Source organism: Heloderma suspectum, chromosome 4 (assembly GCF_057233095.1).
Source record: "Heloderma suspectum isolate Gila_16-S chromosome 4, 16-S_ref, whole genome shotgun sequence".
Lineage (NCBI taxonomy): Eukaryota > Metazoa > Chordata > Lepidosauria > Squamata > Helodermatidae > Heloderma > Heloderma suspectum.
The window spans coordinates 314,833,268-315,108,136 of NC_139461.1; the positions used below are offsets into that span (position 1 = coordinate 314,833,268).

Here is a 274,869-nt window from a genome sequence, read left to right on the forward strand (position 1 = left end):
GCAGGTTGGCCATTTATGAAGGCCGCTTAATATGGCTTCCTGTTTCCAACCAGTTACTTTAAACGGGCCAGATGTGGTACTCCAACAACAAGGACTGTAGTAAACGGGCAGCTCTCAAGACAAGGATGTTTACTGTCACCAGTGGTTTACTATTATATATGTGTGCTGAAATACCAGCTGCTGTGGTAAGGTCGGACGTTGACATACATGGTCTTAAAGCAGCAGACAATGAGAACAATAAAACATAAACATGTTCTGCTTTTTATGTAGAAGATGTGGTATTTTTCATAAAGACCCTGAAATCATGGAAGTTAAGGCTGTTAATGGCTAGTAGTCATGGTGGTTCTATGCATGTCTGAAGACCAGTTGCTGGGGAACACAAGCGGGAGGGTGCTCTTGCACTCATGTCCTGCTTGTGGACTTCCCATGGGCATCGGTTAGCCACTGAGGGAGCAGAACGCTGGGCTGGATGGACCTTTGGTCTAGTCCAGCAGTGTTTTTCTTAGGCTCTCAAGTTAACCTCAAAGAAACTGGGCTCTTTTGTCACAGGCCACCATGCCTGCCTAGTACTAGAACCAAGGTGAAAAATTATGCTTCTCCCTCACACCTTTGCTCTGAGAGCCAAACCTCTTCATCCTCTGCTCTTGACCTGCCCCCCCCCTTGCACTGACTGCATTGCACTGGCAAATCAATAACAAGTTTGGGAAGGTCCATAGCCCAGTGGGAAAGACCCTGCTTTGCATGTAGGATGTCCCAGGTTCAATCTCTGACAGTTCCAGGTAGAGCTGGGAAAACTCTTGCCTGAAACCCTTCTCTGCTGCAACTGTGTCCACTCAGTGTTGTCCAGCAGAGTTTTGCAGAACGCCTAAGACCTTTTATGATCTGGGTAGGATGAAAGTAGGTTAAAAGCTTTGGAAGTCCACTGTGATTAATTTCAAAGACACTTTACAGATAAAATTGCTTGCATCTATTCCCAACCATTGTTATTGTGGAATCCATTCCAGTGGTCGCTACAACTATGTCAGTGTTCTAAGAACATAAGAAGAGCCTTGCTGGATCAGACCAAGGGTCCATCCAGTCCAGCATTCTGTTCACACTGTGGCCAACCAGCTGTAGACCAGGAACCCACAAACAGGGCATGAGCACAACAGCACCCTCCCACCCATGTTCCCCAGCTCACTGCCTCTGGTACTGGAGGTAGCACATAGCCATCAAGACTAGTAGCCATAGATAGCCTTTTCCTCCAGGAATTTGTCTAACCCCCTTTTAAAGCCGTCCACATTGGTGGCCATCACTACTTCCTGTGGTAGCGAATTCCATAATTTAACTCTGCGCTGTGTGAAGAAGCCCTTCCTTTTCTCTGTCCTGAATCTCCCACCAGTCAGCTTCATCAGATGACCCCTAGTTCTAGTATTTTGAGAGAGGGAGAAAAATGTCTCCCTATCCACATTCTTCACACCACGCATCATTTTGTAGTCCTCTGTCAGGTCTCCCTTTGCCTTCCCTTTTTTCCAAGCTGAACAATCCCAGCTGTTGTAACCTTTTCTCATGGGGGAGATGCTCCAGCCCCTTGATCATTTTAGTTGCCCTTTTCTGCACCTTTTCCAGCTCTACAATATCTTTTTTTAGGTGTGGTGACCAGAACTGTACACAGTGTTCCAAGTGTGGTCGCACCATAGATTTGTATACGGGCAGTACAATGTTGGCAGTTTTATTCTCAATCCTTTTTCTAATTTTGCCTAATATGGAGTTTGCCTTAGGTGATTCTTAGGTGAGGCTTCTATGTCTCTTGGAGTCATGTTGATCTTTTAGATTAGCTAGAGCATGGCTAAGGTGGTTTTAAAGTCTTGTTGGGAGGTGAGGTTGCAGTTCCTCTTAAGGGAGAAGTAGCAAGACCTGCTTCTCAAGAAGCTTAACCCCTCTGAGTTAAACAGCTATTGCCTTGTCTCAACAAATCTCTCTTGTTAGGCAAGGTCCTTGAGCATGTGGGAACTAGCTACCTCCAGGTTTTCTCAGACAACTAATTGCTTGGATCCATCCCAATATGTGGTTTCTGACCCTGGTATATTGCCTTGGTTGCCCTGTTAGATGACTTGCACTGGGAGACAGGCAGGGAGCAGAATGCTGCTGATTCTCATGGATCTCTCAGTGGTTTTTGATAGTGTCAACCATTGGATCCTTCTGGGCTGCCTGGTCAGGATGGACTTGGGGAGCAGTTGTTTTCTGGAGGCTCCAGTCCACTTTGGAAAGCAGGTCACAGAAGGTGGTGATAGGGACTAGGGACTTGGCATACTGGGTTCTGCAGGACCCATCTTATCCCCTCGTTATTTTTAACATGACACCAGAAAACATCCAGCTCTGTCTCGCTACTTCACAGTAGCGGCTTTGGTAACTGGAAGGGAGAAGTCTGGAGGGTGCAGAGGGAGCACAAAGCAGTTTGCAGTTTGACTTCAGTTTAACCTGTTCCGTTAAGTGAAACACACATGTAGGGCTCTGTGCAATATTATAATATTATGATGAGCCTGCTACAGGATGATGATAAATATTGCTGGCTTTGGGGAAAAGATTAGGGGCCCCTTCACACTGAGCTTTTGTCCTGTGATTGAGATTGCTCCTTCATGGAAGTTTGTGGACTCTTTACATGGCGCCATGATCATTTAAGGCGTCTCCTGCACTAAATGCCCTTTGTTCGTTTTTAAATAGATCTCAGATAATGAGCTATCAAATTACCCCATTGTGTTCTGCTTCAGTTTCCTCCATGAAAAGAGTAAAAGTGGCAAGAAGAGGAGCGAGATCAATGAAAGATAATGGAAGACTCAGTTACAGGGAGAAGGGGAAGGAAGGGGGTGGGGGGAAAGAAAGCATGTGAAAAAGGGAGTCGTCCTGATCCTGCATTTAAAACGGAAGCAGAAAGCCCCGTTTTAAATGCAGGATTTTAGGCTGGTGTAGAGATGCCACAGTGGCTTAATGATTAAGATGCTGAACTGCAGACCGGAAGGTCAGCAGGACAGCAGTTCGAGACACGAGTTCTGCATGACGGAGTGAGCTCCCGTCTTCAGTCCCAGCTCCTGCCAACCTAGCAGTTCGAAAGCAAGAAATTGCAAGTAGATAAATAGGTACCGCCTCGGCGGGAAAGGTAACAGTGTTCCGTGCACCTCGGTGTTCAGTCATGCTGGCCACATGACCACGGAAGCATCTTCGGACAGCGCTGGCTCTTCAGCTTAGAAATGGAGATGAGCACCACACCCTAGAGTCGAGCACGACTGGTTGGGGACACCTTTACCTTTTTAGAGATGCCCTAGGAGAAAATAAAGTGATGCTTCAAGCTGTTTTGTAGGGTGGTCACAATAATTTCCTCAAACATGGCAATAGAGGAGAATTTTTAGGGGGGGAAAATCATGGCAAAATTATGACACACCAGCATGGATAATTAGGATGTGGTGCACTGACTAAGAAGAAGTTGGTGTTTTCAGAAGAAAGACACAGAATATTTGCATTGTAAAACTACACCGTTTTAGAAGGAAGTTATCAAAATAATTTAAGAGATTATGGGCAATTGTCAGGAATGATATTCCATCTGTCCTGTGCTGTGGACACATGTCTACCACCACTCACTCTAGAAAATGTAAGGGCTTTTCTACATGAGGCATTTATCATGTACTCGTCATTTCCTTAGGGATGTTAGGGAAATCCGCTGCAGATTCAAATGAGGCTGGATTCCAAAGAATCTGGCCTCTGGAATCCATGGTGGATTGGCCCCAGTTACCTCCACTCCAGGAGGTTTCCACATGGAACGGCTCCGGCTGCTTGCTCCTGGACCCATCCCGTTCGCCTCCACGCCAATTGCCTTTAAAAAAAAAAAAGGCGATCGGCAGGATGTGCCCATAGACTTATATGCAAAATAGAGCCATGAATCTTGTGTACAAGTCTATAATTCATGGCTCTATTTTGCATACAAGTCTATGGGCACATCCTGCCGATCACCATTTTTAAAAAATGGCAATCGGCGCGGAGAACACGACAGGTCCAGCAGGTAAGTGGCCCTCAAGCTGGGCAGCTCTGTGGAATCCTCGCCAAGCAGAGCCGCTCCGAAGGATTCCGGGGGGGGGGGTGAGGAACGTATCGCCTCCCCCCCGGGCGGATTCCCCACCGGAACGGACAGTGGGGAATCCGTACATCCCTACATTTCCTACTCACAGTTGTTTACAGATTCTTTAGCCAATGTCCTAACCGTCAAGTTTCACTTCTGTATCTAACCAGCACTTTCGGAGAGTTTTGTCAGAGCAGGGAAAAGGCAGCATTTAATTGTGAAAGTGTAAGAAAGCGCTATTTCCACTTATGTATTTGCACTATTCCACAATACCAGAGTGCCACCTAGAGGTTATGTAGTGGAAAGGCAGGAAAGGAAACACTCTTCATTTAGTGCTCGGAACTCTGTTCTGTGATGAAACCAAAAGTGGACAGAGTGGATTAACAGCTGATTAACACCCTCATGTAGAAAAGCTCTAACTCTGGATGAGAGAGAAATCCCAGATAGCAGTTTATTGAAGTGAGAGGTGGAACCCTCTTAGTAAACTATTGCCTGGCTATAGGCAGCCGGAGTCCAATTCATGAGTCCCTTTACCTCTCTTAAGCATAGACCAAGCGGCTTGGCACATGGGTGGCATAAATCCATGGGCTGGGCAAAATATACAGTCAACTTCAGAGTCTAAATCAAAAAGTGTTATTCAAGTTCATTACTACAGAATGGGAGAAATAAGCAGCAGAAAAAGTAAATAAAACAGTTCTAAATGGTGCTCTCCCAAGCTCCTTCCAGATGAAGCTTTAGTATGAAATTGCCCTGCCTTGTTCAAGGAATTTTATGATGTTGTTGTCTTCAATTTGTAACCCTCCCATGTTTCCCGCTGCTTCTGTCTTTTTTCTTTCCAGAAAAAAAAACCCTTTAAGGAGGGAAAGATGGACAAACTACTCAGTGTCTTTGTATGGGTAGCACTAGGAACCCTCTGTCTGGAAACACCCTGAGAAAGACTTATGGAGTATCAGCAATGTATTTGCCTGCTGGACCAGCAGTAGGCAAGCTGGTGCCTTCCAGGCATTTTGGGCCGCAGCTCCCACGAGCCCCAGCCTGCATGCTCGGTGGCATTGCTAGGCATGTAAAATACTGAGGGCACAGGGCCACGGGACAAAAACCTGCATAAAATCTGCATATGCTAATTTATATTTAGATATACAATTTTAGGAATAATTATTAAGATTTATTTAAATTTCACAGAAGTCAAAGCCAGTCAATTAATTTCCTATCCAAATCACCCCAAATAAAATACATTCTTCAATTAGTTGGCATCCCACTCCCAGAGCACACCAAATCAGTTTCTCTTCAATTACAATTAATTTGATATGGCTGCAAACAGGTGTGAAAAGTGCACAAAAAAGAGTGGCTGGTAAGTTTTTTGATAAGCCCTCTCACCCCCACCCCACTAAAAATGGCAACTTTTGCACCAAAAGGGAGTTTCAAAAATGTTACAGAGCACTAAACCAAATCAGAGGGTCTGTGGAAGATAATTTCCCATTCCCCACCCAGATCCTGCTCCAACATTTAATCAATTCTGTCTCAATTAATTAACCCATTCATCTATCAGCATTACCTCCACAAATAAAATGGTAGAAGGAGTGAGGGTTGGTGAATGGGGCAGAGGAGGTGGAGGAAAAGGAGCAAGGAAGAAGATGAGGAAGGAGAGTAGAGGGGGAAGCAGGCAGGCAGGCAGGCAGGCAGGAAGAGGCAGCTTTGGGGTCAGAGGAAGGGGTAGGATGGAACAAGGACCGGGCATCACGGAGAAGATGGCCTGGAAAGAGGGTAGACTAGTGATTACCCCCGGGCGGATAGGGTGGAACTCATCTATTGGCACTGTTGGGGCTCTGGGAAATAGTTCTGGGGCTTGAGCCTGGTCTAGCAACAGCCCTGGACACCCTGTCACCCTCCTGACCAAATAGCAGAGGGTGATCTTGAGTTGGAGAAAGAAAACGTGGAGACAGCGAAAGCAGAAAGTGTAGCAGTAATCAATTTGTTGTTGTTCAGTCATTAAGTCGTGTCCGACTCTTCGTGACCCCATGCACCATAGCACGCCAGGCCTTCCTGTCCTCTGCTCTCTCCTGGAGTGTGCTCAAGTCCATATTCATTGCATCGGTGATGCTATCTAGCCATCTCATCCTCTGCCGTCCCCTTCTCCTTTTGCCTTCAGTCTTTCCCAGCATCAGGATCTTTTCCAGTGACTTTTCTCTTCGCATTAGGTGGCCAAAATATTTGAGCTTCAGCTTCAGTATCTGTCCTTCCAAGGAGCACTCAGGGTTGATTTCCTTTAGGATGGACTGATTTGACCTCCTTGCAGTCCAGGGGACTCGTAAGAGTCTTCTCCAGCACCACAGTTCGAAAGCATCAATTCTTCGGCGCTCAGCCTTCCTTATAGTCCAGCTCTCACAGCCATACGTTACTACTGGGAAAACCATAGCTTTGATTACAAGAACTTTTGTCAGCAAGGTGATGTCTCTGCTTCTTACTATGCTGTCTAGGTTTGCCATAGCTTTCCTCCCAAGGAGCAAGTGCCTTTTAATTTCATGGCTATAGTCACCATCTGTGGTGATCTTGGAGCCCAAGAAAATAACATCTGTCACTGCTTCCATTTCTTCCCCTTCTATATGCCAGGAAGTGATGGGGCCAGATGCCATGATCTTCGTTTTTTTAATGTTGAGTTTCAAACCAGCTTTTGCACTCTCCACTTTCACCCTCAACAAGAGGCTCTTTAGATCCTCTTCGCTTTCTGCCATTAGGGTGGTATCGTCTGCATATCTGAGGTTGTCGATAATTCTCCCGGCAATCTTAATTCCGACCTGTGATTCATCCAACCCGGCATTTCTCATGATGTACTCTGCATATAAGTTAAATAAGCAGGGCGACAATATACAGCCTTGTCGTACTCCTTTCCCAATTTTGAACCAATCGGTTGTTCCACGTCCGGTTCTGACTGTTGCTTCTTGACCCTCGTACAGGTTTCTCAGGAGACAGGTAAGGTGGTCTGGTACTCCCATCTCTTTAAGAATTTGCCACAGTTGGTTGTGATCCACACAATCAAAGGCTTTAGCATAATCAATGAAGCAGAAATAGACTTTTTCTGGAATTCTCTTGCTTTCTCCATGATCCAGCGAATGTTGGCGATTTGATCTCTCGTTCCTCTACCTCTTCGAAACCCAGCTTGTACTTCCGGTAGTTCTCGGTTCACATACTGCTGAAGCCTAGCTTGTAGGATTTTGAGCATAACCTTGCTGGCATGTGAAATGAGCGCAATTGTACGGTAGTTTGAACACTCTTTGGCGTTGCTCTTCTTTGGAATTGGAATGTAAACTGACCTTTTCCAGTCTTGTGGCCATTGTTGAGTGTTCCAAATTTGTTGGCATATTGAGTGCACCACTTTAACAGCATCATTTTTAAGGATCTTAAATAGCGCAGCTGGAATACTGTCATCTCCGCTAGTTTTGTTGTTAATAATGCTTCCTAAGGCCCACTTGACTTCACTCTCGAGGATGTCCAGCTCAAGTTCAGTGACCGCACTATCATGGCTATCAGGGCCATTCAGATCTTTCCTGTATAGTTCTTCTGTGTATTCTTTCTACCTCTTCTTAATCTCCTCTGCTTCTGTTAGGTCCCTGCCTTCTTTGTCCTTGATCATGCCCGTCTTTGCACAAAACGTTCCCTTGAGATCTCCGATTTTCTTGAGGAGATCTCTAGTCTTTCCCATTCTATTGTTTTCTTCGATTTCTTTGCATTGTTCATTTAAGAAGGCCTTCTTGTCTCTCCTTGCTATTTTCTGGAAATCTGCATTCAGTTGGCTATATCTTCCCCTTTCTCCCTTGCTTTTTGCTTCTTTCTTCAGCTACTTGTAAAGCCTCATCAGACACCACTTGGCTTCCTTGCATTTCTTTTTCTTTGGGATGGATTTCGTTGCTGCCTCCTGAACAATGTTACGGACCTCCGTCCATAGTTCCTCAGGCACTCTGTCTATCAGGTCTAATCCCTGAAATCTATTCCTCACCTCCACTGTATATTCATAAGGGATATGATTTAGGTCATACCTGAATGGTTTAGTGGTTTTCCCTACATTCTTCAATTTAAGCCAAAATTTTGGAACAAGAAGCTCATGATCTGAGCCACAGGCAGCTCCAGGTCTTGTTTTTACTGACTGTATAGAGCTTCTCCATCTTTGGCTGCAAAGGACATAATCAATCTGATTTCGATATTGACCATCTGGTGACGTCCATGTGTAGAGTCGCCTCTTGTGCTGTTGGAAAAGAGTGTTTGCTATGATCAGTGTGTTCTCTTGGCAAAACTCTATTAGCCTTTGTCCTGCTTCATTTTGTACACCAAGGCCATGCCTGCCTGTTATCCCGGTGATTTCTTGACTTCTTACTTTAGCATTCCAATCCCCTATGATGAAGAGGACATCTTTTTTTGGTGTTAGTTCTAGAAGGTGTTGTAGGTCTTCATAGAACCGATCAACCTCAGCTTCTTTGGCCTCAGTGGTTGGGGCATAGACTTGAATTACTGTGATGTTGAATGGTTTGCCTTGGATTCGTACTGAGATCATTCTATCGTTTTTGAGATTGTACCCCAGTACTGTTTTTTCCACCCTTTCGTTGAGTGCTGTGAGTGCTACTCCATTTCTTCTCAGGGATTCTTGCCCACAGTAGTAGATATAATGGTCACCTGAATTAAATTCGCCCATGCTTGTCCATTTTAGTTCGCTGATTCCCAAGATGTCAATGTTCAATCTTGCTCTTCCCCAGTAGTATATTGGACACCTTCCAACCTGAGGGGCTCATCTTTCGGCGTCGTATCTTTTAGTCTTGTGATACGTTCCATGGGGTTTTCTGGGCAAGAATACTGGAGTGGGTTGCCATTTCCTTCTCCAGTGGACCACATTTTGTCAAAACTCTCCACCATGACCTGTCCGTCTTGGGTGGCCCTGCACAGCATAGCTTATGGCTTCACTGAGTTACGCAAGCCCCTTCGCCACAACAAGGCAGTGATCCATGAAGGGGGGTAATCAATTACGCTCTCCTAGATGCATTCCTAGACGCCCTAAATGGCTGTGGCCTAGAACAGCTGGCCATGAAACTGACGGGAAGGGAAGCAATCCAGGATGCAATCCGAAGGAGTGCCGAGGACCTGGTGAGAGACATAAATGTTGTTGAACCGGTGGAAAGAGAGACCACGGTGCTATCAAATTTTATATATATGTAAGGAGATATTTCCCATATACTCACATTTGACTTTTTAAGAAGAGGAAACTTCTTTAAAATGAGGGGTCTGGTTAAAAGGCAGCTGAAAGGGAGAGTCAAGAGGGTTAAATCTCTCCAGAATGTTTGGAGGGTATTTAAAACCACCTTTATTGAAGCTCAGTTAGAAGGAATGAGATGTGTACGGTACCTTTAAAATCTGGTTTTCAGTGCTTGGAAGGAACGCACTTCCCGGTGGGGTGTGGTGTAGAACTGAACATCATCAACCTGGCAGGGGCTGCTCAACCCGTGAGAGGGGCTTGTTTCCTGCCCCTGGCCAGGATCCTCCCTGCTACTACATTATGAATGGAGAGAAACTCATTTTCCCCTATGTGCAGATTTCCCTGAAGAAACCAGAATCCCCAGTTCTCCAGTGCAGCATCTGAAGGCTCCTGAGAGCTCCCCCACCCCATCCCAATTTCCTCCCAGCAATCTGCTGCAGAGTTCTTGCTCCCATCTCATTTTTTCCCCATATGTGCACTTTTGCCTATTGCTTCCAACCCCCCCCCCCCTTCCGCCTTCTCCCTGCTTGCAATGAGAAGCTCCGATAAACTGGAGAAGGGACTTTGCATAACAGAGAAACTACAGAACATCAAAGAAGCACAACACAGAGATTCAAGAAAGCATGCTTTAGGGGGAGTTACTAAAGTTGGCCTTTAACCCTTTCACTGCAGGGGAGCGAGATGTATTTCTTACTTCTGAGTAAACATGCAACGAAGGGGGGATATGTTAAGATAAAAGCAGGCTAGCTAAGGTGAATGAGTGTCCCCACTACTGCGGTAATATGACGGGTTGATGCAGCGCTCTGGGGGATTTTCTCAATGGGACAAACTACTTCCGTTGGGGAAACAAGAGGGAATGGGGCATCCCACCCCCTTGACCACGTCACTGCCAGGTCACAGAGGCATGCCCAGGATTCGGGGGCGGAGGTGGTATACTGTGGCAAAACTACCAGGGAGCCAGAGAGAGAGAGAGAGAGGAGAGTGATTTATGCAGTGACACAGGAGGAAACCTCCCAGGATTTTATGGAAGGTGAAAGGGGGGGGAGCGGGGGGGGGAGCCTCTCTTATTGGTTGAGCAGCCCTTGCCTGTCAGATGACATTCACTCTGACCCAACTCCCCACCCCAGCCCAGAAGTATGTTCTGTGAAGCAGCTTTTACTGGTGTGATACACCTGCTTGTGGAGCCCTGCACGGCGCAAGGCCAGCTCCTTGAAAGGTCCGGGTAAGCCACAATTGACTTTCCTTCTGTCTCCTTCTGTTGTCATGGAGAACCCCCCTAGTCATTGCTGAGGGTCTCTAGGGTTTCAGGCAGGATTCTTCCCCAGGCCACCCACTGCCAGGCAGACTTTGCTGGGCCCTTCTGCATGCAAAGCATGTTCTCTCCCACTGAGCTATGGCCCCTCCTCAACTATTGGTGGTCACTGAATTACAGTTTAGGAACGGCCATATTAATCCAAGATGTGGCAGCCGGGACAGTGCCTGCACAGAGTAAAGGCCGGAGTCCTCCCAGCTGAGGAAGCTGCTCATAGCAATGTCCAGGGGCAGGCAGCCTGGTGACCTCCAGGAGTTTTGGACTGCATTCATTCATCCCTATTCCACCCAACAGCCAAAGGGCTCTGGGCAGTTCACAAAAATTAAAACCCAGAATACAACATAAAAAAACATAAATACAACACAATTTATGGAAGGTAACTATGACTACAACTCCCATAAACCCCAACCATAATGGCCTGTGGATGGGGTGATGGGAATTGTAGTCCAAAGGCACCCGGTTGCCTACCCATCGTCCAGAAGGAAGCTCTGGAATGCCTGGCACGTGTGCGCCTGGTTGCTCACTCCTCTTCCTTCCACTCTCCTTTAGGAAACCCAGAAGTTGCTTCACCCCTAAGCAGTCAGTCAACAGGGCAGGACTGGTGTTGTGCTTTAGTATGGCTGGCCAAGGCTGCTGCAGTTAATCAGGAACAGCTGCCATGGTCACACTGGGCTGTGTTTGAATTTTGCTTGCTATAAGCATGGAAGTGCTTTATTTCCCCAGCAAGGTTGACATCAAAATTGTCGGAATAGACCCAAGGCATACAGGGGCTGCCAGAGGAGGTGGCAGCTGGGGCGGCCGAGGGGCAGGCAAAGGAGAGGGGCCCAGCAGGACAAGTGAATCAGCAAGCAGGGGAGGGGGGGAGGCAGGGCCTGCTCGCTGGCCGGCCGGCAATACAATGCATCACACGGAGACCAAGCACAGAGGGCTAACCCAACATTGGGCAGGACCAGCCTTCTCCACCAAGGGGAAACCCATGGCCCCGCCTAGGAACGTGCTCATCCTGCTCCATGAGCCTTTGCCGCTGCCAGCTGTGCATCCCCTGCACATCTCCCTACATCTGGCAGTGCCTGGGGCTGCTCCAACAGCCAGGCTGGCTGCATGGAGGACATCAAGGAGACGCCGAGGAAGCTCAGCCAACTCCATCTTGAAGCCACCCACCGCATCTCAGACTGTGCCCACCGCTTGCAGGAGTGGGTCACTCCACGCACAAAAGACCCAGAAGCCTCCATCCACCGATGTGCGGAAACACGGCTGACAGCACACACCTGCTCAGTTGGGGCCTCTAACCCGCCTGGATGGTGCTGAGCACCCTCTGAGAGGCATCAGCAGCATGTTTTCACAGGGACAGTCACAGGGCCGTCTCTGTGGCAGTGCTCTGTCTCTGAAACACCAACCCCAGAAGTGCCCTCATGATGCCTGCGCTCTTATTGTTTTGGTGCCAGATGAAGACCGTGTTATTTTCCCAGCACTTGCTGAAATTATTTTTTGAGCTTTTGCTGTTTTGCTGCTCCTGCTTTTGGCTGTTGGATTTCTAATGTTACTGACTGTTAGATTCTAAGGAAAAGAATACTGAACAATGCTTTGTTTTATATTTTTGTTTTGTAAACTAAATTCAGCATGAATGGTGGAAAGGTGGGGTAAAAGTACTGCAAACAAATATATGGAACAGAGTCCCCCATTTCCTTTGCTACTGTAATGTGCAGGCTTCTGGATTGCCACCGCTGGCGGGGCTTGCCCGTAGACTGCACCAGCTGAAGGAGCCTGAGCCCAGCTCCATTGGTTGAAGATGTCTGCAGAGGCTTTCTCTCCACCCATGGCTCCAGGCTGCTGCTGGCCTGCTGGCTGACATACTTCCAGCTTTTCCTCCTCCACTTTCCCTTCCATGCCTGCACCTGGGGAGAAGACATTATTCCTCATCCATGGCAGCAGGCATCATAGGCCATTCTCCAGGACTCTCCCAGTGTGACCTACACTTTCCCCCGCGTCAACCCTTGCAGGATCCTTTCTTATCATATTTTGAGCTGTATTACATGCTTCTGCTAGCGGGGAGAACTTCGTGGGCAATGCTGCCAACAGTGCTTCCAGCCAGAGAGAGGGCTCCTAGCCCTACCGATCCAGAGGCCTTATGCAGCTCTTCCAACTTTTTTTCCTGAACAGATATTCTGTTGTAAGAAAAAGGCTGGGAAAAGTGGGGGGAAGACATGGCAAGGCTACCCAGTGCTGGCTCCAGGTTTTGAGGGCCCTTGGGTAAGACACCCTCACTGGCCCCCATCCCTGTGAGCCCACCTTAGAATCATAGACTCATAGAATAGTAGGGTTGGAATGGGCCTACAAGGCCATTGAGTCCAACCCCCTGCTCAATGCAGGAATCCAAGTCAAAGCATCCCTGACAGATTGCTGTCCAGCCTCGTCTTGAATGCCTCCAGTGTGGGAGAGCCCACCGCCTCCCTAGGGAATTGGTTCCATTGTCGTATTGTTCTAACAGTCAGGACGTTTTTCCTGATGTTCAGCCGGAATCTGGCTTCCTGTCACTTGAGCCCAGTATTCTGTGTCCCACACTCTGGGATGATCGAGAAGCGATCCTGGCCTTCCTCTCTGTGACAACCTTTCATGTACTTGAACAGCACTATCCTAGCTCCCCTCAGTCTTCTCAAGGCTAAACATGCCCAGTCCTTTCAATCTCTCTTCATAGGGCTTTGTTTCCAGTCTGCTGATCATCTTTGTTACCCTCCTCTGAACCCTCTCCAGCTTAATGAAGTCCAAAATAGCATTTGCCTTTTTTGCAGCCACATCACATTGTTGGCTCATATTCAGCTTGTGATCGACAACAATGCCAAGGTTCTTCTCGCATGTAGTGTGGTTGAGCCACGTATCCCCCATCTTGTAACTGTGCATTTGGTTTCTTTTTCCTAGGTGCAGAACTTGGCATTTATCCCTATTAAATGTCATTCTGTTGTTTCTGCGCAGCGCTCCAGCCTATCAAGATCACTTTGAATTCTGTTTCTGCCTTCCAAAGTATTAGCTATCCCGCCCAATTTGGTGTCATCTGCAGATCTGATCAGCATTCCCTGCACCTCCTCCTCCAAGTCATTCATAAAAATGTTGAAGAGCACTGGGCCCAGGACTGAGCCTTGTGGTACCCTGCTTGTTACCTCTCCACAGCTTGAGAAGATCCCATTGATAAGTACTCTTGGAGTCCGATTCTGTAGCCGACTGTGGATCCACCTGATCGTTGTTTCATCTAGTCCACTTTTAGCTAGTTTGCTAATTGGGATATCATGGGGCTCTGTCAGGGTGGAAACTGAGCCCATAGAGCCCCAGAGCAGTTCTGATTCTGAGGAGGAACAGCAATCCGTGGGAGAGGAGCTCACTCATCTCTCACAGGCACAGCAGCTGGCAGAGATTCCTCCTGCCAGCATCCCTGGGATAGATAGTGACCCTGGCAGTGAGAGAGCGCTGGAGGGGGACTTGCTGGATGCTCGGCACAGACGCAGGGAGCGACGACAGATGGAGGGTGCCAAAAAGAGGTGTTCCACTCGTTTGGTGCTCAAACAGTGGTTGCGTCCCGAGGATGCAAGGGAAAGAGGGAGGATCTCTCCATAGCCCATAAGTTCAGAGTCTTCCCGTGGTTCCCCTTCAAACGGGGACCAACTGCCTTACCTGGAGCTTAGGCTATCTTTCCCCAGTGCTGTTCCTTGCTTAGTTGCTAGTGATTAGTATCTGAAAGAGTCGTAACATAATAAAGGAATAAAGCCTTGGAAAGAATCCTCCTTGTCTGTGTCCTGAGTTGGCTATTGGAGAAGACTGCAAGAGGCAGCTAGGACGCTCCTGACAGGCACTTTGTCGAAAGCTTTGCTGAAGTCAGGGTTTATGATGTCCACAGCATTCCCACAGTCCACAAGGGAGGTTACCTGATCAAAAAATGAGATCAGATTCGTCTGGCAGGATTTGTTCTTGACAAATCCATGTTGGCTTCGAGTAATCACTGCATTGTTTTCGAGGTGCTTACAGATGGATTGCTTTATCACCTGCTCCAGAATTTTCCCAGGGATTGATGTCAGACTGACTGGTCTGTAGTTCCCAGGCTCCTCCTTTTTACCCTTTTTGAAGATAGGGACAACGTTAGCCCTCCTCCAGTCATCTGGCACTTCACCCGTCCTCCATGATTGCTCAAAGAGAATAGACAGTGGTTCTGAGAGTTCTTCTGCCAGTTCCTTTATTATTCTAGGCTGCAGTTCATCTGGCCCTGGAGATTTGAACTCAAAGTAGTTAGGTGTTCCTTGACCATATGCCTATCGATCTCAAGCTGCAATCCTGCCCCTTCAGCCTGTACATCGCCTTTGCCAGGGGGGTCATAGACCCTCTTTCAGGAGAAGACTGAGCCAAAGTAGGAATTGAGCACCTCTGCCTTTTCTTTGTCATCTGTTATCGTTTTGCCATCCTTCTGTAATAGCTGAACCACCATTTCTTTCCTCTGCCTTTTACTATGCACGTAGCTGAAGAAAGCCTTTTTGTTGCTTTTAGCATCCCTCACTAACCTCAGCTCATTCTCAGCTTTAGCCTTCCTGACACCATCCCTGCAATTCTGTACTACCTGCCTGTACCCTTCCTTTGTTACTTGGCCTTCTTTCCACTTCCTATATGTGTACTTTGTTTTCACGTCATCTCTAAGCTTTTTGTGAAACCACACTGGCTTCTGTTGTCTTCCACCTTTATTTCTTGTCAAAATTGTTTGTAATTGTGCCTTTAGAATTTCCTTTTCTGATCTTCCTATCCAGCTGCCTTTGGCGTGTGCCTTTTCCCATACAGCCCTTTGGTCTCTTTGACCAGCGTTCTTATACTGGAGGATGTGCTCATTGCCAAGTTCTACTCCATCCCCATTTAGATGGTCTGGAACACTTATACCCACATTCCTTGCAAGGGATGGCTTGTCCCCCCACAAAGGACTTGTGGGATGGCTTCATCTATCTGGCAGGCAATCTGCTCTGGAGTGAGGAAAGGCCACTGACTGAAAGGCTGATTGGAAAGCATTTGACCATTGATGATATCCTGTCTTAGGGAAGAGCACTGGAAGAGGTGACCCACTGGATTTCTTCCTACTCTGTCATGCCAAAGTATCCAGCTGCCTTTCTTGCAGCATTTCATCCTTTCAAAGGAGCTGTCAGTTTTCCTGGCCAGGCCATTCGTATGCTATGACTAATCCCCATATCCCATTACTGTAATTGCTGCAGCTTCTCAGATGCTGCAAATTGCATGTTCTTCACATCACGCCCAGCAACAGTAGCATCAAGCCTGGATGCTTACACAACAAACCCTGCCAAGAAAAACACTGTGGAATCCAGTCCACTCAATAAAGGAGATATGGTGTGTGTTTTCACTTCCTGTGAAGGAAATAACATTAGGCCTTGCTCAGTGCTCTGGTAATTAAAGGTTCCAGGAAAGCACATGGGACTGCAGGAAGAAACCACCTCCTTTTTGCTTAGGTTCTTGCATTGCTCAGATCCCTACACTCCAACATTTCACAGATGAAAACAGGAGCATCTGTGTTTTTGTGACACCTGTTCATGTCCATGTACAGGTATATTTACACTCGTGTGCATTTGTGTCAAGATGCATCTGTCCCTGCACCCAGACCAGAAGTATGTGTCACATGCCAACAAGTGTAATAAATGTCTCTCTGACATGTTCCTCACCAGCCTCCCTGCCCGTCTGTTTGGGATGAAAGATGCAGGGTAAAAATAGGTTTATGGACAAGAAACAGATTTGTTGAACATGATAGGGGGAAAGATGGGGAGGCGCATGGGAACTGAGGCTGTTTGGGAAAGGGCTGAACACCTCTTTGCCCACCCCATTCTCTACTACAAATCACCCACTCCTAGTGCTGTTTTGTCTAGACCAGCAGCAATGTGCATATTTGAGCAGCCTACAATCAATGTAGTTAGCGTATTGTTTGCATGAAACTGGCAGATAGAGCTCTCTTGACACTGCTTCACTTAGAACAGCAGTGTAGGGGGGTATTTCATGGGTTGCCTTACAATATGTACTTCTAACCTCTAATCCCCTTCATGGATCACTGCCTTGTTGTGGCGAAGGGGCTTGCGTAACTCAGTGAAGCCATAAGCTATGCCGTGCAGGGCCACCCAAGACGGACAGGTCATGGCAGAGAGTTCTGACAAAATGTGGTCCACTGGAGAAGGAAATGGCAACCCACTCCAGTATTCTTGCCAAGAAAACCCCATGGAAAGTATCACAAGGCTAAAAGAGATGACGCCGGAAGATGAGCCCCTCAGGTCGGAAGGTGTCCAATATGCTACTGGGGAAGAGCAGAGGGTATCTCCAAGTAGCGCCAGAAAGAGTGAAGCGGCTGGGCCAAAGCCGAAAGGACACTCAGCTGTGGATGTGTCTGGTGGTGAAAAGAAAATCCGATGCTGTAAAGAACAATATTGTTTAGGAACCTGGAATGTCAGATCAATGAATCAAGGTAAGCTGGAGGTGGTCAAACATGAGATGGCAAGATTGAACATCGACATCTTGGGAATCAGCGAACTAAAATGGACAGGCATGGGCGAATTTAATTCAGGTGACCATCATATCTACTATTATGGGCAAGAATCCCTTAGAAGAAATGGAGTAGCACTCATAGTCAACAAAAGGGTGGGAAAAGCAGTATTGGGGTACAATCTTAAAAATGATAGAATGATCTCAGTACGAATCCAAGGCAAACCATTCAACATCACAGTAATTCAAGTCTATGCCCCAACCACTGAGGCCGAAGAAGCTGAGGTTGATCGGTTCTATGAAGACCTACAACACCTTCTAGAACTAACACCAAAAAAAGATGTCCTCTTCATCATAGGGGATTGGAATGCTAAAGTAGGAAGTCAAGAAATCACCAGGATAACAGGCAGGCATGGCCTTGGTGTACAAAATGAAGCAGGACAAAAGCTAATAGAGTTTTGCCAAGAGAACATGCTGATCATAGCAAACACTCTTTTCCAACAGCACAAGAGGCGACTCTACACATGGACGTCACCAGATGGTCAATATCGAAATCAGATTGATTATGTCCTTTGCAGCCAAAGATGGAGAAGCTCCATACAGTCAGTAAAAACAAGACCTGGAGCTGACTGTGGCTCAGATCATGAGCTGCTTCTTGCAAAATTTCGGCTTAAATTGAAGAACGTCGGGAAAACCACTAAACCGTTCAGGTATGACCTAAATCATATCCCTGATGAATATACAGTGGAGGTGAGGAATAGATTTCAGGGATTAGACCTGATAGACAGAGTGCCTGAGGAACTATGGACGGAGGTCCATAACATTGTTCAGGAGGCAGCAACGAAATCCATCCCAAAGAAAAAGAAATGCAAGAAAGCCAAGTGGCTGTCTGATGAGGCTTTACAAGTAGCTCACGAAAGAAGGGAAGCGAAAAGCAAGGGAGAAAGGGGAAGATATAGCCAACTGAATGCAGAGTTCCAGAGAATAGCAAGGAGAGACAAGAAGGCCTTCTTAAATGAACAATGCAAAGAAATCGAGGAAAACAACAGAAAGGGAAAGACTAGAGATCTCTTCAAGAAAATTGGAGATCTCAAGGGAACGTTTTGTGCAAAGACGGGCATGATCAAGGACAAAGAAGGCAGGGACCTAACAGATGCAGATGAGATTAAGAAGAGGTGGCAAGAATACACAGAAGAACTATACAGGAAAGATCTGAATGTCCCTGATAGCCATGATAGTGCGGTCACTGAACTTGAGCCGGACATCCTCGAGAGTGAAGTCAAGTGGGCCTTAGGAAGCATTAGTAACAACAAAGCTAGCGGAGATGACAGTATTCCAGCCGAGCTATTTAAAATCCTAAAAGATGATGCTGTTAAAGTGCTGCATTCAATATGCCAACAAATCTGGAACACTCAACAGTGGCCACAAGACTGGAAAAGGTCAGTTTACATTCCAATTCCAAAGAAGGGCAGCGCCAAAGAGTGTTCAAACTACCGCACAATTGCGCTCATTTCACATGCCAGCAAGGTGATGCTCAAAATCCTACAAGCTAGGCTTCAGCAGTATGTGATCCGAGAACTACCGGAAGTGCAAGCTGGGTTTAGAAGAGGCAGAGGAACTAGAGATCAAATCGCCAACATTCGCTGCATCATGGAGAAAGCAAGAGAATTCCAGAAAAACGTCTCTTTCTGCTTCATTGACTACGCTAAAGCCTTTGATTGTGTGGATCACAACAAACTGTGGCAAATTCTTAAAGTGATGGGGGTACCAGACCACCTTACCTGTCTCCTGAGAAACCTGTACGAGGGTCAAGAAGCAACAGTCAGAACCAGACATGGAACAACCGATTGGTTCAAAATTGGGAAAGGAGTACGACAAGGCTGCATATTGTCACCCTGCTTATTTAACTTATATGCAGAGTACATCATGAGAAATGCCGGGTTGGATGAATCAGAGGTCGGAATTAAGATTGCTGGGAGAATTATCAACAACCTCCGATATGCAGACGATACCACCCTAATGGCAGAAAGCGAAGAGGATCTAAAGAGCCTCTTGTTGAGGGTGAAAGAGGAGAGTGCAAAAGCTGGTTTGAAACTCAACATTAAAAAAACTAAGATCATGGCATCTGGCCCCATCACTTCCTGGCATATAGAAGGGGAAGAAATGGAAGCAGTGACAGATTTTACTTTCTTGGGCTCCAAGATCACCGCAGACGGTGACTGTAGCCATGAAATTAAAAGACGCTCGCTCCTTGGGAGGAAAGCTATGGCAAACCTAGACAGCATAGTAAGAAGCAGAGACATCACCTTGCCGACAAAGGTCCGTCTAATCAAAGCTATGGTTTTCCCAGTAGTAATGTATGGCTGTGAGAGCTGGACTATAAGGAAGGCTGAGCGCCGAAGAATGGATGCTTTCGAACTGTGGTGCTGGAGAAGACTCTTACGAGTGCCCTGGACTGCAAGGAGGTCAAATCAGTCCATCCTAAAGGAAATCAACCCTGAGTGCTCATTGGAAGGACAGATAATGAAGCTGAAGCTCCAATATTTTGGCCACCTAATGCGAAGAGAAAACTCCCTGGAAAAGACCCTGATGCTGGGAAAGACTGAAGGCAAAAGGAGAAGGGGACGGCAGAGGATGAGATGGCTAGATAGCATCACGGATGCAATGAATATGAACTTGAGCACACTCTGGGAGAGAGCGCAGGACAGGAAGGCCTGGCGTGCTATGGTCCATGGGGTCACGAAGAGTCGGACACGACTGAACGACTGAACAACAACAACAACAACAAACCTCTAATATTTAGCTTCTAAAGAGCTGAAGTAACAGAGCTTAGACCTGAAAGACCCAAGTGTGTACATGTGGATACCAACAGTATTATTCTGCGTGCGCACCCGCTTCGTGTGGAGAGAAATTTCAAGGGTTCCAGTGCTTACCCAGGGTACAGTTTCCTGAGAAGGAGGTAACAGGAGCTTTATGATGTTTCTGTGATAGAAGGAATATTTACAAATATATACAGGCAGAGCCTAAGATGAGGATTCACAGCCAACAGATCTCCCACAGAGAGCAAAGACAGTTCTCTGCCTCCTTTCCAGTTGCAGTTCCAGCACAGACAGTTCCTGCTACACAAGTAGCAAGAAATTACAATACTAATTTTAAATATTAATTAAAGAAACGACACCAATTCTAGACTGATCCCTAAAGGTTTAAATGCCAGTCTAGAATTGGTGTTGTTTCTTTAATTGACGTTCCAAATGAGTATTCCAATTTTGGGAGAGTCTATATCTATATGTAAGGGAGTTTATTTTATATAGATGAATCAGTGTACCTTTAAGGGTGCAGTGTGTGTGTGTGTGTGTATTTATAGATAGATAGCTACAGATATAGTAGCTTTAGGAGTGAATGCACCTGCCAAATCAACTTGTCCAAAGTAAGACACCCAAATCTGTCCAGGATGGGGAGCATAAGCAAAATGAGGGCTTAGAGCACTTCAAAATCCAGGGTTACTTCCCTCCTTCCATGAAACTTGGACACAGATATTTGTCTAGAGAACTGTTGACCAGGCTGCTGGCTGACGTGATCCAGCTGTTTCTACCTCTGTTTATCTCTCTTGGGCCTTGCAACATTTGGTTGCCAGATGTCAAATTATGTTTAACACATTTCTCCAAGGACAAAAGTCATTGACAGCATAAGCAGAGCAGAAATAGTTTCTAACCCAACCCTGCATTCCTGTCATATCACAACAGAAATGTTTCACTGACACTAGATTTCTAGTGAATTCTGTTTCAGTATTCATGGATGTCTTATGGGCACCCATTCTCTATATTGAAAATATATGCAAGTATATAGAGAGGGCAGGTCCCTACAATATCTCCCAAGCAGATAATTGACTTAAAACAGCAAGAAAAAAAGCTAATTTTAAAGAATTCTATTGATATTTCTTCATATATTTCTTAAACAATGGTGTAAATCTGACCACTAAACAATGTTAATTTGCCACTAAACAGAGTATTGTTTAGACTGTTGTTTTATTCTTACAACCAGGCATTGTGTCTGTTTGTTGCACTATATACATTTTGTCCACTTTCCTTTTGTACTCATGAAGGGAATGTCTTTAAAACTTTCCCATATGAGGTCCTTCTTATGACCAGTAGCCATGACAGTTTAATCCATTTTGCAATCCTTTCATGTGTTTCAGGCATAAGACTGAAACAGCTTCTGGGCCGGAGCTCAGTCTCAAATTAAGGTCTTCCTTGTTTCAGGCTCTAACATCACAATCCTATCTATGTCTAGTCAGAAGTAAGCCTCATGGAGTTCAATGGGACATACTCCCATATAAGTATGTATAGGATTGCAGTCTAAGTCATGATCACTGATTCCAGCTTTGGTGAGGACCTTTCTTAGACGTGCACATTTTACTGATGTCAGGTAGTGGGCTCATAAAGCTGTTTGAGGCACAGATCTGAGGCAGTCCCCCTTTTTGAGTCAGTTGAGGGAGGCCATTGTGGGGTCTCTGACAGTCCTGGGCACGCAGGCTCTCGGCACCCAGGATCTTCAGGCATGTTGGGGCAATCATAGCAGGCCTAGCTTGGTGGCTGCCTTCTAGTCTCCCTTTTGTCCAAACACCATCAGAAGGGTGTTATTGCTCTTTCGCGAAGCTGGGATCCTTCATGGGAAGGGAAGAGAAATTCACAATGTGATCTTGAGTCACTTTGTTCTTAGAGTGCACATTTCTGTCCACTTCCAACTTTGTATCACAGCCGTGGGGCAACATTTCCCCAAGCTTCCACTTGGGACAGATGAGTGGAACTGAATATGCTGTCACTTTTGTCTGTTAAACAACTTGTCGTGTCAAAGGAGGCCAAGCTCGCGTTGGCACAGCCTCTCCTTGGCTGTTGTTCCTTTTTCCTCTGCTGCCCTTGTGGAGCCCCATGCCTTCCAGTGGGGCGTGCACAGGGCCATTTCCCACTAGATCGCAGCTCAGGTATTTACCTGCATATTGCTTTATGGTAGTAGTCAGTCAATTTATTTGTATGCTAAATTTTCCACAAATATTGTACTCAAAACAGGTTCACAGAGCAAACCGTTTAAATACAATAACCGTAATTATAACATATTACAGCATTACACTAACAACTCAGTTACAGTTCCTTTCAGTGGAAATGGAAGCCGCATTTCCTCACGTCTCCCTTTCTGAAGATAACAAATGGGTTATCTTCCTGAAGCCACAGCAGGCAATGCACTATTATACATGGCTGCGAATTGTGCAAACGCCAACCTGGTGGATGGCTACAGGCCACTGTCTGCCTTCCAGGCTCCGTTGCTAAGCTGACGTGTAGAGTGAGTAATTCTAAAATGCCCATGTTGTCTTCCACAAGCCTCAGTCGGGGATGCTCTGACCGGGATTCCCGCACTGAGCAGGGGCTGGACTCGATGGCCTTGTAGGCCCCTCCCAACCCTGCTGTACTGTTCTGTGATTCTACGCCAGCCTCTCAAGGTCGTCCTCCAGCAGTCAACCCAATTCCACATCAAACAGAAGAACCCACGTAACTGGGCTGTGGCCGCTTGCTGTGCCTCCTCCCGTGATGATAAATATATGCAACAGCGTGACCGTGAGAGGACGAACTCTGCACATGCTCAAAGGCATCGCCGTGTTCTACAAAGCTGCTTCCAACCCGAACTGTACGAACAGCTGGGGGGGGGGAGTCACGCTGCGCATGCCCAGACCCACCCGCCAGCTGCGGCGCCAGAGCGCTTGAAAATGACCTCGGCCTCGTCACCCCCCTCCGTCGCCACGGCAACGGGCGCCGGGCGCCGCGCTTCCGGGCGCATGCCGATGACGTCATCGCCAGTCTGCGGGAGCCCGCGGAGCGGGATGGGGGCCGCCCGGGAGGCCGAGCCGCCGCCGCCGCCGCCGCCGCAGCGGGAGGCCGAGGGCGGCGAGGACCGGCAGCAGCAGCAGCAGCAGGCGAGGGGCCCCGGCGCCGCGGTGAGGGGCGGCTCGGCCGCTGGGACGCCGGGGAGGCGTCCTCCGGGCCTCTCCCCCGCCCGCTGCTCCGGGCGCGGCAGGCGCCGAGGGGCGCCCGCGGGGAGGCGGGCAGGGCCCGCCGCGCCGCGATCCCGGGCCCGCCGCTCGCTGAGCGCCTGCCCTTGTGCCCACAGAGCCCCTGGAACATCATGATCAAGCACCGGCTGGTGCAGCGGCGAGGACGGCGGTCTCAGATGATGACCAGGTACCCGCGTCGGCCGTGCGCCGCCACGCGCCGCCCTGCGCGTTTACTCGGGAGCAAGGCCACAGTGTCGCAGCCTTAACCACAGTACTGAAGCGGGGGCGGGGAGACTCGCAGCCCTCCAGATGTTTTGGCCTACACCTCCCATCAGCCAGTGTAGCCAAGGATGATGGATCATGGGAGTTGCAGGCCGAAACAGCTGGAGGGCTGCCAGCGACCCGCCCCTGACGAAGGCACGTAGCCTCAGAACGTCAGAAGAGCCCCGAAGCTGGATTGGACCAAGGTGAGCCCATCTAGTCCAGCGTCCCCTTTCCCACCCTGGGCAGCCCGATGCCCAAAGGGAAGCCCTCAAGGGAATTATTAGTGATATTCCAAATAATTTGGAATAATAACAACCCAGTTACTCTTATTAGATATTATTGGTTGGCCTTTCCACTACTAGAAAAGTGTAGATTGGAGAGGAAGGGATACATTTCAAAATGCAGACCTGGGAAAGCCATGTCCTTATAAAATCGCCAGGCCGAGGGATGTCGCAGCTCCCTCTCGGGAAGCTTGTGCTACCAGCCATCTCATTACTATTACAGCACTAATGGGGAGCTTTTCCTACAGCTCAGTTACCTTCCTGCAGTTGTCTCCAAAGGCAAAAGAAAGCAACAGTTCTCCAAAGCTAAGCAAGTTCATGATGGGTTTGACAGTAGTAAGCTTCTCCTTTTATCATTTTTTCTTTGGACTTTGTTGTTGTTGTTCAGTCGTTAAATCGTGTCCGACTCTTCGTGACCCCATGGACCATAGCACGCCAGGCCTTCCTGTCCTGTGCCCTCTCCTGGAGCGTGCTCAAGTTCATATTCATTGCATCGGTGATGCTATCTAGCCATCTCATCCTCTGCCGTCCCCTTCTCCTTTTGTCTTCAATCTTTCCCAGCATCAGGGTCTTTTCCAGTGACTTTTCTCTTTGCATTAGGTGGCCAAAATATTTGAGCTTCAGCTTCAGTATCTGTCCTTCCAATGAGCACTCAGGGTTGATTTCCTTTAGGATGGACTAATTTGACTTCCTTGCAGTCCAGGGGACTCGTAAGAGTCTTCTCCAGCCCCACAGTTCGAAGGCATCAATTCTTCGGCACTCAGCCTTCCTTGTAGTCCAGCTCTCACAGCCATACGATACTACTGGGAAAACCACAGCTTTGATTAGACGGACCTTTGTCGGCAAGGTGATGTCTCTGCTTCTTACTATGCTGTCTAGGTTGGCCATAGCTTTCCTCCCAAGGAGCGAGCGTCTTTTAATTTCATGGCTACAGTCACCGTCTGCGGTGATCTTGGAGCCCAAGAAAATAAAATCTGTCACTGCTTCCATTTCTTCCCCTTCTATATGCCAGGAAGTGATGGGGCCAGATGTCATGATCTTAGTTTTCTTAATGTTGAGTTTCAAACCAGCTTTTGCACTCTCCACTTTCACCCTCAATAAGAGGCTCTTTAGATCCTCTTCGCTTTCTGCCATTAGGGTGGTATCATCTGCGTATCTGAGGTTGTTGATAATTCTCCCGGCAATCTTAATTCCGACCTGTGATTCATCCAACACAGCGTTTCTCATGATGTACTCTGCATATAAATTAAATAAGCAGGGCGACAATATACAGCCTTGTCGTACTCCTTTCCCAATTTTGAACCAATCGGTTTTTCCATGTCTGGTTCTTACTGTTGCTTCTTGACCCTCGTACAGGTTTCTCAGGAGACAGGTAAGGTGGTCTGGTACTCCTATCTCTTTCAGAATTTGCCACAGTTTGTTGTGATCCACACAATCAAAGGCTTTAGCATAGTCAATGAAGCAGAAATAGATGTTTTTCTCCACTGAATTTATCCCTCTTGGATAAAGACTAAGGGTGCATCCTATGGCCGCTAGACAGTGTCTAGATGGCTATAGGATTTTACTGATCTGGGAACTCAGTTCCCAGAAATGTGACTCCCTGCCCGTTCTCCGCTGCCTTGTAGGCAGCACGGTTCATCCCTGGCTCCACACTCATAAGAGCAGAGCGGGCAGAAAAGGGCATTCCCAGGGGTGGGGAGGGAACCATGTAACTGCTGTTACACTTCCTATGCACCGTCCACCCTGCCCCACGTTGCTCCAACGTGCCCCGGCTAGACATCTGAAATCAGCCTTCTAGCCCCAAATGCAGGGTGGCCAGAGCACGGAGAAGATCCCCTTGGTGCTCTGCCCACCCCACATTGGATAGTCACCCGCCTCCCAAGTTCGGAGGCGGCTGACTATCCCCATAGGATTGTGCCCCAAGATACTGCATGTGAAGCATTTTGAATGTGCTGAAGCAGTGTGTAAGAATGCTAAGGATTGCAAGTAGTGGTGAGCGGCACTCAGCCGAGACTGAACCCCCCGCCCCAAGGAGGCCAACGTGATCTTGAGTCCCTTTGTTCTTAAGAGTGCACATTTCTGTTCACTTCCAACTTTGTATCACAGCCGTGGGGCAACATTTCCCCAAGCTTCTACTTGGGACAGATGAGTGGCACTGAATAGACTCTCGTCACTTTTGTCTGTTAAACAACTTGTGTCAAAGGAGGCCAAGCTCGCGTTGGCACAGCCTCTCCTTGGCTGTTGTTCCTTTTTCCTCTGCTGCCCTTGTGGAGCCCCATGCCTTCCAGTGGGGCGTGCACAGGGCCATTTCCCACTAGATCGCAGCTCAGGTATTTACCTGCATATTGCTTTATGGTAGTAGTCAGTCAATTTATTTGTATACTAAATTTTCCACAAATATTGTACTCAAAACAAGTTCACAGAGCAAACCGTTTAAATACGATAACCGTAATTATAGCATATTACAACATTACATTAACAACTCAGTTACAGTTCCTTTCAGTTCATAATATCCAATACCAATAATATCACTATTATACTCACACTAAGCCATTCTCTTCTGATTTCTTCTAATAGTTTTGCAGTGGTATTGTATTATGATTTGCTGCTCTATACCTCTGTGGGTGTCTTCCATTAGGGCCCAAATGTCAGCATTAATGCCTGTGTGGGCATGCTGGAGAGGAGTTTATCTGCTGCCTTAAGAATGTTCAGATATCCTAAATCGTTTGAGCTGTTGAGCTGTCGTTCTCCCTCAAGAATAGTCAAGTTACTGTCCACAGTTTAACCATATTAGTCCTCAAGCCACTTGCCTGCCTTTTATCTTCTGTTCTTCCTTAATCATACTGAGTTTAATGCTGCCTTTGCATGTTGTCCTGCTGCATAGGCAGAACGGTTTCCAGCCATAGCTTGCCTTGTACCCTCTCAGTTCTGAGTTCTTATGACCGATCCTCTGTGTCTTAATAACCAGTGTCCCTTGCAGATCCTCGGGCTGCAGTGGTTAACGAGGCTCTAAATAACAAGGGCTTCCCTCCGCAGACTCCCCCTTTATGACATTGACTTGTCGTGTCAAAGGAGGCCAAGCTCGCATTGGCACAGCCTCTCCTTGGCTGTTGTCACTGGAAAGTGCAGGAGTTTCGTATTAGGTCATGGCTACCAAGAAGAATGAAATAAAAGGATCTGGCAGTCCCTTTTCTCCTGGCAAATGTGGCTGTAGGAGTGAACGGTCTGGAGTTGGAATGGAGTGTATGAGCGCTGGAGGCTGCAGAGCCTGGAACTGGCCTGGGTTGGGTGGTGCTAGGCTGTCAGCTGGCTTTACTCATTCCTCTCCTGGCCCAGCTTTACAGACCCAGTGGTTTCCATGGACCTGCTGCGAGCTGTTCTGCAGCCCAGCATCAACGAGGAGATCCAGGCTGTCTTCAGTAAATACATGACGGTAAGAGCTGAAGGAAGACTGACACTTGAATTGGTGGCCTTGGTATCCTGCCAGTATTCAGCTTGAGAGTGTTTTATATGCATGTGTGTGTCGGGGGGGGGGGGGGACCAGAGCCTCCCAGCTGGAAGAGCTAGAATACCCTCTCCTTTCCCCTGGCATTGAGACTCTCTGGGGGATTGCAGCAGCTGCTTGAGAGGTGCTGCAGCTGCAGATTATCGTCCTTCCCATAACATGCTGAATTGCACAAAACCCATTGGAGAGGAGAGCAAGGTGAAGGGGTATGTGGCAATTTGGGGAGAGGCTATTTTGGTCTATGTGTCATTCTTCTTCCCAAGTTTTTCCAGAAGGCTGCAGGGAATGTGCGAGAGAACGTCGGGGAGGACGTGGACACAGAACAGCTCATTCAAGAGACGTGCCGGAGCTGCCTAGAGCAGGTGGGTGTCTGTCTCTACCACTTATTTTTAGGATAAGAGCCCTGTGATGAAGGCCCTCTTAGAAAGCAACAGCACCACCAGTGGATCTCAGATTCTCCCAGTATGAAGTGGACACCACCTGGCATTGTGTCAGTGTGGGAAGTGAGACACACAACCCCTGCCTGAATGCTTCATGGGGGCACTCCCAGCTGGAGTGAAGGGGTTTCCAGGCACCTAGTTCCTTCTCTTCTTCCTGGAGCTCCACTTTGGCTCCTGGGAAATATTGTCCATAGCCCATTGCTTCCTGAGCTTTTTATAAGCAGCTGATCCCCCTCGTATATTGTTAAAACTGGATCACTGAGATGCTCAGGATCAACCAGAAGAGGGCAGTGTGCACTAAGATGCTCCATTCCTGGTGGACGTCTGACTGTTTCTTTTCCCTGCAGGCCAAACTTCTGTTCTGTGATGGCAAGAAGTCTGTTGCAAGGCTTCCCCAAGAAGTATCAGCAATGAAGGTAGAAGCTGGGCTGTCTCCAGCAAGGAATGGGGCTGGTAGTGTCTCCTCTCCTGTCCCATGTTAGGGCTTGGGGCCTTTCATGCCACTGAGAAGTCCTTGGCTATAAGACCGTGACTGTTCTACGGGTCTCTCTGTGAGGGGTCCTTGGCTCATTCCTGCTGGTGGGGGGAATTGGGAAGTGCAGGGTCCAAGTAGGAGTTGCCCCCAAGCCAGCCAAGTGGCCTTGGAGCTGGGAGGGAGCAGCACTTCTCATTTTCAAACTAACACTCTCTTCTCCCCTGACCAGCGTGCCAGGCCAGTGGAAGAGGAAATGAGCCAACAGGGAAGCCCCATCCCCAAAAAGGTAGGCAGCCTTGGGAAGCCAGGACATGTTGTCATTATGGAGCCTGCCTCTTGTCCCTAGGGATGGGGGCGGGGGTCTCACTGGGGACAGCCGGATCCCCCTTTGCTACTTGTTTCTGTGCTGCTGCTTTGGTCAGGGGCTGGAAAAGGGGACTGTGCCTGTGCATTCTCTGTTGGGAGGAGTGGGTTATTAACAAATGGTGTTGCCCCCGTGCAGAGGAAGGGGCGGCCTCCAGGACAGAGCCAGTGGAATGATCGAGGGACTGCGGGTGTGAGCACGTAAGTATGGGGCCCAGAAGTGGTCTGGGGTAGCTGGTGTTGCCTCCATCTGTCCCTCTCAAGTGCATCCCTGGGAGAGCCCCAGCTAGGACACATGCAGGGGCCAGTTCAGCAGTGGAGAAGGCTCTTTCATCTGGAGAAAGTGGAAGCCTGCCTAGCCTGGAGTGGCTGGACCAGGGCCTGGCAGGGGGAAGCCAAGATGAGCTTTCGCACTGGTCCAGCTGGGACTGATTGGTGCTGACAGCGCCTGCTGTTGCATAGATGGTGAGGAGGGTGGCAGGGTGACTCTCCTAGAGGCAAATGTGCAAGATAGCTGTCTGCTTCCCATCCCGCACTCCAAGTTCACCTCCCTTTATTGCTTTGACCCTGAGCACAACTTAGCCTAGCTGCCTTCTCTCTTCTCAGGTGGAAAACCAAGTCCTGTGAGCCATTGCAGAGAGATGGTCCCAAGGTATGCCCTGCGCACGGTGCCTCCCCTTGCTTTATGAAGGCCCACCGGGGGAAAGGGTGGCAGCTGGAAGCCAGGCCTTTCGGCGGGCAGGAGAGCAGATGGGTTAGCAGGAAGCTCTGGCACGAGATCCAGGTCCGTCATGAATGTCACTTGCTGGGGGACAAAGAGCAGGGGAGGGCTGTTACCTACATGTCCTGGTTGGGGACTTCTGGAAGCACCTGGCTGGCCACTATGGGAAGCAGGAGGCTGGGTGAGATGGACCCTCCTTGGTCTGATCGAGCTTCAAGGTTCATCTGATATAATTGTCCTTGACACCAAAGAGCTGTGCTGCGCGTGCCACTCATCCTAGAGCAGCTGCTTTCCTGGGTTTGGAAAGCTGTTTGTCAAACCACAGCTGTTACTCTGTAACACAGGCAGCAAATCTGCATGGGTGCATTGAGGAGGCTGGTGCTGTTCTGACTACTACCTCTCCTTCTTTTGCAGTGGGATCCCTTGCGGATCACGGAAGCCACTGCCTTTGTTCTCGGATCCAGAGCAAACAAGTAAGGTGCTACCAGGCAGGCAAGAGCAGGGAGTTGTATGGGGGGGTGGATTTTTGCCCTCTGGGACTAAGCAGGCTGCCAGCCACACATCCTTTGTTGTTCAGTCGTTAAGTCGTGTCCAACTCTTCGTGACCCCATGGACCATAGCACGCCAGGCCTTCTTGTCCTCCGCTCTCTCTCAGAGTGTGCTCAGGTTCATATTCATTGCATCGGTGATGCTATCTAGCCATCTCATCCTCTGCCGTCCCCTTCTCCTTTTGCCTTCAATCTTTCCTAGCATCAGGGTCTTTTCCAGGGAGTTTTCTCTTCGCATTAGGTGGCCAAAATATTTGAGCTTCAGCTTCAGTATCTGTCCTTCCAATGAGCAGTCAGGGTTGATTGGAAGGATGGGCTGTAGAGCTGTACCTGTTGGGTCCATTGTGCTAGTTGCAAGAGGCTAATCCACCTTGCTGTCCCCGATTCAGAGCCCTCGGGATGGGAGGAACCAGAGGCAGACTCTACATCAAGCACCCCCACCTGTTCAAGGTCAGTGATTCAGCCTTCAGGATGGGGAGACTTCCTTTCTCACCATCTCCCACACTCCAGCCACAGTGGGAACAAGCTGGTGGTAATGTTGTGGAACATGCTTGTCGAATTTTGACAGGCCTTAGCTGGGAAACCAGGCCTCTCTTTCTTGATGTGCCTATTAATGTGACTTCTGCCTGCTAGACACTGTGTTCTGTGCCCAGAGTTGTGAATGGCTCGTGTAGAACGCACAAGTGCCCTTCTTCTGTTCTCTGGGCTGATGATTGCCTTTGCTGCCCCCTTTCGAGTCAAGGGGTTCACCTCCTTGTAGCTATGGACTCTAGACCTCTGTGAGCAGCAGAAGAGACCGACAGGAGCTTTGCATGGCAGACTTTCCATGGAGATGGCGCATCTTCACTCTGTCCAGCAGCTCGGTTGCAACCCTGCTTGCCACGTTTCTGCAGGAAAGGATTGGCTGTACCAATTTGTAACTTTTGCCCCCCCCCCCCTCCGCCTTCTAGTATGCAGCTGATCCTCAGGACAAGCACTGGCTAGCTGAACAGCAGCACATGCGAGCCACAGGGGGCAAGATGGTGAGTGCTACAAAGCCTGGGGATAACAGGGAAGAGGGGTGAACTGGCTCAGAGTGTGAAACAGCAGGCTGTTCTGCAGGGGTCCCATTGGGGAAATGCGCTGGGCCTGTCTGGGCAGAGTGCAGTGGGCATCTCTGTTGCAGCTGGGGCAGAGGACAGCAGACTGGCCTTGCCAGGGCCTCTAGCTCCCTTGTGCCTCTTTCTGTAGGCCTATCTTCTCCTGGAGGAGGACATTCAGGATCTGGCTGCTAGCGATGAGTACAGGTGAGGCACCGAGCATGCGCTGCTTGGGGTGGGAACTCTGCCCTGCATGGAGCTGAGCTTTTAGCCCAGGCAGTGCGTGTGTGTAGGTAGCCAGGCGCACTAGAGGCACAGAGAACCCATGTGTGCTTGGTGGAAGGGGGGTGGGCAGGACTGGAACAATGGGAACTGCCTCATACAGAGTCAGACCCTTGCTCCATCTCGCCCAGTATTGTTGACATGGACTGGCAGGGCTATCCAGGGTTTCAGGCAGGATTCTTTCCCAGCCCTACCTGAAGCTGCCAGGGGTTAAACCTGGGGGTTCTGCGTGCATAGCAGGTGCTCTGAGCACTTTTGCACCAACATCAAGAGCACTCTTGCACCAACGGGGGCTGCTTTGTCTTCACGAGTTGTTTGCTGCCTTGCTCTCTCCTACTTGCTTCCATAGAGGATCCCTAGAGCTGAAGCTGGATGAACTGAAGCCCTTTATCCCTCCACCATGGATGACTGTAAAGATGCGGAAGTATATGGAGACCCTCCGCAGTGAAGGGGAGCACCCACCACTGCCAGAAGGAGCTCACAACCCTTAGGCTTCATCCGGCCCTCACCTGTGGGGGCACTCTTGGACTTGCTCCTCTGCCTGTGCTGGGCTTGCCCTGCTCTTGCTGGCTTGTGGAGGGAGAAGCTGCCGGGGCTGGCTGTGCTGTCCTTAAGTACCGTTTTGGTGCAGGATCTTTTCCTGGGCTCCACTCCTCCCTGTTTCTGTACTTGGGCCTTGTTCTTGCTTTTAGGAAATGGCTGAAAATAAACACATCTGCCTGAACCTGCTGCCCCACTTGAAAGACAGGGTTGGCGGTGGAAGCTGGCCTGTTCCTGGCCCAAATATGCAGCATACTAATGGATAAGAGTGTGTGGATGGGAGATACATTCCTTGGGCTACATATGACCAGGCCTGCTGTTGCTTGTAAACAGGGAGGGGTGGGGCCTCCAACAGCTCCCTGAGAAAGGAGCAGATCAGCAGCAGCCTACTAGAAACGCCCTACTGACTTTTTGCCTAGCAAGAGCCTCTATTCCCTTCCGAGCAGTGAAGTGGCCAAGTTAGCAGATGACACCAAATTATTTAGGGTGGTCAAAACAAAAAGGGATTGTAAAGAGCTCCAAAAGGATCTCTCCAAACTGGGAGAATGGGCATTTAAATGGCAATTGCGGTTCACTGTAAGCAAGTGTAAAGTGATGCACACTGGGGCAAAACCCCCAACTTCAAGTATAGTCTGATGGGATCTGAGCTAGTGGTGACCGACCAGGAAAGAGATCTTGGGGTTGTGGTGAACAACTCAATGAAAATGTCAACCCAGTGTGCGGCCACTGTAAAGAGGGCGAACTCCATGTTAGGAATAATTAGAAAAGGAATTGAGAATAAAATGCCAGTATCGTACTGCCCCCCCCCCCCATGGATCACTGCCTTGTTGTGGCGAAGGGGCTTGCGTAACTCAGTGAAGCCATAAGCTATGCCATGCAGGGCCACCCAAGATGGACAGGTCATGGGGGAGAGTTCTGACAAAATGTGGTCCACTGGAAAAGGAAATGGCAACCCACTCCAGTATTCTTGCCAAGAAAACCCCATGGAACGTATCATAAGGCCAAAAGAGATGACGCCAGAAGATGACCCCTCAGGTCGGAAGGTGTCCAATATACTACTGGGGAAGAGCAGAGGGAATCTCCAAGTAGCGCCAGAAAGAGTGAAGCGGCTGGGCCAAAGCCGAAAGGACACTCAGCTGTGGATGTGTCTGGTGGTGAAAAGAAAGTCCGATGCTGTAAAGAACAATATTGTTTAGGAACCTGGAATGTAAGAACAATGAATCAAGGCAAGCTGGAGGTGGTCAAACATGAGATGGCAAGATTGAACATCGACATCTTGGGGATCAGCGAACTAAAATGTGGGCAAATTTAATTCAGGCGACCATTATATCTACTACTATGGGCAAGAATCCCATAGAAGAAATGGAGTAGCACTCATAGTCAACAAAAGGGTGGGAAAAGCAGTACTGGGGTACAATCTCAAAAACGACAGAATGATCTCAGTACGAATCCAAGGCAAACCAACATCACAGTAATTCACGTCTATGCCCCAACCACTGATGCCGAAGAAGCTGAGGTTGATCGGTTCTATGAAGACCTAAAACACCTAGAACTAACACCAAAAAAAAGATGTTCTCTTCATCGTAGGGGATTGGAATGCTAAAGTAGGAAATCAAGAAATCACCGGGATAACAGGCAAGCATGGCCTTGGTGTACAAAATGAAGCAGGACAAAGAAGTTTTGCCAAGAGAACATGCTGATCATAGCAAACACTCTTTTCCAACAGCACAAGAGCCGACTCTACACATGGACATCACCAGATGGTCAATATCGAAATCAGATTGATGATGTCCTTTGCAGCCAAAGATGGAGAAGCTCCATACAGTCAATAAAAACAAGACCTGGAGCTGACTGTGGCTCAGATCATGAGCTGCTTCTTGCAACATTTCGGCTTAAATCGAAGAATGTAGGGAAAACCACTAAACCATTCAGGTATGACCTAAATCATATCCCTTAGGAATATACAGTGGAGGTGAGGAATAGATTTCAGGGATTAGACCTGATAGACAGAGTGCCTGAGGAACTATGGACGGAGGTCTGTAACATTGTTCAGGAGGCAGCAACTCAATCCATCCCAAAGAAAAAGAAATGCAAGAAAGCCAAGTGGCTGTCTGAGGAGGCTTTACAAGTAGCTGAGGAAAGGGAAGCGAAAAGCAAGGGAGAAAGGGGAAGATATATCCAACGGAATGCAGAGTTGCATTCAACATTAAAAAATAACTAAGATCATGGCATCTGGCCCCATCACTTCCTGGCATATAGAAGGGGAAGAAATGGAAGCAGTGACAGATTTTACTTTCTTGGGCTCCAAGATCACCACAGACGGTGACTGTAGCCATGAAATTAAAAGACGCTTGCTCCTTGGGAGGAAAGCTATGGCAAACCTAGACAGCATAGTAAGAAGCAGAGACATCACCTTGCCGACAAAGGTTTGTATAATCAAAGCTATGGTTTTCCCAGTAGCAACGTATGGTTGTGAGAGCTGGACTATAAGAAAGGCTGAGCGCTGAAGAATCGATGCTTTCAAACTGTGGTGCTGGAGAAGACTCTTACGAGTCCTCTGGACTGCAAGGAGGTCAAATCAGTCAATCCTAAAGGAAATCAACCCTGAGTGCTCATTGGAAGGACAGATACTGAAGCTCAGATATTTTGGCCACATAATGCGAAGAGAAAACTCTCTGGAAACGACCCTGATGCTGGGAAAGACTGAAGGCAAAAGGAGAAGGGGACAGCAGAGGATGAGATGGCTAGATAGCATCACCGATGCAACGAATATGGACTTGAGCACACTCCGGGAGGGAGCGCAGGCCAGGAAGGCCTGGCATGCTATGGTCCATGGGGTCCCGAAGAGTTGGACACGACTGAACAACGGTGTGAACAACAATCATACCGCCCCTATACAAACCTATGGTGCAACCGCACTTTGAACGCTGTGTACAGTTCTGGTTACTGCACCTGAAAAAATATATTGTAGTGCTGGAAAAAGTACAGAAAAGGGTGACTAAGGATACAATCCTATGCATGTTTTTATAGAAAAAAGCTCTACAGCCTGGCTGGGGAATGTTGGGAATTTTAGGACTTTTTTCTGTCTAAATATGCATAGGATTGCACCCTACAATGATCAAGGGGCTGGAGCATCTCCCCTGTGAAGTTACAACAGCTGGGATTGTTTAGCTTGGAAAAAAGAGTAAGGGGAGACATAAAGTGTACAAATTATGCATGGTGTGGAAAATGTAGACAGGGAGGCATTTTTCCCCTTCTCTCATAATACTAGAACCCAATGGGGTCATCCCATGAAGCTGATTAGTGGGAGATTCAGGACAGAGAAAAGGAAGGGTTTCTTCATACAGCGCATAGTGAAAACTATGGAATTCGCTACCACAGGATGTAGTGATGGGCACCAATTTGGATGGCTTTAAAAGGGGGTTCGGCAAATTCCTGGAGGAAAAGGTTACAAACGGCTACATGTTGCTTTCTCCAGTACCAGAGGAACGTGGGTGGGGGGGTGCTGTTGTGCTCATGCCCTGCTTGTGGTTTCCTGGTGGAGAGCTGGTTGGCTGCTGTGCGCACAGAATGCTAGACTAGATGGACTCTTCATATGTTCTTATCTTGGTGGATGGATGCAAGATGGATACCAGGCTCAGATCTGATTAATGGCTGCATTTATACAGAGCGTCAGTGCCGAACGGCTGAGCGCAGCCTCGAGGTCAGGGCGGTGTCTGGGGGACATCGCGAGGCGGCAGAGGGCTCTGCAGCCAGCACGAGGAAGCGCAGCTGCAGCGGGCGCCGGCCGGGAAGGGCAACGAGGAGGAAGACGGTGCGCCGGGAGCAGCCACACCGCCGGGGTTTGAAAGCGAGCCACGGTACTTTAGGCCGGATCCCGGGACTACATGGAGGCCGCCGACGGGGGCAGCGGGGGAAGCAAGGGCAGAGCGGGACGTGGGAAGAACAGGGGAGCGCGGGGAGAACTGCCGGCGGGCTGCAGCGGCGCAGCGGCAAAAGACGGGACGGGCAGGCCGGCGCGCCATCGCTGCAGCCGACGCCGAGGCGGCCCCCGGGCCGCCCAGCATCCCCGCCGCTTCTCCCCGGGCGCGTCCGCTGCAGCCCCGCGGCGGCGGAGGGCGCCGCTTCCCTCGGGGAGAGCCCGCCGGCCGCCTGCGCCGGGCTCCCGGGTCGCGGCCCCGCGCGGCCGGAGGGGTCCCGCCCGCGCCCGCTTCGCGCCCTCGGGCTGCGGGCCACCGCGCCCCCCTGGGCCGGCGCGCGCAGCGCCTGGGGCGGGGCCCCGCTCGCGCCCGCCCCTCCCTCGCGGCTGGGCGCGGGCGACCAATGGCCGCGCCTCGCGCTCGCCCGCGCGCGGCCATTGGGCGGGGCGAGCGCGAGCGCGGCGCCGATTGGCTGGGCCGCCCGAGCTCCGCAGCATTCAAACCTCGGCGGCCGCTGCCCGAGCCGCGAGGCAGACGCCGCCCGCGCGACGAGGCGGAGCCGCGGGACCCCGAGCGCCGCCGCCGCCGCCGCCGCCATGGCCTCGCAGAACGCCGACCCCGCCGCCGCCCGCGCCCCCAGCAAGGCGGCCGAGCCCGGCAGCGGCGCCGCCCGCGGCTCCGTCCGCAGCAGGTACGAGGGCGGCGGGCGGCCGGGCAGGCCGGCCTCGCCCGCCGCCGCCGCCGGCTGACGCTTGTCCCTCTCCGCCCGCAGGCTGCAGCAGGAGCTGATGGCCCTGACGGTGAGTGCCGCGGCCCGGCCCGGCCCGGCGCGAGGGCGGGCCGGGCCCGCGCCTGGGCCGGGCGCCCCGCCGTCGCCTCTCGCGGGGCGGCGCCGGCAGCGCGCCCGGCCCTCCGGCGGCTCGGGAGGGGGCGGCTCGCAGGCGGCGCGGCGAGGCTGCGGGCGGCCTGGCCCGCCCGCCCCCGCGCCGCGCTGACCCGCCCTTCCGCGCAGCTGTCGGGAGGCGAGGGCGTCTCGGCCTTCCCCGAGTCGGACAACCTCTTCAGGTGGATCGGGACCATCGACGGAGCCGCCGGGACGGTGAGTCGAGTCGGGCGGGGCCGCCTGGGGGCGGGGAGCCGCCCCGCCCCGCCCCTCTGGCCGGCGCGGGCCGGCGGCGGGTCTCGGGCCGGCGGGGCCTCCCCCAGCCCTGCCCGCGGCGCGAGGGGGCGGGGCGCGGCGGCTGGTGCCTCGGCGCGGAGCGGCGCCCGCGGGCTGGTCTTCGGCGGGGGCGCTGCTCTCGAGGGACGGGACGGCCCGCCCGGCGCCCGGCCTGGGGCTGCAAGCCAGCGGTAGAGCCTCCGGGGGCGTCCTGCTGGGGGCGAGCGGTCAGCCCGCACCCTCCATCCCGTGGAGGGGTCTAGTTCACGCCCCAGTCAGCCTCGAGCAACTAGCCGGTCCGAAGCGTCACAGCCGAGCCTGGCATAGGTGGAGGTCGGTCAGCAGCCCTGTTCAGGCGCGGCCTCAGCGCGCGAGGGCTAAAGCTGAGATGGGGCTGGGGGTGCGCAAGGGTTCGTTGCGAAGAGGCGTCTGTGGCTGGCCAGCTGAACGCATCTCAGAGGCTACGTAAGCAGGATCCCCAAGAAGGTAAATTGCCCAAGCACATTCTGCAAGTCCTCTTCAGGACCTCATCCTGAACGTGAGATAGGTAGTTCTTGTGAACCGGCCAGAGCGCTTCGGCTATTGGGCGACATGGAAATGAAATAAATAAGCAAACATGCAAAAGTCACGGATGGGGGGAGGGAGTAGCATTCCTTCCCCCGCACCCCATCTTCACCTTTAGCCCCATGTGTTCAGGCAGATACTGGCTAGGGCTAGAAAGAGACCATGCTGATGATGAAAGCTGAAGAAGTGGGGCCTCTGGGAGAGATCACAAGGCTACCGGCTTTCAGATGCTTACAAGATATTAATTGAAACAAGTCAATTGTTTCACTGATACACACTGCCTCAAAATAATACGATCCTCATATAGAAAGCAGACCTACAAATTTGTATGATAGTGAATAGTCTGAAAAAGGCACAAGGGAGCAACAACAAAACAATATAAACAATAAAATAACGGTTTTAGATTGTAATTGACAAAGTAATTTGGATAGTAATCCTAGACATAAACTTCCCTGCAGCTCATAAGTCAACTATTATTAGACTATTCTGCTATGACAGGCAAAATTCATATCTACCAATCCAATACGGTGGTGACACATCCTCCCAGCTCCCTCAGAGCCAGTCAGGGCAGTGAAGCACTGTTGTCTTCCGTCAAGCCATATCAGCAGGAGAGGAAATGGAAAATATCCAGAAGTATTCCACAGTAGAAGGGACATGCAGTAGCAGAAGAAGCAGCCGTTGCATGTGCCCAGAACATCTTCGTAGATTGATCAGAGGCAGACCCCTACCCCCACCTCTTACATCAGTTTTCTCACTAGTGTGAGCCTGCACAAGGCACACCTAGGTAGAGGTGTAACTAGGACCCCGCTTTTCTGCAGATTTTGTGCAGATCAGTTTGACATAGAACACATCAGCCTATGTGCACATTTTTCCTAATGTTCCAATAACGGTTATGATTCCAAATTTTTGGTGAACCTACTGTGGCACCAGTTAGACTACTACTAGTTGAATCGACTTAACAGGATTTCACTCTCGACCACAAAGCGCTTACAATTCAGCAAAATTCCCAAGGAGCTTTCACAGAGCTAGATTCTCCCACAGCATTCATCGACTTTAATCCATCCTGGCTGCACTAAAACCTGCAAAATCCAGTGGTCCCTTGGGCCTAGCAGGGCCAAACCCTTGCAGGACTATCTGAAAAGAGAGAGGGAGCTGTTTCCCAGCCCTGAGGCCAGAAGGGGGCAGCTAGGCTAGTTTTACTTACTGCAAAGCGGCTCCACGCTGGCCAAAGCTGCATAGGCTTCCTCAGTGCCAGGCAGGTGCCTGCAAGGGGCATGCAGAGGCCACAGCGTCTCTTGGGCCTGATCCATACCTCTCTGCTCTCCCCACCCCGCTAGGTGTATGAGGAGCTGAGATACAAGCTGTCGTTGGAGTTCCCCAGTGGGTATCCCTACAATGCCCCCACTGTCAAATTCCTTACCCCCTGCTACCATCCCAATGTGGACCCGCAGGGGAACATCTGCCTAGATATCCTCAAGGACAAGTGGTCGGCCCTGTACGACGTCCGGACCGTCCTGCTCTCCATCCAGAGCCTGCTGGGAGGTGAGTTGGAGGCACTCTGCTCCTGGCCCAGCTGCCCCCGCCGCTCACCATCCCTAATGACGTCACTGTGGCAGCACCAACACCCCTCCTCAAAGCAGACCTGGAGCCACGCAAGCGCAACTCTGTGCCCACTCTCCTCTCTCCCGTTCAGAGCCCCTTCTATATGTTCTCTCCCACCCACCCATCTTCTCCCAAACTCTCTTTCTCTCCTGCTTGTTCCTTGCCCAACACGCTTTAAATTACAGCTGGGCACACAGATCCACTCGCCAACCCAGCTTCATCCCCACACCCAAGAAGGGGGCCTGGTACAGCAATGGGAGGAGAGAGAGTGAGGCACTGATCAACAGGACCCCCGTGGAACTGTGTGAGGCTTTTCAAGGGGAACGGCCAGAGCGCAACAGCAGCTTTCCCCAACCTGCTCTCCAGGCGTTCTAGATGAGAATTCCCATCCTCCCTGACGGTTGGCTGTGCTGAGAGGGACTAGAAAAGGCTGCACCGATGAATGGCTGTTGAGCTCTGCTCAGAAGGCTCTCCCTGTGACTTGCACCATGGGACTGGGTGGGGTTTCTGGGGTGGGCGGCAGAGTTCCCTGTCCTGTATGTTAAGAGAGCGGGAGGGGGAAGGAGCTGCCTGAGCCCTTGGGTGGTCCTGGGCCTTTACCACACCAGGCACTTGGACTGATGGCTTTTTTCTCCCCAACCCCAGAGCCAAACATTGAGAGTCCATTGAACACAGATGCTGCAGAACTCTGGAAGAACCAGCCAGGTGAGTGTCTCCAGATGTGCTTGTGGGTTGAGGAAGGGAGAACATAAGAAGATGGACAACTGCTGCAGGGGAGATAATGGGGTATAATGTTGAGCCCCACGATCTCTTGTCTAGACAATGGGAAATCAGTGCTTTGCAGCACACGCAGAGCACACAGTGTTGTGTACTGGTTAAGAGTGTTGGACTGGGACTCGGGAGACCCAGGTTCTAGTCCCCACTCAGCCATGAAGCTCCCTGGGTGGCTTTGGGCCAGTCACTCACTCAGCCTAGCCTACCTCACAGGGTTGTTGTGAGGATAAGGTGCAGAGGAGTCATTGTGCATACCACCTTGGGCTTCTTGGAGGAAAGGCGAGATATAAATCTAATAAGTAAATGAATAAATCTATCCTGTAGCCTGAATGTGCAGAGATGAGAGCTTTTGACTTGGAGGCACAGCTGGGCTTCAGCCCCTCTTGTCTAGAACCTCAACCCAAGTGGGTGGGAGCTCATGATCAGGGATGGGGAGGGGTACGAAGTAGTTGAAGCCCCAGAAAAGACTTCCCTCGCTTGAGCTCCTAGACTCCCCCCCCCCCCCCCGCTTACAGCTTTTTCTCCACTATCATCAAGGCTAGAAGAAAGCCAGAGCTGCAGCTGTGTGCCTCTAGATCCCTTGTCACCCCATATACTCTGATGGGGAATTGCAGGGGGAGCCCCTATGCTAGCCATCAATGGCCTGGCTGCTGATGCAACTCGGTTTGGCATGGCCCTGGGAAAAGGGGAGGGTGTTGCCTGGACTTTGCTCAGCATACGATGGGCAACCTTTCCCTGCCCAGCTCTTGAGTTGTATTGTTATGTCTCTCCCCTCAGCCTATAAGAAATACCTTCATGAATCGTATGCCAAGCATATGAAGAGCCAGGACACCTGATGCCCCTGCCTCTCCTGGGCCTGTGTTGTCTCCACCCTGGTGGTGTGTGTCCTTCCTCCCCCACCCCACCTTTCCATTCTTTCCTTGCACACCCTGTATATGAATGCTATAGATTGTTTTTAAATTTATTTGGCATCTTGTCCTGCTGTTTAATGTATAAATAAACCTTTGTTTGTTTTTATAATGTGCTGCCTGGTCTTTCCATTGTGTCGTGATAAGGGTGCCTACATCTGCTCCCAGGTTCTGGGCTGGTACTCGCCTTGGACCCAGACATGTGGGGGAAGCTTCCCTTATGAAATTCATAGGAGGGAGCGCACCTGTGATCTCCCTCCACTGACACGAGGGTGGACCACACCCCATAATGCCTGCAGAGTTCTCACCTGAATTTAGGTCTCTGCATTCAAAAGAGGAACACTTTGTAAGCAAGTGGCCTGAAGGATCAAATGGGCTTGTCCAAATTCTACTTGCAGGTCATCACTCTGCCACCTCACTGTTGTGGAGGCTCCAAATAGCGGTTGATGCTAAAAGCCATTGATCGCCGCCGCCATGCATTTGGCTGGCCCGCTTTCAAAGATGCTTGCCTCTGGCCTCCACCCCACCCAGTAGCAGTGAATTCCACGGTTTGATAGCACGCTGCATGAAAAAGCACTTCCCGAATCTCCCACGAATCAGTTGGCTAGGATGGCCCCACTGGATTCTGGTATTGAGAGAGAGAAAATCCCTTACCTCAGCTTTCTCCACACCTCCCATAATTGCACAAACTTTTGCCCGCCCATTTTTTTCTTCTAATGCAAAGCAGAGGTTGCTGGTGAGACCATCTCTGCCTGCTGGAGTCTTCAGCAGATATGGACTTCATGCTCACTTGCTTTGCAGCAGTCAGGCCAGGGCCAGGCCTTTCTTTGTAAGCAACTGGCCATCTCTGTTCTAGAAAAGTGGAGCGCCATCTCTCTTTGGCCCTAAGCAGGCAGCAGGTGCAGGTTCTTGACTCCTTTGGTCCCCAGCATCCTCCACCTGGGCCATTTTCTGCCTGCAATCCCAGGATCAGCTCACTTAGCTTGCCAAGCCGAGAGAAGGGGGCAGGGGTCTGTCAAAAGTGCCCTTGGGGGCAAACAGCCTCTTGCAAAAGCCCCAGGGCAGAGAAAGGAGCTGCGACGGGCATCTGAGTCACGCTCTGGCAAGCCCTGTGGGGTTAAGTGTGCCTGCGTTTAAATTACTCCAGAGGGCTTTTCATCGGTTTCCCCTTCCTGCATGGAGTCAGCCACGTGAGCCCTGGCCCCACGTGGGGAGAGACTCCCCCCTTGCTTTTGCCATGGTCATGTTCCTAGGCTGCTGGACTCATTTCCATAGTTCCTGTAATGGGCCACTAGCAACGAAGGCAGGTTGGTTTAGCCTCCATGGCACAAAAATGCTTTTTGAGGTGATGGGGTCAGTGCCAGCATCCTACCCTTCTGGACCCTGGGATGTCAAGATAGCCTGCTGCAGCCATGTCTCTTCTCCCTGCCCCCCCCCCAGCACCTTGCCACCACTCTGCATCAGAATGTTCCAATTATTTTGCTGCTGCAGTTCAATGCTGCTTTGCTTCCACCTGTGGACCTGCATGATCAGTGAGGGCTGTAGGAGAGCAGGAAGGGGAGAGCCTGGTGCTTCCCTAGGACTGGTAAGGGGCTGGGGGAGAGTTATCTAGGTTCCAGAGCTGGGCTTCCTCCCACCCCTCCCCCAGTCTCTGCTAGGGGTCAGGGGCCCATGGCAGACGTTTCCACAACCATTCCAGAGAGGTGCCCATTGGTTGGTTCCAGTCCTTTGCTCTTTATTGCAATGTCAATGTTGTAAACAGACTTTCACAGGTTTGGGGTAGTGGGGATCCACAGAGTTTAGCTGTAAAGGAGTCTCTTAAGTTGCGTGGAGCAAGCTGGAACAGGAGTGGGTGGGGGAGCTCATGAACTGGGCAAGGCCAAGTGGCTGGATCAGAAACAAGAGGTGGCTGTTGGCAGACAGCTGCCCCCAACCTTGCAGGAATGTCTAGGTGCTTTACTGCACACCCTCCATCATCTTCAGGAACTCTGTGTGGAGATGGAAGCCGGGTTAGCCCAAAAGCAGGATTGGGCAGTGAACCACAGATGACTCCCCCATGATACATTAGCCCACCTGCAGAAGGGTCCCCGTGGGTCCAGCAAGCCCACCCACCATGCACCAGAACTCTGTGTTCCCTAGGCTGGCAGAGGGGCCCTGGCTTTGTTCACCACCACCAAGAGCCCAAACTCCAGATCCACAAAGCCCCAAGTGGGGAGAAGGATTTCTATTAGAAGCTGGAATTCTCCAGGGGCTGAAAGCCAGACAGCAGATTCTGGGATAAAATATGTTCTTCTGTGCTAATTGAGAGCATGGAAGCTGGCTGGTTTGGGGGTCCTGAGGGATCTGCCTAGTAATACGAGGTGCCTGGGGCCAGTTAGCCCTTGCGGGACTGTGGAGATGGAAGGACAGAAGGCTTCAGCGCTGCTGCCTCTGTCCTAGCATCCCAGAAGGAAATCCAGCCTGGCCGAGCCACTCACCGTCAAAGTCAATCCGGCCATCGTTGTTTTTGTCACCATCCTTCATGAGCTCCCCGATCTCCTCTTCAGTGACATTCTCACCAGATGCCCGGAAGATCTCGACAAGCTCCTCGGCATCCAGGAAGCCGTCAGCATTCCTGTTTGGTGGAGAGAAAAGGGGAGGAAGTTGAGCTCTTCCAAACTTAACTCTTAGTCTTGATCACCTGCTGATCAGAGCCCTTTCATCCCTCAGGCACAGCAGCGGGAGGAGGATCAGGCTATCAATGGCCGCTAGTCGTGATGGCTGTACATTACCTCCATGCCGGAGGCAGCATGCCTCTTCATACCAGTTGCTGGAGAACCTGGGAGGGAGGGTGCTGTTGTGCTCATGTCCTGCTTGTGAGCTTCCCGTGGGAGCTTCTGGTTGGCCATGGTGGGAACAGAATGCTGGTGCAGAGAGGCTGTTGGTCTCATCCAGTGAGGGTCGCCTTATGTTCTTAGAGAACAGTGGGTTATGTGACCGCTGAGGGTGTCTCCATAGTTCCACCTCCATTTTTAAGGTTTGGGATTCATCCCACCCCCCTCCACACACTGCTGGAGTTGTGTCTTCTCTTTCAGCATGTGATTTTGCTTGGGTGATCTAATCTGTCAGCTGCTTTGAACACACTGGTGTGCATTGCACAGGTTGGTCTGTGGGTGGAGGCTCCTGATCGGTACGCCAGGATCAGACTGGATGGCCTTTGCATTCCCTCCAACTTTGATCCTTCTCCAGGCTTGACACCAACTGGATGGAGAGCCCAAGAAAGGCAAAAGGAGGTGACCACAGAGACGGCCAGGGTGGCCGTGGCGGTTCAGGCTTTCAGCACCCTTGCAAGGCCAAGCAGTCCTACTAAGACGCCGCACACTGAGGCCCACCAAGTGGAGAGGTGGAGAGCGGCGGCGTCTCCTCTGTAGGGTGGAGGAAGAGCGCTGTGCATGGCACTTGCCTACGCCACAGTCCACTTTGCTAGGAACTGGAAGCATTCGTTGGGAGATGAAGGGCAGCAGGTGGCGTAACTGGCTGCATTGTGACTTTCGGGGGGCAGCAGCTGCTCTCCATGTTGGCTCTCTGGGGCCATGCAGGCTGTGGAGGGGGCTGAAGCCTCATGGGCATCTCAGTTCTGGCAGCACCAGCAGGATGTTCGAGGGGCCTGCAGCATCCTGCTTTGCGTCGGTGCCGGCTGGGAACACAGGCTGGCCCTGCACTCACCGCACCACAGCCCAGCAGCCCTTCCTGGCCAGCAATCGTGGGGAGAGGCACTGGAGGCGCGCACAGCCATCCCGCAGGGCCTCAGCACCACAGGCGGGGCAGCTGCGCGGTGGGCTCCGAAGAGGCATCCTGCCCGTCCTGCAGCCCTCGGGCGAGCGCCGGAAGGGGGGCCTCCCGCGCGGCCGCCTCACCTGTCAAATATGCGGAAGCATTCGGCCAGCTCCTCCTCGCTCTTGCCCTTGGCGTCCTCCTTCATCTGGCGCACCATCATGACCAGGAACTCCTCGAAGTCGATGGTTCCGCTGCCTGCAGGGGGAGCCCGGCGGCATCAGGTGGGGCCCCTCTGGCTGCGCCTGCCCCGCCGCCCCGCCGGCCCCCTGCGGGGAGCCGCCACCCGTCTCACCGTCCTCGTCCACCTCCTCGATGATGGCGTCCAGCTCCTCCTTGGTGGGCGTCTGGCCCAGCATCCTCATGACGGTGCCCAGCTCCTTGGTGCTGATGTCACCACCGCCATCGGCGTCGAACATGTCGAAGGCTGCTTTGAACTCTGCGTGAGGTGCGCGGGTACGGGTGAGCCGGGCACCGGGGGCCGCAGGCTCGGGCCGACTGCCGGCGCCCGGGGTCCCGCTGCGCCCACTCGCTGCTGTCGCGCTCGCGAGCCCAAGAGGCTAAAAGCCCCCTGCAGCCGGGCCCGGGGCGCGTCGAGACCCCGCAAGGGGAGACCTGCCCTGCGCGGCCCTCAGCGCACCCCAGCACCCCGCCTCTGCTCAGGCCGTGCGCGGGGCTGGGGGAGGGCGCCGCCTGCCGCGTGGGAGAGGCGCGCCAAGCCCGTGCAGGGCGCGTGCTGACGGCAGGCCCTGGCCGGGGCCCCCGCGGTGGCAAGGGGTCACCCCGGGCCAGGGCAGGCGCGAGCGCAGACCAGGGGCTACCCCGCCCTCCCGGCCCGCCGGGCTCCAAGAGCAGCAGCCCCGCCATCGGACGAAGCTGCCAGTCCCGGAGCCGCGCGGGGTGGGATGCTGCAGCTGCCGCCAGCGGACCCCTCTCCCGCTCGGCGGCTGAGGCTTGATGCCCGGCCCTCTGAGGCACTGCGGGGTGGCGCGGGTGCCCCGTGCCCCTGTCAGAGGCCTGCCCGCCCCGCCAGAGCGTGCTGGCCACTCACCTGCAATCATTTCCTCGCTGAGGTAGGACCGGGCTTCCGCCTGCTGGTCCGTCTGCAAGGCAAGCGGAGGAAGTCACCGGGGACCAGAGGGGGGCCCAGCCAGGGCCTTGCCCAGGGGATGCCCTTGCCCGCCCCTGACTGCCTGGGCACCTCCCCCTCTCTGGGTGGCCGGGGGCTACCTCTCAAGAGCCCCCTTCTCTCTTCAAAGGCCGCGCTCCTCCTCCAGACCCCTCCTCAGATTCATGAATACCCTTGTCCTGTAAAGCAGGGGTGGGCAACCTTTTTGGACAATGCGGCTGCATGGGGACACACGCATGCACCAGATTGTAGCGCACTGGGGTGGGGAGGCAGAAACCTCCTCTCCTTGCCCACCGAGATGGCATCACTTGGAGGTGAGATTAATGCCTCCCTCGCCCCCGTGACCCCAATCAGGACTGGGGTTTCCCCAGCCGCTCTTAGTGTCAGTGGAAATGGCAATGCCAGCTCCATTGGGATTGCTGGATTGGGGAGTAGGCTAAAGCTCCCCCCCCACAACCCAGGTCGGGATGCTGTCCTATTAAGCAGCACCAGAACAGCGGCCTTTCCCCAGTACTCCAGCTGATCAGCTGGGCTGCAGGGGGAAGTGGGTGAGGCTTGGAGGGCCACATGCAGGCTGCAGGCGTCACCACCACCACAAAGGCCGGGTTCTCGGCATTGCCAGCAGGGTGGGCCTGGGCAGCTGCCCAAGCCCCAGAGCGCCTCCTCTGCCTCGCTGCATTCCATATCTCAAGAGGTCTCCTGGCGTCCGACCCTCTAGGGCCTGGGTTGGTGCCGTGGGGCTGGCGAGTGCTGCTGGGGCAAGGGCACAATGCCAGGCATTCATGGTGAGGGAGGGGTTGGGACCCCATCCAAGGAATGCACCACGCTGCCACTCGAGAAGTCTGGCCACAGTTCCAGAAAGGACGTTGCTTGCCACGCAGCGCCTCCAGGTGGCGCTGGCGGTTTGGGCCCTTGGGGGCCCTACGGCAGGAAGGGCCTCGTGGCTTCCAGGAGTCTGGCATCTGCCTGGCTGGAGCATCTGCCGGCCTCAGGGCTCCAGGCCTGCCCTCCTGCTGGGTACCACGGTTCCCCCAGGGATGGCCGAGGGTCCTCTGCCTGCCTGTGGCAGTGGCTGGCTGGCAAGCAGGGAGGAGGCTTCTGGAGCCTGCGCTATTCTTAGCCACACCTGCCTTGGCCCTCCTTCTAGGGTGGGCAACGGGCTGGCGGCCAGCTGCCCCAGCACCTGTCGGCTGCCAGATTGGGTTACTCCTTCGAGCCGGGTCTTGTAGCACAGAGGCCAGCCAGCGTCCTGGACAGTTCTTGTGACGGGCGGCTTTCTCCACAGCTAGCTCCTCCGTCTCCTTGGCTGGGCTCCCAGGCGGCGCTGATCTCAGGCCAGAAATATCCCCCACCACATGCACAGACCCACAGCAGCAGCTCATCCCAGCAGAAGCCTGCTCCATATCCTCCACCCCAAACTACAGATCTGGGGAAATTCACCAAAATAAAGGGAGTCCCTTCGCTGCTCCCTCTCTGAGCAAAAGCGCCCCCACCCCCCACAGATCCCCCCTCCACACCCATCCCCATCAGCTAGCGGTAAAGGGGAAAGCACATCCAGCCGCCCCAGTTCCCTCTCAGACCAGCAGCCTTGGCCCCAGGGTCACGTCTGCCCTTCGGCCCCACACCGAGCAGCTCCCCCGGAGCAGTGCTTGTGTCCTGGCAGCATGCTTGCCACGCCTGTGCTGGCCCGTGGCCCCGGTGCCGGCCTGTCCCATCGGACGCGCGACCAACCAGTCCATCCTGCCATCCGTGCACATCCCGCAGTCCGGTCCAGCATCCCAGGAGGAGGTCCAGCTCCAACCATCCAGGGCGCCGCCTTCTAAACGGGCGTTTGCGCCCGTGATCTTACCATGCTTACCATGTTGGCAGGTGACACCCCACAGCAACCCACACAGAGAGAACCACAGGCCCCGCTCCACTCCGAGCAGATGGCAGAAGCTTCTCTCCTGCTTCTGGCGCCACAATTTGTACTCCGCCAGCTCAGCAGGTTCCCACCCAGGCCATCCTCATTGGACGCTGGGAGAGGCAGCTCTTCAAGCAGCCAATCGCCTTTCTCCTTGCCTGTTGATTGGTTGATAGGGCATTTTACCAAATTTAGCCAGGCCACTCCTGGCTATGTCCTGCCACTGGAGCAGCAGGGCAGAGAAGGAAGAGACGGGAGGTCAGGGCACCAAAGGGAGAAATCCAATCCCCCCAACCCCCACCAGAGCAAATGACAAGGAACTGACGACAGGACATACACAGGGACATGCCCTCCACTGGGCACCTGCCACAGGCCAGCAGAGGGTTGAAAATAGACCTAACAAAGCACCCACACCCCCAAATCCCATATTAAGAATGAAGCAGGGGCTGCCAAGGACTGTCTGGACTCAAGGCCTGCTCCCTTGGAAGGGGGCTCCAAAGCGTGGGAGTTCCACTGGGTGACAGTACATCGTGGGAGCACATCCCCCACTCTTGGCCCAGGCTACCAAGGTCTGCCGGGGGGGTGGGGAGGCGGGGGGAGGCTGAACTTTCTCCTGCAAAGCTCCTTTTCAGCCAGTGCTCCTGGGCTCCCAGCAACCACTCCCAGAGCCAATCGTGTGCTCATCTGTTTACACGAGGGTCCAGTTTCCTCTGCACCTGGGACTGGGGACAGCAGGACCAAGGAAGGCCAGAGAGGAGAGAAGCTGCTCCCTCCACCTCTGGAGAGACACCGACCAGCAGGCTGCACGAACCAGAGCAGGGGGCTGGGAAAGGGAGTGCAGGGTCCAGGGAGCGTCCTGGAGAAGCGGCACCTGCCCTGCGATGGCGGGGACACCGCAAAGCACACCCCTGGCTCCAGCACAGGAGGCAACCCTGAAGCCTCAGCCCCACGGGCTTTGGCCCAGCCTGGTCGAGAAAGAAGGCCCAGGCGGCGTGCGAGAGGGGCAGGAGAGGGGACCATGCAGGGGTGTGCACATGTTCAGGGGGTTCACAGTCCCCAAACGAGGTGGAAGGGCATCCCTGACAGACAGGGACAGGTGGCTGCCCCTCCCCTCTCTGCCCCCTATTAATAGACATTCCTAAGGAAAGCGGCTGAGGAGGCCAGTGGGGCGGCTTGCTAAATAAGGCAGAGAAGCGGCTGACCCAGGCTGGGGAGTGGGGCTGGTCTCCCCCCCCCCGCCCCACTTGGATTGTCACCAGATGGGGGGCTAAAGCAACCTTGACTGAGGTGGGGCTACAAGCCAAGGCAAGGGGTTCACCTGCATCCTGGGGTGCGGTTAAAGGGTTTTGGGATTAGCAGGTGTGGCCCTTGTATTCTGCAACTGCACCTTCTCACCATCTGCACCAGAACATGCCTTGCATGGCACCGCAGGGCCTCAAGGGCCAAATCCTTTGAAGTCATCCTGCACAATTATGTGTACGGCCACAGTCTGTCCTCAGGGGGAGGGTGGTGTCAGAATCTGGGTAAGAGAGACACTGGCCCACGTTCAGGTTTGCGTAGAAGCTATGCCACCTGGTAGGATGTCTCCTCCCCCCACCCCCAAAATCCCAGGTTAGTAGGCAAGCTGTGATGAATCATAGAATAGTAGGGTTGGAAGGGGCCTACAAGACCATCAGTTATACCTATCAAGTCTTTTATTTTAACAGAGATGCTCTCGATGGGGCAACCAAGCTCCTCCTCCTGTATTTCTGTGCAGAGATATGTATTTTTCACATACAGTGCAACCCCACCTCCCTTTCTGTTCCTCCTGTCCTTTTCGAACAAGTTATATCCTTCCATTGCTGTATTCCAGTCATGAGAGTCATCCCACCAAGTCTCAGTTACACCTATCAAGTCATAATGTCCCTCCTGTATTAAGAGTTCAAGTTCGTTCTGTTTGTTTCCCATACTCTGGATGTTAGTATATAGACATCGAAGACCATGTGCTTCACAGTCTGGCTTTCTTCCTACATGTGCCTGAAGACTATTATTGGGCGCTATCAGAGCTGTTCTCTCCGTTGCAGTGCATGCGCCCATGTCCATTGTTACCCCCAACTTTACATCTCCCTCCCCGGTAAGATTCAGTTTAAAGCCCTCCTGGTGAAGTTCTTCATGCTGTGGCCAAACACATTCTTCCCATCCTTTGTGAGGTGCACCCCGTCCCTTGCCAACAGCCCATCTTCCAGGAAGTATAGCCCGTGGTCCCAGAATCCAAATCTCCCTCATCGGCACCAGCTTCGTAGCCAGTCATTCACCCAGGGTATTTTTCTTTCCCTTTCCATCCCTCTTCTAACTACTGGAAGGATGGATGAGAAAACCCGGTGGTGCTCTCGTCAGCACCACCAGATCTCTTGTCAGCACCACCAAATCTCTCTGCACATGTTCAGATACAAGATTTTCAGCTTGACTTTATATGTTCCATGGCTAACCCCAGAAGCACCGTCACTCTGTGGCAGAGCGCCTGCATTGCACACCAAAGGTTCAGTCCCAGCGACTCCAGCAAGCAGGGCTGGGGAAGACCCCCATCTGCACGCCTGGAGAGCTGTTGCTGCCACTGGGTGTGGAGACAGTGCTGACCCAGGTGATCAGATGGTCTGACTCAGGAGAAGGCAGCTCCCCAACCCCTTAGTTTCAAAACAGGTTTCAGAACGGACTCCAACAAAGATTCAGGCTTGTGGTTTGCCTGTGTAAATGAAAGGGGGTTCGTGTTGTGTTTGCGTTATTTACGGTCATACAAGCAGAGCATCAGTGGAGGCACACACACGCCCCTGTGCAGGTGCCATGCCTGCATCAGATCCACCGAGAGAGGGGCTGTTTGCCCTGATGCCTGGATACAGAACCCTCCAGGTGAGCAGCAGCCTTGCGCAGCCTCTGCTGGGGAGCAAAAGGGAGGGGGGCCGCTGTTGCCTCCTTTGCATGATAGTCCCCGACTGGCCAGAAGCTGGCCAGGTTGCCAGGTGCAGTACAGTTCCCGCTCTTCCGGCTCCGACTAGGGGGAGGGTGGAGTGTCCCGCCCCCAGGGAGGCGGAAGTTGTTGGTCCGGCTAAGGGGGGCCACTTCGTCACGCTTGGCATGTGTCCTCCACAAAGCCGTTGAGAATTACGCTGCCAGTCCTCTTCCCCAGTGGCAGCGAAGGCTGCCATCTGTGCAGGCGCCCTTGGGAGTGCGCCTGGCCTCCCGCGGGGTGAGCGGGAAGCGCTTCCCTTTCGGGCCGTGTCCGCAGGGAGAGCGCGTGCCGCCCAGGGCGGAGGACGCGCCTGTTTTCTAACGCACACGTGGAGCCTTGTGCTCCTACGAGGCTCGCTATAAACACGGCGAATGACGATCACCCGGCGCGCCTCCCGTTCTGAACACGGAGTCAATGCTGCGTCCACAGCTGTGCCGGGGCGGCCTTTCCCCGCCTCCATCCACACGCCATTCGTCGCCAGTCCGGCACGGCCTGCACCCCCGGACCGGAGCCTCGTCGCGCGCGGTGGGCCGGCCGCGGAGCGGACCTCATTGCTGGGCGTCTCCGCGTTGCCTTTCCGGCCCAGTCGCTCCGCGGATTTCCATAGGAAACGCGCTTATGTGGCGCTGCGGTCTGGACGCGGGAGCTGCGACGGCGCGTGGGCCCGGGAGCCTCCAGGGAGGGCGCCGGACTGGCTGGCCATTCCGCGCTCCGCCCGCGGCAGGCTCGCGTCGTTCCGCTGGAAGCGGCCCTGAGCCCGAGGAGGGGAGGAGGCGAACGGCAGAGGCTCCGCGAGCGCCGCTTATACCGGGCCGCAGCCTTCGCGCTCCGCGGCCCCCTCCGGCCGGGAAGCGCGTGGGACACCCGCAGGCCCGCGCCCGCCGCTAGGAGGACGCGGGCGCGGCGGCGCGGATTGCGCGGTCGCCCCGAGGGGCCGCGGCGGCGAGAGGGGGCGGCGGGCCGGGCCGCGGCGCAGGCCGAGCGCGAGCGGCGCCGCCGCGGGTGAGCGAGCGAGCGGCCGGGGCGCGGGGAGGGCGGCGCGCGCCGCCCACAGCGGCTGCGGATTGGCCGCCTCGCGGAGCCCGGGCAACGGGCGGCGCTTCCCGGGGCGGGGGCCGCCGCTGTCGCTGCAGCCCGAGCGGCCGTCGCAGCCCGCCGAGGAGACGGGCGGGGGAGCGCGAAGGAGGCCGGGGGCGAGGCCGGGAGCGGCGCGGCGCGGCCCGCAGGTGAGCTGCCCCCGGTTCGCCCCGCCCCGCCCCCGGGACGGGGAACGGCGCGGGCCGCCGGAGGAGGCGCGGGGCGCGGCTTGGGGCGGGGCCCTCGCTCCGGCGTGCCCCGCCCTCGCCGAACCCGCGGCCGCCGCCCGGCACGGGGAAGCGCGCTGCCCGCGCGGGCGGAGCTGCCGCGCGCGAGCCTCTCCCGGGAGCCGGCGTCCGGAGCAGCAGCGCCGCCGGCCAGGCGGGCCTTCCCGACGGAAGGTGCGGGGCAGCCCTGCGCCTCCAGCAGCTGCCCCTTCCGCGGCGGGCGCTTCCCCTGCCCCCCCTGCGGGCCCATCCGGCGGAGGGCCTTCCGCAGTCCGCGCCCAGGAGCGCACCGCCGCGGCCCGCCGCTCGGCCCCGCCCTGGCTCCAGGGCCAAGGCTCAGCCCGGCACCGTGTGTAGTACAACGGTGGTAACAAATCATGCCCTTGAGCATGTGCAGAACGCTCTGGTCCCAGCGTCTGGGCCTGTGCTCCAGCAACTCTTGAGAACAAGGGTGCCAGGGTAGTTTCTGTGCCGCTGCATAGATCTGACATAGTGCTGAGCTGCCACCCCACTCAGTGCATGAACACTTCCCCAAGTGTCAGGGCTTGGTGCCCGCACCTCCTCTCCAACCGCACAGCCTCTTTCGGGGAACCGTGTGCCAGGTGATGGGGAGAGAATGCAGCAGGCTGTGCCTCTGGCCGCTCCCAGGCCAACTGCAAGACGGGCAGGCCTGGCGTGGAAGACGCCTGGCCTGGGTGCCCTTCCTTCTGCTGCTGCTTGGGGCCATGGCATGTTCGTATTGCTAGGCCAGGTTGCTGCTGTGGGGCTGTTTGCCTGCCACCTGCTCTGTCAGGGGCAGAAGGGAGGGGGCTGTTTTGCTTTCCAAGGTGTGTGCAAGGTGGCTGGCTCCCAAGCACTTTCATACCTGCAGCTTCTCCCTGTGTTCATGGCTGAACTCTGTTGCCTCCACTCCCACACCTGGCTGTTTCTTAGAATCATAGAATAGTAGGGTTGGAAGGCACCTGCAAGACCATCAACTCCAACCCCCTGCTCAGTGCAGGAATCCAAGTCAGAGCATCCCTGACACGTGGCTGTCCAGCCTCGTCTTTAATGCCTCCAGTGTGGGAGAGGCCCCACCCCCGGGAAGTGTTTCCATTGTCATTTCTCCTGATGTTCAGCCGGAATCTGGCATCCTGTCACTTGAGCCCATGATTCCGTGTCCTGCACTCTGGGATGATCGAGAAGAGATCCCAGCCTTCCTCTCTGTGACAACCTTTCAAGTACTTGAACAGCGCCATCATAGCTCCCCTCAGTCTTCTCAAGGCTAAGCATGCCCAATCGTTTCAATGTCTCCTCATAGGGCTTTGTTTCCAGTCCCCTGACCATCTTTGTTGCCCTCCTCTGAAACCTCTCCTTCTTCAAGTGTGGCGCCCAGAACTGGACACAGTACTCCAGATGAGGCCTAACCAGTGCTGAGTAGAGGGGAACTAGGACTTCCCGGGATTTGGAAGCTATGCTTCTATGAATGCAGCCCAAAAGAGCATTTGCCTTTTTTGCAGCCACATCACGTTGTTGGCTCATATTCAGCTTGTGATCAACGACAATGCCAAGATCCTTCTTGCTTGTAGTGTTGTTGAGCCACGTATCCCCCATCTTGTAACTGTGCATTTGATTTCTTTTTCCTAGGTGCAGAGCTTGGCGTTTATCCCTATTAAATTTCCTTCTGTTGTTTTCTGCCCAGCGCTCCAGTCTATCCAGATCACTTTGAATTTTCTTTCTGTCTTCCAAAGTATTAGCTGTCCCACCCAATTTTGTATCATCTGCACATTTGATCAGCATTCCCTGCACCTCCTCCTCCAAGTCATTCATAAAAATGTTGAAGAGCACTGGGCCCAGGACTGAGCCCTGCGGTACCCCACTCGTTACCTCTCCCCAGCTTGAGAAGGTCCCATTGAGAAGCACTCTTGGAGTCCGATTCTGTAGCCAACTGTGGATCCACCGGATCGTTGTTTCATCTAGCCCATTTTGAGCTAGTTTGCTCATCAGGAGATCAGGATGTCGAAAACTTTGCTGAAGTCGAGGTATATGATGTCTACAGCATTCCCACGGTCTACAAGGGAGGTGACTTGATCAAAAAATGAGATCAGATTCGTCTGGCAGGACTTGTTCTTGACAAATCCATGTTGGCTTCGAGTAATCACGGCATTGTTGTCAAGGTGCTTCCAGATGGATTGCTTTATCATCTGCTCCAGAATTTTCCCAGGGATTGATGTCAAACTGCCTGGTCTGTAGTTCCCAGGTTCCTCCTTTTTACCCTTTTTGAAGATAGGAACAACATTAGCCCCCCCCCAGTCATCTGGCACTTCACCTGTTCATCTGGCCCTGGAGATTTGAACTCATTCAAAGTAGTTAGGTGTTCCTTGCCCATATGCCTGTCGATCTCAAGCTGCAATCCTGCCCTTTCAGCCTGTTCTTGGTCTTTGCCAGTAGACCTTCTTTTGGGAGAAGACTGAATCAAAGCAGGAACTGAGCACTTTTGCTTTTTCTTTGTCATCTGTTATTATTTTGCCATCCTTATTTAATAGCTGAATCACCATTTCTTTCCTCTGTCTTTTACTTTTCACATAGCTGAAGAAAGCTTTTTGTTGCTTTTAGCATCCCTCACTAACCTCAGTTCGTTCTCAGCTATAGCCTTCCTGATGCCATCCTGGCAATTCTGTGCTACCTGCCTGTAGCCTTCCTTTGTTGCTTGTCCTTCTTTCCACTTCCTATATGTGTCCTTTTTTGTTTTCAGGTCATCTCTAAGCTTTTTGTGAAGCCACACTGGCTTCTTCTGTTGTCTTCCACCTTTTTTTCTTGTTTGAATTGTTTGTCATTGTGCCTTGAGAATGTCCTTTTTTTAAAAACTCCCACCCATTTTGGACTCATTTTCTCGTTAAGAGTCACTTGCCGTGGGACCTTACTGATCATTGTTCTGCGTTTATTAAAATGGGCTTTCCTAAAATCCAGGGTATGCGTTTGGCTACACTCAGCTTTTGGTACCTTTAGAACCATGAACTCAAGTACAACATGGTCGCTTTCCCCCAGAGTTCCTGTAATTGCTACTTTATCCACTAAGTCATCCCTGTTGGTTAGGATCAAGTCAAGGATAGCTGATCCTCTAGTTCCTTCCTCTACTTTCTGTAGGAGGAAATTATCAGCAACACAAGTCAGGAATCTCTTGGAGGGGCTATGTTTTGCAGAGTTTGTCTCCCAACAAATATCAGGGCAATTGAAGTCCCCTATTACTACTACATCATGCTTCCTTAAAACATTGGCTATTTGCTTTTCAAAAGTTTCAGCCTCGTCTTCTCCTTGATTGGGTGGCTGGTAGTAGACTCCGACCATCAGGTTCCTTTTATTCTTTGCTCCATTTATTTTGATCCAGATGCTCTCGATGGGGCTACCAGGCTCATCCTCCTATATTTCTGTGCAGAGATAAGTATTTTTCACATACAGTGCAACCCCGCCTCCCTTTCTGTTCCTCCTGTTCTTTTTGAACAAGTTATCCTTCAATTATTGTATTCCAGTCATGAGAGTCATCCCACCAAGTCTCAGTTATACCTATCAGGTCATAATTTCCCTCTTGTATTAAGAGTTCAAGTTCATTGTGTTTCCCATACTCCGGGCATTAGTATATAGACATCGAAGACCATTTGCTTTATGGTCTGGCTTCCTTCCTACATGTCTGAAGACTATTATTGGGCACCATTAGAGCTGTTCTCTCCATTGCGGTGCATGAGCCTTTGTCCATTGTTACCCCCAACCTCCCTTCCCCATATGATTCAGTTTAAAGCCCTCCTGATGAAGTTCTTCATGCTGTGGCCAAACACATTCTTCCCAGCCTTTGTGAGGTACAGCCCGTCCCTTGCCAACAGCCTATCTTCCAGGAAGTATAGCCCGTGGTCCCAGAATTCAAATCTCTCTCGTCGGCACCACCTTCGTAGCCAGTCATTCACCTGGAGTATTTTTCGTTCCCTTTCTATCCCTCTTCTAACTACTGGAAGGATGGATGAGAAAACTACCTGGGCCCCAAAGTTCTTGAGTTTCTTTCCCAAAGCTTCGAAGTCTGACGTGATTTCTTTGTAGCTCCACTTAGCGGTATCATTTGTTCCCACATGGATGAGAAGAAAGGGAGACCTGTCAGTGGGCTTTGAGTGCAGGCAACCCTTCAGTCACGTCTCTAATCCATCCTCCCGGGAGACAGCATTCTTGTCCTTCAAAATTGCTCCTGCCTTTGGCATTCAGTCTGAGCAGCACAGCCTCTGCAGGCGGACAGCGTCTCTGGGCTTTGAACTACTTCTGTATATGTTTCATCAGGGGCCAATCATAGAATCATAGGATTGGAAGGGGCCTACAAGGCCATCGAGTCCAACCCCCTGCTCAATGCAGGAATCCAAGTCACAGCATCCACGACAGATGGCTGTCCAGCCTCGTCTTGAACGCCTCCAGTGTGGGAGAGCCCACCACCTCCCTAGGGAATTGGTTCCATTGTTGTATTGCTCTAACAGTCAGGAAGTTTTTCCTGATGTTCAGCCGGAATCTGGCTTCCTGTCACTTGAGCCCATTATTCCATGCCCTGCGCTCTGGGATGATGAAGAGATCCTGGCCTTCTTCTCTGTGACAACCTTTCAAGTACTTGAAGAGTGCTATCATAGCTCCCCTCAGTCTTCTCTTCTCAAGGCTAAACATGCCCAGTTCCTGCAGTCTCTCCTCATAGGGCTTTGTTTCCAGTCCCCTGATCATCTTTGTTGCCCTCCTCTGAACCCTCTCCAGTTTGTCTGCATCCTTCTTAAAATGTGGTGCCCAGAACTGGACACAGTACTCCAGATGAGGCCTAACCAGTGCTGAGTAGAGGGGAACTAGTACTTCCCGGGATTTGGAGGCTATGCTTCTATGAATGCAGCCCAAAAGAGCATTTGCCTTTTTTGCAGCCACATGACATTGTTGGCTCATATTCAGCTTGTGATCGACAACAATGCCAAGATCCTTCTCACTTGTAGTGTGGTTGAGACACGTATCCCCCATCTTGTAACTGTGCATTTGGTTCCTTTTTCCTAGGTGCAGAACTTGGCGTTTATCTCTATTAAATGTCATTCTGTTGTTTTCTGCCCAGCGCTCCAGTCTATCCAGATCACTTTGAATTTTGTTTGTCTTCCAAAGTATTAGCTTTCCCGCCCAGTTTTGTGTCATCTGCAAATTTGATCAGCATTCCCTGCACCTCCTCCTCCAAGTCATTCATAAAAATGTGGAAGAGCACTGGGCCCAGGACTGAGCCCTGCGGTACCCCACTCGTTACCTCTCCCCAGTTTGAGAAGGTCCCATTGATAAGCACTCTTTGAGTCCGATTCTGTAGCCAACTGTGGATCCACCTGATCGTTGTTTCATCTAGCCCATTTTGAGCTAGTTTGCTCATCAGGATATCATGGGGCACTTTGTCGAAAGCTTTGCTGAAGTCGAGGTATATGATGTCTACAGCATTCCCACGGTCTACAAGGGAGGAGCCAAGCTGCAGTCTAGCTGTTTATTGCGCTCTCGCCACATCTTGTCCAAGAATCTACAAAGGAACCTTGGGGAGCCATTGCTGCCTGTCACTGTGGACAACACTAAACAGATGGACCAGGGGTCTGACCGGCCTATGCGGCAGCTTCTGATGGCACATCTTCCCAAAAGGCCTCAAGTGTTACGCAGCTTAAATAAGGAAAGACTTATTTGCTAAGATCTGCAGCTGAACTGGATTTCCATTTTTGTGCAATTAGCACTTTTGCTATTATTGATGTATTGAATCTTTTTAAATTATTTGCAGCTCAGTGATCGTCTCGCCCTAAGACTGCAAATAAATAGCCCTCACATAACAAACTCCAAGCAAGAGTTAGTATCATTTCTGAGTTTTCATACAGATACTTTTACTAAATCAGGGATGTTTCTTAACCATTCCGAGTGTAGCTTGAGAAATCTGTCAATGTTTGTTGGGTACTACAACAGCTCCTCACAGCCCTGAGGCTGCATGCAAATCCAGGAAAAGAGGAGCAGTGATCTGGGGAACAAGGCAAGGGCAGTAAGGAGCAGCAATGCACAACTTCCCTGCCACGCAGCAGATGCTTGAGAGACCTGCAGGTGACCCAGCCTGGGAAAAAGCAGGTTGATCCTGACCAGCCTCTTCCCCTGCAGGGCTCCCCAGAGGCGCAGCTCAATGGCATCCCGCATCTTGCACCGTCTGCGACATGCGCTGACTGGAGAAGGGGAGCGGGATGGACTGGCAGGCTGCTGCTCGGAAGTGGACGAGTTCCCAGAAAGTTCTGAGCTGGAGGATGACACCGAGGGCCTCTCTACGCGGCTCAGTGGGACTCTGAGCTTCACCAGCAATGAGGAGGAGGAGGAGGAGGAAGATGACATCAGTGTGGTTAGGCAGGAGCGAGCAGAAGCCCTGTCTCCTGACCTGCTTGGTGATGCTGCAGAGAATGGAGGTAAGACCCTGATCAGGAGAGGCCGGGGCGGGGGGTAGGCAGGAGTTGGTGGTAATGATGACTATATATGAAATGCTGTAGGTGTGCCTGGTGCCTTACACAGTTACAGAGTAAAAAAGCTATACAGAAGCTGACAGTCTACAATTGACAGGGAAAATTCATCCCCCCACCTCTCCCTCAAGTTTAGAAACTGGGAACATAGAAGCAGCTGCCTTCCAGTCCCTGCAAATGTGGTAAATCTAGAAAACAAATATATATTTGAGACACATGAACAGCATAGCATAGAGGATAGTTAAATGTGTGATGCTTGACACATGTGAACAAGTTAAGAAAAAAATCCCGATTTCAGGCCAGTCAAGTTTAAACATGTCGTGGCTTCCACTATTCACAGTCCTGTGGGCAGCCACGGCAGGGGGCTGGGGTTTCATCAGACCCCAGCGTGGAGCCACCGAGTGTTGTGCTAGAGCTGCCGCAGCCCCTGAAAAGGTCCACAACCCAGCCTCTGCCATCCGCTTTCTCTCTCCCTCACCCCACCCCTGTACACACTGTGGTGCAGAGCACAGCCCCCCCTTGACCGAGCGCCGGGACAGTAACATGCTCACACGGCAGCTGCAGGAGCTCTGGCGGAAATCACGGGGCAGCTTCGTGCCCCAGCGCCTCCTGTTTGAAGTCACCAGTGCTAACGTGGTCAGCGAGCGCAACTCCAAGTACGTGGTGAGTGATGGAGGGAGGGCAGAGAAAGGACGCCAGGCTTGGGAAAGGGTCTTGATTGTAGCTCAGCAAAAGCCGACATGGGAGTGAATTGGCAGCTGGTTAGCAGGGGGGCAGAGGGGGGCAGGGAGAGAAATGGGCTTACCTGGCCCTCCCCCTTGAGCCCAGCCCAATGCCATGGGCAGGTGCTTGAGGCCCTGGGCCATTCTGGCTCTGCAGCACATCAAGGAGGGTGCTGGCTGGCCGCTCTGGGCTGGATCGGTGCCTTGTCCACACCCTGCTGTGTCCTCTGCATAAGTCTGCCTGTCATGTCTCCTCCTGTCCCTTGGAGTGCTGGATGAGTCTGGTCTTGACTTTTGTCTCTCTTCCCTTGTGCTGCGGTTTGGGCACTGCTGGCTCAGAAGAGCCTCAGGTAACTCTCGCATGGCTGCTGATGCTTCAGCTGCCCTGCTTCTGAGCTCTCCCATGCTGCTCAGGGATCAGCTGGGGGGGGGGGCACCCCAGTGGGTCTGGCACTGGCCCGGGTGGGTGGGTGGGGCACGCCTGCTTGCCTTGCTGGCTGCCATCAGGCTTGGCTGGTGGGTGGAGGGGAGCAGATCTGGGCATTCTGCCTTCCCTCACCCTTTGATTCTGCCCACAGCTCTACACCATCTACTTGATCCGGGCAGGGCAGTTTGACAAAGCCCCTGCCACCATTGCCCGCCGCTACTCGGACTTTGAGCGGCTGAACCGGCGCTTGCGGCGCCATTTTGGCAATGACATGGCCAGCATCTCTTTCCCGCGGAAACGGCTGCGGCGCAACTTCACAGCCGAGACCATTGCCAAGCGCAGCCGGGCATTTGAGCAGTTCCTATCCCACCTGCACTCCTTGCCAGAGATCCGCCGCTCAGCCGAATACCTGGAGTTCTTCTTCCTGGACAGTCTGCAGGGGGCTCAACGCTCGACTTGCAGCGGCACATACCGCGAGGCCCTGGCGGCCTGGGCCAACGCCTACCGGCTCCAGGACAAACTGGGCGCCTGCCACTCAGGCCACTTCTTGCTGACTCTGGCTGGCCTGGCAGTCTGCCACCAGGAGCTGGAAGAGTTTGGCGAGGCCCACGCCTCCTGCGAGCAGGCCCTGCGGCTGCTGGAGGGCCAGGACAGCCACCCGCTGCTGGGCCCCTTTCTGCAGACTCACATCCGCTTGGCCTGGGTGCTGGGCAAGGACAAGCAGCAGGCTGAATCCCGGCTGCAGCACCTGCAGGAGGCCAGTGTGGGTGGGCTGCCCACCCTGAAGGAGATGCTTCTAAGACAGCTATGGCCCTGAGCCCTTGTCAGAGGAGCCTTGGGTGTTGGGGGTGGGGCAGAAAGTGGAGGGGGGCTGAGAGTGGATGCCTCAGCAGAAAGAATGCAGCCTCTGTCCAGCACACACTTTCCCCCCGCTGCCCACCGCTGCATCTCAGAGCAGCCACTGGCTGCAGCCCAGCCTGCTCCTCTGGCCAACAGGGAAGGGTGCTCTTACCTGGGCGCTGGAGAAGAGGGATGGTGGCATCTGCCCCATGGAATAAACACTAACTGTACAGCTTGGGTAGGGGTCCCTGGAAGCCAGTGGTGGGTGCCCCCCCCCCCAAGCTTGGGGTGCTCTGAGGCAGGTCCTGCTAGCCCCTGCTGCTGCTAGCTGGGACTCCAGCATACTGGGCCAGGTGGGGGTGTTAGAACTGCTGCAGTGCCAGAGGCTGGGGAAGGGAAGCTTCGAGGGATACTGCTGAGGGACTTTCCCCTTGTGGTCTGAGCTGTCGGGGGCAAAGCGTTTTCCAGGAAGAGGAGCTCGAGTCTTGCTACTCCTGCAGTGGCACCCTGGCCCCTCCCCCTCACAGCCTCAGGCCAGCAGACCCTTGGGGGCACTGCAGTCACTTTATTATCAGCCAGCTTATTAGCAACAGGGAAAGCCAAAGGCCAGTCTGTGGCCACAATGCCCAATAAAATGATACCATCAGTGCTGCTGTCCATGAGTCTCTGTGCTCATCCGCCTGTTTCCAGCTGGCTCAATGGCTGCTTCCAGGCTAGGGTCAGGCATGGATGTCTTGACCCAGTCCATGAGGGCCTGGCCTGCACCTCCTAACAGGAGCTGTGGCAGGGCAGGAGGACGCACTGGCTACAGCTTGCTTGTGGCAAGAGGCTCTTGCACTCTGATGACTCCTTCCTGGGCACAGCTGGCAGCCAGCACACCGTCCCTGCGCCACAGCCGGCCGTGCACCAGCCCCCGGCACCCACCTGTGTGGGGGGAGAAAGAGATTGGCTGGAGATGCTTTACCTCTCAGAAGACTCTTCCTCAACCTGGCATATCTCCCCACCACTGTGTGCAGGCACCACCTACCAGCCCACGGGCTCTCACACTCATACAGCATCCAGTGATCGGCTCTGAAGGGCGCATGGAACCACATGGAGTGATCGAGGGAGACCATGAAGCTGACTTTGTAGTGCTGGTGTGGCAGCAGGGCCGTCTGCAGGAAAGCGAAGTCGGAGATGTAGGCAGCCACACAGCAGTGCAGCTTCATGTCGCATTCACCTGTAACACAAAAGTCACCTGCTAAGAGCCCAGCCTTGCCCTGAAGAAAAAAGCAGGAAGCAAGGAGGTGGCAGCTGGGGCCAGCTGAGGGGCCAGGTTGTCCCGATCCAATCTGCTGAGCAACTCTCTGCCACGTATAAGCCATCAGATGGGCCTGAGAGCTGTCTGCCCTGCACGTGCCTGGGCAAGCATGAAAGCCCTAAAAACCTGTAAGGTGAGCTCCTAGCCTATGGGATCTACAGCTGCCTCTGAAAACATGGCCATGCAGAGGAATCAGCTCTGCAGCCGAAGTATGCATGACTTGCAGTCCTCACTCCACAACTCCCTTCCCCTGCCCCAAAGGTGGTTTTTTAAAGGTCTGCAGAACAAGTAAATTGAATATTAGTTCAAACTAAAGTATACACATCAATCTTTGGCTGTTCTTAGCCCTACACTTAGGGTATGTTCCAGGTCAGTGTGTGAAAAACCCCAAGCACACTATTGGAGGAAACATGTTGTAGGCAGCTGCCTAGGTTTTTTTTTTTTTTTTTTTTTTTTTACCAATGTGGCCTCTGGCCCGCACCCAGAAGAGCTGCTTGGGCTCCTGTGGGTTCCGATGGAACAAGTCAGGTGGGTTGACCGGCTTTATCTCGATAGGAACTTCCTGTGCCAGCATCTTGTTGAGGCCCTTTCTGTACCTCTCCAACAGGTTTGGGTCCCTTTGAAAAAGCAGACACAAGCATGAGCTAGACGGGGGTGCCCCAGCCACTGTGCTTTGTACTAGCAGCAGAGAGGAAAACGGGGTGGGTAAGGCTACTGCAGCGCTGAACAGAATGTTCAGCTGCACCAGTCTCAACAGACACACTAGCTGAAGTTGGCAGAAGCTCTCTCACAGGCCAGAGGACTATGATTCTGCATTGCTGCTGGGGAGGGAGGGACCAGGAGCATGGCTTGGTGTGCTCAAGACTGTAGAAGAGGCAGGGGGGCCTCAGGTGGGTTCTCGGTGCATTTGCCTCAGGAAAGGCTCTTGCCCTTTTAAAGAACATCAGAGAAGGCCCAATCCCCACTTCATTCTGGGACAGGAGAGGCTACACGGTCCTGTCAGCTCCATCCACAGAGAGTCCCTGGGCCAGCCAGGAGCAGTAAAGGCAGGCACCAAGGGCTAGGCAGAGAACCTCCCCTGCACCACCCTGCCACTCACTGTAAGTACTTCTGGATGAGCTCCCCTTGGGTCAGCAGCTCCTCTGGGAGGGGCACGTCGGGCATGTGGAATTGGTGCTGCATGGGGCTTGCCTGAGCCTGCTGGAAGGAGGCCTGGCAGATGAGGATGGGCTTCCCGTGCTGGATGGCCTTGACTGACCGCACCGAGAAGCTCCTCCCAGTGCGGGTGCGCTCCACCTGGTACAGAACTGGCACCGTGGGGTCCCCTAGAAGTATGAAGGGCCTGTGGTGAGCTCACTTGCTGTTCCAGCCAAGGGATCAGTAGAGTGCTATGGCTGCTGTGTAAGCAATGCTCACACTCACTGTTCCCCTTCTTCCACTCATCTCAGAGATCAAATACAGTATTTTGTTAGGCAGGTAGGTGAACTAGCTACTCTCACACACATAGGTAATCTGGCAAATGAAACATTGCATGGCTGGGTTAGCTAAGCAGCATCATTTGAAGGGGGGCACAGATATGTGTTATTTTTGTGGGGCAAAGCCTGGCACCTCCGCCCCCTATTGCTCTAGGCCCTGCCAGGCCAAAGGTGACAATGAACTAGGTCTGATGTCCATGCCTCGCCTTTATAGCTGCTGCAGTTTCCTGCAGTTCTGCCTGCTAAGACTTGGCCTGGCTGGACATGGAGAAAGAAACAGGAGTGTCCCTCTCTGGCCAAGGAGTCAACACACACAAATTCACCATCATCCACTAAAAGCAGCAGGTTTAAGGCAAAGAAAAGGAGACAGTACTTAGACATTGCAGGGAGGAATCCATGGGAGTCACAGCTGCAGAGTTGTGCTAACCACTGGTGTGGCTGACTTTGGGGGGAAAAGATGAAATGAATACGCAGAGAATAGATCTAGCAAAGGGTGTTTGCCATAACGACAGTAGTGGGAAATTGAACCTCTGTGATCAGAAGCAGATTCCCACTGATAATTAGCTGTGAGGGCCAAACAACCAGGAACGGCCATCTCCCATCGTGCCTGGCTTGTGAGCTGCTTTTGTCAATTCAGCCGCATCCCAGGGCCCTGCTACAAGTCTGGGTGGGTACACTGTTCAAAAATTCCGCCCCCTGCCACACATCCTTCTTTCCCTAGAGGAATGGCTGTCATTACCTGCTCTCACAAAGTAGCAATGCAAGGAATGGACTTGGACATCCTCACTCACAGCCTTTGCTGCTGCCACCAAGGCCTGGCCCACTATCTGCCCGCCAAAGAGCCGCTGTGTTACTGGCACCCAGTAGTGCCTTCCGCTAGGAGAAAGGAAACAAGGAGAGCTTAGTCCCAGGTGGAGCGCATGTTTCCGGCCGCTGCTTGTCCTTTGGATCCTCCCATGGAGCTTTGGGGAGAGGGCAGGCAGGCAATGCGGAGCCGCATCAGGCTCGGACGATGCGTGTTCTGTGCATTGCCAAGCGGAGCCTTAGGATCCACGCTCAGACTTGCTAGGAGCAAACACTGTGAAAGGAGTCTACCAGTAGCAAGGGCAGACATGCGGCCTGCTGTTTGAGACAACCTGGGGAAGCACAAGCAGCTCATCCCTGAGGAAATGCAGAGCCCCAGGCTCAAATTCCCATGAGATGGAGACATACTTGGGCTCGGTCATCGCGTGCGAGGCAACCATTCCCGTTGCATTGGCTTGCTAGACGGAGACGGCCCTTGTTATTGTTAAACGCACAGAAGCCAAAGCATCCGGTTCCAGCAGAGGGCGCGGGGGCCTCTCGCGGGTGCGCCGCAGCCGGAAACCCAGCAAGTCGAGCTTCCCCATCGCTGCCGCGCCTCCTGCGGCTGCCTGCGCACGAGCCCCGCCAGATGCCGGCTCGGGCGGCGGCGCCGAGTGCGACGCCAGGCCCCTGCCCGAGGCGCCCGCATCCCCGAGGCCCGCCCCTGCTGACCGGAAGAGGTCCGAGTCCAGCAGCTCCAGGTTCAGGACGCTCGTGACCAGGACGCTGCGCAGGTCCCCGGGCGGAGCCGACGAGTCTGCTCCGGCGCCCTCTCGGTCGAAGACCCGGAAGCGGCCGCTATCTGAAGGGACAACCATCTTGAACGGTCACGTGACGGAAGCCTGCCGGAAGTGTGTGCAGACAGGCCGGAAGTGGCTCTCCCGTCAGACGGCCCATCGCCCCTACCTCCGGCCGTGGCGGGTACAAATAGGAAGTTCCCGCCCTGCCGGTGGAGGCGGGGTCTGTGGTGGGAGTGGCTGGCTGGTGCGTCGATCTTGCGTCGCGTGCTGGCGATTCCCGCTCTCGATTGGCCGAGCAGCTGCTACTCGAGCACCATGGCCGTCCATTGGTGGGTTCCCCGCGAGGGGCGGCCTTTCCCCCGAGCTATAGGAGAGCGAAGCGGCGTTTGTGGGGCTTCATCTGTAATGCGCCCGAGGGAGGCGGCGGCGGGAGAGGCTGGACGCGGGCAGGGCCCCGGGGGGCGGCGGCGGCGGCGGCGGCGGCGGCGGCGGCGGACGAGGCCCCGGGCCGGCAAGGGCTCACGCCTCCGCTCCCTGTGAGGAAGGGGCGACTGGGCTGCGCCCCCGAGCTCCCTTCTCCTGTGAAGTAGAGGCCAGGGAGGGACGGGGGGTCAAGCCTCCCTCCCCGCCTCTGGCGACTCCTGAGTAGGCCTGAGTCCCTCTCCCCGCTTCTGCCCCAGAGAGGAAGTAGAGGGTCTGAGCAGGGAGTCCACCCCCCCGAGGGCTTCCTCCCTGGCCGGGGGCGGGGGCAAAGCTGCCCCAGCAAAGAAGCCACAGCAATGCCCGCATTTACCCTCCTGTGAGAGGACGCACACATACAGGGGGGGGGGGGGCTCTAATGGGCCCCTAGGTAGGGGGAGGTGTCAGTGTGCCGGGCCTGCGTGGCCCTGCTTGGCGGCCATGGAGCTTGGCTCTTCCTTCAAGAATTACGAAGATTTCCATGAATGCTTCAGCGCCTACAAGAAAAAGAACCGGGTGCAGTATGGCTTGAAGAGCTGCGTCTCTGTGCGTTTTCACAACCGCAAAAATGGGACAAAAATCCGTGAGGACATCACGTAAGAATATCTGCATTTCAGGCTGAGGGTGGGGGCGTTACCCTCACATAAGTCCTGCACTTGTTTACTCAAAACCTTTATGAGGTCTTCCCACTTACCCATCTTTGTTTACAGTTTGAATGAACAAAAATATATACCGCACTCTGTTTGTTCAGAAACGTTACTTTCCATAGTCTCGGATGAAGAAGGCCCCTTTCCCATCACCTGCCACCTCAGATCCTTTGAACTGGAGATGCTGGTGGGGTTTGAACCAGGGACCTTTGGCCTGGTTCAACTGACCTTTGGCCTGGTTCAACTGACCTTTGGCCTGGTTCAACTGCTCTGGCACACAGTTGTGGGCACCATACTTGGTTATCATAGAATAGGAGAGTTGGAAGGTGCCTATGAGACCATCGAGTCCAACCCCCTGCTCAATGCAGGAATCCAAGTCAAAGCATCCCTGACAGATGGCTGTCCGGCTTCATCTTGAATGCCTCCAGTGTGGGAGCACCCACTGCATCTCCAAGGGTAGTTATCACTGAACAAGAGAGCGAACAGCTTTTTCGGTAGCGTATTTTTAAAATCCCCACAACAAAGCTAAGTGAGCACGTCTTGATCAAGGTGGAACTTAAAAGTAATTTAAAGATGCCAACTCTGGCATTGGGAATATTGCCCAAAAAGATGGGACCTCCCTTTGGAAGGAGGGTTCCTGACTAATTTGTTGCTCAGTAGCTCACTTGGGATACCTGACAGCATGCAAAATGTTTCTGAAAGTTTCCACTCAATCTCAAGGGTTCAGGTGTCAGGCATTCAACAAAACTGGGTCCCAGTGACCAGGAAGGCTGCATAGGATGTCAAGCAAGCATGACTGAATTTTTGTGGTCCAGAGAGGGAGTCATAACAACATGAGAAGAACCATATCGGATCAGACCAAGGGTTCATCTAGACAAAGCTATTAATTACCATAGCCAAGGGTCACAGGACTATCCAGTGGGATTGGGCAAACAAAGGTGAGAAGCAGTCAGAAGGACAATGTAGTTGTGGGTTCTTTGGCCTCTGGTAGCACAGAGAAAAGGCCTGGCAGCTTCCCAGATCAATAAGCTGCCTGGACTGTGCAGCTGGCACTGGAGGAGGAAGTGGAGGGGGATCGGTTCTCAGGAGGATTCCAGCCAGCAATATCTGTACCCTGGCCCAAAACACCTGCTATTCCCTGCCCTCTTCAGATTGGCCTGCATGGCTCCCAGCTCAGGTCTCATGGCACTTTGTGTCTCATTAGCTGTTTGGGCCCACCTGTATTCAGTTGACTGGGCAAATATGACTTGTCTGAGGCTACCCAAGGAAATCCAAGACTCGGCAAAGATGTATTTCTTGATGTTTATTTAGCATATTTAGATTATGCCATTCTTCCATAATAGAATTCCAGATGGCGTAGATTCATATTTCCTGGCCGTTTCCCATCCAGACGCTGACCAGACCCAGACCTGCTTAGATTCAGCAAGATAGCTGCATCATGTGCTTGTGCTTGCAGACCATGCCCTGTGACCATGAGGCCCCAAGTCCACTCTGAGTACACTCTCTAGACCCCAGATAGTTCCAGTGCCTCTAACAATCACAGAGTGGCTTTGCAGTGTCATTAATCATAAGAGTTGGCTCAGCAGGGCGGCATTTGCACTACACTAGAGAACTGAAACCCAGAGCAATGCCTGGCTCACTTGACTTCTAATTTTCTTTCCAATGACCCAGGTTCATGCAGGTGAAATTTGGCTGTGTCCGGTCAAGGGAATACAGCAAGAAGAGGAAGCAACAGCCCAATTTGTGCCCAGCATACTTTGTACTACAGTATAATGAGGAACTGGACCTACTGGTGATCAGTGAGCTGAATGGCAACCACGTCCATGCAGAGTCCAAGGCTTCCTCAGTCACCTCTGATTCTCCACCTGTGGCCAGAGTGCAAACAAAAATGGCTGGCTCTAAAGCCTGCAGTAGCCCTCCATCCAAACTGCGCAAGGAGCAGTCTGCTGGGGGAGAAGATTGTGAAATGGACAATAATGTGAGTGTGAAGGTTGAACTGGATAGTGGCATGAGTGTGAAGGTTGAAATGGATTCAGAGGAGCCTCCACTTCTGCCTCTTCCTCCTTCTCCTCATAAGGAGCCAGAAATCTCTCTGACAGAGAAGGACAACACCTCCAATTCTGCTTTGGTTCGAGTTGCTGAAGTGATGAAGAACTTTCTGCGAGTGGACATGGGTTCTTTGGCCTCCATCAGTGTGGGCAGTGATCAGGATCTGGAGAGGCTAAACTTCCAAACCAGCAAGATGAAAAGCTTGTTTGTCAAGTTCCCTGAGAGCCTCTTGCTGCACCGGGTGCAGAGTGAGAGGCGCCACATGCTGTATGCTTTCCTTGTGGAGAGCAAAGACCGTGTGGGGAAGCTGGTTCACTTTGCTATCCTGAAGGAGGACACTCAGGAGAATGCACGGAAAATGCTCTTGGTCTTCAAGGAGTTCAACCCTGAGTGGCAGAAGGTCAAGGTGGTTTTTGTGGACATGTCCTTTCTCCACCGGGATATTCTACAGGAGCTTTTCCCCTCAGTGCAGGTACTTCTCTCTGTCTACCACACAGTGCGGCTCCTGGAGAAGAAGCTGAAGGAGTCTCATGCCTCTTTCGCCTTCAAACATAACTTAAAGTTGGCTTTGAGGGAAGCTGTCTTTTCCACCTCCAGCACAAATCTGAACACACTGTCTCAGCTGGTGAAGCACTTGGTAGACCAAGACTTGTATGAGTACCTTCAGTGTAACTGGTTCTCCTGTGAGATGCTGTGGTACATGCATGCTAAGAAAGGTCTCCATTCCTGCAGCACCTACATAGACAGCTTGGATCTTATCACTCAAAAGCTTTCCAACCTCTTCAGCACACAGCTGTCCCTGGAGACAAGCATCCTTCGCTTTGTGGAATATGCAGATTGCTTCAACACCAAAGGCCTAGAGAATTTGAACCAGGGCTTCTCCAGCTTGGAGGAGGACAGCCGCAGTGGCCTCATGGAGGAGTTAAAAACACAGACCCGTGCCTCTGTAAAGCGCAGCTCCAGTACCACCTCTCAGCAGCCCCCAGTCAAAAATGCTACAGAGCCCCCCAAGCAATTTACCAGGCATAGTCCAGCCAAACCTGTGGCCACCATGCTAGCAGCTCTGCGGGAGACCTGCACTGACCTAGCTTACCAGTTGTGTCTGAATGAGTGGGATGTGGTGCAAAAGTCTATCCAGCTCCTGAATTCCTCCAGGAACAAGACAACAGTTCAGCTGCTGGAGGACACTCATCAGATCAGCAAAGATGGCAAGAGCTGCAGCTGCTACTTCTACTGCCGCTACCAGTTGCCTTGTCGGCACGTCTTGTCCATGCTTCTGGCTAACCGCCAAGTAGTAGAAGAAGCCATGGTTGGCAAGCGTTGGCAGAAGAAATACCAGCACCTTTCAGTCTTGGGGGAAAGCTTACTTGAGTATCCTGGCCACTGCATAGGCACCCAGGGGCCACTGGTGGCGGAAGCATCAGAGGAACGACAGGACAAAATCCAGTCTCTCAGCAAAGAACTGGGCAACCTCTTGCTACAGAGTGAGGGGGAGGAACTGGAGGAGCGCACCTCTACCGTCAAGATGATTGTGAACATCTGGACTAAGTGTTATGAACTGCAGGAGGAGGAGGTGGCAGCAGGGAAGCCCCTTAATATCCGCAATGTGGGAGACCTCCCCTTCCTCTGGGTGAAGAAGGAAGAGATGCAAGAAGTGGAAGCTACTTCAGTAACTCCTGATCCAGCGATAGAAGACAGCCAAACTTCTCTGGTTTGAAATCCCGCTGAGCAGTCTAGTTTGGAGTCGTGAGAGCAGCTCAGGCTGGTGGTGGCTCTGGCTATGCTCCAAGCCCACAATGGTTCTTCCCAACTCAAGAAACTCAGGGTTGCTGTTTAGTTTCTCAGCAATACAATGGACTGTTTCCCTGCCCCCATCAGTAGCTGCTCTTTAGGAAGACTTGCAAGCAGATGGAGGGCAGCATGGTTCCTTCCTGCCCTGTATGCAACAGAGGCCTGCACTGACTGACTAAGATACTGACACATCCACACACTCAAGTCAGGCCAGTAACATGGGCAGGGTATGATGGCCTTCAGGTTTTGTAGTGTGCCACTGCAGGCTTGACAATCAGGAAAGCTCTACTTCATATTGAGGGTTTTATCCATGGGATCGTCTGTTCTGGGATTTTAGTTCAGTGTGTTTCTTGCCAAACCTTGTCTGTTGCTGTTGACTCAAATGTATAATTCCTCTGATTTCCCCTGTATTTTTCTTCACTGGAGGTGATTTTAAGCAACCCCACCTGGAAGGCTTGTGTTCTGTTCCTTCAGGTGGGGAGAGTCTCTGGGCCTGATGCATGCAAGCAGCACTGTCTTCAGCTCTTGTTCTGGTTGTGTTTCTGCCATTGTGCTCCTGGGGTGGAGGCTGGGCCCCCGCCTCAGGCAGCAGACCTTGGCGGGTGGGAAGTGGGACATCGGTGCTTTGGTTGCTTTGAAGCCTCTGCCAGCAGGGGCTAGTTTTGCTGCTATTTACTGAGACCAAATTAATTGTTGAAAAACAAATTTGACTCTGCTGCTTTGTTGCTGAACTTATTTTACATTTTGCCTTGTAATGCAAACCTTTGTCCTTCTTCTTGGCTATAAAAAACCCTTCAGTCTACCAGGATATTCTTGAAAAGCCCAAATATGGATTTGTGATGAAAAAATCATACCATAGTAATTTAAGGGTGCATACTTTTTTCCTTTTGAGAAGGTAACGAGTTCAGAAGACTAATGGAACAAATGGACAAGATTCTTCTGTTAGTCCCATCTGCCATTTGAAGGCTGCCCTAAAGTATTGCACACAAATCCAGTGGATATTGCTAAAATGCTGATTTGGGAGGAAGTGATTAGAGGCCATAGTGTGTAGGAATGGGTTACCCTTCCTGCACCTTCTCTGCTCTAAATTGCACCCCCACAAGGGATTCACTTGTGCTGGCCAGGGGGAAATGGATGGGGTATGCAACTTGGAGCAGAGATGCAATGGGGACCTCTCTCCACTCCAAGTTGCCCCATTCCAAAGCTTTTTTTTCCCTGGAAAAGCAGCTGTGGGTTGTTTTTTACCTGAATATGTGCATTGAGCAGGGGGTTGTACTCAAAGGCCTTGTAGGTCCCTTCCAACCCTACTATTCTATGATTCTATGTTCTGCTTTAAGAGAACTTGAGAAATGTGACATTAACATCACAATCCTATGCATGTCCCACTGAGTTCAATGAGACTTCCTCCAAGGTAACTGTATAAGATTGCAGCATTACTGTGGTACAACTATGTAAAGGTAATGCTGCTTTATACTGCATTAACAGGAAACTTTCCTATAAGACTTTGGTATTTCTTCTGAATTGTTCAGCAGCAATAAACTCTTTGTGGGAGTTCAGTTCTGTGTACCCCAATTTAGGAGCTTGTTGAGTTTGTTTGGAAGCTGTCCTAGGCGAGAAACATTTTTTCACTATTTAAAGCATTTCTGTCCCACTCCTCAGCCAAGAAGGGGGTCCTGGTACAGCTTATAAGCAGCCAATAAAAACAAGGCAGTCCATGCCTCCAGGCTTACAATCTAAAAGGCAGGACATGGAACAAAGGATGGAGTGGGAAGAGGAAAAAGCAAGTAGCATTTTAACAGAACTGGTGTAATCATCCTGCTTCCCATTTGTCTCTCTCTGCTTCAACCTGCTGGAATGGCTAGTGATGGGGACAGTTGAGGGAAGAGCCTGGTGGAGGTGGTCTTTAGCCCAGTAAAAATGAGCTAAGAAATGGAGGAGGTTGCTCCATTATGACAAGACAGTTATGAAGCTTATTAACTGAAAAAGTGTGGGAATCTCTCCTTGGAGGCTTTAAAGTAACGGCTGGGTGAACATATGGCAAAGATTGGGTTATTGTGCTGAAGAATATACTGAGAGCTGTCTCTTAGACTTTGTTCCAGTCCATCAGTGCCTGTAGGACCCTCTTTATAATAGCTGAGGAATCTTAAGATTTTTGCATGAATAAGCCCTCCCTTCTGCAGTCAAAATGAGGGAGGCCATCTGAGCTTGGGTGTGGGGGGGTCTTCCCCTCCAAAGTACAGATTTGTGTATAGAGGTGGGAAGTTACAAGAGGATGGGGAGATACATAAATGGTCAGTTACCTTGGACCCCTTTGCCACACTTCTGGGTTTCTGGCTCCTTCCTTTCCTCAGAAATGTCCAAAGTTGCCTCTGCATTTCTGTGCTTCTGTAAAGTCTTGAGTGTCTGCACAATTTGGTGTGATTGCAGAGCTTGTGTTAATAGAAGGGACTGCAAGAGGGAAGGTAGGTGCTCTTCTTGGGCTGTAACTGAAGGGCTGCAGCTTACAACTTGCTCTCCTGCAGTGTGTTAAGAAGAAATCCTAGTATCTATAAAAACTTACAATATAAACTTGTTTATAGCCAAAGGCCACTGTAGCCATAAAAACTAGGATCTGCTTTTTTCAGATCCTTTAGGGCAGGAGCTTGTTTGTTCCTTATAATTGTCTAAATCATGAAGACCACTGTTTAGGACTCCCTTAAGTAAGAGATCAGGTTTGCCAATGTCTGTAGGAAAAACTGCCCTGCCCTGCCAAACGCTATTGTGAATAATCAATACCGTGTGGGGTAAGGAGGGAGGCATTTCCAACTTCTGCCGGTTAAGATGCTCAGAGAGTTTGCTTGAGAAGATACTGGGGAGAGGCTCAGGTCTCTCCTAACCACTGTAGGCCTGACACCCTTGAGAATAAGGAATTGTTGCTTGAAGGTAGTCTGGATGACTTGGCCTTACAACACCCACAGGTGAGTTACTGCATGAAGGTGGTGCTGCCTTGTACGACGGCCCGTGACATAGTGCGGAGGGTTCTGTAACATGGAGGTTGAACCTGGGGTTTCAACTGTAAATGTGGTGCCTATTGTGAAAGAGGTGCACCTTTATTTGTGAAAATTGCTACCTTTTCTTTTGGCCCGAAGGCAGCTTTCAAATTAAAAGCAAAAATGAGAACAAAATGTATCCATTCAATAATTAAAAGAGCAGCATGGGCGGGGGGGAAACAATTTCTGCTTTTGGTCCTGCTGATGGGCTTCCAGAAGGCACATGGTTGGCCGCTGTGTGAAGCAGGATGCTGGGCGCAGAAGGCCGGCTTTGGTCTGATCTGGCGAGGCACTACACAGGGCTCAGCCTTTTACTCCGGATTAAGCCTCCTAGGGCAGCTGCTCGGGCACAACGCCCAGTTCTAGCCACTGGCCCGGCAGAGCCCGCCCAGCACGGGGGGAGCCTTAAGATTTGCACCAGGCCAGCTTCCCCCGACTTGGTGCTCTCCAGGGGTGTCGGACTACGACTCCCAGCGCCCCCCAGCCAGCCCTGCGGTTGGGAAAGGCTGCTGCAGCAGACCAAGGTCTCCTCCGGGGCGGGAAGCGCAGCGGCGCGCGGCCCTCCTAACGTCCTCCGCCCCCGGCGGCTCCCCTTGGCTTCCCTGGCGATCGAGCCGCGCCCGCCCGCCCGCGCGCCGTTGGGGCTCCCGGGCTCCGCGTGGCTCAGGCGGCGCGGCGCGGCGCGGCGCGGCGCACGATTGGTCCGCTCGCCGCTCATTCACGCGTGTGGGGCGGCGCCTCGTTGGCTGGGCAGCGGCGCCAGGCCTGCGACGGAGCGGGAGGGCGGCGCTGATGGCCGGTGAGGGGCGAGGACGGCGCCTGTGGGGCCGGGGCGGGCGCGGCCGCGGGCGGCGCGTGGGGGCGGGCGGGGGCGCCTCGCGTGGCGGGAGTGGGGCCGCCGGCCGGCCCTGCCGGCAGCTGGAGCTGTGATGGGCCTGCGGCCCGCCGCGTCCCTGCTGCCGCCCGCCCGCGGGTGCCGACGGCAGCCCAGGCGCCCGGCGTGCTCCCCCGGGGCTGGCTTGCGACGGGCCCCGGGGCGGGCGCCGGCACCGGTGAAATCCCAGGAGGGAGCCAGCGGAATCCGTTTGATCCCGGTCCCCGTCGTGAGGCCCGCTTAGATGCCGCAGATCGGCGTGCGAGCGTCGCGAGCCCCTTCAGAACTCCTCGGGCCAGGCGGCAAACAAAGCAGAGAAAGTGCGGGGAGGTTGCTGTTCAAGCCGTGGTGTTTGCGTTGGGTTCCAGCAGCCTTCCCCAGCCTGGCGCCCTCCAGATGTTTTGGACTTCAGCTTCCATCAGCCCCAGCTAGCATAGCCAATGGTCAGGGGTGCCTGGAGTCGAAGTCCAAAACATCTGCAGGGCGCCAGGCTGGGGAAGGCTGGGCTGCAGTCTTAAGATGGAAAGGGTGCAGGGGGGCTGCAGACCCTCAAGCGCTACCGGGTACTGAGATGGGTTCAGCTGTTGCTGAAGCGGCCTTGCAGGCTGGGATTCTGTATCTGACATCATCCTCTGTTACGTCGATCTGAAACAAGCCCCAGCCATCCTCACATTGTTTGTCCAGCCAACAGCATCGGTCATTCTTGACATCTTGCCGACATCCCCCCCCCCCTTTTCCGGGGACTATATAGCCAGTTCCCACATTCCTGAAATAGTGACTGCATGATGATGAACATACAGACATCAATATTAAGTATTTTGTGTCCCTTCGAATGGATTCTCATAGCTGTTGATTACTGGAAAGTCACCATGTATTGGCCTTGCTCTGGTGTGGTACCATGTGTGGGTAGGTATCTTGAAATGTTATGAGAAAACCGTCCTCTGCAGTAACTGCAGTCCAAGGAGAGGATGGGACTAAGCTCATAGCCAGGAGATACTGGCAAGTGGAACACCTAATAGACACCTTGATAGACACCTAAACAGTCAACTCACATTGGATCCACTACATCAGCAGCAGGTAGATGTCAGGCCTGTGGGATGAACTTTGTTCTTCGCTAGAAACCCAAGGGCAACCTACTAAAATGGTGACTGGGAGGGGTAAGCTATGCACTTGTATGACAATCTTGTGAATGGTTATTTGAAAACAAATCTCCAGTAGCAAGTTTCAGATTGCAGCCTTGGAAATAAGGAACAAGGGTGCCACTAAACCAATGCTCATCTAGGAATTTCAACAAAGTGCCCCATGATAGCCTGATGAGCAAACTAGCTCAAAGTGGGCTAGATGAAACAACGATCCGGTGGATCCACACTTGGCTACAGAATCGGACTCAAAGAGTGCTTATCAATGGGACCTTCTCAAACTGGGAAGTGGTAACGAGCGGGGTACCGCAGGGCTCAGTCCTGGGCCCAGTGCTCTTCCACATGTTTATGAATGACTTGGAGGTGGAGGTGCAGGGAATGCTGATCACATTTGCAGATGACACAAAATTGGGCGGGATAGCTAATACTTTGGAAGACAGAAAGAAAATTCAAAGTGATCTGGATAGACTGGAGCGCTGGGCAGAAAACAACAGAATGACATTGAATAGGGAGAAATGCCAAGTTCTGCACCTAGGAAAAAGAAACCAAAGGCACAGTTACAAGATGGGGGATACGTGGCTCAACCACACTACAAGCGAGAAGGATCTTGGAATTGTTGTCAATCACAAGCTGAATATGAGGCAACAATGTGATGTGGCTGCCAAAAAGGCAAATGCTCTTTTGGGCTGCATTCATAGAAGCATAGCTTCCAAATCCTGGGAAGTACTAGCTCCCCTCTACTCAGCACTGGTTAGGCCTCATCTGGAGTCCTGTGTCCCATTCTGGGCACCACACTTGAAGAAGGATGCAGACAAACTGGAGAGGGTTCAGAGGAGGGCAACCAAGATGATCAGGGGACTGGAAACAAAGCCCTATGAAGAGAGACTGAAAGAACTGGGCATGTTTAGCCTTGAGAAGAGAAGACTGAGGGGAGATAAGATAGCACTCTTCAAGTACTTGAAAGGTTGTCACAGAGAAGAAGGCCAGGATCTCTTGATCATCCCAGAGTGCAGGACACGGAATAATGGGCTCAAGTTACAGGAAGCCAGATTCCGGCTGAACATCAGGAAAAACTTCCTGACTGTAAGAGCAATAGGGCAATGGAACCAACTACCTAGGAATGTGGTGGGCTCTCCCACACTGGAGGTGTTCAAGACATCATTAGGCATCAGCATGGCTAATGGCCAGGAATCCTGGGCATTAGTCCAAAACATCTGGAGGGCACAATGTTCGGGAGGGCTGCTTTAGGGAGCAATCCTATGTCCTCTAGACAGGGGCCTGGGGGACATAATGGTTTTTTGGTTTCCTGGCTCTGAGTTCAAAGACAGGGTTCCAAGTTTGGAAACTGTGCTCCCCGCCCCTTCATAGCTGGCATAGAGAGAACTGCCTGGCTGCCTCTCTGCCCTCCATAAGAAGCACAGAGACAGGGGAAAGTGGGCGTTCCTGGGGGTGGGGAGGGGAGGAGGCCCAGGCAGCTGGCTTATGCCTTTTCCTATCGCTGCCCCAACCTCCTTCCCTCCCCACAGCCTCTGCTAGATGGGCGAAATCACATAGGATTTGCATGAGTATCCCTCTCTACATAGGATACTCACCAAAGTTCGAGGGCTTGCAAGTACCCAGGGCGCAACCCATAGGATTGCTCCCTGAGGAATATAAAACAGCCTTTATGTTCCTAAGGTTATATTATGTATAACTTGGTTTGCTCATAAAATTATTATGTTTAAAAACTTTTTAAAGTGAACTCAGTAAATTTGTAGGTATTTTCTGAATAAACTATAATTTTAAATGTAATATACCAAAAATGATAATTTTATGAGCAACCCAAGTTATATATGACGTATTTTAGGTTTACGTCTGACCAGAGGGAACTTCAGCCAGTAGTCCCTGAAACATCTGAATCATCCTAAAACCCAGAAGGAGGAGGAGGAACTGAAGACAGAAGAAGATTGGTGTGCAGCATCCATTCCTGTTTATAAGGAAGTTTAGGGAAATTCCTAAACTTGTTCCTGTTTGTGGGGTGGAGCTTAAGGAAATCTTATCTGAACGAAAAGCTATTGAGATTTTTAGCAGGGAAAGACTCTGCTTAGGAATAATAAGCAACCATACTTAAGAAATTTAAGCAATCTCAACCTGTTATGTGACATTATAATTTCCATTAAATGAACATAAGGAGAGCCCTGCACAGACCAAGGGTCGAGTCCAGCATTCTGTTCACACAGCGGCCAACCAGCTGTCAATCAGGAATGCACAAGCAGGACACAAGCGCAACAGCACCCTCCCACCCATGTTTCCCAGCAACTGGTGTACCCAGGCCATGGACTCTGGTACTGGAGGTAGCACATAACCATCAGGACCAGTAGCCATTGATAGTCTTCTCCTCCAGGAATTTGTCTAACCCCTTTAAAGCCATCCAAATTGGTGGCCATCACTGCATCCTGTGGTAGTGAATTCCATAGCTTAAGTATGCGCTGTGTGAAGAAGCCCTTCCTTTCTTTTGTCCTGAATCTCCCATCAATCAGCTTCATAGGATGACCCTGGGTTCTAGTATTTTGAGAGAGGGGGAAAAATGTCTCCCTATCCACATTCTCCACAGGATGCATAATTGTGTACACCTCTATCATGTCTCCCGTTACCCTCCTTTTTTCCAAGCTAAACAATCCCAGCTGTTGTAACCTTCCCTCATAGGGGAGATGCTCCAGCCCCTTGATCATCTTAGTTGCTCTTTTCTGTGCTTTTTCCAGCTCTACAATATCTTTTTTTAGGTGTGGTGACCGGAACAGTACACAGTATTCTAAGACTTGTATAAAGGCAGTATGATATTGGCAGTTTTATTTTCAGTCCCTTTTCTAATTATGCCTAACATGGAGTTTGCCTTTTTTTACAGCAGTCACATACTGGGTCATCATTTTCATTGAGTTGTCCACCACAACCCCAAGATCTCTTTCCTGGTCGGTCACCGCTAGCTCAGATACCATCAGGTTATTCTTGAAATTGGGATTTTTTGTGCATCACTTTACACTTGGTTACATTAAACAGCATTTGCCATTTAGATGCCCATTCTCCCAGTTTGGAGAGATCCTTTCAGAGCTCCTAACAAACCCTTTTTGTTTTAACCACCCTAAATAATGTGTCATCAGCAAACTTGGCCACTTCACTGCTCACTCCTAGTTCCAGATCATTTATGAACAGGTTGAAAAGCAGTGTTCCTAATACAGATCCCCGTGGGACCCTACTGTTTACTTCCTTCCATTAACAAACATCTTACATTTTAAAAGGTTGTTTCTAGTAGTAGTGTCAATCTCATGGCCGTGCCATAGGAACTAGGCTACTTAGTTTCTTTCAGGTTGTTGTTGTTCAGTTGTTAAGTCGTGTTCGACTCTTCGTGACCCCATGGACCATAGCACGCCAGGCCTTCCTGTCCTCCGCTCTCTCCCGGAGCGTGCTCAAGTTCATATTCATTGCATCGGTGATGCTATCTAGCCATCTTATCCTCTGCCATCGCCTTCTACTTTTGCCTTCAGTCTTTCCCAGCATCAGGGTCTTTTCCAGGGAGTTTTCTCTTCGCATTAGGTGGCCAAAATATTTGAGCTTCAGCTTCAGTATCTGTCCTTCCAAGGAGCACTCAGGGTTCATTTCCTTTAGGATGGACTGATTTGACCTCCTTGCAGTCCAGGGGACTCGTAAGAGTCTTCTCCAGCACCACAGTTCGAAAGCATCAATTCTTCAGCGCTCAGCCTTCCTTATAGTCCAGCTCTCACAGCCATACATTACTACTGGGAAAACCATAGCTTTGATTATACGAACCTTTGTCGGCAAGGTGATGTCTCTGCTTCTTACTATGCTATCTAGGTGTGCCATAGCTTTCCTCCCAAGGAGCAAGCGTCTTTTAATTTCATGGCTACAGTCACCATCTGCGGTGATCTTGGAGCCCAAGAAAATAACATCTGTCACTGCTTCCATTTCTTCCCCCTCTATATGCCAGGAAGTGATGGGGCCAGATGCCATGATCTTCGTTTTTTTAATGTTGAGTTTCAAACCAGCTTTTGCGCTCTCCACTTTCACCCACAACAAGAGGCTCTTTAGATCCTCTTCGCTTTCTGCCATTAGGGTGGTATCGTCTGCGTATCTGAGGTTGTTGATAATTCTCCCGGCAATCTTAATTCCAACCTGTGATTCATCCAACCCAGCGTTTCTCATGATGTACTTCGCATATAAATTAAATAAGGGCGACAATATACAGCCTTGTTGTACTCCTTTCCCAATTTTGAACCAATTGGTTGTTCCATGTCCGGTTCTTACTGTTGCTTCTTGACCCTCGTACAGGTTTCTCAGGAGACAGGTAAGGTGGTCTGGTACTCCCATCTCTTTAAAAATTTGCCACAGTTTGTTGTGATCCACACAATCAAAGGCGTTAGCGTAGTCAATGAAGCGGAAATAGAGGTTTCTCTGGAATTCTCTTGCTTTCTCCATGATCCAGAGAATGCTGGCGATTTGATCTCTAGTTCCTCTGCCTCTTCGAAACCCCACTTGTACTTCCGGTAGTTCTTGGTTCACATGCTGCTGAAGCCTAGCTTGTAGGATTTTGAGCATCACCTTGCTGGCATGTGAAATGAGTGCAACTGTACGGTAGTTTGAACACTCTTTGGCATTGCCCATCTTTGGAATTGGAATGTAAACTGACCTTTTCCAGTCTTGTGGCCACTGTTGAGTGTTCCAAATTTGTTGGCATATTGAGTGCATCACTGTAACAGCATCATCTTTTAGGATTTTAAATAGCTCAGCTGGAATACTGTCATCTCCGCTAGCTTTGTTGTTAGTAATGCTTCCTAAGGCCCACTTGACTTCACTCTCAAGGATGTCCGGCTCAAGTTCAGTGAGCGGACTATCATGGCTATCAGGGCCATTCAGATCTTTCCTGTATAGTTCTTCTGTGTATTCTTTCCACCTCTTCTTAACCTCATCTGTTTCTGTTAGGTCCCTGCCTTCTTTGTCCTTTATCATGCCCGTCTTTGCACAAAACATTCCCTTGATATCTCCAATTTTCTTGAAGAGATCGCTAGTCTTTCCCATTCTAATGTTTTCCTCGATTTCTTTGCATTGTTCATTTAAGAAGGCCTTCTTGTCTCTCCTTGCTGTTCTCTGGAACTCTGCATTCAATTGGATATATCTTCCCCTTTCTCCCTTGCTTTTCGCTTCCCTTCTTTCCTCAGCTACTTGTAAAGCCTAACTTTGCTTTCTTGCATTTCTTTTTCTTTGGGATGGATTTCGTTGCTGCCTCCTGAACAATGTTACGGACCTCCGTCCATAGTTCCTCAGGCGCTCTGTCTATCAGGTCTAATCCCTTAAATCTATTCCTCACCTCCACTGTATATTCATAAGGGATATGATTTAGGTCATACCTGAACGGTTTAGTGGTTTTCCCTACGTTCTTCAATTTAAGCTGAAATTTTGCAATAAGAAGTTCATGATCTGAGCCACAGGCAGCTCCAGGTCTTGTTTTTACTGACTGTATGGAGCTTCTCCATCTTTGGCTGCAAAGGACATAAACAATCTGATTTCGATATTGACCATCTGGTGATTCCCATGTGTAGAGTCACCTCTTATGCTGTTGGAAAAGAGTGTTTGCTATGATCAGCATGTTCTCTTGACAGAACTCTATTAGCCTTTGTCCTGCTTCATTTTGTACACCAAGGCCATGCTTGCCTGTTATCCCGGCGATTTCTTGACTTCCTACTTTAGCATTCCAATCCCCTATGATGAAGAGGACATATTTTTTTGGTGTTAGTTCTAGAAGGTGTTGTAGGTCTTCATAGAACCGATCAACCTCAGCTTCTTCAGCATCAGTGGTTGGGGCATAGACTTGAATTACTGTGATGTTGAATGGTGTGCCTTGGATTCTACTGAGATCATTCTATCGTTTTTGAGATTGTACCCCAGTACTGCTTTTCCCTGAGAAAAAAACGGCAACCCACCCCAGTATTCTTGCCATGAAAACTAAGTGGATCAGTACAACCAGAGATATGTCGGTATACCATCGGACGATGGGACTTCCAGGTCGGAAGATGGTCAAAATGCTACTGGGGAGGAACAGAGGATAAGTTCAACTAGCCCCAGATGTGATGACGCAGCTAGCTCAAAGCCGAAAGGATGGCTAGCAGCCGATGGTGCTGTTGGTGAATGACGAATCCAATGTTCTAAAGATCAACACACCATAGGAACCTGGAACGTAAGATCTATGAGCCAGGGCAAATTGGATGTGGTTATTGGGGAGATGTCAAGATTAAATATAGACATTTTGGGTGTCAGTGAACTGAAATGGACTGGAATGGGCCACTTCACATCAAATGGCCACCAGATCTACTACTGTGGACAAGAAGACCACAGAAGAAATGGAGTAGCCTTCATAATTAATAATAAAGTGGCTAAAGCAGTGCTTGGATACAATCCAAAAAATGCCAGAATGGTCTCAATTTGAATTCAAGGTAAGCCATTTAACATCACAGTGATCCAAATATACGCCCCAGCCACAGATGCTGAAGAAGCAGAAGTAGATCAGTTCTATGAGGATCTGCAGCACCTACTGGATAGTACACCAAAAAAAGATGTTATTTTCATTACAGGAGACTGGAATGCTAAGGTGGTTAGTCAAACGACACCTGGAATTACAGGCTAGCATGTTCTGAGAGAACAAAATGAAGCAGGACATATGCTGATAGAATTTTGCCAAGACAACTCACTGTGCATAACAAACACGCTCTTCCAACAAGCTAAGAGACAACTTTATACATGGGCTTCACCAGACAGTTGACACAGAAATCAGATTGACTACATCTTTTGTAGCCAAAGGGAAACACCAAGGAATGTTCAAACTATCGAACACTGGCACTTCTTTCACATGCAAGTAAGGTAATGCTCAAGATCTTGCAAGGTAGACTCCAGCAATTCATGGAACGAGAATTGACAGATGTACAAGCTGGGTTTAGAAAAAGCAGAGGAACTAGAGACCAAATTGCCAATATCCGCTGGATAATGGAGACAGCCAGGGAGTTTCAGAAAAACATCTATTTCTGTTTTATTGACTATTCTAAAGCCTTTGACTGTGTGGATCATAACAAATTGTGGCAAGTTCTTGGTGGTATGGGGATACCAAGTCATCTTGTCTGCCTCCTGAGGAATCTGTATAACGACCAAGTAGCAACGGTAAGAACAGACCACGGATCAACCGACTGGTTTAAGATTGGGAAAGGAGTACGGCAGGGTTGTATACTCTCACCCTACCTATTCAACCTGTACGCAGAACACATCATGCGAGGTGCTGGGCTTGATGAAGCCAAGGCTGGAGTTAAAATCTCTAGAAGAAACATTAACAATCTCCGATATGCAGATGATGCCACTTTGACGGCTGAAAGGGAGGAGGAACTGAGGAACCTTATGACGAAGGTGAAAGAAGAAAGTGCAAAAGCTGGATTGCAGTTAAACCTCAAAAAAAACCAAGATTATGGCAACCAGCTTGATTGATAACTGGCAAAAAGAGGGAGAAAACATGGAGGCAGTGACAGATTTTGTCTTTCTAGGCGCAAAGGTTACTGCAGGCGCTGACTGCAGCCAGGAAATCAGAAGACGTTTCTTGGGAGGACAGCAATGACAAATCTTGATAAAATAGTGAAGAGCAGAGACATCACACTGACAACAAAGGTCCGCATAGTTAAAGCAATGGTATTCCCCGTAGTAACCTATGGCTGCGAGAGCTGGACGATAAGGAAGGCTGAGCGAAGGAAGAGAGATGCTTTTGAACTGTGGTGCTGGAGGAAAATTCTGAGAGTGCCTTGGACTGCAGGAGGATCAAACCAGTCCATACTTCAGGAAATAAAGCCAGACTGCTCACTTGAGGGAAGGATATTAAAGGCAAAACTGAAGTCCTTTGGCCACATAATGAGAAGACAGGATACCCTGGAAAAGACCCTGATGCTGGGAAAGACTGAAGGCAAAAGGAGAAGGGGATGGCAGAGGATGAGATGGCTAGATAGCATCACCGATGCAATTAATATGAACTTGAGCACGCTCCGGGAGAGAGCGCAGGACAGGAAGGCCTGGCGTGCTATGGTCCATGGGGTCACGAAGAGTCGGACACGACTGAACGACTGAACAACAACAAGCTCACTTGAGGGAAGGATATTAAAGGCAAAACTGAAGTCCTTTGGCCACATAATGAGAAGACAGGATACCCTGGAGAAGATGCTGACGCTAGGGAAAGTGGAAGGCAAAAGGAAGAGGGGCCGGCCAAGGGCAAGATGGATGGATGATACTCTGGAGGTGATGGACTCGACCTTGGGGGAGCTGGGCGTGGCGGCGGCCAACAGGAAGCTCTGCCGTGGGCTGGTCCATGAAGTCATGAAGAGTCGGACGCGACTGACCGAATAAACAACAAACAAAACTGCTTTTCCCACCCTTTTGTTGACTATGAGTGCTACTCCATTTCTTCTCAGGGATTCTTGCCCACTGTAGTAGATATGATGGTCACCTGAATTAAATTCTCCCATGTCTGTCCATTTTAGTTCGCTGATTCACAAGATGTCGATGTTCATTCTTGCCATCTCATGTTTGACCACCTCCAGCTTACCTTGATTCATTGATCTGACATTCCAGGTTCCTAAACAATATTGTTCTTTACAGCATCGGACTTTCTTTTCACCACCAGACACATCCACAGCTGAGTGTCCTTTCGGCTTTGGCCCAGCCGCTTCACTCTTTCTGGCGCTACTTCGAAATTCCCTCTGCTCTTCCCCAGTAGTATATTGGACAGCTTCCGACCTGAGGGGCTCATCTTCGGACGTCATCTCTTTTAGCCTTGTGATACGTTCCATGGGGTTTTCTTGGTAAGAATACTGGAGTGGGTTGCCATTTCCTTCTCCAGTGGATCACATTTTGTCAGAACTCTCCACCATGACCTGTCCATCTTGGGTGGCCCTACACGGCATAGCTTATGGCTTCACTGAGTTATGCAAGCCCCTTCGCCACAACAAGGCAGTGATCCATGAAGGGGTTCTTTCAGGTAGAGAGGGTTTATTCTAGTAGCAATTAAAAAGGTTTTATAGCTGAGGCAGCATTCCCTAGTGGTGAGGTCTAATTGAGAACTTTATTTAAAAAAAACTGGCAGTGAGTTCTATAGACCCAAGCCTCAAAGTTGATTTTTAAAGAAGGAAACATAGGTGGGATAACTCACATGCTGTTGCATCGCATCTGGTGGCTACAGCATCCAACCAGAACAAGCCCAGAAACACAGGACTCTGTAGAACAAAACCCAAACTGTCAAGAATGCACATTTTCTTCCATATTATGCTATTGTGAATCTACTCACATGTTGAGAAAGTGAGCATGACTTGGAGCATCTGTAAATGTCTGTCAATAAAGGATACATTAGATCAATAATTTTAATAAGGAATGGAAGAAATAACCATGCTGGGAATTTTACAGAGGATTAAAAACATTCCCCCCCATGGCTTCATTATTTCCAGACATTTTACATCTCTAGATTTTCCATAAACATCTTATTACATAGTTTTTAGAAATCATTTGGAGGAGTAACGGATGAGTAATGATATATAAGCATTTTGTCTTAAATTGTAAAGGAAAATGTTTCATAGTCCAAAGGTCTTCAGTTTTTCAGAAAAAAACAAAAACAGTCCTTGGAAGAAAAAACAACCCCCCCTTTTTTTTTACATTTTTTTCAGGCCTTCACATTTCTAGTGGAGTGCGTGATGTGTGAACCCGGACTACTGGGTTGTTTAGGTGCTAAATAACCCAGCAGTTTACCTAACAACAAACCATGGATTAACCACTGGGCTGTTTAGCCCCTAAACAACCTAGCTGTCCAGGTTTGCATGTCACACTCCACAGCCTACCAAGGAGCTGGTGGGTTGTTCAGTAAAGTGGAAGAGGCGAGCATGCAGGAGGCAGTTCACCCACCTCTCTCCCGCTCATCCTGACAACCCATTGTTTTTTTAAACGATAGGTTGTTGTTACATGCGAACCAGGTCAATACCAAAGCTTGAACTTGCAGTGTTTTCCCCCTAAAGTTTTGTTTTGCTAGCCTAATTTTTTGGGTGGTAGGAAACCTTTTAGCTGTTGCTGTTGTTAAACAATTGAAATTATAAATCCTTGTAGATCTGCTGTGATCACCCAGAGAACTGCTAGTAGATTCCAATCTAGCTTATGCCTACCTTGCGCCGCATTTAATGTGACACTGTGAATGACTTCGAAAAGAAACAAGTCATCTGTTGGGTTGATATCTTTGTTTGGATCAACTTCCGTTTGTTAGTGCAATCCTGTAAGCTATACAAAACTGAGTGAAAAGATCTGTTTAACATGCAACCTGCACTCACAGCAAAAAGTCGGAAGTAAAGGGGTGAATTAGGGGCAGATTCAAAGGCCTCCTGGTCCCCAAGCATACCCCCGCAGTGGGCAATTTATGTTGCCCTGGAGTTGGTGTGGGTATTTTCTTCCCGTTGCTTGTCACCATGCCTCCCTCATGTCCACCCCTCCAGCAGGAGCCCAGCAGGGCTGTGGAGATCTTGGAGGCTCCATCATTGGCGCTCTCTGGGATCAAGTGTAGGATTTTTCCTCCTATGTTATTCCCAAGTATCGATTGATATGTTGACTAAACCAGACCTTATCCTTTACCCATGTGTTAGTTTCTTGATTTATTACCAGATCTAGCTACGTTATATAAAATAAGCTATTCAGAAGCCTATTATTAAACCTAATGAAAAAAATGTTGAGTATCAAAATACATTTTCTAGGGTGGGGTAGACAGAAGTTGATCAGGATTTACTGGTAGATCTCCAAATGATTTGCAGTAGATTGGCGACAGTTTCTGACTCCCAGTTGCTTAACAACAGTAACAAAAAAGCATATTTTTCCTTTCTGAAATTAGGCTGTTATATCTAATCTGAAGGTGCTCGTATACATTTGTAATTGTATATGCAAGTCATCCCAGTGCATATCTCATGGAATGCAGCAGGTACCTGTCTCTTCTCTCTCCCCACCTCCCCAACCCAATTTTGCACGTGGCTCTCTCCTGTTACTGGGCAGTTCTAGTAAACCACACACACAGTAGATCCCACAAGCCTGAAATCTATCCATGTCTGGAAATCTTTAGCAAGTTTCCAGAAATTGCCTACTCGGATGTGTGAACCATCAGACCTGTAGAAGCAGCAGCATCTTAAAATTAATTTCACATTAGAAATAAAATACGCATCTATATAATGTTTCATAATACTGAGTTGTTTTTCTAAGACACAAACCACACAGTGTACTTATTTGCTACGTGTTGAACAGCTGCTTTGCTCTGTGCTATGATGGGACAGTATGAGTCCCAGCGTAAATAAACTGAAAGAGCTGTTCTTTTGCATAACGAATGTCTGTCACCCACTGGATTTCATTGGAGGGTATTTTGTCTATTTTTTACATACCAGGACAGAAGCACCAACCAGTTAAACTGTCTCTGTTTAACTTCATTTTTCTCCCACTAGGCCTTTCAGTCCGAGATAAGCCAGAAATCCAGCATCAGCAGCGACGTGAGAGCAGCAATAGCAGAAACACAAACTCCCCAGTTAGTATCACAGGGAAAAGCTCTAGAAGGAATAGGTCCACGAAGGGAGCACGCAGAGCCCTGGGGAGCAATGGCCCTAGACACTGTGAAGGAGCTGCTGAGCTTTGACTGTGGCTCACTGGTGGCTTACCAACTGGACAAAAACTCCCAACTAGATTCTATCAGTTTTCAGACCATTCTAATGAGGGATGTCTTCTTAAATCACCCAGAGGTTGTGCTTATTCATCGAACCCACAACCCGTGGGGAAAGGCCCTCTATATGTTCATGGTGGACAAACCTTTCCTGAAGCTTGAGGGAGAGATGACCAAAGTGATACACTTTTCAGTCCCAACCAGGGAATCGGCAGAAGGGCTGGCTCACATGTACCGCACCTTCAAGGCCTTCAACCCCGAATGGAAGCAGATCAAGACCTTTCTGGTGGATCCACGCTTCCGGTTGCTGCCAGCACTGTCAGAGGCTTTCCCCTCTGCAGATGTCCAGCTGTCTGTTTTCCATATATGCAAACATTTGCAGCACAAGATCCACCAGGTCTCCCTAGAATTCCACACAGAAAGGCTGATCCTGAGTGTCTTGAGGAATGCTATGTGTGCCCCTAGCGAGAGTAACCTGGGAAAGATGCATAGTATCTTGAGTGACTTTGTGAAACCAAACCTGTTACCCCAGCTTCACAAAGACTGGCTGGTTAATGAAAAGATCTGGGCCTTGCACCGCTGGCGGACCTGGGGAGAATGCAGTCAGTATTTCAAAGATCTGGAGATGATCACACGCAGCTTAAGTCAAGTCTTCTGCATAGGACCTTCCCTGGAGACCTGTATCGCCAGTATAGCAAAGAATTACCAGAAGAGTGTACTGAAGAGCTCCTTGGAGGCCATGCCGTGTCCAGCCACCCTGCTCAGTCAGAACATGTCATCCTTTCACAATGTAGTGGTTCTTAGCTCATCAGCTGCAAACCCTCGGAGGCCTCTGCTTCCTCGGGGTCCTCCTCCAGCAACCCCACAGACTCCCTTGAAGCCAAAGGTAGAGGTTGCTGCTAAAGACGCAGGTTGTCAGCAGGAGGCAGAGGTCACTGCCAAAGAGGCTGAATGGTACCTCAAGCAGTCATTGAGTGACATCTGTACAGAGCCTGCAGCCAGACTGTGCTTGAATGAGTTTGCAGTGGTCCAAAGTTCTGTACACTTGATGGGAACCAATGAAGACACTGTCAACATACAGCTCCTGGAAGATGCCCATGCTGTGCGCCACAAGGGCCTCAGTAGCTGCACTTGCCACTTCAACCAGACATTCCAGCTGCCCTGCAGGCACATACTGGCTGTGCTGAACTCTGAAGGGAAGGATCTGGAGTCACAGAGGATTCCTGTGCAATGGCGCAAGGGGCATGGCATCTCCCAACCAGGACAGACCAGCACCGATGGCCTATTGGAGGTCCTGAGAAGTTCGTGGGATGAGTTGCTGGATAAGTACCTGGCTGTGTCATTTCTAACCACAGAGATTAGCCGACTACTGAGCCAGTGCAGCCACGAGGAGTTTGATCGTAGATACAGCACCCTTCGTGAGCTGGCCGACAGCTGGATTGGGCCTTATGTGCAGGTGAAGTTATGATCAAGTTCCAGGTCTTCTGGTACTTACAGTGGGGTCAGAACCGACTGTCTCGTCACAGTCTCCTTGCTCTGGTGCTCCACAGAACTGGGAACACAAGGCTGACACTTGGGACTCCTCTTTGGGGAGCGTGACGTGGGCCAGAATTGGGCATGTGCAGATACGTGCTCTTATGTGGGACTTGACAGACTGGGTGACAACTCAGAAGAGGTCCGGGGGATGCCTGACATGAATTATGGGCAGTGGGCTCAAATCGGATGAAGTCCACCCCTTCGTCTCTCCACACTACCGTTACTCAGCCCAGGTGTGCTGGAGGTGGTGTAGTTTAGCCCTCCAGTATTGTGTCACTCATTCTGGATGGATAAGGTAGTGTGCTGTGCTCCTGCCCCTTTTCTCATCTCTCCCTCCTGCCCCCCCACATTGGTGAAGTGGGCTCCTCTAGCGCCCTGCAAGAGCAGGATTTCCTTTGGTTGTCAATAAATGGATCTTTCCTGTTTGCCATTTCTCAGTATATCAGCCACTAATTATCATTCAAACTTTAGTTAGGAAACAGGGCGGGGCACCTCTATAAATGTGCACTGGAGTCACTTTGACAAGTTCTGACCTGTGCTCTACTGGGCAGCAAGCCCATGCCAGGGTCAGCGGAAGCAATCCATTGGTGATGTGTCAGACTGAGACTGTGATGACACAGGAAGGCAAATACCAAAGCAAAACCTGTTGGACGACATCCTGGGAGGGATTGGCTGTGGCTCCACCCGGGAGGGCTCTTGCTTGGGATATTGGAAGGAGAGCTGGGCCATGCCTTCCCCTCAGTCCCAGAGAGCCCGGCTGGGAGCACCCACTCTACATTCCTGTAGAGGCATGGGAATGGGCCTGAGGGGCTGTCTGGGGTTAATTCTGGCTGGGTTTTTAGGCATCTGGCCAATAACCTCATCACAGAAATGGAAGGACAGGTGAAACAACTTATTTTATCAAACCCTTTATGTCAGCTTTTTAGTGCAGATTGAGGTGCCTCTTGCAGCTCCCCCCTCCCCAGCTTCCTGCTCTTACTTCTCCAGCTGTGCTAGAGACAGAGGCAGGAAGCTCCTGTTGGTTGCCCTCTTCCGCTGCCTGTCTCTCTTGCAGGAAGGCCCCAGGCGCTGCATTGCAGCCCATCTCCTGTTCTGTGCCACCTCTCCCTGCATGGCTCCAGGCTCCAGGTTCCCTGCCATGAAGCACTGGGCAGCATGGACCATGTCTTCCTCACAAACCCCTGGCACAGGGACTGTTGGGATGCCAGCAATCATCATCGCCAGGGTCAAAATGCAGATGTTGGGGGGCAAATGCAGCCCCGGCTGGGCCCCTCTGTCTTTGCTAAGCTTTGCTGACATCAGAAAGACTCCACGGGGCAAGAAGCCCCATCTGGCAAGGGCAAAGTCCCCACTGGAGCTGGCAAAGGCCCTGGGCTGCCGAGGAAGAGGTTGCGGCGGTGCAGAAGAGAGACACAGCCACCTGTCACCTGTCTGTGTGATGGGGTGTTCCTGTGCTGGACTCTGAGGGGGAAACCTGGAGCACAGACTCCTGTGTGGCTCCCAGCATGCTGTGATCCCCTGCCCAGGTGTGCTGGATGACCGGCACACTCCCACACAAGGCTCTTTGAGGCCTGGCTCCTGGAGCAGCTGCGTGGCACTAAGCAGAAGAGGAGCGGCCTGTTTGGCTTGCAGTTTCCTTCGTAGGAGCCCTACAGCAGAGGAGATCCTGGCTGAAGCAGGGGCCTCCCGAGGCCTCCCTGGGTAAAGGCTTGTCAGGCCGCTTGGCACCATGTTGACTTCTCTGCTGTTGGATTCTCCTGTGCAAAGGGAGGGGAAACACATCAGCTGGAGTGTGTCTGGAGCACGGTCTTCGGCTGTCTTCCCTAGCAGAGCAGCACCAAAGCGGGTGGTGATGGCTGATTAGCCGCTCCCACCTTCTGAGGCAGACTGGCTTAGAGGATGTGTGAGACGGCGGGCCTGGGGGCCCAGATGCACAGTCTAAGCAGAGGGCACAGGCGGTCCAGGCTGTGATTCCCTCCTGTGCCCCAGTATTGCTCTCCATTGCCCACACATTCTCTGGCCTGCTCATGCTGAGTAAACATCTTTCCCAAGAGGGAGATACTCTGGAGCTGGAGGGAGAGGCAAGCTGCAATTTTTATTCCATTGGCTCCATATTTCCCACCCCATCCTGGGACCTTGCAGGAGTGGAGGTGAGGTTGCATGTAGAGCATGGACTGCCAGGCCTGCTTCTCCCATATGGTTTCATTCCTTTTGTAGTGGGGCCAGCTCTCTGGCCTGTTCAGGGAGGAGAGCCATAGACCTATGGGGCAGTGTCATGAGCCCCTTGGGGGGGAATAGGAGAGAATGTATGTTCGGAACTAGAGGAGAATTAATTCCAGTTGTTTCTGGCCAGGTGAATTGTCACTTGTTTGGGACATGCAAGGTTATTTGCGGGGGCACAGTGACAATTGGCAGGAAGAGAGGAGGGTGTGGGAGTAGATTCTTCTACCTAACTGGGTTAGAAGTGAGGTGGAGCCACTATTTCATGTCCCTGATGCAGCTGACAGGCATCTTGAGCATGCAGTATTGAAATGGGACTCAACACAGCCCATTGATGTTCCCCCTCCTTTGGCTTTTTGGGCTGCTTGGGGCCCTGATCCTATTTAGGCTCAGGAGCAGATGGCTGTATTCTGATGAATTTGAGAGCAACTGCCACAGGCGTTGTCTGTATAGAACATCCTGGAGAGGGACAGGAAAACATTACCTTGACGGGTAGATGGAAAGAAGCCCGAGGAACCTTTCCCCATCCCACAATAGGACATGGTGTCAGCTGGGACCTGGCCAGCGTTGCTGCTGCTTCAGTGCTATGCCTGCCCTGAACTCCCCCCATTCTAGAACCAGTGTCACAGGACTTGGCCCTTACGTCACACAGAGCCACTGCACAGCCACTGGCTTGCCCCTCTGCCCCAGGCATTGTTCTTGCTCTGCTCTCAAGAGCTGGGGAGCTTGAAGTGGGGCGGAAGCCTCTCCCAGCTCTGGGATGTGGGTTGACCCTAACTACCTACGTGGTCTCCTGAGGTTGGCCTCTGCATATCGCTAAGCCTGCCCCTCCAGCCAGAATCTTATCCCTTTCTTAGGAACCCTGTGCTCTGTAGCCATTAAGAGAAGTCAGCCAAAGCTGCAGTAAAGTTTCCACTCCCAGGACTTTGCCCATGTAGTTTCCTAAGGCATTTTTAATTGAACTGTCCTGTGTACAGGGAGCCCAGCATGCCTTGTGCCTGACCCCTCCCTTTCTCCATCAAGGGATTCTCCCATTGTAGCAACCTCTGGGCCACTTGCTTTATATCACCAAAAGCTACAGATGTTCCATTCCTCCAGGGGTTCCAGTTTGATGCTTCCCGCTACTAAACATTCTTGAAGGATCTGCTGTATGAAAATCAAATCCTTCACGTAGAATCCTGCCGTCTCAGGTTCCTGTTGTGGCAGGGGTGGGGTGGAGATTGTCTCTGCAATCAGCATCTCACAACATAGATGGCTGCCCCAATTTTTATGTTGGATGTGAGGCCCACATTGCATTCTGTCGATGGACCAGGGTTGGAGCAAGGGTTCACCATTGTTCGCATGCATTCCCTGAATCGGTCAAGTCCCAGAAATGCCACTTAGACGGGTGACTAGTGCAGTGCACACACAGAAGCAATGGTCACGTCACTCATATTTGCAGAAGTTCTTCAGCACCGGGGGAAGGTTGAGCCCATCGATTGCCAACCGGTGGACAATGTGTTTCTGGATGACCAGCCGGCAGAGGGTTTGCAGGGAGGGGACTGGAAGGAAAAGAAGAGGAACAGTGGAGTATGCAGTGAAACAGCTCAGCACCAGGCTTTACATCTATGTGTTCCTCTCATGTGGAGAATGTATGCATCTGAGCCTATCAAAAACAGCATCTTTGAACTGTCCGAATACCTTCTCCCTGCTGCTTCACTAGCCCAACAGCTACCTAACAAAGTGGCAAAGCAGAGCCCCTGGAAGCAAGATTGGGCTGGGACTTCAGCCAGGAGGGAGCATTCCTGTTGCTGAGGCTCCATTAGGCAGGCGTATTCCTCCCCCCATTATGAGCACCATAGAAAAGCCATGCTCGTGTCAGGTGCTTCTCGACCATCTGCGTCAGGGCCGGGGAGCAGCTCCAGTGCCCGGGCAGCTGCAGTTCCGCATTTGTTTGGAAAGGGTTGTTTCAGCCTGGCAGCACATCTTAATGAGCGTGCCCCAGTTTCCTCTCCTGGCAAAGCCTCCTCCTCCTGCAGTTCTCCATCTGCACATGACTGAAAAGGAGATGGAAGCCACACCCCACCCCCCCCAGCGGTGAGGAGATAATTCCTGTCTTTATCATGAGCAAAATATTCTCTGTGTCTTTGGCCAGGGGGTTGTCTGGCCCTTTGCCAAACTGACTCACCTCAGCAGAACACTCAGCGTCACAACAGGCCACATTCCCTGTACTGCAGTTCTGTGTCCTCATGCAGGACTTCCTGTTAGATCTTCCCAAGCCTAATATGCCAGTTCAGAAACTGGAAAGTTAGTTGACCCATGCAGCAATTTTGCTTGAACCTGCCGGGGTCTTGCGGATCAGGCTCAGCCTGTGTGCAGCAGGGCCTGCCAGGCATAGCCTCCCCATGGCCTGCAGTGACCCTCGGGAAGCCCAGCTGTTTACAAGAGGAAAAGCCCTCCTGGGTGTTGATTTGGGCTTCTCTTTTATCTGAAAGAGAGGAGTGCTTGAGTCAGAGCTCTGCTGAGGTCAGGGCCATCCTGGAAGACATGAACCTTGAGACTGAGGGTTGCTAATCTGAAACTCGGAGGTGTGAATGCTCTCACCTTGTGACCAGGACTTGCAAGGAAAAGGTCAAAGATAACCCCTCTGATCCCTTTGCCTCCCAGACCAGAATTTCCTCTAAACAGGCAGCTTCCTCCCCACACCTTTTTTGTTTGTTCTGTGAACTTGTTCTTGGAAAATTGAAACTGACTTTGTAGAAATAGGACTTTGGAATGGCGGAATCCAACCTTGGTGAGATTTTGGAGAATGCCCTTGAGTTGTTCCAGACCAGTGTCCTCTCTCCTGCCTTGCTTCGGGGTGCTTTTGCATCCCTGTGACATGTTGAGGGAGAGTATTTTTGATAGTGATCTCTACTTGGAAAAGTGATTCTCTCCCTTGCTAGTCTTGAGCCAGAGCTGGAATTTGTTGCTGAAGAGGAGCTGCCCTTGGCTGTTCCATCACAAAGGCAAAGGTTAGATTGTAAGAACATAAGATCAGGCCAAGGACTAGTAGCCATTGATAGCCACGGGATCTTGGGAGGCTGCCCGAAGTAGAGTGCCACGAACACCAGGGAAGCCAGGGGAGACAGGGTGGTGCTCTTCAAGGACTTGAAAGGCTGCCACAGAGAGGAAGGCCAGGATCTCTTCTCCATCATCCCAGAGTGCAGGGCACGGAATCATGGGCTCAAGCGACAGGAAGCCAGATTCCGGCTGAACATCAGGAAAAACCTCCTGACTGTAAGAGCAATACGACAATGGAACCAATTACCTGGGGAGGTGGCGGGCTCTCCTACACTGGAGGCCTTGGAGACGAGGCTGGACAGCCATCTCTCAGGGATGCTCTGACTTGGATTCCTGCCTTGAGCAGGGCGTTGGACTCGACGGCCTTGTAGGCCCCTTCCAACATTACTATTCTATGATTCTATGAAGCCTGTGTAGGCTTGAGCCTTTGACCAGCCAGCCTCTAAGCCGCCACAGCCCTGTTTGTCTCTGTGAGACGCTGGGCTCTTGCCTTGACTGCAGTGTTGTAGAGAAACCAGGGCTTGCAGGGTTGAAGCTCTGGGACTTTTGGATTAGCAGAGACAATGATGCCCCTACTGCCCCCCCCCCCAGCTTTCCTGTTACTCTGAGTTCAGCTGCAAGTAGCAGGGGAGTGGATGGGGGGCAGGGATGGATTTTCCCAGCAACAACACCACTAGGCTCGAGCATAAATGCCATTCCCTCTTTTCCTCCTCTGGATGCACTTTTCATGTTTCCTGTCCCAGCTCCTGCCCCCATTGGAGGCAACATCTGTCTTCACCCCAGTCTGCTTCCCAAATTTATCTTCTGTGGTACTGAGTTTCTTTTGCCCACTCTGATATCTATCTTTCAGTACCCTAAAACAGTGGTTGAAACTGTCAGGTGGTGTTGGACTCCAACTCCCATCAGCCCCAGCCAGTATAGCCAGTGGTGGGTGATAGGCATTGTAGTCCAACAACATCTGGAGGGCCACAGGTTCCCCACCTCTGTCCTAAGTGTTTCTGAAGACTGAAAAATGCCAAGTCTTGGCCTTGCTGATACTGCTTGCTGTGGTGTCACCCAGTAATTCCTCCAGCGAGGCCAGGCTCTGTAATCTGAGTGCCATAAGGATCTTGAGTACTGCACAGCTGCTCACCTGGGCTCTGTCCCAATGATACACAGCCTGCCCGACTTTCTTTATTCTAGAAATTGCCAACAAGAACCATCCGTATGGTTTTTTTTAACTTTTACTCTTTGCTCTGGATATCACAGTCTAATGAAGAATGTTGGTTCAATGCAAGAGTAGATAGTAATGGACTAGACTGGCCAGTCTTCCCTAAGCTGGTGCCCTCCAGATGTTTTGGACTGCAACTCCAGCATTCCTGACCATTGGCCACACTGGCTGGGGTTGATGGGAGCTGAGGTTCAAAACCTCTGGAGGGCACAAGGTTGGGGAAGGCTGGTATGTCTAGTCTAATACTACCTACTCTGCAAGGAATCAAAGGATCCCTTCAAGAAGGGATCCAGGGGGGATCCGGGAAATTACAGGCCGGTTAGCTTAACGTCTCTTCCAGGTAAACTGGTTGAAGTTATTATTAAAGATAAAATTAGTAAGCATATAGAAGGACAGGCCCTGCTGAAAAAGAATCAACACAGCTTCTGTAAAGGTAAGTCCTGTCTCACTAAATTTTTAGAGTTATTTGAGAGTGTCAATAAACATATAGACGGGTGGTAGACGTTGTTTACTTGGATTTTCAAAAGACTTTGACAAAGTCCCTCAGCAAAGACTCCTCAGCAAACTTAGCAGTCATGAAATAAAAGGACAGGTCCTCTTATGGATAAGTAACTGGTTAAAGAACAGAAAGCAGAGAGTAGGAATAAATGGTAAATTCTCCCAATGGAGGGAAGTGAATAGTGGGGTCCCACAGGGATCTATATTAGGACCAAGGCTTTTCAGGCTGTTCATAAATGATCTGGAATTAGGAGTGAGCAGTGAGGTGGCCAAGGTTGCTAATGACACCAAATTATTTAGGGTGGTTAAAACAAAAAGGGATTAAGGATCTCTCCAAACTGGGAGAATGGGCATCTAAATGGCAAATGTGGATCAGTGTAAGCAAGTGTAAAGTGATGCACGCTGCGGCAAAAAAAACGCAACTTCAAGAATAACCTGATGGGATCTGAGCTAGCGGTGACCGACCAAGAAAGAGATGTTGGGGTTGTGGTGGACAGCTCGATGAAGATGTCAACCCAGTGTGCAACACTGTAAAAAAAAGGAAATTTCATGTTTGGCATAATTAGAAAAGGAATTGAGAATTAAACTGCCAGTATCATACTGCCCTTATATAAATGTATGGTGTAACTACACTTAAAACACTGTGTACAGTTCTGGTCACCACACCTAATAAAAGATTGTAGAGCTGGGAAAAGTGCAGAAAAGGGCCACTAAAATGATCGAGGGGCTGGAGCATCTCCCCTATAAGAGAAGGTTACAACAGCTGGGATTGTTTAGCTTGGGGAAAATGAGAATAAGGGGAGATATGATAGGGGTGCACAAAAGTATGCATTGTATGGAGAATGTGGATAGGGAGACACTTTTCCCCCTCTCTCAAAATACTAGAGCCTGGGGTCATCCCATGAAGTTGATTGGTGGGAGATTCAGGATGGATTCAAGGAAGTCCTTCTTCACACAGCGCATAGTTAAGCTATGGAATTCGCTACCACAGGATGTAGTGATGGCCGCCAATTTGGATGGCTTCCAAAGGGAGTTGGACAAATTCCTGGAGGAGAAGTGGCTACTAGTCCTGATGTTTATGTGCCTCTTCCAGTACCAGAGGCAGTGAGCTTATGTACACCAGTTGCTGGGGAATGTGGGTGGAAGGGTGCTGTTGTGCTTGTTTCCTGCTTGTGGGTTCCCGGTCAACAGCTAGTTGGCCACTGTGTGAACAGATTGCTGGACCCTTGGTCTGATCCAGCATGGCCGTTCTTATGAGGAGTGGAGAAAGCTGTATTGGGGAAAGGGCTGCAGGAAGCTCTTCTTGGCCACAGCATGAAGAACTTCATCAGGATGGCTTTAAACTGAATCCTATGGGGAAGGGAGATGTAATGTTGGGGGTAACGATGGACATAGGCGCATGCACTGCAACGGAGAGAACAGCTCTGATAGTGCCCAATAATAGTCTTCAGACACATGTAGGAAGAAAGCCAGACTATGAAGCACATGGTCTTCGATGTCTATATACTAATGCCCAGAGTATGGGAAACAAACAGAACAAACTTGAACTCTTAATACAAGAGGGAAATTATGACCTGATAGGTGTAACTGAGACTTGGTGGGATGACTCTCATGACTGGAATACAGCATTTGAAGGATATAACTTGTTCAAAAAGAACAGGAGGAACAGAAAGGGAGGTGGGGTTGCACTGTATGTGAAAAATACATATCTCTGCACAGAAATACAGGAGGAGGAGCTTGGTAGCCCCATCGAGAGCATCTGGGTTGAAATCAATGGAGCAAAGAATAAAAGGAACCTGGTGGTCGGAGTCTACTACCGGCCACCCAATCAAGGAGAAGACAAGGATGAAACTTTTGAAAAGCAAATAGCCAATGTTTGGCTAGAAATCCTAAATCCTCTAGAAATCCTTTCCTTAGTGTGACCTCGGATTTCCTGACTGTTCCTGGCGGAGTATCTTGACAAAATTGTTAACAGTCATGGTTTCAAGAGAGATCCTGGCTTTCTGGGTCATTCTAACAGCCTGTAACATACAAGTGGTATTCTGCATCCTTGAGATTCTAAAGGGGAGATGACGAGACCAACATTAATTTGAAGGCAATAAAATTATTTGCAAGGATCTTATAACCTTCCTAAGAATATTGGGAATTTGCGGGGTGGGGGGGGATGACCAATCAGTAGTCTGAAGATGTCCCAACTTTAGAGTTTCACTGAATTCTTAACTGGGCAAAAAACACATTTGGCATACATATTAGCACCAACGTATATTGGAAACCTACCAACTGCTATGCATATATGCTTTCAGCTTGCATGCAGAACACACCACAAGATCCACTCTTTACACCAAAGCCTACAATACAACCATATCCTTTCAGACTCATCAGACAGACTTAAGGTGCAATCCTATGCATGTTTAGACAGAAAAAAGTCCTTCACTTCCCAGCATTCTTCAGCCAGACATCCTGGCTAAGGGATTCTGGAAGTTGTAGGGGGCTTTTTGTCTAGACATGCAGAGGATTGCAGCCTTAAGGATTTAAAGCAGGCATTCCTCAGACTACAATACCCATCCAGCAAAGTAAAAACAACAACCCAAACAGATAAGAGGACAGACTTGGTCTATCATGTATCTACTATAGGACAGATACAGAAGAGAAAACAACAGAATACCACTTGTTCTCCCCAACAGTCCCCAGCTAAAACCAGTCAAATGTATTCTCCATGATCTATAGCCCATCTTGGTCAATGACACTTCCCTCTCACAGGCCTCGGGTGGGAGGCCTCTACTTTCTTACAGACAACCATCCAACTCACCAGCAACAACACACCTCACAATGGAGCTACAGGTACAGGAACCAGACCTGTGGCAAACCCAGATGCCAACTCTGTCTCACATCTACCATTGTTATTCTACTGGACCTAATCATGTCACCCGCAATATTCGGGGCTCGTTCACCTGCTCCTCTGTGCCACCCTTTGCCAGCAGTGCCCTACTACCTGCACAGGCAAAGAGGCCAGTCTCTACACCACATAATAAGTGGACACATGTCTGACATCAGGAATGCCTGAATCCAAAAGCCCATGGGAGAATACTCCCGCCTCCCGGGACACTCTCTCACTGACCTCAGGGTGGCCAATCTTGAGCAAAAGAACTTCAAAGCCAGATTTCAATGTGAAACAGCTGAGCTCCCATCCCTAAAGAGGGTCAGCTCTATCTCCTGTGGCTTGAATGGGGACAAAAGGGTTTTAAAAAAAAATCGCACTACATCTGTTAATCAGCTCACAATGCCAGGATGTTCAAACTTGCAAAAAGGACAGGAGGAACAGAAAGGGAGATGGGGTTGCACTATATGTTAAAAATACATCTCTGCACAGAAATACAGGAGGATGAGCTTGATAGCCCCATCGAGAGCATCTGGGTTAAAATAAACGGAGCAAAGAATAAAAGGAAACTGGTGGTCGGAGTCTACTACCCGCCACCCAACCAAGGAGAAGACGAGGATGAAACTTTTGAAAAGCAAATAGCCAATGTTTCAAGGAAGCATGATGCAGTAGTACTGGAGGACTTCAATTGCCCCGATATTTGTTGGGAGAGAATTCTGCGAAACATGGCCCCTCCAAGAGAATCCTGATTTGTGTGGTGGATAATTTCCTCCTACAGAAAGTAGAGGAAGGAACTAGAGGATCGGCTATCCTTGACTTAATCCCCAACAGAAATAACTTAGTGGATAAGGTAGCAGTTAGAGGAACTGGGGGAAAGCGACCATGTTATACTTGAGTTCTTGGTTCTAAAGGAAGCAAAAGCCGAGTGTAGCCAAATGCATACCCTGGATTTTAGGAAAGCCGATTTTAATAAACTCAGAACAATGAGAAGTAAGGTCCCATGGCAAGCGACTCTAATGAGAAAAGGAGTCCAAGATGGATGGGAGTTTTTTAAAAGGGAAATTCTACAGGAACTACAAACAATTCCAACAAGAAAAAAAGATGGAAGACAACAGAAGAAGCCAGTGTGGCTTCACAAAAAGCTCAGAGATGACTTGAAAACAAAAAAGCACACATATAGGAAGTGGAAGGAAGGCCAAGCAACAAAGGAAGAGTACAGGCAGGTAGCACAGAATTGCTGGGATGGCATCAGGAAGGCTAAAGCTGAGAACAAGCTGAGGTTAGTGAGGGATGCTAAAAGCAACAAAAAGGCTTTCTTCAGCTATGTGCATAGTAAAACAGAGGAAAGAAATGGTGGTTCAACTATTAAATAAGGATGGCAAAATGATAACAGATGGCAAGGAAAAGACAGAAGTGCTCAGTTCCTACTTTGGCTCAGTCTTCTCCCAAAAGAGGGTCTATGACTCCCCTGGCAAAGGTGAAGTACAGGCTGAAGGGGCAGGATTGCAGCTTGAGATCGACAGGCATATGGTCAAGGAACACCTAATTACTTTGAATGAGTTCAAATCTCCAGGGCCAGATGAACTGCATGCTAGGGTAATAAAGGAACTGGCAGAAGAACTCTCAGAACCGCTGTCTATTATCTTTGAGAAATCATGGAGGACGGATGAAGTGCCAGATGACTGGAGGAGGGCTCATGTTGTTCCTATCTCCAAAAAGGGTAAAAAGGAGGAACCTGGGAACTACAGAGCAGTCAGTCTGACATCAATTCTTGGGAAGATTCTGGAGCAGATTCTAAAGCAATCCATCTGTAAGCACCTTGAAAACAATGCACTGATCACTTGAAGCCAACATGGATTTGTCAAGAACAAATCCTGCCAGACGAATCTGATCTCATTTTTTGATCAAGTCACCTCCCTTGTGGACCATGGGAATGCTGTGGACATCATATACCTCGACTTCAGCAAAGCTTTCGACAAAGTGCCCCATGATATCCTGATGAGCAAACGAGCTCAAAGTGGGCTAGATGGAACAACGATCAGCTGGATCCACGGTTGGCTCCAGAATCGGACTCCAAGAGTGCTTATCAATGGGACCTTCTCAAACTGGGGAGAGGTAACGAGTGGGGTACCGCAGGGCTCAGTCCTGGGCCCAGTGCTCTTCAGCATTTTTATTAATGACTTGGAGGAGGAGGTGCAGGGAATGCTGATTTTGTGCAGATGACACAAAACTGGGAGGGATAGCTAACACCATGGAAGACAGAAACAGAATTCAAAGTGATCTGGATAGAGTGGAGCATTGGGCAGAAAACAACAGAATAACATTTAATAGGGATAAATGCCAAGTTCTGCAGCTAAGAAAAAGAAACCAAATGCACAGTTACAAGATGGGGGATATGTGGCTCAACAACACTGCAGTTGAGAAGGATCTTGGCATTGTTGTCGATCACAAGCTGAATATGAGCTAACAATGTCATGTGGCTGCCAAAAAGGCAAATGCTCTTTTGGGCTGCATTCATAGAAGCATCGCTGTTGGTATACCAGCTTAAGCTGATAAAAAGTGCTCCATGCCACCGAGTTCACCTGTGCCTCAAGTGACAGTTCTGGGTTCAAGAGCACCCCCAAACTACGAACGTGATCCCTTAGGGGGAGTGCAACCCCCTCCAGAACAGGCTGAATATCACCTAGCCGGGCAGACGAACCACCCACTAACAGTACCTCCGTCTTGTCTGGATTGAGTTTCAGTTTATTGGCCCTCATCCAGTCCATTACCATGCCCAGGCACTGATTCAGAACAGCCACTTTAGCCTTGAGAAGACCGAGGGGAGACAGGATAGCACTCTTCAAGTACTTGAAAGGTTGTCACAGAGAGGAAGGCCAGGATTTCTTCTCCATCATCCCAGAGTGCAGGACACGGAATAATGGGCTCAAGTGACAGGAAGCCACATTCCAGTTGAACAGGAAAAATGTCCTGACTGTTAGAGCAATATGACAAGGGGACCTAGGGAGGTGGTGGGCTCTCCTACACTGGAGGCATTCAAGATGAGTCTGGACAGCCATCTGTCAGGGATTGAGCAGGGGGTTGGACTCAGTGGTCTTATAGGCCCCTTCCAACCGTACTATTCTGTAATTCTATGTCTGTTTTACCACCCAGCAATTGTTTTGTGAATGGCCACTATTAATAAAATAATTATCACTATCTGTACTTTCTGCATTTTTTTCCTGTCTGACTTCACTGTTTATAATCCCATCCAAATGTGTGTGTATACACTTGTAACTAACCATAACACTTCATGCATCTGAAGTGTACTGTAGTCCATGAAAGCAGATGCCATAATAAATGTGTTAGCTTCAAGGAGCCACAAGACTCTTCATTGGTTTTACTGCAACAGACTTAGCATTTTTACCTCTCTAGAAAGCAAAGAACAGCCTTCCCCAACCTGGTGCCCTCCAGCTGTGTTGGGACAGCAACTCCCATAATTCCAGCCATTGGCCATACTGGCTGGGAATCATGGGAGTTGAGGCCCCATCATATCTGGAGGGTTCCAGGTTGGGAGACGCTGGCATAGAAGGTGGAATTTATGCCTGATGAAGAGTTAGTGAAACTTGAAAACAGTGATTTGTGTGTGTGCTTTTTCACGTCTAGTATAAAGGCCAAAGCAGAAATGGATGTGTCTCATTTTTTCTACCCTCACAGAGGGTAGAAAAATCCAAACACAATAACACAGCTGCACAAATAAATATGGTTCCCAATATTTTATCAAGGAAAAGTGTGTTGCAACAGAGAATGTGTCTCTAGTAGCTTTTATTAATATGCATTAAAATAGGGGTAGGCAACCTTTTTGGGCCATAGGCACATTTGGCAATTTGACAAACTCTCACGGGCACCACCACAAAACAGCTGCCAAGGGGCATGGCTAATCACAAAGGACAAATTACCTAACCCAAAGATTGAGCACAAGGCAGAGGTGAGGTTGAGCCCCATCATACTAAACAACCTCTTTGGACCCACAGTTTTCAGCACCAACAGAAGTCTATTTCATAGCAATCCGAGCTGCCGGTAAAAAAATGTGTCAATTTAAAAAAAAATGGGAGGGGCACCTTAATGGGTGCTATGAAAGATGTCCGGGGTGCATTGGTGCCCGTGGGCACTACATTGCCTACCTCTGCGTTAAACTTTTCCCTTGGCAAAGAGTTTCCTTGAAATATTTGGTTGCCACATCTACTTGCATAGCTGGTTTTTTGACTTTGAAATTAATGCACCTCCCCTTGGATGTTCTAGATACTTCTCAACACTAAGTAGAAGGGGGGGAAAGAAATGTCCTATGATAGTCACTGTTAAGAATGAGAGCCTGTTTTCCACCATAAGGTCAGGCTGTCACGTCGGATGTAACCACCCGGGATTGTGTGTTATCTAGAGGCTCCTCGGACCTCTGCTCAAGGCCAGGAGCAGTCCCTGCTAACTGGGAAGTGATAACAGCTGGAGTTGGTGGGGAGTTCCAGCCTCTTGGAGGCCAGGGTAGTCCACCCAGGGGCTGAGCCAGTGACTGGCTGAAGGAAAGAGGCCTGAGGTCAAGGCATGGCGTCTCCCTTCGTCCTGGTGGTCCTGGACCAGCAGACGGCTGGTTGCTATCTGGGAAGATCCATGCTTAGGTATGTAAGGACAGGCCACGTGGATTTATTATTTTGCTTGGGTGTGCATTCATGAAGTGCTCTGGATATAGTTAAGTAATTTGGCTTTGTGCCCTTTTGGGTAACTTGCTACTTTGATTCTTCCCTTTCCCTTGACCCCTTTATTTCTGTCTTAATGAAACTTTATCCAACCTTTAGTTGGTGTGGTCCCTCTGCATAACCTCAGTGCTAATTTCAGTGCCTCTTGGCTTAAGAGGGTGGCTACTGGGTATTTTGGGGAACTGGAAGGCTGGGTCTGGCCAGTCCTATTTCTGGAAGGAGAGCTGGGATCGGGTCCTGAGCGGTCCTACCTTGCAGGGAGGTTGGGGCCGGCCCCAGTGGTTCCTTCACACTCACCGGTTTCTGCAAATCAGTGGAGCCTTTAGGAGTTTTCACACATGGTACTTGAAAGTAATTCCCCCCTTTCATGCCATTTATGAAGATGGTGTTAATGTAGTGGGAGAGATTATTCTGCCAATGAAGGTATTAAATTCCAGTTGCAGACAGTATGTGTGGCAGTGGCTTTAGTCCCAGATCTCCACCTCTCAGCCTCTCTGCAACCCCTTTTTCTTTATTTGGGATTTCATTAGACCTGGCTGGCAAAACTAGTGGAGGAGCTGCAGTATTCAGCCTTGAGGGGAATGGCTGGGACTTGAAGCTACTGGAATAAAGGAGGATGTTCTTTCTGCCGACAAGAGCCCTCCTGCCTGGACCTTCTTACACTTCGTTCTGCAGGGCCCTTTTTAACATTACAGGCTGCCAGGGTCTACAGGCCTTGGCTGATCAAGGGTCTGTGCCTTTGGCTTCTGTTGCCCTCCAGCAACATCTGTTCCTTGCACATCACCTTTACTCAGGCTACAGTCTCCTGTTCTTCAAGCTAGAGGCTTTCAAAGTTCCTACCCTTTGGTCATTGATTGATCTGGCAAGGACGAACTCCCAGAGGGCTGGAGGTCATGCCCTGGGCCACTTGCATGGTTAACCAGACAGGCCTGTTGGGCCTAGATGGTGCCCTTCATGAACTGAACACGCCCAGCATGTCCTTACACAGTAGGGCCTCCAGCGATGCAGGAAAAGAGGAAGGTCAGCAATGTTGGACCAGCCGTGTTTCTCTGCTGACTGAAGTAGTTGAACACGGGTGTTCCAGGAGCACCACTTGAAAGCCACTCCTCTGCGCAATTTTTACCCCTTTGCACTTGGGGCTCTCTCTGTCACGATCCCCCCACCCCCCTGACTCTGAATCTCTGCTTTTCCTGTTCATTCTGTTCCTAAGGCACACAAAAAGCAAAGGTAGCCAGGTTGACCATAAGAAAAATTCAAAAATCCAGATCAGTGCAGTACCTTTACTAGGCCAAGCTAATACCAATTAAAAAATCTAAAACAATAAAGCAGTTAAAACAGTGTGCCACTTTAGGGAATTCAGCCCTCAAAGGCTTTGGTGAAAAAACATATTTTAACAGTGCTGAAACAAAACCAATGTCTGCGCCAATCGGGCCTCCAAGGGGAGGGCAGTCCACAGCCAGGGTGCCACAGCAGAGAAGACCCTCTCCTACATCCCACCATAGTGTATCTCCTGCACTGGTGGGATGCAGAGGACAGCCCCTCCAGCAGATCTCAATCCTCGGGCAGGCATATATAGGGAGAGGCGCTCCCTCAAATATCAAGGTCTCAAGCCGCTTAGGGCTTTAAATGGCATCACCATAACCTTGAATTCTGACCAGAAGCATATTTACAGCCAGTGCAATTCTTTTAAAACTGGTGTTATATGATCCTTATGAGATGTTCCAGTCAACAGTGTAGCTGCTGCATTTTGCACTAGCTGCAACTTCCGAGTCATCTTCAAGGGCAGCCCCACATAAAGAGCATTGCAGTAGTCTAATTGGGATGTTACCAGTGCATGCACTACTGTGGCTAGGTTCTCCCCATCCAGGAAAGGCTGTAGCTGGTGGGTCAGCCAAAGATGGCTGTACTCCAGGCCACGGAGCTCACCTGGGGCTCCAGTGATAGGGATGGATCTAAGGAGGACTCCCAAGCTATATACCTGCTCCTTCCGGGGAGTGCAACCCCATCCAAAACAAGTTGCTTACCCAATTCCCAGACTCAGGAACCACCAATCCCCAGAGCTTCCATCTTGTTAGGATTTAGCTTCAGTTTATTGGCCCTCATACTGCCCATTACAGCCTCCAGGCACTGGTCCAGCACCTTTACCGCCCCAGCTGACTCTGATGACAAGGAGATGTAGAGCTGAGCATCATCAGCATACTGGCAACACCCCACTCCCAATCTCCGAATGTCCTCACCCAACGGCTTCATCTAGATGTTGAAGACCACGGGGGATCCCTTTTCTCCAGTGCAAAACACATCAACCAAACATCCTCACACTGTCCAGCTGCAATCTGCCCGATTCTGGGTTTGCACTCTCTCCACCACCCCTCCACCGGCTCAGCAAACAGCACAGAGCTCTTGTTGCTGGATGATTGGGAGCGGAACCTGAAGGGGGTGCTTCCTCATCTAGCCTGGGGGCCATGCAAGTGCCACGATACCTACAGCCATACTCCAGCTGGATGACTCGGACGCTCTTGGTGGAAGCAAAGATGTCGACTACAGCATAGAGGGGGCGAGAGGCAGGGAGGCCCCTGGCACTTGGTCCCATGTCCTCACCATTGATGACAATGTGCATGTCAGCTGTCCCATCAGGCTGCAGCGTGTAGAGCACGCCAATCCGACTCCTCCGGGCTGTCGCAGGGAGCACATTGGTTTTGTACAAGTCGTCCAAGATGTGGCTGTAGCGGCCAGGCCTGCTCCGACCCACCAGCCTGTCCCGGGGAATCCTGACTTGCTCTATGAGCAAATAGGGGCTGGAGAGGAAACCCCGCACCCTAGCTGAGGCCTGGTCCTCAGCACCATTCGGAGTGACCCGGTTGTGGTTGCGAGTGATGGCAAACACCCAGCTGTCCCCCATGTTGACCAGATCAGGCAGCGAGTACTCTGGCACCACGTCCAGGCTGTGAGGATCGTGAGCGGTCAGTCCTACTCGCAAGTGGCCACACCAGCCCAGCTCCTTCTCTTCAATCTCCACCAGGAAGATCTGCCCAGGGGCCAGAGGCTCATGGCTAAAGCACAGGCCGTTGGCAAAGCTCTCCACTCGGGTTGCCTGGGTGTGGGAAGGGTCAACACAGACATTGGCCCCATGGACAGGGTGGAACCGGGTAGGGGGGAGGCATGCGGCAGCCATCTCTGGGTCCCTCACATGCAGGGCTTGAGGCTATTTTTAAGTGGGCTCCACCTTAAGGCAGCTGCTGTCTGTCACCAGGACACTTGAGGTCTCCCAACAGGGAAAAGTGGACTGCTGAAAGTTGACCAGGTCCTAGTGCCCCGAGGCTTCCACTGACAGCAGGCCTTGCCTGGACAGTGCAGAAAAGGACAGCCTTGCCTACTGCAACGTGCAGCCCTGGGCACCAGTGTGGTACACCAGACCGCGTGTTGCCTGTGGACGGCAAGTCATAGAATCATAGAACAGTAGGGTTGGAAGAGGCCTACAAGGCCATCGAGTCCAACCCGCTGCTCATTGCAGGAATCCAAATCAGAGCATCCCTGACATATGGCTGTCCAGCCTCGTCTTGAAGGCCTCCAGTGTGGGAGAGCCCACCGCCTCCCTAGGGAATGGGTTCCATTGTCGTATTGCTCTAACAGTCAGGAAGTTTTTTCTGATGTTCAGCCGGAATCTGGCTGCCTGTCACTTGAGCCCATGATTCCATGTCCTGCACTCTGGGATGATCGAGAAGAGATCCTGGCCTTCCTCTCTGTGACAACCTTTCAAGTACTTGAACAGCACCATCATGTCTCCCCTCAGTCTTCTCTTCTCAAGGCTAAACATGCCCAGTTCTTTCAGTCTCTCTTCATAGGGCTTTGTTTCCAGTCCCCTGATCATCTTGGTTGCCCTCCTCTGAACCCTCTCCAGTTTGTCTGCATCCTTCTTCAAGTGTGGTGCCCAGAACTGGACACAGTACTCCAGATGAGGCCTAACCTGTGCTGAGTAGAGGGGAACTAGTACTTCCCGGGATTTGGAAGCGATGCTTCTATGAATGCAGCCCAAAAGAGCATTTGCCTTTTTTGCAGCCACATGACATTGTTGGCTCATATTCAGCTTGTGATCGACAACAATGCCAAGATCCTTCTCGCTTGTAGTGTTGTTGAGCCACGTATCCCCCATCTTGTAACTGTGCATTTGGTTTCTTTTTCCTAGGTGCAGAACTTGGCATTTATGCCTATTAAATGTCATTCTGTTGTTTTCTGCCCAGCACTCCAGTCTATCCAGATCACTTTGAATTCTGTTTCTGTCTTCCAGGGTATTCGCTATCCCGCCCAATTTGGTGCCATCTGCAGATTTGATCAGCATTCCCTGCCCCTCCTCCTCCAAGTCATTCATAAAAATGTTGAAGACCACTGGGAGAAGTCCTTGCTTCACACAATGGGGCTGGTGGGATTCAGTGCCGGAAGGTGGGGGGATGGCTACTTGCTTAGATGGCTTTACATGGGGATCAGACAAATCCATGGAAGAGGACCACCGGGGGTTACTAGACATGCCAGCCAAATGGAACCTCCATGTTCAGAGGCAGCGCAATGCCGCTGAACAGCAGTCGCTGGAAAGAGGCACTGGGAGAGCTCTCACCTTAACGCCGTCTTTGGGGGCTTCCTGCAGGCATCTGGTTCCCCCTGTGGAAAGCCAAGTGGGCTTTTGGTCCAGCTCGCAAGTCTGGCTTGCTCCCTGGCCCAGCCAACTCACACTTCAGTTGCGAGGACACATGAACAAGAGGTGCTCTGTCAACGCGTGGCACAATTCCCAACTCCCCCATTAGCTTCGGCAGTGAAATGCTTCTCTCTCTGTGGCTGAGCGCTTGCTCTGAGGGGGTGAGCCTGCCTTTGGACAGGCCAGCCTGGTGCTCAGTACTCATTGCCCCAGGGGAGAGAAGGGTGCCGCAGCACTCCTCTCCTGCTGTAACCCCTGGGTTTCTTGAGATCTTTTTTGGAGTCCTCCAGCGGTTTAACATGGCGCTTCTGCTTACCAACCAGGAATTTTACCACGGCAGAGCCCTTCTGGCACCAGTGGGACACTCGTAGCACTAATACCCAGAAAAGAGCCTGGCTTCCAACAGGATCACGTAGGGAGGGACAGTATGCGCTACGCTGCGCTGCCTCCCACGTGTCTCTTTCCAGCCTACTGTGCTGTGCCCAATGTTCACCTGTGACCTGAGGCAGCTCTGCAGGGCAGGGCAGGGCAGGGCAGGGGAAAGACTTGGCGTGGTGAAAGTGCTCTCGGCGGAGCCTTTGCGGCAAGCCTCATCCCTGCAGCTGTTAGGCACCTCTCAACTGTGTGAGCGGCGAGGTGGCCAAGTTTGCCAATGGCACCCAGTTATTCAGGGTGGCAAGAACAAAAGGGAGTGCAAAGAGCTCCAAAAGCCTCTCTCCAAACTGGGCAAATGGGCATCAGAATGGCAAATGCAGATCAAAGTAAGCAAGTACATGGTGATGCGTGCTGGGATAAAAAGTCCCAACTTCACACATAGGCTGATGGGTGTGTAGCTGGTGGTGACTGAACCCCACGAAAGGTATCTAGGGGTTGTCATGGATAGCTCAATGAAAACATCGACCCAGAGTGCAGCTCCTACGAAAAAGGCAAATTCCACATCAGAGATCATTAGGAAAGGAGTCGAAAATGCAACAGCCAATATCATAATGCCTTCATACAAATCTGTGGTGTGACCACACTTGGAATATTGTGTAGAGTTCTGGCCCGCCTCACACCTCAAAAAGGATACTGTAGCGCTGGGAAAAATGCAGAAAAGGGCTTGCAGGCTTCCCATTGGGGCATCTGGTTGGCCACTGTGCAAACAGAATGCTGGACTGGACAGGCCTTTGGTCTGATCCAGCATGACCCTTCTTACATTCCTAACTCCAGGTTGGCTGAGCCTGGTGACCAGATTTGCTCTCTGAAGTGTGCCAGCTACTCCTACTGGTTGAGGAGCTCCAGGCTGGCCCAGTGAGTGGAGCCTCTGGAGCTGCAGGTGTGTCAGCAGCTTTACGAGCAACCCATCAGTCATCTTTCCCCAAGGCCAAATGAGTCCAAGGCCAAGGACACACAGCAAGATCCTCACGATTATTAATGATTCCTATCACACACATCTTCATTCTCATACCAGCCTTGTGAGGAAGGCAATTAATTATCCCATTTTATGAATGGGAGACTGAGGCTGAGGGAGGGCAGCTTTCCCAAGGCCATCCCAACAGTCAGTGACAAAACAGAGTCCTGAAACTCTACGCCCTTGTCTACAGATGGAGCCCCGGATGGCAGGAGGTTTCTGTGAATGGCCCAGTACTGCAAGCAAGAAGACAAGAGCTAGCTGCGGCTTCATTAATGGGCACTGGCTGTCCTGTGAGTACTAGAGCATGGGGGGGGGGGTGCTTAGCCGGGAGATGGCGAAGAGTGCTGTGAAACCCAAGAAGCTGACAGAAAGCCTTCTCGTGACGGTGGGGCTGTGCTTCTGTGGGGACAGCCTCACTTCAGCTCTCTCGTGCTGGTTGCCTACAAAGTCTTTGACCACAACAAAGCTGATTAGGTAGTCTTGAGTTAGGGGCTGCCACCAACTGACATGGAGAACAAAGAGTCTTGCGGCACATTAAAGACTGAAAAATGTATCATGGCAGAAGCTTTCATGAACGACAGACCACTCCATCAGATGCACCTGACATGGTTAATCTTAGGGGTTTCTCGGAAGAGCCCTCCAACCCACCCCTGCCCAGTTCTGCCGCTGATACCCCAAGTGACCTTGGGGGAATCATTACTATTATCTCTGGGCCCAAACAACGAAATGACTCACATCCAAAATACGATATGGATTGGTTTGGTGGGAGAGAACAGGCTCTCTGAAATGGCATCATCTACCTTTTGTGGACTAAGAGTACATGACAGGCAGAAGATAAAGCTGATCCCGGGAACAAGCACCACTGCAAAAGAATGGGGAGGAAGGGGGTTCAGGGAGGTTCAGCCTGCAGACCTCCATCCCCCCAAACTACCCTTGTCTTTGCTTGTGAACAGCTAAGGCCAACTGAGGCAGCCTCTTTTATATCCTGGAGGACGTGAAACCATCTTACGCTGCCCCTGGGGAACATTTGTCCGTATCACGCAGGGCATTTGATATTTCTGATTGAAGTCTATATACATCCCAGCATCATTTGGGGGCCCTGCCTCTTTCCGGGTTCTTGTCTGCGGATTGTGGCTGCCCCCTCCTTGGTTCCTGCTTGATAAGGCCAAGTCTGCACAGAGGCAGAAGGCCAAAACGGTGCCTCCATCGCCACACCCTGGGGTTGGGCTGGCTTATTTCAGAAATGAACAAGAGAAACGTCCTGGGAGGGGGGGCACAGGAGCCCTGCGGGGTCAGACCAAGGTCGGGCGCACCTGGTCCAGCACCCTACTTGAACCTGTGGCCAGCTGGGGCCTCTGGCAAAGCCACAGCAGCGCATAAAGGCCACCGCCACCCTCTTCCGAGGAAGGCTGCCTTGTCCCACGGAGGTTGCCCTGGGCTCAGAGGTGGGCATCTTGGGGCCCTCCAGATGTCTTGGCCTACAATTCCCATCATCCCCTACCATCCAAGCTGATGGGGGTCATGGGCCAACACAGCTGGAGGGCCCCAAGTTGCCCTTCCCTGCCTTTGGCCGGTAGCAGCTGGCAGCCCCGCCCCGCCCCCCTCCCTGAGGCTGTCTCCTCCCACGTGACGGCCTCGCTCTCTATCCTGCGGCAGAGAGTTCCCGAGGTCGGCGACGCCGCCGCTCGCGTCGGTGACGAGGGGCTCCCTCCTCCGGCCCGCTCGGAAGCGGCGGCGCCGGAGGTTCGGGCGGGGCCGGGACCCGCCTGCAGCTGCGGCCCGCTCCGGCAGCCGGGCGGGGAGGGGGCTCCGCGGAGACGCGGCTCGGCTCGGCCGGCCGGCCGGCCGGGGCGTGCGGGGAGGGTCCCGGCGGCGCGGCGCTGGGACGGGCCAGGCGCCGCTGGCCCCGCCCCTCGCGCTCGGCCCCGCCCCGCCGTCAGGTGACCGCGGCCGGCCCGAGGAGTGGCGGTCCTGTGCGCGCCCCATTCGCCTCCCGCGACCGGCGACCGACACCCGCACCGCCGCCGCCGCGCCAGCCCGGTGAGCCAGCCGGGGAGCCCGCGGGCTCTGCGCGCGCTCTCGGGGCGCGGCGAGCCTCCCTCCGGCGCGCCGGGACGAGGGGCCGGGGAAGCCGCCCCGCCCGCGCGCCCGGGCGTCGGGGGCAGGTGCGGCCGAGGCCCGGGGGCGCTCGGGGGCCGGGCGGGCGCCCGGCGGGGCTGCCCTCCCGCCGCCGGCTGCAGCGGCGCCGAGGAAGGCGCTCTTTCCGGCACTGCGGAACTCGCTGCCGCAGGATGTGGCGGCGGCCGCCTCCGCGGAGAGCTTTGCTGGGGGCCAGAGCCGTGCTTGCGGGAGGACGGGCTCGCGCGCGCCCCTCGCGCATGGCGCCGGACGCCCGTTGCGGGCCCTGGGGCGGGCGGGGCGCCGCCTACCGTCCCGCTGCGGGCCTCCCCGGGGGCCTCTGCGGGCCGCGGCGGCCCCGAAGCCGGGCGAGGGGCCCGGCCGCAGGGCTCTCTGACGGGGCTCGTTCCGGGGCGGCCGCCCTGCCCCGCTCACGGGCGCCTGCTCGCTCCCTTGCAGATGGGGACTTCGCTGCTGATGCCGCTGCTGCTGCTGCTGCTGGCTGGGGCGGCCAGGGCCGCTCCTGCGGGGCACGAGGTCACCTACTTGCCGGGGCTGCCCAAGCAGCCGGCGTTCAAGCACTACTCCGGCTACCTGGACGCAGAGGGAGGCAAGCACCTCCACTACTGGTGCGTGGCGGGCCGCCAGGCCCTGGGCGTCAGGGGGAAGGGGGGCAGGGGACCCCACGGGGAGGAAGAGTGTGCCCAGCGCCGCTCACCGGCCTCATTCTCCGTCTCCCCCGCAGGTTTGTGGAGGCCCAGGGCAGTGGTGTGGACAAGCCCCTGGTGCTCTGGCTGAACGGGGGTCCTGGCTGCAGCTCCGTGGCAGGCTTCCTGACTGAGCACGGCCCATTCAGGGTCAGTGGCGAGTGACGCCCCTGCCCCCGCCGATCCGGCCTGGCCTCCAGTCTGGCAGAGAGCCGGAGCTGGCGGGCCCTGCGGGGGAGCCCTTTTCTGTGCAGCGGGTGGAGGGTGAGGGCAGCCCCCGCACAGCTGCTGGTACGCCCCACACCCCAGTGGGGCAGAGGGCAAGCTAGGTAATGGCTGAGCCCCTGTCGTCTTGCGAGCTACAAGCAGGAGGCCAGCGGATGCCAGCAATGGCTGCTGGGACATCTCAAGAGCCATCATTTGTGAGCTCCCTGTCTCTCCCTCTCTCACACACACCCACACCCCTGCGCTTGCCTCCTGACTATTCTAATCTCTTGATAGCTGCCCTAGAGGCGTGACCCGCCCAGCAGTAGTCCTCACAGCTGATTGCCTGTTAGCTGCCTCGGACAGCCTAAGCAGGAAGCTGGTTGGAGACGGGTCGGTGCCAATTGCGATTGCGTACCTGACGATGGATCATAGCAATCGGAATCTGTGAGCACCTCTCGCAATAATTGCTGTTCCTCCTCCCACAGATCCAGCCTGATGGGGCCTCCCTGGAGTACAACGAATATGCCTGGAATAAGGTGAGGCTTCATCCTCCCCGCCCGTCACGTCGGCCCCTGAAAAACGTGGGCGGGGAGCCAGAAGGTGGTTCCTGGCCCTGGGGGGTTCAGTTCTGAAAGGCGCTTGGAGCCCAGAGTGTGCCGCAAGGCTAAAGCCCTCACGCTGGCCGCCTGAGGCTGCCCACCTAGGTGTGCTCGGCTAATGGGGCAGAGGCAAGTCTTGGAGGTGACTCGGTCCTTTCTCGGCAGCTCGCCCACATGCTGTACCTGGAGTCCCCCGTTGGGGTTGGCTACTCCTACTCAGAGAGCCAGGACTACCGGACGAATGACACAGAGGTGGGTGGAGTGCTAAGGCGGGGGGGGGGTCTGATGGCTGCCCCTTTGCACGCTCCCGCCACAGCTTGCCGTGTGCGTTCCCCCCCCCCGCGCGACAGGTGGCTCGTGTGAACTACCTGGCCCTGAAGGAGTTCCTCCGCCTCTACCCAGAGCATGGCAGCAGGGATCTCTACCTCACGGGGGAGAGCTACGGCGGGGTCTACATCCCCACGCTGGCAGAGTGGGTCATGCAGGACTCTGACCTCCACCTGAAGGTGTGTGTGTTGGGCGGGAGGCCCGGGGCCTCGCAGGGCGGAAGCCGCCTGCATCCCTCGCTGGCGGGGAGAGAGAAGAAGAGGCCTGGGCGGCAGGGCTGCCCCTTGCGCTTGGGAAGCGGCCTCGGCCAGTCCCCGTCTGGCACGGAGCCCTGGGAGGGTGCGACACCGGGCGAAGCGCCTCCAGGCATTGCCAAGGTGCCCCGGAAGCTCTGCTGGAGCCTACCAAGTGGACGTGGGGTCTCGTCGGGTGGCTCCTCGGTAGTGCGAGGAAACTGGGGATGGGTGGAGAGAACGAGTCCCACCCCAAGCGCTGGCGTGTGGGGTTTCTGACAGGAAGGATGCCCCACATGCACCATGCTCCTTAAGGCGTTGGACCCCAGACGTCTGGGGGAGTTGCCCCTGCGAGCGTGGGTGAGGGCTGCAGCCTGCAATGCGTGGGCTGTCCCGTGGTGACGTGGCTGTGCTGTGCCTTCCAGGGCCTTGCGGTGGGCAACGGGCTGTCCTGCTACGAGACCAATGACAACTCGCTGGTTTTCTTTGCCTACTACCACGGCCTCCTAGGCAGCAGGTGTGAAGCTGCTCTGGCAGCTGGTGCCTCGGGTGCCAAAGGCCAGCCGTGTTGAGTTGCTGGGCCGGTGCTGCTGGTATCTCACTGGTCCGGCCGCTGAAAGAAGGGAGGGGGAGTGCACCTGGGCCCCACACGGCTGGCGAGGGACGAGACGCCTGGCACAGCGGCGGTCTTGCTCCTTTTGTTGCAGGCTCTGGACCAACCTGCAGACCTACTGCTGCTCTGAGGGGAAATGTAACTTCCATGACAGCACAAACGTGAACTGCACTCTTGCTGTGAGTGGGCGACGGCTGCGCTGAGTGCTGCCTGAGTGACGGGCTCCACGCCCAGGCCCTGTGGGTGGGGCGTGACGCTCCTGCATCCTCCACCCGGGGTAGCTGGCCGCGGCTGATCTGCTGCCGGTGCTGAGCCCTGGGTGATGGGCGTCCCCCAGGCGAAGGCGCCTCCAAGGCTGCCTTCCCTTGGCTGGACCCCCCCGCCCCCCCCAGCCTCGGTATTCTCTTTTGGCTCGTTGCAGATGGAGGAGGTGATCCGCATTGTGGATGAGTCAGGCCTGAACATTTACAACCTGTATGCCCCGTGTGCTGGCGGAGTGCCTGGGAGATACAGGTAGGCCTGTTTGCTGTTGGCAGGCTGACCTCCCGGGTCAAGGCAGGGCTCTGTTGTAAGCCTCTGCCTGGCATCGTTTGGGGGGAGCGGACGGCTGAGGCCTGTGGTCAGGAAGCAGCTCACGTGGGGCTTTCCTCTGGCTTCCAGGTTCCACAACGGTGTACTCGTCACTCACGACTTGGGCAACAACTTCATCAGGCAGCCGCTCCGCTTCTCCTGGAGGGAGGTGAGAGCTCCCCCCGGAGGGCTGGTGCCTCCCCATCTTCTGGCCCTGAGCACAAATGCCTGCGTCAGAGATGCAGGCTGCAGCTGGCCCGGGGCTTTCCAGGTGGGGGCCCAGGAGACCGAGAAGAAGGCTCCCAGGGGTTTGTGCCTCCCCAGGTCTCAGAGCCACTGCACGCTCTCTGCATGGCCTGGAGAGGGCCCCCGCAGGCCTCCGGGGAGCCACGCATGGCTCTGCAGCCCCACCTCACTTCTGCAGCATTCGCTTCCTCCGGCGGCCTAACAAGCTTGAGCGACTCGAGGCGTGAGTGGCTGGGTGAACTTCGCCCCTCCCTCTGTCTGCCTTTATTCCATACAAGTGTTCTTTGATTTTTGAACTGACCTGCCCAAAGTTGGGGGGGAGGGGGGGAGATAAAGATCTGAAAAGGTGTCTCAGCAGTTGCCGGAAACTTCTGGTCTTTGTCCTGCTTCCCTTGTTCGATATTTTTTTGAATATCTCTTTTAACAATTTCAAGGAAGCTGACAAAATAAACCCCTCAAAGTAAACAGTCATAGCATGTTTTCAGGGCAGTGACGTAAATTGCAGAAGACCTATAAACCGTTGAAAGCAGCCAGCAAATATTTGCATCCCCCAGAACCTGTTTAGGGTGCAAGTTGCCAAGAAGAATGTGCGGCTGGACCCCCCCTGCATCAACACCACGGCCCCCTCTGCCTACATGAATGACCCACAGGTGCGCAAGGCTCTGCATATTGCGGGGGGTGCCCCAGAGTGGCAGATGTGCAGGTGAGAGGTCGGGGCTGGGAAGGGGGGTGAGGCTGTCTCTGAAAGCGTTGGTCTGGCCTGGGAGCAGGGAGCTCCTCCCCAGGTGACCCCCGGCTTGCCTCTCCACCTTGCAGCTTTGCCGTCAGCCACGGCTACAAGCGGCTGTACACACAGATGAACGACCAGTACCTGAAGCTGCTTAGCACCATGGTGAGTCTGGGGGATGGGCAGCGCTGGCCCTCCCAGGGCTTGAGCTGGGAGGCACGCTCTGCCTGCTCCCCCACTGGGTAGGCATGGGTGGGCTGCCTGGGCTGTTCTTGCTGGCCGCTTCACTGACTCTGGCTCCTCTGCAGAAATACCGCATCTTGGTGTACAACGGCGACGTGGACATGGCCTGCAACTTCCTGGGGGATGAGTGGTTTGTGGACTCGCTGCACCAGAAGGTGGGTTGAGCTGCAGACCATGTCGGGCCATTGTGCATTCACTCCACACACACACACACACACACACACCAGTGCAAAGGGCCATTCAGGTTCTGCAGCTCTTACGGAGTTGGGGTGCGTGGGGCAGGAATGACACCTTGCATCCACTGCTGCTGAGGACGCCTCATAGGGTGTCTTCCAGCTTTCTGGCAGGGCTGTGGAGTATCACTTGCCTGTCCCAGTCGGGGGGTCCTCCATCCCCTCGGCTGCTCTGGGTCATGCCGAACCCTCTAGGAGGTCCTGATGCTTGGCTGCAGGGCTGCCCCTTGGGAAGGAGTGAGCCAGTTAGCTCTTGTCCCTTCTGACTGCAGGGCACTGGCAAGGCCCCAAATGTCTAACTGCTGCTCTCTGGGTTTCATGGCGCGACTGCAAGACAGGCAGTCTGCTGGGGGATGCTCAAGTCCCTTGAAAGGGAGGAAGGGTGGGCCTGGGTGATGCTGGGGCACCATCCCCCTGGCGGGCAGGGGGGCAGTGGGAGTGCATCCCTTTTCACATTGTTCTGGTACGTGAAAGCATTGCCGTAGGCCCAGGTTAGTTTGGCTGTCTGTCCAGACGCTCCCCCTGCTCTCCAATCAGGAAAGCGAGCATTGGCCCACAGCCACCCGCTCTTCCCTGGATGGCTTGGAGGGGCCTGCGTAGCTGGGGCCTTCAGGAGCCCAGAAAGCCATCAGGAACTGTTTTTTGCCCCAACATGCAAAGCAATGCATGTTGGGGCAAAAAATGCCAAGTTCAAGTAGAGCCTGATGGGATCTGAGCTAGCGGCGACTGGCCAGGAAAGAGATCTTGGGGCTGTGGTGGACAGCTCGAGGAAGACGTCAGCCCAGCGTGTGGCTGCTGTGAAAAAGGCAAACTCCACATTAGGCATAGTGAGAAAAGGGATTGAGAATAAAACTGCCAACATCATACTGCCTTTACACACATCTGTAGTGCGACCGTGCTTGGAACACAGTTCTGGTCACCACACCTAAAAGAGGGTGTTGTAGAGCTGGAAAAAGTGCAGGAAAGGGTAACTAAAACGATCAAGGGGCTGGAGCATCTCCTCTATGAGGGAAGTTACAACAGCTGGGACTGTTTAGCTTAGAGAAAAGGCAAGTGAGGGGAGACATGGCAGAGGTGTACAGAATGATGCACGATGTGGAGAATGTGGGTAGGGAGACATTGTTCTCCCTCGTACTAGCACTTGGGGTCATGCTGAGAAGCTGACTGGTGGAGATTCAGGACGGATACAAGGAAGGGCTCCTTCACGCAGCGCAGAGTTAAGCTATGGGATCCGCTGCCATAGGATGGAGCGATGGCTGCCAGCTTGGATGGCTTCAAAAGGGGTTGGACAAATTCACAGAGGAAAAGGCTATCAACGGCTACTAGTCTTGATGGCTCTGTGCTGCCTCCAGTACCGGAGGCAGTGAGCCTATGTATACCAGTTGCTGGGAAACATGGGTGGGAGGGTGCTGTTGTGCTCGTGCCCTGCTTGTGGGTTCCTGGTTGACAGCTGGTTGGCCACAGTGGGAACAGAATGCTGGACTGGATGGACCCTGGGTCTGACCCAGCAGGGCTCCTCTTACATTCTTAACTCCCAACCCCGCCTGCGTTCCGTCTAAAATGGGGTCTCTTGGCCTCTGTGGCAGGTGGAGGTGTCTCGGCGCCCCTGGGTCTTCACTGACGAGAAGGGGCAGGACCAGATTGGAGGCTTCGTGAAGGAGTTCACCAATATTGCCTTCCTCACTGTCAAGGTAACGGGTGGCCAGAGGGGCCCGTGGGCTGGGCGCCCGTAGGCGGGCGGTGGGGGCGAGTGGGCTTGCCCTCCACAGTGCCGTGACCCTCTGTGCGTGTGCCTCCCTACAGGGCGCAGGACACATGGTGCCCATCGACCAGCCTCGCGCTGCCTTCAGCATGTTTGAGCGCTTCATCACCCGGCAGCCTTTCTAGCCTGCGGCCCGTCACACGGCTTCCCTTCCGCCAGAGGAGCCCCTCTTCCCTGGGCAGGGGCGCAGCCTCCGGCTGGCCATGGCGGCCAGTAGGGACCCCTGCCACGCCACTGCTGCAGGAGGGGAGGTGCGCTGACTCTCAAGCCTGCAGCCGTCTTGTTCCAGCGATTGGGGGCCCCGCACAGAGGCGCCGCTCTTCAGGCAGCCTGGCCTCCCCGGTTCCTGTCCGCACTTTTGTACTGTCTTTGAGGGAAGGGGCTGCCTCTCCTTTTCCCTCGGCCCCTGAAGGGACTGCTTCTCCGCCGTAGTTCTCAGTCAGTCTTGAGGAAGGAACCCAACTGAAGCGGTTCCTGCTCTGGGCTGCGCCCTCAAATCCGTCGCCCAGGGCAAGCAATTAAACTTTTTTAATGGAACTGGAGTTCTGTGTTGTCTTTGAGCCTGAGCCGTTTCTCTCGGCCTATGGAGGCTCCCTCACCTTCTGAGAGGTGCAGTGTGTGGAGGGGGCCCTGCGTGGGTGCTGGTCTTGCCCTCGCTCGCCCTTGCTCCTCTCCACCCCTCCTCCCTCCCTGCTGCAGCTGCCGCCAGAAGAGAACTTGCTGTCTGCCCTTTGCTTCTTCGGAGCCAGAGGAGGACCCTCCCCTCTTGCACATGTGTGGGCTTTCTCTTCCTCTGCTGCCTCTGCAGCTGTTCCCCGCTTGCGGGGGTGGGCGGATGCCGGCAGAAGCTGCTCAGCCTGGGGCTGTTTCCAGACAGCATTTGTGATGGAGGAGAGCTGGGCCTCCTTCCCCAAACTCCCTCTCCCAGACATCCGCCTCATTCTCAGTAAAGGGATGGCAGGTCTGGTCCGATCTCGGGTGCGGCCAGCACGGTCAAGCAGGCGGACTGGCTTCATTGGCTTTCGGAGAAGCCATTGCCTGGCTGCTGGGCAACCTGGTGGCTGGGGGAGGAAATCCAGCCAGCCCAGTATCTTCAGCTCCGCTTTGCCCCCAAATGCTGAAAGGTGTATGGGGGGTCCCCACAATTTTTTGCTATGAATGTGGAATCTTGATAGAGGCAAAGAAATTGCCTTTTTGAGGAAAGCAGCTAAAGATGCACATCAGATTTAATCAACGGCTTGCGTCGCAAGTTCAGTGTCGTCTTCCCAACAGATTCTGGGGGCCAGTCACCTAAGAGTTAATCTCAGAAGTGCAACTGTCACACGTTTTAGTCAAATTTTCAAAAGTTTGTCACCAAATGGTCTCTTAAGGCCATAGTCCGCATGGGCTGGGAGCACGGTCTCTTCTTGCTCCAAAGTATCCGTAATTAAGCCAACTTTGCAGAAAGCACCAGGCTAATGAAAAATCAGCGTGAATCATCCCAGAAGGACTTGAGAGTCACAGCCCCACCCTAGATTCCTCAGCAGATGGCACTTTGGTGTCAACGCGTAGTGATGCATATTGCAGCAAAACACATACGGACCCCCGACTTCACCTGCACGTGGACAGAGTCTGAATTTGGCACTACCCAGCCAAGAACTTGGAGTGATGATGGCTGGCTTGAACGTTTGATGTGCTGGGGCAACTGAAGGTGGGGGGAAGCAAATTCCGTTCTATGGAAGATGAAACAAGGGCATGAAAATACAGTAGCCTGCATTATGCATTTAGGTATTTTATGGTATGGCTGCATTTGGACTACTATATACAGTTGTGGTTGCCCATCCCCCCAAAAGTATCCTTTTGTTTAAAAATGCAGATAAGGGCTTGGATCCCAAAATAAGTTAACTGTGGGAAGTTCATAGAAGGAAACATCCCACACACACACACTGCCGCCCCTTTCAGGGGCTGCAGGAAGGAACGGGGGGTTGGGAGTGCAGGCAGCCTTAGGGTCCAAGCCGTGGACGCCTGCAGCGAGCGAGGGCTTGTCTGGGGCACCTTCTCCGCACAGGCCACAACAGAACGTCGGGAGCAGCCAGAGGCCGAGCCAGGCAGCGCCCCCCCCATCTGTCTGGCCTGGCACTGTTGTGCCGAAGGGCAGCGGGGGCTCTCGAGGGACCCGGGCAGCCGAGTTTTTCCTTCCTTGCCTGGAGATGCTGCGGGGATCTGACGGGCCCTTCCACGTGCCAAGCGGGGGCTCCACTGGTGACCGGCGGCTCTTCCCCTTGCGGGGGAAATGATTGGGGAAAATACGGCACCCTTGTCCTCCCAGCGCAGCTCCGGAAAGGCCAGGAGAGTGTGGTGCCCCTGGAGCCTCCTCATTTTCCCTCTCTCGGTGTCAACGGCAGGGAACATTCTCAGAGGCTGAATTGGGGGTCGAGGAGCAGTTTCTCCACTGAGGAATCTCTTTCCGCAACTACCTTAGGATTGCTCTGTAACTTGTGGAACTCACTCCCACCAGATGGGCTGACTGTTGGCTTAGATGCCTTTAGAAAGGGAGTAGGCCACCCATGGGAACAGACATAATATCTATTAGATGTGGGATCCCTGTACTCGGGGCAGGCACAGCTCCACCACCAGCAGAGGGCTGAGACGGTGGTCAGCTTTAGGCCTTGCTTCGGAGTGCCCAGAGGCTGGCCACGGAAGCTGTGCCACCTTAGACTGGCCTATGTTAGGTCTGGCAAGGTGTGTATTCAGTGTTAGAAATGGCTATGCTGGCGGGGGGTGATGGAAATTGTCTAATGCTTCTGGAGGGCACCAGGTTTGAGAAGGTTGGTGTATTTGTGCCATAAGGATAGGGTTTCGTGGGGGTTGGTGTTTAAGACGACTTCTGTTCTTCAGGCTGGAGAGGAGCTTGGGCAGTGTGGTTTCAGGGCCCCTGACTCTTAAGAAACTGAAAGTGCAATTCTGTACAGATCTACTCAGAAGTAAACCCTACTGAGTTCCCTGGCACTTACTCCCAGCTAAGTGTGTATGAGATTGTAGCCTCAGCAGGGTCCCCTAGGTTCTAGAAGCCATCTCGTGCTTAGTCCCTGCTCCCTTTAACTCACTTCTGCCTCCTTTTCTTCTCCCCGCTTAGGTTTTTGAGCCAGAGGAAGCGAAATACGTTTTCCAAATCTGCGCAAAGAAATGTGTGTAGATTTCCGATCCTATTAAGAGGGGAGCAAGCAGAAGTGAGCACAATGCCCCTTCCCTCCGAGTCGCTGGGCTGCGGTGTTCTGGAAGCCTGCGAGGCTGAGGGGGAGGCCTGCTTGGTTGGGTGCCTCACTCTCCCCATTCAGGCAAGGTCTTCTCAGCTTCACTAGCAGGGCGGGGGCGCGCACATGTCCTGGCAATGTGAGCAGGAAAGGCAATGTCCTTCTCACCCCGCAGCACCGGGCCTCAAGTCCATGAGGCCTCTTGCTCCCATCTTTGTTGTCCTTCCCCAGAGCTCATCAGCTTGGCCGCAGTATTAGTTCTGGCTATTCCCTGGCCATCAGTGGTAAAAAGGAACGTGGCTGGTCCCTGGTTTCAGAGTATTAGTTCTGGCTATTCCCTGGCCATCAGTGGTAAAAAGGAACGTGGCTGGTCCCTGGTTTCAGAGTATTAGTTCTGGCTATTCCCTGGCCATCAGTGGTAAAAAGGAACGTGGCTGGTCCCTGGTTTCAGAGTATTAGTTCTGGCTATTCCCTGGCCATCAGTGGTAAAAAGGAACGTGGCTGGTCCCTGGTTTCAGAGTGAGAAGCAGCGGCTTCCATCCACCTAGCTGGCAGGAACCGCATTTTTAGCATAGGTGACCACCTCTGGGCTGGACTTATGCCAAAAGTGCCCGATGTAAGGGAAAAACTGAAGGCTTAAATGTTAGGGTCCTTGGTATTTGAGGTTTGGGCACAGCTTCTTTAAATGGCTCCACCTTATAATGGTATTTTACTAGCAAAGACGATCCTTTTTTATTGGCAAACAGAACTTTTTTTATAATACAGAACCTCTGCCGAGGGTTTGTAATTGGGAAGAGGACCCCAAGTCTTATTGTGCTTGGACTTATATATATTTGATTGGTGATCTCTTTTTTAATATACTGTAATTCTTAAATCTATTGGTGCATGTCATTTTTTAGACTGCCCTCTTCTTAGAAGGTCTATTCTCCTCCCGCCCCCCTTTTAAGGCTTTTTAACTTGTGGATGTATGTTGTTTAATTTAACATGGGCCTTAGCCACAGCCTTCAAGGGGCAGATAAAACAAGCAGCAGACAAGAGATGGGGGGGACAGCCCAACATCTGGAAGGCCACATGTCCCCCATTTCTGCAGAAGACTTATGGCCAAGTTGTGCAGGGGCCCCCTATAGCTCCACCCCACATGGTGCCTGTTTTACCAGAAGCTGCTGCAGACATCGCAGGTTTGAACACAGGACTTGGCGGGGGCGGAGAGAACTATAGCCTACTGGCAGAGACTGAGTTGCAAAGCAGGAAGGCGCATCTGCTGCTGTAGGCAGCCTGCGTTCGCTCAGCCTCTCCCACCCCAGTCCGTGATATGGTGGTGATAACACTGACCTACTTTACAGGGCTGTTGTAAGGGTGGTAGCGTGATGCTGTAAGTGGCGCGCCCTGAGCCCTCGGAAGGGCTGTGCACAGGCTTGGGAGCAGCGTAATGGGGGGAGGGGCTTCATTCACTCCTGGCTGTTTTTCTGCTCAGCTTCCCCCCGACCCACAGACACACTGCACCCCCAACCACAGAGGAAGAGAGAGAGGGGTCGGGGGGGCAGGGGTCTTCTGATCAAGACTGCAGCCTCCACACAAGGTTTGGGTGGTGTGATTTCCCAAGGAGCGGGGAGATCCCCACACCACTCCCGGCTCAAGGCCTGGCATCCTCAGTTAAAGGAAGGCAGGACACAAGATCAGAAAGACCCCTGCCTGGAAGCTGCGCCCCTTCAGGGGGAGACGTGCCGTGCCAGCTGGACCACGGAGCTGGCGTGGGCTTTGGCCGCTCCTCGCAGACCCGTGGCGCTTTCCCGACGGGCCCTCCAGTGGGAAGGCGAGGCAGGCGGCGCCGCCGCAGCAGAGCAGCGCGGGCAGAGTGAACCGTGACAGCGCCGCGGGAGCTCCAGCCAGGCTGTGGTCTAAACCGCTTTATTAGTTCAGGCTCCCAGAGCAGCCGCTGCCCCTCCGCGAGATGTCCGGCTGGCTGGGAGCGGGCGGCGGGGTGGCCCGGCAGGCGCCAGGCTGGGACGCTGCCCTTGGGCGACGGGTCCGTCGGAGGCACTGCTGCCGGGCAGCCACCAGAGTCACTCAGGCAGCCGCCAAGGTCGGCGGAGGGCCCGGCGCGGTCTGGTACTTCTCAATCACCTCCCTCAGCCCTCTGGAGAAGTGGAGGTCAGCACCGATGGTCAGGTAGCCCTGGGTGGGGAGAAGGAGGAGGGGGGCTGAGGGGGGTGGGGGGGTGGGCGGCCTGGCTGGCTGGCTGGCCCCTCTGCAGGCTCCGGGGCCAGAGGCTGCCCCTCCCACTCCTGCCCGAGAAGCAGCCGCCTGCTCTCTGGGCAGCAGAAGAGACCACCTACCGCGTGGTGGGTGACCACTTCCTTCAAGAAGTCCATGCCTTCTGGGAGAGGGATCTGGACGCCCTTCTTGGTCCTCTCTGCAGCAAATGGAAAGGGATGGATCTGAACCCCAAGGAGCTGAGGAGGCCTTTGTGCAGGGCCTTTCCCGCCCGGCGCCCCGCCCGACCCCCGGCTCCTCTGGCATGACAGGAAGAAGCGCTTGCAGGCAGAGGGATGGGGGCTTGGCGCGCCGCCCTGCAGAACGGGGCTGCAGGGATCCAGGCACCGTGCTTACCATTAATGAGGGGCATGATTGTCAGCTGCAGCAGCGTCTTCAGGGGCCCTTGCAGTGGGATTAGCTGGAGGAGGGAGGGGGGGAGGGAGGGGGAGGTTGAGAGGGTGAGTGAGCTCATGAAGCAGCTGCCTCTGCCTGAGTCGGCGCGTGCTGGGAGTTTGTCCAGCCCAGGTCTTTCCTACTCCAGCTGGCAGGCTGGCTCCTCAGGGTCTTTCCAGGCTCTTGTAGGTGGAGACTGAACCCCAGGTGGCCCCACACCCTGCCGCCCCCCCGCCTTCTGAGACTCCCTCTAGAGGGAGCCACAGTTGGGTCCCACCGGAACCGCCGCCACTCACCGCAAGAGATTCAAGTGCTGACTGGTTGGAGTAGATCCGGAACCTGGACAAGGCACAGAGGAGGGGGGGGGGAGAGAGAAGTGAGCAGTGGGACCCGCCCCCCAAGCTGTGTTCCCTCCCCACCTCCATGATGCCATGACCTGCGGTACCTCCTCAGGTCCAGCTGCACCTGAAGTGCTTTCTTGCGCAGCATCACCTTTGCGCTCAACCGAGCTTCCTGCAAGGAGACAACAGCCACGTCCGTTCAGGGGGCCTCGGGACCCCCTCTTTACTCCTCCTCTGAAGGGAACGGCCCCAGCGCTGCGTCTCCAGCAGGCACGGGGCCACATGCTGCCCATCTCCCCCCACCCCCACCAAGGTCTGCCATGGAGTCAGGGCTGAGCTGGTCCAGGCCCAGCCACTCATGTCTCCAACCCCTTTTCGGCCTCTGCCGTTCTGCCAGGGCCCCCAGCTCATGAGGCCTGGCCCCAAAGCCTCTTCTCACCATGGTTGTGCTGGAAAGCTGAACGAGGGGCTGATCCACAGGGGCCAAGAAGATGCCGAGGAGGGCTTTGACGGAGACAGACATGCCTGCTGCCCTGATGGTGCAGCGTGGCGGCGCCGACACCTGGAGCTTTAGCATCAGAGGCGCATCCGCCACAGGAGGGTTCTGGGGGCAGAAGGGATCCAAGAGGGTCGCAGTGGGCGGGGAGCGTTGGAGCAGCCAAGCGGGGCCAGAGGATGGTCTGGAGGCATCATCTGCTTTGCCAACTGTGAAGCTACATCTGTCTGGGCCCAGCTAGTCCCTGGCTTCAGTAGGAATAATAGGATGGGGCGCAACTTACATGGAATAAAATGCGACGTTCTTGCCCAAAGGGTCACATGAAACCAGAAGGAAGGGGGAACAAAAATGCCTTGCTAAGTAAGAAAAAGGGACTTCATGAGCTTGCCTGACTGCTTCCCTTTTTTGCCTGGCTCCCTTTCATTTCCTCAATCTTCCACGCAAGGGAGTTTTTAAATGGATGACTTGGGGACACAGATGTTGTGGCCAACTAGCCATCCCCCAAAAGACTAGTGTCAGCCTGGAGGCCTGGTCAGGACACTGCGTGCCAAGCACTGAGTTCCTTCAGCTCTGAGGGCGTAGCTGTTGACATCAGCGCCTCAGTCACATCATGCGCATCTCCTGTTGCAGCTGTAGCATGGGGCACATGCTATTTCTAGTGTCTTTGAAGATGTAAACCAAAAGTGAGACTTTTAAGAGATGCTTATTTTGTCGAAGACTCCTCTTCCATGCCCCCCCCAACACTTTGCCAAATTCCAATCCTTGTGCAAATGTTGCAGGCCTCCTCTTCACATAGGGACCATAATGAACATAAGAAGAGCCATGCTGCATCAGACCAAGGGTCCATCTAGCCCAGCATTCTGTTCTCACAGTGGCCAACCAGCTGTTGAGCGGGAACCCATAAGCAGGACAGGAGTGCAACAGCACCCTCCCCCCCATGTTCCCCAGCCACTGGTGTGCATAGGCTCACTGCCTCTGGTGCTGCAGGTAGCACATAGCCATCAAGACTAGTAGCTGTTGATAGCCTTTTCCTCCAGGAATTTGTCTAACCCCCCTTTTAAAGCCATCCACATTGGTGGCCATCGCTACATCCTGTGGTAGTAAATTCCATAGTGTATGTGCTGTTTGAAGAAATACTCCCTTTTATCTGTCCTGAAATGAGAACACTTTCACCCTAGCTGCATCCTGGCTGATGTGTGCCTGCAAAGAACCTGGCAGTTTCTTCTTGAGATATGACCTGCACATTTTGGGCACTGCAGAACCATCATGACCTCTTACCATCATGACAATGCTCCCAAAGAACGTGGCTCTCAGCAGCACTTCCAAGTCTCTTGGCACCTGGAACAAGAGCAGAACACCTGCGTAGGGCAGAGCAGAGGCTTCCAGGCCTCTGCCCCTTGACAGTGCTCTTGGCCATCAGCCCCATGGCTGCACTTGGCCCAGCCTCCTCCCAGAGATGGCGGAGGCCTCCCACAAGAGGGCCTGTCCCGCAACACACCTCTTCCCCAGCAAACTGCATGTTGAGAACACCGGCCTGGTAGTAAGCGAAGAGGGCAGAATCAAAGAAGTATTCCGAGACAGCCACGTACACCATGCGCTCCGTCTCCTGGACAAGGGGCTCCATGGCCGCATTGGGCAGCGTTTCATTCTTGCCCCCCAAGGGGAAGAACATGCCCTGCGGGAGGCAGGAGGGAGGGGAGGCCCAGTCAGACCCAGCTGCAAGCGCGAGACTGCACTCTACATGCACCCCGGGAGCGCTGCTGACAGCCGGGCACCAGAGGCGGGGGGTGGTTTGGCTGCCCGTGCCCTGGATCCCCCGGCTCCTGCAGCTCCTTCTGGGACAGTTCAGATTGTTCCCCTTGACAGGAACCAAAGAGATCCACCTCATCCTCGTTAGACAGGACTGAACATATCTGAGCAATATTTGCCAGTGTGTGAGAAAGGGAGAGAATCCTAACCAGGTTCTTTGGGTCCAGGACATGCTGCTGCTGCTGCGAGCACATTCTTTTGCAAGTCTGGATGCTTCTGGAGGGAGATGACGTGTTCAGCAAAAGCATGCAAAGATGTCCGTGTAGATGTTGATGCTTCCAAGCCATTTCACTGGCAAAGCAGCCGGATCCCACAGCCATGCCTAGCTCCTCGGACATTGCCTGCTGTGCATCCCATCACACGAACACTTCGGCCTCCCTCTGGCAGGCCCTGGGCATGAGCTCTTCATCTGCCTTGCCCTACCCTACCCCACCCTTTCCTTTGTGCCACATCTCTGCAGCTTCCCTGCCCCGCCCAGCCTGGGCCCTGCGGCAGGTACCTTGAAGGAGAGGTCCATGATGTCAGCGCTGACGACAGGGTCATTCAGCAGGGAGTAGTCGATCCCAATGTGATCATCCACAGGGTTGCGCACTACAAGACAGGGGACAGGGAAAGGGGGAGTGGCTTATGCCCCAGGCCGCCAGGCCTGGCTCAGCCCCTTTGACCCGCCCACACCTCTCCCAGGGAACCAGCACCTGCACGGAAGAATTGGGTGGGGCCTCCCCCCACCCCAAGCCCAGCCCTGCCCATCTTGCCCTCCCTTGTTCACCTGGCAGTGAAGAAACACTCCCCCCCCGCCGCCCGCCCGCTCACACACCCCTGCACTCACCTGGCACCGTGTCCAGCACAGAGTTGAGGAGCACCAGCACCGCATGGCTCAGCACAGGGCAGATCTGGAAGCCAAGAGGGGTCACTGGGGGGGCAGGAGGCGCCCGGGCCAAAGGACCCTACCCCCGCCCCCGCACAGGGCTTAACTCCGAAAACAGGAGCTGCTGGGAAGGGAGGCGGGGAGGGCTGGAGCGCTCTCCCCCCAAGTCCCAGATGAGGGTGGTCTGGGGAAGCACTCTGCCCATGCACAAGGGTGTGCTCTTCTTTCTTTATCAGTCTTTGACATGTCCCAAGGCCGCGTTCTGGCTTGGGCTCAGCACCTGCCTCTGTTCAGGCTCAAACAGGAGAGGTAACGAGCGGGGTACCGCAGGGCTCAGTCCTGGGCCCAGGGCTCTTCAACATTTGTATTAATGACTTGGAGGAGGAGGGGCAGGGAATGCTCATCACATTTGCAGATGACACAAAATTGGGCGGGATAGCTAATACTTTGGAAGACAGAAACAGAATTCAAAGTGATCTGGATAGACTGGAGCGCTGGGCAGAAAACAACAGAATGACATTTAATAGGGATAAATGCCAAGTTCTGCACCCAGGAAAAAGAAACCAAAGGCACAGTCACAAGATGGGGGATACGTGGCTCAACAACACAACAAGCGAGAAAGATCTTGGCATTGTTGTTGATCACAAGCTGAATATGAGGCAACATTGTGATGTGGATGCAAAAAAGGGAAATGCTATTTTGGGCTGCATTCATAGAAGCATAGCTTCCAAATCCCGGGAAGTACTAGTTCCCCTCTCCTCAGCACTGGTTAGGCCTCATCTGGAGTCCTGTGTCCCATTCTGGGCACCACACTTGAAGAAGGATGCAGACAAACTGGAGAGGGTTCAGAGGAGGGCAACAAAGATGATCAGGGGACTGGAAACAAAGCCCTATGAGAGAGACTGAAAGAACTGGGCATGTTTAGCCTTGAGAAGAGAAGACTGAGGGGAGATCTGATAGCACTCTTCAAGTACTTGAAAGGTTGTCACAGAGAGGAAGGCCAGGATCTCTTCTCGATCATCCCAGAGTGCAGGACACGGAATCATGGGCTCAAGTTGCAGGAAGCCAGATTCCGGCTCAACATCAGGAAAAACTTCCTGACTGTCAGAGCAATACGACAATGGAACCAATTACCTGGGGAGGTGGTGGGCTCTCCCACACTGGAGGCGTTCAAGACGAGGCTGGACAGCCATCTGTCAGGGATGCTCTGACCTGGATTCCTGCACTGAGCAGGGGGTTGGACCCGATGGCCTTGTAGGCCCCTTCCAACCCTACTATTCTATGATTCTATGATTCTAGGCCCCGCAAAGGCCTTTGAACTGCAAATCCTGGTGAGTCCTGGGCACGCCCCCCAGTGTCACTCTGATCCAAGCACGTGAACAGCCACCTCCCACCACCAGCCCGCCCCAGTTTGACCAACTCTTCTTTAGCCTGTCCCTGGAAAACTAAGGGCAGGGGGCACCCAGAAGGAGGAGCCCGTTCATCTTGTGTCCTTGTGTGGAGCAGCAGGGGCGGGGGGCTGAAAAGCTCTGCTAGACTTAAGGAGGCTACAGGGATCCCTGGCAGCCAGCGGGTAGAGCAAGAACCCCTGTGGCCAATGGAGGGCGCTGTGAGGCAAAGGGGGCACCGCCCGGCTGCTCAGTTTTGTGGCAAACAATAGCCATGTAACGGGGGCAGGGAGAGCGCTGCTGCATGGTGGCCATCCTGCCTCGCTGCCACAGCGGGGTGGACTAGGTGGCCCTTTGGTCCACTTCAGCTCCATGTACCAAGTCGGGCACCCTCGAGAGGGGTGAAGGGTGCTCTCCCTCATCCCCACCCTCCTCCGCTTCCATCCCTACCTGTTGGTTGAGGAGGTAGCGCATCCCTGTCATGATAAAGGTGGCCAGGAATTCATACACCTTTCTGGAGAGAATGCAAAAGTGCACGTGTCAAGCCCATCAGCACCTTTCCAAGGGGAAGGGGGTCCAAAAATCTCCCTCTCTCTCTCGCTCTCACTCACACACAAGAGTCCTGCAGGAATCAACCATCCTCTTCTCTGTTGCCCCTTTCAGCCAGGAACTAGCCACAACACCGCCCCCCTTCAGCCACCACAGCCACCCTCCCCAGCAGCCATGGGCTCCCCACCTGCTAACCATGCAGTGAAACAAACTTAGTTGCCACCACCATTTGCCATCCCAGAGTGTTCGAGCCATGCCCCCTCTGTGGGCACCCCAGATGAGGCTTTAATGGAGCCATTGTCTGCCTCGTTCACAGGATTTATGGGGTGGGGGTGGGGTCCAGAGGTTGTCATCTTCCACTCATAACCTGTGTTTTCCCACCACTTCTTCCATCTTATTTCTTATCATGGAAAATCCACTCAGAAAGAAAAGACAGAATGGTTGCACAGGGCCGTCTGGTTGTTAGGGCCAGCACCCTCCCATCTGGAAGCACCAAGTCATTATCCTGGGCCATTCACAGGCCACTGTTTCCCTCTAGGAACTGTGGGCTCCCCCCGCCATCGCCCCAACTTCACGGGACTGTTTCTCCCCTGCCCCAAGAGAGGCAAGAGCTCCCAGGAGTTCTTGGCTTTCTTTCAGCTCCCTACCATTGGTCTCTGATTCTCCCCCTGAACAGGTAACAAAATCAGAGGTCCACGCAAGTCAGATGGAGGCACAAGCAGCCTGGTGGAGCCAGGGTAGGAGAGACCGTCAGGTGGGATGGTGGGGCGGAGGTCGCTGGGGAAAAGGCCGCATTCTGCCCAGCCAGAGAGCCTGGGAAGGGTGGGGCAGCAGTAGCCTCACACTGCCTGAGAATACCTGAGTGTGCCACTGAATCCTGCATGCATGCGGGCGATGGAGGCGTTGCAGCTCATGTTGGAGATCTTGAGATGGCCGCCATGGTCCCTGGAGAGTTCCAGCACAGTGTGGATGCGCACGCCCTCCGCAGAAGTGTTGATGGAGCCAACATCGTAGCTGGGAGCAAAGGGTTAAAGTCAGGGGGTGCAGGGGGCCTCACCCAGGTCCAGGCCTCGCTCATGGCGTGGAGGGAGGGGGCCACCTCCCAGTTGTGCTCACCAGAACAGCCCTCACAGTGCAGCCCACAGGGCCCAGGGAAATGCTGGCAAGCTAGAAAAGACTTGGGGCTGGACTACAGGGGCAGAGGGCGAGGGGGGGGACAGCTCCTGCGTTGCACCAGCTGCCAGCAACAAGAAGTGGCCGCCTCTCCATCTGCTCAGGCAGAGCCGCTCTGCCGGAGTCTTCCACGGCGCCTGTTTTGGGCAAGGGCCAGGAGCTGAGAGCCACTGTGGTGTGCTGGTTAAGAGTGTGGGACCAGGACTGGGGAGACCCGGGTTCCAGTCCCCCCTCGGCCATGAGGTTCCCTGGGGGCCTTTGGGCCAGTCACTGACTCTCAGCCCAACCCACCTCGCTGGGCTGCTGTGAAGATAAAATGGAGGGGAGGAGGGGGACCCTGGAAGCCGCCTTGGCTCCTTGGTGGAACAGGTGGGACTCAGATGCAGTAATGAAAGGGCCAGCCAGGGGAACCTCTGACGGGGGGGGGGGTCACTCACAAGAACCAGTAGAGGAGCTGGCGCCGGAAGCACAGGGTGATGGAGGCGTTCCTGAGGTCGAAGGCCAGGTGCTGCTTTGGCTCGAAACGCAGGTCAGAGAAGGGCAGCTGCAGGTGGGTCACCCTCACGCTGCCCAGAGAGAGAGCCGAGGGCCTGAGGCTGGCTGTGGAGCGAGCACCTGCCCGCCCCTTCCCAGCACACCCCAGCCCCGCACACCGCGCACCGCCCCCTGACACTGCCGCCAGCCCTCCCCACCGCCCTGCTGCAGCCAGGCCTCATGCTCGGCCCAGGCGGCCTCCTCCAAGAGCCTCCCCAGGCTGCGCTTGGCCTCTGGTGGTCTGGCCTAGGCCCCCCCGGGCCCCCCCGGGCCCCCTGGGCCATGCCGGGGCTCCAGGGAAAGGCGGCCGCTGCCTGTGCCTGCACACTGGCCTCCCCAGAGCCCAGCACAGCACAGCAGCCCCTGCCCCTCGGCCACGCTGGCCCAGTCCTTCTGCAAAGCCACCACAGGGCTCTGGGTGAGCGGTCCCATACTATCCCCCCAGGACGGGCCTGGGGGTGCCGCAGGTGCAGCAAGGGGGGGACACTGGGAGTGGCCTTAGACTGACCAAGCAGCCCTGGTCCATCTCGTCCAGCTGTGTCCACACCGACTGGCAGCCATGGCTCTCCTCCAGGGTTTCAGGCAGGGGTCTTTCCTCGCCCTCCCCGGAGATGCGGCCTGGGACCGAACCTGGGACCTTCTGCAGGCAAAGCGGGGGCTCGGCCCCTGAGCTACGGCCCCTCCCCTCACAGGCCGCTGCGGCTACCCGGGGACTCCAGACAGCTCCCATGACTCTGGCTGCCCCCTGGAGACCCTGCTGCCTCTTCCCCGGGAGCAACAAAGAAGGCCTGAGGCTGCTCCAGCAATGCTTCTGCAGCCCACGCCCCTTTCTTGAGTTGTGGCTCGTGCCAGGAGCTGCCTGCACCTCCTCTTCACAAGCACACGACTTAGCCCTTTGGGGCTGCGAACAGCCTCCTGAGCAGGCCCTGCCATTGCTCGGGGGAACAGGCACAGAAGCAGCTCTGGGCACTCGGGCTCAACGCTGCGCCCAGCAAACTAGGGCCTGTTCTGGACTGGGGGGCAGCAACCCCCACCCCTGTGGACAGCCGCCCAACTCACTTGCTGATGTTGTAGTGGAACTGCCCCTCCTTGCCATGCAGGTCGCCGATGGTGATGTTCTGCAGCTCCTGCTCCACAAAGCGCAGCCCTTCCTGCTTCACTGCAAGAGCCCTGGACTGCGTCACCACCACTCCCCCCCGCCCCCCTCAAGGCCGCAGCCGCCGAACGAGGAGGGTTCAGGGCAGCCGCCGGCTAGCCCGCCAGCCAACCGCTCAACCGGGGGAGGGAATGATTGGCGCCACCACAGCCAGGCAGAGGAGCCAGAAGCCCCAGGCCAGCGCTCTCTCCCTGCCCCCCCCCCGGGTCCTTCTGGGCAAGGGGCGGGCGGGCAAGGGCAGCACTGGGCCACGCAAGACACAGTGCCCCAGAGAGCACGTCTCTCCAGGCCTCCTCTGCAATCTGTGCAGCGCTCCCAGCACCCTCCAGCTCCTTACCCAGTGCCAAGCCCTTGGCGGTGATTCGGATCTTGCAGCCTGGCATGGTGGTGGGGGCTGCCATGCCTAGCCAGGGGAGCAGGAAGAGGAAGCTGTACAGAACCATGGTGGAGCTTGCCCTACAGCAGGGGAGCAACAAAGCAAGCCATTGGTCCTGGGCTAGGCTGCTGCTGCAGCTCCTCTCCCCTCCCTTCCCTTCCCTTCGAACAGAAGGGGAGCCATCCTGGACCTTACCAAGGGTCCATCTAGTCCAGCACACTCTCCACACAGTGGTCAACCAGCCACCCATGAGAAACCCACACACAGGACATGAGTGCAACAGCTCCCTCCCTCCCATGTTCCCCAGCAACGGGTGTACAAAGGCATACTGCCTCTGATGCTGGAGGTAGCATATAGCCACCAGGACTAGTAGCCATCCATAGCTTTCTCCTCCAGGACTTTATCTAACCCCCTTTTAAAGCCATCCTAATTGGTGGCCATCACTACATCCTGTGGTAGTGAATTCCATAGCTTAAGTATGCGCTGTGTGAAGAAGCCCTTCCTTTTCTCTGTCCTGAATTTCCCACCAGCTTCAGAGGTTCTAGCAGTATGAGAGAGGAATACAAATGTCTCCCTTTCCACATTCTCCATACCATGTATAGTTTTGTGTACCTCTATCATGTCTCCCCTTACTCTCCTTTTTTTCAAGAAACAATCCCAGCTGTTGTAACTTCCCTCATAGAGATGCTCCAGCCCCTTGATTATTTTAGTTGCCCTTTTCTGCACTTTTTCTAGCTCATCAATATCTTTTTTTAGGTGTGGTGACCAGAACTGTACACAGTATTCTAAGCGTGGTTGCACCATTCATTTCTATAGAGACAGTATGATGTTGGTAGTTTTATTGTCAGTTCCCTTCCTAATTATGCCTAACATGGAGTTTGCCTTTTTTACAGCAGCTGCACACTAAGTTGACATCTTCATTGAGCTGTCCACCACAACCCCAACATCTCTTTCTTGGTCAGCCACAGCTAGTTCAGATCCCATCAGGCTATACATGAAGTTGGGATCTTTTGCCCCAATGTGCATCACTTTACCCTTGCTTACATTGAACCTCACTTGTTATTTGGATGCCTATTCTCCCAGTTTGGAGAGATCCTTTTGGAGCTCCTCGCAATCTCTTTTTGTTTTGACCACCCGAAATAATTTGGTGTCATCAGCAAACTTGGCCACTTCACTGCTCACTCCTAGTTCCAGAACATTTATGAACAGGTTGAAAAGCATTGGTCCTAATATAGATCCCTGTGGGACCCCACAATTTACTTCCCTCCATTGGGAGATTTAACATTCATTCATACTCTCTGCTTTCTGTTTTTTAACCAAGTTACTGGTCCATAAGACCATGACTGCTACGTTTGCTGAGGAGTCTTTGGTGAGAGACTTTGTCAGAAGCCTTTGGGAAGTCCAAGTAAACAATGCCTACTGGATCACCCCTGTCTACATGTCTACTGACACTCTCAAATAACTCTAAAAACTTAGTGAGACAGGACATAGCTTTGCTGGTTCCATTTCAGCAGGGCTTGTCCTTCTATATGCTTACTAATTTTATCTTTAATAATGCTTTCAGCCAATTTACCTGGAATAGATGTTAAGCTAACTGACTGGTAATGTCCCGGTTCCACCCCAGATCCCCCCTTCCAGGCCTGTGATGTGTGCTGGCCAGGCGCAATGCAACAAGCCGCAGAAAGTGGGCTCACACTCTGCCCAGAGTCACAGTACTGATGAATGCATGCACAGGTGTCTACTGGGCATCCCTCAGAAACCACATGGGTGCACACATCGTTTTGAGGAAATCATTCTTCACACCATAGCATAATTAAGTCATGAGATTCACTGCTAAGAGCTGCAGCGGCTGAGATGGTGTAAAAGGAGGTTAGATCAGTTAGCTGAGTGCCTGCTGCTGGGAACAGAACAAACCGCCCGGTGCTCTTTGCTGGGTTTCTGAGGTGGGCTCGTGGCCTCTTGTTCTGTTTGCCCTTGTCACCTTTCCCACATTCAGATGAGAGGAAGGCAGATCTGTCCACAGCTCAGCGGAGTCCCGGTGGACAGGAGCAGGGACGCTCAGAATACCAGGCACTGGGAGAACAGCCATGGGAGAGGGCCTGGTGCCTGGTGAGGCACCTGGGAGGGCCTGGTGAGAACAGCCATCCTGTCCTCACCAGGCCCTCCCAGAGGGCTCTCCAGGGGGTCTGGTTGGCCACTGCGGGCGGGAAGCAGGATGCTTGGCAGGATCAGCCCACTGTGGTCGGGCCCAGCTCCCCTGATGCTCGGGAGGCGCCTTTGAGAGCGGAGAGCTGGTCTGGCAGACAAAGCCCAGCTTCCCCCAGCCAGCCAGCGCCTCCTTACGCGCTCGTCTCCTGCTCGACAGAAGATAACGGGGCGGGGCGGGGCGGGGGGGCCGCCCAGTCTTCCCGCGAGGCTGTGATGGGGTCGTCTCCCCCTCCCTCCCGGCTGCCCTTTGCCTCCCTGCCCCCGGTGCCATCGCTTGAAGGCCTCCCCTCCTGCGCTCGGGGTCTGTCGCCCTGGGGGAGAGCGAGCCTCCTGATCCAGCCCCCCCCCGCCTCCCTGCTCCAGAGTTTCGCGACGGCCCCCTCTGGCCTCGGCGCCCCAGAGCTGCCCCCGGGCAGGACCCGGGCACGCCTGCCGCTCGGTGAGGCACTGCGGTTGGCCTCGACCCCACGCTGGCACTGGAGGGGAGCCGAAGTGGGCAGGACAGCCCCCGGGCGGGCAGGGCCGCTGTGGCCAGCAGCTCCCAGGGGTCGCCCCGCCCCGCCGCCGCCGCCGCCGCCGAGGACAGCCGGGGCCGCGGGCTCCGCCGACTGCTGCTGCTGCGCGCTGGGACGCCTGCCCTGCCCTGCCCGAGACCCGGCGGCGGCCGTATGGGCTGCCCCCCGCACCTCCCTCGCGCCCCGGAAGCCCGCAGAGACAGCCACGCAGCCTCCGGCCCTTTCGCGGAGCTCTTTCCTCCGGAGACCGCGGAGAAGGCTCCCAACGGCGGCGGGCGAGCGCTTCGGTGCGGCCACCTGCGCCGCGGGACGGCTTCGGGGGGCGACCGGCTCGCTCCCGTTGCAGAGCCGTCGGGGGCTGGGGGAGGAGGCCACAGAACGCGCCCCTGCGGCCGCAGCTGGTTGAGCCCAGCGCCGCGCGGGCCGCCCGGCTCGGCGCCCTCGGAAGTCCTCCGCGCGCCCCCGCCCGCGAACTCCTTCCAGGCGCCGTGGAGCTTGGCGCGCGGGCCAGGGCTAGTCGCGCCGCCTCCCCGGGCCGGGCGGCCCTACCGGCAGCTCCCCGTCTGCTCCGTGGAGCCCCGCGCGACGCGCGCCACGACCCCCGACTTGACCCCCCGCCCCATATTCTTATCCGAAAAGCCGGCTTTGCGCCCGCCGCCGCCGCCGCTTCGCCCTTCCCCGCGGGGCTCCAAACGCGTGTTCGCCAGGCCCGCGCGAAGCCGGGTTGCAGGGCAGAGCGCTCGCGGCTCGCCCCCAGTTCCCGGCTGCGGGGATCTGGCGTGGCGCCGACAAAGCCGAGCCGCCCCCGGCCCCGAGGCAGGCGGCGGTCCGAGCAGAGCGAGGGCCGGGAGGCAGCTGCGGGGCGCGCGGCGCAGCTCCGGCGAAAGAGCAGCGGGAGCCCGCGCCGCCGCCGCCGCCGCCGCCCCGCCTTCGGGCGGACGCCCAGGAGCGGCGGGCCGCTGAGCCCCCCCGGCTCGGCCCGCATCGTCTCCCGAGAGAGCCTCGCTCGGCCCGCCGCTCGGCCGCACTTGCCAGAATCCGCGACGCCTGCCGCGGCCTCTCGTGCTCGCCCAGCGCCCCCGGCTGCCCGCCCGCCCGCCGCCCGCCGGCCTTTATAGTCCCTCCCGGGCGGCTCTCCTCCGCCCGCCCCAGCAGAGGAGGGACAGCCGGCAGGCGCGGCGCGGCGCGGCGCGGGACCGGCGCGCCCTCCGCAGCGGTTCTGCGGGTCGTGGGGGCCTCACCGCCAGCAGCCGCAGCCGCAGCAGCGCCCCCGGCCCGGCCCGGCGCCTCAGTCTGCGGGGGTGGGGCGTGGAGAGGAGGAGCAGCGGCCGGGCGTGGGGGGCGCCTGTCATCCCTGCAAAGCCGAGCTGTGTCTGAGGGATGGGCGCGCGTCCCGCCCACCTCCGCGCTGTGGCTTCAGGAGGAGGGCGAAGCGCAGCTGGACTTGACCCCCATCCGCTGCTGCCCAAGCGCGCTGCTCTACCCCGGATCACCGACCGCCCCCCCCCCACCCGCGTTCCCGGCCGCCGCTGGACTGACTCTTCGGGACCCCGTCTGGCCGCAGCCCCTCAGCAGGACGGGAGCGTCGTTTTTCCCACCTTCGTTTTCCCCGGGAGATCCTTTTGCAGGGAGATGGGGCCGGCGGGGACTGAACCTGCTCTGGCCTCTCTGTTCTTGTCCCTTCCCCGCTAATATCCCACACTTCATCCAAGAGATGTTGAACAGGCTTCTCCGCACACGTGCTCTTTTATCAGCACAACAGCCCTGTGAGGTAGGTTAGGCTGGGCCAAGGTCACCGAGGGAGCGTCATGGCTGAGCTGGAACAGAACCCAGGCCTCCACAGCCCATGGCCAACATCCTGCATCCATCTAGTGTCTTCCAGATGTGTTGGACTGCAACTCCCATCATTTCCAGCCAGCACGGGCATTGGCTGGGAATGATGGACCTGCAGCCCAATGCATCAGAAGGGCACCAGGTTGAAGGAGGGTGCTCACAACACACTGGTTGACCTCAACAGAGGTTGACCTCAACAGAGCCCACCACCCCTCCCCAGCTACTGTGGGGCAGGGATCTGGCTGCTTTCTGCCCTCATTCTTGCTACTGCACTGAAGGGCAGGAGTGCTTCTCATATTCTGTAGGCTTCCCCAAATTGGCATATGGGTACAGCTGCTGTTTGCACCAAATAGTGCAGAGGAGAGGAGAGGAGGCTGCTCTCAAAACCAATCCAAGCAAGCATCTCATGCTGCCAGTCCCTGATGCTACACACAGATACCTCAAGGCTCCTGAGAAAGCTGAGTTTGGACTAAATGGCTTTGAGATCCCTTCTGATTCTATGATTCTGTGCTGAAGCTCAGCGAATGAGGGAAGGTATCTTTAGAACAACACACTTGCACTTTTCTTTGGCAGAAGTTTGTTCATTGCACTGCGGTGAGTTCTGGGTTGTTTGACCCCTCTCACCTCCCCCACCACATCTCCTCTCTGTCCCCATACTGACTTACTCTCTCCTTATCACCCCATCCCCACCCCGTCCCAGCTTCTTTCACGTTCTTTACTATCCGTTTCTCATTAGCTTTTGGGAAAAGATGTGGGTTAAGATGGGTGAGGTGGGGGGTGGTTTTGGTTTTGTATTGTGCAAACTTGTAAAAAGACAAACTGTAAATGCAATTAAAAATTGCAAAGAAAAGAATGCTCAGTCTAGTTCTGCTGATAATGGGCATAGAATTCTATTATGGGAAAAGATGAGGTGTTCTAAGATAGGGGTGGGATAGAAGATGGAAAATATTTGGTTGCAAAGAAAATGCTGACTGGGCTCTTACTTTGGGGTTTGACTTTAATGCCCCCCCTCCCCCCAATCTTGTTGTCTTTGGGCAAGAAGGTTGGCAACTGAGCACACAATTTCCAGGATGAGCCCTACTATTAGGCAGAGCAAGGCAGTCTCCTCAGGCGGCAGATAGGTAGAGGCGGCAGCACTGTGCTAGAGGGGAGAGCTGTGGGCCCTGCACCCCGAAAGCCAGCCTGTGGCCTTCAGGTGCAGTGGAGGGTGCTGTCTCATGGCCAGTGTTGAAGGACGATTAAACATTTTTATTAATAACTTGAATGAGGAGGTGCAGGGAATGCTTATCAAATTTGCAGATGACACAAAATTGGGTGGGGTAGCTAATACTCTGGAAGACAGAAACAGAATTAAAAGTTATCTTGATAGACTGGAACGCTCAGCAGAAAACAACAGAATGAAATTTCATAAGGATAAATGTCAGGTTCTGCGCCTAGGAAAAAGAAAGCAAAAGTACAGTTACAAGATGGAGGATATGTGGCTCAACAATACTACAAGTGAAAAGGATCTTGGAATTGTTGTCAATCACAAGCTGAATATGAGGCAACAATGTGATGTGGCTGCAAAAAAGGGAAATGCTCTTTTGGGCTGCATTCATAGAAGCATAGCTTTCAAATCCCGGGAAGTACTAGTTCCCCTCTCCTCAGCACTGGTTAGGCCTCATCTGGAGTACTGTGTCCAGTTCTGGGCACCGCACTTTCAGAAGGATGCAGACAAGCTGGAGAGGGTTCAGAGGAGGGCAATGAAGATGATCAGGGGACTGGAAACAAAACCCTATGAGGAGAGACTGAAAGAACTGGGCCTGTTTAGCCTTGAGAAAAGAAGATTGAGGGGAGATAGGGTAGCGCTTTTCAAGTACTTGAAAGGTTGTCCCAGAGAGGAAGGCCAGGAGCTCTTCTCGATCATCCCAGAGTGCAGGACACAGGATCATGGGCTCAAGTTACAGGCAGCCAGGTTCTGGCTGAACATCAGGAGAAACTTCCTGACTGTTAGAGCAATACGACAATGGAACCGATTCCCTAGGGAGGTGGTGGGCTCTCCCACACTGGAGGCATTCAAGACGAGGCTGGACAGCCATCTGTCAGGGATGCTCTGACCTGGATTCCTGCACTGAGCGGGGGGTTGGACTCAATGGTCTTATAGGCCCCTTCCAACCCTACTATTCTATGATTCTATGAAACTGCCAGCCCACGCAGCATTTGCACATAAAATGGGAGGGGCACCATCTTGTCCCTTACCTTAGGCAAAATGTCTTGAGCTGGCCCTGACAATCCCCGCTGATGTTGTTGCCAAGTAGGGCCTCTAGGATTAGACACATGAAAAGGGCACAAGTGTATCTGGGTTTAATTCATCTGGAATAGCATTCACTACATGGTTTTATTTTCACCATTACAAACACCACGAAGAAGGATCCCACCACGCTCACAAGCATCCACTGGACCAGAGGGGTGTGTGTGTGTCATGCACATTTGTGTATGTGAATCACAGAACAAAAGGATGGTTAAAGGAGTGGCAGATTGAATTAACATGTTGGGTAGGGGTTATATAACTGGAATGAAAAGATGATAATGACAATGATATGTCAGTCACAGTCTTCTGTGGGACCATCACCAGGTGACCTTCTGCTATTCATCATCCACAGGGGATTTATTTATTCATTTTATATCCCGCCTTTTTGCCAAAACTAGCACTCCAGGGATGAGGCCACACTGGGCTGGGTGGAAGGCTGACAGGCCACCCAGGGAGAAGGGCAAAAGCAGCATCTATGCAATTACAGGGCTGGATCCAGACTTCGTCATGCTTTGAGTAGACCCAATGAAATCAATGGGACTTGAAAGAATCCATGGTGAACTTAAGCCCCATTAATTTCAATGGGCCTAGTCGATGCATGACAGAGTTCGGATCCAATCAATTCTTTGCATTTCTGCCCGGCTTTTTGGCCCCTCTGAACCTCCAAGGCTCATCCCATTCCTTTGAGATGCACATGCCAATTTCAACAGCTAGACTAGGGTCTGGGGGCTGGGGGTGATGCAACATTTGCTGGCCCAAGCTGCACTCCCCATGTGGCTGGAATGTCCTCCAGGGAGCACTGGGCACAGCCCTTCCCTCAGTTCATCCTCATCATAGCCCTGTGAAGCAGATTGGCCACAGAGACAGCGCCTGGCTCAAGAAAGCCACCCAGGGAGCTGCACAGCTAAGTGGGGATTTCCACATGGGCTTCTGCAGTCTTATCACTTTTGCCACTCCACTCCATATAGGATTCCATAGCGAGGGCACGGTGAGCCAGGAGTGTCTTCTCAGCTTGTCTCGCCCCACCCCTTTCTTATTAGTTCCAATACTGAGACTTCAGATCAGAGTCCAGCAGCCATTCCTACTATCTAATTGGAAGCAGGGGGCTTCTTTTGTGCCACACCCTAACGAAGGGCTCACTTAGAAGAGTTGTATCTGTTCCTGCAAATGTGGAAGAGATGCTGTCAGGGAGGGTAAATTCTCAGAATAGCGGAGATGGGGAGGGATTGAAATGTGTCTTGGGATGTGATGTACTGTCTGCTTTAACAAAGAGATCATGTGACATTTCTGGACCATGGCTCCTGCTGTCAAGAAGGCAATGCAAGGTTTCTCTTGGGGGGATGCTGTGGCATTCCTCCCTAGGGGTGACAGGGCAAATTGGCTTCATATCAGAGGACTAGGAAGCAGCCAAGGTAACACCCATTTAAAAGTGAGATTGGGGGTGAGGGGCTTCATGACACTGCAGCCAATTTAGCGTAATGTTTGTTCTAGATAAATTAGTGGAAAGCATTACTAAAAATGCATTTATCAAGCATATAGAACATGGGTGGGGAACTGGATTGGTCCCAGAGGCTAGCCTCTATATTATAGAAGAACAAGACTTTCCAAAGAAGAATCAGCATAGCTTCTGCAAAGATAAGTTCCGCCTCACTAACATTTTGAGAGTGTAAACAAGCATGTGGAGAGGGGTGATCTGGTAGCCATTATGTATCTGGACTCTCAAAAGTGAAAGGCTATGGAAGGACAAGACTCTCCAGTGGTGGTGACCTGCAAGGTGTGTGCAATGTTTGTTTTCTTGCCTGAGAACAACATGGCCTACACCTGCAACAAGTGCAAGTTGATCACGCTGCTGGAGGAAAAAGTAAGTGGACTGGAGCGGCGACTGTCAACCCTCCGGGGAATAAGAGAACACGAAGAGTTCTTGGACAGAATGGGGGAACTACAGCAGCAAAGGGCAGACCAGAAGCTTGAAGAGCAAGAGCAAGATGAGGCAGAAGTGGGAAATGCTGAGGAGAAGAAAAATGGAGTAGAGGATACTCCTTGGAAAACGGTGACAGTTAGGAGAAGAAGAACTAGACGCCACTCTGCACCAGTGGAAGCGGTGGAGCTGTGGAACCGATTCCAGGTACTTGCAGATGAGACTGGAGGACAGCCTGCAGAGGAAGAATCACAGGGGAACCTGCATGAGAGTGAGCAAGAGGCTAAAGGTCAGTCAAACAGAGGCGATGAAACCCAGGCCTACAAGAAGAAGAAGAGAAGAGTGGTAGTAGTGGGAGACTCCTTGCTGCGTGGGATCGAGACCCAAGTATGTCGCGAAGACCCGTGGACTCGCCAGGTATGTTGTCTCCCGGGAGGACAGATTAGAGACGTGACTGAAAGGTTGCCTGCACTCATAAAGCCCACTGACAGGTATCCCTTTCTTCTCATCCATGTGGGAACAAATGATACCGCCAAGCGGAGCTACGAAGAGATCACGTCAGACTTTGAAGCTTTGGGAAGGAAACTCAAGAACTTTGGGGCCCAGATAGTTTTCTCATCCATCCTTCCAGTAGTTAGAAGAGGGATAGAAAGGGAACGAAAAATACTCCGGGTGAATGACTGGCTACGAAGGTGGTGCCGACGAGAGAGATTTGGATTCTGGGACCACGGGCTATACTTCCTGGAAGATGGGCTGTTGGCTAGGGATGGGTTGCACCTCACAAAGGCTGGGAAGAATGTGTTTGGACACAGCATGAAGAACTTCATCAGGAGGGCTTTAAACTGAATCCTACGGGGAAGGGAGATGTAATGTTGGGGGTAACAATGGACGTAGGCGCATGCACTGCAATGGAGAGAACAGCGCTGATAGCGCCCAATAATAGTCTTCAGACACATGTAGGAAGAAAGCCAGACTATGAAGCACATGGTCTTCGATGTCTATATACTAATGCCCAGAGTATGGGAAACAAACAGAATGAACTTGAACTCTTAATACAGGAGGGAAATTATGACTTGATAGGTATAACTGAGACTTGGTGGGATGACTCTCATGACTGGAATACAGCAGTTGAAGGATATAACTTGTTCAAAAAGAACAGGAGGAACAGAAAGGGAGGCGGGGTTGCACTGTATGTGAAAAATACATATCTCTGCACAGAAATACAGGAGGAGGAGCTTGGTAGCCCCATCGAGAGCATCTGGGTTGAAATAAATGGAGCAAAGAATAAAAGGAACCTGGTGGTCGGAGTCTACTACCGGCCACCCAATCAAGGAGAAGCCAAGGATGAAACTTTTGAAAAGCAAATAGCCAATGTTTTAAGGAAGCATGATGTAGTAGTAATGGGGGACTTCAATTTCCCCGATATTTGTTGGGAGACAAATTCTGCAAAACATGGCCCCTCCAGGAAATTCCTGACTTGTGTGGCGGATAACTTCCTCCTACAGAAAGTAGAGGAAGGAACTAGAGGATCGGCTATCCTTGACTTGATCCTAACCAACAGAGATGACTTAGTGGATAAAGTAGCAGTTACAGGAACTCTGGGGGAAAGCGACCATGTTGTACTTGAGTTCTTGGTTCTAAGGGAAGCAAAAGCCGAGTGTACTCAAACGCGTACCCTGGATTTTAGGAAAGCTGATTTTAATAAACTCAGAACAATGATCAGTAAGGTCCCATGGCAAACAATGCTAGCGAGAAAAGGAGTCCAAGATGGGTGGGAACTTTTAAAAAAGGAAATTCTCAAGGCACAATCACAAACAATTCCAACAAGAAGAAAAGGTGGAAGACAACAGAAGAAGCCAATGTGGCTTCACAAAAAGCTTAGGGATGACCTGAAAACAAAAAAGGACACATATAAGAAGTGGAAAGAAGGCCAAGTAACAAAGGAAGAGTACAGGCAGGTAGCACAGAATTGCAGGGATGGCGTCAGGAAGGCTAAAGCGGAGAACGAGGTGAGGTTAGCGAGGGATGCTAAAAACAACAAAAAGGCTTTCTTCAGCTACGTGCATAGTAAAAGGCAGAGGAAAGAAATGGTTGTTCAGCTATTAAATAAGGATGGCAAAATGATAACAGATGACAAAGAAAAGGCAGAGGTGCTCAATTCCTACTTTGGCTCAGTCTTCTCCCAAAAGAGGGTCTATGACCCCCCTGGCAAAGGCGAAGTACAGGCTGAAGGGGCAGGATTGCAGCTTGAGATCGACAGGCATATGGTCAAGGAACACCTCATTACTTTGAATGAGTTCAAATCTCCAGGGCCAGATGAACTGCATCCTAGAGTAATAAAGGAACTGGCAGAAGAACTCTCAGAACCGCTGTCTATTCTCTTTGAGAAATCATGGAGGACCGGGGAAGTGCCAGATGACTGGAGGAGGGCTAACGTTGTCCCTATCTTCAAAAAGGGTAAAAAGGAGGAACCTGGGAACTACAGACCAGTCAGTCTGACATCAATCCCTGGGAAAATTCTGGAGCAGATCATAAAGCAATCCATCTGGAAGCACCTTGACAACAATGCCGTGATTACTCGAAGCCAACATGGATTTGTCAAAAACAAGTCCTGCCAGACAAATCTGATCTCATTTTTTGATCAAGTCACCTCCCTTGTAGACCGTGGGAATGCTGTAGACATCATATACCTCGACTTCAGCAAAGCTTTCGACAAAGTGCCCCATGATATCCTGATGAGCAAACTTGCTCGAAGTGGGCTAGATGAAACAACGATCATGTGGATCCACAGTTGGCTACAGAATCGGACTCAAAGAGTGCTTATCAATGGGACCTTCTCAAGCTGGGGAGAGGGAACGAGCGGGGTACCGCAGGGCTCAGTCCTGGGCCCAGTGCTCTTCAACATTTTTATTAATGACTTGGAGGAGGAGGTGCAGGGAATGCTGATCAAATTTGCAGATGACACAAAATTGGGAGGGATAGCTAATACTTTGGAAGACAGAAACAAAATTCAAAGTGATCTTGATAGACTGGAGTGCTGGGCAGAAAACAACAGAATGGCATTTAATAGGGACAAATGCCAAGTTCTGCACCTAGGAAAAAGAAACCAAATGCACAGTTACAAGATGGGGGATACGTGGCTCAACCACACTACGAGCGAGAAGGATCTTGGAATTGTCGTCGATCACAAGCTGAATATGAGCCAACAATGTGATGTGGCTGCAAAAAAGGCAAATGCTATTTTGGGCTGCATTAATAGAAGCATCGCTTCCAAATCCCGGGAAGTACTAGTTCCCCTCTACTCAGCACTGGTTAGGCCTCATCTGGAGTACTGTGTCCAGTTCTGGGCACCACACTTTAAGAAGGATGCAGACAAGCTGGAGAGGGTTCAAAGGAGGGCAACAAAGATGATCAGGGGACTGGAAACAAAGCCCTATGAAGAGAGACTGAAAGAACTGGGCATGTTTAGCCTTGAGAAGAGAAGACTGAGGGGAGATATGATAGCACTCTTCAAGTACTTGAAAGGTTGTCACAGAGAAGAAGGCCAGGATCTCTTCTTGATCATCCCAGAGTGCAGGACACGGAATAATGGGCTCAAGTTACAGGAAGCCAGATTCCGGCTGAACATCAGGAAAAACTTCCTGAGTGTCAGAGCAATACGGCAATGGAACCAATTACCTGGGGAGGTGGTGGGCTCTCCCACACTGGAGGCCTTTAAGACGAGGCTGGACAGCCATTTGTCAGGGATGCTCTGACTTGGATTCCTGCATTGAGCAGGGGGTTGGACTCGATGGCCTTGTAGGCCCCTTCCAACCCTACTATTCTATGATTCTATGATTCTAAGTGGCTTTTTCCTTGCAAAGTCATCCCCCCCCCCCCGATTGTGAGCAGCTATGGGAATCTTGGGGATCAGTGAGTGGTTAAAGAAAAGGGACAGTTCTCACAACACAGGAGTGTAAACAGTGGGGTTCCCCAAGGATCCATGTTGGGAGGGACTGGCGCTATTGATCTGCAGCGAAGTGGATGGCATCGAATTATTCAGGTGGCAGACAACCAAGCAGACTGAAAAGCACTCCAGAAGGGCATCTCCAAACCGCGTGAATGGATATGCGGGGCGGGGGGGGGGGGGAACCTGCTTTGGATCAGGCCAAAGGCTGATCTTGTCCAGTGTTCTGTTCCTGCAGCGGCCAACCAGGTGTCCCAATGGGAAGCCCATAAGCAGGACATGAATGCGATAGCACCCTCCTGTTCGTGTTCCCCAGCCATTGGTGTAACAGGCATACTGCCTCTGTTACTGGAGGTAGCGTAGAGCCATCAGGACTAGTAGCCATCGATAGCCTTATTCCCCAGGAATTTGTCTAACCTCCTTTTAAAGCCACCCAGGTTGGTGGCCATCACTACATATTGTGGCAGAACATTCCATAGTTTAACTTCTGCGCTGTTTGAAGAAGTCCTTCCTTCCATGTGTCCTTTTTCTCCCACCAATCAGCTTCATGGGAGGGCCCCAGGTTCTAGTATTACAGAAGAGCTTTTTCTCCCTATCCACTTTCTCTACACTTCTGTCATGTCCCTCTTTGCTTGCCTTTCTTCTATGCTACAAAGCCCCAAATGCTGTAACCTTACCTCAGAGGGGAATTGCCTCAGCCCCTTTATCATTCGGGACGCTCTTTTCTGCACCTTTTCCAGCTCTGCAATATCCTTCTTGAGGTGTGATTGACCAGGAAAGTATAAGAACATAAGAAGAGCCCTGCTGGATGAGACCCAGGGTCCATCTAGTCCAGCATTCTGTTCACACAGTGGCCGACCAGCTGCCGACCAGGAACCCACAAGCAGGGCACGCGCGCATGAGCACCCTCCCACCCATGTTCCTCAGCAATATTCAGCATACAGTATTTCAATTTTAAAATTATGCCTAGTTGGAGAATGTGGATAGGGACACATTTTTCTCCTCTCTCATAATACTAGAGCCCAATGGCATCATCCCATGAAGCTGATTGCTGTGAATTCAGGACAGATAAAAGGAAATACTTCACACTGTGCATAGTTTAACTATGGAATTCACTCCTACAAGATGTGATGGCCACCAATTTGGATGCTTTAAAATGGAGTTAGAGAAGACGTCAACCAATTGGCATTGTCATGATGGCTATATGGGACCTCTGAATTAGCAGAAGTTGCCATGGAGCAATGGCAGAAGAGGACGCTTAGATTCCAGCTCTGCCTGGGGGCTTGCCACTGGGGCATCTTGCCACTGGGGCATCTTGCCACTGGGGCATCTTGCCACTGGGGCATCTTGTTGGCAGCAAGAATGCTGGACTCGGCGGACCTTTGGTCTGATCCAGCTCTAGGACTCCTCTCACATGTGAATTCTCTTCAGCTGGGACTGAGATGATGATCCGAGAGAGCGCTCCAAAGACAGGCCCCCCCGTCGGTGGGTGAGAACTTTACACTGAAGGATGAGAAGGCAGCAGCACCCTGTTCAGACTTGTCCCTCGGGGTGTATTGCCATCTAGCTCTCTAGCTTCTCTCTAATCTCTTGCCATCCCAGAACAGTCAAGTAAGGGAGGTTTTGCTTAATGGAGGCTTTGCTTGTTTGACTGTAAATGTATCATTATGATGTATCTGTCCTGCCTTTCAATTAAAAAATTTCTCATGCTGGATTGCAAAAACAGTAAAATCGCCTACTAAATCCATGACTGGCTTGCCCCCAGAGGGCTGTGTGACTCAAGGGGGGCTGAACCGCGGCCTGCTGAGCGACTGGACAGAGCAGCTCCAAGGAGGCAGCACATCCTCTGTCATTCTGCAAGGCTGGCTGGCACAGTGGAGCTCTGCATGCTCATCACAAGACCCTCTCGCTGCGAAACTGATACAGGGCGGTGATGGCGAGGCAAAAACCGCTGCTCTCGGCGCCCCTGCAGGACCTGGAACGCCAGCCCAGGACACTTTGCTGCCCCAGTCGAGCCCAAATTGCCCTGGCCCATGCTTCAAGAAGTCTTGTGCCAGTCAGAGACCAGTTCCTGCCTTCCTCTGCCCCGCTCATACTGCTGCCTGAAGCCATTTGCTTCACCCTGCTGGCATGATCTGGTGGAGCCCAGCCTGGCAGGGATGCAGCACTGGCACTTTTTGATTAGCAGAGACACTGAGCTCATCTCCCCCATCCCCAATTCCCAGTTCCCTCCAAGCTCAGCTGCAATCCTCACAGTAGCTGGGGGGAAATGAATTTTCCCAGCAGCAATATACTGTTCCCTGCTGTAACGCAAAGTTATCGGATTGTCCTGGTCTTGAGTGGGCAATTGAGAGCTGTGAGCTTTACCAAAAAACTGCTCCTTGTGGAGATACGAACTGCTAAATCTGGTTCATTGATACAGCCCGCGTTTTTGGACTCTCTTTGGGGGCATGGCTGGGGGACTGTCACGAGGAGCGCCGGCACTTCCACATTTACCACCACACCACTGCCTGCTGCGTGGCTGGGCCAGCCATGGGCAACTTTCTTGTGGGGGATATGGCAGGGCTGCTCAGGGTTCCAGAATAAGTGCTGGGGCCAAGGTGGCTGTTGGACAGCAGAATGCCTAAACTGTTCCATAGGGAACCAGAGATATTGTTAGGATACCCCAGCCTATGAGGCTGTGGTCACGCTTGCGTGTCCCAGCAGAACCAACTTCCTGTGTGACCTGGCAGGAGGCCCACATTGGAAGGCTTTTCAACTTCATTGCAGTGTGTGGAGTTGCAAACCTGCAGAGGTGGATTTCAGGAGTAGCCACATCACTTTGTGGACATGTGAGCTGCTGGGACAGGACAGTGGAGGGCAAGCAACTCTCCTCAGTTGGGTCTCTGCAACTGCCCCTCCGCCCCCTCCAGGCCAGCTGCCATGCAATCCCCCCGCCCCTTTCCTGCTTGCAAGCCAGATTCCAGAGGCAGCAGGAGGGAGGGAGGAGCTTTGATGAATGCCACATGGGCCGTGTTTACAGAGCAGGTTGCTTTCTTCTTCAGGCAGCTCCATTGAAACTGCTTATCAAAGCAGCTTCCTCAGGGAGTCGTTTCTTCCTGTTGCCTCCCAAGCATCTGATGTGATTTTCAGCACGTCTCCTCCATGCAATGACCCTGCAAACACCGAACTCCTTTGCCTTTGACCCGCAGGTCGGCACATCTTCCAGAAAGCTCTCTCTGCGTGTACTGCTGGGGGCTCTACTCGAGGTGATCTGTTATTCAAGCATCTTCTAAATAATAACTGACTTGCCCAGGCTGTTTTAAACCTGGCTGGGCCTAGAAACAAGAGCAAGCGAAGCCATGCCTCTGTAGGCCCAGTGTAAAAGGGCACTAGTGCAGTGGAACTTTTCTTCAGGCATTCAAAGCAAAATTCTTATATTTTCAATTTTTAAAAGAATTGTACCTTGAACACTTGTATCTATTATATGGTTGGGCTGGTCTTATCTCAGTGAGGTTCACTGAAACCAAAGGAGGAACATTTCAAAGGAGACTTTACTAATTAGAATTCAATTTGTCTGGAGGGCTCTGGTCTCTCTCTCTCTCTCACTCACACACTATAGTCAGGAAATATAAAGGAACTAGACTGCAAAGTATCTTTCTATCTCTAGCACCACTGAAATCACGCAGGACATTTATAAGGTGGAGAGCACACCATTCAGAGTAGACATGGCCCATTTTCCTACAGGCAGGTTCATTCATGGAAGGCAGTATCTCAGCCTACTCCGTCTCTTCCTCTGCCGTAGAATTACAACAAGAAGTTGTTCTTCTGAGCTCCACTAATCCTCACCTCCCTTAAAACCTGGAAGCGCACTTCCTGCATCCACCCCCTCCGAAACTGATGGGGCAAAATGGGTCACTGTGGGACTCTGCATTCCAGAGATACTAGTTTGGACTTTAGTGCCGAATATCCAGTTCTCAGAAATGCTCCAGGCCCAGCCTTGCTCACCAGAGCAGCGTGTGTGCACGCGCAAGGAGGCTGCCGGCCGAAGCAGCTGGCTTATTCTGCCCTCTTCGCAACCAGAGGCAGAATCACAGACACCTGCAGCAAGGAGCCAAAGAACAGGGGGAGCAGTCCAGTGCTGAGAGAAGGCGATGCTGCTTCACTTCTCAACAGCCCTTTGGATCTGCGGCTCAGTGGCAGCAGGACAGCAGCACGGGCCCTTGCCAACTGCTCCTTTGTGGGGTCAGCTTTCTTACTGCATCTCATGCATCTAACCTGCAAAAGTTCCATCCACAGTTAATTAGCTAATCTGTAGGGCTTCAGCACCATTATGCTGCTATAAACCAACACCAGAATTTGTTCTAGCAGGCGCTGTTATGCAATTCCATGTGCATGAAATGTTAAAATAAATACTACTGGATTCTTGTTTGAAGGGCTGTAGCTTGCTGGCAAAACCCCTGCGTTGCATGCAGAAGGTCCCAGATTCAGTCCCTGAATTGTCCAGCTTGGTTTATGGGAGCTTCCTGAGGTCATTTTTGTTGCTTTCCAGGTTATTCTGAAGAGAATAAATTAATTTGGCAATTTGACAGGGTTCCCCACTCCCTTGCTGCTTTCACACACTTTCTAATTTTCTCTGTGTGTGTGGCATGGCCATATGAACACAAGAAGAAGTTGACACTGGAACCAAATTTCGTAGGTAGAATTCCAGTATCACAAGGAAGAACTAACTCATTTTTTACTGTAAAACCACAACTGGAGGTAGAGGAAACTGGGGATTACTGGAGGGGGGGCATATCCCTGTAGTGAATGCTTTAACTGACATGACGTTTCATACACACGTAGCTATTAGGTCCCAAAACACTGCTGTAAATTTCACAGGAAATGCCCTACAGAAACCTGCCCCAAAGCTTGTATTCTAAACACTGCCTACTGAGAATGAGAAATTGATTTTATGTAGGATCGCTGTGTGTGCAAAACAAACCCACATTTCTGTATAAAGACAATGACATCCAGATGTTTCAATATGTTTTAAACTGAAATGCTCTATATTGTTCCATACAATGCTAGAAGATGAAATACACGTCATACAAAGCACGTGCTCTGCTACTGAGTGGCTTGCCCCTCCTCGTTATACAATAGTTTGTTCCATTTGTCCAGAAAACTTTATGATCTTCCCAGTTTACAGACCAACAGTTCTAAACTAACTTCATAAAGTTGACATTTCCCTAGGACTGTTTTTTGTAACCAGGAAGTATTATTATGCATCACTCCATTTTGCGGAAGGCCCCAGGTTCAATCGCCAGGACCTCCAGGTAAAGCTAGGAAAGAATCCTGCTTGAAGCCCTGGAGAGCCGCTGCTGCCAGTCACTGTTGACAAGGCTCAGCTCGACAGACCCCTGGTCTGACTTGATATAAAGCAGCTTGCTATGTTTCTACTTCATAATTGCTATGTTCTGAGGGCAGCTTATCAGCATATGTCTTAGTTGGGAGTTAATAGTCCCTGTCTTCATTGGACCCGTCAATCATTCAAAACATCTGACGTGTCATCTTTGCTCCCTGTAGTCATGTGTAGCATTCCTCCTTGACTTTGACAGAATAAACTTTTTCCGGCTCATTTTGCATTTGGATTTCACAAACTCGGCATTTGAGATGCTTTCAGCAATGATGTTCTTGAGATAAAGCTCAAAGTTTCCTGGTGCCCAACTGGTAATCCCTTGCTGTTCTAGAAGGCTGTACGTGTTTATATACCATTCATGTTCTATATTGGCAATACAGAATATTGTATTACATATGCATTTTAGTGTGAACAACTTAAGACTTCATTATATTAAATGGCATAGAAATATTATAAATAAATATTTAGCATGGAAATTTGAACAAGGTTCAGCCATTCTGCATCTGCAATTACTCTTCCAACTTGACTTCATTTCTCCAATTGCCCTTTGCAGTCTTCTCAGCCTCCCTTTGCACCTTGACCCAACAAGAGAGGATACTTCTTGTCGTATGCTACAATATCACCACACTCATTCAACAAACTCCCCAATCAGACTTTAAGGATTCTACTGTTTGTTGTGTCAACAGCTACTTTTATCCGTCCCCATTTTAAATGTTTGAACATCACGGACGAGGTTTGGTTCCTTGACAAATATATGCCTAAATCTTTGTTGTAGGACACAAGAGTGGGAACACCTTTGAGCTGGGGGTGTTGTGAATGTTTATGGGACTTCAGTGGAAGATGGTCTTCCTCCATGCTTCTTCACAAAAGCTGGTCCTGCCTTTTGGGGGGTTACAGGTTTTTTCATATCGTTCCCTTGCTATTCAAAGCAAGGTTGTAGTAGTATCACCTACAATAGAAAGTTATGCTAGCAAGTAGATTTGTGGGTGAAAAGCTTTTTAAGTCTTTTTGCTGAATGCATATTCCAAGTCTTCACCTTTGGACCACCCTTTGGTGAAACTTAACAACTTTGCCAAAGAGGACAACTGAGGATGTGCAGTTATGGAGTCTTTGGATCGTGTTTGACAGATAATGCAGAGACTGTAATTGTTGTCGCATAGTCCTTTGTGTCCCCTTCATGGATCACTGCCTTGTTGTGGCGAAGGGGGTTGCGTAGCTCAGTGAAGCCATAAGCTATGCTGTGCAGGGCCACCCAAGACGGACAGGTCATGGCGGAGAGTTCTGACAAAATGTGGTCCACTGGAGAAGGAAATGGCAACCCACTCCAGTATTCTTGCCAAGAAAACCCCATGGAACGTATCACAAGGCTAAAAGAGATGACGTCCGAAGATGAGCCCCTCAGGTTGGAAGGTGTCCAATATACTACTGGGGAAGAGCAGAGGGAATTTCCAAGTAGTGCCAGAAAGAGTGAAGCAGCTGGGCCAAACCCGAAAGGACACTCAGCTGTGGATGTGTCTGGTGGTGAAAAGAAAGTCCGATGCTGTAAAGAACAATATTGTTTAGGAACCTGGAATGTAAGATCAATGAATCAAGGTAAGCTGGAGGTGGTCAAACATGAGATGGCAAGATTGAACATCGACATTTTGGGAATCAGCTAACTAAAATGGACAAGCATGGGCAAATTTAATTCAGGTGACCATTATATCTACTACTGTGGGCAAGAATCCCTGAGAAGAAATGGAGTAGCACCCATAGTCAACAAAAGGGTGGGAAAAGCAGTATTGGGGTACAATCTCAAAAACGACAGAATGATCTCAGTACGAATCCAAGGCAAACCATTCAACATCACAGTAATTCACGTCTATGCCCCAACCACTGAGGCCGAAGAAGCTGAGGTTGATCGGTTCTGTGAAGACCTACAACACCTTCTAGAACTAACACCAAAAAAAGATGTCCTCTTCATCATAGGGGATTGTAATGATAAAGTAGGAAGTCAAGAAATCACCGGGATAACAGGCAAGCATGGCCTTGGTGTACAAAATGAAGCAGGACAAATGCTAATAGAGTTTTGCCAAGAGAACACGCTGATCATAGCAAACACTCTTTTCCAACAGCACAAGAGGCGACTCTACACATGGACATCACCAGATGGTCAATATCGAAATCAGATTGATGATGTCCTTTGCAGCCAAAGACGGAGAAGCTCCATACAGTCAGTAAAAACAAGACCTGGAGCTGACTGTGGCTCAGATCATGAGCTGCTTCTTGTTGCAAAATTTCGGCTTAAATTGAAGAACGTAGGGAAAACCACTAAACCATTCAGGTATGACCTAAATCATATCCCTTATGAATATACAGTGGAGGTGTGGAATAGATTTCAGGGATTAGACCTGATAGACAGAGTGCCTGAGAAGCTATGGACGGAGGTCTGTAACATTGTTCAGGAGGCAGCAACCCAATCCATCCCAAAGAAAAAGAAATGCAAGAAAGCCAAGTGGCTGTCTGATGAGGCTTTACAAGTAGCTGAGGAAAGAAGGGAAGCGAAAAGCAAGGGAGAAAGGGGAAGATATATCCAACTGAATGCAGAGTTCCAGAGAAGAGCAAGGAGAGACAAGAAGGCCTTCTTAAATGAACAATGCAAAGAAATCGAGGAAAACAATAGAATGGGAAAGACTAGAGATCTCTTCAAGAAAATCGGAGATCTCAAGGGAATGTTTTGTGCAAAGACGGGCATGATAAAGGACAAAGAAGGCAGGGACCTAAGAGAAGCAGATGAGATTAAGAAGAGGTGGAAAGAATACACAGAAGAACTATACAGGAAAGATCTTAATGTCCCTGATAGCCATGATAGTCCGCTCACTGAACTTGAGCTGGACATCCTCGAGAGTGAAGTCAAGTGGGCTTTAGGAAGCATTATTAACAGCAAAGCTAGCAGAGACGACAGTATTCCAGCTGAGCTATTTAAAATCCTAAAAGATGATGCTGTTAAAGTGCTGCACTCAATATGCCAACAAATTTGGAACACTCAGCAGTGGCCACAAGACTGGAAAAGGTCAGTTTACATTCCAATCCCAAAGAAGGGCAATGCCAAAGAGTGTTCAAACTACCGCACAATTGCACTCATTTCTCATGCCAGCAAGGTGATGCTCAAAATCCTACAAGCTAGGCTTCAGCAGTATGCGAACCGAGAACTACCGGAAGTACAAGCTGGGTTTCGAAGAGGCAGAGGAACTAGAGATCAAATCGCCAATGTTCGCTGGATCATGGAGAAAGCAAGAGAATTCCAGAAAAACGTCTATTTCCACTTCATTGACTACGCTAAAGCCTTTGATTGTGTGGATCACAACAAACTGTGGCAAATTCTTAAAGAGATGGGAGTACCAGACCACCTTACCTGTCTCCTGAGAAACCTGTACGAGGGCCAAGAAGCAACTGTAAGAACCGGACATGGAACAATCGATTGGTTCAAAATTGTGAAAGGAGTACGACAAGGCTGTATATTGTCGCCCTGCTTATTTAACTTATATGCAGAGTACATCATGAGAAACGCTGGATTGGATGAATCACAGGTCGGAATTAAGATTGCCGGGAGAATTATCAACAACCTCCAATATGCAGACGATACCACCCTAATGGCAGAAAGCAAAGAGGATCTAAAGAGCCTCTTGTTGAGGGTGAAAGTGGAGAGTGCAAAAGCTGGTTTGAAACTCAACATTAAAAAAACTAAGATCATGGCATCTGGCCCCATCACTTCCTGGCATATGGAAGGGGAAGAAATGGAAGCTGTGACAGATTTTATTTTCTTAGGCTCCAAGATCACCACAGACGGTGACTGTAGCCATGAAATTAAAAGACGCTTGCTCCTTGGGAGGAAAGCTATGGCAAACCTAGACAGCATAGTAAGAAGCAGAGACATCACCTTGCCAACAAAGGTTCGTATAATCAAAGCTATGGTTTTCCCAGTTGCAACATATGGCTGTGAGAGCTGGATTATAAGGAAGGCTGAGTGCCGAAGAAGTGATGCTTTCCAACTGTGGTGCTGGAGAAGGCTCTTACGAGTCCCCTGGACTGCAAGGAGGTCAAATCGGTCCATCCTAAAGGAAATCAACCCTGAGTGCTCATTGGAAGGAGAGATACTGAAGCTGAAGCTCAAATATTTTGGCCACCTAATGCGAAGAGAAAACTCTCTGGAAAAGACCCTGATGCTGGGAAAGACTGAAGGCAAAAGGAGAAGGGGACAGCAGAGGATGAGATGGCTAGATAGCATCACCGATGCAATGAATATGAACTTGAGCACACTCCGGGAGAGAGCGCAGGACAGGAAGGCCTGGCGTGCTATAGTCCATGGGGTCACGAAGAGTCAGACACGGAATGACTGAACAACAACAAAATGTGCAGTTGTCCATGTGTTGCGTGGAACCCAAACATCGCGTCTTCTCAGCCAAACCCTCTCTCTTTTGCTTGGTGTTGCTTCCACACTGCTGCACTTGGATTAGGAATGTGTGGGGGCGGGGGGAGGAAGTCCCGATGTCATCAGCATATTGATGACAACACACGGAACTGCTGGATAATGTCACCCCACAGGTTCTACTAGCAGTATCCCAAGAGCAGAAATCACCCAATATCACTGCCAGAAATCAGCCCATAAGGAACCGTAGGTACAGAACCACTGCAACGCAACACCCCCAAATCCCTTCCTTTCCAGGCCTTCAGCATGTTGCGACCTTAACACCAGCGCTCAGGCTGCACAACACGTGTGTGTGTGTGTGTGTGTGTGTGTGTGAAATGGACTAACCCCATGGCCTCCCCTCCATTCCTCCATGAGGTTAGGCCACCTTCCACAGGACAAAGTAGCTCCACACAATGCATTCCCAGAAACACGATCCCCATGAAGCCATAGCAGGCAAGCAGGCAGCTCTCCGGAGCCGATGCCTGCAAAAGGGCAGTGGGTGAACACAGGCCAACCAATGGAGGCTGGTGGCGTAGTGGCCTTGTTGCAAATGCACCTGGAGGACGGATTGCTGTGACAGCAGAACTGGTGACCAGGGAGCTCCAGCTGAGACACTGAATTGCCCACTGTGTCCTCCATGCAACAGGAAGCCCATGTAGGGTTGACTGAGGAAGCGACATAAAGGCCCATTACAAAGACAGCAAAAACAGAAAAGACTCAGTAGAAAGACAGGGCCCAAGGCTAGCCAAGGCACAGGAGAACCCAACCCAAGGCCGCCTGCTGAGACCGCAGCAAAGCAGGGACAGGCACTGGCCAGCAAGATGAGAGGCTTTGCAAACCAAAATAGCTGGGATGAAATGACTCATTCCACCTCAAGGGGCCAAGAGAACAAGCTGGCTCTCCTGGCCGGAGCCAAGGCCACAAGGCCACAAGGCAGAAAGAGACAGAACGCAGGGGCCGTGGGAAGTGTCTCCTGATGGGCTTTAAGAACGCCCCCCCCATTCAGCAGTGGGGGGGGGGGAGGCGGTTTCAGTTTGATTGGACCTGCAGTGGTGCTGGTGGTGGGGAATTAACTCTTTCCCCCACAGGCTGTTTTTCCCATGAAAATCTCCCCAGCTCCTTTCCACCCTGGGGAGAAAAGAGACCGAGCCCATGTATTTTAGGAGACACATGGCCTAAGGCGGCAGGGGACGACACTTCCCTCGGGTCAAGGTTTGGGGGCTGCCACACACACGAACAAACACACTCACACAAACTTCCCCTCTCCCTGCCGTCCCACTGCGGATTGCTCAGCAGGGGGGAGGCGTCAACTTCACGCCCGTCACAGTAATTCTCCAGGGAAAGCGGGTGCACGGGGGCGACTCTTTATGCTCGTGCTTTCCTGGCAGCATCAGGCCCCTGCTAGCTGTTTGGCAGGAGCCTAATGCTCCAGGGCAGGGCAGTGGCGGCAATGCAGCAGGACAGGGGAACATGTGGGGCCACACAAACTACCATGGAGAGCCGCATGCAGCCTACGGGCCCTGTGTGGCCACCCCTGGCCTACTGCCATCCTAACTCCAAGCACATTTGGAGACACACACACCTCCCGGTTGTATTAAAATATATATTACAAATTGGGAAGCACTTCCTGTGTGGCCCACATCACAGCCAGTGTCTGGCCCTCAGATCCTTCTTGGAACAGCCTCTGGGGGCAGCAGGGACAGCACACAACAGCCACTGTGCGATGGGGTACAGCTGGATTCCTAAAATGTGGCATCTTCAAAGAGAAGGAGCAGAGCAAGATTGGGACTCCCTGTGTCCCCCCGCCCTGCATAATTACAAATGCATGACCTGCACGATAAGAGGCACAACTAGACATCACCAGGCACGACATGGACACACATCAAGGGAACCGTCTCCCATCATCCTGCTCAGCTTCTGAGCTCCCAAAATGCTAGAAACAGAAGGCTGGGTTAAGACTCCAAGTGCAGCCCTGAAGCTGGGTCAGAGCAAAGGGACCCACCTAGCCCAGCAGTGGCCAACCAGATGTCCCCAACGGGAAGTCCAGAAGCCGGAGATGGGGGGGGCAAGAGCCTCCTCCTGCTCTGTCTCTCCAGCAAGTGCCATTCCGGTGGCACCAGGCTGCCTGGCCCTGGACAGGCCATTGATCCATCAGGGCTATTAACTGCAAAGGGAACTCCCCTCCTCCACCATGGATGTGTCTACTCCTCCTTCAAAACCAGTGGCCATCATCATCCCATCCTGTGGAGTTTATTCCCCAAGTTAATGATGAGTTGTGTGAACACTCACTTTCGCTTGTCTTTTGGCCTGATGGACCTTGGGTTCACCCAGCAATGCTGCTCTCATGAGGCAAGTGGCACATTCAGCTGCAAACTATCCCCCACGCTCCACTGTGCCATGTAAACCAGCCTTGGAGCTGGGGAGAGGGCAAAGATCCCTGTGCAATAGCTGGCGGGGTCCCCATCCACTCCTGCAGCTCCAAGGCTGCAAGGGTGTCTCAGCTCAGCATGCTCGCGGCTCACTTGCATGGACAGCAAGATGTCTGCACATGTGGGTGGACCCTCCCCACTGTCCAAGGGGGAGGAGCCTTTGTTTGGTCATCTGTAGTGCCAAGTGGGAAGTCCAGATATGGGGGGGCATGGAGGCCACCACTCTCCCTGCACCTCTGTAATGCTCTGCCAGAGACCAGCAACTCCTCTCTCCATTTGGCAGGATGATGATGCAGAAAGCCTATACAAAGCAACAGAGACCCACTCTCTTTGCAAGGGAAAAGCAGCCTAGACCATAAGAAGAGCCCTGCTGGGTCAGACCAACGGTCCATCCAGTCCAGCATTCTGCTCACAGTGGCCAACCTGCTGCTGACAACAGCACCCTCCTGCCCATGTTCCCCAGCAACTGGTGCACATAGGCTCACTGACTCTGGTACTGGAGGCAGTACAGAGCCATCAGGACTAGTAGCCATTGATAGCTTTTTCCTCTAGGAATTTGTCCAAACCCCTTTTAAAGCCATCCAAATTGGTGGCCATGACTAGATGGTAGCAAATTCCACAGCTTAACTATGCCCTGTGTGAAGAAGCCCTTCCTTTTCTCTGTCCTGAATCTCCCACCGATCAGCTTCATGGGGTGACCTCAAGTTCTAGTATTTTGAGAGAGGGAGAAAAATGTCTCCCTATCCACATTCTCCACACCACGCATCATTTTGTACACCTCTATCATGTCTCCCCTTACCCTCCTTTTTTCCCAAACAATCCGAGCTGATTTATTTATTTATTTATCGTATGGCACATTCACATCATCACATAAGTAGGTCTAAGTCCCCAGCTGTTGTAACCTTCTCTCATAGGGGAGAACAGCCTATGAATAGTTTCAACACATTGTCAAATAAAAACGGGTGGCAAAGAAACGAGGCGGGCCAGCGATTCTGCTCCAGCCGGGACTCGAACTTCCAATCACAGCAACAGAAGTGACAGCCACCTCTCGCCACACCAGACATGGAGCCTGTACTGGGCACTGCACTTTAAGAAGGATGCAGACGAGCCGGAGAGGGTTCAGAGGAGGGCAACAAAGACCACCGGGGACTGGAAACAAAGCCCTGCGAGGAGAGACTGAAGGAACTGGGCCTGTTTAGCCTTGAGAAGACTGAGGGGAGACAAGACAGCGCTCTTCAAGCGCTTGCAAGGGTGTCCCAGAGAGGAAGGCCGGGATCTCTTCCGATCACCCCAGAGTGCAGGACACGGAATCATGGGCTCCAGTGACGGGAAGCCGGATTCCAGCCGAACATCAGGAGAAACTTCCCGACTGTTAGAGCAGTACGACAATGGAGCCAATTCCCTGGGGAGGCGGTGGGCCTCCCCCACTGGAGGCCTCCAAGACGAGGCTGGACGGCCGTCTTTTGGGGATGCCCTGACTCGAGTCCTGCACTGAGCAGGGGTCGGACTCGAAGGCCTCGCGGGCCCCTTCCAGCCCTGCTATGCTACGAGTCTATGAAGCGAATCAAGGACGAGTCCGCGCTTGCGCAACCTACGCAAAAAGCGTTCACGCAGCAGCATTCTCCCCGTTGCACATGCGCAACAACTCCGGCAGGCTCAGAGTCCGGCCGAAGTGCGCCTGCGCGCCTGGACTAGCCGCCCGCACAACGCGTGCGCAGAGAGCGGGGCGGGGCCGGCGCCTGCGCACTGCTCGCCGCGGGTCCCGAATACAAGATGGCAGCGGCGGCTGCCAGGGTGAGGCAGCCGCGGGATGGCGGCGGGAAGCGGAGCGGCCCCGGCCACCCCCCAGCCCCGGCCGCAGGTGAGGCGGCGCGCGGCTGCGCCCGGCGGCCCCTTCCGCGCGGCCGGGGGCGCCGAGAGGCGGAGGGCGCCCGCGCTGACGACGACGGGGAGGCGCCGCCGCCGCCGCCATCTTGGCGCTCGCTCCCGCCGCCGCGGGGGTGCGCGCCGGCCCCGCCGCGGCCCCGTCTCCCGGCCCGTCCTGGCTCCGCGCCCGGGGCGGCCCCGCGGCCTCGGCGGGGCTCCGCCGGCGCCCGCCGCGCTGCGAGGCGGCGGCCCGCCACCCCGCTCCGGGCGCCGTGGCCTGAGAGCCGCGCCGGGCGGCGCCGGCGCCCCGGCCGGCCCTCCTCAGCGGCGCTCCCGCCCCCGGGAAGGCCCGGCCGCCCCCGGAGCCTCACCGACCTGGCCGCGGCGGAGGCGCTCTCGCTGCCGCCCGCTCTCCCTCGGCTCTGGCTCCGGCTCCGCGCTGCACACTGCCGCAGTCGCGCCCGAAGATCCACCCCCTCCGTGGGCCGCCGGAGCCAATGGCTTCTCGCCCGCCCTCCTGCGCCTGCCGAGCGCGCCGCTCTCCAGGCGCTCCGGGCAAGGGGCCCGCTTAGGCCGCCGGGCATTAGCCCCAGCACACATCTCCCCTCTCTCTTCCCTCCCTCCCTCCCTTCCAGCCCTGCAGCTGGGCCAGCGGAGCCCCGCGCCAGCATGAGGCTCTGGCCCGTAGCAGCCCACCAGACAGAAGGAACCTGCAAGGCAACCACCAGCTGTGAGTAGCCTGGGCTGCCTGGATCTCCCCGTCCTGGCCCTGCTACAAGGCGGACTGTGGCTGCTGGAAGCTTTCTTGCTGCTTGTGGCAGAGACGCCACCGACGACGCTGAGCCTTTCCCCTTGCTTCCCAGCACCTGTGAAGGCAACCAAGGAAGCCCTTGCGCCCTTTTGTTTCACGGAGCCAGCCCCCAGTGGGTATCTCCTACTCTTTCTGAAACGCACACTTTGCAATGCTTACTCTTCACACTGTATGTCTTGCTGAGCTGTAGCACCTGTCCCTGCTCCTTTTGCTCTCTGGATGTATTGGGTGTTCCACACTGTATGTTGCTAAACGGGGGGTCAGTTCCCTCTTTTGTCTGCCTATGGCTGAGGCTGACATTTTCCTTTCCAATTAAACTGGGCTCTGTTTATTCCACACTCTAGAAGTTCCCCCGGTGTTGTGTTTTTCCCTTGTGCTGACAGCATTGTTTATGCCCTCAGCAGCTATCTGAAACTTGTTACGAGTTTCCCCCAAATGATGGGTTAACTGAATCATAGAATGCATCATTCAAGTGGTTTAAAGTTGATCTTGCTTCTCCCGAGAAACCCTGTGAATTACAGTTTTAAAAGGAGGCTGAGAATTCACAGCACTCCTGCCAAACAGTTCTTTGGGTTGTTGGGAGAGGTAGCTGTGACAGGAAGCAGTTGAAATCTCTGACATAGGGGAGATCCCACTATATCCCGAAGGGCTCATGAGTCTGGTACAGCTGCAAGCCTCGTCTCAAATTACCACTTGCCACTGCTGCTGCTTCCGATGCCCATTTTCATGCCTCAAAAAAATGTGGAGATCCTTCTGGAGGGGAAGGAAACTGGAGGAGCCTTCTCGCTGCTCTGCAGTCATCCCTTAAAGGCTGTAAAGCCCTTGGGGCAGGGCCTGTATTTTACATGGGTTTTTAACACCATACCATGGACCATGTGTGATATTATGTAGTCCTGACCCTGGTGCTAATGTTTATTGGGGTTGAAGGGGTAGTTGTAGTGTGCCTTCCTGTCTAGGTCCAGGGGGTTGTGGATATGACAGGCTAACAGGGATAGGATGTATTGTGCACATAGAGTGCTGATATGATATGATTGATATATGCATGTTTTTAAAATCACGCAAAGACTACAGTGTGTTCATTTAACCGCTTGTGCCATGGTCTGCTGCACTGCTGTTCTTCAGGCCACGGCATAAAGTGGTGAGTTGATGGGATGGGGCTGCCAAAGAAGAGGGCATCAGATGGTCAGTGGGGCAGGCGGCCTGATGACTCTGCCATTCTGTTGCCTGTGTCCTCTTGAGCGGAGTCATCAGTTAGCTGGCTGAGCAGTTGTGTTGCTCATCTGAGCACAGCGGTTGAGGTCCTGGCATTCTGTTGTGGGGCTCTGAGGGAGGAGCTGACTAGAACCATCCTTCAAGTCCAAGGGAAGGCCAGGCTATAGCCACTTCTCGTAGGTACTGTTGGACACCAAATGTGGGTTCTGAGGTGCACCCTGGGCACACTGGCAGGATTTCTGTTCCCACTCAGACCCAGCTAGTGTGGCCAGGCTGGGCAAACAGGGAGAGCAGCCAACTAGTTTTCCTTCATGCAGCACATACTGTGGCGTTCAGCTGGACCTGGGCTGAGGACGAAGGGTCTGTTTTTAAAATGGGCATGTGAGGGAACACACAGGGATGTGGAATATTGGTTCCTGGAGCGTAGGTAGGATAATATAACATACACCCCCTCCCATTCATATCTGCTGCTCTGCTTTATAGGGTCGTGGATGGGTTCAGAATAAATGCTTTGTGTATGAGGTGTGCCACAGCGAGCCCAGTGTCCCTGTCACGGGGTACGTGTGGGATTCACATTTGGTCCCCCATAGGGCTTTGAGTGGTCTGCAATTGTGCCAGGGGGCGACACGTTTCACCCAGTCAAGCAGGCCCAACAGTTTTATGGGTTCAAGAGCTTGGCTGTGGGAAGGGCATGTTCTAATGCTGTTTCCTTGTGTTTCCTTCAGTGCAAATGCTGCGAAATGGCCAATGAAAACCACGGCAGCTCCACGGAGGAAGCTGCTCTGATGAGCCATTCTCCTGGTACTTCCCACCAGAACCAGCCAAGCTCCCCCAAACCCATCCGGCTGGTGCAGGATTTGCCAGGTACTTTTTGGCCACTGAGGAGAACCTGGGGTGGGGGGCTGTCTGTGTGTGGATGGATCGCCTCCTCCCGATCTTCCGCAGCCATGGCTTCCTCATCCCTCACTCTTGTCCTCTCCCTCAGATGAGCTGGTGCAAGCTGGCTGGGAGAAGTGCTGGAGCAAGCGTGAGAACCGCCCTTACTATTTCAACCGCTTCACCAACCAGTCGCTCTGGGAGATGCCGCTTTTGGGGCAACACGATGTCATTGTGAGTGGCTGGCTGGCTTCCTAGGAGTGAGCAGGGAGGGGCAGCCTCAGCCTGCAGCAGCTCTGCTTCCCTGGGGCATTGCCTCTGGCGGTATCTCTGATGGGCAGTGTGTAGTCTGGCTATTCAGATGGGTTCACGGTGTAAGACGTGCTTGCTGTGTCTTGATAGGGTGGGAGAATCCTGGACTTAAAGCCTAATGGTTCTCTTTCTGGGCTTCCTAGTCGGACCCTCTTGGTCTAAATGCAGCTCCAGTGCAGCCTGCAGAAGGGGGAGTTGGTGATGCCGCCGCCACTGAAAACAAGATGCGGAAGCGGAGACTTTCTGAGGAGGTTCAGCCCAGTGGTAACAGTGTGAAGAAGCCCAAGGTAGGCTCTGGTCTCCTGTGGGGCCCCTAATGCTCCCAGGTCAGGTGGAGTTCCCACACTTTTCTTCTCCTAGAGGCAGTAGAACTAACCGTGTTTCTGGCAAAGGTAGGGAATTGTGACAGGAGAGCCTGCAAGAGCAGAGAGCTGTAAGCCCAGAGGAAGGGAGGCAGACTGCGGTGCCGTCCTGCCAGAGAGCGGGGGAGCAGCTAGTTGATTTCCTGGCAGCAAGCGTTCATCTGCAGATGAGTCACCCTGTATGTTGATGGGCTTTTGGGCCATCCAGGGTGACTGGGCATCCCTGAGGCATTCTCCCCAGCAACCTCCCTAGCCTGGACCTGTGGGTGGCGCTTCTCCTTGCTCTGCTGCTTGCTGCTTTCATAGTTGCAGGAATCAAGAGCTCTGGTAACTGCATTCTGTTTCAACTCTGCTCTCGACATAGAATCATAGAATCATAGAATAGTAGGGTTGGAAGGGGCCTACAAGGCCATCGAGTCCAACCCCCTGCTCAATGCAGGAATCCAAGTCAGAGCATCCCTGACAAATGGCTGTCCAGCCTCGTCTTGAAGGCCTCCAGTGTGGGAGAGCCCACCACCTCCCCAGGTAATTGGTTCCATTGCCGTATTGCTCTGACACTCAGGAAGTTTTTCCTGATGTTCAGTCGGAATCTGGCTTCCTGTAACTTGAGCCCATTATTCCGTGTCCTGCACTCTGGGATAATCAAGAAGAGATCCTGGCCTTCTTCTCTGTGACAACCTTTCAAGTACTTGAAGAGCGCTATCATATCTCCCCTCAGTCTTCTCTTCTCAAGGCTAAACATGCCCAGTTCTTTCAGTCTCTCTTCATAGGGCTTTGTTTCCAGTCCCCTGATCATCTTTGTTGCCCTCCTTTGAACCCTCTCCAGCTTGTCTGCATCCTTCTTAAAGTGTGGTGCCCAGAACTGGACACAGTACTCCAGATGAGGCCTAACCAGTGCTGAGTAGAGGGGAACTAGTACTTCCCGGGATTTGGAAGCGATGCTTCTATGAATGCAGCCCAAAATAGCATTTGCCTTTTTTGCAGCCACATCACATTGTTGGCTCATATTCAGCTTGTGATCGACGACAATTCCAAGATCCTTCTCGCTCGTAGTGTGGTTGAGCCACGTATCCCCCATCTTGTAACTGTGCATTTGGTTTCTTTTTCCTAGGTGCAGAACTTGGCATTTGTCCCTATTAAATGCCATTCTGTTGTTTTCTGCCCAGCACTCCAGTCTATCCAGATCACTTTGAATTTTGTTTCTGTCTTCCAAAGTATTAGCTATCCCTCCCAATTTTGTGTCATCTGCAAATTTGATCAGCATTCCCTGCACCTCCTCCTCCAAGTCATTAATAAAAATATTGAAGAGCACTGGGCCCAGGACTGAGCCCTGCGGTACCCCACTCGTTACCTCTCCCCAGCTTGAGAAGGTCCCATTGATAAGCACTCTTTGAGTCCGATTCTGTAGCCAACTGTGGATCCACATGATCGTTGTTTCATCTAGCCCACTTCGAGCTAGTTTGCTCATCAGGATATCATGGGGCACTTTGTCGAAAGCTTTGCTGAAGTCGAGGTATATGATGTCTACAGCATTCCCACGGTCTACAAGGGAGGTGACTTGATCAAAAAATGAGATCAGATTTGTCTGGCAGGACTTGTTTTTGACAAATCCATGTTGGCTTCGAGTAATCACTGCATTGTTGTCAAGGTGCTTCCAGATGGATTGCTTTATGATCTGCTCCAGAATTTTCCCAGGGATTGATGTCAGACTGACTGGTCTGTAGTTCCCAGGTTCCTCCTTTTTACCCTTTTTGAAGATAGGGACAACGTTAGCCCTCCTCCAGTCATCTGGCACTTCCCCGGTCCTCCATGATTTCTCAAAGAGAATAGACAGCGGTTCTGAGAGCTCTTCTGCCAGTTCCTTTATGACTCTAGGATGCAGTTCATCTGGCCCTGGAGATTTGAACTCATTCAAAGTAATGAGGTGTTCCTTGACCATATGCCTGTCGATCTCAAGCTGCAATCCTGCCCCTTCAGCCTGTACTTCGCCTTTGCCAGGGGGGTCATAGACCCTCTTTTGGGAGAAGACTGAGCCAAAGTAGGAATTGAGCACCTCTGCCTTTTCTTTGTCATCTGTTATCATTTTGCCATCCTTATTTAATAGCTGAACAACCATTTCTTTCCTCTGCCTTTTACTATGCACGTAGCTGAAGAAAGCCTTTTTGTTGTTTTTAGCATCCCTCGCTAACCTCACCTCGTTCTCCGCTTTAGCCTTCCTGACGCCATCCCTGCAATTCTGTGCTACCTGCCTGTACTCTTCCTTTGTTACTTGGCCTTCTTTCCACTTCCTATATGTGTCCTTTTTTGTTTTCAGGTCATCCCTAAGCTTTTTGTGAAGCCACATTGGCTTCTTCTGTTGTCTTCCACCTTTTCTTCTTGTTGGAATTGTTTGTGATTGTGCCTTGAGAATTTCCTTTTTTAAAGGAAATTCTTATGGTTTCAGCTAGGGGAGCAGCTGGGTGACGAGCTGGTGCCTCCCCCCTGGCACGCCTGCCCCTGGCCTTGCTGCCTTTCCCAAGATAATCTGGCATTTTTCACTTTCAGGTGGATATCCCAGGAATTCCCCCAGCTCAGCCAGGCCCTAACACTTCCACTACCCCTGGGACTCCTCTGTTGAAGATGTGGGGTGTGTCTCCTGAAGACAAACAGACAGCTCTCTTACGACCAACTGAGTAAGTCACAGCTGGGGTGAGGGGGACAATCTCTGCTCATCTCTGGGGGAGGTTGCTGGGGAGGGGGACTCTGGGAAGGGCTGGAGTGTAGGGCCTCTTCCAGTTAAGACGTGCCTGTAACGGGCTCCGTGCCTCGTGACTGCTCTCTCTTTCCCTTCTGCAGAGTGTACTGGGACTTGGACATCCAGACAAATGCAGTGATTAAGCAGAGGGCACCCTCTGAGGTGCTGGGCCCTCACCCTGAGGTGGAGCTTCTCCGATCCCAGCTGATGCTGAAGCTGCGCCAGCATTACCGGGAGCTCTGCCAACAGCGAGAGGGTCAGTTCTCTCTGCCCGCCACAGGCTTCTGGTCTTCCCTTTCCAAAGCCTTGCCCAGCATTGGGCACACCTCCTCTGCCTAGCTGTTCAGGGCTGGGCTCACAAGGTGGTTTTCACACAGGGATTGATCCGCCTCGAGAATCCTTCAATCGCTGGATGTTGGAGCGGAAGGTGGTGGACAAAGGGACGGATCCTTTGTTGCCAAGCAGCTGTGAGCCGGTCGTGTCCCCTTCCATGTTCAGAGAAATCATGAATGACATTCCCATCAGGTAGGAGCTGTGGAGGGAGGCTCTCAGGAAGGGTTGCTGCTAGCAGGTCTGGATGGCTCTCTTCACCCTCTCCCCCATCTTGGTGTGTGCTGCAGATTGTCCCGAATCAAGTTCCGGGAAGAAGCCAAGCGGCTGCTGTTCAAATACGCTGAGGCTGCAAAGAGACTCATTGAATCCAGGTGGGACCCACTGACTTGCAGGGGCAAGTCAGAGAAGCTGGGGGAGTTAAGGAGAAAGGAACAACAGTGGGATTCTAAGTGGAGGAGAACTGACCTAAGTCAACGGACAGAGCAAAAGCCTACATGCGAGGAGTAGAGCGTATTTGCAGTTATCGACTTCACTGAATACATTTTCAGTCTTAATAAAATCAAAGGCCAGATGCTTGATTGGTCCTGGGGTACATCTGTGTTGCCCTCTGTGCAGGAGTGCCTCTCCAGACAGCAGGAAAGTGGTGAAGTGGAATGTGGAGGACACTTTCAGCTGGCTGCGGCGAGACCACTCGGCCTCGAAGGAGGACTACATGGTCAGTGGGCTTCCTCCAGGGAGGAGCAGGGGGTGCATGCCAGCCATCTTGTCACAGGCATGATGGCTGGGGTCTGCGTTTGGCCCTGCCTAGTGGCCACTGGGAGAGCATCAGAGCTCTTTCCTCTGACTGTACAGGACCGCTTGGAGCACTTGCGCAAGCAGTGTGGGCCCCATGTATCTGCTGCAGCCAAGGACTCCGTGGAGGGCATTTGCAGCAAGATCTATCACATCTCACTGGAGTATGTCAAGCGCATTCGAGAGAAGCACCTGGAAGTCCTCAAGGAGCACAATATATCCGGTAGGTCCACAGAAGAGGGCCTCGTGTGTGTTGGTGTGGCATGGGCAGCACGGAAGCCTGAGCTCTGTCAGTCAGGTGGGGTTCAGTTCTGTCTTGTGGTGTTTTGCACGTGGAGGTGGTTGGGACGTGTTCTGGGGGTGGATTGCTGGGCAGGTGCAGCTTGACCTTGTGTGCGGGAGTTGCCTTTTGGCCCAGTTCTCCTAGCCGTTGGGGAGGTGTAATACGAGGGGGACTAACTCACCCCACCAATCCCTAGCTGAGGTAGAGGCTCCAGAGGTGCAGGACCGGCTCATCTACTGCTACCCAGCGAGGTTGGCTGCCCCTTCCCCCCCACTGCCAAATGTGGAGATGCACGTGGAAAACAACGTGGTGTGTGTGCGCTATAAGGGCGAGATGGTGAAAGTCAGCCGCAACTACTTCAGCAAGCTGGTATGTGGCAGGGGTGGCAAACTGCTCTCTTGTAGTGTTGTGTCATTCTGTGTGTGGAGGGGGGGGCTTTGAGGCACCCAAATGGCGGGCAGTAGCCAGATGCTGGGTGGGGGTGTTGGTTCTGGGCAGCGCCACATACGATGCCCTCCTAGCTCTGCCTCTCGGGTCCTGTGTCTGCAGATCTCTCTGCAGTGACTTCCTTTCTCTTGCAGTGGCTGCTGTATCGGTACAGCTGCATTGACGACTCTGCCTTTGAGCGGTTTCTGCCGAGGGTTTGGTGCCTTCTCCGCAGATACCAGGTAAGGGCTGTGCAGCTGGACTTAAACTAATAGGTGGGGCTGGTGGCGAGGAGATGGCAGAGGAGCAGGAGCAGGCTGAGCTGGTGAGCCAGGTTTCACCTTCACCTGGCGGCTTGGTGTGAGGGCGGATGTTGGCTCAGAAGGGTCCTTGGGGTGGTGAGCCTTCTGCCTGGTGAGCCCGCCGCCTTGCCTTGCCTTGCCTTGCCTTGCCTTGCCTTGCCCTGCTGCCTGGGGGCGAATGGCTCAGGGGCCTCCTTTTGCTCTGCTCAGATGATGTTTGGCGTCGGGCTCTACGAAGGAACCGGCCTGCAGGGGGCGCTCCCAGCGCACGTCTTCGAAGCTCTCCACAAGCTCTTTGGCGTGAGCTTTGAGTGCTTCGCCTCCCCCCTGAACTGCTACTTCAAGCAGTACTGCTCGGCCTTCTCAGACACGGACGGGTATTTCGGATCCAGGGGGTGAGTGCTGGCAGGGGCAGGGGCAGCAACTGGTGCAGCTCGGGGGGGCAGGGCAGGGAAGGAAGAGGCAGTGACTCTGCCTGCTTGAAAAGAGAGGAGAGGCCCTTGCCTGCGACCCTTTTCTGCTGCCCAGGACCTTGGGGAAACTGGGGCAGGGGGTAGGCTGGTTGCCTTTTCCCGGTGCCCGCCACCTCTTCCCTCACTGGCCTTGGCTGCCTCTTTCTTCTTTCCTTCAGTCCCTGCCTGGATTTCTTCCCCATCAGTGGCTCGTTTGAAGCAAACCCTCCATTCTGTGAGGAGCTGATGGATGCAATGGTGTCTCACTTTGAGGTGAGTAACCCTCATCAGCGGTGGTGCTTTCCTGTGAGGCAGTGTGGTCTTCCTGGCCTTCCCGTCCTCCTAGGCTGTGCAGCTGACTGGCTGGCCATGGGTGCGTGAGCTTGCATCTTCTCCTTCTTGCCTTAGAAACTGCTGGAGACCTCCAAGGAGCCCCTGTCCTTCATTGTCTTCATCCCTGAGTGGCGGGATCCCCCCACACCCGCCCTGACACGCATGGAGCAGAGCCGGTTCAAGCGGCACCAGCTCATCCTGCCTGCCTTTGACCACGAATACCGCAGTGGCTCCCAACATGTCTGCAAAAAGTAAGTTAAGAGGTCCACGTGCCCCCCACCTGCCCTCACTGCCCTCTCCTTGGAATGATTAGCCACTGTGTCCTTCGGCATGGCCCAGACTAGCTAGTCCCATCTGCCCCCTCTGTGAGAATTTGCTCAGGGTTCAGGCGGCGGCAGCGGGCCCTTCTTTGGGCTGAGTTCTTCTGCTGAGGCAGACCCAGCTGCATCCCTTCTGTGAAGATTCAGCCCAGGGACGATGTTTCCACCCACTTGCCTCCAGGTCTCTCTCATCAGATGCCTGGAACACAAAAACCTGCAAGATTGTCCATTGGAAGTGGCGGGCAGTGGGGCCTGGATAGACAAAAAGGCTGAACGACTTTCTACAGTGCATCAGCAGCTTGCAGAACTTACTGCTGTGGAATGCTGTACGCGCTTCCACGCTCAAGGGCTGAGTGCTTCCGGCATCGGGGGCCAAGGGTGCTCCCATGCCCTCCCTTTGTGAGCGTCCTGGGGGCATCTGGCTGGCTGCTGTGAGAGGCTGTCTGCCCTGTTCTGCTCTTGCATCTTGGTCCATGTGCCCTGCTGCCTTCCGTTAGTCCACCCAGCTGTCTCATCTGGCTGCCTTGAAGGGAGATGCCTGGAATGAACAGGAGCCCTGCAGCTGGATCAGACCCAAGAGGGCCTCTCCAGTGCAGCATGTTGTTCCCACAGTGGCCAACCAGATGTTCCAATGGGAAGCCCACAAGCAGGACATGAGTATGATAGGGCCCTCCTGCTGATATCCCCCAGCACCTGGCACAGGTGGCATAGTGCATCTTTTCCTGGAGGTGACTTATAGGATGACTAGGAGCCATTGGTACTTTATCCTCCATGAATACTCCTTTTGAAAGCTGTGGAAATTGGTGGCCCACCACTGCATCTTAAGGTGGTGAGTTCCATAGTTTGACCGTGTGCTGCGTGAAGAAGTCCTTCCTTTCATCTGTCCTGAACCCCCCACTGCTAGGAACATGGGAAGCTGCCTTAGGCTGAGTCAAACCATTGGTCCATCTAGCCCAGTATTGTTAACACTGGTAGCAGCTCTCAAGGGCTTTAGGCAGGATTCTTTCCTTGCCCTACCTGGAGAAGCCGGGGATCGAACCTGGGACCCTCTGTGTGCCAAGGATGTGCTCTATCACACTGAGCTAGATCCTCGGCCACTATTGAGCTTCACTGGATGACGCTGGGTGAGTAGCTCAGTGGCAGACCGCATACTTTGCATACAGAAGGGGTCAGGTTCAGCCCCAGGTAGGGCTAGGAAAGACTCCCGCCTGGAAGCCTGGAGATTCGCTGCCAGTCAATGTTGACAATACTGGGCTAGATGGACCCATGGTCTGACTCAGGCAGCTTCCTATGTCATGTGAGGGAGGCTAGAAAACATCTCCGTCTCACTTTCTCCACCTTGTGCATAATTTTATACACCTTTGCTGTGTCCTTATTTACTCACTGTTTCTCAAGCATGTTAAGCATGGGACTGTGAGCGGGTGAAGAAGCCGCCAGGGCTGCTCTTGAACATCTCTCTACCTTTCATTCCAGAGAGGAGATGTACTACAAAGCTGTGCACAACACAGCAGTCCTTTTCCTGCAAAATAACTCTGGCTTTACTAAGTGGGAGCCCACACAAGAACGGCTGCAGGAGCTTGTCACTGCCTATAAGCACTCGGGACGGACTCTTGCGTCATCTGCCTCATCGTCCTGCTCTTCCTCCTCCTCAGCTTCAGACAAGGACCGAGAGACTATCCGGGAGCAGAGCACAAGCCGGGAGACCAATCCGAATTAACGGGCAATGAACTGGCTGGGCTGGCAAGCAGTGTGGGGGCAGGAACGCTCCAAGGCGGGGGTGGGGGGGCGGGTAGCTCTGCAGCACCTGCCTTCCTCTCCAAGTCTGCGGACCCTTGCCATGGACATTACCCTCATGTGCCCTGGCTGGCTGGGCAGGTTGCCAGCCTCTTTGGGGCATGTGCACTGAGGTGGTGCTTGCTGTCCCCGGCCGTGTCGCAGCTCCCAGGAGGAGCCCACTCAAGCTGTGGTGGGGGGCATGGACAGCAGAGTGCGGGTCCTGGTGGGCAGGCCTGCTGAATCGGGGCGAAGCAGTGGCCCAGCAGTGCAGTCAGAACCGGGCCTTCTCTCGTGTGTGAGGGGGAAGTGAGGAGGGGAACTGGCCACGCTGTGCACTGGGGTTGCTCCGGTCCAGCCTTGTGTCTATAGTTGTAAATATGTGTCAGTGTGACGACTCTGCTCCCCAACGGGCCGTTCTGTGGCCTTGTCCCAGTTTTCCCCCAGGTGTCCCAGTTGCGTGTTTTCACTGATGCTGTTTACTGTAAACTGCAGAGCAAAGGAGTTCCTTTGTGTGTGTACAGAAGTCTTGGCTGCCATTTTGTAGTCGTCATGGTTTCTATATGAAGCTCCGGGCTTTCTTGGAGGGTTTTTTTTAAGGATTTAATTTAACAGCACTAACCATTTTATTACTTTTATCAAAAGAGCAAAGGAAAGTCTATTTTTGATTTTGTTTCCTAGTTCTTAGGGACATTAAAACCAGCATTACAGTGCCCCTAGGCCTTGGTGCATTTCCTGTGTAAGGGTCTGGGACAGTTATGGCCAAAAAGTGAACTTGCAAAATGGCTCTAGGATGGAATCCGCAGGCAGGGTATGAAAGGGGAGGCCCTGTTCTCCGCTTTCCTCCTGCTGCTCAGCTGGCCTGCAGAACTTGGTCCACGATTCTCTACAGACTAACTGTATGTTCTTGAAACGGACATGTTTGCCTCCAGCACACTCTGGTTTGTAAATGCACCTCTACCTTAAACCCAGAAGCTACATTGCACATGCGCGCGTGCACGCACGCACACCCTTTCTCTCTCTCTCTCTCTCTCTCTCTGCAATTTAAAGAAGCAGTGAAGGCGAGAGGTAGTTAGAGAGTTCTGGCTGAAGCTGCTGGTATTGGCACCTGCAGTGTGGGCCCTGAACCAGCACACCATGCAAGGGCAAAAAAGTGGCCCTGTGCTAATGTAGTGATGCCAGTGGAAGCACAAGATGGTGGGGGCATCTCTTCAAAGGCACGCCCTCACCCCTGCTGGTCATTTCCCACTCTTCTCTAAGGAACCTATGATGGTATAGAACTCGGTCTTCCCAAGAACCCTGACAAATCTGCCCAAGCTTGTGCCTGGAGCACCAGGGCTGACGGGTTGGACCCACAACATTTGCTACATTGCCTCTCCTAGAATTCTAGTTAAAGAGGGGCATTGAATTGGCCAGGACAAAAGGTGTGCATTTAGTGTATGTTCAATAGCTACTAGTCCTGATGGCTCTATGCTCCCTCCAGTATCAGAGGCGGTATGCGTGTGTACACCAGTTGCTGGGGAACATGGGCAGGAGGGTGCTGTTGCGCTCATGTCCTGCTTGTGGCTTCCTGGTCAACAGCTGGTTGGCCAAGGTGAACAGAATCCTGGACTAGATAGGCCCTTGGTCTGATCCATCATGGCTCTTCCTACGTTCTTAACAAATAAGCAAGGGCAATGCCCCTTGTGATTAGGCAGATCAGGCCAGGCAACTTTGAAACTACAACAATTTTATTTAAGATGTAGAGAGCATGCAGCCAGATTGGGTTTTGCTGTTTATTCATTCACTTGCTTCCGACTCTTTGTGACTTCATGGACCAGCCCATGCCAGAGCTTCCTGTCAGCCATCGTCACCTCCAGAATATCATCCATCCACCTTGCCCTTGGTCGGCCCCTCTTCCTTTTGCCTTCCGCTTTCCCTAGCATTGGCATCTTCTCCAGGGTGTCCTGTCTTCTCATTATGTGGCCAAAGTACTTCAGATTTGCCCTTAAAATTCCCGCAAGTGAGCAGTCTGGCTTTATTTCCTGGAGTATGGACTGGTTTGATCTTGCGGTCCAAGGCACTCTCAGAATTTTCCTCCAACACCACAGTTCAAAAGTATCTCTCTTCCTTCGCTCAGCCTTCCTTATCGTCCAGCTCTCGCAGTCATAGGTTACTACGGGGAAGACCATTGCTTTAACTATGCGGACCTTTGTTGTCAGTGTGATGTCTCTGCTCTTCACTATTTTATCAAGATTTGTCATTGCTCCCCTCCCAAGAAATAAACGTCTTCTGATTTCCTGGCTGCAGTCAGCGTCTGCAGTAATCTTTGCACCTAGAAATACAAAATCTGTCACTGTCTCCACATTTTCTCCCATTATTTGCCAGTTATCAATCAAGCTGGTTGCCATAATCTTGGTTTTTTTGAGGTTTAACTGCAACCCAGCTTTTGCACTTTCTTCTTTCACCTTCATCATGAGGTTCCTCAGCTCCTCCTTGCTTTCAGCCATTAAAGTGGTATCATCTGGATATCTGATATTAATGTTTCTTCCAGCGATTTTAACTCCAGCCTCGGCTTCATCAAGCCCAGCACCTCGCATGATGTGTTCTGCGTACAGGTTGAATAGGTAGGGTGACAATATACAACCCTGCCTTACTCCTTTCCCAATCTTAAACCATTTCGTTGTTCCGTGGTCTGTTCTTACCATTGCTACTTGGTCGTTATACAGATTCCTCAGGAGGCAGACAAGATGACTTGGTATCCCCATACCACCAAGAACTTGCCACAATTTGTGATGATCCACACAGTCAAAGGCTTTAGAATAGTAAATAAAAAAGTAGTAGATGTTTTTCTGAAACTCCCTGGCTTTCTCCGTTATCCAGTGGATATTGGCAATTTGGTCTCTGGTTCCTCTGCCTTTTCTAAACTCAGCTTGTACATCTGTCAATTCTCGTTCCATGAATTGCTGGAGTCTCCCTTGCAAGATCTTGAGCATTACCTTACTGGCATGTGAAAGAAGCGCCAGTGTTCGATAGTTTGAACATTCCTTGGTGTTTCCCTTTTTTGGTATGGGGATATAAGTTGATTTTTTCCAATCTTGTGGCCATCCTTGTGTTTTCCAAATTTGCTGGCACATGGCATGCGTCACCTTGACAGCATCATCTTGCAAGATTTTAAACAGTTCAGCTGGGATACCGTCATCTCCTGCTGCCTTGTTATTAGCAATGCTTCTTAAGGCCCCTTCAACCTCACTCTTCAGGATGTCTGGCTCTAGTTCACTGACCACACCATCAAATCTATCCCCGATGTTATTATCCTTCCTATACAGATCTTCCGTATATTCTTGCCACCTTTTCTTGATCTCTTCTGCTTCTGTTAGGTCCTTGCCATCTTTGTTTTTGATCATACCCATTTTTGCCAGGGATTTACCTCCAATGTTTCTAATTTTCTGGAAGAGGTCTCTTGTCCTTCCTATTCTATTATCTTCTTCCGCTTCCGCGCATTGCTTGTTGAAAAATAATTCCTTATCTCTTCTGGCTAATCTCTGGAATTTTGCATTTAATTGGGCACATCTCCCCCTATCACTGTTGCCTTTTGCTTTCCTTCTTTCTTGCGCTGCTTCCAGTGTCTCAGCAGACAAGCCATCTTGCCTTCTTGGTTTTCTTTTTCTTTGGGACGTTTTTTGTTGCCGCCTCCTGAACAGTGTTGCGAACTTCTGTCCATAGTTCTTCCGGGACCCTATCTACTAAATCTAGTCCCTTAAATCTATTCTTCACCTCCACTGCATATTCATTAGGAATATTGGTGAGCTCATATCTAACTGATCTCTGGGTCTTCCCTATTCTCTTGAGTCTGATTCTAAATTGTGCAATAAGAAGTTCGTGATCTGAACTACAATCAGCTCCAGGTCTTGTTTTTACTGACTGCATAGATGTCGGCCACCTTTGGCTACAAAGGATGTAGTCAATCTGATTTCAGTGTCAACCATCTGGTGAAGTCCATATATAAAGTCATCTTTTAGGTTGTTGGAAGAGAGTGTTTGTTATGCACAGTGAGTTGTCTTGACAAAATTCTATCAGCCCTATGTCCTGCTTCATTTTGTTCTCCCAGACCATGCTAGCCTGTAATTCCAGGTGTCGTTTGACTACCCACCTTAGCATTCCAGTCTCCTGTAATGAAAATAACATCTCTTTTTGGCGTATTATCCAGTAGGTGCTGCAGATCCTCTTAGAACTGATCTGCTTCTTCAGCATCTGTGGTTGGGGCGTATATTTGGGTCACTGTGATGTTAAATGGCTTACCCTGAATTCAAATTGAGATCATTCTGTCATTTTTTGGATTGTATCCAAGCACTGCTTTAGCCACTTTATTATTATGAAGGCTACTCCATTTCTTCTGTGGTCCTCTTGTCCACAGTAGTAGATCTGGTGGCCATTTGATGTGAAGTGGCCCATTCCAGTCCATTTCAGGTCACTGACACCCAAAATGTATATATTTAATCTTGACATCTCCCCAATAACCACATCCAATTTGCCCTGGCTCATAGATCTTACGTTCCAGGTTTCTACGGTGTGTTGATCTTTAGAACATCGGATTCATCATTCACCAAAAGCACCATCGGCTGCTAGCCGTCCTTTCGGCTTTGAGCTAGCTGCGTCATCACATCTGGAGCTAGTTGAACTTGTCCTCTGTTCCTCCCCAGTAGCATTTTGACCATCTTCCAACCTGGGAGTCCCATCTTCCGATGGTATACCGACATATCTCTGGTTGTACTGATCCGTTTAGTTTTCACGGCAAGAATACTGGGGTGGGTTGCCGTTACCTTCCCCAGGGGTCGTATTCAGTCTGACCTCTCTGCCATGACCTTCCCGTCTTGGATGTCCCTTCACGGTTTAGCTCATGGCGTCATTGAGGCACTCAAGCTCCAGCACCACGACAAGGTAACGATCTCCTTTGCTGGAGCGATCTCCTTTGCTGATTGGGTGCAAACCATGATTCCTTGGCAGTGCAGAAAAACTCAGACAGTGCTAGTGCAGAAATCAGATCTCTGAGTAAGTAACTTAGTAGTTCTCATGTCTGCTAGAAGATGTGTGGGCAGTGCCCACTGAAGCCAGAGAGGTGGCTGAATAAGATGTGCAGGGGTGGGGTAACAAAAACAGCCATGCTGGATTAGATCAAAGGCCTCTCTCATCTGATTTTAAGAACGCATTCTATTACATTTATATCCCACCTTTCCTCCAAGGAGCAATACGACAATGGAACCAATTCCCTGGGGAGGTGGTGGGCTCTCCCACACTGGAGGCATTCAAGACGAGGCTGGACAGCCACCTGTCAGGGATGCTCTGACTTGTATTCCTGCATTGAGCAGGGGGTTGGATTCGATGGCCTTGTAGGCCCCTTCCAACCCTACTAGTCTATGATTCTAAGCCCTGCTGAATAAGAATGAACATAGCTTCTACAAAGGCAAGTCCTGTCTCTCTTAACCTTTCAGAGTTTGTTGAGAGTGTCAATAAACGTGGACAGGGGTGATACTACAGTAGACACTGTTTACTCGGACTTTCATCGGGCTCTTGACAAAGTCCCTCACCAAAGACTCCTAAACAAACTTGGCAGTCATGGAATAAGAGGAGAGGTCCTCTTATGGATCAGCAACTGGTTAAAGAACAGAAAGCAGAGTAGGAATAAATGGTCAATTCCTGCAATAGAGGGATATAAACAGGGCCCCACAAGGATCTGTATTGGGGCTGGGGCTTTTTATTTGCTCATAAATTATCTGAAATTAAGAGTGAGCAATGAAGTGGCCAAGTTTGCTGATGACACCAAATCACTTAGGGTGTTTATAACAAAAAGGGATAGTGAGGAGCTCCAAAAGTATCTCTTCTGAGCATTGGCATCCAAATGGCAATTGCAGCTCAATGTAAGCAAGTGTACACTGATGCAAGTTGGGGCAAAAAATCCCAAGTTCACATATAGGCTGATGGGATCTGAGCTAGCAGTGACCGACCAAGAAAGAGATCTTGGTCTGTGGCGGTCAGATCAATGAAAATGTTGAGCCAGTGTGCAGCTGCTGTGAAAAAGACAAATTCCATGTTAGGCATAATTAGAAAAGGAACTGAAAATAAATCTCCCAATATCATGCTGCCTTTATAGAGAGTGGGGTACTGCAGGGCTCTTCAACATTTTTATTAATGACTTGGAGGAGGTGCAGGGAATGCGCATCACATTTGCAGATGACACAAAATTGGGCGGGATAGCTAATACTTTGGAAGACAGAAACAGAATTCGAAGTGATCTGGATAGACTGGAGCGCTGGGCTGAAAACAGCGGAATGAAATTTAATAGGGATAAATGCCAAGTTCTGCACCTAGGAAAAAGAAACCAAAAGCACAGTTACAAGATGGGGGAATACGTGGCTCCACAACACTACAAGCAAGAAGGATCTTGGAATTGTTGTAAATCACAAGCTGAATATGAGGCAACATTGTGATGTGGCTGCAAAAAAAGGCCAATGCTCTTTTGGGCTGCATTCATAGAAGATAGCTTCCAAATCCCATGACGTACTAGTTCTCCTCTACGCAGCACTGGTTAGGCCTCATCTGGAGTACTGTGTCCAGTTCTGGGCACCACACTTTAAGAAGGATGCAGACAAACTGGAGAGGGTTCAGAGGAGGGCATCAAAGATGATCAAGGAACTGGAAACAAAGCCCAATGAGAGAATGAAAGAACTGGGCATGTTTAGCCTTGAGAAGACTTCCAACCCTACTATTCTGATTCTAGTGCAGGAGGGTCATAACAAAGTCACGGCATCACGTAGAATCAGAATAGTAGGATTGGAAGGGGCCTACAAGACCCTCGAGTCCAACCCCCTGCTCAGTGCAGGAATCCAAGTCAGAGCATCCCTGACAGATGGCTATACAGCCTTGTCTTGAATGCCTCCAGCGTCAGAGAGCCCACCACCTCCCTAGGTAATTGGTTCCATTGTCGTATTGCTGTAACGGGAAGTTTTTCCTGATGTTCAGCTGGAATCTGGCTTCTTGTAACTTGAGACCATTATTGTGTCCTGCACTCTGGGATGATGGAGAAGAGATCCTGGCCTTCCTCTCTGTGGCAAACTTTAAAGTACTTGAAGAGCACTATCATATCTTCCCTCAGTCTTCTCAAGGCTAAACATGCCCAGTTCTTTCAGTCTATCCTCACAGGGCTTTGTTTCCAGTTCCCTGATCATCTTTGTTGCCCTCCTCTGAACCCTCTCCAGTTTGTCTGCATCCTTCTTAAAGTGTGGTGCCCAGAAGTTGGCTCAGGACTCCAGATGAGGCCTAACCAGTGCTGAGTAGAGGGGAACTAGTACTTGCCGGGTACTCTTTACATTGCTTTACGTTAAGCAAAGATTGCTTTATGTAATAAGCCTGCAAACATCCCTGCAGGAGCAATGTCAATCGCAGGATAAAAGCGTTGTGTGATAAGGCCCTACGATAATGTGCTTTCTGTAGGGCTGCCTTTGGTTTGGAAGCTGCAGCTAGTGCAGAATGCAACAGCTAGATTGCTCTGTGAGGGTTCTTACTGCAGACGTATACCTCCTGGGTTGAAAGTAGAGCTAATTACCTACTGAGCTATGTTCAAGGTGTTAGTACTAGTTTATAAGGCCCTAAACAGCTCAGGACCAGGTTATCCGAGAGACTTCCTTCTCCGATATAGCCTGCTCTGGTCTTGACGTTCTGTTGGGGAGGGTTGCTGACCTTACTTAAAGCTTACTGAGCTTCATTTTGCCACCATGTGGAGGAGGGCCATCTCAACTGTGGCATCCACCATGTGGAATGATTTCCCCATTGAGTTCAGGTGGGCTCCTAATGTGGGGTGCTTCTTCTGACAACTGAAGACATACTTGTTTGCCCAGGCGTTTCCCTGACTGTTAGTATGGTCAGCTACCCCTGTATTTTAATGAGATGTTATTGTTTTTATCATTGTTTATTGTTTTAATGATTGGTTTTATTGTATGATATGATTTTAGCTTGTAAACTGCATTGGACTTTTTTTTATAAAGAAATTACAAACAGTATAGAAATTCTCTAAAATAAAAATGAATTATTCTAAATGCTCTTTAAAACTCAAAGAAGAAAAAGAATATTCCTTTACAGGAAGAACACAGCAGTTAAAACACACCCAAGGGCTACGGAGGGAGCAATTCTATGGCCGCTAGACAGCAGCTAGACGGCCATAGAATATCTTGTTTTCCGGGAACCGACCTCGGGAGCCATCGGCGAAAAAACCTCCCCCACAGCCCCATCTTCTGCACTGGTTAGGCCTCATCTGGAGTGCTGTGTCCTGCTCTGGGCGCCCCACTTTACGGATGCAGACAAACGAGAGGGTTCAGAGTTCCTGCCAAGCTGCTGAATCCCTTAGTCCTCGGGCAGCTCGAGAATGGACGCGGGGCCCTGCAGGGTCCCCAAGAACTGCGCTCCCAGCGCAGCAGGCGGGGCTGTTCCCCAGTCGGCGTGGCCGGACGAGCTGCACGTGGCCATCAGCCGTGTCCCCTGCAGCCAGCCGCGCAGCAGCCGTACACCGACGCCACGACTCTGGCTCCCTAACGGCGGCAGCACCCACCGAGGCCCCATCAGCTCCCAAGGCGGCCGCGCAAGCTGAGAAGCAGGCCGCGGCCGCTGAACTGTTCCCTTCCCCGACGGCCCCGGCCCCTCCGCCCGGGTCGCGGCTCGGCGGCGCCCCTTTCCAGTTCCGCCAAGCGCCGCGTGGCCCGAGCCAGCCAGGCGCCCCTCGTCCGAGGGCGGAACGGCGCTGCGCTTGGCCGGGCGCCCCGCCGTCCCACGCCCCGTTTCGGAGGCAGGCTGCCGGCCCGCCTTCAGCAGCGCGGAGAGCAGGCCCTCGCCAGGGCCCCGCCGCGCTCCGGGCGGCGCTCGAGTCCCGCGCGAGTGCCCGGCCCGGCCCCCCCGCAGCAGCCCGGCCGAGCCCAGCGCCGGCGCCCCGCCGCCGTGCCAGCGAGGCCCAAAGACCCCGGAGCCAGCGCGGAGGCAGCCCGCTCCCGGCGCTCCACGCGCTGCGGCCGGGGCTGCCGCGGCCAGGCCGGCGCGCCCGCCCGCCGCTCGGCCAGCCCGCCTCGGCGCCGCTCCCCCAGGCCGGGCGTGGCGCTGCGGCTCTCCCGGGAGCAGCCCGCGGCCGGAGCACAGGCGGCGCCGGCGGCCTGCGCCGCCCGCTCCGCTTCCCTGCGGCAGCGAGGAGGGCGCGGGCCGGAGCCGGCGCTCGCGCCACGCCCCGCCTCCCCGCCGGCAGGGCTGATCCCGGCCGGGCCGGCGGCGCGGGATCGGGGCCTGTCGGAAGGCCCGCCGCGGAGCCTCGCCCGAGGGCCGGGCGCGCGGCCAGGCCAGGGCGGCCGCCTTTGCCGCGCGCTTGCGTGGAGCGGGGCGGCCGCCCGGCCGTCAGAGAGGCCGCGCCGGCGCCCCGCGCCAGGCGTCTTCCGGGGCCCGGCTCCGGCCAGGGGCGGGCAAGTTTGCCGCGCGCGCGCGAGCGCAGCGCTCGGCCGGGCTCGGCGCAGGGCTCCCGCTTCACGCGCGGCCGGCCTCCCGCTCCCGCGCCCCTCGTGCGGCGGGCGAGGCCGCGGGCCGGGCTCGCCTCGGCGCGCGCAGGCCAGCCTGGCGGGCTGCGGCGCCCCGAGCGCGCCGGCCCTCCCCGGGGTCGCCGAGCGCGGCCATGCGCGCGGCGCTGGCCGCCCTCCTCCCGGCGGCGCGGCCTGGGGCGGGAGGGCTTCGGCCGCGCTCCTCGCCGCCGCCCCGCGCTCAGCCGGCGTCGCCGCGGCAACGGCGCGGCGGGCGCCTGCGGCCTGTGCGCTGCCGCAGCAGCAGGGCGGGCGCGGCCGGCGCGCCTCCCTCGCGGGCAGGCGGGCTGCCGGGCGTCCCCGCCGCCGGGTAGGCGAGGCGCGCGCGGGGCCCGCCGCCCCGCGGGGCAGAGGCGCCGGCCAGGCGGGGCGCCCTCGGCTCGGCGCGGGCCGCCCCCGCGCGCCATCCGCGGCCCCGCTGCGGGCCAGGGAGGGGGCGGGCGCCCAGCTGGAGGCGAGGGAGCCGCAGCCCCGGGCCAGGCCGTGCGGGGCGGAGAACCCCTCGGCCCTGGCCCGAGAGCTGGAGCTCCCGCTTTCCTCGCGCCAGCCTTGGCCCGGGCCTGGCCCATCCCGCGTGCCTGGCGGGGCGGGGCCAGGCAGCACGGGGGCAGCCACGCGGTTGGGGCCTGTAGCCCTCCGGATGGGTGGGAGGCCAGCCCCCGCCAGCGAGGCCGACGGTCGGGGCGCCGGCTGCGGCCCGAGCGCGCGTGGAGGGCCCGGGCTCCCCAGCCTTGGTCGGCGCTGCAGCAGCTGTGGGCAGCTATGACATTGGGGCTCTCGCCGCCCACCTGCCTCCTGCAAGGCCATCAAGCCCAGGGTCTGCAACCGCCTAGCAGCACGGCTGCAGCCTGGGGGCTTCGCTCGCTGCCCCGCGTGGTCACCTGGGCTCCCTTCCTGGCCAGTCCAAGGCCTGAGCCCAGTGCTGGCCTGTGGCTGGGAGGCCCAGGCACCACGTCCCCCACATCCAAGGCCTGAGAGTCGAGGAAGAGGCACGGTGAGGCTGAGACGTTCGGCCCGCGATGTCTGTGCACTGCCAATGCTTCAGAGACAAGCCTGTGCCGCCTCGTCAGGGCCTTGGGACGTGGCCCAGACGCAGAGGGCATCAATTTATTTATTTATTTATTTATTGCATTTATACCCCGCCTTTCTTCCTCTCGCAAGGAACCCAAGGCGGCTTACATTATCCTCCTCCTCTCCATTTTATCCTCACAACAACAACCCTGTGAGGTGGGTTGGGCTGAGAGTCTGTGACTGGCCCAAAGTCACCCAGTGAGCTTCCATGGCCGAGTGGGGACTAGAACCCGGATCTCCCAGCTCCTAGCCCAACACTCTTGCCACTACACCACAGTGGCTCTCATAAGGCCTAGGAAAGTGGAAACAGCCGGGGGCGGGGGGGTTGCTGTTTGTTTCTGAGGGGATTGGCCACTTTCTCCAAGGGGAGAACGGGAGATTTGGGGGAAACATTTTTTAAAAAAATTCTCCTGTTCAATATTTTCTCTTTCAGAATAAGCAGTTTTTAAAAGTCGCATTTTAAAATCATGCTGCTGCAAAAGGCCTTGACCTGAGATTCAAAGGTAATATGTGGAGATGGTCTAGCTAATGGTCCCAAGTTTAAACTTGGAGGCCCGAGCCCTGAGAATGGGCCCCAAACCGGAGTCTGAGTTCTGGCCACCTTACAGGTAGGGCCCAGGGAGGGGGCCAGATCCTCATTCTTGAACTCTCTTTCCTTCTGCTCTCTCCGCCCCCAGCCAAGCTTTCCTGTCCGCATCGAGGCCACCATGTCCCACCCCAAAGGCAAGGCGGGAGGGCCCCAGCCGTTGGTCTTCACAGCGCATGAGATGGATTGCAAGATCTGCTACGAGCGCTTCGACAGCCGCACCCGCCACCCCAAGCTGCTGAGCTGTGGGCACTGCGTCTGCGTCAGGTGCCTGCGCAAGATGGTGGACGTCGGTGAGTCCCCTGGGTGCCTCGGTTGCCCCTTCTGCCGCCAGGAGACACTGGTGCCAGAGAAGGATGTGGCTCGGCTCCCAGAGGATGGGCAGGTGCTGGCACTGCTGAGCTGCCGAGAGCAGCTCCAGAAGCAGGGGGGGCCCAGCCACTCCCCTGAGGTGCTCCTCTGCCCCAGCATCTTGGAGCCGTTTGTGGACAGCAAGCGCAGCTCCTCGGACTGCCTTGTCATCACCTTCCTGGAGATGCCCGAGGACATGGCTGCCCCCGATGGGGTGGGCGTCCTGGATGTGATGCGGCTCTACCGCCCGCCCAGCCTGGCCTCGCTGCCCTGCCGAGCCCCGCCGGCCAAGTGCCAGTCATGCCGCAGCGCCTGGCGCGCCATCCCTCGCTGCTTCCTGGGGGTGCTGTGCCTGGTGTACTTCAGCTCCCTGCCCTTCGGCATCTACCTCCTCCTCGTGGAGCGCCTCCACCTGGGCATCGTCCTGGTGAGCCTGGTGCCTTCCACCCTCCTCGTCTGCGTCTTCTACAGCCTCTGCCAGTGCATGTGCCACAAACTCTTTGACTTGCCCTCTTGAGCTGCCCAGGGGGCTGCCTACTGGGGAGGGGAAGTCTGGAGGACAGGGGTCTTCTGCAGGCCCCCAGGACCACTCACTGTCAGAGGTCCCTGCCCAGCAGGCTCCCCGCCCCCAGCCCTCACGGGAGCAGCGCAAGCAGCCGCCCTTTCTGCAGTGGCCTTGAGGGGCTCAGATGCCGATGGGCCGGGGCGGCTCTGGGCGGCACCTGGACCTCGTGTGGGTTCCCCCACCCCCGAGCACTGAAGTGCATCAGGTGCAGCTGGGGCTGGTTTGTCACATGTGGATGAGGGACCCATAGCCTGGTAATGAGGCAGCCCCCGTTCCATGAGGTCAGAGACATTGACTCGTGTCAAAATACATATTTCCTTGCAAGAGAGAGAGCAGAGTCCCACATGTAGATGTGCGCAGATGTGTTCACTTGTCACAGGTTGTGGTCATCAATCCATAAGTGTGACGACTGCCAAATTCCGTTCACACTGGCAAAATGAGGAATTTTTGAGTATGACCATTTTGAGGCAGCCATATCCTGAATGGTTGGCAGCTTATTCAAATTTCTCAGTCATCAGCAACCTTTAAAAAGGATGAGTCCATTCCATAGAAGCCGACACTTTTGCTGACGGGCACTGGCCACAGCACTAAATAGAACCTCAGCCTGCTGTGGCGTGTACCACTCGACAGCTGATGCTCTTGCAGAAGAAGCCCATAAATTGGACTCGAAGGACCCACCTTGTTCTGACCTAGCAGGGCGGCTGTCATGTTCTGTGCACATCCTGAGAAATAAATTCTGCCCCTATTAAACGGGTCCGTTTGGAGGCCTTTTTCGTGGCAAGCAGGAGGGAAAGTGTTCTTACTGGAGGAGTGCAACAGAGAGTGAATGCCCTAGGAATGGGGTGTCCTGGAAGTAGATGCTGGGCCAATGACAAGTGCTGGTTGCCCCTTCTGTGTCCGGGCTGTGGATGTGTGTGGCCAGCTGAGCTGGGAGTCACAAGGCAAGTGGGATGAAAGCCTCTCCCACCCCCTGCAGGACAGGAGTAGGTCAGGGGCTCTCTGTGGGTGAGGTGGGAACAAGCAAAGTCCTCAGGTGGCCACTACAGGCCCTGTGGGGCCACCTGCCTGTCTCCTTGACATCTCCGTGCTTCCACCACCACCACCACTGTTTGCCCAGATAGGACCGCATCTTACACCCAGTGGTATTTCTAGACTGACCCTCCTACAAGCATGACCCTGGGTGGGGTGGGGGAGTTAGTCTGGGGCAAGGCCTCTAAACTCTATGGAGGAGGTGTGGCTGGGGCATTTTGGAAACTGGAAGAGAGCCCCAGCAGCATGTTCCGTAGAGTGTTGAGCAACATGCTGATGCAAGAGCAAGCCTGCAAACAGCAAGTAGGGAAGGACGAAAGTCCCTTACCTGGTCCCGCAGCTTTTTTTTTTTGGGGGGGGGGAGGCGCTCCGGTTCTCCCCCTGAAATTCTTGGTGGGTGGGGAGGCGCCCCACCCCTCCCCGCCGAAATTCTGGCCGGGGGAGAGCGCCCCGTCTCCCCGGCCGCGAAAGAAAAAAAAGTGTAAAAAACAAAAACGTGATAGGCTACGTAAAGATTTACGCAGCCTATCACGGCTAGATTTTCAAAGTCAGCTGTGATAGGCTACGTAAATCGTCATGTAGCCTATCACGGCTGACTTTGGGGGGAAAAAAAACGCGTACGCAAATGGCGGCGCTCATGGGCGCCGCCATTTGCGTACGTGCTTTCCCCCCCCCCCCCAAAGTCAGCCGTGATAGGCTATGTAAAGATTTACGTAGCCTATGACGGCTGACTTTGAAAATCTAGCCGTGATAGGCTGCGTAAATCTTTACGTAGCCTATCACTTTTTACTTTACTTGGAAATGGCGGTGGCGGCAGCCGGTCGGAAGACCAGCCGCTGCTGAACCACCGCCGGGACCTGCCGCCGCGAGGGACAGTCGCACGAAGTAAGTCCCATCCCGGGGGGGGGGGGGGCAGGGGGTGTCGGAGAATTTCCCCACCAATTTCAGGGGGCCGAATGCGTTGGCATTCGGCCTCCCGGAGATTCGTGGAGAAATTCTCCGACATCCCTAAGTCAGCAAGGGGCATTCAGAGCAGCATCGCAGCGCCCCCTGGTGCTGGTGTGTTCTGTGGGCACACTGCGTGCTGCAGCCATGCTACTCTGGCAGCCTTCTTTGAAGGGTCGCGGGGCTCTGGTGAGCCGCAAAAAAGGTCCCGCCACTGTAGGTGTCAAAATTCTGCTGCTTATACAAATAGAGCTAAGAACTTGAAAATGCAAACATAATCTACCTGATGTCAGAATTTCAAACCAATGCGATACAAATTGCCACAGATAATGGACACATTTGCACTTTTTACTCCAAGCTGTGTACCAGCATATCATATTTATTTATTAATTGCCCATCTGGCTGGTCACCCATCATACATTTCATACATTTCTTGCACATTCTGGGGGAAATGACTGGTGCAGTTTATTCAGGCTTATCGAGGAGGGGTGCTTTCCATGGGCTTGGTGAAATTCTGAGCAGCTGTTTAAAAGTGCTCAAGGTTTCTTTGCCCCATGAACACCCATAGCAGCAGCTGCTGGTAAAGTCATGTTGGGCTTGCTCAGTTTCACCCTGAAGCTAGAACACTGCCAGGACTCCAGTGTTTTGAGAAGAATCCCAGCGTTCTGATAGTGGGGGGCAGGTAGCAGGAAACTCAACTAAGATAAGAGGTAATTTTGAAGGCTGGGAGAATCTCATTGATGAAGAGAGGGAGGAAAAGGAAAAAGGTATAGTGGAATCCTGTGCTTACTCTGTTTTGAAAGTAGATGTATACAAATCTATTCATTGTACACGTCTACTGAGTTGATAACTTGTTTGTGTTTTGCTTTTTAGTTTGTGTTTAGTTTTTTTCAGAACTCTTTCTGAAGTTCCTTTTTAAAAGCCAGGAAAATTCAGTGATAAAAAAATTAAAACGACTAGAGTTAAGGCTATCTCATGTTGGCTCAACATCCGCAAAGCCAGGAAATTGGGAGCTTATGCCTTAACACGCCAGGTGATAAGTAAAGATATTGTGCAATGTTACAAATTGTGCTTGCTTACGAGCAACAAACAGGCCTGGGTCAACTCACAGGAGGGTTCCTCTAGCAAAATAGTAAGGCTCAGATGTTTCAAAAGGCAACACAGGAGCAAGAAAGCATGGGGCATCTTTACTGGTCCCAGGTACTCCATCCTCCCCATCTGGATTTGGGCCTGAAAGACCAAGGGAAACTCTGGGTGCATGGAGGGGAAGTTGCAAGCAAGCACAACTTGTGGCATTGCACAACGTCTTCAATGATCACGGGGCATGTCAGTGAAGGCATCCTCAGCCTTACCTTCCAGTTTCCTGGCTTTGTGGAGCATGAGCCAAGATGAGGTGGCCTTCGCTCTGGTCTTAAGCCAGCAGGTTTTTGGACCCCTGAATTGTCATGGCAAGGGATCACAATGTCGTGCAGGGGTGCGCCATCTGTGCCCCAGATCCACTGAGCGCTAACGGGTGGCTCAGGAGGCCATGACAAGTGAAGAATGACAGAGGAGGTTGGACTCGATGGCCTTGTGGGCCCCTTCCAACCCTACTATTCTATGATTCTATGAAGAAGGAAATGCCGAAGAAGCCTTTGAGACTTCCACCCCTTGCACCACTGAAGAAGAGCCGGCTGGCGTAGCAGCCCAGGAGACTCGTGGCTCTGGAGTGACCGGCGCTGTTTCAGGGACACGGGACAGGCACAAGCAAAGCAGTGGCCCCGCAGCCATCCCACCCATGCTTTGTAGCGCTGCCTGCCTTTTTACTCTCCCTCCTTGTCCCACACACTGATTTTAGTCTTTTGGTCGGAGAGGATGGGATACAGCTGCAGTGCCTGGGATGCAGAAGGGTCCAAGTCTTAGCCTGGAAGTCTTTACAGAAGGGGCGGGTGATCGGTGGCCCTCCAGATGTTTGGGCCTGCAACAGCCATCAGCTCTGGCCAGCATTGCCAGTGGTGGTGGATGATGGGAATTGAAAGCCAAAACACCTGCAGGGGGTCACATCTTGCCCACTCCTGCTTAACAGCATCATCCCACACAAGATGTCCACAAAGAACACACAACCCAAAAGCACAGCCATTTGGAGATTTGCCATGCCAATCTTTAGGAGAAGGAAAATGTTGGGGGAGGGTCTTGGGGCAAAAAGCCTTTTACAAAGGTTCCACCTGTGTGAGTTAGAGATGGGGGAACCCCTCCCCCTGAGACCTGGTCTGGGGGGGCGCTGTGGGGAAATCTGGGCTGCATAGGGCCCCACAGATTTCTCCAGAGCCCTGGCGCATCTGCCATAGTTCATGCAGTGGTGCTCTGACTGTCTAAAAGGCACAATAGGCTGATGGTGGCTGCCGTTAGCCTCTCGCGGGAAAATTACAGCAGTAAATTGTGTAGTTCATGGCATTTGCAGCCTTTTATGCCACAATTTACATAGAAGGAAGTGCTTTATTGCTGCAAATGCCATAAATTATGCAATTTACGGCTGTAATTTCCCTGCATTAGCCTATCGCACCTTTTAAATAGCCAGAGAGCCACCCTGCGAACTACTGCAGACGGACCAGGTAAGGGGGGGCAGTCCTCTGCAGAACCCAGGCGATGGATTCTTGGGAATCTGGCCTCATTTGGATCTGTAGCAAATTTCTCCAGGATCCCTAGTGGGAGTCATAGACCTGGTTCACATGTCATGACAACCCATGGCTTAACCCATGATTTAGCTGCCAGACGATTGAGCATACTGTGGGTTGTTTTTCCAATTCCTGGGGTGTTCCACCCCCTTCATCCACTCCTTCCCTGTATCCCACATGCCTTTGTGGAGATGCCTGGGACTGGACCTGGACCTTTTGCAGGCCAAACAGGGATCTCCTTCCAACAACAAGCAAACAAAGCAATGTCCAGTTTATCTCATAGGTGAGGTCTTCACAAACATGTAGGATGAAAGCCAGACCATGAAGCACATGGTCTTCGATGTCTATATACTAACGCCCAGAGTATGGGAAACAAACAGAATGAGAAATTATGACTTGATGGGTGTAACTGAGACTTGGTGAGATGATTCTCATAACTGGAATAAAGCAATTGAAGGATATAACTTGTTCAAAAAAAACCCCAGGAGGAACAGAAAGAGAGGTGGAGTTGCACTATATGTGAAAAATACATATCTCTACACAGAAATACAGGAGGATGAACTTGGTAGCCCCATCGAGAGCATCTGGGTTAAAATAAATGCAGCAAAGAATAAAAGGAACATGGTGGTCAGAGTCTACTGTTGTTGTTCAGTCGTTCAGTCGTGTCCGACTCTTCGTGACCCCATGGACCATAGCACGCCAGGCCTTCCTGTCCTGCGCTCTCTCCCGGAGCATGCTGAAGTTCATGTTCATTGCGTCGGTGATGCTATCTAGCCATCTCATCCTCTGCCGTCCCCTCCTCCTTTTGCTTTCAGCCTTTCCCAACATCAGGGTCTTTTCCAGAGAGTTTTCTCTTCGCATTAGGTGGCCAAAATATTGGAGCTTCAGCTTCAGTATCTGTCCTTCCAATGAGCACTCAGGGTTGATTTCCTTGAGGATGGACTGATTTGACCTCCTGGCAGTCCAGGGGACTCGTAAGAGTCTTCTCCAGCACCACAGTTCGAAAGCATCACTTCTTCGGCGCTCAGCCTTCCTTATAGTCCAGCTCTCACAGCCATACATTACTACTGGGAAAACCATAGCTTTGATTAGATGGACCTTTGTCGGCAAGGTGATGTCTCTGCTTCTTACTATGCTGTCTAAGTTTGCCATAGCTTTCCTCCCAAGGAGCAAGCGTCTTTTAATTTCATGGCTACAGTCACCATCTGCAGTGATCTTGGAGCCCAAGAAAGTAAAATCTGTCACTGCTTCCATTTCTTCCCCTTCTGTATGCCAGGAAGTGATGGGGCCAGATGTCATGATCTTCGTTTTTTTAATGTTGAGTTTCAAACCAGCTTTTGCACTCTCCTCTTTCACCCTCAACAAGAGGCTCTTTAGATCCTCTTCGCTTTCTGCCATTAGGGTGGTATCGTCTGCGTCTCTGAGGTTGTTGATAATTCTCCTGGCAATCTTAATTCCGACCTCTGATTCATCCAACCCGGCGTTTCTCATGATGTACTCTGCATATAAGTTAAATAAGCAGGGTGACAGTATGCAGCCTTGTCGTACTCCTTTCCCAATTTTGAACCACTCGGTTGTTCCATGTCTGGTTCTTACTGTTGCTTCTTGACCCTCGTACAGGTTTCTCAGGAGACAGGTAAGGTGGTCTGGTACTCCCATCACTTTAAGAATTTGCCACAGTTTGTTGTGATCCACACAATCAAAGGCTTTAGCGTAGTCAATGAAGCAGAAATAGACGTTTTTCTGGAATTCTCTTGCTTTCTCCATGATCCAGCGAACATTGGCGATTTGATCTCTAGTTCCTCTGCCTCTTCGAAACCCAGCTTGTACTTCCGGTAGTTAGAATCATAGAATTATAGAATAGTAGGGTTGGAAGGGGCCTAACAAGGCCATCGAGTCCAACCCCCTGGTCAATGCAGGAATCCAAGTCAGAGCATCCCTGACAAATGGCTGTCCAGCCTCGTCTTGAAGGCCTCCAGTGTAGGAGAGCCCACCACCTCCCCAGGTAATTGGTTCCATTGTCGTATTGCTCTGACACTCAGGAAGTTTTTCCTGATGTTCAGCCGGAATCTGGCTTCCTGTAACTTGAGCCCATTAGACAGTGGGCCGTGTCCAACAGGGGCCTTGCACACACGGCCAGCCCCACCAGTCGTGGTCCGTGCATGGCCCCTGCCACTTGCAGCCACAATGCAGCGCTTCTGGGGGCAAGCCCAACACTTGTCTCCCTTCTAGAAACAAGCGTCTTTATTTGTTTGAGGGCTTGCTCCCGGAAGCGCTACATCATGGCCACAAGCGGGAGGGGCTGTGCATGCAAGGCCCTGCACTAGATACTGCCCCCAATCCCCAAACATATTCTGTGGATACATGCATTATTTCAATGCGTCAGTGCAACCAAGGAGGAGCTCACAGGTTCTTCCTGCTTAATATGTGTAAACAAGGCAGGAACGTAAAGATGTGACTCTACCTGGCATCTTGTTATGGGGACAGCAGTGACCCACCAGGTCTGCAAAGTGCCACTGCCTTTTTGGAAGGGCAGTTCACTAACACACCTGTCGATAGAAAGCGGTTCTGAGAGTTCTTCTGCCAGTTCCTTTATGACTCTAGGATGTTCATCTGGCCCTGGAGATTTGAACTCATTCAAAGTAATGAGGTGTTCCTTGACCATATGCCTGTCGATCTCAAGCTGCAATCCTGCCCCTTCAGCCTGTACTTCACCTTTGCCAGGGGGGGTCATAGACCCTCTTTTGGGAGAAGACTGAGCCAAAGTAGGAATTGAGCACCTCTGCCTTTTCTTTGTCATCTGTTATCGTTTTGCCATCCTTATTTAATAGCTGAACCACCATTTCTTTCCTCTGCCTTTTTATACCTATCAAGTCATAATTTCCCTCCTGTATTAAGAGTTCAAGTTCGTTCTGTTTGTTTCCCATACTCTGGGCGTTAGTATATAGACATCGAAGACCATGTGCTTCATAGTCTGGCTTTCTTCCTACATGTGTCTGAAGACTATGATTGGGCGCTATCAGAGCTGTTCTCTCCATTGCAGTGCATGCGCCTCCATCCACTGTTACCCCCAACATTACATCTCCCTTCCCCGTAGGATTCAGTTTAAAGCCCTCCTGATGAAGTTCTTCATGCTGTGGCCAAACATCCTTTGTGAGGTGCAACCCATCCCTTGCCAACAGCCCATCTTCCAGAAAGTATAGCCTGTGGTCCCAGAATCCAAATCTCTCTCGTCAGCACCACCTTTGTAGCCAGTCATTCACCCGGAGTATTTTTCATTCCCTTTCTATCCCTCTTCTAACTACTGGAAGGATGGATGAGAAAACTATCCGTGCCCCAAAGTTCTTGAGTTTCCTTCCCAGAGCTTCAAAGTCTGACGTGATTTCTTTGTAGCTCCGCTTGGCGGTATCCCACATGGATGAGAAGAAAGGGATACCTGTCAGTGGGCTTTATGAGTGCAGGCAACCTTTCAGTCACATCTCTAATTCGTCCTCCCGGGAGACAACATACCTGGCGAGTCCACGGGTCTTTGCGACATACTTGGGTCTCGATCCCACGCAGCAAGGAGTCTCCCACTACTACCACTCTTCTCTTCTACTTCTTGTAGGCCTGGGTTTCATCGCCTCTGTTTGACTGACCTTCAGCCTCTTGCTCACTCTCATGCAGGTTCCCCTGTGATTCTTCGTCTGCAGGCTGTGCTCCAGTCTCTTCCGCAAGTACCTGGAATCGGTTCCACAGCTCCACTGCTTCCACTGGTGCAGAGTGGCGTCTAGTTCTTCTTCTCCTGTCACCCTTTTCCAAGGAGTGTCCTCTACTCCATTTTTCTTCACCTCAGCATTTCCCACTGCCTCATCTTGCTCTTGCTCTTCAAGCTTCTGGTCTTCCCTTTACTGCTGTAGTTCCCCCATTCTGTCCAAGAAGTCTTTGTGTTCCCTTCTTCCCTGGAGGGTCGACAGTCGCCGCTCCAGTCCACTTACTTTTTCTTCCAGTAGCGTGATCAACTTGCACTTGTTGCAGGTGTCGGCCACGTTGTTCTCAGGCAAGAAAACAAACATTGCACACGCCTTGCAGGTCACCACCACTGGGGAGTCCTGTCCTTCCATAGCCTCTTTTCCCTTTTTGTGTCTAGCTTTGTGATTGTTCCAGACTAGCCTGTGCCTGTTCCTCTGCTCAGTAGAGGTTAAAAGCAGAGTCCCACTTGTGTGAAAGTGTGTGTTACAAGACAAATAAATGGAAAAAAGTTAGTTAAAAATAAAATAAAAAATGAAAAAAAATGTTAGGGGCCTCCCCCTTGACCTCCCCTGCCGAACTCCCCTGGCCAACTCCTGTTTGCTCCCCCCGTTCGCTCGCTCTGTTCGCTCTCTCTCTGGGAGCTTGCCTGCTTCTGTAGTCCCTGGACCAGCTGGAGCAGCTTGCTCTGCTCTGCTCTGCTCTGCTCAGCCGGGAGGCGGGAAACAGACTGAAGCTTCCCGCCCAGTCAGCTGCTGGGAGTACTCAGGCCACACACCCCCAATTCAGCTGGAGCTCTCAGAAGCTCCTGGTGAGCTCACAGCCAATCAGAAGGATAAAGGGCAGCGCCCTGGGCTTCCTGCAGCCCACTTACCTCTTAGCCTCTGTCTCCTTTGTCTCTTCAACCACTGCAACTCCCCTGGCCAACTCCTGTTTGCTCCCCCCGTTCGCTCGCTCTGTTCGCTCGCTCTCCGGGAGCTTGCCTGCTTCTGTAGTCCCTGGACCAGCTGGAGCAGCTTGCTCTGCTCTGCTCTGCTCAGCTGGGAGGCGGGAAACATTCATTTCTTTATTGCAGAGATTGGCCTGTGCCGCTCCCTCAGACACACGCCCCGGGCAGCTTACAGCAAACCAACAAGAGGCATTACAAAACCAGGCGGCCAAGCCCACGTATTCAGATGCCCAAAGAAGCGGGGACCCCTTTGACAGCATGTGGGCAGTGCCTGGCTAGCAGGGCGGGAGGCTCACTTGCTGCTGCTGGGCACTCCGCCATGGACAGCCCTTGTGGGCAGGAGCCTCCCCAAAGGCCCACTTCCACGGGGCACTTAGCCCTTGATTCATCACCAGGGGACGAGGGGGAGGCCAGGCCAATGTGGGAGCAGAGGCCAGCACCGTTTCCCCGCAGTGGCCAGCCAGATACCCCAATGGGAAGCCCACAGGCAGGGCACGCGTGTGTGTGTGTGGGGCCTGCACTGTGGTTCTCCCCCGCCATCCCGAGGCACCCTGCCTTGGCATCCGGAAGTCCCACTCCACTGTCTCTTGTGGCAAGGAGTCCACGAGAATGGTTTTTTGCCCGACTTTGCCATCTTTTCGGCCTCGGCGCCTGGGCCCTCCGCAGAGGCACGAGCGCCTCAGCGCCGTCTCGAAGCGAGCCCTCGCTCTCTTCCCGCGCGCTGGCTCGCCACCTGCCCGCAGACCCTTGCAGACCTATGGAGCACCTCACCCGCGCTAGGGAACCACGCTCCGGATTACAGCGCGTCGATTGCAGGAGGGCACGCTCCCCATTTGTTTGTGCGCAGGGCCCTTCTTTCCCTGGCTGGCGGGGTAGGCGCGACCCCTTTCCCTAGCTCCACGTGCTTCAGCCCGGGCCGTGGCCCCTCTAAGCCCGCTGCCTGCCCGGCCCTCCGCTGCAGGCCGCTGCGCAATGCCAGAGCACATGAGGGGCAGGTAGAGGCGTGCCCGGCCGTCCCGTCCAGAAGCGGCCGCCTGCGGGAGCCAGCTGGCCAAGCCACCGGAAGGGAGGCCGGGGCAGCGGGCAACTGATAGCCCGGGCAGGCGGGGCGGGGCAGGTCGAGCCCCGTCCGTCCAGGCTGGACTGGCGCGTCGGGCGCCCCCCCGCCGGTCTAGCCCCCCCGGAGCCTTTCCGGGTATTAAAAGAGCAACAAACCCACCCAAGGGCGCTGCGCCCAGGGGAAGGTCACGCCGCGCCGAGCCCTACTGGGGCTCTCTGCGGCAGCTTTCCGGCCGTCGGGGCGCTTCCCGAAGGAGCGTGGCTCCGGGTTCGCGTCTCCGTCAGAAGAAACGGCAGGAAGCGCCCCGGAGTCCCGCCGCCAAAGTTGCCGGCTCCGCCTCCCTCCCCGGCGGCCGCGCTGCGAAAGCGCGCCAGCAGCAGCCGCCAGCCTCCGGGGGGGGGGGGGGGCTTTCGGGGGCCGCCCCACTGCAGCAGCGCGGGTGGGCTGCATCCTCCGCCCCTAGCCGCGCAGGGCCTCTTCGGCCGGCTGGAGCCCAAAGGAAAGCGGCGCGGGCGGGGCACGGAGCTCTGGCGGGACGCCACGGCCGCAGGGAGCAAGCCCCCGTCCCGAGGAGCCTACAGTCCCAAGTGCCACACAGGGGGAACGGAGGAAGGCTAGCGAAAAGCAGGAGGCGCTCATTCAAACGAACTTTCCTTGTACACGTGTTTAGAGCGACTTGCGCGGGTCAGGACGACCCACCGGAGCTGCCTCAACTCGGAGCCTCCACGCTTGTCTAGGCCAGGGCCGGAGAACCAGCAGGGCGTTGCCTGGCTGGACAGCGAATTCAGTTCGAATACTGAAAATAAATCCCTGGGGTTGAGCAAGTGCTGGGGGGCCTTTGCCTCAGTGCCAAGACCCCCCCCCGCGCCGCTGCCGCCCCCATTTCGCACCTGGCCCGCTTGGCCGACTTCTGGTAAAAAAACGGAAAGTGGATCCCGCAAACCCGACAGCTGCCCACTCCTGATCCACCCTGCCAGCCGCCCTCAAGTCCCTCCCAGGCCTGTCTGGGGACAGCAGCAATGGGGGGGGGGGCATTGTGTGCATGCAGAGCGTCTGCTCTGCCACCGAGTGAAGCCCTCCTGCCAAGGCCGCCCCTCGGGCGCCCCCCATAGCGGGGCCCGCGGGGCCTCCCCCCCCCCCCCCCCGAGAAGCCTTCCAAGACAGGTGCTGTGGCTTTCAGGGCCAAGGTCCTGGGACTTTGATTAGCAGGGACGACTCCATCATCCCCAGGTCCGCGCAGCAGCTGGCGGAAAACTGGGCTGCCCCAGGAAACGCATGCTGTGTGGTGCCTCCCCTGTTGCAGCACGAGCTGGGGGGGGGGGGGTCGGTCGCTTTACAGAAGACCTGCTCCTGGTGGGGACAGGGATGGCCCAAACTGCTTCTGTCGATATGGCTCAACACAGCCGCCTGCATTTCCGGACCGTCCTTGGAGGCGTGGCTACAGGGCCCATCGTGATCCTGGCCGCACTTCAGCTTTTAGCACAGCACCCATTTCCAGGCAGCTGCCAGCATTTGCTTCATCAGCGCCCTTCACTTCAACTAGGGGTCTGGACCCCTCTCGGCCCCAGCACTGAGCTCCATTGTGGATGCTCCCTGGGGGCGGGGGGCAAGATACCCCCCATACCAGTGTGTCTCCGCTTGAAGCGCTTGCTGCCAGCCCCTTGGAACGAGCGGAAAGCCGCACAAACACTGGGAAGCCAGCCGCAGATCTGGGGCTTGGGGAGGAACCCTCTGGGGCGCCCCACAGGGCCCATGCCCACCTGCTTCCTTGTATTCTTCTCAGCCTCTCCTTCCGGCTACTTGAACGGAGCCTGCCACTCCGTCCGCTCCTCTCTTCCACCCTTTCCTAATTTGATGGCCCCTTCTTTAGCATTTGGCATGAGGTCACCAAACACACCTTCTGCAGAGTGCCACCACTGCTGGGCCCTCCCCATCCGGGAGCATGACCTTGTCCCCAGAGGGCAATGCGGCCAGGCCACTCACAGCCTGGTGCTCGACGATCTGGCTTTATTAATGGCCTGTAATCTATGTGAGCCCCCTGCCTACCCCCAGCCCCTCCTTGAATGCTAGGGCACAGCTGGAGAGGTTTGGCCAGACAGGAACCACAGCGGGGGTGCCCCACATTCCCAGACCCATGAGGCACAGACACCCTCTTGCAACCCTCGGCTTCCACTGGGAGTCAGGAGGTGGCTTCACAACTACTCAAAAGGAGAGGGCGCAGCGTCGCTGCCTCGGAGGCTCCTCCGCTGCCCCCGCTGTGCCTCAGCGGGAAGAACAAGAGCCCAGCATTCATTCGCTCATGCACCAGCCCTCCAAGGGCACAGGGCTGCCCTGACTTCAGTCTCCCCCGCAGGAGGCTACTTGGGAAGGCTTCTGCTTACTTGGTCCAGAATAAAACCACAATCAATGTTGCGGAACAGGATGGCACTGGGGTCTTTCACCCTCTGGGGCTTGCGATGGTGGTGTTCCTTGTACCCGTGACTGGCTGCCTGCCCTTAGGAGAAGGAATGGCGGCTACGACCTCCTGTAGATGTTGGGCAGGTCAGCCTTTTTGTCCCATTAAAGATAATCAGTATAATGCCAGTGCCCCTCGTTAAACTCCCAAGATTAGCTGTTACAATCCCATGTAAACACTGCCAAGCTATCGGCTCAGGGAGGCAGTGGCTGTACTGGAGAGCGTTACATGGGATTTAGCCTGTTCACCAGCTGGTTGATTCCAGACTGGGGGGTGGGGGGGCAACAGGGCTGGCCTGGGGCTCAGCACCCCTTGCCACACTCAAGGTCACCTGAGCAGGTGGTAGGAACAGAACAGGCCCAACAGTCGTTGCTTTCACACATGCTCCCGTGCCTTTATTTGAACACATGTTCAAGGTCAGCAAACTTCAGGCCCCCGACGGTGGTCCTTGGGGAGGCCCTTCCACAGCACCTGCTCAACCATCCAGCGTCCAGTCCAGCCACTACTGGGGGGGGGGAAAGGCAAGTACTGCCCAGGCAAGTACTACAGCTCCTTCCGAGGAGACAAGTGCAAACCAAAGCTGGAGTGGACTATGCTACGTGTTCTGGGTAACCGCAGAAGGCACAATCCAGACGTGGTGCTGGTCCTGTTGCCACACAGGCCAGGCCACCTCCTCTCCCAAACCATGAGGAAACAGGTCAGCCCTTGGCCAGCTGGACCCTGCTACTCTGCCAGGGTGATGATGTCATAGTGGACTCCTGGCTGCAGCTGCTGGACCTGGTCTGCGGCAGGGTCTGTGTTGAAGGGGCCCTGGGCTTGGGCTATGGCAGCATCGGCCACCGCTGTGGAGAGAAAGGAGGGGATAAACAAACAGCAGGGGCTACCAGCCTAGCTGGCCCTGTCAATAGCCAATGCAGGGGCGGGGCGGGGCGGGGCATTGCAGGGCAGGAAGAGCCATGGTATGAAGACCCAAGGAAGGGGCAACATCTGGCCCAACAAAGGCCCAGTTCTGCAACTCATGGAGAATGAGCACATTTGCATAAACTCACCCCACTTGCATGGTGGATGCATAATCTGATTGGTAAGATGTCCAGTCTCTACCCTCCCCTTGACTGGGATTTGGAAGAAAAACGGGAGGCAGAATAAGGGTGTGTCTGTGTGCGCAGAGGAATCGGGGAAGAGCAACCCAGGGCCCTCCCTGCTTGCCTCCGAAACCCACGCCTACATTCAGAGGACCGCGACTTGCAATCGCGTACGCCTGCTCCCCCGCCCCTCGCATGTGAAGCCGCCCCACCTGCCACGGCAGAGTGTGCTGCTGCCTCCAGCTGAGCCTGTGTGACGAGCTGCTGTCCTGGCGACACGGGGACATACTGGATCTGCAGCGGGGAGGAAGAGAGAGGAACCGTGGTGCAGGCGGCACCACCAGCACCAACCTCCTGGCACCCCCTATCCTGCCCCAAAACAGCCAGGACACTGCCCTCAGCAATGAGCCCCCGCTCCCCTGTGTGGCTCCAGCAGCTCAGCCCTCCTGCTTTACACTCGCCCCTCCCAACATGCATTGGGGGAGATTACACTGGCCACCCCACAGCCCCTCCCTTCCCCAATGCCTTCCTATACCTGGGGCTCCTGTACAAACTGGCCACCGTGCTCATACTGGATGTGGGTGATTTGCCCGTCCTGTACCTGGAAAGGCAGAAAAGGACTGTGAAAGCATGGCAATGTGGGGGGGGGGGTCCCATAAACATGCGTGGGTGAGGTGGGCAGGAAAGCCTCAGTCCCAACAGCATCTTACCTGGATGTGATGGCCCTCAGGCAGAACCACGTATTCGTGGGGGAGGAGGTGCTGGACGCCATCCTGGGTGATGATATACTGGACCTTGAGAGGGAGAGAAGGAAGGAAGAAGGGGCAAGAGGAAGACAGACAGACAGACACTTGAGCTCTGGCCAGACCAGCTCCTTGCCCTCCTGTCCACAGTTACTCATAACGTAAGAAGAGTCTTGCTGGATCAGACCAAGGGTCCATCTAGTCCAGCATTCTGTTCACAGAGTGGCCAACCAGCTGTCGACAGGAAGCCCGCGAGCAGGGCACAACTGCAACAGCACCCTCCCGCCCATCTTCCCCAGCAACTGGTGTACACAGGCAGACTGCCTCCGATACTGGAGGTAGCACATAGCTATTAGGCTTCACAGCCATGGACAGCCTTCTCCTCCAGGAATTTGTCTAACCCCTTTTTAAAGCCATCCAAATGGGCGGCCTTCACTACATCTTGTGGAGGCGAATTCCATAGCTAACTACATGCGAGGTGAAGAGGGCTATGATCTCTTTCTGCATGCATGCTGAAATCCCTGCAGTCCACCCACCTGGTTCTCTGCTGTCACCAGGTGCTGCACCATTTGCCCATCTGCCGTTGTCATGATCTCCTGAATGTAGGTCGTCTCTTCCTGCAAGTGAGCAAAAAGGCTTAGGTTCAACACACCACCACCACCACCTCCCCACACCTAGTGACCATCAGGGACTGGTGCTTTCAGGTATACCAACAGATGATTTAGACCTGGTTCACACATAACACTAACCCATGGCTTATTTAACCCATGGGTTGTTGAATTCTGGGGACTGTGATGTGCAAACCCAGCCATACTAACAAGCCATGGTTTGTTAACCACAAACAACCCAGAAAAAGAATCCATGGTTTGTTTTTGGGTTGTGAACTCTGGGTTGTTTAAACCATGGGTTGTCATTACGTGAGAACCCAGACACATAAGCTGTTCATGGGTTTTTCGCCAGGCTACAGAGGCAGTGGGCAAGTGTCCCCCCCCCCCCCCAGCAGCTCTACATGTCAATACTACAGTGCCACAAAGGCATTTGGAATACAAGGAGTGAGTGGATGGAGACAGGAAACAATCAGCCTAAGGACTGAGAAAGCAAACCATGGTTTCTTCAATTGTCTGCCAGACAAGCCCTGGGTAGGACAGCAAGCCATGGGTTAACCATGGGTTAGTGCTATGTGCAAACCAGGTCCAGAGACAAACTGCTAAAGCCAAAAACAGTAAGGAGAGTGCAAAGTGGTGGTGGGCGAGAGAGTCACTTTCTCAAAATGCAAATTTGGGACTATCAATGGAAGCAGATGGGCAGTAAGACATTACAATATTGGGAGTTTATTTCCAGTCCCCTTTCTAATGATCCCTGGCGCAGAATCTTCCCTTTTCATAGCTGCCACACACTGGTTCAACCATTTCACTGCGCTCTCTACCATGCACCCAGTGGCACAGCTGGCTCAGACCCCATCAGCGTGTATGTAAAATTGGGAATTCAACCCCACTCCACCGCTTTACATTTGCTTATGCTGAACTGCACTTGCTTTAATCCTGCTTTCCGCTAATTCACCAACGCCAGGCAGTAAGCTAACTGGCCTGCAATGTAATGGATCCCTTCATTCAAATTGTTACATTGGCCACTCTCCAGTCCTCTGGTACAGTGGCTGATCTCAGGGACACTCTGCTTTGCAGCGTTTGCAGACTCCCTGGAAGACAGAACGTGGAGCAAGATGCAATTCTTGCCTTCTTATGGCTCTCGGTAGGATCAGGGTGTTAGTACCGGTGGTTACCTGGCTGGGGACGCTCTGCTCTTGCGTCATAATGATGTGCTCCTGCCCCAGAGCCTGCTGGAGCCTCTCTGGAGCCAGCACAGCCTGGCCAGACTGGAGAGCTGCTGTTGGGGGGGGGGGGGGAAGAGAGTGTGAGTCAGTGGAGTTGCTCTACACGGAATTGCTGTGCTCGCAGGGACACAAATGGTCTCCCCGATGCAAGATGTTGGGGCAGACTCCATGTTCACTCCATGTAGGATGTGTTTTGCTTCCAACATCTGCCCCACTGCATGGCATGGAGATTAGGACTTGGAGCGGGGAATGCCCTTTGCCTATGCCAGGACTGATGGGGGTGGGGGGTGCATCCCTCTCCTCTCCTCACTCTGCAGCGTGGCCAATGCCTCGTCACTGTTCAGGACGATGGTCTGGGAGGCACTGGGGTCCAGCGCAGACGATGGCTTCCCTTCTGAGCTGTGCAGTCTCTGCTTGTGAAATTTGAGGTGCCCATTGCGGTTGAACCTGCAGACAGAACAGCCCTTGCATCAGGTTCATTGCGGGCAAAGCAGCCGAGCTGGGCAGCTGAAACACACCTGCTCCCTGCCAAGGCCAGGCCCCTAGCAGGCAGCTCTGCCGCACGCAGGGGAGCAGCGCCCCACCCACCTCTGTCCGCAGACGGGGCAAGCAAAGGGCTTCTCGTTGGTGTGTGTCAGGGCGTGCCGGCGCAGGTCCTTTTTGTTCTTGGACGCGAAGCTGCAGCGCTGGCACCTGTGCGGCCGGAGGCTGGCGTGCTGCTCCATGTGGCTCTGGAGCGGGAAGGAAAGAAGCCAGCTCGGGCGACGGCCTTGGGAACACGGGGCGACTACCGCCCTCCGCCCTCTGGGGCCCCGCCCTAAGGGGCCCCCTCTCCCCTCCCCAAAGCAGCCCACCCATTTCACAATGGTCCCGCCTCCTCCCCTGATCAGTACAGGGGACCTCCCCTCCCCAAATCTCTGAATGCACTCCACATGGGACCAGATTCCTTCTCAGTTGCAGCGGGGGAAAGCAGCCAGAATCAGCCCAGGGGAAGCTTCACTGGCAGGCTGCGACATCCCAGATCCACCCCACTCGCTCACTCGGCTTGCAGGTCCAAAGGCCTCAACACTGGCGCCTACATGTCGCGATTCCCTGGTGCACATGCGCGACCCCCCCCCCCCCCGAGCTCCTGCAAAGGAACAGCAACCCACCCGGACGTCCAGCCATACGGCTGCTGCGAACGGGCAGTCGGGACACTTGAAGGCGCTGGGCCCGACGTGCGCCCGCTTGTGGCTCTCCATCTCCGCTCGGCCCGCGAAGGTCGCAGTGCAGATCTTGCAGGAGAACTTCTTGGTGGAGGGGGCCTTGCCCGGCGGCTGCTGGAGGCAGGGGGCTTTGCCCGAGGCCTGCTGTGTGGGCAGCCCAGCCTTGCTGGGGGGCGGCTCCTGGCCCTCAGGGGCCAGCGCAGCTGCCGTGTGGGCCGGCCACGTCAGGCACTGCACTAGGGGCCACCGGAGGCTGGCTGGAGCCTCTGCGGGCTCCCCACTCACTTGCTGGGGACGAAAGCAAGCGTTAGGAGATGCCTGGGGCTGGCGGGCTGGCGGCCCCTCCCCTCCCGCCCCCAGCCAGCCCTTCACCTCCGCACAATGCTGCTGCTGCCCATGGCTCTCGGGTGCGCTGCTGGAAGTTATGATGTCCTTCAAAGTGTCCCTGATCACTGCTTGCACAACTTCGCCGGGGCTCTCGTCTTCCTCCTCCCTGCCAAGAGAGGCAGTAGAACAAGGCTGGGGGATCTTCCTACCACCCTCAGCCTCCGTCTTTCTATATCACACACTTCCAAAGAAAAACCTGAAGCCATGCTGGCCATTTTGGTGAAGAAAGGGAATAAATAAAGCAAACCAAAGCAAGCTACGTGTATCTTGGCTGGGAATGCCCCAGGGGCCGCCTCCTCTTTGCACGACTCCCAGCTGCCCCCAGCCTGTGAGCCCCGTAGGCCCTTACAGACTCCTTCCCCACCTCCTGTCAGGACAACACTGAGCCCCTCCCCCCATTCTCACCCATACAGTGTACTGCCGGCCTCCGCGCTCGGGGTGATGAGGCTGTATTCAGCTGTGCCGCTGAAGGGAATGGTGACCTGCTGGAGCGCAGAGCCGCCCAGCGCCGGCAACTCATAGGCCTCCTGCACCAGGGCCTTGCTGTGCTCCGACACGTGCAGCGTCAGCACCTTGGTCAGGGGCTCCTCCACCAATCGCTGCTCCTGGGACTCAGGGGCCTTCGGCAAGCCATCCGCCTTCGCCACGGCCACCTGCAGGGGCAGAGCCTGTCTGGAGTCAGGGGCTCCCGACCCACCACACGCCATCTCACTCCAACCAAGCCGGGGTGGCATGCAACGGGATGGTGTCACCTTGAGAGTGCTGGCAGGCAGCTCCCGCTGGCTGCTCACGTTCAGCAACAGGTCCAGTGCTGTCTGCGTGGCCAGTTCGGCTGAGTCCTCCATGTCTGGGGTGGGGGGAAAGGTACAGAAGATACAGCGTGCGCACCTGGTTCTCCACCCTGATTAAACTAGGAGGGAGGGAGGGAGGGAGGATTGCTTCCACGTCCCGTCTATTCAGCACGCTGTGATTCCAGGAACGTATGCATCCTCACAAGCACAGGAGGGGGTCGAGGTGCCGGCAGGGTCCCTCCACCAGCCCCACAAAGAAAACAGTGGAATGCAGAGAGCTCTGGAAAGGGGGCTCACACAGAGATGTCTCAAACAAGGGAGCCAAGCCACTGGCTCACCTGAATCGGGAAATGCCTGATGCCAAGTCAGGCCCAGAGCCTGAGGGGACTTTTACCGGGTTGGAGCAACCCCCAACTAGCAGGCCTTGGTCATTCACCATGAACTGAAATGCCAGCCAGCACAGGCAGAGGCCCATCTGCTGGCCAAAGGTCTGGGCTCCCCTTCCTAATGGTGGCAGGAAGGCGGCTCAAGGCTGCGACGCCTCCCCCTGCACGTGCAACGCTTGCCAGCACCCCTCCTGCTTGGCCTTCCGCCCGCCCGCCTGCCGCAAGCCCCAGCACACACCTGGCTCGTAGATGACGGTGGCCCCCTGCAGGGGCTCCTGGGGGAGGACAGCGGGCTCTGGAGGAGGTGGGGCTTGCGCCGGGCGGTAGACCACCTGCCGGGAACAGAAGACTGAGAGCCGCTCGGGGTGGGCAGAGGGGAGAGGTGGGCAGGCGACAGACCACGGCTGGCCGCTTACCAGGGGGCTGCCCACAGCCGCCTCCGCCCCAGCCTGGCCCTGGCTGTGCTGCAGCTTCAGCTCCTCGATCTGCTGCAGAGTGAAGAAGGGGCGGCGGCGGCAAGGGGGCTCCTCCGGGTGCCGCTGCACCCACTCATCAAAGCTCTCCGTGTGGCGGCACTGGACGTGGAGGCGCAAGTTCTTCTTCTGCTTTGTACTGAAGTGGCAGAACTCACAGGCAAACGGCTTCTCTCCTACCGGAGGCGAGGGCAAGGCAAGACTCAGCACCAACCAGCCGGGCTCGTGGATGTGGCCCTGCTGGGAAGGACCAAGGCAGAGCTCCTGCACGCCCCGCCACGCCAGACTAGGGGCCAGCACGGGCACCTACCTGCTGAAGGGGGGGATTTTCCATGGAGGTGGTGCCAGACTCACAAGGGTCAGAGGCCTCCACTTGGATTCAGCACCGCAGTGCGTTTCAAGGGCAACTGCCGTAGCTACTTTTGATACCTCATAACGAGCGTGACATGTCACCAACACAGGTCACAGGAACTGAGCCACACCCTTGGCCTGCATGGCAGGCTTCTTTCCTAGCCCACCTAGAGATGCTGTCAGGGACCGAGCCTGCCAAGCAGGGGCTCAGCCACTGAGCCATGGGGCAAACGGGCGCTCTTCCCCTGCCCGCTTGTTCGTCTTCCCGAAGGAAGGGGACCCGCACCTTTGACATGCGCGCCTCACCCACAGGCTCCTTTCTCTGCTTCAAGCAGGAGAGCCCCCCGTGGCATCGTGTTCCCGAGGACTCTTCACAGGTGGCCTGGACCGCCTGTGTGCGTGTGTGGGGGAGGCGGAGGAGTCATGGCAGCAGCCAATCGCTTGCAAGAGCGGGGGGGGGGGGTCCTATGCGTCTGCCAGGCCTCCCCCCAAGCCATATCTACAGGGTGACTTGCAGTGACTCCGCTCGAGCCCACGGAGCCGGGGCCCTCCCACTCCAAGGGCCTCTTCACACAGGAGGGGGCACAGCAGCCGGGCGTCTGCTGCGCCTGGGCCGAAGACAGGGCCCGTCCTTTGGAAGCTGTGAGGAACCTTGGGGCAGCCCAGACAGCTCTGCAGGGAAGGGCTAAATGAGCAGCCTGGGGGCACCCTTGATCTGAAGCACCCCAGCCTCCCTGGACACTGTCAGGAAGCATGTCCTCACAACGCAAGCCCTTGCCGCGTTAACACTGGCCCAGCCAGGAACGGGCCCCCACCTGTGTGCTTGACAGCCACGTGTGAGAGCAAGAAGTCCTCGCGGACAGTGGCATAGGGGCAGCGGCTGCAGCGGAAGGGCTTGTCGCTCATGTGCAGGAGCTGGTGGTTGAGCAGCAGCTTCTTGTCCTCACAGACGTGTTCACAGAACTCACACTTGAACCTGGCAAGGAGGAGACCAAAATCACCACGGGGCCCCCGTGGGCCACGGGCCCCTCTTCTTCCCTCACCCCAAAAGCGACGCAGCGGGCTACCAGTGCTGGGCAACGGCCTGGATGTGGGTCAGCAGGTGCATCTTGAAGGTGTAGCGCTTCTTGAAGGACTTCCCGCACTGCAAGAGAGCAAGGGCGCATGCTCACACCTTGGAAGAGCAGCTCATGCGTGCCCAGCCCCCGAACTGAGTGACACCCAGGCACCCTTTGCTCCCATACCCACCTTGTCGCACATGTGGGGCTTTTCAGTGCTGTGTGTCTTCATGTGCTGAGTGAGCCGCTTCTGCATTGGGTAGACACGCTCGCACACGGGGCAAGGGAAGGCGCTCCGCTTGGGGGGCTGCGGAAACGGAAGGAAACACCCCCCACACATGTGGTCTGGGCAGCCTAGCTGGGGTGGAAGGAAGTAGAGAGCCCCCCCCCGGAAAGGCAGTCAGATGTGCCCAGCCCAGAATCCTGGGGAACAAGCTCAACACCCAATCCTGCTATGGACACTGTGTGTAGCTTCGGAAAATTACTGTCTCCCAGCTTCCCTCAGCAAATCCAAAGCTGCCCCCTCGTGGGGTTGCTGGGAGGGCAAGTACAAGGAGGTCTGGCAAGCCTTTTGCAAGGCACGAATGTTACACAAAGGAATGAGATGGAAGCACGGGATAAGAACTACACACTCACCGGGTCAGCTCGCTTCTTCCTTAAGAAAAAGAGAAAAAGAAGCTGGTTAGGCAACTAGAATTTGTCCTGGCCCAAGGATGGGGCTGGGGAAGCCCCGCTGAGCTCTGCAGCAGCAATGATGCCAGCCTGGGTCCACTTGGGACCAGAAGACGCCCTCCGGTTGACTGGAGGGCACGTCTTGAGTTGGAGCCAGACGCCACCTACTTGTCGCGATTGTGCACAGCAGAGTGACGGATGACGTCTTTCTTGTACACGCTGGTGTAGTCACACTCCTCACACTTGTAGGGCTTGCTCCCCACGTGGTTGAACATATGCTCCTGCGGGGGCAAAGACAAGGGTTGAGGCCCAGACCACCCACGGGCCAGCAGAGCCAGAGAAGGGTTGCTGGAGGGAGCTCACCTTCAGCGACGACCAGCGCCGGGAGCGGTAGCTGCACTGCAAGCAGCGGAACAGCTGGGGGTCCCCAGCCTCATGCGAGTCGACGTGGAAGCAGAGGTCCTCGTGCGTCAGGAAGCGGGAGCCACAGATGCGGCACAGGTAGGGCCGCATCAAAGGCTTGGCTGACTTGTAGCTGTACCTGCAGGAGCAGATGCCAAGGGCGCTCAGTACCAGAGGCAGCCCAGCCCCACAGCTCCCTTGCGGCTCCTGCAGGAGCCCCAAAGGGACACACCTGTCCTCTCACCTTCGACCCATGTACTTGCGGTATTTCTTGCCGAGGAAACGGTGGGAGGGCCGGCCTCGCCGGCGTGGAATCATTTCGGGTTCGGCATGGGAGGAAGGGTCCCTGTTCTCCGAGTCAGACTGGCTCACAGAGGGCTCCCCGGGACTCTTGGCACTTGTGAGCACCAGGTCTGAGGAGCTGGCTGCCCCAGGGCCCTGCAGGTCTCCTGGGGGGGCACACTGCGAGGAGACCACTGGTTCCACTTCGCCACCTGCCCATCGGAAACAATCAGCATAAGTTTGGGGAGGGTGCCGGAAGGCTGGCTAAAAGCTAGGACAGATACAAAGCCATCTGGGTGCTGTAACATGCAAACAGCTCTCTTTTCAAAATGGGGTGTGCGTGCAACCACACAGATGACAGTGTCTAAAGAATTAGCCTGGCCTCTGGAAAATTTAGGTTGAAGAGCCATCTCCGAGAGCCTCAGGTTCCCCTCGGTAAAATTAGAACAACAGTTCCCTTCAGGATCTCTACCAGGACCACTGCTCTCCGTCACATCATGTTTGTGAAGAAGTCTACAAAATGACAGCACAGCGTTCACGATGGCTGCGAAGAGCAACACACATTGGACAAAAAACCTAAATCCATAAGAGGAGTCATGCTGGATCAGACCGAAGGCATCTCTTGTCCACCACTCTGTCCCCACAGCGGCCAACCAGATGCCCCAATGGGAAGCCCACAATGTGAGGACATGAGCACAGAGGCACCTGCCTGCTCTGGAACTGAGAGGCATGCTGCTTCCAATACCAGAGATATATGCTACCTTATAGACCAGGGGTGGACAACCCACAGCTCTCCACCACTCCCATGCAGCCCGCAGAGCCTGCAGCTGCCCCCACCCAGTTTTTCCCAAAGCCCACCTTATCAGATAGGTTGAAGGGAAAAGATTGATACTTCAACACTGGCATTAACAGCACCAGAACAGCGATTCCAATGGGGGCCGTGGGGAGACTCTGCACGTAATCCTCAAGCGGCCTATCCTGCGTGTGTGAACGTGTGCTGCCCCCAGCAACACTGGACGTGGCCCTTTGTGCCAACAAGGTCGCGCACTCCTGATACCCATTGACAGGCCCGAACTGGCCCGGGTGGTGACATTAAAGGGCGGGGCCAGGTTGGCAGCACATGGGCTCAGCTCAGCAAAAAGGGCAAATTCAATGTTAGGAACCATTAGGAACACAAATTGGCATTAACTATCGTCTTGCCACCAATGTTGCGATGCGGCCCTTTATACATACTTGCCCTGCTCCCCATTTTCTTCCTTACCCTCTGGCTGAGGGAGGGCTTCCAGGCGAGGGAATTTGCGGGGTCTTCCTGGACGTCGGCGCAGCCGCTCTTCGCTGGAGGTGGGAAGGGGGCGGCTGAGTTTGGGCAGACGCCCACGAGGCTCGTCCTCAGCTGGATTGTAGTCACTGTCATCTGCATCAGGAGGGGAAAAGGCCGACGCAGGGTAAGCAGCGTGAAGGCAGGGCGATGGAGCCAGGCAGACTGCTAATGGGGGCTGTGGAGAAATACCTTTGGGATCATCAATAGCGCCTGCATCCACAACGTCGTCTTCCTCCTCCTCCTCTTCTGGCTTCCCGCTACCTGGGACCTTCGGCACAGGAACCCCCTTACACAGGCGGACCTTTTTCTGGCCCGTGACTGACGCTGAAGAAGAGACATGACAACAGAGCTCAGCTGCAGGCACTGGTCCAGCAGGGGAAGGGGCTGCATGACTCCCACCGAAGAGGAACTGCTCAGCAGCTTGACCCGAGAGGCCACCAGGCTGGGCACCATGGCCCCTCCTGCTCTCTAGGCTGGGCACCACGGCCCCTCCTGCTCCCGGAGAGACCACACTTGCCCCGCACAAGCGCACAACTCGCCATTGGGAGGACTGCAGCTGGCCAGCCAAGCCACCGCCGGTGTTCTTCCCTGCCTCCTCCCCCCTCCCTAGTCTCTGACTGCCTCTCAAGCACTAGAAAAGGGGCGGGGGGCAGAGGCAGGCCTCCAGGAGGCTCAGCGCTCTGCCTTGCTCCGCTCCCCGGCCCACAGGCACCACTCAGGCCAGTTCTAGAGATGGTGGCGGCAGCTGCCTGCTCCGTCTCTAGCGCAGAATCCGAGCTCCCTCGGCACGGGGCTGCTCTGTGGCAGACAGCCCAGGGGATGCCAGCCGCCCTCGGCCCGCACAGAGGAGGGGCCCTTCCCCCTGCGCCACGTTCCACCCCAGCTGGATGGAGCCACCCACCGCCGGATGCACCTGGCTGGAAGTGCCGCTCCCGCATGTGGTGGATGAGGGTCTGCTTGGAGGCACTCTTGTACCGACACATCTTGCACTTGAACTGCTGCACCACAACCACTTCCATCAGCTCCTCCAGGCGCTCCAGGTCAGGCTCCTCAGACGGGCCCAGAGGCACGGGCTGTGCCAGAGGCTCCGAAGGGCCGGGGTGCTCCACGCACGTGGAGGTGGGGCCCTCCACCAGGGCTTCTGCTGCCAAGCCACGAGCCAAGGCAGAGCTGGCCACGCAGGACATCCCAGGAGCACCTAAGGCCGAGGGAGCACGCACAGACGCCAGATTCGCGTGGCTAGACGCGCCCGAGAGTCCCTCACACCATCGCATCCCGGGCCTCCCCTCTAGGAAAGGCTGGCCTGGCCGTGAAAGACCCCTCCAGCCTTGCTGACAGAGACTGGAACTACCACAGCCTTGATATCCCCCAGCCCTAACGGGAAGGAACAAGGCAGCTTGACCAGACACTTTCTCCACCCAGCAGGAAGGAGGAAGACCACCTAGAACCTTTTCTCACCATCATCCGGGCCCTGCAGAACAAGGTACTGGGTAGTTTGTGCCCCACCATCTTCCTCGCTTGTCACAGCAATGCATCCTGCACCGGGAACATAAGAAGGTGAATCCCCTTCTTGGCCAGGGGTGTGTTGGGAGTGGGGGCACCGACATTTGCAAAGACCTGCAGGTCACGGGAAACAGCTACAGGAGAAGAAGCTGCGCCACGACCCTCGCTCCCACAGCTGCAGCTCCTCTCCACTCCCTCCATGCCACGCTCCCCCAGAGAGTCTCGGCTCCCATCCCTTCCCCACTCACTCTGAATGACGTCTGGTCCAATGGTAGACTCTATGATCTTGTCGATGGTGGAGCCCAGGTCGGAGGAGGTGGAGGCTGTGGAGTTGGACACAACAGGGGCCCCTTCCGCAAGGACGCTGGAGTGAACGAGGCCTTGGGGGGACTGAGAGACGAGAACAGACTGGCTCACCGCAGAGACGCTGGAGACCAGGGCGGACTGTGCGATGGAGGAGGAGTCTGGCAGATGGGCCCCGGGCAGGGCATCTGTGCTCGAGCTGCTCTCAGACACTTGAGCCTGGTCAAGGGAGGGAGAGGGGGAGAGTGCACGCAGTTTGCATTCCGCCTCAAACAGCGATTCTAAATGGCAAGCAGAGGAAAGACAGAGAGAGCTTCCTACCAATTGCTGTTAGCCCCACCAGACAGCCCTTACTACCCTCCCACCCCTTTGGCCTGTGCGGGTGGGCCTGGCCTGCTCTGCTCCCAGCCTGGACAGGTGGTTTCCCCTTCTAGGGCTGGCCTAGGAGAGGCTTGATCCATACCAGAGAGATCCCTCCACTGTCTGAGCTCTGGCCTACACCAGACTCATCCGCTTCCGAGAGGGTGACGGCCACCAAGGCAGCATCACTGCTATCTGCAGACATGGCCTCTGAAGTCTCCATGCCAAGCCCGCTCTCAGAGGGCTCTTCTTGCTGCCCCAGCCGAGGGGCTGCATCACTGCTGCTCTCCACTTCATTCTCTGCTTCCATGGCCAAACCTGCAGGGGAAAGGAAGGAAAACTTACTTCATTTTCCATCAAGCCTACTAGATGCAGTGCATGCCACTATCCACCTTTTTCTGTTGGGTTGAACCACTGGTAGGAGGAGGGGGGAGACTCCTTGCTGCATGGGATCGAGACCCAAGTATGTCGCAAAGACCCGTAGACTCGCCAGGTATGTTGTCTCCCGGGAGGACGGATTAGAGACGTGACTGAAAGGTTGCCTGCACTCATAAAGCCCACTGACAGGTATCCCTTTCTTCTCATCCAATGGGAACAAATGATACCGCCAAGTGGAGCTACGAAGAGATCATGTCAGACTTTGAAGCTTGGGAAGGAAACTCAAGAACTTTGGGGCACAGATAGTTTTCTCATCCATCCTTCCACTAGTTAGAAGAAGAACAGAAAGGGAACGAAAAATACTCTGGGTGAATGACTGGCTGCGAAGGTGGTGCCGGTGAGAGAGATTTGGATTCTGGGACCATGGGCTATACTTCCTGGAAGATGGGCTGTTGGCAAGGGACAGGTTGCACCTCACAAAGGCTGGGAAGAATGTGTTTGGCCACAGCATGAAGAACTTCATCAGGAGGGCTTTAAACTGAATCCTACGGGGAAGGGAGATGTAATGTTGGGGGTAACAATGGACGTAGGCGCATGCACTGCAACGGAGAGAACAGCTCTGATAGTGCCCAATCATAGTCTTCAGACACATGTAGGAAGAAAGCCAGACTATGAAGCACATGGTCTTCGATGTCTATATACTAATGCCCAGAGTATGGGAAACAAACAGAACGAACTTGAACTCTTAATACAAGAGGGAAATTATGACCTGATAGGTATAACTGAGACTTAGTGGGATGACTCTCATGACTGGAATACAGCAATTGACGGATGTAACTTGTTCAAAAAGAACAGGAGGAACAGAAAGGGAGGTGGGGTTGCACTGTATGTGAAAAATACATATCTCTGCACAGAAATACAGGAGGAGGAGCTTGGTAGCCCCATCAAGAGCATCTGGATCAAAATAAATGGAGCAAAGAATAAAAGGAACCTGTTGGTCGGAGTGTACGACTGGCCACCCAATCAAGGAGAAGACGAGGATGAAACTTTTGAAAAGCAAATACCCAATGTGTCAAGGAAGCATGATGTAGTAGTAATGGGGGACTTCAATTTCCCCGATATTTGTTGGGAGACAAATTCTGCAAAACATGGCCCCTCCAGGAAATGCCTGACTTGTGTGGCGGATAACTTCCTCCTACAGAAAGTAGAGGAAGGAACTAGAGGATCGGCTATCCTTGACTTGATCCTAACCAACACAGATGACCTAGTGGATCAAGTAGCAGTTAGAGGAACTCTGGGGGAAAGCGACCATGTTGTACTTGAGTTCTTGGTTCTAAGGGAAGCAAAACACGTACCCTGGATTTTAGGAAAGCTGATTTTAATAAACTCAGAACAATGATCAGTAAGGTCCCATGGCAAGCGACGCTAATAAGAAAAGGAGTCCAAGATGGGTGGGAGCTTTTAAAAAAGGAAATGCTCAAGGCAAAATTACAAACAATTCCAACAAGAAGAAAAGGTGGAAGACAACAGAAGAAGCCAATGTGGCTTCACCAAAAGCTTAGAGATGACCTGAAAACAGAAAAGAACACATCTAGGAAGTGGAAAGAAGGCCAAGTAACAAAGGAAGAGTACAGGCAGGTAGCGCAGAATTGCAGGGGCGGCATCAGGAAGGCTAAAGCTGAGAACGAGCTGAGGTTAGCGAGGGATGCGAAAAACAACAAAAAGGCTTTCTTCAGCTACGTGCATAGTAAAAGGCAGAGGAAAGAAATGGTGGTTCAGCTATTAAATAAGGATGGCAAAACGATAACAGATGACAAAGAAAAGGCAGAGGTGCTCAGTTCCTACTTTGGCTCAGTCTTCTCCCAAAAGAGGGTCTATGACCCCCCCCCCCCCCAGTAAAGGTGAAGTACAGGCTGAAGGGGCAGGATTGCAGCTTGAGATCGATAGGCATATGGTCAAGGAACACCCAATTACTTTGAATGAGTTCAAATCTCCAGGGCCAGATGAACTGCATCCTACAGTAATAACGGAACTGGCAGAAGAACTCTCAGAACCACTGTCTATTTGCTTTGAGCAATCATGGAGGATGGGGGAAGTGCCAGATGACTGGAGGGCTAATGTTGTCGCTATCTTCAAAAAGGAGGAACCTGGGAACTACAGGCCAGTCTGACATCAATCCCTGGGAAAATTCTGGGGCAGATTATGAAGCAATCCATCTGGAAGCACCTTGAAAACAATGTCGTGACTACTCGAAGCCAACATGGATTTGTCAAGAACAAATCCTGCCAGAGGAATCTGATCTCATTTTTTGATCAAGTCACCTCCCTTGTGGACTGTGGGAATGCTGTAGACATCATATACCTCGACTTCAGCAAAGCTTTCGACAAAGTGCCCATGATATCCTGATGAGCAAACTAGCTCAAAGTGGGCTAGATGGAACAACGATCTGGTGGATCCACAGTTGGCTGCAGAATCGGACTCAAAGAGTGCTCATCAATGGGACCTTCTCAAACTGGGGAGAGGTAACGAGTGGGGTTCCGCAGGGATCAGTCCTGGGTCCAGTGCTCTTCAACATTTTTATTAATGACTTGGAGGAGGTGGTGCAGGGATTGGGCAGGATAGCTAATACTTTCGAAGACAGAAACAAAATTCAAAGTGATCTGGATAGACTGGAGCGCTGGGCAGAAAACAACAGAATGGCATTTAATAGGGATAAATGCCAAGTTCTGCACCTAGGAAAAAGAAACCAAATGCACAGTTACAAGATGGGGGATACGTGGCTCAACCACACTACAAGCGAGAAGGATCTTGGCATTGTGGTAGATCACAAGCTGAATATGAGCCAACAATGTGATGTGGCTGCAAAAAAGGCAAATGCTCTTTTGGGCTGCATTCATAGAAGCATCACTTCCAAATCCAAGGAAGTAGTAGTTCCCCTCTACTCAGCACTGGTTAGGCCTCATGTGGAGTACTGTGTCCAGTTCTGGGCACCACATTTTAAACAGGATGCAGACAACCTGGAGAGGGTTCAGAGGAAAGATGATCAGGGGACTGGAAACAAAGCCCTATGAAGAGAGACTGAAAGAACTGGGCATGTTTAGCCTTGAGAAGAGAAGACTGAGGGGAGATACGATAGCGCGCTTCAAGTACTTGAAAGGTTGTCACAGAGAAGAAGGCCAAGATCTCTTCTCCATTATCCCAGAGTGCAGGATACGGAATCACGGGCTCAAGTGACAGGAAGCCAGATTCCGGCTGAACATCAGGAAAAACTTCCTGACGGTAAGAGCAATACGACAATGGAACCAATGACCTGGGGAGGCGGTGGGCTCTCCCACACTGGAGGCCTTCAAGACGAGGCTGGACAGCCATCTGTCTGGGATGCTCTGACTTGGATTCCTGCACTGAGCAGGGGGTTGGACTCGATGGCCTTGTAGGCCCCTTCCAACCCTACTGTTCTATGATGCTATGAGGAGTATTCTGTCACCAAAGGACGAGGGTTTCTGAAGCTGTCTTCCAAGGCAGCTCTCTGAATGGGCAGGGGTATACTATCTCCTGCCTTGATGTGAGAAACCTGGAAACTACGGTTCTGAAACTGTTCTGCTTGTGACGCTTACCTGGATGGGAAAATCCCAACTTCACTTAGAGCCAGCTACAACACCCGTTCCTGTGCTTGAGAGAGACGGGAAAATGACCAACCTCCCCGAGTTTTCACGCTGGGCAAGGAGAAGGGGAGGGAGACACGGTCCGCCCCCGCGCGAGCACCGCACCACCGCCCCCGTATCGCCACGCCAGGCCTCGGCTTCACAGACGCAAGAGGTGCCCGGCTTCCTGGCCCTCGCCAAGCAGAGGACGAAGGGCAAGGGGCCGAGGGCCACGGGCCGGGCCGGGCCCCCACGGCGCCGGGGCGGGCGGCCATCGGGCCCCGCCGGGCCCCGCCCTCGCGACCAGGGAGGCCGCGAGGGCCGCCTCGTCTCTCCGGCGCTGCGCCGCAGCTTCAGCTCCCGGGCTTCGCCAGTGCGGCGGCCCCCGTTTCCACTGCGCCCGGAAGCCTCCCCGGCGGCAGGCGCGCCACCAGGCTCGGCCGCGGGCGCTGCACGGGCGGCGAGGCGGGGGCGCGGCTCGGGCGCGCGACGCCGTTCGAGCGGGCGCGCGCCGCCGAGGCCCGCCCGTCCGCCCCGCGCAGCCCCGGGCGCGGGCGGCGGGGCGCCGGGCGGGACCCTCCCGGCCTCCCCGCGGCCCGGCCCGGCCCGGCGTGTGCGCGTGCGCGTGCGCGCGCTCGGCGCGCTCCTCCGGCCCCCTCCCGCGGGGCCCTGTCCACGGCGGGCTGCCCTTGGCGCTGCCTGAGCCCCCGCTCGGCCGCCGCCATCTTGCCCAGGGCCCGGCGGCTGAGGGGGCGGCGGGCGGAAGGGCGCGCCGCCCCGCCACAACCTCCTCACCACGAGAGGGTCCCCCGGCGGCCGCTCCCTGCTCGGTCGCCGGCCGCTCCCTCCAGTCCGGCACCCCCGAGGTCGCCATTGCCGCTTCCCTCATCTGGCGGAGGGATTCTTCGCCGTACTCCTGCGCCGCCGCCGTCTTCGCTCTGCCGGAACTACTTCCCCGGCGGTGGCGCTGCTGCTCCCACCCTTCTCCTTCCGTACGGCTGGCCACCGAGGCGGCTTCTTCGGCTGCTGGACGCGCTGGGCGGCGCGAGTCCGGCTGCTCCCGCGAGGAAGCCCTCCAGTTGCGACCCGAGGGACTATTTTCCTGGGTCCTCCGCGGAGGACTCAGACGCGCTCTGCGACGGACGCGTCACGCCGCCGGCCGAGGTCACGTGCAGCGGGCGGAAGAGCCGCGCCGCTCTCTCGGGCGCCCGGGGCGCCGCGCCGCTCCACGGCCCCCGTGGGGGGCGGCGGGCCGGGCCGCCCCTGCTGGCCGCCTCTTCGCGCCCGCCCGCCCGCCCGCCCGCCTGCCTGCCTGGCCTGCGCCGCCCGCCTCCGGGGAGGCGCTCAGCCGCAGGCTGCCCTGCCCGAGGCGGGCGCCCTCCGCACCCTCCGGCTTTGCCTCGGCCGCGCGGAGCGCCCCCTGCGCCGGGCAGCCGCTCCCGGCGCCAGGCAGCCCCGAAGCCTGGTCCAGGGCGGCTGGATCTTCCCTCCGGCGCGTCAGAGGCCGTGTGCCGGGCAACACGCGTAGGGCGCGGGGCGCTGCTGCGCGAGTGCCCAGCTTGTGAGCGTCCCATCGGGGCATCTGCCTGGCCACCGTCTGGACAGGATGTTGTCCTGGGTGGGCCCCCTTTGGTTGACCCGAAATGGCCCCTCTTCTGGGCCCTAGTCTCTGAGCCGCTAGGAACAAATGCTCTCCATCTTCAGCGACAGCCCTTGCGGTACTGGGCGATGGCCGTCGTATTGCCGCCTCCATCTCGGAGCTAAACATAGAACCATAGAATAGTGGGGTTGGAAGGGGCCCACAAGGCCATCGAGTCCAACCCCCTGCTCAATGCAGGAATCCAAGCCAGAGCATCCCTGACAGATGGCTGTCCAGCCTCGTCTTGGATGCCTCAGGACTTCCTTGGATGCCTTGGACGTCCCAGGAATTGGAAGCTATGCTTCGATTAATGCAGCCCAAAACAGCATTTGCCTTTTTTGTAGCCACATCACACTGTTGGCTCATATTCAGTTTGTGATCGACAACAATGCCAAGATCCTTCTCGCTTGTAGTGTTGTTGAGCCACATATCCCCATCTTGTAACTGTGCATTTGGTTTCTTTTCCCTACGCGCAGAACTTGACATTTATCCCTGTTACATTTCATTCTGTTTTCTGCCCAGCGCTCCAGTCTTTCAAGATCACTTTGAATTCCGTTTCTGTCTTCCAGAGTATTAGCTATCCCACCCAATTTTGTGTCATCTGCAAATGTGATGCGCATTCCCTGCACCTCCTCCTCCAAGTCATTAATAGCAATGTGGAAGAGCACTGGGCCCAGGACTGAGCCCTGCGGTACCCCACTCGTTACCTCTTCCCAGTTGGAGAAGATCCCATTGATGAGCACTCTTTGAGTCTGATTCCGTAGCCAACAGAATCCCCACCTTTCCTCGTAGGACTTGGTCTCCAGCTACCGCACCATGTTTGTTACCCTCCCCTGGACATGTCAATATCCTCCTTTAACTGAGGCTTAATTGCTGCCGATCCGTTTACTTCTGCCATTTGTGTGTAGTTTTCCAATGAATTGCATATCCATGCTATGGTAACCCCCAATCCTCACTATCTTGTAACCCACACTAACACACTCCTTATCATCGTTGCCAGTAATGCCTTGACTGTAAGACACTGTAATTTGTATTAATTCCTCCAAAGAGGCCTTTCTGATGCACGCAGGTGATGCCCAATTGAGGGCACTTGCTCCAGGTTTGTAGGTCTTTATATCCAACACCCCGGAAAAGCTGAATGCATCAAAAGCCAGAAAACCAAAAAAAAGGGGGGGGATCTCTGCAGAACAATAGCATTTAATTAAATTGTGCAATTTCTTGCAGACTTAATCTTGGATTAAGGCAAGCTCAAACAGGCAGATCTTCCAGTACTTGCTGGGTGTGCTCCCTACACTCCCTGCACACTTCAGATCTTTTTTTTTTTTTTAAGATGAAGGAAAGGCCAGCATTGTTCCAGCTATGTCCAGTACTCAGTTTTGTGAAAGTTCAGTGGGACAAAGTGCTCCATTGCCTTTTCTCTAGCCTGTTCTCATCTCTAGCTCAGTGTGATACAGCTGGTCCATTTCACTGTGTGTGTGTGTCATTCTATGCCGGATTGAGAAACAGTTCCCAGGAGCACCTAGTTGGTCTTATGTTCTCCCCATAATGCTCATCATTTTTAGGCTCCTGGCCCATGTTTTCCTGCACCAGTATTCGGGTCAGACAGCAGATGGCCACCAGGAGGCAGCATTGAAGCCACAGTTCTTGCGCCAACTTGCTGTAGCTGTTTCCTGCTGGTGGTGAAATGTGCTATCTGCCCCAGCCCCATCCATCTTGCTGTGGCAGCTGAGCGGAGCGCCATGTCCTTCAGCCGGAAGGAGGTGTGAGGACAGGTGTAGTCCACGCAAAATCCTGCTGGATCAGACCAAAGGTCCATCTAGTGCAGCCAAAAGCCAGGCACATGCCTCTGTGAAGTTCTCAAGTAAGGCAAGAAGGTGACAGTGCATGCACACGCACGCATGCACACACACTGTATTGGGAGGCCACTATACATGGCAGTTCCACTTAGCTGTCATGGCTAATAGTCGTTGATAGACCTCTCCTCCTCGGACTGGGGCTTGACTATGCAGAAAGCTCTTCCCAGGAGTACGCTGGGCCCTCCTTAGTCTTGCAGCACTTGCCTGCTCCATGGGGCACACACCTGCCCCTGCCTGCCTCAACTGTCAGGGCAATGGCTCCTGCCTAATGCTCTTTTCTGCCATATGCGGTGGATGTGAACACAAGCCCTGGTGCTGGATCAGACCAGGGTCCATCTCGTCTAACATTCTGTTCACGCAGTGGCCAACCAGCTGCCTGTAGGAAACCTACCAGTGGGCCATGAGTGGAATAGCGCCCTCCTGCTCACCTGCCTCTGGTACTGGGGGTAATATACAGTTGTGACTAGTAGCCATTGGTCGCCTTGTCCTCCCTGACAGAGCCCCTGGAGAAGAGCCTTGCCTTCAGAATCAGATGTGAGCACCAGCTGGGGCAGCTTCCTCTGTAGAGAGCAGTCAGCCAAATGCCCCAAGTGTTCACTCGGGAACAGAGCACCTGATGTTACCCCTTGCATCTTCCTGCCTCGCCTACGCTATCTTTCATAGAATCATAGAATAGTAGGGTTGGAAGGGGCCTACAAGGCCATCGAGTCCAACCCCCTGCTCAGTGCAGGAATCCAAGTCAGAGCATCCCTGACAGATGGCTGTCCAGCCTCGTCTTGAATGCCTCCAGTGTGGGAGAGCCCACCACCTCCCTAGGGAATTGGTTCCATTGTATTACTCTAACAGTCAGGAAGTTTCTCCTCATGTTCAGCCGGAATCTGGCTTCCTGTCACTTGAGCCCATTATTCCGTGTCCTGCACTCTGGGATGATCAAGAAGAGATCCTGGCCTTCCTCTCTGTGACAACCTTTCCAGTGCTTGAAGAGTGCTATCCTGTCTCCCCTCAGTCTTCTCAAGGCTAAACATGCCCAGTTCCTTCAGTCTCTCTTCATAGGGCTTTGAAAGGAGGCAGCTGTACACTGTTGGCTGTCAGGGCTGGTGCCCCCCATTTCCACACTCGGGTCCTGCATGGGTTCATCTAACCTTGTATGCTAGTTGTGAGAGTGGCCACCACAGAGCCTTGTGGAAGAGGCTTCCCTGGGCTCATTATGCACAGAATGTGGACGCACTTCCTTTCATCTTGAAACCTGCTTCCAAGGAATTTTAGTAGATAACCTTTCTCTCTTCTGAGAAACAGCTTTTTATAAAGTCCCACCATGGCTTTCCTTGGTCACTTCCCCGTTTTTCTTCACAAGAGCGCTCACAATCCCCTCCTCTGTTGACTTCTGTTTCTTTTTCGGCTCTTGTATAGAAGACGAGGATGACCAGTTAGGTCCACCCTGCAGACTGAGCCCTTCTCAAATGAGTCATGATTTGGGGGGTAAGCAGGGATTAGCTTTCCCCATCTGCGACCTTGCAGTGCTCCCCAGCTCACCTGCCCTGATCCTTCCCATGCTGGGCCCTTGTGCTGTGTGCTGCTGGTGGTCCAGGCTGTGAAAGTGGTGGTGGCAGCATCGTGAGCCCCTTGGCTGCTACTGTTGTCGTCTTCCCCTCCCCTCTGTATGCTGCGGTTGCTGTTCCAGCATGTCTGAGCAACCTCCTTATTAGGAGGATGTGGAGGAATGCCCAGCAGCTCTGTGAACATGGCTCACTCACTTCCATCTAGGCAGTGGGCCGTTGCAGCAGCAGCAGTGTTGCTGGATGTTGAGCAAAACAGCCACCACTGCCAGAAACTGGCTTTACTTCATATCTGTTGCATCACTGCCTGTCTAGCCTCTTCCTTAGGCAGCGGCGGGGTGTGTGTGTGTCTTTGCCCTGGGGAGGGCATCTTCCCTCCCAGTAATGTGCTCAGCCCTGGGCCAGCCAGGGAGACTGGAGCCAGCCAGGGCTTTGGCCCCATTGGCTGGGGAGGGGGAGGCTGGCTGGGGAGGGGGAGGCTGGCTGGGGGGATGTTGGCACCATTCTTACTTTGGCTCCTGAAGTGGCCTCCCCTGAACTGAGGTGCTCCAGTAAAGACAGCCTTGGGCTTGGGCACAGGCTCAAGCATTCTATTGGTGGAGGGGTGTTTTAAAATCCCCCGTTCCCCAAAAAGGGTCATGTAGAAGGACAGGCTTGGAAAAACCCAGTAAGTGAAGGCAGGTTAAGTTTATACACACAACCCCAACCCCTGGCTGCAATTTGGCCCCCCTTATCCACTGAATCCCACTTTATTCTGCACTCATCTGGAGTACAGTGGCCACTCCTGGGCACTGCGCTTCAAGAAGGATGCAGGCAGATTGGGACAGGTTCAGAGGAAGCCAGTGTAGTGTTCAGTGAGCTGGAAGACAAGTCCTGTGAGGAAAGGTTGAGGGAGCCTGGAGAAGAGAGGAGGGAACGGGGACATGCTCGCACGCTTTCTATCCCTGCTGGGCTGCCACATAAGAGAGGGCAGAGGACTAGAACTAACAAGCTGAAGTTACGGAAGGGAAGACTTCAGTTGAACCAAACTGAATAGCCAAATGGCAAGAGCAGATTGACCATGGCGGAAATTTCCAGGCGGGGGGCTTTCCCTTGGAAGCCTTCAAGCCGAGGCCAGAGAGCCATCTGTTGGGGAGGCCCTCGAGTTCCTGCGCTGAACAGGGGTTGGACTAGATAGCTTCTGCCAGGCCCCGCCAACTCTTTTGAGATTTTGGCGCTGTGGCTGCAGAATCGGTCTCCCCGACCCAGGGAAGCACAGAGCACAAGCCCCGCCCCGCGCCACGGCAGTTCAGCTCAAGTCCCACCGAAATGGGCTCCCTTTGTTTTTTTCCGGGACTTGTGCAGGCAAATGCCTGGGGAGGTGGGTGGGCCACACGGACTGGGTGTGCTGGTGCCCAGCGGCCTGAGGAGTGGAGGGCCTGCAACGATGGCCCTGTTCAAATCTCACCTTGGCTGCAAAGTCGTGAGGCGGAGCTGGGAAGCTGCCGTCCTCTCTGCCTCAGGTCCCCAGCTGCGGCAGGGGAATCTTTGGACACCCCACCTGACCGGGCTGTTACCAGGGATGCCGTGCGTGAGACCCAGGGAAAGTCCCAGCCAGGTGGGGCGGTGATAGTCCAAGCAGCACTGAAAGCTTCTGTGGATCACAGGGTTTGGCTACCAACGTTTGTTCTTTTGCTTACTGCTTTTAGGGGAGCTAGTTGGTTTTGATACATTTTTATGATCATAAATGTGTAAACTGCTTCCAGTATTTTTGAGATCATAGAATAGTAGGGTTGGAAGGGGCCTACAAGATCATCGAGTCCAACCCCCTACTCAGTGCAGGAATCCAAGTCAAACCATCCCTGACAGGCTGACCAGCCTCATCTTGAATGCCTCCAGTGTGGGAGAGCCCACCGCCTCCCTAGGTCATGGGTTCCATGGTCATATTGCTCTAACAGTCAGGACGTTTCTCCTGATGTTCAGCCGGAATCTGGCTTCCTGTCACTTGAGCCCATGATTCCGTGTCCTGCACTCTGGGATGATCGAGAAGAGATCCTGGCCTTCCTCTCTGTGACAACCTTTCAAGTCCTTGAAGAGCGCTATCCTACCTCCCCTCAGTCTTCTCTTCTCAAGGCTAAACATGCCCAGTTCTTTCAGTCTCTCCTCAGAGGGCTTTGTTTCCAATCCCCTGATCATCTTTGTTGCCCTCCTCTGAACCCTCTCCAGTTTGTCTGCATCCTGCTTAAAATGACTCCAGATGAGGCCTAACCAGTGCTGAGTAGAAGGGAACTAGTATTTGACATGATTTGGAAGCTATACTACACTCCCCCTGAAGACACAGGTTCGCAGCTTGGGTGTACTTCTGGATTCAGCCCTGAGCCTGGATGTCCAGGTTTCAGCGGTGGCCAGGAGTGCATTTGCACAGTTAAAGCTAGTGTGCCAGCTGCGCTGGTTCCTTGAGATGTCTGACTTGCCCCCAGTGATACATGCCTTAGTTACATCCCGTTTGGATTACTGTAACACGCTCTACATGGGGCTGCCTCCAAAGAGTGCTCGGAAACTTCAGCTGGTTCAAAAAGCTGCTGCCAGACTGCTGACGGGGGCTGTGTACAGGGAGCATACCACTCCCCTGCTAAAACAGCTTCACTGGTTCCCAGTCTGTTTCCGGGCACAATTCAAAGTGCTGGTCATGTACTATAAAGCCCTATACAGCTCAGGTCCAGGTTATCTGAAAGACCATATGCCCTGAGATCTTCAGGGGAGGCCCTTCTTGTGGTCCCACCACCATCACAGGCACGTCTGGTGTGAAAGTGGGAGAGGGCCTTCGCAGTGGCTGCCCCAAGCCTCTGGAACTCCCTTCCTAGGGAGGCGAGAGTGGCACCCTCCTTGATACGCTTTCGCTGGCACGTAAACCCCTTTTTCTTCTGGCAGGCCTTTGGGGATAGCTAGTCTGGAGCTGTGAGAGTATGGATGGATACTGTGGTTATTTTTTTGTTATTTTTTAACATTTTGACATGCTATACAATTTTAATATTATTGATGATTTAATTATATTTTTAACTTTTGTGTAGTTTTATTTATAGGTTTGACTGTACAAGTTTTAATGTTGTAAAGCCACCTTGAGTCCCAGTATTGGGAAAATAAATACATAAATAAATATAATAATAATACTTGTAGTAATGCAGCCCAGAATAGCATTTGCTTTTTTTGCAGCCGCATGACATTGTTGGCTCATATTCAGCTTGAGATCGACAACAGTGCCAAGATCCTTCTCGTATGTAGTGTTGTTGAGCCAAGTCTCCCCCATCTTGTAACTGTGCATTTGGTTTCTTTTTCCTAGGTGCAGAACTTGGCATTTCTCCCTATGAAATGTCATTCTGTTGTTTTCTGCCCAGCGCTCCAGTCTATCAAGATCATTTTGAATTCTGTTTCTGTCTTCCAAAGTATTAGTGGGGTACCGCAGGGCTCAGTCCTGGGCCCAGTGCTCTTCAACATTTTTATTAATGACTTGGAGGAGGAGGTGCAAGGAATGCTGATCAAATTTGCAGATGACACAAAATTGGGAGGGATAGCTAATACTTTGGAAGACAGAAACAAAATTCAAAGTGATCTGGATAGACTGGAGTGCTGGGCAGAAAACAACAGAATGACATTTAATAGGGACAAATGCCAAGTTCTGCACCTAGGAAAAAGAAACCAAATGCACAGTTACAAGATGGGGGATACGTGGCTCAATCACACTACGAGCGAGAAGGATCTTGGAATTGTTGTCGATCACAAGCTGAATATGAGCCAACAATGTGATGTGGCTGCAAAAAAGGCAAATGCTATTTTGGGCTGCATTCATAGAAGCATCGCTTCCAAATCCCGGGAAGTACTAGTTCCCCTCTACTCAGCACTGGTTAGGCCTCATCTGGAGTACTGTGTCCAGTTCTGGGCACCACACTTTAAGAAGGATGCAGACAAGCTAGAGAGGGTTCAAAGGAGGGCAACAAAGATGATCAGGGGACTGGAAACAAAGCCCTATGAAGAGAGACTGAAAGAACTGGGCATGTTTAGCCTTGAGAAGAGAAGACTGAGGGGAGATATGATAGCACTCTTCAAGTACTTGAAAGGTTGTCACAGAGAAGAAGGCCAGGATCTCTTCTTGATCATCCCAGAGTGCAGGACACGGAATAATGGGCTCAAGTTACAGGAAGCCAGATTCCGACTGAACATCAGGAAAAACTTCCTGAGTGTCAGAGCAATACGGCAATGGAACCAATTACCTGGGGAGGTGGTGGGCTCTCCCACACTGGAGGCCTTCAAGACGAGGCTGGACAGCCATTTGTCAGGGATACTCTGACTTGGATTCCTGCATTGAGCAGGGGGTTGGACTCGATGGCCTTGTAGGCCCCTTCCAACCCTACTATTCTATGATTCTATGATTAGCTATCCTGCCGAATTTTGTGTCATCTGCAAATGTGATCAGCATTCCCTGCACCTCCTCCTCCTAAGTCATTAATAAACATGTTGAAGAGCACCGGGCCCAGGACTGAGCCCTCCGGTACCCCACTCGTTACCTCTCCCCAGTTTGAGAAGGTCCCATTGAGAAGCACTCTTTGAGTCCGATTCTGTAGCCAAGTGTGGATCCACCTGATCGTTGTTTCATCTAGCCCACTTTGCTGATCAGTTTGCTGATCAGGATATCATGGGCATTTTGTCGAAAGCTTTGCTGAAGTCGAGGTATATGATGTCCACAGCATTCCCACAGTCCACAAGGGAGGTTACCTGATCAAACAATGAGATCAGATTTGTCTGGCAGGACTTGTTCTTAACAAATCCATGTTGGCTTCGAGTTATCCCTGCATTATTTTCAAGGTGCTTACAGATGGATTGCTTTATCATCTGCTCCAGAATTTTTCCAGGGATTGATGTCAGACTGGCCTGTAGTTCCCACATTCCTCCTTTTTGAAGATAGGGACAACATTAGCCCTCCAGTCATCTGGCACTTCCCCGGTCCTCCATGATTTCTCAAAGAGAATAGACAGCGGTTCTGAGAGTTCTTCTGCCAGTTCCATTATTACTCTAGAATGCAGTTCATCTGGCCCTGGAGATTTGAACTCATTCAAAGTAATTGGGTGTTCCTTGACCATATGCCTATCGATCTCAAGCTGCAATCCTGCCCCTTCAGCCTGTACTTCGCCTTTGCCAGGGGGTCATAGACCCTCTTTCAGAAGAAGACTGAGCCAGAAGTAGGAATTGGGCACCTCTGCCTTTTCTTTGTCATCTGTTATCATTTTTCCATCCTCACTGAATAGCTGAATCACCATTTCTTTCCTCTGTCTTTTACTATGCACGTATCTTTCGAAACCATCGACCATGGTATCCTTCTGAATAGGTTGTCTGGGTTGGAGTTGGAGGCACTGTACTGCAGTGGTTCTGCTCCTACTTGGATGGCCGACTCCAGAAGGTGGTGCTGGGGGATTATTGCTCTGTGCCATGGCAATTGTGCCATGGGGTTCCACAGGGCTCTGTTTTATCCCCCATGCTGTTTAACATCTACATGAAACCGCTGGGGGAGGTTATCCGGAGGTGTGGGCTGAGGTGCCATCAATATGCGGATGACACCCAGCTCTACCTCTCTCATCAAACCCTGGTGAGGCAGTGGCTGTTCTGAATCAGTGCCTGGGCACGGTAATGGACTGGATGAGGGCCAATAAACTGAAACTCAGTCCAGACAAGACGGAGGTGCTGTTAGTGGGTGGTTCGTCTGCCCGGCTAGGTGATATTCAGCCTGTTCTGGAGGGGGTTGCACTCCCCCTAAGGGATCACGTTCGTAGTTTGGGGGTGCTCTTGGACCCAGAACTGTCACTTGAGGCATAGGTGAACTCAGTGGCACGGAGCACTTTTTTCAGCTTAGGTTGATATGCCAACTATGCCCTTATCTGGACAGAGATAGCCTAGCTACAGTTATCCATGCTCTGATAACTTCTCGTCTGGATTACTGTAATGCGTTAAAGATGGGGCTGCCTTTGAAAATGGTCCAGAAACTTCAGCTGGTCCAAAATAGGGCAGCAAGATTGTTAACAGGGACTGGCCAATGAGCTCATATTATGCCAGTACTTTTCCAGCTGTGCTGACTGCCAGTCCATTTCTGGGCCCAATTTAAAGTGCTGGTATTAACATTCAAAGCCCTTAATGGCTTGGGGCCAGGTTATCTGAAGGATCACCTCCTTCCATATGTGCCTGCCCGGACCTTAAGATCATCCTCAGCAGCCCTTTTCCATGAGCCCCTGCCAAAGGAAGTGAGGCGGGTGCCTACTAGGAGGAGGGCTTTTTCTGCTGTGGCACCCTGGCTGCGGAATGAGCTCCCTAGTGAGGTTCGCCTGGCATCTACATTGTATTATTTCCAATGCCAGGTGAAGACCTTTTTATTTTCCCAGGCATTTTAGCTCTTTAGACTTTTAGCTTTGCTGTTTTAAACCTGTATTTTAAATCCCTGCACTGCCACTAGATTTTATTCTGGTTTTATTCTGGTTGTACTGTTTCCTGTGGTTTTAATGTTTTATATATTTTGTATTGTTTTATTGTGTGCTCTTTGGTTTTAATTTTTGTGAACCGCCCAGAGAGCTTCAGCTATTGGGTGGTATAGAAATGAAGTAAAATAAATCTGAAGAAAGCCTTTTTGTTCCTTTTAGCATCTCTCACTAACCTCAGCTCATTCTCAGCTTTAGCCTTCCTGACGCCATCCCTGCACTTCTGTGCTACCTGCCTGCACTCTTCCTTTGTAGCTTGGCCTTCCTTCCACTTCCTGTGTGTGTCCTTTTTTGTTTTCAGGTCATCTCTAATCTTTTTGTGAAGCCACATTGGCTTCTTCTGTTGTCTTCCGCCGTTTTTTCTTGTTGGAATGTTTTATAATTGTGCCTTTAGTATGTCCTTTTTTAAAACCTCCCAGCCATGTTGGACTCCTTTTCTCATTAGAGTCACTTGCCATGGGACCTTACTTATCATTGTTCTGAGTTTATTAAAACTAGCTTTCCTAAAATCCAGGGTACGTGTTTGGCTACACTTGGCTTTTGGTTCCTTTAGAACCAAGAACTCAAGTGCAACATGGTCGCTTTCCCCCAGAGTTCCCATAAGTGCTAGTTTATCCACTAAGTCATCTCTGTTGGTTAGGATCAAGTCAAGGATAGCGAATCCTCTAGTTCCTTCCTCTGCTTTCTGTAGGAGGGAGTGATCCGCCACACAAGTCAGGCATTTCCTGGAGGGGCCATGTTTTGCAGAATTTGTCTCCCAACAAATATCGGGGAAATTGAAGTCCCCCATTACTACTACATCATGCTTCCTTAAAACGTTGGCAATTTGCTTTTCAAAAGTTTCATCCTCATCTTCTTGATTAGGTGGCCGGTAGTAGACTCCGACCACCATGTTCCTTTTATTCTTTGTTCCATTTATTTCAACCCAGATGCTCTCGATGGGGCTACCAAGCTCCTCTTCCTGTATTTCTGTGCAGAGATACGTATTTTTCACATATAGTGCAACCCCACATCCTGTTCTGTTCCTCCATTTCTTTTTGAACAAGTTCTATCTTTCAATTGCTTTATTCCAGTCATGGCAGTCATCGAACCAAGTTTCAGTTACACCTATCGTCATAATTTCCCTTCCATACTAAGTGTTCAAGTTCATTCTGTTTGTTTCCCATACTCTGGGCATTAGTATATAGACATCGAAGACCATGTGCTTCATAGTCTGGCTTTCTTCCTACATGTGTCTGAAGACTACTTTTGGGCGCTGTTAGAACTGTTCTCTCCGTTGTGATGCATGAGCATCCGTTCTGTAGGATTCAGTTTAAAGCCCCCTGATGAAGTTCTTCCTGCTGTGGCCAAACACATTCTTCCCAGCCTTTGTGAGGTGCAACCTGTCCCTTGCCAACAGCCCATCTTCCAGGAAGTACAGCCCGTGGTCCCAGAATCCAAATCTCTCTCGTCGGCACCACCTTCATAGCCAGTCATTCACCCGGAGTATTTTTCTTTCACTTTCTATCCCTGTTCTAACTACTGGAAGGATGGATGAGAAAACTATCTGTGCCTCAAAGTTCTTGAGTTTCCTTCCCAAAGCTTCAAAGTGATTTCTTCGTAGCTCCAGTTGGCGGTATCGTTTGTTCACACGTGGATGAGAAGAAAGGGATACCTGTCAGTGGGCTTTATGAGTGCAGGCAACCCTTCAGTCACGTGTCTGATCCATCCTCCTGGGAGACAGCATACCTGGTGAGTCCATGGGTCTTCGTGACATACTTGGGTCTCGATCTCACGCAGCAAGGAGTCTCCCGCTACTACTACTTGTGTTGTTGTAGACCTTGGTTTCATCGGCTCTGCTTGACTGGCCTTCAGCCTCTTGCTCACTCTCCTGCAGGGTCCCCTGTAATTCTTCCTCTGCAGGCTGCCCTCCAGTCTCATCCTCAAGTAACTGGAAGTGGTTCCATAGTTCCACTGGTGCAGAGTGGCTTCTAGTTCTTCTGCTCCTGTCACCCTTTTCCAAGGAGTATCCTCTATTTCATTTTTCCTCACCTCAGTTGATTTTTCTCTTCTGCCTCAGCTTGCTGTTGCTCTTCTCGCTCCTGTACTTCCCTTTGCTGCTGTAGTTCCACCGTCCTGTCCAAGAACTCTTCGTGTTCTCTTACTCCCTGGAGGGTCGACACTCGCCGCTCCAGTCCTCTTACTTTTTTTCCAGCAGCGTGATCAACTTGCACTTGTTGAACGTGTAGGCCATGTTGATCTCGGGCAAGAAAATGAACATTGCACAGACCTTGCAGGTCACCACTGGAGAGTCTTTTCCTCCCACAGTCTTTATTCCCTTTATGTTTCTAGCTTTCTGATTTTACTGGGATAGCCTGTGCTTTGTCCTCTATTCCCTGGAGGTGAACAACAGAGTCCCACTGGTATGGAAGTGTGTGTTACAAGAAAAAGAATTAAAAAAAAATTGAGAGAGACAGCAATAAATATGCCTCCCATTGGGCAGGTCTCGGCATGAGTTCTGTCTCCACCCCTCCCCACAATCCTTCAAGTGCTCACCCCCCCCCCCGCCCCAGCAAGAATGACAGGGCTCTCTAACAAGAGGGAGGCACGTTTCAAGAGGATGCCTGAGGAGCAGGCCAATTCTCCCCCACATCAAGTTAGCCAGAAGTTTCAACCGTTCTCCAGTTGGGAGGTGCTCATGGCTTGGGCTAGGCTGGCCCAGCTTCAGCTGCAGGACGCTTGTGGGTCTTGTGCCCTGGATTGGGCTCTCTGGGCAGGATGTGGCCCAGGGACTGTGCCTCCCATCATCCAAAGCAGTTGCCTGTTCCATGTGGAAGGCCAGAGGCAGTGCTGGTGGGGGCAGCCCTAGGACTTTCCTCTGCTTTCTTTCCCAGGGCTAGGAGCTGGGTCTTGCCTAGAGTCCTTTCCCTGACCTCTTGGGAGGCCGGATTGGCTTTGTTTTCTCCCTTGAGTCTCCTTGCTTGGCCTTTTGCAGGCTCAGCACGAGGTTTCTGGCTTCTTGCACAGCCAGGGGTTGCTGATTCATCCCTCCGATTACTTTACAAGGGAGAGACATCAGCACAGTGTGGATGAACAAGGAGGAACAACAAGGCTTGGCTGGAGCTGCTGAGCCTGGGGCGGCCGGTCACTGGAGTCCCAACACCAGGAAGGAGGAGGTGCCTGGAGTTCCACCTGGGTAGTGACCACACTCACCTACAGCTGACCCCTGACTCTCTGGCCTCCACCAGTGATGATCTGGTCACCCCTGCCTTTTCCTGGCGCTGGCACTTGCTGTGCAAGTGAGCACATGCCACCATCTCTGGGGAAGCAAGTGGTCCAGCTTCCCACAGGCCTTTATCTCCTCCCACCCCAGAACATTGGAAGAAGCTCTGCTATCCTAACTGGCTATGGAAGTACCTAATGCTGACAACACAAGGGATGCTCCAGCCATGAATGGCTTGCTCCAGCTCATGCAACTGAGCGTCCCTTGCTGTTCATGCGGCAAAGGCACCCGATTTAGGCCCGGAACCTCCAGTGACAGATTTTCCTGTTTGCCTGTTGAACTGGATCTGTCTCTTGGCGCGTGCTTGGAAGTGACGTGTGACTGCTGCTGCTTCAGCCAACAGGACAGCAGTGTGCGTGTGCGTGCGTGTTCATCCCATTTGGAGAGGTAGGGGAGAAGTACCTCCATCACTAACTGAAGCTCAGTGCCCCACACCAGGAGCTGGTAGGTTTGTCTTGAGGTGATTGTGGCTCCGAATTTGAGACCATTGCTTCCAAGCACCTTTGACACATGTGAGCCAGACACATGGCTAGGAAAAGGTATGTTCTCAATGGGCTAGGCCTGCTAGACAGCAACATCAGGGCCTGATAACAGTGGGCACTGGTGAGTGGGAGGGAAGCATGGCTTGCTTGTGGTGGGGGGCAGAGCCTGCTTAGCCATCTTGGGCAGTCTGCCTTCCTCAGCTACAGCAATGTTCTTACCCTGGAAACAAGGCACAAAAAGACCGGCTGCAACAATGTTCTCTACATCTCACCCAACCAGTTATTATACCAACCTCCTCATCCTCCCAAGTCCATCTCCACAGCGCAGGCCGGTGTGGGTGATGCCTGCAAAGGACTATTTTAGGACCATTCCATGCATTGCGTGTTCTCCCCACACTGTGTGCTGCCTGTGCCTTTGCAGCTTTAAAAATTCTGTTCAAAAACCTCTTGTGTGATGAACAAGTTCTGCATCATGATCTCTATTCTCCTTAAATCCCCCAGGCTGCCTGTCAGCTGGGCTTCCTTCATCTCGCAGCGTGGCCACTGATGATGCTTGGTTAGCCTTGACAGAGTCCATTGCCTTCGCTTACTGCTGCGCTTTCCCTAGAATAGAATCATAGAATAGTAGGGTTGGAAGGGGCCTACAAGGCCACTGAGTCCAACCCCCAGCCCAATGCAGGAATCCTAGTCGGAGCATCCCTGACAGATGGCTGTCCAGCCTCATCTTGAACGCCTCCAGTGTGGGACAGCCCACCACCTCCCTAGGGAATGGATTCCATTGTTGTATTGCTCTAACAGGAAGTTTTTCCTGATGTTCAGCCAGAATCTGGCTTCCTGTAAGTTGAGCCCACTATTGTGTCCTGCACTCTGGGATGATAGAGAAGAGATCCTGGCCTTCCTCTCTGTGACAACTTGAAAAGCGCTATCATGTCTCCCCTCAGTCTTCTCAAGGCTAAACATGCCCAGTTCCTTCAGTCTCTCTTCATAGGGCTTTGTTTCCAGTCCGCTGATCATCTTTGTTGCCTTCCTCTGAACCCCCTCCAGTTTGTCTGCATCCTTCTTAAAATGTGGTGCCCAGAACTGGACACAGTACTCCAGATGAGGCCTAACCAGCACTGTGTAGAGGGGAATTAGTACTTCCTGGGATTTGGAAGCTATGCTTCTATGAATGCAGCCCAAAATAGCATTTGCCTTTTTTGCAGCCACATCACATTGTTGGCTCATATTCAGTTTGTGATCGACAACAATGCCAAGATCCTTCTCGCTTGTCGTGTTGTTGAGCCACATATCCCCCATCTTGTAACTGTGCCTTTGGTTTCTTTTTCCTAGGTGCAGAACTTGGCATTTCTCCCTATTAAATGTCATTCTGTTGCTTTCTGCCCAGCGCTGCAGTCTATCCAGATCACTTTGAATTTTGTTTCTGTCTTCCAGGGTATTAGCTATCCTGACGAATTTTGTGTCATCTGCAAATTTGATCAGCATTCCCTGCCCCTCCTCCTCCAAGTCATTAATAAAAATGTTGAAGAGCACTGGGCCCAGGACTGTGCCATGCAGTACCCCACTTGTTACCTCTCCCCAGTTTGAGACGGTCCCATTGATAAGCACTCTTTGAGTCCGATTCTGTAGCCAAGTGTGGACCCTGTCTGCACGGTCCCTGTTATGGGTTTTGTTACCAGATTTCCATGAATTGGGCGTGAGGAAGGTGTTCCAGATACAGGGCTGTTAGTGCTACCAGCCAGAGGGCATTGTGCAGCTATTCCTTCTTTCTTCACAGATTTTCCATGGTAAGAAAAAAGATGAAAGAAGCGGTGGAAAAAATGGGAGGGTTCCAAGTGGAATACCCCCCCCCCAGTAAAATTCTTTGAATGTGGCAGGGTGGTGGCATGATAAAAGCTTCCTCTAGAATTATAGAATAGTAGGGTTGGAAGGGGCCTACAAGGCCATCGAGTCCAACCCCCTGCTCAATGCAGGAATCCAAGTCAGAGCATCCCTGACAGGTGGCTGTCCAGCCTCGTCTTGAACGCCTCCAGTGTGGGAGAGCCCACCGTCTCCCTAGGGAATGGGTTCCACTGTCGTATTGCTCTAACAGTCAGGACGTTTCTCCTGATGTTCAGCCGGAATCTGGCTTCCTGTAACTTGAGCCCATTATTCCGTGCCCTGCACTCTGGGATGATCGAGAAGAGATCCTGGCCTTCCTCTCTGGGACAACCTTTCAAGTCCTTGAAGAGCGCTATCGTATCTCCCCTCAGTCTTCTCTTCTCAAGGCTAAACATGCCCAGTTCTTTCAGTCTCTCTGAAGCACTAATTCAGTCTCTCTGAAGCACAGGCAGTCCATTAGAAGCACTAATGGACTGCCATTGTGGGTTTTCTTTAAGGCAGGGGCAGGCAACCTTTGGGGGCCTGGTGGCACACTTGACATTGTCCTGGTGTCCTGGGCACTACTGCAGATTGCTGTGTGGGGGGTAAAATATTGGGAGCACCCACCCCCACTGGATCCTCACTTTTCTTTCCCCCTCCAGCCACTTTTTGGCAGGGGACTTTTGTCCCCACCTCTATTCAAGTCAGTGGAGCAAAAAATGGCTTGTGGGGGGGGAGGGAAGGAGGGAGGAGCCCGCCCACCCCTAAGGGCCTGGTTGCCCCTATTTCTGCAGAGGATCCTCACTCAACTGACTTCGGAAGAGGTCAGGAAAAGCATGCTGATTGTGGCCACACTGACAGCCCTGAAGCCTCAAGGCAATACCTTGCCCTTCAGCAAAAGAGATCGTTACCTGGTCGTGGTGCTGGAGCTTGAGCACCTCAGTGACGCCATGAGCTAAACCGTGAAGGGCCACCCAAGACGGGAAGGTCATGGCAGAGAGGTCAGACTAAATACGATCCCTGGGGAAGGAAACGGCAACCCACCCCAGTATTCTTGCCATGAAAACTAAATGGATCAGTACAACCAGAGATATGTCGGTATACCATCGGAAGATGGGACTCCCAGGTCGGACGATGGTCAAAATGCTACTGGGGAGGAACAGAGGATAAGTTCAACTAGCCCCAGATGTGATGACGCAGCTAGCTCAAAGCCCAAAGGACGGCTAGCAGCCGATGGTGCTGGTGGTGAATGACGAATCCGATGTTCTAAAGATCAACACACCATCGGAACCTGGAATGTAAGATCTATGAGCCAGGGCAAATTGGATGTGGTTATTGGGAAGATGTCAAGATTAAATATATACATTTTGGGTGTCCGTGAACTGAAATGGACTGGAATGGGCCGCTTCACATCAAATGGCCACCAGATCTACTACTGTGGACAAGAGGACCACAGAAGAAATGGAGTAGCCTTCATAATTAATTATAAAGTGGCTAAGGCAGTGCTTGGATACAATCCAAAAAATGACAGAATGATCTCAATTCGAATTCAGGGTAAGCCATTTAACATCACAGTGATCCAAATATATGCCCCAACCACAGATGCTGAAGAAGCAGAAGCAGATCAGTTCTATGAGGATCTGCAGCACCTACTGGATAGTACACCAAAAAAAGATGTTATTTTCATTACAGGAGACTGGAATGCTAAGGTGGGTAGTCAAACGACACCTGGAATTACAGGCAAGCATGGTCTGGGAGAACAAAATGAAGCAGGACACAGGCTGATAGAATTTTCCCAAGACAACTCACTGTGCATAACAAACACACTCTTCCAACAACCTAAGAGATGACTTTATACATGGACTTCACCAGACGGTCGACACCGAAATCAGATTGACTACATCCTTTGTAGCCAAAGGTGGCGGACATCTATGCGGTTGGTAAAAACAAGACCTGGAGCTGATTGTAGTTCAGATCACGAACTTCTTATTGCACAATTTAGAATCAGACTAAAGAGAGTAGGGAAGACCCACAGATCAGTTAGGTATGAGCTCACGAATATTCCTAATGAATATGCAGTGGAGGTGAAGGGACTAGATTTAGTAGGGTCCTGGAAGAACTATGGACAGAAGTTCGCAACATTGTTCAGGAGGCAGCAACAAAAAACGTCCAAGGAAAAAGAAAACCAAGAAGGCAAGATGGCTGTCTGCTGAGACACTGGAAGCAGCGCAAGAAAGAAGGAAAGCAAAAGGCAACAGTGATAGGGGGAGATATGCCCAATTAAATGCAAAATTCCAGAGGTTAGCCAGAAGAGATAAGGAATTATTTTTCAACAAGCAATGCGCGGAAGTGGAAGAAGATAATAGAATAGGAAGGACAAGAGACCTCTTCCAGAAAATTAGAAACATCAGAGGTAAATCCCTGGCAAAAATGGGTATGATCAAAAACAAAGATGGCAAGGACCTAACAGAAGCAGAAGAGATCAAGAAAAGGTGGCAAGAATATACGGAAGATCTATATAGGAAGGATAATAACATCGGGGATAGATTTGATGGTGTGGTCAGTGAACTAGAGCCAGACATCCTGAAGAGTGAGGTTGAAGGGGCCTTAAGAAGCATTGCTAATAACAAGGCAGCAGGAGATGACGGTATCCCAGCTGAACTGTTTAAAATCTTGCAAGATGATGCTGTCATGGTGATGCATGCCATGTGCCAGCAAATTTGGAAAACACAAAAATGGCCACCAGATTGGAAAAAATCAACTTATATCCCCATACCAAAAAAGGGAAACACCAAGGAATGTTCAAACTATCAAACAGTGGCACTTCTTTCACATGCCAGTAAGGTAATGCTCAAGATCTTGCAAGGTAGACTCCAGCAATTCATGGAACGAGAATTGCCAGATGTACAAGCTGGGTTTAGAAAAGGCAGAGGAACCAGAGACCAAATTGCCAATATCCTCTGGATAATGGAGAAAGCCAGGGAGTTTCAGAAAAACATCTATTTCTGTTTTATTGACTATTCTAAAGCCTTTGACTGTGTGGATCATCACAAATTGTGGCAGGTTCTTGGTGGTATGGGGATACCAAGTCATCTTGTCTGCCTCCTGAGGAATCTGTATAACGACCGAGTAGCAATGGTAAGAACAGACCACAGATCAACGGCCTGGTTTAAGATTGGGAAAGGAGTAAGGCAGGGTTGTATATTGTCACCCTACCTATTCAACCTGTACGCAGAACACATCATGCGACATGCTGGGCTTGATGAAGCCAGGGCTGGAGTTAAAATTGCTGGAAAAAACATTAACAATCTCCGATATGCAGATGGTATCACTTTGATGGCTGAAAGCGAGGAGGAGCTGAGGAACCTCATGACGAAGGTGAAAGAAGAAAGTGCAAAAGCTGGGTTGCAGTTAAACCTCAAAAAAACCAAGATTATGGCAACCAGCTTGACTGATAACTGGCAAATAGAGGGAGAAAATGTGGAGGCAGTGTCAGACTTTGTCTTTCTAGGCGCAAAGATTACTGCAGACTCTGACTTCAGCCAGGAAATCAGAAGACGTTTACTTCTTGGGCGGTCAGCAATGATAAATCTTGATAAAATAGTGAAGACAGAGACATCACACTGACAACAAAGGTCCACATAGTTCAAGCAATGGTCTTCCCTGTAGTAACCTATGGCTGCGAGAGCTGGACCATAAGGAAGGCTGAGTGAAGGAAGAGAGATGCTTTTGAACTGTGGTGCTGGAGGAAAATTCTGAGAGTGCCTTGGACCGCAAGATCAAACCAGTCCATACTCCAGGAAATAAAGCCAGACTGCTCACTTGCGGGAATTTTAAGGGCAAATCTGAAGTACTTTGGCCACATAATGAGAAGACAGGACACCCTGGAGAAGATGCTGATGCTAGGGAAAGTGGAAGGCAAAAGGAAGAGGGGCCGACCAAGGGCAAGATGGATGGATGATATTCTGGAGGTGACGGACTTGACCTTGGGGGAGCTGGGGGTGGAGACGGCCGACAGGAAGCTCTGGCGTGGGCTGGTCCATGAAGTCACGAAGAGTCGGAAACGACTGAACAAATAAACAACAACAACAAATACCTTGCCAGAGTCTTGGACTTGCCAAAGGAATGTTAATAGCTGTCTATTCAGGGGATGTCCCTGGATGGAAGCAAATTGTTAGAAGATTGCTTTGTGACACAGAGAAGGGAGCAGGGGTCATGACTTTTCCTCTCCTAACTAGGAATGATGTAGTCTAGGCCTGGTTCGAAAAGAACCAGTGGAAAAGGCAGTTTGGGGCCAGGGAGTAAAGAAGACTGGGGGAGAGACGGGGAGCTGAGCTGAGCTGGGGCCAGGGCTCTGCAAGCTCACAGCAACTGGGGATGCCACGGGATGCCTCTGGAGATCTGGTGAGGAGCAATGGAATTTGCTCTGTCGGAGTGCTTAAGTTGTCTGCCTCCACCCATGCTCAACAAGTGTATTTGTAAATAAACTTAAATATGATGAAACATTAGACATCTCTGGTGATCTCTTCATCCAAAGGAAATGAAGCCTCTTGAGCCATCTGCGGTGCTGCCATGATGTCAGCGGGGGGGGGGGACAAACAAGCCCCCTCCACCTTGGCTGAGTTGCTTTGGGGTCGCAGAATACTCACAGACATGCTCAGTGGGTGAAGGAGCTGAACTCCCAGCAGCCCCCAGGCACAGGAGGGGCTGTGCTTTGCTAGTGAGAAGGGCTACAGGGACTCAAAACGTAAGTTGTCGCATGGGTGAAACGGCTCCAACGCAGCGTGTGTGAATTCCCCACTCCCCATGTTGCGGGAAACTCCCTGTTGGAAGCCCCCCGACCTTCCTCTCTCCTTGCTTGCTGCTGCTGGGCTGGCTCCTTTGCTCCACCTCTCCGTTCCCATTTAGGTGTGCTGTGTTTCCCAGAAGGGAAACCGCTTTGGGATTATTTTTATGGGTTGTGAATCCATGGCATGCTTTTGCAGGGACTCTCCTAATGTGTATGAGAGAGGAAAGCTCACCTTTTAAAATCCACAGTTTCAGGCCAAGAGAACCCAGCACCAATCAGCTCCCTGCATTTTCCTCTGCAGGCTGTGTCAATGTGCAGTAAATATACTGTGAGTTCACTGGTCTGTAACATGAGAAGGAGACCTCCATCACCCCTTCCTGCCCTCCCCAAGCTAACAAAACCAGCTCCGTGCAGTGTGTACAAACCCCAATTTATTCTCTACAGATGCAGCAGACCCTACCCAAACACCCTAAGATCTGCTGTACAGACCCTGTAAAAAACATTGTGGGTCTGGAGCTGGGAATTGGTTGCCTGTTTGGGAAGGAGGGCAGGCAGGCAGCAGAGGAAGGGGCCTGCTATGGTGCATGGAAGGTGCTTCTGGCTAGAGCTGAGCAGGGTCCTTGCCTCAAGCACCACACTCTGCCCATCGCTCAGGCCAGCTTTGATGTGGCAACCTGAGCTATGCTCTTCCTGGGCTGGCGTCATGTTCGGAAGATGCTGACTTCCTCTGGGGCTTGGCTCCAGCCCAGTCCTGGCTGGGAATCAGACCCCAGCGCCTGCCAGGAAAGAGGCCCCCTCCCCCAGGTGCTCCTGTTCCCTGGGCTTTGGGCCTCCCTGTGGCCTGGTCCTTGGCATCACCCCCGGTTGCTCGGTCTTTCAGTTGTAGCTTCTCGGACCACTCTGGAATGAGGACAGTGTGTTCCTTGGGGCTGCTCCTTGCCCCCCTTCCACACACGCTGTTTCTGGAGGGCAGTGGGAGGGGGCGGCCGCTGCCGCCTCCTGGGTGCCTCAGCTTGTGTGCTCCTGTCCTCCGGCAGGGAGCAGCTTGCCCATTCCAGCAGCCATCTGTTCATGGACAGCACCCCCCCAAATTTGAATCACCCATAAACATTCTGAAGGGACAGCTGATAAGACTGATCAGGAATGTAATTAGCTCAGATTTTTGTGAAGGCAGAACTCTGTAACTGACCAAGCTTCCAGCAATCTTGCCTTCAGCTTAAAAAATATTGTCTCGTGCTCCCCACGTCCCTTTTTACACAGCCTGTCCCTTTGTGGGAGCGGAGTCCAGTAGGTCCTGGGTGTTTCTGTAAGCTCTATTAGTTCCGAAGATGCAAGACAAGCCTGGGGGAGAGGAGCAGAAGACACCCGGATAATCAGTGCTCGCTTTTAAAGCGGTAGCATCAATTCCTTTGTGCTCCCTGGGACAGCTGTTTACCAGCCAGGTATAGAAACTCAGGCCGTTCTCTTTTGCTGGCTGTGTTCAAACACCTGACAAAATTGTTCTCCCCTGCTAGACATGCAGAGTCAGCCCCTACCCAAGCAGCTCTGTGAGATCTAGTGGCCATCAAGCAGGCACCCAAGCGACACCAAAGCGTAGACACAGGGGAATCGCTTGACTTAACCACAGCAAAATAGTATTTCTCTGCCTTGTTGTTCTTTGGAATTATAATGTCTGCCAGCACCAGGGTGTCTGCCCATCAGTTGGGCACCCACCAGGGATGTCTAAATAGGGTATCCAGATGCAAAGGGGGGAAACGGCGTTTGTGCCTTTAATAGCTACAAACAAGAAGCGCAAGGACAAAGGGATAGTAAAGCAATGCCTTTGTTAGGTCCAACAAACTCGAAATGCAGTGTGTAAGCCTTCAAGTTCACCAGAACTCTCCTCAGGTTGGATATCAAACACGCACACGCACGGGAATAGAAAGTGACAGGCAGGAAGCACTGGCCTCTTAGGGGGGCTGGAGGAGAGGGGCTCCTGCTCCAAACTTCACCCTGGCCCCAAAGAACCACTGTGGTGTGGTAGCAAGAGTGCTGGACTGGGAGTGGGAGTGGGGAGACTCCGGTTCAAATCCTCACTTGGCCACGAAGCCCCCTGGGTGACTCTGGGCCAGTTACCAACTCTCCGCATAATCTACCTCACAGGGCTGTCGTGAGGATGAAATGAAGAGGAGGAGGATCATGTAAGCTGCCTTGGGTTCATTGCAAGAGGAAAAAAGGCAGGATGTAAATGTGATAAATAATAAATAAATAATAAAAAGGTATCAGGTTGCAGCAAAGGCATGCTGGGAAAAGAAGCCATTCCCTCTTCTGGAAGAGGCACAAGAACAGCTACTAATCTGGCCCTTTGAGGACAGGACACAGAATACTGTTAACTGGGAGTGAGTGGGAGGAGGAGGGCATTTCCCCAGGAAGCACATTCCCCTTGCATCTCAGCCTCTGTGGCATCCCATTCTCAAGTCATAAATGCCTCCTGCAGCGCAGAGCAAGGGACTGCACTGTTAACATCCCCCCCACACACACACGCATACGCTATGGCTCTTGTGCAGATGACAGAGGGGGAAGTGCTGCCTCCAGTTCATTCATTCACTGAACTGGAAGGGACCTCAAAGACCATCATGCTGCCCAACCCTTGGCCAGAGCAGGAAATCTACCACTGCACCATTCCTGGCTGGTGGCCTTCCAACCCCCGCTAATAAACCACTAAGCAGGAGAGTCCAGCCCCAGGCAGTCTGTTCCACTGCCAAGCAGCTCACATTAAAGTCCTTTTTCTTGTAACTTGACCATTGTTTGGACCCTCTGGAGCATCAGGAAAAACCCTCGCTCCATCATCTCTTTGACAGTCCTTCCAGTATTTGAACACAGCTATTCAAATATCTCCGAGTCATCCCTTATCTGGGCTGCATGTCCTGAACCCCTTCAGCCTTTCCTCATAGGATTTGGTCTCCAGGTCAGTTCAACATCTTCTCCCTCTTCTGGGCACATTCCAGTTTGTAGATATCCTTCTCAAATTGTGATGCCCAGAACTGACCACAGCAGAAAAGAGTGGAACCATTACTTCTCATGATCGGGCTACTGTATTTCCGTTGATGTATCTTAGGATTGCATTAGCCTTTTTAATTGCTGCATCACACTGCTGACTCATGTTTAGCTTGTGGTCTACTAAAACCCCTAGATGCTTTTGACATGTACTGCTGTCAAGCCATGTTACACCCATCCTGTATTTGTGCAACTAAATGCAGACCTTACATTTATCTGTGTCGGAATTCATTTTGTTTGTTTTGGCCCCGTTCTCCATCCTGTGAGGATCATTTCAAATCCTGTTTCTGTCATCTAAGGTATTTCTACTGCACTCAGCTTAGCATCATCTGCAAATGTGATGAGCATCCCCTCCACTCCTTCATTCACATCACTTATAAAGATATTGAACCACACTGGTCCAGGGCAGAACCCTGCAGCACTCCACTTGTCACTTCTCTCAGGCTGATGGGGAGCCACTATGAATGGTCCACCAACCAGGTACAAACCCACCTCTAACAAGGGCATCTTCTAACCCACATTTTGCCAACAATAATATCCAGAGGGTGTGGGGTGGGGGTGGGACCGTGCCAAAAGCATTGCTGAGAACCAGATTTGCTACATCTACACCATTCCCCTGACCTACCAGGCTAGTTGCTCAGTTAAAAAGGAGATAAGGACAGTGTAGCATGACTTCTTCTTGAGAAACCTGTGCTGGCTCTTTGTGATCACAGCAACTGACTAACAGTACACAACGTGGCTATTATATTGCTGGAAAGTTCAGTCTTGCTGCTGCTCCCCCCAATCAAATAAGATGGAGTGAGGACTTTTGCACTGGCACACAGAACATGGAATAACGTTAAATCTTTTAAAAGAGCACAATCTAGTAGAGGCATGTGGGGAGAGGGAGAATGTGTCATCCATCGTGACAGGAACCACTGTGGCACTTGGATGTACCCTCTTGCCCTCAGCTTGTCCTGCCTAATTGGGGGTGGGGGGTGGGCGGCTGACTTGGTCCCTTGCAGTGATCTGATGTTGTGACAGTTGCTGTGCATTTGTGTAACTCGGTATCACCCCTAACTTGGCCAGCATTTCCCATTCTGTGTTGGGATCCTCATTTCTGTCTCCAGCGCCTTGGAAATAAATGGACGGGCTGTATTTCTAAATGTCTCCACAAACATTGCCGCTGAGCTGAGAGATCTGCCTTTGCGAACCAGCCTTCCCCACCGCAGCTGCCACCGCATCCTCTCCTGCTCCCAGATCAGCTAGGCTTCAATTGCTCCTGTGCGGGGGGGGGGGGTTCCCCAGTGAGCATTCATGTGTCAGAGAGGCTGGCTGTGACTCAGAGGCTGCTGGGTGCTGATTTTTATGGCTCTCTTCCCCTTTTGGCCTATGGGAACCTGCACACTCACACCAGACCTGGGAGCAGAGAACGCTGAGGGAGCCTATTCTTGGGATGGTTTCGGTGGGTAATGAAATCAGCTGCCCATGAGAAAGCTGGACTGATTCCCCAGTGCCCCTCAGCCTGAAATGGTCCTTTGCTGTTGAGGTCCTGCAACAGGGCCCACGTGTGTTGCTGCAGCGGTCTCTTCCAGGCTGCTGCTCACACGCCTTTGGTGTCCTAGTACCCTATTCCACCTGGCAAAGAAGAGTGGAAGGTCATCGTCGTCATCATCATCGGGGAAGTGGGCAACAGTGACAAAAACAGGGCTCAGATCACAGACACCCCTCTTGGCCCATGTATAGATGACCAGGATCTGGAGATGCTGCGGATGACCTCATGCAGGAAATGAGCACAGGCACTGTTCAGGCAAAAATGCAGACCTCATTCAAAAGAGTTTTTCAACAGCATAAAATCAGGCTCTAGCATATCTCACATTCTGTTTAGGATCCAATGAAGCCCAAAAGTAAACACAAAGCGACATAAAACTCCCTACCTTCACACATGTAATATTGATGCCTGTGTTGGCTATGACTAACCAGGAAAGGCAAAAAACCAAAGTAGCCACGCTGTCCGTACGAAAAAAATCCTAAATCCACATTTGGGTGACACCTTTACGAGGGTTCTCCAGAGCTCTTCATCAGACTAGATGGCAAGCAAAGCAAAAAGGGGCGAGGGGTGCAGGTGGAGGAACAAATTGGCTCGTGTTGAACCCACGGAGTCTGCCTTGCGTCACAGTCTTAAGGGGAGCAGTATCAAAATGCCGTCCTATGTATAAATGGACCAATCCATTTTCCAACAATATCATTGGGAATGTTGCGACAAATGCAAGTGAATAGCAGGAAGTGTACATTAAATGACTTGCCAGCAAACCTTCCTAAAATGTTTGCAAGCCCACGGCCAAAGCTCTTGTGCAGGGGCATATAGGAAGGCCCTGCCAGGTTGCCCTCAAACAAGTGGGGCTGGATCTGGCCCTCCCTTGCAGGGCAGCTGGAGTGGGGCAGCTGGTCTTCATTGATGTTATTCAACCCTGCACCGGCCTGCAGCTTGTAGGCCTGGGGGCGGGGGGGCCCCTGCAGATCTCCCCTTCCTTGGCCAGCAGACCCCACCCTTTCCAATAGAAGCCGGGGCCAGCCCAGCTGGGGAGTGGGGGGCTGCCCATGCTTGTCCCCAGAGGGCGAGCACCAGCTGAGCAGCTGCTGGAAGCACAGGGCGCAGGGCTCCCCCACGGTGCTCCCTCCATCCCTCCCCCCACGGGAGTTTTCCCCATGACACCACGGAAGCAAACGCTGACGCACAGGAGAGCTTCACCCACTCTGTCTCAGCTGAGAGGAGGGGAGATGCAGTGGGGTCCTCGGGGCCTGTTGCTACAAGTGCCTGTCATTGCCAGCTGCCGTGGGGGGCAGGGCGCCTTGGCTCTCTGCGTGGCCCAGAGCAGGGATGCGCTTGGGGCCTGGGATTCCCAGATCTTCACAGAATCATGGAATAGTGGGGTTGGAAGGGGCCTATATGACCATCGAGTCCACCCCCCAGGTGCCCCCATCTTTCAGGCCAGGTGCCACGCTTCTCCCATCGTGCTGTAGAGCAGCCCCTGCTGGCTCCGGGAAACAACGCCCAGGAGCAGGTCGAGCCCGTGCTCTTTCCGGGCGCTCGGCCAGCCCAGGTCGCCCAGCCAGGGCAGGCAAGGGGCTGCCTGCTGGCTTGTTTATGAAACAGAGCCGGGCAGAAGAGGGCTTTCTTCACTTCTCCGGGACGCGCTGTACATGGGCTCTTGCAGCGCTGAACAGTGAAGCAACAGGGCTGCCGCTTCCTCAGCACAGATTCCACCCCTCCATGCGCGCGCCCAAGGTGCCCTCGAGCCACCCCTCCAGAGCTCAGCGCTTGGCTGGGCTTCCTTGGTATCCCAAGAGAGCAGTGCTGCTGGACGAGCGGCGCCTCTCCAGCCACCTGTGGGCGGGCTTGCTTGGAGGGAGGCCTCCCTCTGTGCCAGAAGCCCCCGAGATGGGCCAGGCCCAGCGGACCAGGACAGGCCTCACAGATGACCCCTGCGCGAGCCAGGCCCTCGAGGGCAGAGAGTGGCCAGCTGCAGCTCAGCTGGCTCCTGCCATCACCACAGCCTGGCAAGCGCGGCAGGGAAGCTGGGAGTGACGCAGTCCCGGCCCGACAGCGCAGCAGTCTGCATGCAATGGAATGGGGGGGGGGCAGGATGAGGAGGGAAGGGCCAAGGGTGCTGGAGGGCCAGGGAAGGGTCCTGATCCCCTTCTGCTCTCAGTTCAAGGCGCTCCCCATAAAGCCCCATGCAGCTTGTGGCCCGGGAGCCTGAGTGAGCATCTCCAGCCCCAGCCTGCCCGTCTGCTGCAGTCACCAGCCAACGCCCTCCTCCAGGTGCCCCAGCCGCCACTGTCTGGACACAGAGTAAGGCGGGGCGGCGTTCCAGGCACATGGCGCAGCGTCGTCTACTGCATTGGAGGGCCTGCTTATATTCGGAGCACCTGGCACAGCACATGCTAGGTGGCACCTGAGCAGGAGGGGGGGCCAGGGCCTGGTGCATGTGCGAAGTGCCGCTCTGCCACCACTATGTAGTCACATCTGTTCTCTGGGCATCTCGGATGAGGGTGCCGGTCCACGCAGCAGGAGGAAGTGTGAGTCTTCTGGGCAGGGCCAGATCCAGCCCTGGCCCCTCAGACTTTATGGATGATTTGGCTGGATGACCGGGCTGTTCCTGAAGATTCAGGGATTGGATGTGCATGCTCCGAGGGGCTTCCAGACAGAGGCTGGGCTCCTAGTGCTGCCCATCAGAAGGCCTCATCCAACTCTTCCATCTTTTTCCCCTTCATGGATCTTCTGTGCTAAGGAAAAAGATGGAAGAAGCAGTGGGAAAACATGAGAAGCTTGCAAACTGAAGGCGACAGTGTCTGGACACATCCCCCCCCCCCGGCCCCGGTGTAAAATCCCATGAACAAGGCAGGGTGATGGCGCAGTAAAAGCCTCCTCACCCAGAAGCCCCTGCATGGCTCGATCCAACCGAACACCTGACATGACCGGGAAGCAGGTTTTTGGGTTCCAGAGGGGTTTGTGTCTCCAAGTGTCTTCTGCTGCGAACTTTAGGATGCTGTGAAGTATCAGTAGAGGTCAAATCCAGGGGAAGTGCCTGGTGGGGGCCTGGGAGGGAGGGCCCCAGGGCCCCTGAGTGCAGTGCAGGCGGGGCAGACTCCCTGGGCGCGATGGCCCGGCCCGCCAGGCTCCGTGGGGACTGTGATGGAAGGAAAGGCCAGAGTGCTGGGACAGGATTGGGGTGGGGGTGGGAAAGGTAAGCCAGCCCCCCCGCCACCGGCTGATGATTTCTTCTTGGGTTTAAGTGAACCTTTTAATCTGGCTTTTCATCAGTGGTAGGAAGGAAAGAATCTGCAGGAGTCAAGAAGTTCAAGAACTCCTCATCAGGATATGAATTTAGGCCAGGGAGGAGGAACTTCTCCCCCAACTTTCTGATGAGGGGCACCATCCAGTCAGCTGCCCCCCCCCCCGGCAAACATACACCCCCCACACACAATGCTGTTCCTCGCTGGATTTCATACTTCCTGTGGGCTTCGTAAACAAAGTGTTGAGACAGCCCCAGGAAGTGGCGAACCGCCAAGGCCCAGCCAGGCTCTGCATTTCCTCCCCTTCCCAGAGGAGTGTGTAATTTGTGGGGAGGAGGGTGATTCACCCCCCTCCTGCCCCCACTCCAGCATATAAGTGGGCCAGGCAGGGCTCCTGGCTGCAGACAGCGCCCGAGGAGTAGAGCACTGCACTGCACGGGATCGCCTTGCGTTGTGCCACGCCACAGAGTGCCCCTCGCCCTCTGCCAGCGGACTCACCATGGGGCCCGCCCCCCTGTCCCTCTGCCTCTTCGGGCTGCTGTCCCTGGGCCGCTTGTGGGCTGCACCGCTTCAGGACAACGGCCCCGTGGTCATCCCCTTCCCTGGGGACCTGGTCAGCAAAGTGTCAGACAAGGAGCTGGCAAACGTAAGTTCTGGAGCCAGCTGGGCCTGGGTCCTCCACTGTGGGTGCACCCTGGCTTCCTGAGCCCATGCCCCGCAGCTCTGGGCCAGGGCACTGGGGGCCATCCAGGCTGCCTCGCAAAGGGTCTCCCTTGAAGCCTCCCCCAAGAGAGGTGGACAAAGAGAGTGGCCAGATTTTGAGCACAAGATTGTTTGTGGGGCAGTGCAGGGGTGGCGGTGGAGGGGAAGGGTGTGACTGAAAATATGGATAAGCACCACAACAGCCAGGATGGAGAGACAGATTTCTTATCAAAATCACATCTCGGTTTTGCACACTCTTTCCTTCTCTACCCATGCATCTGCACAAGGCTGATCTTTCCCCCGTCAGTAACGGGGGTCCGAGCCAAGTGTTGATGAGATGCTGAAGTGGGTTTTTCAGCTGCTCAAGGGGAAAAAAGACTGAAGAAATGTGGGCCAAAACACAGTCAAAGTGCTCCTGCTGGGCAGGGCACTTGGAGGTGGAAACGTCTCTCTTGCAGATGCTGTGTGTGCACGCATGTGGGAGGGGGAGGGTCCAGGCAGGCAATGTGGGCACTCTCCCCAGCAAGGGTAGCTCTCACACAAAGATGTACACTGCACATAGATTTGTTTTATTTTATTTAAAATATGTCTAGGCCGCCTTTCAGGGCAGAAGCCTTCCCAAGGCGGCTTAAAACGTTTAAATTCTAATAAAATAATATTAATATTTTAAACAGTACAAGGGCAAGGCTGCAAACTTTCATAAAACCACAGATACCAGCAATAAAACATTACTAAAAACCTACAGTGTGATTACAGTCACAGAACAGAACCCTTAAGGAAAACAGAGGCCAGCCAGAGCGAACAAGTAAGTCTTCAGGGCCTTTCCACACGCCTGCAGTGCTGGGGCAGGGCAGACCCCTGAGGACAACTCATTCCAGCTGACAGAATCCAGGGGCAGCCGCTGGGTTAGTCCGCTGCAGCAAACACCACAAGGAGTCTTGCAGCACCTTCAAGACGAGCTGAGGGTCTTTCTCTTGACATCTGTGAGCTAATTGCTGCTGCTTATTTAGATCTAGTTACTTAGTCCACTTTAGTGTTTTTTAAAATATGAATTGTAGTTGTTAGCCACCTTGTAGACTGTACTGCTGAAAGGAGCATATAAATATTTTAAATAAAATGCCATTAACTAAAAGGGATTATGATGCAGAGCCCAAACGTATATAGAATATGAACAGAGTGACCCCTTCACAGGTCCAGCAGGAGTCACTCGACTCTCTTTCTAGCTATGCAAGGCTAATTTAACATATGTAATGAGAAAGAAATCCATGGTGCCAATCAAGTCAAAATGGAGCAGAAGCAAATTTGCTCTTATTCACCAACGGGCAGTTGAGGATAACACTCCATTCACCTGACAAGGGGATGAGCCACGAAACCCTCTGCCACAATGAATGTTGCAAAGCGCCACCAGATTCACAGCTGCTTTTGCATATGCCTGGTCTCTTTGTGGCCTGAGAGATCCACCCACCTGCCGCTCTCCTCCTTCCCCTCCCTCAGCGCTACCTCGCACGTTATGGGTACCTGACAGAGCCTGCCGGGACAGACGGCAAACAGAGGAAGCTGGACTATTTTCTCAGGAAGATGCAGAAGCGGCTGGGCTTGCCTGAGACAGGGGCGTTGGATGCCACCACCCTGGACGCCATCCGGGCTCCCCGCTGCGGTGTCCCAGATGTTGGCTCTTTCCAGACCTTCCAGGGAGACCTGAAGTGGGACCACACGGACCTCACGTACCGGTGAGTGAGTCCATCAGCTGCCACCGCAAGTAGCCCTCAGCTGCGGGATGTTTTCTCAGCACCCATGGCAGATTTGGGAGCCCAGTGTCTGTGTCTGGACACATGGCCTGGGCAGCCACGTGGAGGCTGATGCTCTCCTCACTCTGCTGGAGGAGCAGGGCTTGGAGAATGACGCTTTGGCTGGCACGCCTGTGCCCCAGCCTGTTTGGTGGGCACACAGGCAAAGAGGGGCAGACCACCTGGTGCCCTCCAGATGTTTTGGACTGCAGCTCCCATAACTGGCCATGCTGGAGAGGGGTGATGGGAGTTTTCATCCAACACACCTGGAGGCTGCCAGGTTGCCCACCCCTGGCTCCGACTGGGCTGTGGAAGGCTGGTCCAGCGGCCCAGCAGCGGCAGCAGGAAGGGGTGGTCTCAGTGGGCCCCTGCTTCCTTCCAGCAAGCTCTGGGGGTCTCTGACATGCTGTCGCTGCTGGCCTGCGACCCTCACTTTGCCCCCTTCCTCCCCCCCAGAGTGGTGAATTACTCGCCTGACCTGGACGCCTCCATCATCGAGGACGCCTTTGCGAGGGCCTTCAAAGTGTGGAGCGATGTGACCCCTCTCACCTTCACACGGCAGGAGAGCGGCGAGGTCGACATTCTCATTCAGTTCGGAACAGAAGGTGGGTCCGGGCCTGGTGCGCCCGGAGGAGGAAGGGCGGTGGGCTCTGCGGCCGTTAGGCTGGCTGGCAGAGCGGGGGGCGCAGCCGCGGACACCCGCGGCCCGAAGGAGGGCAGAGGACGGCGGCGCGGTGCCGTCGGCGGCCTCTCTCGAGCCCCGAACCCGGGCACTGCGCGCCCCGTGACTGGCCCGCCTGTCTCCCCAGAGCATGGCGACGGCTACCCCTTTGACGGCAAGGACGGCCTCCTGGCCCACGCGTTCCCTCCGGGCAAAGACGTCTACAGCGGGGACGCCCATTTCGACGACGACGAGCTCTGGACGCTGGGCGCCGGCACTGGTGAGTCGGCCCGGCCCGGCCCGGCCCGGCCCGGCCCGGCGCCCCTCGCCCCGCCCGCCCCGGCCCCGGCCCCGCGCCCATCGCGCCCCTCTCTTCCCTGCAGTGGTGAAGACCTACCACGGGAACGCCGGCGGGGCCGCCTGCCGCTTCCCCTTCGTCTTCGAGGGCCGGTCCTACGCCGCCTGCACGGCCGCCGGCCGCAGGGATGGGCTGCCCTGGTGCGCCACGACGGCCAGCTTCGACCGAGACCAGCGCTACGGCTTCTGCCCCAGCGAGCGTGAGTGCCGGCGGCCGGGCCGCGGGGAGCGGGAGGGTCCGGCGGCGCCGCGCTCGCGGCAGCCTCTCGGCCCAGGAGGCTCTTGCTCCGGGGCCCCATGCGCCGCAGGGGCCCTTCGCTCTGCGGAGGCAGCTGGAGGCGGCCGCCAGGGCTGGGCGCAGCCGCCGGACTCCGGGTCCCGGCACGCGAGCTGGGGGCGGAAGGAGCGGGCAGGGAGGGAGGCTGGAAGCAGGGGCGGGGGCAGGCAAATGGGGAGCCGAGCGGCAGGCGGCCACCCCGGGCAGGAGGCTCTTGCCTGGGCCACACCCCAGGCCGGTGCGGATGTCCCGGGGAAGGGAGGGGCTGTGTGCCCAGACGCCCCCCCTCCCCTCCTCTCCTCTCCGGCCGTCGCTGGCTGAGCGCCCCGGGAAAGTTTCCGGCGGTGGCCGCAGCACCGCGTTCGTCTGTTGCAGCAAAAACGACCGAGGCTTGTGGCACCTTAAAGATGAATGCATTTGCCCACCTTTAGATCTCTGGCATGCAGACCTCTGGCTTTTTAACAACGCACAGCCTCTCTCAGGGTTTGCCCCTTTTGGCAAATGCTAAGTAGCTGTTCATCTGGATGTTTCCTCTGCCGTCATGAGTGCTAGAAACTTGCCCTTAAAAAAAAAAAGGAAGCTGAGTTTCTTCACAGCCTACATGCCCCCCCACGCCCCCATTAATCATGGGACAGTCAGATTCCACATGGTCTGGTGCAGTCCTGACACCACCATCACCACCCCCAAATCAGAAGGGTCTGCTAGTTCTGCAGAACCTTGTGCAGGGGGCCGTGAGGCCTTCTCATCAGCCCCTCCACCTCCATCCCAGGGGGCTGCAGCAGAGCCCAGCCAACTCACTCCCCCTTTGCCCCCTGTTTCAACTAGTTCTCTTCACCTACGGTGGAAACGGCAACGGTGAGAAGTGCGTCTTCCCTTTCATCTTTTCTGGCAAGTCTTACGATGCGTGCACCACTGAGGGGCGCGAAGACGGCTACCGCTGGTGCGCAACCACCGACAGCTTTGACCGTGACCAGCAGTATGGCTTTTGCCCCAACAGAGGTACCAGCAGGGCTGGGTTTCTTAAAAACAAGGGGTGGGGGTGGGAAAGGTATCTGCCAGACCAGAGTGCCCTGCTTCAGCCCTCAAGGTATTGGGAGGCACTCTGCATGTGCTCAGAGGCACCCTTTCTTCCAGAACTGGGTCCTGGCATTGCAAGCGTGTTCTGGAGTTGCTGGGGCACAGCTCCCCAGGCAGCCATGCCTCAAATTTAGCTTTAGGTGCAGGACTGACAAAATGGCTTGAAGAACTGTCTGGCTCTGGGGCCAGCTGCCCTCTGGGTTAAGCTGTAGGCGGTCCAGCTGCCCTGTGTCTCTTCTCGCCATAGGGGAGGGAGGCAAGAGGAGGCAGCAATGCTGGAGACCCATACGGCTTTAAGTACCTGCTTGCCCCGTTGGTGCGTTTCACTTGCGCACTGCTCCTTGCCAGGGCTTTTGTGCAGGCTGGCACTGAGCTGCCCTGTGCTGTGTGGGAAACTCTCTGGGCTGGGGGAGAAGGGATCTTTGCCGGCCTGTGTTTGGGGCTGAGTGCCTGTGGCCCCCTCTTCTCCCTACAGACACAGCTGTGATTGGTGGCAACTCCCGGGGCGAGCCGTGCGCCTTCCCATTCACCTTCCTGGGCAAGTCGTACAGTGCTTGCACCTCCGAGGGGCGTCAAGATGGGAAGCTCTGGTGCGCCACCACCAGCAATTATGACAAGGACAAGAAATGGGGCCTCTGCCCTGATAAAGGTACTGCCCTGGCACTCCTGAGGGGGGATGAAGCTCCGTGGCAAGGCTGGGAAAGAATCCAGCGGCCTGATGCCCCGGAGGGAGGGAGGAAAGGTGGCCCCCTGCCGCCACCTTCACTGGTCAGTGGAGGCCACCCTGGGCTGGGCGGACCCAGCATGCTCTGACGGGCCGCTCCCCACACCACAGGCCTAGTGGGACTGCCGCTCTGCAGCGGGGCGGGGAGCAGGCAGAGCCCTGCCCGCCCCCCACAGCTGCTTTATGCTCTCCAGGCTACAGCATCTTCCTGGTAGCTGCCCATGAGTTTGGCCACTCGCTGGGCCTGGACCACTCCAGTGTGCGCGAGGCCCTCATGTACCCCATGTACACCTACCTTGCCGATTTCCACCTCCACCCGGACGATGTGGCTGGGATCCAGTTCCTCTATGGTGAGTGGAGGGAGGCGGGAGGTGCCTGCTGAGACTGCTTGGGGGGCAGGGGCTGGTTTCCTTTCCAGCCCAGGAGTGCAGAGAAGGGAAGGTTGCCCCCCTTTCATGCTCCCCACCATAGTTTCCCTCCCAGCTCCAGGGGCTTGAGAGGAACGTGGGCCTTCCCCAGTCCGACTGTTCCAGCGTCACAGTGATGGCATCTAGGGTGGCTTGGTGCCTCCCGTGCTACTCTGAGCCCATCACCCTGGCTTCAAGACCCTTGTGTTGCTCCAGACGGACAGATACCCCTTATCACACTTTGTTCTCCCTCGCCCACTAGGTAAAGGGTCAGGTCCTGGGCCCACTGGGCCCAGCCACCCCACTCAAAGCCCCAACGTGCCTGACGAACCCCCCCCGGGTGCCGACGACGCCTCCACCGCAGAGGAGGATGGCTTCTCAGTGACGGAGACCACCCCCATGGACCACCCAGTGGACGCCTGCAGAGTGGGGGGCTTTGACGCCCTGGCGGAGATCAAGAAGGAGCTGCACCTCTTCAAGGGCGGGTGAGCCGCTGAGGGACAGGGCAAGTCCCGGGGGGCGAGGGGAGGGGTGGAGGGAATATGCCCCTGCCTGACATGCTCATGCTTTGCCTAGGGTGGGGGCGGGAGGAGGGCTTTTCTGGCCTGCCCTTCTGTCCAGCAGGGCCATCCCTGGGGAGGCTGAGAGCACAGCTTGGGGGAGGCATTCAGGGTGCTGATGGGCAAGAGCGACCCGGCCTCCCTCCGGCCTCCGCTTCTCCCAGCCCCACCTATTGTAACATAATGGGATACATTACAGTAGAGGCCTTGGCCCCGCCCCTTTCCTTTGCTGTCCCCAGGCAATACTGGAGGAAGCCAGCCTCAGGGGCCGAGCGCATTGAGGGCCCATTCCCGATCCAAGGCACCTGGCCAGCCCTTCCAGATGTGATCGATGCTGCTTTCCAGGACTTGCTGACTAAGAAGGTCTTCTTCTTCTCTGGTGAGTGGCTCCCTCTAGCACTTTACCCCCCCCCCTTTGGGTTCCAAAAAAAGAATTTCAGATTCAGTGGCACTCTTCACATTTAATAATTAATTAATTAGTGCTACCAGCTGCATGAGAGCCAATCAGTGTTCAAATGGAGTGCAAAGCTTTTGAATTACACAAGAACCCTCCTCAGGTTGAATGTTGGGGGAGGGAAGGAAAAGGAAGGTCTCTGAATGCGGGCCTGGTGTTAGGCTTTGCTTTAGGCTTCAGTCAGCCACAGTGGATGCTTTTGCAGATAAATTAAAAATGGCCTCATGGATTGTCTCATTGCCTCAGCCCAGCAACCCTAAATGGTACAGGATTTTCAGCCCAAATTCTGGTGAAACAAGCAGAACTTGCTAGGGCAGAGATGAACAGTTGAAAGTGCAATAAGATGCAAGCAAAAGGGGAGCACGAAAGATTTAAGCACCAAGTGTCACTGTTGGCCCACTGGCTGGAGGCACCAAGATGCCCAGATGCCTCTTGACACCGGTTTGTGTGGCAAATCAGTCACTGCTGTGGAGAGTTGCCCACAGACCGACCCGCCCATCACAGAATGCCGAGGCCCCTGGCTGGGGACCCCTTGGACCTCTGTTTCTGCTGACCTGCCCCTTCTCCGTGGCTCCGCAGCCTTTGTATCCTGCTTAGCAAAGGACCCAGAATCCTGCAAATGTGGTATTTCCCCAGGGCTTGGGGTCAGGGAAGCTTCCGGGGTGTGGTGGAGGCTAGGAGTCCAGGTTTGTTGCAACTGCATAGCACCACACCCAAAATGAGGCTGAGGTGATTTGCTAGGAACCACAAGGGAGCCCTCTTGCACTGGAAGCACCACCACAGCTGACTCACAGGGTGCACAGATGATCCCCGTGCCCGGGGAGGCTGCCCCAGCCCCTGCGGCTGCCTCAGAGAGCCCCTTGCAGCCCCCTGGTGGCCCACGGAAGGCCGCTGCTCATGTCCCAGCAGGACGCACTGGAGGCTCGCCTGCCCGGGAGGGGCTGTGTGTTGCAGCGGCGGGTGCGCTGCCGCGGGCTCACTGGCGGCTGTGTTCTGCAGGCCAGCGCTTCTGGGTGTACCAGGGGGCGAGAGTCCTGGGTCCGCGGAGCATTGAGAAGCTGGGCATCGGCAGGGACGTGGAAAGGATTGTTGGTGCCCTGCAGAGGAAGAACGGCAAAGTGCTGCTTTTCAGCGGGGAGCAGTTCTGGAGGTACTGAGCATCTCGGGGTGCGGAAACAGAAGCTCCTCCATTCAGAGCCTCTTCCCAAGGGCCCCCCTGCTGCGTGTGCCATTCAGGTCGCCGTGGGCCACAAGTGGAGTGTGCAGGGCTTGCAGCAAGCGAAAGAGCAGCAGAGGACTTGGGCTGGTGAACAGAGGGAGGCCCAGGATGGCCAGCCTGTCCGCTGGACTTGGGAACCCCTACCAGCCCTGACGGGCCCAGAGTGTGGGGAGGAAGGGGAAACTGCCTGCCCCGTAGCAGGAACAGCCCATCTGACAAGTTGTCCTCCATGGCACCCAGGCAACGTCCTTCCCCTGAGCTGGTCATCCCAGAAGCCCCAGAGAAGTAGGGAAAGGATGCTTGTTCCAGATCCTGATGGGCCACTCAGGGGGCAACAGAACCGGGCTTGCCTGAGGACCACGTCAGTTTGTTGAGCAGCCTGGGGAAGGAGAAGCGGAGAGAGGAGGAAGAGGAAGTCTGGCTCGGGTGGCAAAGAGTTGCTCAGTTTTGCTTTCTCCCTTCAGGCTGGATGTGAAAGTGGAGCAGGTGGATCGGGACTACCCTCGCTACACTGACAGCGTCTTTTCTGGGGTCCCTCTTGACTGTCAGACTATCTTCCAGTACAAAGGTAAGGGGCTGGGGAGGGGCACAGCATCCCTAGAATACATCTGGCCAGGGTTCAGGACAGACCCTGCTTGGTCCAGGCTGTGCACCCTATTAACCAGCCTGGGGGGCAGGGAGGGTGATGTTATGAGATAGATGTGTTTCCCTCTTTTTCCTGATGCCCAGTGGGAACTGCAAGAGCAGGGAAAGGGGGTGCCTTTGAGCAGCAATCACCCAACGTGGCCGTCTGGAATTAGGAGTGAGCAACGAAGTGGCCAAGTTTGCTGATGACACCAAATTATTTAGGGTGGTTATAACAAAAAGAGATTCTGAACAGCTCCAAAAGGATCTCTCCAAATTGGGAGAATGGGCATCCAAATGGCAAATGCGGTTCAATGTAAGCAAGTGTAAAGTGATGCACGTTGGGGCAAAAAATCCCAACTTCACATATATGCTGATGGGATCTGAGCTAACAGTGACTGACCAGGAAAGAGATCTTGGGATTGTGGTGGACAGCTCAATGAAAATGTTGACCCAGTATATGACTGCTGTGAAAGAGGCAAATTCCATGTAAGGCATGATTAGGAAAGGAATCTAAAATAAAACTGCCAATCTCATACTGCCCTTATACTAATCTGTGGTGTGGCCACACTTAGAATACTGTGTACAGTTCTGGTCACCCCACGTAAAAAAGGATATTGTAGAGTTGGGAAAAGTGCAGAAGAGGGCAACTAAAAGATCAAGGGGCTGGAGCATCTCCCCTATGAGGGAAGGTTACAGCAGCTGGGATCGTTTAGCTTGGAAAAAAGGCAAGAGGAGACACGACAGACATGTACAGAATTATGTGTGGTGTGGAGAAAGTGGGTAGGGAGACATTTTTCTCCCTCTCGCATAATATTAGAACCCAAAGTCATCCTATGAAGCTGATTGGTGGGAGATTCAGGACAGAGAAAAGGAAGGGCTTCTTCATACAACACATAAACTATGGAATTTGGTACCACAGGATGTGGTGATGACCACCAATTTGGATGGCTTTAAAAGGGAGTTAGATAAATTCCTGGAGGAGAAGGCTATCAATGGCTACTTGTCCTGATGGCTACATGCCACCTCCAGTATCAGAGGTAGTATGCCTGTGTACACCAGTGGCTGGGGAACATGGGCAGGAGAGTGCTGTTGTACCTGTTTGGCTTGTGGGCTTCCCATGGGCAGCTGGTTGGCCACTGTGTGAACAGGGTGCTGGACTGGATGGACCCTTGGTCTGATCCAGCAGGGCTCTGCTTATGCTCTTGTCCTCCCACTAGGTAAAGGGTCAGACCTGGAAGCTCCCACATGGCTTCCAGTGGCCCAGTGTGGCAGGACATCCTGGCACTTGGTGCCTCGGTAGGGTGTGGTCAGCATTAAGTGGAGACATAAGCAGATGAGATGAGATGAGATGGTGGGAGATGCACAGCTGGATCCCCCATGTTTTTGTATCCAGCCGGGGGGCAGGGTTTGGAACACTGGATCAGTACCGTGGCACTGGGGAAGGGAGGGGCTGAACACTTCATTTCCTGATTTAAATCAAGCCCCTTCCAGAGCTGTTGTTTGTCCTGCAGTGGGCAACATAGAGGTACCCATGTGGTACCTACATGTCTCCCTGCACAGGGTAAATATCAGCTGGGGGAGCAAATTTGGGGAAATGGCTGGGGGAAAGGGTAGCCCCTGCCCCAGCACGGTGCTTCCAATCTGGTTCAGGGCCTCCCCATGGCTATGTTACATCTGCCAATGTCCTGATCTCCGCTCCCCAGTGCCCTGTCTCATCTAGCCACTGATAGGGTGCTGGAGGAGGGCATTTCCCCCCGAGGCCCCTTGGACGTGCGCCTCCTGGGGTAGCCAAGTGGTGCCTATTTGCTCCTTTGCCACTTTCATTTGCTAACTGCTGATGCATTTCCCACCCCCTCCCCATTCCAGGAAAATACCACTTCTGCCGGGACCCCTTCTGCTGGCAAATGACCCCACACTACCAAGTCGACAAGGTGGGCTACCTGAAGTATGACGTCCTGAAGTGTCCTGAACAGTAGGGCCAGCCAGGGGCTGCTGGGACCCTCCTGTGCCTGCTGCACTGTGCCGTGGTGCTGGGACCCAGGGCAGGTGCCGCAGCTCGTGCCCCTGCTTGGGCCTGCAACTGGCGCTGGCCACCAATGGATGCTGGGCCCTGCTCAAGGCTGGCGGGCAGAGAGAGAACTCTCCAGCCACTCTGTGCCCTTGGGGCAACTTTGCCACCTGCCAACCTGCGCTGTGTGCCTTGCCAAAGGCTTGCCAGGGGCAGCTGGTTGGACTGCTGGCTTGGAGTCACAGGTGGGGGGCAAGGGGGCATTTTGCTTGGCCATGGGCCTGCTGCAAGGAGCCCTCTGGACCTTCTGGGAAGAGAAGGAGGCTCCCCACGGCCACAAGGGGAAGGAGGCTCCCCTCCCACCACCATTGCACTCGCGTCTCAGTCTCCACTGCGCTCCGTCTCATGTGGCAGCTCCCACATCTTGCACCCGTGTGTAATAAATGAAATCCTGGCCCATTTGGAGAGTCTTGTCTGCTTGGGGGGCAGGGCAGAGCAAGAAGAGCCATTGGGGCAGCTGGAAATCAAGTATGGGTGAAGGAGAGGTTGATGCGGGGGTGGCTTTGGGTTCAGTGCACTTTCAGTCCCTTGCATCTGGGGGCAGTGACCTCTCTTGGGCACCGCTGGGCCATGTGGTGGGAGAAGACAGGCAGCTCGATTAACCTGTTGAAAGAAACCAGCAGGCAAGCCCCTTCTTCCCTAGCCAGCCAGCCCTGCCTTCTGGTGTCTCCCAGATGGTGGTAGTGATACATGTCCGCTTTGAGTTGTCTCCTGGCACCATGAGCCTTGGCATATGACCCACAGCCCTTCAACTCTCCAAGTCCGACGGAGCCCTTCTGTGCCCCAGAACCAGCTCAAGCAAATGTCCTGTTGCCCTCCAACCCCAGGGGCTGAAAGGGGCTATTGTGCGCCCCTGGGGGCTGCTTTACCAAGAGAGCCACAAAGGAGCCTGCCCCATGCCCAGAGCATGGGAAGAGCCCGATGGTGAGCCCCACCTCCACAGGACACGGAATCTCCCTGGCAAAGGTGACCAGCTCACTTCAGGTTCTTATCCCTTTGCCACATGCAACACTTCACCTGACCATATTTAGCCAAACGAAGGGTTTCATTATCAAAGGCACTTCCTGGGGAGGGGGAGGAGGAGGAGGAGGAGGAAAACAAAGCAGGGTGCACTGTGCCGGCTTCTTGTAACAAAAGCAGCCCAGCTTTGTGGCACCTTAAAGACGAAGGGATTTATTCTGGCAGAAGGGTTTGTGGGCTACAGCCCACTGTGCCAAGCTTCTGCCACAATCAGTCTGTTCATCTCTGAGGTACCGCGAGGCTTGTTGCCGTGTTGTTGCCCCAGACTCGTAGCCCTACAGTCCTGCTCTGCTAATGGCTGCAAAGGTCAGTGTCACAACAGCATAGCTGCGCTGGGCTCCTGTGCGCTCCCCACCGCAGAGACCACAAACAACACCACTTTAGGCAAGAGAGAATGTAGCAGCACTGACGGACACCCCCATGACAACCATCGCCCACCATTCTCAGAGTTGTGCGATGACAAGAAAGACCCCATGTTAGCCATTCCTGGAAAGAACCAGGAGATGGCAGAATGGCCATCAAAGGCTATTGAGTTACCTAGCAGACACACTAGGATCATAGAATAGTAGGGTTGGAAGGGGCCTACAAGGCCATGGAGTCCAACCCTCTGCTCAGTGCAGGAATCCAAGTCAGAGCATCCCCAACAGGCAGCTGTCCAGCCTCGTCTTGAATGCCTCCAGCGTGGGAGAGCCCCCCACCTCCCTAGGGAATGGGTTCCAGGATAAAATCCTGCAGACACCCCCCACACACACACACACACCCCTCCTAGTGCGCTCTACCATGAGGGAGCCACCAATGGGCATGCTCCAAGGCCCCCTACAGCTGGTGCAGTTCACCTGTTGCAACAGATCACATAGCCACTGGATCACATTCTCCCATCCCATGGAAGGAGTTGTAGTCAGCTCTGGCAGTTCCTGTGTGCTGTGCTGCTCAATGTGGCCACCAGGCTCTGCACCATGCAATCTTGTGTGCATATCTGAAGGTGAGTGTTTGGGACAGAATAGGGATTCTGTCTGTGACCACCCACCCCGCTGCCCTTTCCTGAGCTAGCCAAGGTGGTTTTGGGGTTAGTGCTGGAGTCTTGGCAGTTTGTTGCACTGGGGGACTTCAAAATATATGCTGAAGCCACCTTGTCATGAGTGACTTAGGGCTTCATGGCTTCAATGGGTCTATCCCACTTAGTATCTGGCCTGACTAATTTGGCAGGGCACACCTTCGACTTAGTCTTCTGCACAGAGTAGGATGATGATGATAATGATCTGGGAGTGGAAGGACGTTCTATTGTTCCGTTGTAACGTCATCAGTACGCTGATCATAGAATCATTGAATAGTAGGGTCAGAAGGGGCCTACAAGATAATCGAGTCCAACCCCCTGCTCAGGGCAGGGATCCCAAGTCAGAGCATTCCTGACAGATGGCTGTCCATCCTCGTCTTGAATGCCTCCAGTGTGGGAGAGCCCACTGCCACCCTAGGGAATGGGTTCCATTGTCGTATTGCTCTAACTGTCAAGAAGCTTTTCCTGCCAGAATCTGGATTCCTGTAACTTGAGCCCACGATTCTATGTCCTGCACTCTGGGATGATGGAGAAGAGATCCTGGTCTTCCTCTCTGTGACAACCTTCCAAGTACTTGAAGAGTGCTATCCTGTCTCCCCTCAGTCTTCTCTTCTCAAGGCTAAACATGCCCAGTTCCTGCAGTCTCTCTTCATAGGGCTTTGTTTCCAGTCCCCTAATCATCTTTGTTGCCCTCCTCTGAACCCTCTCCAGTTTGTCTGCATCCTTCTTAAAGTGCGGTGCCCAGAACTGGACACAGTACTCCAGATGAGGCCTAACCAGTGCTGAGTAGAGGGGAACTAGTACTTCCCGGGATTTGGAAGCGATGCTTCTATTAATGCAGCCCAAAAGACCATTTGCCTTTTTTGCAGCCACATCACATTGTTGGCTCATATTCAGCTTGTGATCGACAACAATGCCAAGATCCTTCTCGCTTGTTGTGTTGTTGAGCCACGTATCCCCCATCTTGTAACTGTGCATTTGGTTTCTTTTTCCTAGGTGCAGAACTTGGCATTTATCCCTATTAAATGTCATTCTGCTGTTTTCTGCCCAGCGCTCCAGTCTATCCAGATCACTTTGAATTTTGTTTCTGTCTTCCAAAGTATTAGCTATCCCGCCCAATTTGGTGTCATCTGCAAATCTGATCAGCATTCCCTGCCCCTCCTCCTCCAAGTCATTAATACAAATGTTGAAGAGCACTGGGCCCAGGACTGAGCTCTGTGGTACCCCACTCATTACCTCTCCCCAGTTGGAGAAGATCCCATTGATAAGCACTCTCTGAGTCCGATTCTGTAGCCAACTGTGGATCCACTGGATCGATGTTTCATCTCGCCCACTTTGAGCTAATTTGCTGATCAGGGTATCATGGGGCACTTTGTCGAAAGCTTTGCTGAAGTCAAGGTATATGATGGCTACAGCATTCCTACAGTCTACAAGGGAGGTTTCTTGATCAAAAAATGAGATCAGATTCGTCTGGCAGGACTTGTTTTTCACAAATCCATGTTGGCTTCGAGTAATCACAGCATTGTTTTCAAGGTGCTTCCAGATGGATTGCTTTCTAATCTGCTCCAGAATTTTCCCAGGGATTGATGTTGAACTGACTGGTCTGTAGTTCCCAGGTTCCTCCTTTTTACCCTTTTTGAAGATAGGGGCAACATTAGCCCTTCTCCAGTCATCTGGCACTTCCCCTGTCCTCCATGATTTCTCAAAGAGAATAGACAGCGGTTCTGAGAGTTCTTCTGCCAGTTCCTTTATCACTCTGTATTTCTGTGCAGAGATATGTATTTTTCACATACAGTGCAACCCCACCTCCCTTTCTGTTCCTCCTGTTCTTTTTGAACAAGTTATATCCTTCAATTGCTGTATTCCAGCCATGACAGTCATCCCACCAAGTCTCAGTTATACCTATCGAGTCATAATTTCCCTCCTGTATTAAGAGTTCAAGTTCGTTCTGTTTGTTTCCCATACTCTGGGCATTAGTATATGGACATCGAAGACCATGTGCTTCATAGTCTGGCTTTCTTCCTACATGTGTCTGAAGACTATGATTGGGCACTATCAGATCTGTTCTCTCCGTTGCAGTGCATGCGCCTACGTCCATCGATTTTGAGCCCCCTGGGCTTCCTGCAGCCCACTTACCTCTTAGCCTCTGTCTCCTTTGTCTCTTTTGTCTCTTCTACCACTGCAACTCCCCTGGCCAACTCCTGTTTGCTCCCCCTGATCGCTGCTCTGCTCTGCTCAGCTGGGAGGCGGGAAACCAGTTCCTTTAAATAAAGTTCCTTTATTACTCTAGGATGCAGTTCATCTGGCCCTAGAGATTTGAACTCATTCATAGAATCATAGAATAGTAGGGTTGGTAGGGGCCTATAAGACTATCGAGTCCAACCCCATTCAAAGTAATTTGGTGTTCCTTGACCATATGCCTATCAATGCCAAGCTGCAATTCTTTCCCTTCAGCCTCTACTTTGCCTTTGCCAGGGGAGTCATAGACCCTCTTTCGGGAGAAGACTGAGCTGAAGTAGGAATTGAGCACTTCAGCTACACCTATCAAGTTTCAGCTACACCTATCAAATCATTGTTTCCCTCCCATATTAAGAGTTCAAGTTCGTTCTGTTTGTTTCCCATACTCTGGGCATTAGTATATAGACATCGAAGATCACGTGCTTCATGGTCTGGCTTTCTTCCTACATGTGTCTGAAGACTATTATTGGGTACTATCAGAGCTGTTCTCTCCATTGTAGTGCATGAGCCTTCATCCATTGTTACCCCCAACTTTATATCTCCCTCCCCTGTAGGATTCAGTTTAAAGCCCTCCTGATGAAGTTCTTCATGCTGTGGCCAAACACATTCTTCCCAGTCTTTATGTGATGCAACCCGTCCCTTGCCAGCAGCCCATCTTCCAGGAAGTATAGCCTGTGGTTCCAGAATCCAAATCTCTCGTGCTGGCACCACCTTCGTAACCACTCATTCACCCAGAGTATTTTTCTTTCACTTTGTATCCCTCTTCTAACTAGAACCATAGAATAGTAGGGTTGGAAGGGGCCTACAGGACCATCAAGTCCAATCCCTGCTCAATGCAGAAATCTTGGCTAAGTGGGTGATCTTGAGCACTTTGACTGACGAGGAAAGTGCTCAACATCACCAAGCTACCTGAGTGCCCCCACAGACCATTGGGGGTGCCCCCTTCTATTCCCCAAAGTTCTTGCATTTCCTTCCCAAAGCTTCAAAGTCTGACTTGATTTCTTTGATTTATTTATTTATATATTTTATTAAATTTATTAATCGCCCATCTGGCTGGTCACCCAGCCAATCTGGGCAATGTACAGCATCTAATAAAACAGTTTAAAACAATAAAATTCTACAATAAAAACATTTTCTAAAATACCCTAACCCACCCCAAATGCCTGCCTGAACAGCCACGTTTTTAATGCACGACGGAAGCTCATTAAAGAGGGGGCATGACGGAGTTCCCTAGGGAGGGAGTTCCACAGAGTGGGGGCCACTACAGAAAAGGCCCTCTCCCTCGTCCCCACCAGTCTAGCTGTCCTGACTGATGGGACAGAGAGAAGGCCATCCGAGGCTGATCTTGTTAAGCGGCCTGTCTGGTGCTGCTGGAGGCGCTCCTAAGATAGGCTGGGCCGGAACCATATAGGGTTTTAAAGGTCAAAACCAACACCTTGAATTTGGCCCGGAAAACAACTGGTAACCAGTGCAACTCCTTCAGCACTGGAGTGATGTGATCTCACTGGCAGTTGCCTGCAATCAGGCAATCCGCCGCGTTCTGTACCAGCTGCAGCTTCCAAACCGTCTTCAAGGGTAACCCCACGTAGAGCGCATTACAGTAGTCTAAACAAGAGGAGACCAGGGCATGTACTACCGATGGGAGCAGATGGTCGGGAAGGAAGGGGCACAGCCGCCGTATCAGATGGAGTTGATACAGCGCTGTCCGGCTCACAGCTGACACCTGAGCCTCCATGGACAGCTGGGAGTCCAAAATGACCCCCAGGCTGCGGACCTGGTTTTTCAAGGGTAGCCATACCCCATTCAACACCAGGTCAACATCTCCCAGCCTCCTTTTGTCTCCCACCAAAAGTACCTCGGTCTTGTCAGGGATCAGCTTCAGCTTATTCCTCCCCATCCAGCCACTCACCATCTCCAAACATTTGGACAGGGATTCTACGGCCAACCTTGGTGAAGATTTGAATGAGAGGTAGAGCTATGTGTCATCCGCATATTGATGACACTGCACCCCAAACCTCCTGATGATAGCCCCCAGTGGCTTCACATAGGTGTTAAATAGCATCGGGGAGAGGATGGAACCCTGTGGCACCCCACAAGTAAGTGGCCACGGGTCCTAAACCTCCTCTCCCAGTGCTACCCTCTGGTACCTGCTGGAGAGGAAGGACCAGAACCACCGCAATATGGTGTCTCCAGTGCCCAACCCCTCCAGGCGGCCCAGGAGGATACCATGGTCAATGGTATCGAAAGCCACTGAGAGGTCGAGGAGAACAAGGAAGGAGCATTCACCCCTATCCAGAGCCCTCCTCATATCATCTACCAAGGCGACCAAGGCCATTTCTGTCCCATGCCCAGGCCTGAAGCCCGACTGAAATGGGTCTAGATAATCAGTTTCTTCCAAGTGTGCCTTCAACTGCATCGCCACCACCCACTCATTCACCTTGCCCCAAAATGGCAGATTTGAGACTGGGCGAAAGTTGTTCAGAACTTGGGGATCCAAGGAGGGCTTCTTTAAGAGTGGTCTTATCACTGCCTCCTTGAGGGCTGATGGCATCACTCCCTCCTCAAGGGAGGCATTCACCACTGCCCTGATTCCCTCACCCAATCTCTCTCTGCAGCCCATAATGAGCCAAGATGGGCAAAGATCAAGTAAGCAGGTGGTCGGCCTTACAGATGAAAGCACCTTGTCCACTTCATCAGAAGGAAGAAGCTGGAACTGATCCCACAAAACCGGTTTGCCACAGGTCGCCTCCTGCTCACTAACTGTATCCACAGCGCATGGAATAACACTCCTAATCTGATCAATTTTATCTGCAAAGTGTCTTGCCAAGACCTCACAGGAGGGCTTAGAATGCTCCAGTGGTTCCGCTTTGTAGCTCCACTTGGTGGTATCATTTGTTCCCACATGGATGAGAAGAAAGGGATACCTGTCAGTGGGCTTTATGACTGCAGGCAACCCTTCAGTCACGTCTCTAATCCATCCTCCTGGGAGACAGCATACCAGGTGAGTCCAAGAGTCTTCGCAACATACTTGGGTTTTGATCCCACACAGCATGGAGTCTCCCACCACTACCACTCTTCTCTTCTTCTTGTTGTAGGCCTGGGTTTCATCGCCTCTTCTTGACTGACCTTCCACCTATTGCTTGCTCTCCTGCAGGTTCCCCTGTAATTCTTCCTCTGCAGGCTGTCCTCCAGTCTCATTCTCAAGTGCCTGGAAACAGTTCCCTAGTTCCACTGCCTCCACTGGTACAGAGTGGCGTCTAGTTCTTCTGCTCCTAACTGTCACCCTTTTCCAAGGGTGACAGTTAGGAGCACTCTACTTCATTTTTCCTCGTCTCACCATTTTCCTTTTCGGCCTCATCTTGCTATTGCTCTTCTCGCTCCTGTACTTTGCTTTGCTGCTGTAGTTCCACCGTTCTGTCCAAGAACTCTTTGTGTTCCCTTGATGGTCACCTCTCGCCGCTCCAGTCCTCTTACTTTTTCTTCCAGCAGCGTGATCAACTTGCACTTGTTGCACGTGTAGGCCATGCTGATCTCAGGCAAGAAAACAAACACTGCACACACCTTGCAGGTCACCACCACTGGAAAGTCTTTTCCTACCATAATCTCTATTCCCTTTTTGTTTCTAGCGTTCTGATTGTAATGGAATAGCCTGTGCTTTGTCCTCTATTCATTGGAGGTTAACCACAGAGTCCCACTAGTATAGAAGTGTGTGTTGCAAGTAAAATAAATTAAAAACAATTGTTAGGAACCTCCCCCTTGACCTTCTCTGCAAAACTCCTGTTTCCTCTCCCTGCTTGCTCACTCTCTGGGAGCTTGCTTGCTTGTATAGCCCTTAGACCAGCTGGGGCAGCTTCCTCTGCTCTGCTCAGTTAGGAGTCAGGAAATAGAATGAAACTCCCCACCCACATAGCTGCTGAAAGTATCAGGCCATGCCCCTTCAGTCCCAGCTCTCAGGACATGCCCCTTCAATTGCAGCTCTCAGGAGCACATGGTGAGCACATGGCGACTCAGAATAAGAAAGTCCCTGGGCTTACTCCAGCCCACTCACTGCTTTGCCTTTGATGACTCTAAGAACATAAGAGGAGCCCTGCTGGATCAGACCCAGGGTCCATCTAGTCCAGCATTCTGTTCCCACGGTGGCCAACTGTTGCAGAACCCAGAGTCAGAGAGACCACGGAGTGAAGGAAAATGAGATTCTTTATTTAACGCGCAGGCTTAAGGCTGGAATCATTTCCAAAGAGCCAGAAGCCCCGAAATACATCAGCACATTGGTTTTATAGACATTGTGACACATATGAAACGGCTCCTCCTCCCCCTCCCATGTGGGGTTGCAGTCCTCAACATTTCTTCTCCTAGCACTATTGTTTATAATACAAGAACTGGGTTATAGGGTAGCCATGATAAGGAGAGAACAGAAGAGAACAGCCGAGAACAAGATATACAGTTGTATGACCTTTGACAAGATAAGGAATTCCTGTGTCTTGTCAGCTTACAACAATATATTCAAGGGAGAAAGAGCTCAGCAAGAACATGAAGCATGAGACTGCATGAGGCTACTTAGTCTGACCCCCGATATGGCTGCTACATTCCCCCCTTAAATGCATAATTTCATTACAATTATAGCATTTCTGATAACCATACAAAGCTTTTTGTGACATACATATTACTTAGCCTCTTGTTGGGCTATTAGAGCGTAGAGGGCAGCAGTTTTACTAGCTGAGACATAAAACAGATTGGTTAAACAGCGCACAAGACAAGGAACGCAGAGACATAACAGTATCTCTATGAACAACACTGGTAGAATTAGGATGAACAATGCTTTAAACCAGCTAAGATCTGGAAGCCAAGGGGTTAACTAATTGAGCTAATTGTTTTGTCTTATTGTTTTGTTAGCTACTATATTGTGCAGCTTGTTGATCTGTTCATCTACAGCATTGCCATTATCAGTTATGTTAAAACAACAGAGCTTTTGGTGTGTCTCACAACTTAAATGATGAAGAAGGAAGAGGTAATCTATACCAGCTCTATTTTCTAGAACTGCACCTCTTAGATCACGCAACTCTTTATTTAACAATGACAATGCTTGTGCGGTGGCATTTATGCTTTTGGCTAAGCTGCAAGCTAACCAGTTGATTTTTAGACCATTAGCCAAGGCTAAACCTGGAACCCCAACTAGTGACATTGTTAAGGCCAATTTTTCTGAGTCAGAATATAACTGCACATGACTATTACAATTTTTAGTTAGTTGGAGTGTAGCAGCCATATCGGGGGTCAGACTAAGTAGCCTCATGCAGTCTCATGCTTCATGTTCTTGCTGTGCTCTTTCTCCCTTGAATATATTGTTGTAAGCTGACAAGACACAGGAATTCCTTATCTTGTCAAAGGTCATACAATTGTATATCTTGTTGTCTGCTGTTCTCTTCTGTTCTCTCCTTATCATGGCTACCCTATAACCCAGTTCTTGTATTATAAACAATAGTGCTAGGAGAAGAAATGTTGAGGACTGCAACCCCACACGGGAGGGGGAGGAGGAGCCATTTCATATGTGTCACAATGTCTATAAAACCAATGTGCTGATGTATTTCGGGGCTTCTGGCTCTTTGGAAATGATTCCAGCCTTAAGCCCGCGCGTTAAATAAAGAATCTCTTTTTCCTTCACTCCGTGGTCTCTCTGACTCTGGGTTCTGCAACATAAATGGTGCTGTGACTCGGATGTGGCAGGCTCTGAGCCAGACAGGTGGCAGTTGCCTGCTCTTGATCGCTGCACCGGGAAGTCGAGCTCGGCGCATGCCTCCCTTTCTTGGCGCCACCCACCTTTTTGTCGAGTGAATGGTAGAAAGCCTGCACCGGGATCGCCCAAATGGTAACGAGCGGCAAGAGAACCTTGGGAAGCAGAGGAAGGAGCTTGAGCCCTGCCTGTATCGCAGCTGCAATTGAGTTGAAACCCACATTGGAAGCCTTCAGGAGAAAGGCAAGTATATGGGAAAAAGAGGGCCCCGCCTTTAGGGAGAAAGGCCACTGGGCAGAAAAAAAGAGGGCCCCGCCTCATGAAGAAGGTCAGTGTTGGTGGTATACGTATGCAAAAGAACCTACTCCTTGCGGGTAGAAGGGGGGCCTGATCACACCCCCGAGTGGGCGCCAGTACCCAGCACGCCAGTACTCAGTAGGAAGCTGGGGAAGCCGCTTTCCGCTCTGGTAAAAAGTGGGAAAAGTGGGTGGCAGGGACATATGGATGCAGTGGAGAGATTGATGATTGTGTGAGTGGCTACTGCGGTTTCTGACGCATACCGTTGACCGTCCGGGTGCCCAGGCCAGTAGCAAAGTGCGTGGTGTGAAAAATCCTCTTGTGTCGGCCAGTGAGACCCCTTACTCACTGACCAATTCCCATTCCCTAATTGTGTCTGTCTTCAATTTAGGAGGGAGGCTATGGGTGGTGGGGGAAGCAAACCTTGCACCCCCTTGAGATGTATGTCAAACAAAGAAGGAAAAAGGTTTTTTTAAAAAGATTCAGAATAGAGAGAGAAAACAGCAAAAAGCTCAAGGTCGAGCTGAGAGGAAAAAAAGAACAAGATCTGAGGCTGTTAATTAGAAAAATGTTGCAGGACAGTCTGGCTTTTAACAAAGCGTGGGAGCGTGAGAGTGTAAGGCCGAAGAAGTAGCTGTTAGCCTAGCGCGCAGAGAGACGGGGGGCAGGAAAATTGCCCACAACGTTCTGAGTTGTGCAACATCATCACCTCGCCTAATTGAGATGAAATCCCTAAGAAATGGAAACTGAAAATGAAGACCCAGAAGATGAAGGCAAAATAGAAAATAAAGGTGAAGAATCAGCCCCCAGAGCACAGGCTAGACCCCTCTTCGAGTGAAAAGTGTGCCATAAGACTGTCCCAAAGCAGAATGAAGCGGAAAGACCATGTTGAAGATCTCTGTCAAGGTAGCCGTGTTTAGCTTTGAACTGTGTCAAAATTGCATAGAGCCTGTAGCTACTGACCATCGGCTATATGATTTCTGAAGAGCGTAACCATTAAGCTTTTGCCGTGGGATTCCCTGCAATGAAGAAATCTCACTGATTCGAGTGTCCAGTGTTACACTGCCTAAGTGTGTGTGCTGAAGAGACCGAGAAACCAGACAGCATGTTCCTGGCCAAGCCAAAATCACGCTACTACCATGCTCCTGAAAGCTGCAGTAAACTGTGTAAGCTGGGAGACCCAACCTGATTGAGAAGAAAAGAAGATACTGGAGCAACTGTCTTAAAAAACAATGAGATCTGTGTAGCTGGCTGGCTGACGCTGTCAGTGATGTTACAACTTTAAATTAAGACTGTTTTCCTGTTTGAGACCCCAGCGAAGAAAGCTGACCCGAGTTATTTGTTGCCCGTGCCAAAGCAAGAATTTGGCTGCCCTGTACCTCATCCTGTCCTGTTTTGAGCTTGGGATTTACAAATACAAACACACTGAGAAGCTTGCCTTTGAAGTCCTGCAAATCACCCCACCGCCTCCCCGAAGATTAATGGCTGCCTGAAAAATGCAAGTATAAAGCGATGCCCATCACCCCCCAGCGTCCTGAGTTTCGGCACTCAGTGTTTCAGTGCTTTCGTGTACCAGGTTAGAAAAGAAAAAAAGAGAGTAAGTTTTTAGAATGTCTGTGAGAACCTGACAGAAGTAAAATAGAATTTACAGAGGAGTTGCCCAGGTTAAAGCGTCACGGCTAGAGAGCTGAGCTGTGCCGCTCTGTTTAGACAGAGGCCTTGCTAAAAAGTTAAAGCCCCTTGTCTGTCAGAAGGGGTGTAGGGCCACACTTTCCCTTTTTAAACTGATGCAAAAGTGGAGAGCCTTTGCTGGAAACCTCTCATCTTCATTGCCCAGAGCCTTCTCTGTTTGCCTCCATCATCATCTGGGCTTTTTAGAGACACTCTGCACATGAACTAAAATTTTAAATTGTCAAAGACTTGCCATGGACAGTGCTGTGAAGCTTTGGATAAACTTGAACTCTCATCGCTGTGGACCGTGTGTCTGTGTTTGTAGTCAGCTCAGTGTACAGCAGGCTGAGTTTGATCTGTGACTTTTAGATTTCCTTCTGCCAGAACTCATGCAGCATAGAGTTGCCAAGGCAAAAATGGTGACCTAGAACTCTTTGCGTGTGTAAGTATGCCCGTCCCTTGATTTTAATGGGCCCTGAGCTTTCAGCCAGAAGACCAGTATGATTGCTGGATCTGCTCCATCATGCCTTACCATGCAAAAAGTGTTTTCCATTCATTGTGTTAAATTGCAGAAAAAGTTTGTTGTGTATATTTTATGATTTCTTAGATATCATAAAATATATGTGATATTTGCAGATTAGTGTTAGTTGCAACTCCAAATAATACTAAGTGTGGTTCCCAATGGATGACAAGGAGAGAAAGACAAAAGCAAGTAGAAAAGAAGGAAATAGAGAAAGTAGCAGACAGATAGAGAAGAGAGAAAAAAAAAAAGAAGAAAGAAAAGGCAAGAGGCAAAGAAAAAAAACATTTGTAGAAAAGAAGCGTGGCCATAGTTGCCCCCAGGGTAAATTAAAAGCAGCTGATTGTGCCTGGAGCTTATTACCTGGGGTAAAGTAGCCACAATAATGTAATAGTTCTTTAAGATGAAGAAAATGTAACTAGAAGGAGAAGAAGAGCCTATCCCAAATGTGTGTCATTGGGACTAGTGTAAGGCAGAAAGGTTTAAGTAAGTAAGTTTAACTTGAAAAAGACAAAGAGACAAAGCTGGTGCATGGAGCAGAAAGTTTTAGGTAAAAAGTTTGAAACATGATCTGCAATACAGGCAGATCAGCAAAGAAAAAGAAAGCAAAAGAAAGAGAAAAAATTTGTCTTCCCATACTAATGAATAAAAGTGTTATCAAGCACTTTGGGAAGCGAAGTTGTTTACAGGAAGCTGTGCCTGAGAACCAAACACTTCTAGCCTATGCTGAAAATGCTTGCTAGTGTTGTGCTGCCTCATGGGTAACATGTATGGTATAAAAACCCATTTAGCCCAATAGTTCGTGGTTCAGAGAATGATCCAACCATTAAGTACGCCTGTGTGCTGTAAGTTACCCAATAAAGTCTCCTTGTAAGTAACCCCCCCCCCCCGCTGGAATCCCAAAACACAAGTGGGGCTAGAGCGCCTCACCCAGTATCAAACCCTGCTGTTAAAAGCCGTAAAGGCAGGTATAAAGAAGTCAATTAATATGGCCAAAGTGTCTAAAGTGCTGCAAGGTGCCACCGAGGCCCCAGAGCGTGCTTGGAGCGTCTTTCAAATGCCTATCGCCAGTATACCCCCCTCCCTCAACCCAGAGGCCCAAGAAGACGTGGACGAAAGAAAAAAGAAGAAGACCCGGCAGAGGCAGAAGATTCTTAAAAAAAACCCAGTGTGCCCAGTGTAGACAAGATAGACATTAGTGGCATGAATGCCCAAATAAAATAAATCAAATACAAAAGAGAAAACCAAAGGGGCCAAAATGGGCGAAGAGAGAGACAGCTTGAGAGGGGCCGTGACATTGACTTCATGATTGACACTAGAGCAGCATCAAGAGCAAGCAAACGTTAGCCTTAAACAAGAAGTCCAAACACTGAGTGAAGTTCTTCAAGCCCAGCGTCGCTTTGTCTTAGAAAATAAGCCCCCAATTCCCATCACAGAAGTTCATCCTTTCCAACCAAGAGTTAAAGTATGAGTTAAAGAGGGAAAAATAACCCTTTGACTCCCAGATGGAGAGGACTGAGAACTGTCATACTTTCCACCCCCGCAGCTATGAAAGCAGCTGGAGTTAAACCCTGGATACATTGGACACGAGTCAAGAGAGCGAGAGTGGGAGAGTAGACTGTAAACAAAAATCCTTTAAAAGGATTTCTTTCCTTTTCAAAAATCCTTTAAAAATCATTCTGAAAAAGCAGTAAGAAGACTCAGGCTAGACCTTACTGTGGACACACCGGGAGACTGTCCCCCTGCGTACGGTCAGACCTGCAACTGGAGAATTGAAGAAGGGGACTAGACCCTAATGCAGCTTGCCAGGTGAATAGCTGCCCGGCGTACAGTCAGATCCCAAAGAAAATCAAACATGCGTGTTGTAGTGTTAGTAGTGTTGCATTGTGTTTCCTTAATAAGGTGCAAAAAGGGGGGTCTGCCCCTAGAAAGAGAAGTTTGGCCCAGTGATTTGCTGATAATTACTAGCTTCACCTGGCTAACATCACGAGAGTAAAACATGTTTGTTTGCCAAGAGATATACCTGCAAACAGGCTTATTAGCTCTTGCCTAATACCTGTCTGTAGACATCCTAGAAAAATTCAAAAAGAAACCATATTAAGAGTTTATGGTGTAAGTTTAACTTATTTCCAAAATGCTAATTGGGGCGTAGTTGCAAAGATCCTACCCCCTACAGAGTTCACTCTATGCACCCCCATCATTGCTGAAACAAATGCTACGTGTGCACGAATGCTTAATTGTCAAAAATTTTCCAGAAAATATAAAGCTATCCCTACCCCCTTCCACTGTAATAAAATTCAAAACATATCTTTTAATGATGTCCACATACTTTTGCCTCATAGATGGTTTTAGACATGTAGTTCCCGCACTTGGTCATTCATTCCTGCCAACTTGTCTAATAACCACCCATGTTGCCTCAGCCGCCAATTGAACTGGTGCCAATTCTTCCCCTGTGGCCCGAGAAAATCCGTCGACGGCAGCCTCGAGCACTCCAACTAACTAAAAATTGTAATAGTCATGTGCAGTTATATTCTGACTCAGAAAAATTGGCCTTAGCAATGTCACTGGTTGGGGTTACAGGTTTAGCCTTGGCTGATGGTCTGGAGATCAACCGGTTAGCTTGCAGCTTAGCCAAAAGCATAAATGCCACCTCACGAGCATTGTCATTGTTAAATAAAGAGTTGCGTGATCTAAGAGGTGCAGTTCTAGAAAATAGAGCTGGTATAGATTACCTCTTCCTTCTTCATCATTTAAGTTGTGAGACACACCAAAAGCTCTGTTGTTTTAACATAACTGATAATGGCAATGCTGTAGATGAACAGATCGACAAGCTGCACAATATAGTAGCTAACAAAGCAATAAGACAAAACAATTAGCTCAATTAGTTAACCCCTTGGCTTCCAGATCTTAGCTGGCTTAAAAGCACTGTTCATCCTAATTCTACCAGTGTTGTTCATAAAAGTTCTGTTATGTCTCTGCGTTCCTTGTCTTATGCGCTGTTTAACCAATCTGTTTTATGTCTCAGCTAGTAAAACTGCTGCCCTCTACGCTCTAATAGCCCAACAAGAGGCTAAGTAATATGTATGTCACAAAAAGCTTTGTATGGTTATCAGAAATGCTATAATTGTAATGAAATTATGCATTTAAGGGGGGAATGTAGCAGCCATATCGGGGGTCAGACTAAGTAGCCTCATGCAGTCTCATGCTTCATGTTCTTGCTGAGCTCTTTCTCCCTTGAATATATTGTTGTAAGCTGACAAGACACAGGAATTCCTTATCTTGTCAAAGGTCATACAACTGTATATCTTGTTCTCGGCTGTTCTCTTCTGTTCTCTCCTTATCATGGCTACCCTATAACCCAGTTCTTGTATTATAAACAATAGTGCTAGGAGAAGAAATGTTGAGGACTGCAACCCCACGCGGGAGGGGGAGGAGGAGCCATTTCATATGTGTCACAATGTCTATAAAACCAATGTGCTGATGTATTTCGGGGCTTCTGGCTCTTTGGAAATGATTCCAGCCTTAAGCCTGCGCATTAAATAAAGAATCTCTTTTTCCTTCACTCCGTGGTCTCTCTGACTCTGGGTTCTGCAACAGGGGTGTTCAAGGCTGCCGTCGATGGATTTTCTCGGGCCACAGGGGAAGAATTGGCACCAGTTCAATTGGCGGCTGAGGCAACATGGGTGGTTATTAGACAAGTTGGCAGGAATGAATGACCAAGTGCGGGAACTACATGTCTAAAACTATCCATGAGGCAAAAGTATGTGGGCATCATTAAAAGATATGTTTTGAATTTTATTACAGTGGAAGGGGGCCAGGGATAGCTTTATATTTTCTGGAAAATTTTTTTGACAATTAAGCATTCTTTTGATTTTGAGCATAACCTTGCTGGCATGTAAAATTAGCGCAATTATGTGGTAGTTTGAACACTCTTTGGCATTGCCCTTCTTTGGAACTGGAATGTAAACTGACCTTTTCCAGTCTTGTGGCCACTGTTGAGTGTTCCAAATTTGCTGACATATTGAGTGCAGCACTTTAACAGCATCATCTTTTAGGATCTTAAATAGCTCAGCTGGAATCCTGTCATCTCCGCTAGCTTTGTTGTTAGTAATGCTTCCTAAGGCCCACTTGACTTCACTCTCGAGGATGTCCGGCTCTAGTTCAGTGAGCGCACTATCATGGCTATCAGGGACATTCAGATCTTTCCTGTATAGTTCTTCTGTGTATTCTTGCCACCTCTTCTTAATCTCATCTGCTTCTCTTAGGTCCCTGCCTTCTTTGTCCTTTATCATGCCCATCTTTGCACAAAACGTTCCCTTGAGATCTCTGATTTTCTTGAAGAGATCTCTAGTCTTTCCCATTCTTTTGTTTTCTTCGATTTATTGAAGTTACCACTGAAGTGCTGGTTATGACCTATAAAGCTCTATATAGCTCCGGACCAGGCTACCTGAAAGGCCGCCTTCTCCCATTCAAGCCTGCCCGAGCCTTCAGATCTCCAGGAGAGGCCCTTCTTTCGAGACCACCGCCTTCAGGGGTGCATTTGGTAGCAACGCGAAAGATGGCTTTCTGGGTGGCTGCTCCCAGGCTGAGGAACTCCCTGCCGAGGGAGGTGAGGTCCACTCCCTCTCTGCTGTCCTTCTGCCCGCAGGCAAGAGGGCTTTGTTCAAACAGGCCTTTGGCACGTTAGTGGGTTCATTGTATCTTTTTGTGTTTTTAATTGTTTTAATGCATTTGTTTTTATTATTTTATAAATCAAGTTTTATTTGTGATTGTAAGCCACCTTGAATGCCATTTTGCTTTGTAGAAAGGCAGGGTACAAATCAAATTTAAAAAACAAACATAAATGTACTCTTGGCTTTAGAGGTGTCAAATATGCCCACTGAACACTGTGGGACTAACTTCCATGTAATGACACACAGGGTCAGGGGGTTGTCCATTGTTAGGGGCCTGGTCCTTATTTCATAGCTCTTAATGTTTGGTCTGTTTAATCTGTTACATTTATGAACTCTTAGACATTTGCATTCCCTTAAGGTTTAAAAACAATAATCCTGCTGCCTGGTTTGGTATCTTAATGCTGCTGTTTCACTGTCGTCTCGCCACTGTGGCAGAGTTTCCGATGCTGTAATTTTGTGTTGATCCTCTTTGATTGATCCTGAACAGAAAAGCAGGGTACACATCTTCAAGGCAACCGTCTGTTGCCGATGACGTCCTCGCCGCTGTGCAACGGGTGGGCAGCCCTTCCGCCCGAAAGCCCATTTGCCGCCAGCCGGCAAGCAGCTTCTCGGGGCGGGCGGAGCAATCTGCCCGCGCGGCCTCGGCCTCTTGGGATCCTAATCGCGTAGCGGCGAGTTCCACAGGCGAGCAGCGCGCTCTCCTCCGGCCCCCTGGTCCGCGGCGGGCGTGAACCCGGAGGCTCTAGGACGGCGCGGCGCTCCGCTCCGGGCCCCCACCAGGCTACGCCGCCGCGGAAGGAGCGGCAGCGGCGCCCGGGGCAGCGGCAGCGGCAGCGGCCCGCTTGTGGCCGGCGGAGGAGGGCGCGAGCGAGCCCCAGCAGGCGGGCATGAGCCGCCGCTTCACGGTCACCGCCGGCGAGGAGCCGCGCCCGGGCGCAGCAGCAGCAGCTGTGGCAGGCGGCGGCGGGCCGCCGCAGGTGCCGCCGGGCAGCAGCAGCACGCGAGGTAAGGCGCGCGGCTCCGCTCCACGGCCGGACAGCGGGGACGGGGACGGGGACGGGGGGCTCTGCTTCTCCGCGGGTGCCGCCGCCGCCTTCTCCCCTTCCGTCTGCCGGGCCGGGCCGGGCCGGGCCGGTCCTGCCTGCCTCGCTCCGGCGCGGCCGCCGGGGCCGGTGCCTGCCCCTCCGGGCTGCTCGCTGCAGTGGGCGCGCGCGGTGGTGTCCTGCGCGGGGCGCGCGGAGGCGGATCTCTCCGGGCAGCCAGAAGCCGAAGCTGGCGCTCGAGAGCAGTCGCCGCCGCCCGGCGGGCGAAGGCTGCTCTCGCTCGGAGGCAGGGCGCGAGGCGAGCTGGGCCGGCCGCCAGCCCCTCGCCACCCAGGCAGGGGCGCCTCGGGCAGTCGCCGCCGCCCGGCTGGGGCTGAGGCCCCTCTCCGCGCCGTTCTCTTCCCCAGAGCCCGGGCGGGGGCTGAGCTAGCTGGGCTGGGCGGTCGGGCTCAGTCGCGCCCCCCGGCCGGGCGCTCTCCGGCGCAAGACCCCCGCCCCCGCGCCGCCCCCCGCTCCCGCCCGCGCGCGGCAGCCTCCACGAGGAGGGGCGCCCCGGCTTTGTCTTATGGGGGCGGGCGGGGGCAGCCATGGCTCCCGCCTCCCCCGCCCGGCATGGCATGGCCCCTCTCTGTGCCCGTGAGACGCCGGGCGGTGGCACGCCCCCCGGCGAGCCCTCCCCCCCTGCCCCGCGGGGCCGGGGCCGGGGCTCGCTCCGCGGGGAGGGGGGAGGCGGGGCGCCGGCGCGCCTCCTCGGGCGGCGCGCTTGGAGCGCTCCCCGAGCCAGCCCGCCCGCGGAAAGAGCCGGGCAGCGGCGGCGCGGAGCAGCGACTGGCGCCGGGCCTGCTCGTCCCGCTCCCTGCGCCCCCGTCCGCGAGGCAGCCGCTCCCCTCGCGGGCCCCGGCAGCCCGGCGGCTGTGGAGTGCTCTTGCGCGCCCGCCCGCCCCGCGCTTCCGGCTCCCGTTACCGGGCTCCATTGATCGTGGGAACCCAAGTCCGGCAGCCGCCTCAGCACTTCCCCGCCGCCGCCGCCGCCGCCGCCTTGACCTTCTTTGTCCCAGGAACGGGCAAGTGGCTGGCAGCGTGGCTGATGAGGAAGAAGGACCATCTGGCGGGGGGGGGGGGCTGCCTTCCTGAAGCGCTGTGGGGTCCTGAATGCGGGTGGGGGGCGGTGTCAGACGGGGTGAGATGGGGATCTGGGGTAATTTCTTTAAGAAGAGGTGCCAGCCAAGTCTCAAAATCTGTAGGAAGCCCTGTCCTCTGTGCTCAGGTCTTTGATGGTGATGGGAAGCATGCTCTGCATGTGCCCAGAGGTACCCTTTATTGTTACATGCCACATTACAGGAAGGAAAACTGATGCCAGGCTGTTATTTTCAATGTAACCCTGCAGGGAGGGACCTCCTTTCCTCCCCCCCACCCCTGCCTCGTGCCAGTGACATCAGTGAAATGGTGATGGGGGGGGGTCGTACCTGCACTTCTTTGGCCTTCCAATCAACTCTTGGGGTGCAGGAGACATCTGTAGTGGTGGCAGTGTGAGGAGTGAGAGGGCTGGATGGGCTCCCCTGCCCCCCAGTACCCTTAGTGCTGTTGCCTGAAAGGTGGGAGGGGATCCAGGCTGAGTATGGAGGAAGGAAGATCATAGAATCATAGAATAGTAGGATTGGAAGGGGCCTACAAGGCCATCGAGTCCAACCCCCTGCTCAATGCAGGAATCCAAGTCAGAGCATCCCTGACAGATGGCTGTCCAGCCTCGTCTTGAACGCCTCCAGTGTGGGAGAGCCCACCACCTCCCCAGGTAATTGGTTCCATTGTCGTATTGCTCTGACACTCAGGAAGTTTTTCCTGATGTTCAGCCGGAATCTGGCTTCCTGTAACTTGAGCCCATTATTCCGTGCCCTGCACTCTGGGATGATCAAGAAGAGATCCTGGCCTTCTTCTCTGTGACAACCTTTCAAGTCCTTGAAGAGCGCTATCGTATCTCCCCTCAGTCTTCTCTTCTCAAGGCTAAACATGCCCAGTTCTTTCCGTCTCTCTTCATAGGGCTTTGTTTCCAGTCCCCTGATCATCTTTGTTGCCCTCCTTTGAACCCTCTCCAGTTTGTCTGCATCCTTCTTAAAGTATGGTGCCCAGAACTGGACACAGTACTCCAGATGAGGCCTAACCAGTGCTGAGTAGCTAACTAGTACTTCCCGGGATTTGGAAGCGATGCTTCTATGAATGCAGCCCAAAAGAGCATTTGCCTTTTTTGCAGCCACATCACATTGTTGGCTCATATTCAGCTTGTGATCGACAACAATGCCAAGATCCTTCTCGCTCGTAGTGTGGTTGAGCCACGTATCCCCCATCTTGTAACTGTGCATTTGGTTTCTTTTTCCTAGGTGCAGAACTTGGCATTTGTCCCTATTAAATGCCATTCTGTTGTTTTCAGCCCAGCGCTCCAGTCTATCCAGATCACTTTGAATTTTGTTTCTGTCTTCCAAAGTATTCGCTATCCCGCCCAATGTTGTGTCATCTGCAAATTTGATCAGCATTCCCTGCACCTCCTCCTCCAAGTCATTCATAAAAATGTGGAAGAGCACTGGGCCCAGGACTGAGCCCTGCGGTACCCCACTCGTTACCTCTCCCCAGTTTGAGAAGGTCCCATTGATAAGCACTCTTTGAGTCCGATTCTGTAGCCAACTGTGGATCCACCAGATGGTTGTTTCATCTAGCCCACTTCGAGCTAGTTTGCTCATCAGGATATCATGGGGCACTTTGTCGAAAGCTTTGCTGAAGTCGAGGTATATGATGTCTACAGCATTCCCACGGTCTACAAGGGAGGTGACTTGATCAAAAAATGAGATCAGATTTGTCTGGCAGGACTTGTTTTTGACAAATCCATGTTGGCTTCGAGTAATCACGGCATTGTTGTTAAGGTGCTTCCAGATGGATTGCTTTATGATCTGCTCCAGAATTTTCCCAGGGATTGATGTCAGACTGAGTGGTCTGTAGTTCCCAGGTTCCTCCTCTTTACCCTTTTTGAAGATAGGGACAACGTTAGCCCTCCTGCAGTCATCTGGCACTTCCCCCGTCCTCCATGATTTCTCAAAGAGAATAGACAGCGGTTCTGAGAGTTCTTCTGCCAGTTCCTTTATGACTCTAGGATGCAGTTCATCTGGCCCTGGAGATTTGAACTCATTCAAAGTAATGAGGTGTTCCTTGACCATATGCCTGTCAATCTCAAGCTGCAATCCTGCCCCTTCAGCCTGTACTTTGCCTTTGCCAGCGGGGCCATAGACCCTCTTTTGGGAGAAGACTGAGCCAAAGTAGGAATTGAGCACCTCTGCCTTTTCTTTGTCATCTGTTATCGTTTTGCCATCCTTATTTAATAGCTGAACCACCATTTCTTTCCTCTGCCTTTTACTATGCACATAGCTGAAGAAAGCCTTTTTGTTGTTTTTAGCATCCCTTGCTAACCTCAGCTCATTCTCAGCTTTAGCCTTCGTGACGCCATCCCTGCAATTCTGTGCTATCTGCCTGTACTCTTCCTTTGTTACTTGGCCTTCTTTCCACTTCCTATGTGTGTCCTTTTTTGTTTTCAGGTCATCCCTAAGCTTTTTGTGAAGCCACATTGGCTTCTTCTGTTGTCTTCCACCTTTTCTTCTTGTTGGAATTGCTTGTGATTGTGCCTTGAGAATTTCCTTTTTTAAAACCTCCCACCCATCTTGGACTTCTTTTCTCGCTAGCATCGCTTGCCATGGGACCTTACTGATCATTGTTCTGAGTTTATGAAAATCAGCTTTCCTAAAATCCAGGGTACGCGTTTGACTACACTCGGCTTTTACTTCCCTTAGAACCAAGAACTCAAGTACAACATGGTCGCTTTCCCCCAGAGTTCCTGTAATTGCTACTTGATCCACTAAGTCATCTCTGTTGGTTAGGATCAAGTCAAGGATAGCCGATCCTCTAGTTCCTTCCTCTACTTTCTGTAGGAGGAAGTTATCT

General features: G+C 52.8%; 16 protein-coding genes across 43 annotated transcripts; 9 read left to right on the forward strand and 7 right to left on the reverse strand.

Annotated features, from left to right (window-relative positions):
* Positions 1–22,974: 22,974 nt before the first annotated feature.
* DNTTIP1 (deoxynucleotidyltransferase terminal interacting protein 1) lies at positions 22,975–31,867 on the forward strand. Of its 3 annotated transcripts, none has more exons than XM_084854602.1 (13): positions 22,975–23,128; positions 23,302–23,652; positions 27,067–27,163; positions 27,499–27,597; positions 28,023–28,091; positions 28,380–28,436; positions 28,653–28,714; positions 29,120–29,165; positions 29,649–29,707; positions 30,172–30,232; positions 30,733–30,804; positions 31,013–31,068; positions 31,493–31,867. In XM_084854602.1, the coding sequence occupies exons 2-13, from the start codon at positions 23,546–23,548 to the stop codon at positions 31,632–31,634; spliced, it is 927 nt and encodes a 308-aa protein (XP_084710728.1). In that variant the 5' UTR covers positions 22,975–23,128; positions 23,302–23,545; the 3' UTR covers positions 31,635–31,867. The 3 variants fall into 3 exon arrangements, with proteins under 3 accessions (XP_084710728.1, XP_084710726.1, XP_084710725.1); XM_084854600.1 differs by having other exon boundaries at positions 23,302–23,372; XM_084854599.1 differs by having other exon boundaries at positions 22,975–23,107; positions 23,302–23,372.
* A 41-nt stretch (positions 31,868–31,908) lies between these two features.
* Positions 31,909–40,726, forward strand: UBE2C (ubiquitin conjugating enzyme E2 C). Of its 4 annotated transcripts, none has more exons than XM_084854598.1 (6): positions 31,909–35,543; positions 36,376–36,403; positions 36,616–36,702; positions 38,664–38,868; positions 39,574–39,633; positions 40,480–40,726. In XM_084854598.1, exons 2-6 carry the CDS (start codon positions 36,392–36,394, stop codon positions 40,536–40,538), a joined length of 423 nt encoding a protein of 140 aa, XP_084710724.1. In that variant the 5' UTR covers positions 31,909–35,543; positions 36,376–36,391; the 3' UTR covers positions 40,539–40,726. The 4 variants fall into 4 exon arrangements, with proteins under 4 accessions (XP_084710724.1, XP_084710723.1, XP_084710722.1 ...); XM_084854596.1 differs by lacking the exon at positions 31,909–35,543 and adding an exon at positions 36,131–36,294; XM_084854597.1 differs by lacking the exons at positions 39,574–39,633; positions 40,480–40,726 and having other exon boundaries at positions 38,664–39,273.
* A 1,600-nt stretch (positions 40,727–42,326) lies between these two features.
* On the reverse strand, positions 42,327–47,585 carry TNNC2 (troponin C2, fast skeletal type). The gene is made up of 6 exons (XM_084854967.1): positions 47,402–47,585; positions 45,475–45,526; positions 44,719–44,862; positions 44,507–44,621; positions 43,088–43,224; positions 42,327–42,598 (listed from the first exon to the last, which is right to left on the reverse strand). Exons 1-6 carry the CDS (start codon positions 47,411–47,413, stop codon positions 42,567–42,569), a joined length of 492 nt encoding a protein of 163 aa, XP_084711093.1. The 5' UTR covers positions 47,414–47,585; the 3' UTR covers positions 42,327–42,566.
* A 3,483-nt stretch (positions 47,586–51,068) lies between these two features.
* SNX21 (sorting nexin family member 21) lies at positions 51,069–60,888 on the forward strand. 2 transcript variants are annotated; one of them, XM_084854931.1, is made up of 4 exons: positions 51,069–51,443; positions 57,896–58,191; positions 58,748–58,905; positions 59,543–60,880. In XM_084854931.1, exons 2-4 carry the CDS (start codon positions 57,918–57,920, stop codon positions 60,206–60,208), a joined length of 1,098 nt encoding a protein of 365 aa, XP_084711057.1. In that variant the 5' UTR covers positions 51,069–51,443; positions 57,896–57,917; the 3' UTR covers positions 60,209–60,880. The 2 variants fall into 2 exon arrangements, with proteins under 2 accessions (XP_084711057.1, XP_084711058.1); XM_084854932.1 differs by having other exon boundaries at positions 51,362–51,667; positions 59,543–60,888.
* On the reverse strand, positions 60,515–64,678 carry ACOT8 (acyl-CoA thioesterase 8). 3 transcript variants are annotated; one of them, XM_084854922.1, is made up of 6 exons: positions 64,522–64,678; positions 63,746–63,882; positions 62,631–62,856; positions 61,991–62,148; positions 61,259–61,450; positions 60,515–61,155 (listed from the first exon to the last, which is right to left on the reverse strand). In XM_084854922.1, exons 1-6 carry the CDS (start codon positions 64,665–64,667, stop codon positions 61,037–61,039), a joined length of 978 nt encoding a protein of 325 aa, XP_084711048.1. In that variant the 5' UTR covers positions 64,668–64,678; the 3' UTR covers positions 60,515–61,036. The 3 variants fall into 3 exon arrangements, with proteins under 3 accessions (XP_084711048.1, XP_084711047.1, XP_084711049.1); XM_084854921.1 differs by having other exon boundaries at positions 60,785–61,450; XM_084854923.1 differs by lacking the exons at positions 62,631–62,856; positions 63,746–63,882 and having other exon boundaries at positions 60,785–61,450.
* A 409-nt stretch (positions 64,679–65,087) lies between these two features.
* ZSWIM3 (zinc finger SWIM-type containing 3) lies at positions 65,088–72,671 on the forward strand. Its single transcript, XM_084854899.1, has 2 exons — positions 65,088–65,644; positions 67,367–72,671. Exons 1-2 carry the CDS (start codon positions 65,490–65,492, stop codon positions 69,459–69,461), a joined length of 2,250 nt encoding a protein of 749 aa, XP_084711025.1. The 5' UTR covers positions 65,088–65,489; the 3' UTR covers positions 69,462–72,671.
* Positions 72,672–73,297: 626 nt separating this feature from the next.
* On the forward strand, positions 73,298–88,295 carry ZSWIM1 (zinc finger SWIM-type containing 1). Of its 2 annotated transcripts, XM_084854919.1 has the most exons (3): positions 73,298–73,363; positions 83,276–83,453; positions 86,109–88,289. In XM_084854919.1, the coding sequence occupies exon 3, from the start codon at positions 86,259–86,261 to the stop codon at positions 87,786–87,788; it is 1,530 nt and encodes a 509-aa protein (XP_084711045.1). In that variant the 5' UTR covers positions 73,298–73,363; positions 83,276–83,453; positions 86,109–86,258; the 3' UTR covers positions 87,789–88,289. The 2 variants fall into 2 exon arrangements, with proteins under 2 accessions (XP_084711045.1, XP_084711044.1); XM_084854918.1 differs by lacking the exon at positions 83,276–83,453 and having other exon boundaries at positions 86,109–88,295.
* Positions 88,296–88,548: 253 nt separating this feature from the next.
* On the reverse strand, positions 88,549–90,418 carry SPATA25 (spermatogenesis associated 25). Its single transcript, XM_084854934.1, has one exon. It carries the CDS (start codon positions 89,636–89,638, stop codon positions 88,832–88,834), a length of 807 nt encoding a protein of 268 aa, XP_084711060.1. The 5' UTR covers positions 89,639–90,418; the 3' UTR covers positions 88,549–88,831.
* A 1,083-nt stretch (positions 90,419–91,501) lies between these two features.
* Positions 91,502–105,606, reverse strand: NEURL2 (neuralized E3 ubiquitin protein ligase 2). Its single transcript, XM_084854933.1, has 2 exons — positions 104,919–105,606; positions 91,502–91,617 (listed from the first exon to the last, which is right to left on the reverse strand). Exons 1-2 carry the CDS (start codon positions 105,604–105,606, stop codon positions 91,502–91,504), a joined length of 804 nt encoding a protein of 267 aa, XP_084711059.1.
* A 4,854-nt stretch (positions 105,607–110,460) lies between these two features.
* CTSA (cathepsin A) lies at positions 110,461–117,636 on the forward strand. Its single transcript, XM_084854920.1, has 15 exons — positions 110,461–110,554; positions 111,092–111,261; positions 111,378–111,489; positions 112,032–112,082; positions 112,311–112,397; positions 112,496–112,651; positions 113,131–113,222; positions 113,413–113,497; positions 113,740–113,831; positions 113,979–114,057; positions 114,689–114,837; positions 114,951–115,026; positions 115,170–115,259; positions 116,924–117,028; positions 117,141–117,636. The coding sequence occupies exons 2-15, from the start codon at positions 111,092–111,094 to the stop codon at positions 117,222–117,224; spliced, it is 1,428 nt and encodes a 475-aa protein (XP_084711046.1). The 5' UTR covers positions 110,461–110,554; the 3' UTR covers positions 117,225–117,636.
* A 1,226-nt stretch (positions 117,637–118,862) lies between these two features.
* Positions 118,863–158,974, reverse strand: PLTP (phospholipid transfer protein). 5 transcript variants are annotated; one of them, XM_084854912.1, is made up of 16 exons: positions 158,879–158,974; positions 131,633–131,751; positions 131,199–131,298; positions 130,043–130,171; positions 129,291–129,446; positions 128,334–128,397; positions 126,457–126,520; positions 126,127–126,218; positions 125,317–125,493; positions 125,097–125,156; positions 123,762–123,926; positions 123,427–123,494; positions 123,278–123,320; positions 122,943–123,006; positions 122,669–122,745; positions 118,863–122,507 (listed from the first exon to the last, which is right to left on the reverse strand). In XM_084854912.1, exons 2-16 carry the CDS (start codon positions 131,736–131,738, stop codon positions 122,400–122,402), a joined length of 1,473 nt encoding a protein of 490 aa, XP_084711038.1. In that variant the 5' UTR covers positions 131,739–131,751; positions 158,879–158,974; the 3' UTR covers positions 118,863–122,399. The 5 variants fall into 5 exon arrangements, with proteins under 5 accessions (XP_084711038.1, XP_084711040.1, XP_084711039.1 ...); XM_084854914.1 differs by lacking the exon at positions 158,879–158,974 and adding an exon at positions 135,636–135,769; XM_084854913.1 differs by lacking the exon at positions 158,879–158,974 and adding an exon at positions 135,427–135,482.
* Positions 158,386–170,537, forward strand: PCIF1 (phosphorylated CTD interacting factor 1). 5 transcript variants are annotated; one of them, XM_084854902.1, is made up of 18 exons: positions 158,386–158,498; positions 159,139–159,233; positions 159,367–159,426; positions 161,252–161,390; positions 161,512–161,636; positions 161,858–162,001; positions 164,621–164,748; positions 164,912–165,066; positions 165,188–165,335; positions 165,431–165,514; positions 165,759–165,858; positions 165,996–166,158; positions 166,415–166,587; positions 166,800–166,886; positions 167,157–167,341; positions 167,578–167,671; positions 167,807–167,982; positions 169,525–170,537. In XM_084854902.1, exons 4-18 carry the CDS (start codon positions 161,267–161,269, stop codon positions 169,766–169,768), a joined length of 2,130 nt encoding a protein of 709 aa, XP_084711028.1. In that variant the 5' UTR covers positions 158,386–158,498; positions 159,139–159,233; positions 159,367–159,426; positions 161,252–161,266; the 3' UTR covers positions 169,769–170,537. The 5 variants fall into 5 exon arrangements, with proteins under 5 accessions (XP_084711028.1, XP_084711029.1, XP_084711026.1 ...); XM_084854903.1 differs by having other exon boundaries at positions 158,386–158,431; XM_084854900.1 differs by having other exon boundaries at positions 159,139–159,426.
* Positions 170,538–175,971: 5,434 nt separating this feature from the next.
* On the reverse strand, positions 175,972–179,913 carry LOC146349123 (uncharacterized). Its single transcript, XM_084854916.1, has 2 exons — positions 177,965–179,913; positions 175,972–176,168 (listed from the first exon to the last, which is right to left on the reverse strand). The coding sequence occupies exon 1, from the start codon at positions 179,813–179,815 to the stop codon at positions 178,172–178,174; it is 1,644 nt and encodes a 547-aa protein (XP_084711042.1). The 5' UTR covers positions 179,816–179,913; the 3' UTR covers positions 175,972–176,168; positions 177,965–178,171.
* A 978-nt stretch (positions 179,914–180,891) lies between these two features.
* LOC146349124 (E3 ubiquitin-protein ligase RNF182-like) lies at positions 180,892–182,754 on the forward strand. Its single transcript, XM_084854936.1, has 2 exons — positions 180,892–180,982; positions 181,157–182,754. The coding sequence occupies exon 2, from the start codon at positions 181,187–181,189 to the stop codon at positions 181,931–181,933; it is 747 nt and encodes a 248-aa protein (XP_084711062.1). The 5' UTR covers positions 180,892–180,982; positions 181,157–181,186; the 3' UTR covers positions 181,934–182,754.
* A 12,421-nt stretch (positions 182,755–195,175) lies between these two features.
* On the reverse strand, positions 195,176–212,862 carry ZNF335 (zinc finger protein 335). 11 transcript variants are annotated; one of them, XR_014790797.1, is made up of 30 exons: positions 212,767–212,862; positions 208,056–208,270; positions 207,538–207,811; positions 207,245–207,403; positions 206,688–206,984; positions 205,976–206,110; positions 205,727–205,879; positions 204,428–204,677; positions 204,145–204,322; positions 203,950–204,062; positions 203,746–203,764; positions 203,300–203,416; positions 203,119–203,195; positions 202,867–203,027; positions 201,644–201,876; positions 201,466–201,559; positions 200,803–200,897; positions 200,456–200,703; positions 200,036–200,156; positions 199,610–199,951; positions 199,047–199,189; positions 198,769–198,905; positions 198,408–198,511; positions 198,162–198,323; positions 197,164–197,244; positions 196,595–196,678; positions 196,420–196,485; positions 196,097–196,178; positions 195,852–195,914; positions 195,176–195,644 (listed from the first exon to the last, which is right to left on the reverse strand). XR_014790797.1 is itself a non-coding variant. In XM_084854608.1 (30 exons), the coding sequence occupies exons 3-30, from the start codon at positions 208,260–208,262 to the stop codon at positions 195,526–195,528; spliced, it is 4,152 nt and encodes a 1,383-aa protein (XP_084710734.1). In that variant the 5' UTR covers positions 208,263–208,270; positions 211,945–211,999; positions 212,767–212,862; the 3' UTR covers positions 195,176–195,525. The 11 variants fall into 11 exon arrangements, 9 of the variants coding, with proteins under 9 accessions (XP_084710734.1, XP_084710733.1, XP_084710732.1 ...); XM_084854608.1 differs by lacking the exon at positions 198,162–198,323 and adding an exon at positions 211,945–211,999; XR_014790798.1 differs by lacking the exon at positions 195,852–195,914.
* Positions 212,863–242,126: 29,264 nt separating this feature from the next.
* On the forward strand, positions 242,127–253,048 carry MMP9 (matrix metallopeptidase 9). The gene is made up of 13 exons (XM_084854612.1): positions 242,127–242,370; positions 243,921–244,156; positions 244,670–244,818; positions 245,023–245,154; positions 245,258–245,431; positions 246,334–246,507; positions 247,061–247,234; positions 247,504–247,659; positions 247,979–248,201; positions 248,516–248,655; positions 249,730–249,880; positions 250,414–250,517; positions 252,443–253,048. Exons 1-13 carry the CDS (start codon positions 242,224–242,226, stop codon positions 252,550–252,552), a joined length of 2,070 nt encoding a protein of 689 aa, XP_084710738.1. The 5' UTR covers positions 242,127–242,223; the 3' UTR covers positions 252,553–253,048.
* Positions 253,049–274,869: the final 21,821 nt, after the last annotated feature.

What these genes read in the sequence shown, in the direction of transcription:
- DNTTIP1 (XM_084854600.1), top strand. Translation starts at nt 22,976, where the DNA reads ATGACGTCATCGCCAGTCTGCGGGAGCCCGCGGAGCGGGATGGGGGCC. An exon ending in TGCAGAGAGATGGTCCCAAG is followed by an intron (nt 29,166 to 29,648) that starts GTATGCCCTGCG and finishes CTTCTTTTGCAG; the next exon opens with TGGGATCCCTTGCGGATCAC. An exon ending in CTCGGATCCAGAGCAAACAA is followed by an intron (nt 29,708 to 30,171) that starts GTAAGGTGCTAC and finishes TCCCCGATTCAG; the next exon opens with AGCCCTCGGGATGGGAGGAA.
- UBE2C (XM_084854595.1), top strand. Translation starts at nt 36,200, where the DNA reads ATGGCCTCGCAGAACGCCGACCCCGCCGCCGCCCGCGCCCCCAGCAAG. An exon ending in CGCGGCTCCGTCCGCAGCAG is followed by an intron (nt 36,295 to 36,375) that starts GTACGAGGGCGG and finishes CTCCGCCCGCAG; the next exon opens with GCTGCAGCAGGAGCTGATGG. An exon ending in AGGAGCTGATGGCCCTGACG is followed by an intron (nt 36,404 to 36,615) that starts GTGAGTGCCGCG and finishes CCTTCCGCGCAG; the next exon opens with CTGTCGGGAGGCGAGGGCGT.
- TNNC2 (XM_084854967.1), bottom strand. An exon ending in CGAGGAGGTGGACGAGGACG is followed by an intron (nt 44,622 to 44,718) that starts GTGAGACGGGTG and finishes CTCCCCCTGCAG; the next exon opens with GCAGCGGAACCATCGACTTC. An exon ending in TGGCCGGATTGACTTTGACG is followed by an intron (nt 42,599 to 43,087) that starts GTGAGTGGCTCG and finishes ATCTCCACACAG; the next exon opens with AGTTCCTGAAGATGATGGAG.
- SNX21 (XM_084854931.1), top strand. Translation starts at nt 57,918, where the DNA reads ATGGCATCCCGCATCTTGCACCGTCTGCGACATGCGCTGACTGGAGAA. An exon ending in TGATGCTGCAGAGAATGGAG is followed by an intron (nt 58,192 to 58,747) that starts GTAAGACCCTGA and finishes ACTGTGGTGCAG; the next exon opens with AGCACAGCCCCCCCTTGACC. An exon ending in AGCGCAACTCCAAGTACGTG is followed by an intron (nt 58,906 to 59,542) that starts GTGAGTGATGGA and finishes TTCTGCCCACAG; the next exon opens with CTCTACACCATCTACTTGAT.
- ACOT8 (XM_084854921.1), bottom strand. Translation starts at nt 64,667, where the DNA reads ATGGTTGTCCCTTCAGATAGCGGCCGCTTCCGGGTCTTCGACCGAGAG. An exon ending in CTGGACTCGGACCTCTTCCG is followed by an intron (nt 63,883 to 64,521) that starts GTCAGCAGGGGC and finishes CCTTTCTCCTAG; the next exon opens with CGGAAGGCACTACTGGGTGC. An exon ending in TTGCTACTTTGTGAGAGCAG is followed by an intron (nt 62,857 to 63,745) that starts GTAATGACAGCC and finishes TCATACTTCTAG; the next exon opens with GGGACCCCACGGTGCCAGTT.
- ZSWIM3 (XM_084854899.1), top strand. Translation starts at nt 65,490, where the DNA reads ATGGAGCTTGGCTCTTCCTTCAAGAATTACGAAGATTTCCATGAATGC. An exon ending in AAAATCCGTGAGGACATCAC is followed by an intron (nt 65,645 to 67,366) that starts GTAAGAATATCT and finishes CCAATGACCCAG; the next exon opens with GTTCATGCAGGTGAAATTTG.
- ZSWIM1 (XM_084854918.1), top strand. Translation starts at nt 86,259, where the DNA reads ATGGCCCTAGACACTGTGAAGGAGCTGCTGAGCTTTGACTGTGGCTCA.
- SPATA25 (XM_084854934.1), bottom strand. Translation starts at nt 89,638, where the DNA reads ATGTGTTTCCCCTCCCTTTGCACAGGAGAATCCAACAGCAGAGAAGTC.
- NEURL2 (XM_084854933.1), bottom strand. Translation starts at nt 105,606, where the DNA reads ATGGCTGCCGCATGCCTCCCCCCTACCCGGTTCCACCCTGTCCATGGG. An exon ending in CATCCAGCTGGAGTATGGCT is followed by an intron (nt 91,618 to 104,918) that starts GTAGGTATCGTG and finishes TTTTCCTTCCAG; the next exon opens with TCCCCTCCCTGCAAACCCTC.
- CTSA (XM_084854920.1), top strand. Translation starts at nt 111,092, where the DNA reads ATGGGGACTTCGCTGCTGATGCCGCTGCTGCTGCTGCTGCTGGCTGGG. An exon ending in ACCGGACGAATGACACAGAG is followed by an intron (nt 112,398 to 112,495) that starts GTGGGTGGAGTG and finishes CCCGCGCGACAG; the next exon opens with GTGGCTCGTGTGAACTACCT. An exon ending in TCCGCTTCTCCTGGAGGGAG is followed by an intron (nt 114,058 to 114,688) that starts GTGAGAGCTCCC and finishes TGCATCCCCCAG; the next exon opens with AACCTGTTTAGGGTGCAAGT.
- PLTP (XM_084854911.1), bottom strand. Translation starts at nt 131,969, where the DNA reads ATGGGAGGGAGGGAGCTGTTGCACTCATGTCCTGTGTGTGGGTTTCTC. An exon ending in CGCCAAGGGCTTGGCACTGG is followed by an intron (nt 131,299 to 131,632) that starts GTAAGGAGCTGG and finishes GGGCTCTTGCAG; the next exon opens with TGAAGCAGGAAGGGCTGCGC. An exon ending in AGCTTTCCAGCACAACCATG is followed by an intron (nt 123,495 to 123,761) that starts GTGAGAAGAGGC and finishes GTCTCCTTGCAG; the next exon opens with GAAGCTCGGTTGAGCGCAAA.
- PCIF1 (XM_084854900.1), top strand. Translation starts at nt 161,267, where the DNA reads ATGGCCAATGAAAACCACGGCAGCTCCACGGAGGAAGCTGCTCTGATG. An exon ending in GCTGGTGCAGGATTTGCCAG is followed by an intron (nt 161,391 to 161,511) that starts GTACTTTTTGGC and finishes CCTCTCCCTCAG; the next exon opens with ATGAGCTGGTGCAAGCTGGC. An exon ending in TCCCAACATGTCTGCAAAAA is followed by an intron (nt 167,983 to 169,524) that starts GTAAGTTAAGAG and finishes CTTTCATTCCAG; the next exon opens with AGAGGAGATGTACTACAAAG.
- LOC146349123 (XM_084854916.1), bottom strand. Translation starts at nt 179,815, where the DNA reads ATGGCGCGCGGGGGCGGCCCGCGCCGAGCCGAGGGCGCCCCGCCTGGC.
- LOC146349124 (XM_084854936.1), top strand. Translation starts at nt 181,187, where the DNA reads ATGTCCCACCCCAAAGGCAAGGCGGGAGGGCCCCAGCCGTTGGTCTTC.
- ZNF335 (XM_084854603.1), bottom strand. Translation starts at nt 212,860, where the DNA reads ATGAGGGAAGCGGCAATGGCGACCTCGGGGGTGCCGGACTGGAGGGAG. An exon ending in CGTGGCTGTCAAGCACACAG is followed by an intron (nt 201,877 to 202,866) that starts GTGGGGGCCCGT and finishes CGCCTCCGGTAG; the next exon opens with GAGAGAAGCCGTTTGCCTGT. An exon ending in CACCGTCATCTACGAGCCAG is followed by an intron (nt 200,898 to 201,465) that starts GTGTGTGCTGGG and finishes CCCCCACCCCAG; the next exon opens with ACATGGAGGACTCAGCCGAA.
- MMP9 (XM_084854612.1), top strand. Translation starts at nt 242,224, where the DNA reads ATGGGGCCCGCCCCCCTGTCCCTCTGCCTCTTCGGGCTGCTGTCCCTG. An exon ending in CAGACAAGGAGCTGGCAAAC is followed by an intron (nt 242,371 to 243,920) that starts GTAAGTTCTGGA and finishes CCCCTCCCTCAG; the next exon opens with CGCTACCTCGCACGTTATGG. An exon ending in GAAGGTCTTCTTCTTCTCTG is followed by an intron (nt 248,656 to 249,729) that starts GTGAGTGGCTCC and finishes TGTGTTCTGCAG; the next exon opens with GCCAGCGCTTCTGGGTGTAC.